We start from the raw sequence: 288,358 nt of genomic DNA, 5'->3' as shown, positions 1-288,358 counted from the left end.
ACAGTTTTACAAATTGTGATGTCACTTCATGCCATGGATTACTTTCATGCCATTTCCCATTAGCAAGAAGCAGAGCACTGTGCTCAAGCCCAAAGGCACAATCAAATAAGTTCCCAAATCTCATCCTAAGGGTCTACCTTAGGGAACATGCACGGCACCAATTCTGTTTCAGACTGTGTTGAGTCAAGAGACAGAAACCAGATAGTAATTTGAACAATGAACATTTAATATAAAGAATTATTGACTATAACGGGGAATAGAGTATCAAGAGATTGGTAAGAAGTCAAGAGAGCTCTAAATATAGAAAGAGCAGATATAAGGAGCTGTCACTATCTCCAAAGCTGAAATAGACCACCTGCAGTGGACTGAATGTGCCCACCCCTCAAAATTCATATACTGAAACCCTAATATCAGTGTGATGGTATTTGGAGGCGGAGTCTTTAGGAGGTAATATAGGTCATGAGGGCTCCACCCTCATGGGAATGGGATTAGTGCCATGATAAGAAGAGGCCAAAGAGCTAACTGGCTCTCTTTCCACGATGGAGGATAAAAGGAGAAGTCGAGGCTTCCAGGAAGATGGCGGAAGAGTAAGACGCGGAGATCACCTTCCTCCCCACAGATACACCAGAAATACATCTACACGTGGAACAACTCCTACAGAACACCTACTGAACGCTGGCATAAGACCTCAGACCCCCCAAAAGGCAAGAAACCCCCCACGTACCTGGGTAGACAAAAGAAAAAAGAATAAACAGAGACAAAGGGATAGGGACGGGACCTGCACCAGTGGGAGGGAGCTGTGAAGGAGGAAAAGTTTCCACACACTAGGAAGCCCCTTCGCGGGTGGAGACTGCGGGTGGCGGAGGGGGGAAGCTTCGGAGCCGCGGAGGAGAGCGCAGCCACAGGGGTGTGGAGGGCAAAGCGGAGAGATTCCTGCACAGAGGATCGGTGCCGACCGGCACTCACCAGGCCGAGAGGCTTCTCTGCTCTCCCGCCGCCGTGGGCGGGGCTGGGAGCTGAGGCTCGGGCTTCGGTCGGAGCCCAGGGAAAGGACTGGGGTTGGCGGCGTGAACACAGCCTGAAGGGGGCTAGTGCACCACGGATAGCCGGGAGGGAGTCCGGGGAAAAGTCTGGAGCTGCCGAAGAGGCAAGAGACTTTTTCTTGCCTCTTTGTTTCCTGGTGCGCGAGGAGAGGGGATTAAGAACGCTGCTTAAAGGAGCTCCAGAGACAGGCGTGAGCCGCGGCTAAAAGCGCGGACCCCAGAGACGGGCATGAGACGCTAAGGCTGCTGCTGCCACCACCAAGAAGCCTGTGTGCGAGCACAGGTCACTATGCACACCCCCTTCCGGGGAGCCTGTGCAGCCCGCCACTGCCAGGGTCCTGGGATCCAGGGACAACTTACCCGGGAGAACGCACGGCGCGCCTCAGGCTGGTGCAGCGTCACGCCGGCCTCTGCCGCCGCAGGCCCGCCCCGCACTCCGTGCCCCTCCCTCCCCCTGGCCTGAGTGAGCCAGAGCCCCTAATCAGCGGCTCCTTTAACCCCGTCCTGTCTGAGCGAAGAACAGACGCCCTCAGGCGACCTACACGCAGAGGCGGGGCCAAATCCAAAGGTGAGCCCTGGGAGCTGTGAGAACAAAGAAGAGAAAGGGAAATCTCTCCCAGCAGCCTCAGAAGCAGCGGATTAAAGCTCCACAATCAACTTGATGTACCCTGCATCTGTGGAATACATGAATAGACAACGAATCATCCCAAATTGAGGAGGTGGACTTTGAGAGCAAGATTTATGATTTTTCCCCCTTTTCCTCTTTTTGTGAGTGTGTATGTTTCTGCTTCTGTGGGAGATTTTGTCTGTATAGCTTTACTTCCACCAATTGTCCGAGGGTTCTATCCGTCCGTTTTTTTTTAAATTTTTCTCTTAATAATTACTTTTTATTTTAATAACTTTATTTTATTTTACTTTATCTTCTTTCTTTCCTTCCTTCCCCCCTTTAGACAATGAATCATCCCAAATTGAGGAGGTGGACTTTGAGAGCAAGATTTATGATTTTTCCCCCTTTTCCTTTTTTTGTGAGTGTGTATGTGTATGCTTCTGTGTGAGATTTTGTCTGTATAGCTTTGCTTCCACCATTTGTCCTAGGGCTCTATCCGTCTGTTTTTTTTTTCCTCTTAATAATTTTTTTCTTATTTTAATAACTTTATTATATTTTATCTTACTTTATTTTATTTTACTTTATCTTCTTTCTTTCTTTTTTCCTTCCTTCCCTCCTTCCTTCCTTCCTCCCTCCATCCCTCCCTCCTTCCCTCCCTCCTTTCTTTCTTTCTACTTCTACTAAATCTTTCTTTCTACTTGTTCTCCCTTTTCTTCTGAGCCATGTGGATGAAAGGCTCTTGGTGCTGCAACCAGGAGTCAGTGCTGTGCCTCTGAGGTGGGAGAGCCAACTTCAGGACACTGGTCCACAAGAGACCTCCCAGCTCCACATAATATCAAATGGCGAAAATCTCCCAGATATCTCCATCTCAACACCAGCACCCAGCTTCACTCAATGACCAGCAAGCTACAGTGCTGAACATCCTATGCCAAACAACTAGCAAGACAGGAACACAACCCCACCCATTAGCAGAGAGGCTGCCTAAAATCATAATAAGGCCATGGACACCCCTAAACACACCACCAGACGTGGACCTCCCAACCAGAAAGACAAGATCCAGCCTTATCCACCAGAACACAGGCACTAGTCCCCTCCACCAGGAAGCCTACACAACCCACTGAACCAACCTTAGCCACTGGGGACAGACACCAAAAACAACAGGAACTACGAACCTGCAGCCTGCAAAAAAGGAGACACCAAACACGGTAAGATAAGCAAAATGAGAAGACAGAAAAACACACAGCAGATGAAGGAGCAAGATAAAAACCCATGAGACCTAACAAATGAAGAGGAAATAGGCAGTCTAGCTGAAAAAGAATTCAGAATAATGATAGTAAAGATGATCCAAAATCTTGGAAATAGAATAGACAAAATGCAAGAAACATTTAACAAGGACCTAGAAGAACTGCAGATGAAACAAACAATGATGAACAACACAATAAATGAAATGAAAAACACTCTAGATGGGATCAATAGCAGAATAACTGAGGCAGAAGAACGGATAAGTGACCTGGAAGATAAAAGAGTGGAAATAACTACTGCAGAGCAGAATAAAGGAAAAAGAATGAAAAGAACTGAGGACAGTCTCAGAGACCTCTGGGACAACATTAAACGCACCAACATTGAAATTATAGGGGTTCCAGAAGAAGAAGAGAAAAAGAAAGGGACTGAGAAAGTATTTGAAGAGATTATAGTTGAAAACTTCCCTAATATGGGAAAGGAAATAGTTAATCAAGTCCAGGAAGCACAGAGAGTCCCATACAGGATAAATCCAAGGAGAAATACACCAAGACACATATTAATCAAACTGTCAAAAATTAAATACAAAGAAAACATATTAAAAGCAGCAAGGGAAAAACAGCAAATAACACACAAGGGAATCCCCATAAGGTTAACAGCTGATCTCTCAGCAGAAACTCTGCAAGCCAGAAGGGAGTGGCAGGACATATTGAAAGTGATGAAGGAGAAAAACCTGCAACCAAGATTACTCTACCCAGCAAGGATCTCATTCAGACTTGATGGAGAAATTAAAACCTTTACAGATAAGCAAAAGCTGAGAGAGTTCAGCACCACCAAACCAGCTCTACAACAACTGCTACAGGAACTTCTCTAGGCAAGAAACACAAGAGAAGGAAAAGACCTACAATAACGAACCCAAAACAATTAAGAAAATGGGAATAGGAACATACATATTGATAATTACCTTAAATGTAAATGGACTAAATGCTCCCACCAAAAGACACAGATTGGCTGAATGGATACAAAAACAGGACCCATATATTTGCTGTCTACAAGAGACCCAATTCAGACCTAGAGACACATACAGACTGAAAGTAAGGGGATGGAAAAAGATATTTCATGCAAATGGAAACCAAAAGAAAGCTGGAGTAGCAATTCTCATATCAGACAAAATAGACTTTAAAATAAAGACTATTAGAAGAGACAAAGAAGGACACTACATAATGATCAAGGGATCGATCCAAGAAGAAGATATAACAATTGTAAGTATTTATGCACCCAACATAGGAGCCCCTCAATACATAAGGCAAATACTAACAGCCATAAAAGGGGAAATCGACAGTAACACATTCATAGTAGGGGACTTTAACACCCCACTTTCACCAATGGACAGATCATCCAAAATGAAAATAAGGAAACACAAGCTTTAAATGATACATTAAACAAGATGGACTTAATTGATATTTATAGGACATTCCATCCAAAAACAACAGAATACACATTTTTCTCTAGTGCTCATGGAACATTCTCCAGGATAGATCATATCTTGGGTCACAAATCAAGCCTTGGTAAATTTAAGAAAATCGAAGTTGTATCAAGTATCTTTTCCGACCACAACACTATGAGACTAGATATAAATTACAGGAAAAGACCTGCAAAAAATACAAACACATGGAGGCTAAACAATACATTACTGAATAACGAAGTGATCACTGAATAAATCAAAGAGGAAATTAAAAAATATCTAGAAAAAATGACAATGGACACACGACGACTCAAAACCTATGGGATGCAGCAAAAGCAGTTCTAAGAGGGAAGTTTATAGCAATACAACCTACCTTAAGAAACAGGAAACATCTCGAATAAACAACCTAGCCTTGCACCTAAAGCAATTAGAGGAAGAAGAACAAAAAAACCCCTAAGTTAGCAGAAGGAAAGAAATCATAAAAATCAGATCAGAAATAAATGAAAAAGAAATGAAGGAAACGATAGCAAAGATCAATAAAAGTAAAAGCTGGTTCTTTGAGAAGATAAACAAAATTGATAAACCATTAGCCAGACTCATCAAGAAAAAAAGGGAGAAGACTCAAATCAATAGAATTAGAAATGAAAAAGGAGAAGTAACAACGGCCACTGCAGAAATACAAAAGATCATGAGAGATTACTACAAGCAACTCTATGCCAATAAAATGGACAACCTGGAAGAAATGGACAAATTCTTAGAAATGCACAACCTGCCAAGACTGAATCAGGAAGAAATAGAAAATATGAAGACCAATCACAAGCACTGAAATTGAAACTGTGATTAAAAATCTTCCAACAAACAAAAGCCCAGGACCAGATGGCTTCACAGGCGAATTCTATCAAACATTTAGAGAAGAGCTAACACCTATCCTTCTCGAACTCTTCCAAAATATAGCAGAGGGAGGAACACTCCCAAACTCATTCTATGAGGCCACCATCACCCTGATACCAAAACAAGACAAGGATGTCACAAAGAAAGAAAACTATAGGCCAATATCACTGATGAACATAGATGCAAAAATCCTCAACAAAATACTAGCAAACAGAATCCAACAGCACATTAAAAGGATCATACACCATGATCAAGTGGGGTTTATTCCAGGAATGCAAGGATTCTTCAATATACGCAAATCAATCAATGTGATACACCATATTAACAAATTGAAGGAGAAAAACCACATGGTCATCTCATTGGATTTAAGCTAATAGGACTTGCTGATGGATCAGATGGATGTGGGTGTGAGGTAAAGGGAAAAAAAAAAAGGAGAAGTCACACCTGGGAGAGAGCTCTCACCAGAACCTGTCCATGCTGGCACCCTGACCTCAAACTTCCAGCCTTCAGACCGTACAAAATAAATTTCTGTTGTTGATAAACCACCCAGTCTATGATAATTTGTTATAGCACCCAAGGAAATCCATCCCCTAACCCCCATCCCCCAGCCATTGCTGAGACAGAACATTCAAGGGAAAGCCAGTCCCCCCCAACCTTGGCTGAGTTAAGGCACTCAAGGCAGGACGTCCCAAAGATTGAGTTAGATACCACAAAGAAGACTCTCCTGCTCAGAGCTGAGAAGAAGCACCCAAGGAAGAATTCTGCCCAGGCTGAGATAGAGCACCGAAGGCAAAGTCCCTCCCCACTGCCCCTGCACCAGGGAGAGCTGTGATAGAGCTCCCAAGGAAGAGTCTTTCCTACAGAGCTAAGATAGAGACCCAAAGAAGAGTCCTCTTCATGGATGACTTAGAGCCCCTGAAGAAGACTTCAAACCCCTCCTGGGAAAGAGAGAGTACCGTAAGTACAATTCTCCACCACCCTATCCCCTCCAAGTTGAGACAGAGCACCAAGTAAGATCCTCTCAGGGTAGAGTTAGAGGACACAAAGCAGAATCCTCCCCAGGGGATAGAGCACTCAAGAAAAAGTCCTATTCCTTAGAGTTAAGGAAAATCCCAGCAATGCTGAAAGAGAATACCAAGGACAAGCCACCTAGGGTTTGAGATAGAGAATCCAAGGAAAAGCCTATACCTAACAGGGCTGAGATAGAGTCCCCAAGGAAAAGTTGTCTGCCAGGACGGAGAAAGAACCACAGAAAGAGCTCCCACCCCAAAAGTAATACAAAGCACGCTAATGATGAGCCATTATCCCAGACTGACAGAATATCCGAGTTAGATATCCCTCCACAGCTGAAATGTACACCCAAGGATACTCCCCACCCCACCCCAACTGAAGAGCTGATGCCGGGCAACAAAGACGAAAATAAAGCAGCCACTGATTTGACCCTTCCCACAGCTGAGAGAGTTCCCAAAGAAGAGCTTCAGGTTGAGGTAGAACATCCAAAGAAAATTGTCCCCACCCGAGCTGAGAGAGCACTCAGTGAAGAAGCCACAGCCTGCAGCGTCCAAGGAAATGTCCTCCCACCCCAGATGGACAACAGAGCACCCAGAGAAGAGCACCCCCCACTAGAGAAAGAGTCACTCCCCTCCACTCCATGGGCAGAAATCCAGACCATGTTGGAGAAGCCCAGCTGTGGCTCGCAGAGTGGCAGAGAAGATGTTGTAGTGTCACACCAGTGGAATTTGCTGGAACTTCATGCTCTGGAACATGATATAGAGCCACCAAGAAAGAGTACTCCTCCCGGGCTGAGATATAGCGCCCATGAGAATCCCACTGCACCCTCCCCAAGCTGAAACTCAGACCTTGTTGGAAAAGTCTGGAAGTGGATCACTGAATGACAGGGAAGGCATTTTGGTACCACAGTGGCAGAACCTGCTGGAAATCTGCCCTCCCAAACATGTGTTAGAGCACCCAACGAAGAGTTCCCAACCCAGGCTGAGGTCCAGCATCCAAGGAAAGCACCCCCCCAACTTCACCCTGATGAACACCCAAGGAAGTGTCCCCCGCAGGGTTGAGATACAGCACCTAGAGAAAGCATAGTCATCCCCCACCCCAGGACAGAGATAGAGCAACCAAGGAAAGCATCCTCAACATAACCGAGTCCTCTACAGTGCTAATGTAAAGCATCCAAGGAAAAGTATTCCTCCCCAAGGGCGAGATCGAGCCCCCAAGAAATGTCATCCCTCAGGACTGAGAGAGAGAGAGCACTTATGGAAAGTTCCCTTCTAGGACTGAGATAGAGCACCTCAGAAATAGCCCCACCCCACAGAGATTGAGACAGAGCCCACGAGGAACCAACCATCCACCCCTGGGGTTGGGATAGCGCATTCATGTAAGAGCCCTCTCCCAGGAAGAGTAACCACCCTCAGGCTGAGATGAAAGACCAGCAAAAGTCCTCACCACGCTTAGAGTGGGGATACAAGGAACCACCCCCTCAAGGGCGGAAGTCTAGATCTTGCTGGAGAGGCCCAGCTGTGACTCAATGTGTGGCAGAGAATTTTTGCGGTGCCACCCTCTGAAATTAGAGATGAAGCACCCAAGGCAAAATCCCTTGTCCCAAGGCTGAGATAGGTCACCCAAGGAAAAGTCCCTCCCGAAACATGGCTGAGCTAGGAGTGCCCTGGAGACAGCACCTCACTACAGGGCTGAAATAAAGTACTCAACTAACCCACACAGGAGATACTTTTCCACCCAAGGAAAATGATCGCCTCTCCTAGTGTTGAAATTCTCACCTGGCTGGAGGAGCCTGGCAGAAACTCACAGAATGTCAATGAAGTTGTAGTGGAGCCACACCAGTGGAACTTACTGGAAATCTGCCCTCTGGAATTTGCTGGAAATCTTCCTGAGGTGACTGGCAATGTTGTACATGGGGAGGTGTCTCACCAGAAACACTCTGATATATTACTGCCCCAGGGGGGTCTAAAGGAAGCTGCTGGCTATGGAGTGGTGCTGGCCACACTGCCCTGCACCAACCGGGCCCTGGAGAAGCCACGTGAGGTGCAGAGGCTGGCGCTGGAGAAGCCTGGTGTCCAGCGGAAGCCAGCTGTGCCAGCAATCCAGGACCAGGAAGCAAAACTTAAGCTTTTCACTGTCTCTGGCTCCCTCTAGTGGTAAACTTCAGTAACAACTGCCACAAGAAAAAAATGGAAAGGACCCAGAACATTTTCATGGAAGCAGGACAAAAAGGTGAATTTGGAGCTTACCGGCAATAGAACCATCGTATTTTATTGACAGATTAAAAGAGGAAAGTAATACAATATCCCAATGAATGTGGACAACACATGGGATGAAATGCAACAACTATTCATAAAGAAAAATTTGCAAGTATGTTAAGAAGGTTACACACCAGAAATCTATAGCATACGTTATTCCTATATGAAAAAGTGGAAGTATTCCATGTAAGATAAAAAACAAGACAAGGATGCCAGCCATCACCCCTTCTACTCAACACTGTAACAGCTCCTGTAGGAGACCTGTCAGTGCTCTCATGCCCACTGATTAAAGTCAACGGAAACTACACCATCCTAATTCATTCAGGACTCCTAATGGCCATGAATCTCAGGAGTGAAACGCTGGGTCACCCCATCACGAAAAGGACAATCACCAGGGAAAGGGCTTGTGAGGGTAAAAAAATGTGGGATGGATAGTAGAAGTAACCACATAACCATATGCATAAACAAGGACTGTAATGATTGTATTACTTCTTTGTTTTTGTATGAATTGATTCACATATATATTAACCAAATAATTTTGACTTTGACAGCCTCTCATCTCCTTATCTTCTAACACAAGATGTATTATTAGTTAATTTTATTTTTCAGTATTTAAGATACAGGATATTAAACTGGGGTGTGAATCCAAGGAGAAATATGCCAAGACACATTTTTTTTAACATCTTTATCGGAGTATAATTGCTTTACAATGGTGTGTTAGTTTCTGCTTTAGAACAAAGTGAATCAGTTATACATATACATATGTTCCCATATCTCTTCCCTCTCGCGTCTCCCTCTCTCCCATCCTCCCTATCCCACCCCTCTAGGTGCCTTCTTTCAGAGAAAGGTTAGTGTTTTCTTGGTTGTGGGAGAGATGCATCAGGTTAGACAGAATCATGATTTTGTTATTGCCTCTATTTAGAGATTAAGTATGGTCTTTTCCTTCTCTTGTGTTTCCTGCCTAGAGAAGTTCCTTCAGCATTTGTTGTAAAGCTGGTTTGGTGGTGCTGAATTCTCTTAGCTTTTGCTTGTCTGTAAAGGTTTTAATTTCTCCGTCGAATCTGAACAAGATCCTTGCTGGGTAGAGTAATCTTGGTTGCAGGTTTTTCCCTTTCATCACTTTAAATATGTCCTGCCACCCCCTTCTGTCTTGCAGAGTTTCTGCTGAAAGATCAGCTGTTAACCTTATGGGGATTCCCTTGTGTGTTATTTGCTGTATTCCCTTGCTGCTTTTAATATTTTTTCTTTGTGTTTAATTTTTGATAGTTTGATTAATATGTGTCTTGGTGTGTTTCTCCTTGAATTTATCCCGTATGGCACTCTCTACATTTCCTGGACGTGATTGACTATTTCCTTTCCCATATTAGGGAAGTTTTCAACTATAATCTCTTCAAATATTTTCTCAGTCCCTTTTTTTTTCTCTTCTTCTTCTGGGACCCCTATAATTCAAATGTTGGTGCATTTAGGGTCTTCCCTGGTGGCGCAGCAGTTAAGAATCCGCCTGCCAATGCAGAGGACACGGGTTCAAGCCCTGGTCCGGGAAGATCCCACATGCCGCAGAGCAACTAAGCCTGTGCACCACAACTACTGAGCCTGCTCTCTAGAGCCCGCAAGCCACAACTACTGAGCCCACATGCCACAACTACTGAAGCCCGCGCGCCTAGAGTCTGTGCTCCACAGCAAGAGAAGCCACCGCAATGAGAAGCCCGCTCGCCGCAACTAGAGAAAGCTCACGTGTGGCAGCGAAGACCCAACACAGACAAAAATAAACAAATAAATAGTAAATTTATAAAAAAAAATGTTGGTGCATTTAATGTTGTCCCAGAGGTCTCTGAGACTGTCCTCAATTCTTTTCATTCTTTTTTCTTTATTCTGCTCTGCAGTAGTTATTTCCACTCTTTTATCTTCCAGGTCACTTATCCGTTCTGCCTCAGTTATTCTGCTGTTGATTCCTTCTACAGAATTTTTAATTTCATTTATTGTGTTGTTCCTCAGTGTTTGTTTGCTCTTTAGTTCTTCAAGGTCCTTGTTAAACGTTTCTTCTATTTTCTCCATTCTATTTCCAAGATTTTGGATCATGTTTACTATCATTACTCTGAATTCTTTCTCAGGTAGACTGCCTATTTCCTCTTCATTTGTTTGGTCTGGTGGGTTTATTCCTTGCTCCTTCATCTGCTGTGTGTTTCTCTGTCTTCTCATTTTGCTTAACTTACTGTGTTTGGGGTCTCCTCTTCACAGGCTGCAGGTTCGTAGTTCCCGTTGTTTTTGGTGTCTGTCCCCAGTGGCTAAGGTTGATTCAGTGGGTTGTGTAGGCTTCCTGGTGGAGGGGACTGGTGCCTGTGTTCTGCTGGATGAGGCTGGATCCTGTCTTTCTGGTGGGCAGGACCGCATCTTATGGTGTTTGATATTACGTGGAGCCGGGAGGTCTCTGGTGGACCAGTGTCCTGAACTCGCTCTCCCACCTCAGAGGCACAGGCCTGACACCCGGCCAGAGGAACAAGACCCTGTCAGCCACACAGCTCAGAAGAAAAGGGAGGAAAAAAAAGAAAGGAAGAAAAAATAAAATAAAAGTTATTAAAATAAAAAATATTATTTAAAATAAAAGTGTAATAAAATTTAAAAAAAGAAAGAAGAGAGCAAGCAAACCAAAAAACAAGTCCACCAATGATAACAAGCACTAAAAACTATACTAAAAACAAGCAAACAAACAAAACGGACAGAACCCTGGGACAAATGGTGGAAGCAAAGCTATACAGACAAAATCTCACACAGAAGCATACACATACTCACAAAAAGAGGAAAAGGGGAAAAATCATAAATCTTGCTGTCAAAGTCCACCTCCTTAATTTGGGATGATCGTTGTCTATTCAGGTATTCCACAGATGCAGGTACATCAAGTTGATTGTGGAGCTTTAATCTGCTGCTTCTGAGGCTGCTGGGAGAGATTTCCCTTTCTCTTCTTTGTTCTCACAGCTCCCGGGGTTCAGCTTTGGATTTGGCCCCGCCTCTGCGTGTAGGTCGCTGGAGGGCATCTGTTCTTCGCTCAGGGTTAAAGGAGCCGCTGATTCGGGGGCTCTGACTCACTCAGGCCGGGGGGGGGCGGGGAGGGAGGGGTACGGATTGCGGGGCGGGCCTGCGGCGGCAGAGGCCGGCATGACGTTGCACCAGCCTGAGGCGCGCCGTGCGTTCTCCCGGGGAAGTTGTCCCTGGATCCCGGGACCCTGGCAGTGGCGGGCTGCACAGGCTCCCCGGAAGGGGGGTGTGCATAGTAACCTGTGCTCGCACACAGGCTTCTTGGTGGCGGCAGCAGCAGCCTTAGCGTCTCATGCCCGTTTCTGGGGTCCGCGCTGATAGCCATGGCTCACGCCCGTCTCTGGAGCTCGTTTAGACGGTGCTCTGAATCCCCTCTCCTTGCGCACCTCTGTAGCTTTAGTTTTAAATTAATTTCTATTGGAGTATAGTTGATTTACAATGTTGTGTTAGTTTCTGCTATACAGCAAAATGAATCAGTTATACATATGCATATATCCACTCTTTTTTAGATTCTATTCCCATATACGTCATTACAGAGTATTGAGTAGAGTTCCCTGTGCTACACAGTAGGTCCTTATTACTTACCTATTTTATATATAGTCGTATGTGTATGTCAATCCCAATCTCCCAGTTTATCCCTTCCCCCCTTTTCCCCTGGTAACCATAAGTTTGTTTTCTACATCTGTGACTCTATTTCTGTTTTGTAAATAGGTTCATTTGTACCTTACTTTAGATTCCACATATAAACAATATCATATGATATTTGTCCTTCTCTGCCTGACTTACTTCACTCAGTGTGACAATATCTAAGTACATCCATGTTGCTGCAAATGGCATTATTTCATTCATTTTACGGCTGAGTAATATTCCATTGTATATATGTACCACATCTTCTTTATCCATTCCTCTGTCAATGGACATTTAGGTTGCACTGTAGCTTTACAGTAAGTCTCGAACTCAGGTAGCATCAGTCCTCCAACTTTGTTCTTTTCCTTCAATATTGTTTGCTTCACCATATAAACGTTAGAATCAGTTTATCTATATCCACAAGAGGACTTGCTGGGATCTGGATTGGGATTGCAGTGAATCTATAGATCTAGTTGGGAAGAACTGACATCTTGACAACCAAAAGTTGGAGTTTTTAATTCCCAGACTGTCCACACTGAGCACCTAGCAATTTGTCAGTTATAGTTCAGGTTTTCCTACCCCGGCACTGGTTCTCACAGTGGTTTTCAGTCATGAATCTCTGCTCCAGTAAGCCATGACTCCCTATTATTTGTCTGTCTGTCTCACCAATATTGGAGGTTTGCCCGATGTCCTCCCACTCTTACAGATCCAGTCTGTTCAGTCTTCTACTTGTTGGGACAGAGTGGTGGCTTCCAAGCTCTTTACATGAGGAACCAGAAACCAGAAGTCAGTGATTTAAAAAAAACACCCCAAACAAGCCACTATTACATCTTATAATTTTGTATGTCAGGAATTTGAGCATGGCTGAGATTGGCAATCACTCTGCTCCATATGGCATCAAGTGGTGTCAGATGGCAGCTGGGCTGCTCTGGAGCATTTTGTTGCTGTAAATTGTACATAAAATTCACCATTTTATTTTTTTGGCCATGCCACGTGGCTTGTGGGATCTTAGTCCCCCAACCAGGGATCGAACCCAGGCCCCTGGCAGTGGAAGCGCGGAATCCTAAATACTGGACTGCCAGGGAATTCCGTAAAATTTACCATTTTAAAATGTACAACTCAATGGCATAAAGTACCTTCACACAACGTTGTGCAGCCATCACAGAACTATCTGGTTCTAAAACTGTTCTACGATCCTAAAAGGAAACGCCATCAGCAGTCATTCCCATTTCCCCCTTCCCCAGCCCCTCACAACCAGTTATCTACTTTCAATCTCTATGGATTTGCCGGTTCTTGATACTTCATATAAATGGAATCATACAATATGTGCTCTGATTCCTCTGGCTTCTTTCACTTAGCATACTGCTTTCAATGTTCATCCATGCTGTACCGTGTATCAGTGCTCCATTCCAATTTCTCTGCATCCTCCGCACTTGCTCTTTCTCTTTTTGATTATTACCATCCTAGTAGGTGTGAACTGGTATCTCATTGTGCTTTTGATTTGCATTTCCCTAATGACTAATGGTGCTGAGCATCTTTTCATGTGCTTGTTGGCCATGTGTATATGTTCTTTGGAGAAATGTCTTTTCAAGTTCTTTGCCTATTTCTTCCTTAGACTATGTTGTTGAGTTGAAAGAATTCTATTTATATAATGGACACTAGACCCTTATCAGATATATGCTTTGCAAATATTTCCCCCTATCCTATGGGCTGCCCTGTCACACTCTCTTGATTGAGTCCTTTGACGCACAAGAGCTTTGAATTTTAATGAAGTCAAATTATCTATATTTTTCTTTTGTTGCTTGTGTGTTTGGTGTCTTATTTAAGAAACCATTGCCAAATCCAAGGTCAAAAACTATTACTCCAAAGTTTCCTTCTTAGAATTTTGTGGTTTTAACTCTTATAGGTAGGTACTGATTCATTTTAATTAATTTTGGTATATGGTATGAGGTGAGGCTCCAACTTCTGTTACTGATTTCTGGTTTGACTCCATTATGGCAAAGAAGATTTGTTGTATGATTTCAATGTTATAAAATTTATTGAGACTTGTTTTGTGGCTTAATATATGGTCAACCCTGGAGAATACTCCATGAGTACCTGAGAAGAATATGTACTTTGCTCTTGTGGTGTGGGGTGTTGTATAGGCGTCTATTAGACCTAATTGGTTTATAGTGCTGTTCAAGGCCTCTATTTCCTTACTGATCTCCTTTTTTATTAAATATAATTTTATGTATTTATTTATTTTTGGCTGCATTGGGTGTTCGTTGCTGCGCGTGGGCTTTCTCTACTTGTGGTGAGCAGGAGCTACTCTTCATTGTGGTGAGCGGGCGTCTCTCGTGGTGGCTTCTCTTGTTGCGGAGCACGGGCTCTAGGCACACGGGCTTCAGTAGTTGTGGCCGCAGGCTCAGTAGTTGTGGCTTGTGGGCTCTAGAGCACAGGTTCAGTAGTTGTGGCGCACGGGCTTAGTTGATCCGCGGCATGTGGGATCTTCCCGGACCAGGGCTCAGACCCATGTCCCCTGCATTGGCAGGCGGATTCTTAACCACTGTGCCACCAGGGAAGTCCCTCCTTACTGATGTTCTAACTAGTTGTTCTAGTCATTTATTGTGCTGACCCTAAAGATTAGCCAGAGGTGAAATCTTACGGTCTTCTCCGGTCTTTTCTGACTGAGTCCTGCCCTGGGCATGCACATGGTTTTCTAGATACCCAGATATACATGGGAGCATTTCAAAACCTTACTTTTCCAAAGTATCTCACTCCTCAGTTTTTCTTTCCAGAATTCTGGCATGTCTGTTGTTTGCCATAAGCATCGGCAGCTTATTCACTTGCCTTTCAATGTTTCTGAGGAACGTCCTTCACGTAACTGCTTCTCCACTCTAAAAGAGCTTAGAGTTAAGACAAGAGAAAAGCAAAAAATCCCCTTGCATCAGTCCTTCAGGGAGCCTTCTAGACAAACACAATTCCTTGGGAGTAAGGTCTTACTCTCCTCCCTCCTGAGCCAGGAACCCTCACTTGGAATGCAGGCTGACATCGTCAAGACAGCTGCTCTACTAGGGAAGGGCTGGGGCAAGAATAACTTAAAATGCCAGCAAATTCTCCTGTCACATTTCATGGCTCTTCTTCAGACTTAACATTCGCTTGGTTGCTGTAAACCTCTGATGATCTTCCAGAGTTCCAATAAACTTGATTCCGATCATTGTTTTCCCAGTGTTTCCAGTGTTCCTGGAGGACCCTACCCAGAGTGCCCTACACCACGTTCACCAATATCACTAAGTTCCGTGAGTGACGTTTTGAAGTTTACATCCTTCTGCTAACATCTTAATTTAACAGTGTGGCGGCTTCCCTGGTGGCGCAGTGGTTGGGAATCCGCCTGCCAAGGCAGGGGACACGGTTTCGAGCCCTGGCCCAGGAAGATCCCACATGCCACAGAGCAACTAAGCCCGTGTGCCACTACTACTGAGCCTGCGCTCTAGAGCCCCTGAGCCACAACTACTGAAGCCCGCGCGCCTACAGCCCGTGCTCCACAACAAGAGAAGGCGCTGCAATGAAAGCCCGCGCACCGCAATGAAGGGTAGGCCCTGTTCGCGGCAACTACAGAAAGCCCGAGTGCAGCAACGGAGGACCCAACGCAGCCAAGAAATAAAGAAGTAAAGCAATAAAATAAATCTATTAATAAAAACAACAACAGTGTGCACTTTTTTTTTCTGAAAGGAATAACAAAGCAGAAGAAACAGAAAACTAGAAATTTCTCTAGCATCAGGGACCTCGTGAAAAATCAATAAAATGATTTATTTTATATATGCAATGTCAGAATCTCTTTGCACACTTAAATTTTTGCAAATTAACACAAACATAACAATACTGCTCCATATAAACCTTTGTATAAACATTAAAGGAAATATATGCATTATTTTGTCTTTTAGTGCTTCTGAAGCACAGAATACACAAGTCCACCTGAAGACTTTCTGTCGTCACATGCGAGAACAAATGTCAGGGGTTGAGGCAGCCTCAGGTGCACTTTGTAATGCCTCTAGACAAAATAGAACAGAGTTGGAGGTAGATTGTTTGGTGACTCCCCGTGACCCGCCCACGGAGAAATAACTTACCCAAATAGCAGCTTTCTTACTCTTTGATCCAAACTGTCCTGAATCTTGCATGGTTTTAAAGGCACAACTAGGAATGGTTGAAAACTTTGTTCAGCACACACAAGATTACCAGTTGGCCTCTGAACACCTATTCTTTCTAAAGGACATAGTAAGAGCACCAAGTAGTGCCCCACCTGCACGTAGCCCCTAGTCACTCTGGAAATGCCCAGGACGGCCAAGTTCAAGAGTGAACCCTTATCACATGTGGTAGGGGCAACAGGGTTTACTGATTTTAACCTGCTGGATTAATAACATCACCTTCCTCAATTGGGAAAAGTAACAACAAAATAACCAATTAATACTTTCAAAGAAAACTCATAGGGCAAAAGCCAGCTTTTCCCGCCAGATAAACTGAAAACAAAAAGCTCCACTGCTTTTTCTTAGCCTCTGGAAGGCAGTTCCCTTGACTAAAACATCGTAGGATAATCAACAATATCCCATTCTATCCTACAGCACAGAACACTTATTCTTTTTTCCTCCTTGGTCGTTGCGTTAACATCATGATCTGCTGTTGATGTGATTAACGTTGTTGAGAAGATGATGGGATTCTATTTTTTCTAGTAGCTTCTCAAGGTACTGAATTAAGACTCGTCTTTTGAACCTAAAAACGAAAAAGAAATTTTATTATCCAAAAGGTCCTTAAAGCATTTATGATGCGCGAGGCACCGTGTGGGGTACAAAGTTGGACTGGCCATTCACATGGGAAATAGAAAATGTATGTCCGTGTAAAGATAGGGCTTAGCTAATACCGAGATTACCAGCTGAGAGCCCAAGCCCACCTCAGACTGTGAGGAGTGCAAAAGGCTCCACAGACCTGGATGACTGAATTGGCCTCAGGTAGTATTGATCTAAACGCCTCTGCAGACAGCTGTAACTATGACTGAGGGCCAGGGCTTAGGAAAGCAAGGCAGGACTTCCCTGTTGGCACTGTGGTTAAGAATCCGTCTGCCAATGCAGGGGAAAACGGGTTTGAGCCCTGGTCCGGGAAAATCCCCCATGCCGCGGAACAACTAAGCCCGCACGCCTAGAGCCCGTGCTCTGCAACGAGAGAAGCCGCCGCAACGAGAAGCCCATGCACTGCAACAAAGAGTAGCCCCCGCTCGCCGCAACTTGAGAAAGCCCGTGCGCAGTAATGAAGACCCAATGCAGCCAAAATTAAATTAATTAATTTTAAAAAAAAAAAAGAAAAGCAAGGCAGCACCAATCCCTCCGCCTGTCTTGCATTGGGCAGCCCTCCTGCTTCAAAAAACACAATGAAGAGTTCCTCTTTACACCCACCTTGCAGCTTCCTTGATGGTAAATTCAACGAATTGTTTCCTCACTGCAAGAGGTCCTTGCACTCCTTCAAGCAAAATGAAAATTCTTTCATACTCTGAAGATATTAAAAAAATTAGTATTTTTAAAAATATGGATGAAAAATAAAATTCAATCTTTACACATCATCAGTAATCATTCCTTGTGTGTGGAAAGTTAGGTATACTTTGTATTTGAAAGACTCAAATCAAGATATCCGCACATATCTGCCAGGGAAACTCTAAACACTAATTAAATGTGGTCTGCTGAATAATGGCCCCCCAAGTTGTCCATGTCCTAATTCTGAGAACCTGTGAACATGTTACCTTATATGGCAAAAGAGACCTTACTTTGCAGATGTGATTAAGTTATGGCTCTTGAGATGGGGAGATTATCCATGTTTATACATGTTGCCCAACGTAACCACAAATATCCTTATAAAAGAGAGGCAGTAGAGCTGGTCAGAAAGAAAAGATGTAAGGGTGGGAGCAGAGGTTAGAGAGGAGAGAAGGGGCTAAGTTGCTGGCTTGAAGATGGAGGAAGGGCCCACGAGCGAAGGAACACAGGCAGCCTGTAGAAGCTGGAAGAGGCAAGGAAACAGATTCTCCCTAGAGCCTGCAGAAGGAACCCTGGCCTGCCAACACCTTGCTAGCCCAGTGAAAATCATTTCAGATCTGACTTCCACAACTCGAAGATAATACAGTTTTGAGCCACGAAGTTTGTGATAACTTGTTACAGCAGCAAAAGGAAACTATTACACTAAGTAAGGGGAAAGAGAGAGAGAAAGGTGTATTGGGTCTTTTTTAGGTAAAGCCAGAGGAATCATTTTAAATTATGTGAAAACCCAGTACTTCCCAAAAATGCACCTCAAGAGATACCTTGAATCTATTCTGAATCCTAAACGGAAAGGGACCTCCATTATATTATTGATAGATGGTCCTTCACTACTTACTTCGCCCAAATTTTCGAACTTCCTTCATTAACTGGTGTTTTATATCAGCATTGATTCCTTGTGCCATAGCAGGAGTTATTTGCGATGTATTTGGCCCAGTTTCCAAAGCAGATGTTACCGAGACTTTTCGATCATCTACAGAGACGCTGCAGTTCTTGGTTCCTCCTATGACTGCATTACTACCAGGATTGTGCATCAGGTCATCTTTCCTGAGACTAGTGAAATCATCAGACAGGCAATCCACTTGGTCGGGCGGGATACTATCTCCTGCCATATTCATAAGCTCTGGGGCAGCAGATTTTGACAAGAAGCCATCGGGTGAGATTTGACCATTTTCCATCTTCTCATGAACATCGTGAGTGACGGTAACATCTGGAAACCAAATTAACAAGTGGAGCTGTGACGTAAGTGCATTATGGCAACCCCACAGGGACCACCCGGTGCTCCTCAGTTCTGAGGAAATTGTTTCATAAAGCAAGAGGATGTACCAGATGGAGCCTGAGACCCCTCAAATTGGGCTCAGGAAGTAATACGACAAACGCACTTTCTTCTCTTCATGGCACCATGAACACATATGGAAACCAAGTAAGACAGTACAACGAATAAAGAGGCTCAGGTCCCTGGTGCTGAGGGTTGAGCTGCAGCTCGTGCTTTACAAGCTGAAAAGCAGCAAGTCTCACTTGGTGGCATGATTTCTGTCCTTTACCTATGAAATGCCATGCTCTACCGAGCTTGACATCAGATTACATGCCACCCCCCGCCAAACTCCCGCCTCTCTCCCTCCAAAGTTCTGAGGAAACACAGGTGGTGGCCACTAGACCTGAAGGCTCTGTATGGCCCCCGTCACCCCACCCCAAATCCCTGTCAGTATAAGATCTTCCTCATGCATCTTTTCTCTCTCAGAAACCTGAGTTTCTTTTTACTCCAGGTCTGACACCTCTTCTCCATTGACTCGTCCTGCTCTGTGCCGGGCGCCGTGCCAGGAGCCGGGGAGCGGCAGCCAACAGGACAGACGCCAGCAATCCCCGCCCTTATGGAGCTTCCATGCTCATGGGGACGCCAGGCAGTAAGTGTACAACGATCCAACAGAATTATTACAGTTGGAATTCGTGTTAGGGAAGAGGCAAGCAGGGATGGGACAGAGAGCAGGAGGGGAGCCCCAGCGGACCACGTGGTCGGGAAGGCCCTCCTGAGGAGGTGTCCTTTGGGCAGAGCCTGGAGGGGGAGAGAGAGCCGGCCTGTGCACATGCAGAGGAAGAGCTCCAGGCTGCGGCAAGGGCACGTGCAGAGCCCCGGGGAGGGGACTGGCCAGGGAGCACAGAGCAAAGGATAGAGGCAGAGAGAGCAAGGAGGAGATGATAGGCCATGTGTTAGGAGAGGATGGCGGGGCCAGGTCGTGCACAGCTGGGAGACCAGGGTCGGGAGCTCAGATTGTGTTCTGAGTGCCTAGGAAAGATGATGATGGGTCTTCAGCATGGATGTGGCGTGATCTCATTTCTGTGTTGGCGTGATCACTTTGTCTGCAGGGCAGGAAGTGACTTAGATGTGCAGAAGAGGGGAAGTAGGGAAATCAGATAAGAAGCTATTGGAGTAGCTTGGTGACATGAGGGCAGCCCAGATCAGAAAAGTGGAGAGAAATGGTGGGATGTGGGATTTGTACTGGGCATCATCCAGTGGAATGGAGGAGGCTGGTTCAGACTGCACTGGGTTGGAGCATAGAGAGGAATTGGGGACACAGAGCACACATGCAGACCCATCCCTTATTGAGCCCACTTGCTCCTATTGACTCAGCAACTCCAAATGGCTGCACATCCTTCCGCCTTGCCCTGGCAAAGCAAACAGGCGTATCTCTTGCCATTTCTCCAACTTGTGTTAATTACTATGAAAGTAAGGATCTTCCTCCCCTCATACATATTGAGATCCTTGAAACACAGTCTCCACTCCCCACGGGGCCCTTGGTACCTACCACATAGATGGTTTAATAATGGTTTACTTAACGAACAAAAACTGAATACAAAAGAAATGAATACAAAGGAAAAGAAAATTGTTTAGTGTCTTAGTCCTCTAGGGGCCATAAGGAAATCACAACCACTACTCTATACCTGTATGTACAAGGGTGGGTTTTATGAGGTTTGGATAAGATGGGAACCACGAGGCTGAGGGTGGTCCCTTTCCGCCCACGTGGTTAGTTACAGTAGGTGGTGTTTGTGGTTTCCTCAACAGCAGGGACATACTCCGCCTTCTCTTAGATGACAGAGGACTGCTGGGTTCTCCAGGACGTTTCACTTTGTTTTGTGGCCCTGTTACAAACTCATCTGCTTCATCAATCATCATTCCCTAGAAAACATCAATGAACATATTCCATTAAAGACAACACTGCACAAACTCTTCACATGCATATACGATCATACGCTACATCAGCAATATAGATCTTAATCATCGGCCAAAGATTTGCCATACCCCACAGAGACTGTTCTCAGAAAACGCTACTCAATTTCAATCTAGTCTAAGTGGAATGAGGAGGAAACTTGTTGTAAGGTCAAACATAACACAATCATGATTAACCAGAAAGCTTGGGGAATAAGCAACGCGATGAGAGTTCCAAAGTGGGAATAAACCCACAGTGACCTTTCTGAAGAAGATACAAACCATTTTGCATCAACCCTTGGTAAGGGAATTCATTCCCTTTTGTGTGCTTTAAACCCATCCTTAAGAAATATTGATAGTCACTGTATAGAATGCTGCATGAAAATGGTGATGGGCAGGTAGACGGAAAATGTCATTCCCCCAACAGCAATCTCACAGAGATTCAAATATGTCCACCTTGGTGCTGGACAGAAATGAGGGAGGGGGCTTTTCACCCTTGGGACTAGATAAAGGATGAGAGCCAGCAGTATAGAAGGTTAACTAAAAGCTGTTCTCATCCAAGGATAATCCAAGAATGCGCACTCCCATTATTTGAATAAAATCATAATAAATGACTTTTCCAAAGCATTTCCCAAAGCAAAACAGTACATAAAGGGGAAAACATAGTCACTGAGCATGTACCACGTGTCAGGTAATGTTCTAAATGGTGTACAGGTACCAAGTCAATACTCCACAGAGCTCTATTAGTTAGGTGTCATAGTTATCTCCAGTGCCACAAATGAGGAAACCAAGACACAGAAAGATTAAGAAAAACTCCAGTTAATTGAAGATTCAGGTGAAGCAGAATACCTTTCAGTCTACTTTTGCTACAGAAGACATTATTTCACGTTCTGCACGTTTATAACAATGGTCTCCTCTATGAATGCAGATATAATCTCCATTTGTCTTCATGCTTATATGGTCAAGTCAGTATATCTCTCACTCATACACACAGATACACACACACACACGCGCGCATGCACACACACACATCTCACATGTATATGTCACGCACACATCTCACATGTAGAACAAGCCAATAAGGTAACACCACTTAGTACTTCATATTTCAAGAGGAATGCTTTTATAACTGTCTAGATACAGCACTAGAGAGCTGAATAATGTAAACAGAGGAAATAAACAGTGATCTCAATATTAAAGGAATTAGTGTGTGGAGGTGGGAACAAATACAGACTCTGGAGCTGGAAAGACGGGGGTTCAAATCCTGGCTCTTATCAGTTGTGTCACTCGGGGTGAACCATTTGACCACTATGAGCTGTGATTTCATATTATAGGGCAGCCTAGTACTCATCTGCAGCTGTGAGCATTCAATGTTATCATTTAAAATAGCGCCTACTACGTATGCAGTAAATGGCAGCTATCACTTTGTTTAACCAACACACTCTTGCATAAAGAGGCTCCCACTTTCCATTCACAAAGAGCCCTGGAGGCATATTTTATCTCTTAAACAAACAGAAGGAGAACCTCTGAGTTACACATTGCCAAGAAGAAAGGAATTATTCCAAGAATATCACGATCTAGGCAGACATAGAAATAGATCTCCCACCTTCTTATCTTGCTTAAATGGATTGCCAAAAGTATGTAGTCTTTTTGGTTGATCTGGATCAATCTCTCGAAGTGGAGAAGCCAGTGTCTTTAGATATTCTTGATAGTTACCCATTTGTGCGACTGGAACACTATGAAGGGAATCTGCAAAATCACCGGAAAAGCAACAGATACTATACAGCAGAAGTGTGTGGTCCTTTTGAGAGGACATGATCACAGTCTGATTTAGCATTGTGTATCTTGGCAACCGACAGTCTAAAATCTCGAATCTAGCAGCCTAGATCTAAAATCATCTCTCTTCATCCCACTCATCACTCAGTCTACCATCACTACGGCCTACAAGCTCAAATCCCTAGGGCAAGAACAACTCCCTCACTCTTCATACCAAGTTTGAGAATGGGCTGACATTCCCTATACCACCATCCCAACTCAAACCCCCATATTTTGTGTTTTCAAGAGCCTAGGCTCAGGGCTTCCCTGGTGGCGCAGTGGTTAAGAATCCACCTGCCAACGCGGGGGACATGGGTTCAAGCCCTGGTCCGGGAAGATCCCACATGCCGCGGAGCAGCTAAGCTCGTGCACAACTACTGAAGCCTGCACTCTAGAGCCCGCGCTCCGCAACAAGAGAAGCCACCGCCATGAGAAGCCGGCGCACCACAACGAAGAGTAGCCCCTGCTCGCCGCATCTAGAGAAAGCCCGCACACAGCAACGAAGACCCAACACAGCCAAAAATGAAATAAATTTAAAAAATAAATTTATTTAAAAAAAAAGGAGCCTAGGCTCCATGGTTTTCTCTTATCATCCAGAGAATCTTGGTTAGCGGGCCTCACCCTCTTGGAAAATTTGATTAGATCTACAGGCTCTCTTCCTAGAAAAGTCCCCCCTGCCAAAAAAACAAAAACAAAAACAAAATGGCGTATAATTTCAGGAGGTTGGCCAGGCTAAGATTTGCACATTTTAATGGACAAATGACCCTGCTTAAATCGAGCAAGATAGAGTAAAGGGAATTACACACCATCACCAATTATCCTAGACAATATCAGGTTCATTCTTTTCCTGTAAATGAGGAATTTGGATTGAATTCATCACAGTAGGCTGGGCGGTATAGCTTCGGGGCATGCAATTTCCGGAATCTGATAGACCTAGGTTCTGCCACTTTCCAACTCACTAAACCTGGGCAAACTACTAAAATGCTCACTCTCAGTTCCAATGTCCATAAAAATGAGCATAAAAACAGCATCTATCTCATGGGGTTGCTTTGAGACTTACAAGAGCTAAAACGTGTAGTGTAATATATGCACCGATTAACGCACACTTCCCCTTAAAGCCGAGAACAATGAACTTGTGCCTGGGTAGCTGAAGGGATTCAGGAAAAGAGGCATTATAAATATTAAAGTATTACAAAATAACTTACTCGTTATGCAATAAACATCTTCGTGAGAGTCATACTTGACATTTTCCTAATCAACAAAAAGTACTTCTTTGTTCACTTACCTTCATCTTGTCCAACAATAAACTTGTGTGTTTTCAGCAGATTGGATCGCATTCTGGTTAACTGGTCTAAAAGACCTCTACGTGGAATATCATAAGCATTTCTATACGTCTGAGGTTTCAAATCCTATTTGAAATGAAACAATTTCAGTTACTCCTGAGGCTTTTAATATAGAAATATAATTCCTAATCCTCTTAAAATCTTAGTGAAGAGAGGGATATTCATTACAACTAACTACAGTAGAATTTTGCCAGTGGAAAATTTGCCTTCGCTGGCTCTGTTCTGAATTCTAATACACCCACAGAGCATTAAAGCCATTGGGAATATCCTTTTTCAATATGTCATTTAAAACATCAAATCCTGAGATTTGTGCCGGGGGAAGCCTTGCAGGCCCACTGTTTGTAATCTAGATGTAGCCCGCCGGCAGCCACGGAGGTGAGCTGCTGGGATGTCCATCCGGGAAGCAGTGGCTGATCCTACAAGGGCTGCAGTGATCTGAGCACCTCCAGCCCCAGTACCTTTGGGATCTGGGGCAGCATTGGAGCCCAGGCTGTGCTCTTCCCCAGGCTGCCCCCAGCCAGTGATGGAGGATGATGGGGGATGTTAGGGCCTGGCCAGTTCTGCCCAACGTGGACCTCCTCTATGGGAAATCGTGGTGCCAGGCTTCCCTTCTGGGCTGGTTAAGATTTTCTACAAGCTATACTGATGTCTGAGGCTCTTCATACCCATTCTTCCTTCCTTCCCCCACCCTCTCACAAGTGTTAGTTCAGCAGCGTAATCTGACGGTTAGCAGACATTTGGTCCTGTCCAAAATGTCTGTACAACATTTGGTCCACGCCAGAGGTCCTTGATAATTGGTCACACTTGGTCCTGTCCAAAATGTCCATGGAGACATGTGGTCCACACCAAAGGGTCCTTGATATTTGGTTCTGTCCAAAACCATTTGGCATGAACCAAATATGCTCATGGATATGTTTTGGATCGAACCAGATTTCAAGGACCTTTTGGTGTGGACCAAATGTCTTATGGACATTTTGTTTAGGACCAAATGTTCTGCAAGGGATCTGAAAGCTCTCTCTGCTTACTCGTGTTCCTTCTCCCCTTTACCTTTCACAGACCTTACCACCCCCCCACCCCAAACAATCTATTTATGTCACAGTTTACCTTGTTTAAGAGCCCTACTTGGAAGCCGGCAAATTCTTTGGTATTCAATTCTGCCAGTCTCGGTGCTGTTTCTCCTATGATTTCTTTCAATAGTTTTCTAAAATTTTTATTGTGAGTCAAGGACACGCCACCTCCAGAATGATTTTTCACTTTGATTCCAATTTCCTGGGGAGGTTTCTTCCCCACTGATGCTAGTATTCGTTCTGACTCTAGTTTGGTCTAAAATGAAAGTACATAGTACGTTATGAAAAGATCTATATTATCACTATTGTTTTTACTACTTAAGAAAGATAATACTTTAAGAACCCCATTGAACAAATTTCAATCGCAAATCACAGAAAAATGGATAATTAAACATTTTCCTGTGCTTCTCTGTACTACCACAGCAAACAGAGAGAGGGGGCTAGAAAGACAAATAATACACTTTTTTTTTTCTCTTGTCTAGTGTCAAAATTATGATTGAATCATGGAGAGAATGAAAACCATGGGTAAGAATTACATGTAAAATCACATTTTGCTACTGTAAAATCTAGTCTAAGTGAACATATTCATTTCGGACCCAGACATAAAGGGTAAAACTCTGTATTTATAGAAGTACACTAGTACTAAAATTCAGATTACATAGATTGCATTATATCTGAAAAAAACTTATAGTGTTTAGTTCTAATATCAGACCACCCCCCCAAAAGTAATGCTTAACAAATATTATCAAGTAAATAATTTGTAATATGTACTCAGTAAGTTTCTTACTAACTCACAAGAAAACAAATCCTCTTAATAGACACTATTATACCATATTGATAAATATTGCTTGAGAATGTATTGTAGCAATATATTTGGGCATATTTCATGATTTACATACATCTGAGATGGTTCAAAGAACACTGGTGACATAGAGTTATTAAATTAGTAATTAAATTAGTAATTAGAGCTAGTATAAATTAGTAACGATCGTTTCTTTTTCTCTAAAAGGTGGAATTCCACCAATGTCCAGTAAGCCCAAATTAATTTTGAATTTCTTGTGGCTTGGTCAGAGATACTCATAAATTTTCCCTAATTATTGGAATTAAGTATGTTTATTATCTTTTTAAAAACTTAGTCATGAAATAAGGGATAAGAGCAAATGAAGGGTCTGTTTCCACAAACTGGTCCTGAAAGGTCATTGATAAAACTGTACAAGCAACGTGTCCCAGAAAGCCCCAGAACTTGCATGAGTTTCAACTCTGTTCACTATTCTTCCTTCTGGCCATACCCTGCTGACACAGCCTTAAAGGCCTAAGGTAAACATCAAATAAAAAAATATAAATCAATAGATCAATAAATAAATAAATAACCAAAACAAAACATTTAACAACAACAACAAAAATCTATTAGCAGAGAGGGAAAGGGGTTAAGGGGACACTTGATAGATCAGAAATCTGGGTTTGCCTTTACTTTCTTTTGCATTTATGAGCACAGTGGTCTGGTAGGAGCTGGTAAACTCCAGACTATACTTAAGTTTTTGCCAGTTCCTAGCAAGGTGTGTCAGCATCCCAAATTGTGGAGTCATTTTGGTTCTTTGGTGTCAGAAATCTGACAGTTATTTGCTCTGACACTTATTTGCTCTGTTTTCTAAAGGCCCAACTTTGAAACATATCCAACTTGAAGCATTATTGTCACTGCAAATGCTACTACTATTCCCTACCTGGGAATACATTTGTGCACAAGAAGAAAGTAAAGCTGCTGCATTAATTTGTCATGTAACATAACACATTTGTATGGCAGTAAAGCTCTAACTCAGTAGTTCTCAAACATTTCCACCCTGCAAGAATGGGCTAGGTAGAGGTGAGAAGTACGATAAGTAGGGGTGAGTGGAGGATGAGGTACTAATAGAGAGGGGCAGGCAAGGGACAAGGTGAATAATGCAAATGAGGTGGGGGAACAGATGGAGGGCCTGTCACCCTCCAGTGCGAGGAACACTGGTCTCATCTCCCCCTCTCCAAGAAAAAGCATACTGATATTTATTGCCTAAAAACGCATTTCAGGCAAGTCATTAATCACACCATGCCTCAGTGTGCTGACCTAAAAAGGGGGATGCTCTAGCCCAACGTGATTTGAGGAGAAACTAGGTTGAGGATAGACAAAATGTGACCCATGGATAATTCTACTAAGCCTCTGCCCCTCCTAGGCCACAAAATATCAACCAGCTTGTGGGTAGAACAAACTGGCAAGCGAAAGGAGAAATGGCACAGCATCAAATGATACTGACAGACCCTTAACTGCAGTTTAATGGTGAAGCTAGAAGCCATAGAGAATCACATTATTACTAATCCATAAAGTGTAGAAATATATACACATTTAATTTGAAAATTACAGTTATACTAAAGAATAAGGAAATGCACTTCTGAGGGCAAAGGATTTTTGTTTGTTTGTTTTTACCAATACTACCTGTTGGCTGAGTTTTTTAAGGTAAGAGATAACACTGTAACTAAGTCCACAATCTAAATTATCTGATATCAGATTTGGAGCTCCCATCATCCTTAGTGCTTTCTTTAATGGCTATAAGGAAACAAAATACACAACAGTAAGAATAGAATAAATCTTAAAATACTCAAACTTCAGTTATAAGGGGCAAAGGGACATGATTCATTTCTTAGAAGTCAAGGTGCTGCACATAAAACCAAACATGGAACATTAAAAAGTGGCAATGAAAATAGCAGAAAAGTAAAGAGCAGAAAGTAAAAAAATCAGAAGAGAGTGGGATAAGAAGAGCAAGTAACAGCAAATTCAAACAGGTAAATTGCTTTCAGTCTTAATTCCCAAGTCATAAAATCATTTCACATTGCATTTTATTGTGCACCCCATTCCTGCCATGGTAAATACTAACACACCCCAATTTCTCCTCCCAGTGACACCAGTGGTACCACTTAAGGTTCTGCCTTTTCACCTCTAGAAACTTGGCTTAAAGTTTACCACATCTACCTCTGAAATGATTTTGATAATCTTGATTTAGATTATATGACTCGTTCAAAATAATTATGAATATTTTTCTCGAATTGTAAAAATCCAAATGACACCAAGTGATTTTTTACTCTTTTTGGATTCCCTCTAACCAGTGCCCCTACTTCATGCTGTGTCTAGGACACATTTAACAAGCCATAAGTAAATATAATGTCTTGAGGTTGTTTGTTTTTTTTTCAGAGGAAAACCCAATAGTGCGAATTTCTAGAGTTAAAAAGGGAAGTTGATATAATACATAAATCCAGTCCTATTTTTCTTAAATTCCAAAATTATAATTTCACAAGGTTAGTTTTTATAAGAGAAACATAGATGTGTTTTATAACAATAACCATGGCAGTTAAAGGAAATAAAATAAGCAGACCTCTTTTGTGCCGCCATGACATCTCCAAGCTCTTACACATAATTTGAGAAGACAATGGCTACCCAAATTTACAAATTAAAAATAAAACTATCTTATTTCAGGGGTGAAGTGTTTGATTGATTGGATAGAGTTAATACATACTAATAAGTAGTATGGAGGCAGAGTTTTTAAGTAGCTGTCAAAAGCCTGTCGCCACTTCACATTTGGCTTAAGCTTGTGAACTTTAAACAAGTCATCTGCAAGAGAAAATCCAAGAAAATATTATACTATTCCAGTATTAAATCCCAAGATCTAAATCAAGCAACCCACATCTATTATATAATTTCCTAGAAATTTCCAGTTTCAATTACATTAGATGAACATTTCATCGGAGTTTATTTGATTATCTTTTTATGGTACTATGTACCAAAAAATTATATATAGCAGTTTTCTAGAAAATGAAATAAATTCTCAGGTTACATATTCATCTTCCATCTGTGAAGCTACATAAAATATAACATTAAAACACGGACTCTGATCTATGTGAAATATTATCTTACATATTGGTAACTCTAGTGTAGTGATTTTCACCTGAGAAGGAATCCATGGTCACTGGTGGATGGAATATTTCTTTTATTTAAATAGAGAATGTTAAAACAACAAGAACAACAACGACAAAATGAACTCATAGATACAGAGAACAGATTGGTGGTTGCCGGGGCGGGGGGATGGGTGAAATGGGTGAAGGGGGTCAAAGGGTACAGACTTCCAGTTATAAATAAGTCATGGGGATGTAATGTACAGCGTGATGATTATAGTTAACTACGCTGTAGTGCATATTTGAAAGCTGTGAAGAGAGTAGATCTTAATATTTCTCATCACAAGGAAAGAATTGGAACTATGTGTGGTGATGGATGTTAACTAGATTTATCGTGGTGATCATTTTGCAATACATACAAATATCGAATCATTATGTTGCACATCTGAGACTAATAGAATATGTCAATTATACCTCAATAATTTCTGGGCAATGATGGCACACTCTAAATTACGTTTTGGATTCTCCTTAATCAGTGTATATTTTGTTTATCCATATTTCCCCCCTCTTCATTTCCTTGATTTCAGTGGTCAGGCATTTTGAGCCAAACTCTGGGTCTCTCAAACATTAGTTAACAATTGGCTGATGGCACTAGTAAAAGCAAGTAGAGATGTATGTTGAAGTTGAAAATTCTGTACAACTAAGTATGGTTCTTGAATATAGTGTATTATTAATATAACTAAAGACATTTTCCTTAAAAAAGCAGATATCCCCTATATTTTTGCACTCAAATTTAATTATTTAAATAATCCAAATGCATTGTATACACTACATGGAAAATTCCCAAAATATCTCATTATTTCCTTCCAAGGATAAGAAATTTTTTAATATAATAATTCAAAATTGATATCCCCAGACATCAACCAACATGAACCTGCCACACTTACTATAAATATCACAGATATTATAAATTCACTCTCTATATTGTTTCTTCATGTTTTACTGGCTTTTATCCAAAAAACAAATGCTTTCCTTCCAGGAACAAAACCATCCCTATGCCATATGCACAATTTCTCTACAAATAGGGCTATTCTTTGAAATTCTGAATTTATTTGGTTAAGAAAAGCAACTACATATTTTCTTCCTTTTACTACTATAATAAATTATTCACTCCTGCTGAAACTAATTTAAATGAATTTACAAAGTCATATAATGTAGGTCTTTTGTTCTTTTGGTACAGGGTAGAAAGAACAAAGGAAAAAAGATCTGAAGAGATTTCTGGCTCATTGTAACATGCAGGTCCTTTAAAGACCATTCATACCTTGACAGAAAGGAACGGGAGACTGTAGAAATATCCTGTTATACCATGTCTTTGTGTGAAGTCTGTAGGGAATTAGGCAGATTTTTGGAAACTAACTGACAAATGTAAATACCACAAGACTGAAGAGACATTTAGATATAAATAGATTAGACAATGAGAGTCAATAATAGTCTTAATATTTCTAACAATGCCAATTGCAATGATTCCACCCAGGAGCCAAGTTAGTCTAATTACTTCTTGTCGGATTTATTTTTTAATGGGGGCAAGAGGAAAAAAGAAAATCTTCCACAGACTAATCAAGGGTAGAGAGCAGTTAGGGTGACACGGCTTTAGTCACTATCTTTGTAGCTCAGAAAATGATTTCCATGGTATTAGATTTCCATTCACATGCAGTCTCCAGGATGGTACAGTAAAAATATCATAAACAATCAGCTCATCCACATTTGAAAGATGAGAGTGTGGAACGAGAGTAAAATGACACTGCCAACACCTCAGAAACTACAGATATTTTCTCTTCCGGTTCCTTTCTCCCCACTTCCTGCTTCAAAAAGGCAGGGGTTTGAGTTCAAGCTCAGATACATACTATGTACTTAGCTCAGTGAGCTTTGAGAAATCACTTCACCTTTTTGTGCCTCCATTTCATCCATAAAATGAGTTTAATGATAACTGCCTTTTCCCACAGGACTGTTCTGAGGAACTAGGTTATGTACGTGAAAACACTACATAAAATTTATAGGGCTTCCCTGGTGGCGCAGTGGTTGAGATTCCGCCTGCCGATGCGGGGGACACGGGTTCGTGCCCCGGTCCGGGAAGATCCCATGTGCTGCGGAGTGGCTGGGGCCGTGAGCCATGGCCGCTGAGCCTGTGTGTCCGGAGCCTGTGCTCCGCGGCGGGAGAGGCCACAACAGTGAGAGGCCCGAGTACCGCAAAAAAACAAAACAAAGCAAAACAAAATAACAAAAAACCAAAAACCTTATAAATAGCGTAAACTGTGAAGCACCGGATATATAATGATAAATAAACATCAGATTATCCTCTTTCGGTTATTCTCTTTTCCTCCTCCTGATAATAACTGGTCTTAATATGGAGATGAACTATATTTTTTACACAAGTCCCCAGTTCTTAATTTTTTTTAAAAAAAAGGTGACTGAATGTGGCATACTTAAGAAAATAAAAAAAAAAGACAAGTTGCTACAAATGCCTTACTTTCTGTAGTTACAGATCCTCAATAGAAAAAAAATGTTCTTAATTTCCTGATTGAGAGATAATCTTGCCAACTGTGATAATCTGGTTACCTAACACCCTACTAACATGATTCTTATGGTAGCTCATTGATCCAATTAAGCCTCACTTATCTATCCCAGGTAAATTTTAATGCTTAAATAAACTTTTCTTGACTACTTTTCATGGAAATCTTGAATTAATAAAGAGGAAACAGGGGTCACTTTTATGGACAGTTATTGTACTCTGCAGTACTATAGTGATGTTCCAGACATCATAAAGTGTGTGTGACTTAACTTCATGACTTTTTACTAAATGCCCTGCCTACTAAAACTGCAAAACTGTCCTATATCTTTTTTTTTTTGCGGTACGCAGGCCTCTCACTGTTGTGGCCTCTCGCGTTGCGGAGGACAGGCTCCGGACACGCAGGCTCAGCGGCCATGGCTCACGGGCCCAGCCACTCCGCAGCATGTGGGATCTTCCCGGACCGGGGCACGAACCCGTGTCCCCCGCATCGGCAGGCGGACTCCCAACCACTGCGCCACCAGGGAAGCCCTGTCCTATATCTTTATATTATATCCTTAGCATGGAATAACAGTACCTTCAAGAGCTACTAAGGTAACCTAGATATTAATAATGACAATAGTATTATTAATCAGACAATAGCACTTACTGTTTGCCAGGTGAGTTTGATGCAATTTAATTCTATTAATTCATTTAATCCCAACTAAATCCTTTTGAGGTAGGCACTATTATTATTCCCACTTTACAGATGAAATAGCTGAGGCACAGAGAGGTTAAGTATCTTATCCAGGGTCACAAAGCTAGCAAACAGCAGAGCCAGGATTCATTATCCGGGCAGCTATGCCCTACAGTTCAGACTGCTAATTACCATGGAGGCTACACAATCCAGAAATTGAAGTAATGGTGGAAGTATTGGTGGAAGCTATTTCAGAACCTCAACATGAAACCCAAGTTTGGGATTCAGGGGCACAAGAACCTCAGCCTCAAAGGGTGTGAAAACCCTATGCTCCTTGAAAGATACAGGTTATAGAGAAGCCTAGAAATGGATCTTTGAAGCCAAAGGGAAGAATGGGAACTGAGTCAAGGATGGGGTGGCCCTCAAGTGGATGTGTGGGGTCAGAGAAGGGGGAGGAATCAAAGATGCCTCTGGGGTTTCTGGTTTGGGATGTTTGCAAAGGGATAATGATGCTCTAGGCAGGGGTGGATAGAGCCCCTAGCCAAAATGACCAGATATAAGATTTGCAAACTTTTCCCCATTTCATACGTTGCCTTTTCTCTCTATTGTATCCTTTGATGCACAAAAATCTTTAAGTTTGATGTAGTCCCATGTGTTTATTTTTGCCTCTGTTGGCTGCGATTTTGGTATCATCTCTCTCTTATTTCTTACAACCGCATGTGAATCTACAATTATCTCAAAATAAAAAGTGAACTTAAAATATAGAAAAATAATACTATTAACAGTCTAATAATACTATTAACAGTCTAATTAACAGTTAAAAATCTTTAAGTTTGATGTAGTCCCATGTGTTTATTTTTGCCTCTGTTGGCTGCGATTTTGGTATCATCTCTCTCTTATTTCTTACAACCGCATGTGAATCTACAATTATCTCAAAATAAAAAGTGAACTTAAAAAATAGAAAAATAATACTATTAACAGTCTACTATTAACAGTCTAAATGAAGATTAGCTAGTTTGATCCTTCACTTTTTAGTTGTGAAAACTTGAGATCATAAAGGTACATTTAAGAAAACAGGGTAAATAAATCCACAAAATACAGGTACTTTTTTATTGGCAGTCTGATTAATCTCAAAGACATAACATATATCCTATATGTGAAAATCACCTGTTAGAAGATATTTTTAGATATGACTAAGAAATAAAGTAGATAGGCTATCTAAAACAATCATTTATGATGACCCACTCTTAACCTTCTTAACTTGCAACATTCAAAAGAATTGCTTTTTCAGGACATTTAATACATATAATATTGATAGCAATAAAAATCTATGCTTTCAATGACTATATTAAAACTTAGTAAAGGTTTGATCCTTTTTGCAAAAATTAAGAAACCTCAGCAACTAAAAATGTTCACAACTTTACAAAGAGAAAGATACCGTGTGGTACTGTATTACTCTAAACAGATGTGGCTCTTTAAATGAGAAAAAAAAATCACACACATTTTCAGTGATGTCTGAGTAACAGCTTCTGGAGTTGTTCCTTTTAGAATCTTGCCATGGAAACCACAGCTTCTACAACTGCAGTTATTGCAGAATTCACTCTTGTATCTATTTCCTTAACTTGCTACTCTGCCTAAAACACACGCCTCAAGAGCATTCAATATTCTTTTGTGGAGGAACTTAGTGCAAGCCAACAGCCCCACGGAAGCCCTATTTTCTGAAGAAAACCATCAGATTCTTGAAGTGTTAACCCCAATCAACTTTGGGGGGTCCAAACTAGTTTACCAAAAGCCAAGTGCACTTAAAACTGGAGAGAAGAGTGGTGACAGCATTGGAGCTTGCAACCCAAAGAGCAGCATAAGAATCACGCCCCCCCGAGGTGAAGAGTCTCTTCTGTTTGATGTTAAAACAACGAAAGGAAAATGAACAAAACAGAAAACAGGATGCAAATTCTATCCTTCCAAATCAGTTTTTAAACTTTTATATATCCTGATATCCATTACTCTTTGACTACATTTAAAATGCTTAGTTCATTGTCGATTTTTCTTTTTTGTTGTATTTCAAAGATGACTAAATGGCACATACTTGACTTACCTAAAAGAGGGAGTAAAACTGGGTAGTTGTACGGCATCACAAAGAGGTTTACACAAGTTAAAGTCGTACTGGCTTTTAAATAACCAAATGGATATCCAAGTTCATTGTATTTTCCACTGCTAGTGACAAATACCTGAGAAGACGGTGAAGTAATGTACAGTTATGACAATAAGGATTTTATGTAAAACTAAACACAGCAACATTCCACACCGACATCTCTGGCACAATTTAATTGTAATTTAAAAATGGGAATAGTGCTTTCACTATATTTATGTCAAAACATATCATACTAAAGAAGAATGTTCAGATTGCAATTCTTCTGCAAATTGCGTTAAGAAATGAAACCGTACTATGCAATAACGATTCAGAGACCACAGGCTGCATCAACAATACCCAAATATTTACTTGGTTAGCACGATGGAAAATAAGGCTGAAATACCACTAAGTGATACCAGCCATTAAAACAAATTGACTTCTCAAAAGAACAAGTGGTGACCAGAGTGGAGACTGTTAGGAAAATGGAACATGCCCCTATGCCTGAAGCATGCAATCACAAAAACAAAGTCCATTTAAAGGATTATGCTAACACTCATGTGTACTACTATTAAGTTTTGCTCTACTTCCCTTTTATGCCCCATTCCCCTACCCATTTATTCATTTTTCATCCAATAAATATTTATTGAGGAGTCTGTTACAAGCCAGGCATTGGTGATAATTATTTTGATGCAATTATATTGAGCAAGGAGATGCTTTGGTTCAATCTGGAAAGCACTTTCTCTTGTAAATGATCCTGGTGGAGCAAACATTCAATAAAAATGAAAACATTAATCTTTATTCCATATGACTAACATCTTATTCCTTAATGATATTCTTGATTTGATATGTATTATATTGTCAGTTCCATAGACCTGATATGCTTTTCTGGAGTCCTCTGGCTATCATGTTTTCTTTGTGCTCCATGTTTACTCTTTGGCCCAAATCAGGGCATCAGTATGTACTTTTAGGGACCTAGACCTTTACCTTTCCTAAAGCCCTTCAGCAGGATTATTTAAGACAAAAGTCAAACCCTGATGGTGAACAGAACCCACTTACTTTGCTAATTCTTGGTACCAGCCATATCACCTACCAGTTCACTAAATTCTTGCTATGCTTAGCTGTAGCTAAGAATAAACCCTTCCTATGCAATGGATGCCTCCACAAAAAAATGGAGTGTGCTAAAACATGACTCACCTACTAGATTTCATGTCTTAATCTGAACCTTAATAGAAACAGATAACTGTAATAAAACATGTTGGATTTCCTCCAGTTTCCTAAGTGTGTATAATAGAAAAGGGGGGAAATCATCATAAAGGATAAAAAAGTTACGGCCAGCAAGGATCAGACCTGTAATTCCCCCGAAAGGAAAAGCACTGGGTTTTTTTTGCAGTACGCGGGCCTCTCACCGTTGTGGCCTCTCCCGTTGCGGAGCACAGGCTCCGGACGCGCAGGCTCAGCGGCCATGGCTCACGGGCCCAGTCGCTCAGCGGCACGTGGGATCTTCCCGGACCCGGGCACGAACCCGTGTCCCCTGCATCAGCAGGCGGATTCTCAACCACTGCGCCACCAGGGAAGCCCCAAAGCACTGTTTTTTGTTCCTTTCTCACTCCCTTTCTGTCTTTACTCCCTCCCTTCCCACCTTCATACCTTCCTTCCCATAAGCCCCCTGAGTTTTTCCAAATTTCTTATCACCTGCAAATTCATAGAATTTGGGGGTTCAAAGGGATCATTAGAGACCATCTAGTCTAGAGAAAGTGTCTGATCCCAGACCACATAGCTGGTGGCAGAGCTAGGGTTAGAATCCAGTCTCCATTATGATTTTGCCAAATTTCCCAGCTCCTGGTTCATCTTATTCTTTTTCACTCCCACTAATTCATCGCATTAAACTACTCTAAACCAAAGTAACGTAAGATGCAAGAGAAAGACATATGGCATATTTGAGGGGTGCTGCAGGGATCTTAAGGATTTCTTAAGTTCCTTTGGAGATTTACAAGGAAGGTGCCATATAGAAAAGAGGGTTTCATTTAGGGAGGAAGTATAATTTATAATTTTATTTGCTTTTATTCCAAAATGTTTTTCAATTCATAAATTCAAGCCTCTGTCTTGATTTTAACTTAGCATTCTATCATCCCTATCTCTACATTTCTAGCACATTTTTGGTGTATTTTATTGAAATACAAACATACGTTCAAAAAAGTGCATGAATTATAAGTATACAGTTCAATGAATGTTCAAAAATGAATGCACGTGTGTCATCAGCACCCAGATCAAGAAATAGAACCTAACCAGAAACCCCCTCGTGTCTTTTTCCGGTCACTACTCTGTACCCCCAAGAGAAATCACTGTCCCGACCTTTAACAGAGTCAGGCAGTCTTACCTCTTTTTGAACTATATAAAGTCGAATCATATGATATGTGATCTTTTATGTCTGGCTTCTTTCGCTCAATATTATATTTATGAGATCATTCTGTTTCTTGCACTTTTCCATCCTTGCTTTATGCCTGTTCCTTTTTTTTCTACCCAGTTTTAGCATCTTTGGAGAATTCAAGTAGCTTAAAGGCAACTAGTAGCAATGATTTCGCATTTTAGGATGAAACAGATGGCAGTCTGAAAGTGTTTTTTGCGTAAGTAGAACCTAACAATTACTGATTGCTATACGGTGCTGTAGTTTAGAAACAGAACAAATATCCTTACAGTGTAGGGCTTCCTTATTATATTCAACTAAAAAGGCTGTGACTGCCACGCCCGGATTTTCACAAATTAAAATCCAAAGGTGAGTCTACTAACAAATCAGCAAGCCCTTCCAGCTGAAGTATAACCCTTGGAAGAGCCAGTGTCTGTGCATTTGCCTGTGCATTTGCTTCATCCAAGGAAAATCCACACTACACTCACCAATGTGGTTTGTACTACAGGAAGAAGGGTTTGATTACATTACACAAATACATAAAGTAGTTTCAGGCTTATTTATTTATTTATTTTTTGGTCAAAAATATCTTGTACTGGGAATTCCCTGGCGGTCCAGTGGCTAGGGCTCCGCACTTCCACTGCAGGGGGCACGGGTTTGATCCCTGGTCAGGAAACTAAGATCCTGCATCCCAATTTTAAAAATTAAATTTTTAAATATTTTTTTTAATTAAGAAAAAGATCTTGTACTTCCAATCTGTCAAGTTCACAATAAGGACTGAGAACATTGCTTCAGCTGAAGAATCCATAGCTGAATAGAATTACATCATTTAGGTTAGGGATTCTTTTTTTAAAATTTATTTATTTTCCTTATGTTTTTTGGCTGCGTTGGGTCTTAGTTGTGGCACACGGGATCTTTGTCGAGGCATGAGGGATCTTTTTGTTACGGTGCACAGGCTTCTCTCTAGTTGTGGCATACAGGCTCCAGGGCACATGGGTTCTGTAGTTTGCGGCACGCAGGCTCTCTCACTGAGGCACACGAGCTCAGTAGTTGTGGCTCACGGGCTTAGCTGCCCCACGGCATGTGGGATCTTAGTTCCCCGACCAGGGATTGAACCCGCATCCCCTGCATTGGAAGGCAGATTCTTTACCACTGGACCACCAGGGAAATCCCTAGGTAGGGGATTCTTTTTTTTTTTGTTTGTTTGTTTGTTTGTTTGTTTTTTTAACATCTTTATTGGGGTATAATTGCTTTACAATGGTGTGTTAGTTTCTGCTTTATAACAAAGTGAATCAGTCATACATAAACATATGTTCCCATATGTCTTCCCTGTTGCGTCTCCCTCCCTCCCACCCTCCCCATCCCACCCCTCCAGGCTGTCACAAAGCACCGAGCCAATATCCCTGTGCCATGCGGCTGCTTCCCACTAGCTATCTACCTTACTGCGTTTGTTAGTGTGTATATGCCCATGACTCTCTCTCGCCCTGTCACAGCTCACCCTTCCCCCTCCTAGGTAGGGGATTCTTAACCTGGGGTCCCTGGATAGGCTTTCGGGGAGTCTTCCAAATCCTCAAATACATAGGTTTCATCAGATCATACTTCCTTAAATGGCAGTGTACGGTAGGCTAGTGATTCATATCAGTCTGAAATTATTTGCTTGGCCTTGTTGCTTATTTGACAGCATTTGTGAGAAACATTATCAACAGACTCAGCTCGACTATTCCCAGATTAACCTTTGAAACTTCTTAAAACAATTCAAAGATCTCCGAGTGGTTCCAGACATTTGGCTGACAACAAAGGGTAAGTACCTGCCAGCAGGTATGGGGAGACTTTCGTTCCAGGATGTACTGAGTTAAGGGTGAAGGTTCAAGTTCATATTTGTCAAAGGGAAGTTTGTCTATTACCATTGGCTCACAATCTACACAGGAGAACCTCACAACAGGATGAGATGTTCGTGGAGGCTAAAAAACAAGAGGGGAAAATATAATCCGTTATCAAGAGAGTTTACATTTCTGATAATTCTGCAACCCTTTTATGTTTTGTTAAACCATCGCTGAGATACAGACTACTGTTTTGAGAAAGATGAATTGAGAAAGGTAAATTATAACACTCATAACTACGGTTTCAGGGAAGTAAAAAATAAAACTGCTTTGAATATTAAGAACTCTGAAATTCAGATCCACTTTTGCAACCTCCAAGGACTACCTGCCCTTCACTCCTTTGTACCATGAGGTTTCAGACAGGCCAGACACCGCTAGGAAAGAAGAAATCCATGAAGTTTTCTAATGCGGTAATGACAGAGTTGGAGCCACTAACAAGCAAGGTGAACAACTGTAAAGGCATGGAAAAGGCAAGATAGAGACTGAAAAGGAGCCCGTCACAACTCCAGAGCCTGGTTGAAATTTTCTTTGCAGCTGAATTTTTATAACATTTCTCACACCCACACACTTCCTTGAACAGCTAGAGCTGGGGATGCTTTTGGCTGGGCTGAAAGGCCTGTGTACCTGGGGTACCAGAGCAGATTGATGGAGCAGCCATGTTATTAATGGCTTTAGCTTGTGGAGATGGAGAGCACCAGAGAGAGAAATGGTGGCAGCAAGGGCGAATGGAGAGAAAAAGATTTAGGACAAGTTCCAGGGTCAAGAGTGAGATGTAGCTCTACCTACTCTTGCTGAGAGATCTGTAAGGCTGATGTGAATACGACAAAACACCTGTTTCCTTCATAAAAGGGAAAACCTTGCTCATTTGGCTTTATGATTTACAAACCTACAAGATGTTTTGGAAGCTGAGAAAAATAGCCTTCCAATGTGCTTTTAAAGCTGAAGCTACGAGCTATGTGTGAGTTTCCTAAAATTCCTTCTTTCTGGTTTTTAAAAAGTTTTTTATTTTAATCAAACTTGCAAAATATATCTGGCTTATTAGATTTAAATCTATGAAAAAACATGAGTGGGGACTTCCCTGGTGGCACAGTCGTTAAGAATCTGCCTGCCAGTGCAGGCGACATGGGTTCGAGCCCTGGTCCGGGAAGATCCCACATGCTGCGGAGCAACTAAGTCCGTGTACCACAACTACTGAGCCTGCACTCTAGAGTCCGCGAGCCACAACTACTGAGCCCACGTGCCACAACTACTGAGCCTGCGCACCTAGAGCCCGTGCTCCGCAACAAGAGAAGCCACCGCAATGAGAAGCCCACGCACCACAATGAAGAGTAGCCCCCGCTCGCTGCAACTAGAGAAAGCCCGCGCGCAGCAACGAAGACCCAACGCAGCCAAAAATAAAATAAATTAATTTTAAAAAATAGAACTTCATAAAAAAAAAAGACATGAGTGAAACCCTGTCACCAGCAATAATGAAGCAAATCTGTAACGAAAACATTCAGTCTGGGGTTTGAAGGGGCTGAGGGTAACTGGGCCCTGAGGTTTGACAAGCGTGCCACCTTGGTGCCCCAAGGGACAGGATTAGGAGACAGAGCCTCACCCACGGCAGGGGCTGAAGATGGCTCTTCAGTCGTACATTCAGGCCTTTTGTGGCCACCTTTGAAAAAAATGCAGGAGCCTCAAAATAGCAATCCAGGAGAAACTGCAGTTCATGTCAGAAATGTCTAAAACCTAGATAGACTATAGATTAGCTGAACCAAGAAGGTGCTGGAAGAGCAGTGACCTTTTTGTGCCCCCTCCATCCCTCAAGGATTACTCTGGCCTTTTTATATTGGCTGCGGGGAGGGAGGACGATGAAAGGGAGAGTGGGTTTCATATGGTTTCCCTTATTACTAGATACCGCGCCTTTCCCCCTCCCAAGCCAATACATGTGGTGCTAGGAGCCACTACAATATCAAACCCTCTTCCACCAAATACAGTGAACAAAAAGATAAACCCTTGCTTAGAGATCATTTAAAAAATATTGCTTAATTACCCATTGTTGAAAGGTGCATTGCCAAGGAACTCAAGTCCACTGATTACAAAAACCTGAGAAGTAGGCCCACAAAGTCCCACTACATGTCTAATGGCTCCCTCGGTGGAAGTAGAATGACCTCTGCTTTGAATATGTTTCTAGAACCTATACAAGGTGCAAACTAAGTTCTAATTTCCAGGGGATGTACATGAAAAACAATGCCTGCCCTTTTTAGAGATTGTGTTTACCATGTAAATCAAGTCAGCGGCTCTGGCCCTGAAATAAAAACCAAGTCACAGATTGCAACAGCATCAAAAATAACAATATTTTAACATCTGAAGAGGGCAGGTCAAGTGGCAAAGGCAACTGAAAGAAAGAATGCCAGAACAGAAAGGAGGTCCTCTCTTGCTTTTAGGTACAAGCTAGACTTTCCAGTAAGAAATAGAAAGCACAACTTAAAAGCTTCCAAGCTATTTTAAAAGGTTCTCTGCAATCAACTAATTGAAAATCCAGAATGATGTTTACCTTTTTGTTTTATGACACTTACTAGTGAAGGTAAATTCTGATCTGGCCAAAAAGATTCTGGAATTGGCCAATGTCCAACAGGAACACCAGTCTTAGAGTTAGGTCGCACATAAATGAGCTTATGACAGCTATGCCATGGTTGAGCAGCAAATGAATTGCTTGGCCTGGATGAATCCATAAGTCCATCTAAAAGTTAAACAAAAGACAGACTAAGGCATGAATTTCCTTTCACAGCCTCTGATATTCTTGTACAGATTTTTCAGTTAAAAGCAAAGTACAAAACAAAACCAAAACAGTGATTCATGAAAGATGGAAGTAAAAAGTGACTCTACTAGGATTTCTGAATGTTCTCTCTAGCAACTCTTTTCATCATCTAATCCATCCCCTCTAATCCAACATCCTGCCCCCCCATTCCTTAATTACAACCAAAATATGTAGTTATACGGAAAACTGTTACAAAGTTAGTTTTAAATTTTCTGAGATTTGGACACATAAATTAAACACACTAAACCACAACAGTTATTTTTCCAAATTAGGCAAATGAAATTTTTCATTCCCTGGTATAGTTTTACATTTTTGAATCTGACAAAATAGGTCATAAATTCTATTTAGATTTTCTATTTCCAACAGATGAAAAAAAGTATTCTTTACTAAACAGTTACACCCAATGACCACAAAGGCAAATTCACCAAAAGGTAGAAGGAATGCTGACAACCAATCTATGTATATAGTTGGGGAGGGAACACAAAGCAAATGCATCACGTTTATGTGGACTAATTCATTATAGTTTGCCCATCCCATCATTAAAATCCCATGGAAACTGGGCATCGTATAATGCTGAATAATATATCCTGAATGCATTTTAATTATTTGAACTAGCATATTTCATTTGCCCCCGGAAAACAGGGCAAGACAGAGCTACATAACCTTTAATGGGATGATTTATTAGTCTAAATTATATTTGTAAAAGATATGTGTTAGTGATTTGAGTCTCATTTTTTTCTTCAATATCATTTGATTTACTTAAGCATTACTTTAAACAAGTAATTACTTTAGAGCAGGGGATTTACTGCGGCCCATGGAGCCCTAGAGAATACATGTAGTGCTTCAGGGGACCAAGACACCCCCTCTAAAGTTGAGATCACAATTCTGGGGATGTGCATTTTTCTGAGGAGAAAGTTCTTAGCTTTCATCAGAATCTCAAAGGTTAAGAACCCTGGACAAAGGGGAAATGGAGCAAGAAAGAATGTCTGAGCTATTTACGTGACACCATCCAATTGGTTTTCAGTAGGAAAGTTCCCTGTTCACATGAAGGTAATGAACACAAAATTATAGACCTGAGTGGTCAATCGTTACCAATATAACATGTCCTTCCTTTACAACTAATTTAATTACTTTAAAATGGGCTGTGAAGCCTCAGTCTTCTACAGCAGGTGTTTTGTTGTTGTTGTTTTTTTGGTTTTGTTTTTTTTTGTGTTTTTTTTTTTATTTGGCCACGTGGCATGTGGGATCTAAGTTCCCTGACCAGGGATAGAACCTGAGCCCTTGGCAGTGAAAGCCCGGAGTCTTAACCACTGAACTGCCAGGGAAGTCCCTACAGCAGGTGTTTTTAAATTGGAGTCCAAGAACCCCTGAAATGAAACACAAAATTATGTGTGTATGTGTTGCCCATGTCCATTCTCCTGGGGAGAGGGGTCTCTATTTTTTCTAATAGCTTCTCAAAGGGTTCTGGGGACTAAATAGCAAAAAGGTCAGGAACCACAGGATCCACTGCTTCAGCAAGAATTGTGGGTCTTTCTGCCCCTTTGCACTTACTCCCTTTGCTTCTCCAGGCAGCTACCACTAATTGTGGCCACAGCGATTAAAATGTATGGATCAGATCAGGCAAGCACTGTGGTGATGATGGAGTCTAGGTACACATATGTATGTATGTGTGTGTGTGAACCAACAGGAATGAGGAGAAGCGATGGCCTGGAACAGAGCTCTGAGGAAGCCGTGCAATGGGGTATGATTCCCTTTCCCAATACAAAAGTAGCTCAGCTTTCATAGTTTGAGATGTTGAAGTTTCCATAAAATCTCATTTGAAGAGAAAAGGTTCTGCAGTTAAAAAGTGGCCAGGAAAATACTGGTGTAGGATCTTATAGGATATTAGCAGTTCCTGGCTAAACATTCACAGATCTCATCAAGAGAGCTTGGCACGTTTGGCGCTCACAAGACCAAAAGCAGATGGCTGGTTAAATGGCACTCTCTAGTCAATCTCCAGATATTTCATGAATAGAGAAGGGAAGAATTCAGCGTCATCCCAAGACTGGGACCTGGAATATGAAATGGGTAGGGAAAAGGGAGAATTTTCTGAGGAATATTTGACATTGAATTAAAGCTAGAATTTGGCTACCTAAAATGTATCCACAGGCAATGAATGAATGGTAGTTGTTTGGATGGATGTTTGTAACCACTTGATTGTGTGTGGCTAGTGAAGACCGCGTCTACTGTGATTAGTTCAATGTTTTCTCAATTTCAGATCACTCTCCTATAATAACACTTTAAGGTTAAAAAAAAAAAAGGTTATCTACCGTACCTTCTCCAATAGGAAGTGGATCTGGTCCCGTTTTTTCAAAGTTAATAACTACACCACTCTGAACTTTTTGAACTAAAGATTCTAAACATTGATTCAACATTCTCTGTGTTCTAACACAGTAGGAGCGACCTATACCAGAAGGAAAAACAAATAGTACAAGTTTGATCAAATAAAACACTACTTAACAATACAAGCATCTGAAATCCTAAAATGCAACTTGAAATAATCAAAAGTACACTGGCAGCAGACATCACACTAATGATGAGCTTAAGCAGCAGAGTTGAAAGATTCGGAAGGAAAAGAAGTAAAGACTGGATGTGGCATTTAAGAAAAATGGTACTCTGCTGCCCTGAATTTTTCCTTTAGAAATAGTAAATATTGCCAATACCTCCTGTGACTTCACACATCTGTGTAATGGCAGATTCATCAGTTGGTACACTCCCTAGCTGCTCTGGTTCAGTAGAAGCCAATCCAGGCAAACGCAACACCAGGGCAAATAACCTTTGATCCCAACGAAAAGGTTCTTTGGTTAGTTCACTTCCAGGCAGAGGAGAATTCAAAGGCAGATGAAGCTGATAAGGCAAAATTGGAAAAGTTTCATCATAACAACCCATACAAAAATGAATCAGTTCAAGGGTTATGGAGTTCACTTTTCTTTGATGTCCTCAATAAAATGAGGCAATCTTTCAAGGATTACCAAGATGGAACGTTTGCTCAAACTTATTCTTAACTGAAATAGCTGCATGTTCTCTGCCATTTAAATGAAATTTGAAAAAAAGAAATCTCACCTCTTCTTGAACACCAGCAGTACTTGTTAACTTGTTTCCATCTGTGATGGTAATTAAAATAGATGGTTCTAAAAAAAATGGATTTCTCCCCTAAAATACATTTTAAAAGTATTAGAGCTGTGTAAAGTAATAGCATTGTATTTCAACTTTTACATTTGCCTCGCCTGTGATCTTTCAAGTGTGTGATAAAATTTGCCTGGATAAATAAGAGGGAAAAGATTAGGGACTGAAGTGGGTGGGAATCAAAATAACAATCCCTGCAGAGGTAACATTCAGAATAAACTGAGGAATTCTTATAATTCAGGAACTCCCCAAACTATAACATCCAAATCCCCTCTCCCTCTGCTTTCCAAGTAATCATAAAAGAAAGATATTAAAGGGATTATACTGGCAGCATCCTCCATACCCGGGTATCATTCAGAATCCTGACTTATGCTCTGCAACCTGGCCAGTGACTGGTTATTGTGAGCAGAGTTTCTACAGTGGGAAAGTGTAATGATAACATCAGCAAATGCTATTCTGCCTTCCTCTTATACTAGAGCTTTTTCTAGTATAATTGAGAGGGACGAGGGACTTAAGGACTCTGAAAGTTTCTCTTCAATTGTCTTGTTCCAATATTCTCAGCAATGTATTCATCCCATGATAGCTGATGATCTGATGTGTAGGCAATTTTAAATATTTTGTGGTCAAGCCACATAAAAGACTCCCCCGAAACGATTTTTGTTAAAGTATGTATTTAAAAGATACATGGACCTCCTTTTGGATGTTATAAAAAAGAGCAGAAAACTTGGTAGCCATGCCCAATTTTAAATTCTTACCCCAAGTCACCAAAATAAATTAGCTGTACTCACTCAAATTATTTTTTACCTGTCCATAGTTGTCTATTCCAGATATTAATCTATTGAGATTTAACAAATCAAATGAGGATCTTAGAGCCTGACCAAGAGTAGTCAGTCCAGAAGCCTGAAGATTTTTTAGTTCACTCATGAATGTTGCGTGATTTTCCTTCCAACCAGCCTGCAAACCAAACATTTACAAAGAAATTCCCAATTATACAATGAACAATATATAAAGTGCAAACAACCACCAAATAGCAAGTATCAAACCTCTAACAAGTTAATAATTCTTTAATCTAATTCTATTCTATATCTCGACTGATCAAGTGGAACACAAGCAGGCCATTAGTTTCAGAAAGATCTGCCAGCCTTAATGATCAAGAGCAAAGATGCAAACAATGCATTCAGTCCATTATCGCTGGAGGGCTTTGGCTCAAGAAGCCTAATTTGCTATTCAGGCTCAATCAAACCTACCAAAACACCTCAGTATTTACCTTAGTTTGACACTGAGGATGAGCACAGAGCACGGGGCAGAGGAAGGAGTAATTTTTTAAATGCATCGTCCTTGATAGAGACAATTAGCTATTGAGTGTCTGATTTACATGAACTTTTCTAACCAAGAGTTTTTTCTCCCAAACAATATTTTCACTTTAAACAAGAGTATAGGTGGAATTATAGGAATGGAGCCACAACTATGTGGAGACAATCCTTCTGGCATCTTTAAACATTCAGAAAGGTGCAATTCTAGAATAGAGGAGAAAGAAAAGAAACAAAAAGTTTTGACAAAGAAGCAGCATCGCCTAGGCACCCCCAGCAGCTATGAACAGCAGCAAAGAACCAAAGACCCAAGGTCAACAGCCAACATGCTCTGATTGAATCATTTGTAGAACAGAAGGAAAGGACCACGTTGACTAGTCAGCAATGTGGCTATAAAGACAAAGCAGCACAAAACGCCAAGAAGAGAAGCCAAAAGAAGATGGCAGCTAACAGTAGGTCACAGAGGAATAGGCCAGCAAAGGAGACAGTAGACAGCACAGCCTGGCAACTTTGTGGGACAAACAGGCACCTGAGTCTTGGTAGCCCTGTGGGCAGTAGTGTAATATGCTGAAGGTTCAAGTCATGCCAACCAGACCAGTAGAGCTGGAGGTGGAAAGCTAGCGCAAATAATGCAGAGCTAAACGAAATGACTGAAGTTTCATGTTCAGCTAAAGACCATTATCCACACAACTATAGCAAACACTATCTTTTCTAGTTTCATAGACTCCTAAAGCAATCTGGGTCAGAGTGACTGAAAGGCAGAAAAGGGGCCCATTGCCTGTACCCTATTATGAAGCATATGCATGACCTTGAGCAAACCTGTCGGCTCTTAGGACCTAAGTTTCATTATCTGAAAATGAAGAGGATTAGATAAACAGGGATACCGTGTAAGGCTGTGCATGTTACAACCCTGGAGAGCCATTCACATTGTGACCCATGAGAATGGAGCCCCCTAGGCTTGAACAGTACGCAACCTCCATAACCATATAAGGTGAAGGTGATAAGATCCTTTCTAGTCCAACAGTCTGGATTCTGTGAAATTAAAAATGTGCTTTTAGGGACTTCCCTGGTGGCGCAGTGGTTAAGAATCCGCCTGCCAAAGCAGGGGACACGGGTTCAAGCCCTGGTCCGGGAAGATCCCACGTGCTGTGGAGCAACTAAGCCCACGAGCCACAACTACTGAAGCCCGCGCGCCTAGAGCCTGTGCTCCGCAACAAGAGAAGCCACCGCAATGAGAAGCCCGTGCACTGCAACGAAGAGTAGCCCCCGCTCGCTGCAACTAGAGAAAGCCCGGGTGCAGCAACGAAGACCCAACACAGTCAAAAATAAAATTAATTAATTTTTTTAAAATGTGAGTTTTCTCTGTATGTGTGTGTGTGTGTGTGTGTGTGTGTGTGTGTTTCCTAACATATCCTGTAAGTCAAAGGATCTAAAGGTAGAACCTTTCCATGTATTATTCCTTTGGCCAGATTGTACATATGACTTATAGTAGCTGGGAAAAGTAGAGGATGTGAATAATTCCTTGTGACCCAAGGAAAATCTTACTGAACTAGACAAACTAAACTTTAGTTAAAAGGAAGGATTATGATTTGAATTGTCCTAATCAAATACTTAGAAATATCAGCAGGTGATTATAAATCACACTGAATTCAAAACTTAGCTTTCTTATTTGGGGTAGAAGAGAAGGTCTACAGCTGCGGGTGAGGGAGAGGGATAGCATCAATTCTTTCCTTTATTTATCCAACAAATTTTTATGGACCAACTATGCTATGCTGGGCAGAATGCTACATGCTGGAGATATCAAGAGGAATTAGCCCTTGAGGAGTTCCTGCCGCAAAGGAATAAGGAATGCAGTTATGGAGACGGAAAGAACAAATGACCAGGGAGTTAGGGAAGGCTTGTCACAGAAGACGGGGCATTTGAAGAAGTCTAATGGCATGAGGAGAAGATCATGGGATCCCCACACTGATGTGAGGAGTGGAGGGGGCAGGGCAAAGGAAGAGAACAGAGTTCATAAAAGGACGGAGCTTCCTGGGGAACCGCAAGTAATTTGATTATCATCACTCTGAGTACGCAGCAGGAGGCAAAGCTGATAAGCTGGGCTCTGACTATAACGTGCTGTGTACATTGTGCTCAGTAGTCTGGATTTTATCTGTTGGCCCTGGGAATGACCTGAGGTTTTTAATTAGGGGCGTGGCATGATCAGATCTGTATTTTAGCAAGATCGTTCTGCTGGGAGTTGGAGAATAAATTGTGGGGTGGAGGGGAAGCTGAAGCCTGAGGCAGGGAAACTGGTTTGGAGAATGTTGCAATAGCTTATGAGAAAAGTGATGAAAGCCTGAGCGAGGGCAGCGGGGATGGAGAGGAGGCTGCAGATTAAAGAAGTATTTCAGAGGTGGAGTCAGAAGGATTTAGTAGCTAATTAGGGGCATGGGTGAGGGAGAAAAAGGGTCATACATTAGGTTGAGTTCTCTTGCTTGGGCAAGCCTGTGAATGGTGGGGTCTTTCACCCAGAAGCCACTTTACAAAGTTGACTTTTTTTTTTCCAGAATGGCTTCATTTAGCAATCTAACTTCTACACTGTACACTCAGAGTTACATCTGCAGCGAGTGTTGAACTCCTGAGAGCCACAAGATAGTTCAAGGCATGACTAAAGAAAAATCAGTGAACTACTTGATCTGGTAAAGGGTTGGGATAAGGTTTGAGTACCACCTAAGCAAGCACCCTATAACTCATCTGTGTTTAGAATAATGTGTCCTAATTGTTACTAATCAATCTGTCAGAATGACTGCTCTTTAAAATTTCTTTTCTAATATGAATTGAAAACATTTTACAAATTGTTTCTGCACCTGAATCACTGGCATTCAATTTTTAGGTCAATTCCAATCCTTTGCAATGAATTAGACAATACTTGAAATTTGAATGGTATTCCTGTCTCAGTACTACACAGTGTATGCGCTACATTTACAACCCAAAGCAATAAACTTCTTGGTAGCAGTTTAGCTCCTTCAAGAGAAGAATTAATGCCCCTAAGTCCAGTCCTCAGAATGCTGAAGGGGAAAAAGGGCCTACAGAGTAATTTAAATATCTAGAGAACCTTATTAATGTGAAAAATTCTTCCAAAAAGATAATTATTAGTTCTAGTGGGAGAAAGTATGTTTATATTCTTCATTCATTGCTTGCAGTTGATTTTTTCATAAATGAATTCAGGACAGCCCGTTGACCTTCTTTCATACAGTCTTTTATTTCAAGTAACTCCAAAGATATCAAAGGTCAGTAAAACCTTTACTCCTGATAATAACTTCCATACATTTTTATGGAGATTTACAGCTTACAAAGCATTTTCATACTTCACATTTGCCTAAGACAATCCTATAAAATAGGCATGGTATTACCATCTCTATTTTGTTTTAACAGACCAGGAGGAGGTAAGACTTGAGTATGACTTGTTTGTTGGGGGGATAGTGGATAAGTCAGAGAGGCACAGTCTGGAGTTGCACTATCTGATCCAGTAGCCCCCCAGCCACTGAGAATTTGAAACATGGCTAGTCTGACTTGAGATGTGATATAAATGTAAAATACACATGGGATGTTGAGGACTTAGAACGACAACAAAAAAGAATGAAGATATCTCATTATTTATTTTTCGACTGATTACATGTTGAAGTGATAATATTTTGAATGCTTTTAGGTAAATAAAGTATATTACTAAAAGTGTCACCTGTGGCTACTAGAAAATTTGAAATGCTGTGTATGGCTGGCATTATATATCTATTGGACAGAGATCATCTAGAGGGAACTGAAGGTCAGGCAGGAGAACTTGGCCTTGCTTCAGCATAAAATAGGCTCATTACAGCTTCCAAGGCTGGGGGAAACAGGATCAAACAGTGTCTCAGGAAGGTCAGTCTGGCAGTGAATTATAGGATAGACTGGAGAAGAAGCTGTAGTCAGGAACAATAAGCTAGGAGGTTAGAATAGGCATCTAGGCCTGAGGAAGGGGTTAATTGAGAAACATTTTGAACCACCAAGATAGGACTTGGTGACAGACAGACCATAGGCCTAAATGAGACAGAGTAACAGATGATTACAAGACTTCTAACCTGAGACAACTGAAGAATAGAGGTTTAGGACAAAGGAATAACCTGGGGTGAATGAAATCCTAAACTAAGAGTTTAGTGTCTTCACAGGTCAAGTTTTTAAAGTCTCCCAGAAGTAAAATGAGAATAATGATGATGATGATAAATAATAATCATAGGTAATGTTAATCAGTGCCTATGTGTCAGGAACTCACTTATGCTAAGCAGAGCATTTTATACCTATCCTTCTCATCTGAGCCTCATAACCACCCCATGAAGTAGGTGCTATTATTATATCCATTTTATAGATTAGCACACTGAGGCTCAGAGAGGATAAACAACTTGTCCAGGTCAAAACAACTAATAAATGACACAGCCAGGATTTGAACCCAGGTAGCCTAACTTTAGAACCCACCAATGTAAACCACTATACTAGAGGTTCTTCTACCTATTCTACATATTCACCTCATAGACATGTCTTGTTATACTAGCTTAAAGGTTCATAAGTTTAATGGAATTTCCAAATTTCATTAGTTTAAGTCTACTTTCCCTGATGTCAGAACGCAGACCAGTTGGGTGTGGGGAGCAGTGAATTAGGACTTGGAAGACCCTGGTCTAATCCTGGCTGTAACTAACAGGCAAAACAAGTGGTCCAGAGTAAGTCGTTTCCCCTTACTGGGGCTGTTTCCTCACCTAAGCAATGAAAAAACTGAAAACCAACTCTAAGGTCCCTTCCAGTTTTCATATCCTATCATTCCATACCTTGTATCCATCCTTTATATAAATCTGACTAACAGAAAGAAAATGCCTCATATCTTAATAAATATGCTAATTCAGGTCTGGTTTAAATTTGTATAGCCAACTAAAGACATCTTTGAATATCAGCAGGAAGAGTATGGGCCTTTCAGTCTGTCAATGACTTGGGTTCTCCCCGCAGCTCTACGGACTAGCCCACTAGCCTTTTATTCCCTACTCATATCACCACAAAAAGGAGAGAGTCTGTACTCCTTTCCTCAGAAGGGCAAAGCCTAAAAGAAATATTTTCTACTACCCTCTGCACCCCTATTTCCATGTCCTTATCTGGTATGTTCTCTGCCATATGGTGCTTAAAGGGTAGGTTTTGCCCCTATGACAGAACTATAGTGGAGGTCTGTCAACATGTGAACTATCTGGAAGCTTTTTATGAACACACATCTAAGTTATACCCTCCAGTCTAGCTTTCCTCAGGAATAACGCTGTTATTTAGAATTCTGGCTGGCTCCTGTGTCTTATTTCTCCATTGGTTTCAATGGAGGAGGGAAAGGTAGGGGTGTTATTTAACGGCTCCCCCAAACCTCAGCACCCGAACACTTGTCCTTCCTGAACTTCATTCCATTTCAGCAGGACCATTTCTCTGATTCATTGATTTTTATTTTATTTTTATTTTTTAAAATGAAGAACTCTTTCCTCCAAGGAAATCTTGCCAGGAAGTATAAACAAGTAAAAGAGATAAAAACAGATCAACTGTCCTTGAAGAGGATGTGGCAGTGGTGTTACAGCCCTTTCTGTAAACGCCTGCTCTATCTCTGAAGGTCACTTGCAATCCTTTTCCAAAATATAAATGATCGTGTTAGACTCAGTATATAGTGCAGATTTAATGAACACAGTATTAACTTCTCCATCCAAGGTAACTGAAAAACATTTTTTAGGGCAGCTGCATCTAGCTTTCCACAGAAGAAGTGCCCCTTAAAAGACCATATAGATGGAATATGTATAAATAAAAAAACAGTTGAATAGTTAAAATTCTCTAGGGTGGAAGAGAATGGCAGTGAATCTTTTCAAACAGCAAAAATAATCCTTCTCTATTACAGACTGTCACAAGCCAGGCTCTCTCACATGCAGCGAGAGAACCTCTCACTGGAAGGGCATCACTTGCTCTGTCCCTCTGACTGGGTGCTGAGCCACTGCACTAACCCATTTTGAGCACATGCACCCGAAAGCCTCTTTGGACCCTACCCTGAGGAGCAGTTCAATTCAATCCAAGACTTCCTAGCTTGTTAGCAAGCCCTTCACAATGAATAAAAAGCCTCACTGGATTCCAGAGAGAAAATACATGTTGTTTCCCTCTCCTTGACAAGACTTTTTAACTTCTATTAAAGGAAATGAAATCAGCCTGGTAATATTTGCCCTTCATAAACTCATATAGAGGGCTATCCCGAACCTTGGGCTCTTCTAGGTGGTTACAAACAAGATGATTAACGGATTTAAGTATTTTCCCAGATGTTGCAAGTTAAAGCCAAAGAGTCTAAATTTAGCAGGGCCATCATTTCTCTTGTTGAAAGATAAACTATTTTCCTTTTTCCATCTGCTCTCCAGAAGTTGGGGAGAAACTTGCTCTGCAACAACACAGACAATTTGAATAAATCAACTTCAATGGCATTTTTCAACTAACTTAACTTTCTTCTCCAATTTAACATTCTATCATCTTTGTCATCACAAACTGTTCTTGTGTTGGTAAAGTGACCAGTGGGACAGGATGACATGAAAAATAAGAAGCCCTGCTTTTCCAATCAACTCTGTCTCCTGAGAAGACAAATGACTTTTCCCTTGGTCTTTGCCCTTAGCTTTACATGGAATATTTGTGCGAGTTAAGTTTTCAACTTTGAGAATTTTCTTCTCACAACTAAAATGGACTCCAATTCTGATACATATAAGATGAGGTTTACTTGCCCTCTTAGGTAAACAGAACACTGTAACAGCTGAAATCACTTTAATATGTTCAAATGTCTTTTTTTTCAGTATTTTATTTTATTTTTTTGGTGTGTCTCCATATAAAATGTCTTTTTAAATTGTGTTTACAGCTAGAGCACCTATAAAGGAGGTTGTTAAAACTGTGAAATACACATTAGGAAGATGCTGTATCATTGAAAGAATAGGATTGTCTCGCTTCTTGTATCAACTTTGAAAACTCTTCTTGCACTATATTTTCTGACCCTATCTGACACAATATTTTTCCCTTAATACTGTAGCAATTTGGTCTGATTTCACTTTTTTTTGTGGTTTTCTCACTTGACTCAAGGTACTGATACAGTTCTAGGTTCAAAGGAGACATTCTATTATTCTGTGTTTTATATGTACTAATACAGCTTTCTCTTGTAAAATTACTTGTTTTAAGACTATCCAGTTCTCAGGACAGGAATAAAGACACAGACGTAGAGAATGGACTTGAGGACACGGGGATGGGGAAGGGCAAACTGGGACAAAGTGAGAGAATGGCATTGACATATATACACTACCAAATATAAAATAGATAGCTAGTGGGAAGCAGCGGCATAGCACAGGGAGATCAGCTCGGTGCTTTGTGACCACCTAGAGGGGTGGGATAGGGAGGGTGGGAGGGAGGGAGATGCAAGAGGGAGGAGATATGGGGATATATGTATACACATAGCTGATTCACTTTGTTATAAAGCAGAAACTAACACACCATTGTAAAGCAATTATACTCCAATAAAGATGTTAAAAAAAAAACAACAGAATATGCAGTTCTCTTGGATTCCTTTTTGTCAAATTTACTTCCCCAGGGGCACTTCTTAGTGTCCTGAACTTGCTAAGATACTCGAAGCCCATTTTATTTGATTACATCAGTTCTCTCCCAGAGAACTCTGAATGTTATCATTCTGTGGTTCAGTCCACCAATTTTCATCCACAAGCTTCAGGAAATACTACCAGCCAAGACCACAAAAAAAGAAATCTAGCTTACTTGAGTCTTCTACTTTTTAAAAAAATTCTTAGAAATTGACCCCCTAATATATTGCAGAAACTTATGTGACAGTCTGTGGCCTGCTGAATTGTTTTTTCAGCAGATGGTTAAAGACTCTCATAACCACATATTTTTAAGTAAACCGGGCAAAGACATGATTCAGTTTGATTCCACCCTCACGAAGTTCACCATTTTGTGTCTCTTTAGGATACCTAGGATAAGGGTTTTTTTTTTTTTAGTGGATTAACAATCATCAGGATTAGTCTAAAATATCTGCAAACTTCATTTATGACTTTTCAATTCTTACCCAAGGGAATTAAGATAAAATTATGAAGTAGCACACCTCTCAGAGTTCATGTGAAAGCGTAAGATCAAAAGAAATTTGATCTCACCAGAGGATGCTAACATGTAGAAACCAAATTTTCTCCTCTGTCCAAGAGGCAAGTGAACTGTTACTGAAAGGAAAATATCATAGGGCTGCAAAGAATTTACCAAACTCGGTCAGATATAAATGTTAAGTTTCCTCTTTCACTCCCAGTCCATTTCAACTGTAGCTACTGACCAATACTCATTATTAGAAAAAACCAAAAACAAAAACAAAAATCAACCAACCAACCAAACAAACAAACAAAAAAAACGCTATCGTGCTGAGCACATGTTCCATTGCTTAGGTTTGGGGTTCTGATAGGAGATATTTTTATGAACACATACACAAGATAAAAATCAACAAGAGTGGTCTTGGAGAATACACAAGGACAGGAGTGAGACTAAGCCACCCAAACATTACAGAAAGAGTTGAAGAGAGGAGAGAGCAGAATGGCCATTCCTTACTTTCTAAAGATCTTACGGCATCTCTTTCCTCCAGACTAATTCTTTTTAAAAAATTCTCTCAAAAACTTTTTATGAGCTGTTTTTTACATTATAAAAGTAACGCACGTTCATTGTTAAAAATCCCAACAGAAATACAAAGTTAGTCTATCTCTTCACCAAATTGACAGTACCACTATTCAGAGGTAACCATTGCTAGGAATCTGTCCTAAACATTAAACTGTTGGCAGCAAACAGAAATGACTCCAATAAGATGAAGTGGCATTTACCAATAAGATGGAGTGACCAATTTAACCAGTAGGTACGTGATACAGCACTTTAACCACTTACAGAAACTGTTTTCTAAAATTTAAAGCAATTTTGGGACTTCCCTGCAGGTCCAGTGGTTAAGACTCCGCGCTTCCACTTCAGGGGGCGCAGGTTCGATCCCTGGTCGGGGAACTAAGGTTCCGCATGGCATGCGGCGCAGCCAAAAAAAAAAAAAATTAAAGCAATTCTGAAGTCCCCCTGACGTCCCAGCCAGAATTATTCCACTTCCTGCCTTTCGGTTATACAATTCTCTCCTGACTTTTTTCAGAAGGAATAGTGGAAATAATCTAGTCTAATCCCTTCGTTTTACAGATAAGAAAACTGACACCGTAAAAGGTTACGTGACTTGCCCAGGGTCATGTGTCTAATCAGTAGCTACCAGACAGGCTATCCTATGACCACTTTTTCAAATCTAATTTTTATGAAAGTACCTAGGAAGACTTTAAATAGACTTCTAACATATAGCTCAAAAACTTCACTATGAAATGGAATTTACAATGTCTATACCCATGTAAACTTTTAAGAAAAAGGAGTACTTTGCTCCAAACATCTTGCACGTTCTCCTACAAGACATACAACAGGAGGGACCCCCAATTTTCCAATGTCATGGCTGTATTAAAGACTAGATATTCTCCCTGGAACCCCATTATCCACTGTCTAGCTGCGTGGGCTCCCTTCCACAGAGACAAAGGCAAAGAGGGACTGGTTAAATATACGGCAGGGCTTCACGGCATCTTGAGGCCAATTTAAATAAAAACATCTTGGTCTGGTTCAGGCTAATCAACCGCTAAAGGTCAGAGTCCAGCTCTCTCCCCCTTCCTCCTGCAACTTCTCATCATTATAACAGCATTTAAAGCACCTTCTGTCACATCCTCCCCCTCAAGTCACACCCTTGCTGGCATGCTTTCAGTTCATTTTCTCTCCTCCCCCAGGCCTCTGGTCCCTCTGGCTCTCTCTCTCTCTTCTCCCTTTGGTTAACTGATGGTCTAAGAGTTGGCATCAGGAGTGGGGAGACAAACTCAGGGGGTGGAAGAGAGAGGTCTGGCTGAAGGGCAGGGCTCCTGTGGGGAAATGATGGGAAATACGTTTATACAGACACATGGAGCAGGTCCTAGAGAGCTCAGAATGGCAGACTGAGCAATTTTGACTTGATTCCATAGGCACTGGGGAGTCTCTGAAGGCTTATGAGTTGGGGAGTGATATGATGAAACCACCTTTTTTAGAAAGTTAGCAATTGGTATGGGTAGAGAGTAGGAATTTGGGAAGCACTTGGAAGACTACATAAGAAGGTTGCTATAGTGGCCAAAGCACAGAAGTCAGGACCTGGACTGAAGTGCTGGCAGCAGAAATTGAGTTGAAGGAACATATGTAAGGGACATTGCAAAGGGATAGGCCTCAGAAGAAGATGGAAGGACAGGATCAAAGCTGAATAACGTCCACTGTGCAATCCTGAGTGACAAAAAGATGGGGAATATAGAAGACGGGATAGTTTTAGAGCTATAAGCAGGTCTGTATGACATACTAACTATGAGCTGATGGCAGGAGAGACAGGCAAGTGGAGATGTCCCGTCGTCAGCTAGCGATGCCCGGGTGAGAAGCTGAAGTTGGGGAGTAGAAGGAATATTTGAAATCATGAATGAGGTAGGAGGCATTCAGCAAGGGAAAGAATTTGGCAGATAGGGAAAGAATTATCAGAGACAGGGGTGGAGAAACAGAAGGGAGGAGGTGATAAGTTTCTGGAAGGAAGAAGCATTAACAGTTTCAAATATAGGCAAGGACAAAAAGGATAAACATTAGTAAATTAGCCCAAGTAGCTATATAGTAAATCCTAAGACCTTAATAAACTATATTTACTTTCCTCGGTAGTACTACTCCTTACTCACACAAACAAATGTTTTGAGCCTCTTGTTCAATAACATTCAAGTCCAGAGTTTGGTTCTTAGTACTAAGTTTAGTGAACTATTCGACTTAACAGGGCAGGATATAACTAACGAAAGAGCAGGTGCATATGGTTGAAGATACAGGCACATATATATTAAGATAATCACGCACATATGGTTTAAGATACAGAATTCTATTTTTTCTGAGAACATCTGGCACAAAAGCCTTCATGTAACTTTTCTCTGGTTAAGACCCCAGTGACTAAGTTGGCAGCACCTCCAATCCTCTGAAATCCATCCCTTACCAACCTAACTAAGCAGGAAGGGGGGAAAAGTTATCTGCCTATGGCAGGGGTGTGGCCTGAGGAGAATGGGAGGTCTGGCTGAAATGGGGAGCGGACCATTAGATCAGGCACAGGTTGAGAGAGAAAACTCGGCGAAGGCAGTATGGCATGCTCAGGCCTTTTACAAAATGGCTTCTGCCCCTCCCACGGGCTGTGGATTAAAGGAAACTAAATGGCTACTGTGGAGTACATTGACTGTCTTTCTTTTCCCTATAAGAGAAACATTTATCAGAAGAGTGACAGGGTGAAGATGATGTATCCGTTTCTGAAGGCCATTAGATCGTCAAAAACCACCGGGTTACTTTTTCAAGCCTACCGTTCCTCCCATGGGGCCTACTCGGCCTAGGCCCCAGTACTCAACCTCTACTCCCCAGCTATCTCAAGTTCCATCAACTGAGAGTCCCAACAACTCCATCTCTTTCCCTGAGTAGGGGCATAACTGTGATATCAAAGACCAAAGTGATTCACAAACAAATGCACCATGATATTCACCTACAAAGAATCAGAGAAATAATAAAAATGGTAACACTGGCAGTAGTCATTTTCATTCATCGAGTGCTTGCTCTAGTATCAAACACTGTCCTATCAAAAGCAACGATAAATAATAGCATGATCCCAGGACATATACCATAATGAGAAAATACCACTGAGAAGTTATTAAAAGGAATATTCTACCATAATTGACAGGGAAAGTGAAGTGGCTCATTACTTAAGACTTTGGAATAGAGACAGACCTGGGTTACTATTCAGTTGTGTTACTTAACCTCTCTGGCCCCCAGTTTCCTTATCTGTTAAGTGAGGATAATAATAGTACCTGTGATTTAGGCTGGTTGGGAAGATAAATGAAATAAGCACTGTACATTCATTGGCACATTGCCCTGTACATAAGCATTATTCAAAAATGTCAGCTGCTATTATTAGAAAGCTATTATATTATTGTGCATTATTATAAGGAAGTAGATATAAGTCGAATCATATCTGTAAAAGCCAGATAACACCTTTGACTATAAGATAGGTTTTAGGAGGATCTAAAACTAGGGCTACAAAATGGTTCCACATCATATACATGCTATTCATCAACGTATCTGTACTCTCACCGAGGCTCAGAATTAGACATTGGTATTTATTCCTTAAATGGGAGCCATTACAGTAACAAAAAATAACATTGTCACTCCTGTAATCCCCCTTAGGAGGATTGAGCTTAGAGAAAGTAATGATCATGGGAGCCCGCCCATGGCCCCACTTGGACCTCCCCCCTCCTTTTAATGCTACTGATGACTTCCCATGATATAAGACAAGGGCCTTGCTAGGGAACCTCAAGAAACCCTTCAACAAGAGCAGTGATACAAACCCCTCTTTGTTTCTTAGGTTTTACACGATGCCAAGCTAAAGAATTTATCCTTTATCCTCCTTCTCTTGATGAATACTGTTCCTGGGAATTCTTAGGCCAAGTAGCTATGTAAATCTAATAAGGGATATGTTACATATTTCTAATAGCACTAAAAGCATGGAACATTTTGTGCCACTGGTGACCACATATTACAAACAGAATTCTGAATTACTGTAGTTACATTAGGAGTTCACATATATATTCTTTTCTACTTAGCCCAGGAAAAAAACTTCTAACCCAACCAGTTGGATCACCAACTGTATCCAAAAGTCTAAGCAACCAAACTGGCTTTCAATACAAACAAGAATGGGATGCTTTCATATTTTTACCCCAGGGCCAAGGGTTATCAACCCATCAACTCTGAACTGTATGATAACCTCTCATGCACAAATGACTCCATTATGGAGGTGCTCACTTAAAACAGAACTTTGAGAGGGAGAATCCCCCTTCAGAAACAATTTCTAGGACATGAACATCATAAATATGTTAAGAAAAAATAGAGACCAACACTGTTGTCCAATAGAAACATAGTGAAAGCCACATAATTAATTTTATATATTCATGTAGCCACATTTAAAAAATAGAAACAAGTGAGATTAATAATATATTTAATTTAATCTAATATATCAAAAGTATTGTCTAAACTTGTAGTCAATATAAAAATTGTTAATGAGATATTTTATATACTTTTGGTACTAAATCTTCAAAATCCCGTGTTTAGTTTACACTTACAGCACATCTTGATTCAAACTAGCCACCTATTCAAGGGCTCAATAACCACACGTGGCTAGTGGATGCTGTACTGAACGGCGCAAATACAGCCAGTCTGACATGAGTGACTGGTATATTTTGAAGAGCCATGCCTACCCTCACGGACACCTCAGCCCTTCACCGTCTTTGATGGAGCTCTTAGAGTGTACCCACCCCTCTCTGGGACCACGAGTCCACCTGGAGTTGTGAGGAAGAAGGGGGGGAAAGGATGTGTTTTTAACAAAGCACCTTGGAAACCCAACTCCATTTCCCAGTAGAAACAATAGCAAACACAATAGTTCTGTGGCTAAGTGGCATGAAGGGTTAAATAGGCTTTCCTGGGGAGGAAGGTCTGGGAACCTAATCACCATTTAGAACACTGCATCCAGGAGATAGCGTGTTCCAACCTTCCAATAGGCACACAAAGAGACTGCCTGGATCTCTCATCTACATTCTTAGTAAAAGGGAACTGACAGCCATGTTTACAAAGAGTTTTTCATTTAAGTACTTAAATTAAGCCGGTTGGTTCACTTCTTCATCCCTGTCCCCTCCTCCCCGCATTCAGAGGGTCCTTCAATCCTGCCCTTCTCTGGAAAGCACATTTCTCCCTGAGACGTGGAACAGCTGCCATTTTGGAACACTCTGTGAAACTGAGAACCCTGTCTTCTGAACAGTTCTAGTTATATTTCTGAAGCAAAGGCAAACTGAAAAGGACAATATTTGCCCTTTCCTTATGTGTGCCCTGCCCTTCTGCCACCCTTCCTACCCCCATCCTAACCTCAAAGTCAAAAGCTCTCAAGTGGCCAGCACTAATGCAAAACTAGGCAACTTCAACTACATACTTTAGATCTCCCCCACCTCTCATTCTCTCATCTCCCCCAGCCCACCTCAACGTACGCTTCTGCATAATAACCATGCAAGCACACAGACAACAAGCCTTATCCTATTTGTCTTCAAATCCACCTCATAGCTCTTCATTCCAGGAGAAATGTACAAACTCTAGCTTGTAGGTTTCGAAGCCCTTTTGCAATCCAGTCTTAACTAGTTGCAATCTTGACTGGATAAACTGAATCATCACTGGGTCCTGTCAATTCTCCCTCCCTCACGTGCAATCTGTTGGTTCAGAGTCCACTGTTCTTGACATCTCCCGTATCTTAATCCACATTCTCCAGTCACCTTTTTCCAATGACTCTTCTCAAGACCCTTGAGGGCTAGGACCGTATCTTTTACTATTCCAGTTTCCCCTTGAGCCAAGTCTTTCCTGGTGTCACCTTCGGCCCCAAGTATAGTATAGTACAGTCCACAGAGGGTGCTGAATGAACACATGGTATATGAAAGCCTAGACTGCTATAGTAGCAATCCAATGTCAGACTTATCTGCCAGAAACACCATTTTGGTCATATCACCACAATGGTGGTAAAAGTCAGACCAACGGCTACCTTCAGGTGAGGAAGGGATTGCAGGAAGAAGCAGGAAGCATTTTCTGGGTTAAGTTCTAGACAGAGGGTTAAGGGATCATAGTGGAAGTTGTTACACTGTTTGGAGTAGGGGTGGGCAGAGGGGCAGGATGACTTTTGAGAATGTAGAATGAAGAAGTGAGGCATGTCAGGCCAACCAGTGTGTCCCAGGCAGAGGGAACAACATATGCAATGGCACAGAAGCAAGAGGCAGAGTGAGTCTGGACAAGTGACTCTGAAGAGTGTGGAGAGACACTGTTGGCAAAACCAGGTTAAGTAGTTTGGATTTTATTCTGAAATATAATGGGGAGTCCCTGAAGAATTTTTAGTAGGGGAATGACTTTTGAATTTACTCTATTTTAAGAATCAGCAATCTAGTGGTGATGAGGGTGAAGAATCAGTGGCAAGCAAGACCAGAAGGAGGGAGACCAACTGAGTGGCTGCTGAAACAATGGTCCAGATGAAAGTTGAAACAAGGGAGGAGCAAATAAGAATGAATGGATACAAGACAGGTTTAGGATACAGAACAGACAGGACTCCATAATTGTCTCAGCACTCCCTAGTCATCTCCCAGCTGGTACCTAATGTGAAAGTAGCACTGACTCCCTTGACCAGGGATCTAGTCTTCTACCCCCAAATCTCCCCTTTTCTTTCTTTTTTTTTTAACAAGAAATATTTTATTCGCTGCAAAAGAAAACAACAAACAAACAAAAGTGCAGATAAACATAGTAGTATACACATGACCGATGGAGGGTTCTCTATATAAGCTTTCACTAAAGTTCTAATTCCTCCTTCTACTCTTACATAAAGAAAAAGAGCTATCAGGCAGAGTACCTCATTGTTAAAATTCTTTCCAGTAAACTATATTTAATTCACACGTTGGATAGAAGTCTGGAAGCATTTACTTTTTATGTATGTATGTATATATGTTTACTTGATATATAACATTGTATTCGTTTCAGGTGTTCAACATAATGATTTGATATTTGTATATAGTGCAAAATGATCACCACAGAAAAGCTAGTTAATATCCATTGTCACACAAAATTACATTTTTTCTTTTTTCTTATGAGAACCTTTAAGATCTACTCTCTTAGCAGCTTTCAAATATACAACACAGCAGTGTTAACTATGGTCACCATGCTGTACATTACATCCCATGACTTATTTATTTTATACCTGGAAGTTTGTACCTTTTGCCACCCTTCACCCACTTTGACCACCCTCCACCCCCTGCCTCTGGCAACCACCAATCTGTTCTCTGAATCTATGAGCTTGTTTTGTTTTCATTTTGTTTTGGTTTAGATTCCACATTTAAGTGAGATCACATGGTATTTGTCTTTCTCTGTCTGACTTATTTCCCTTGACATAATGCCCTCAAGGTCCATCCGTGTTGGCACAAATAGCAAGATTTCCTTCTTTTTTATGGCTGAATAATATTCCATTGTATGCATATATCACATTTTCTTTATTCATACATCAATGGACATCTAGGTTGTTTTCACATCTTGGTTATTATAAATAAGCTGCAATGAACACGGGGGGTACTTATATCTTTTCAAGTTAATGCTTTCATTTTCTTCAGATAAGTACCCAGAAGTGGAGTTGCTGGATCATACGTTAGTTCTATCTTTAATTTTTTGAGGAATCTCCATACTGTTTTCCATAGTGGCTGCACCAATTTACATTCCCACCAACAGTGGAGGAGAGTTCCCTTTTCTCCACATCCTTTCCAACACTTGTTACTTGTGTTTTTGTTAACAGCTATTCTAACAGGCCTGTGGTGATATTATTGTGGTTTTATTTACATTTTCCTGATGATTAGTGATGTTAAGCATCTTTTCATGTACCTGCTGTCCATCTGTATATCTTCCTTGAAAAAATGTCTATTCAGTTCCTCTGCCCATTTTTTAATCAGATTGTTTAGTTTTTTTGCTACTGAGTTCTGTACATATTTTGGATGTTAACGCCTTATCAGGTATATAATTTGACAAGATTTTCTCCCATTCAGCAGGTTGCCTTTTCATTTTGTTGATGATTTCTTTCCCCCTTTTTCATTTCAAAATTACTATCATCACTCGCTTCAAATGGCCAATGAGGAAGGTGAAAAGGAAGCAAGATCAGGGGAGGAACAACTAATTATAAAAGTCAATGCCCCACTTTTGTGGCATTTTGAGTTTTCAATGCACCTTCCATTGCCTCCGGTTGTTCTCACCAGCCACGTTGCCACTGTTTCACCCAAAACCACTTCCTTAGCTTCCAACCACAATGAAAGGCTCCCCTAAAAGTCACTCCTTTTCCAAATAAGCCCCATAAAATATACTCATGGGCATATGAAAAAGTTAAGCCTTAGTTAAAAATACCACTAAATGCTTGGAACACAGATCATTTAAAGAGCATAGGTTTACTTCTTAGATCTGTAAGCCAAAATACTGCCTTTTGCTGATACATGTTGACAAAGGCACACAGATACCAGTAAGCAAGGCTGGCTACAGGATGTGAAAAAGCAACACTCAAGGGAAAATTGCACTTTTTCAAATGCTCTCTGTTTCAAATTACAGACTTGGGATATTTCTTTGAAACAACTCTCCCTATTTATTAAAAAAAAGTCTGTACATGATTTATACATGTGTTTCAGCTATTTCTAGAAAAATGACTCAGTTTTATGTTTAGAAAAAAAGCATTTCCTTCAATAAAAAAGAAATCGCTTTAAGAAAGTAGCTTCAAACATCAAACCATTTTGAATACTTATTATCTACTCCAGTCTCACGGCTCACTTTCTTCTTGGTGCCCTCAATTTGCTCAGAGTTAGTAGTAGCGACAAGCTTACCTCTGCTATTCACTGAATAAAAGGAAATTATGACTCATAGCAAAACAAAACATACAAGACAGCAGAACCTCAGCCAAAACTATTAAGAATTATTATACCAGAAAAAGAAAAAGAAAAAAAAAACCCCACCCCACTTCTTAAAACCATGTATTAGTCTTATAAGGATACACTGGAAATTTAAAAATATTAAAAGGCTTCATCCCAGCTGTGTACACTAAAGATACCATTGTATAAATGTAGTGTTAACATTTGTGACACTATGTATAAAACCTGTCTACAAAGCAACACTTGAAACAGATGTAGCACAAAATACTTGCATTTCATATGCTTTTTATATGGTTCCCCAAATCAAACTTAATTCCATCCATGCCCAGCTGACTGCAAGTTACAGGTATGACTAATTTTAAAAGAGCACATAGCCATGTCCTAAGGGGTATGCAGTAAGAAGCTACTAAGTCCTGGGTGAAATACTATATTCACATGCTCAACAGTATACTTTAGTGAAGAATTCCAGTCACAGTAACTTTTCACAACAAGATTTATTGTCAGAGCTTGTAAGTGGATATACTGGGAATAGTTCCACGCCTATTAGGAAAAAAACCTTCCAACCAAATGCACAACTCACGCCTGTTACACCACCAGCAGAACTGAATCTTCTACTAGGAAAAAAAAATCGGTTTTGCAGTGTTTAGAGTTGGATATAACCAAGACCTGAGAAATAAGTAGGCAGTTACTTTGACAAGAGATAAACAATGGCCCTCCAACTGTACAGAAATCCAAAAATACACTTCACGTTATTCTGCAGAAAAACAAGTTAACAAATAAAACCCTATCTAACATCACTTTGCTGAAAGGACCTCAGGGTCCTAGCGAAGAGTGCAGTTTCAAGTAGCAACTAAGACGCCTGCTGACAGTCAAATGAAGACCTATTTGATAATCAGTGTGACAGAAAACAGACATTTATGGCTCCCAGCTATTAGCAAGTGAAAGATTAGACTAAATTTTAAGAAAAATTCACCAAATGTTCTAAAATTTCAGACCTTCCAAAATGGCTAGATCCTAAAAGCAAAAGAACAAATAGTTACCACATGCTGAGGGGAGGGACGGGGGTGGGCAGCAGGGAGTGACCGAAAGGGACTCACAGAAAGAAAATGCTACCAAAATATGGCATATCATTAGAAATTCAGGTATAGACAGCAAAATGACAAGAACATCATTAAGATCATTGACCATTCCCTAGCACGTGTAGTTATCATGTAAGATTAAAATGGGAAAACCTGAATGACTTTAGAGAAGACTAAAGAAGATAACTCACGATTAGCAACTGAAAGTATTATACAAAGTATCTTCCCACACCTGCCCTGCATAAGAAGAGAAAGATCAAAGTCAGCTTGGAAGAAGGTTTTTTACTTTAGGAAAAAATGTAGTGTAGAAGATGGCAAGATAAAAAGAGCTGACAGATGAAATTTCCACTAAAAACAAAATTCAACTTTTCCCCTCTGTTCACAGAACTATCTGGAGCCTCTAAAATACCATGGATAAGTTACATAGCCACTAAAAATTTTAAGTATGAAGACTATGTGGCAACAGGGAATAATTCACAGGACAAAATAGGTGGAAAAGGCAGAACTCAAAGTAATATGTACATTATGATTACAATGCTAGGTAAAAAGCTGTAATGATGGTTGTTAAGAAGGCGGCCAGACTTTCTTTTTCTTTTCCAAAGATTCTGTAAATATTGCCATAAAAGTTTTATAGATCAAAAATCATGTTTAAACTATGAGTCTTGGCATTCAGGAAAATGTTAAATAAGTTATTCCTTTCAAGAAAAAAAAAGGCACACTGCTTTGTAGTTTATCCTTTTAACTACTTCAAATTAAGGAGGATTTCAAATGGCCACACTACAAACGGTGGGTTCTTATCTGTATTAGTACTCAAAGGGTGTAGACTTTCATACTTAGGATGGACAAACATCTGCTTTTCTATGTGGAAAAAATGGTCACACCCTTGTAGGAAACTGACATGTTTAAAAAGCTTATGGCATTCTTAAAGATGTCTACTTGCTCCATTTTTCTAAATAGATAAATCAAAAACGGAAAACAAAGCATCAAAACCAGACCGGTTTTCAGGGGAACCTACTAATCAAACTGTTAACCGAAGCTACGAGTTACAAAAGTAAAGCCTCTCTGGTTTTATTTCTGAAGGAACGCTCTCTATAGCCAACTATTCAGTTTGGTAGGTTCCATTCTTTCAAACACCTCACTCGGCTAAAACGGATTACAACACATCCAGTGCCTCCCCGACCCTGTTAAGAGAATTCTGAGAAAAAGAGGGTATCTAGCGAAAGACGTCAAGGATTATAGTGATGTATTTTAAAATTTTCAATATGCAAGCAGGACTCTTATGCAGGTTGCTTTAATAGTCTGAGTTCTATTTTATCGGGCCACTGCAGGCAAAGCAGTTCTTTATCTCCTCACCATTAGGACAAGGGTAGGGAGGTGAAGTGCTCCCTACTTCTCTCCTGTAGGTCAGAACCCTGTGGATCAAGTCATCGCATTTGACTATTGTAACCGCGCTCAGCGAGTCCTCCCCTTCCTTCCTTTCTTTTCCCTGGACAAATCCCTACGTGACTAACACAAACCTAATTTATGATGTCAGTAGGTAGGCCAGGTCCCTAAAAAGCTCTGTCCCCGCGGGTTCAGACTCTGCATCTCCCCGCCCCACCCTGTCGCGGCTTGGGTGGAATCGCCAATGAAACACTTAACAGTAGCTAAGGTAACAGAGCCGGGCTTAACCGGACCGATGCCGGAGAAGAAGTAAAAAGAGTTTCTCCGGGCCTGGGGGTTGGGAGGCTGGCTCCGCGGACTGATTTTCCATTGGGTGGGGGTGGGTTAGAGACCACAGAAGCGCAAAAGCAGTAGTCTAATCTTTGAAGGCCGGCGGCCGGCTCTGCCACGCTCTCAGCAGGAAGGGGAGGGGAGCTGGAGGAAGAGGGGGAGGAGAAGCGGCGAAGGAAGGGAGGAGGGGGGGAAGGAGGGGCCGGGGGCGGAGCCAGGGCTCCAGGAAAACCCGCGCGCGAGCCCGCAGCACCTCGGGGCGGAGTCGCCGGCTCCGTCCGGCCCCTCGGCCTCCACCGCGCGCGGTGCGCCCCGAAGGGGCGGGCCCGCCCGCAGCCTCCCTCCGGGTCTCGGGCCCTCCTTCCCCTCTCCTCCCTCCCCTCCCTCCTTTCCATCTCAGCAGCGCCCTCGGTCTCCCTCTCCGGCTCATACAAAAGCAAAATGTCCGCCATCTTCCGAGGCGGCTGCGCTCGTCGCCGCCACCGGCCCGGCTCTCCTGCGCTTTCTCCCCGGGGCCGCCCTTCCCCCGGCCCCCTCCCCGACCCCCGGCGCCGCAGCTCCTCGGAAGCCGCGGAGGCGCCACTCACCCCCGCCCTCGCCCCCACCTCGCCCCGCCCGCCCCGCCAGGCGACGCAGGACCGCCTCGGGCGGGGGCAGGGGGGCTCGGCTGCCCAGGCCGACCGGCTCCCGCTTCCCGCCCGGCCCACCCCCTGGAAGGCCCTTTTACCTTGATGCAGTACGGGGGTTCGTCGTAGGTGACCAGCATGTACCTGTCTCCGCGGCTGGCCGGGTCCCGGGCGCGCAGCTGCGGGACGAGGGATGACGGAGGGGGCCGCGAAGGGAAGGGGGGAGGAGGGGGCGATACCAACGTTACAGAAGCACCTAAATCCACCACCACCCCCATCCCTAGGGAACTCTCCCCATCTCTCCCCTCCCCTCCCTTTACCTTCAAGAATAACTCCACAGCGCCTTTGGCAATGTCCAAATAGGAGGTGCCCAGGTCAGTGCGCTGGTTCATAGAGGCGGACGTGTCTATGAGGAACAGCAGGATGGGCATCTTCCCCCGTACCCCTGGCTCCGGTCCCCACTCTCCTGGCCCTCTTGCCCTCACTGCCGCGTTCTGCCACCCGAACCCTCAACTCTCGCAGAGCCAGGGTGCAGGGAGCAAGAGTAAGAGGGGGAGACGGGACGGGACAGATGGAACTGCTCCTGGCCTCCTCTTTCTGCAGCCCCACCTCTTCTCCCTCCAAGGGAACTTGAAAGTGTGAGCGTGTGTAGCCCTCGGGGCCCTCCCCCTTCCTCTCTTCTGCCACCACTGCTGCCGCCGCCGCCGCTGCCGCCGCAGGGACTATTGCCCGAGCATCGGTCCAAGCTCACTGAAGCGCTCGCCCCAGACTGAGAGCTGTCTCTGTTCACCAACACACAACTTCTGTCCGCTCACCTACCATGGGCACCATGTGACCAGAACCCACGCCATTGGCTGCCAATTATATGTTATTTGCATATTCATTAGATGACAGGGCAAGGGGAGGGACTTGGGCGAACCCTGGGAGTTGAAGTTTGAACCCAGGCAGGGGGTAAGGGGAAATGTTAAGGACCCTCCTTTAAAGGACTTGGAAGCTGTTAAGATACGTAGGGTGGTTTGGATGGACTTTTCTCTTGCTCTTCAAAGATGATAATTCGAAAGGAAGAGTGAATTTGAGCAACAGTTGTGCAGAGGTACAGAAACAGATGCTTGGACAGGCTGTACAGAAGACGCTTTGCTAACTGCAATCGATCAATCCTGCCAGTGGCTAAGACCAAAACATTTCAGAAGCAGCAAACTTCTTTCCTGGCAAGACCTACTCGCATTCCTTCAGATCCCTCCCCACGCTTGATCAGTGTTTGTAAGTCGGTCGCTGGCCTTGCATTCCGCGTATATCTACTGAGAAAGGAAACTAAAACTTAAACACAGTTACCTAAACTGGCCTTCTGTGTGCACAAGCTTCTTCAGTTTCATTGAGCACTTTGAAGTATTGCCCTGCCTGTGATAATTCCACCCACTGTTGTGTCTGCGTAGCCTTTACACATGGAAGGTTTGCCATCCTGGATTCTGATTCATCTCACATTTATTGAGCACCTATGAAGTGTCAGCCACCCACGTTAGTCTCATTTAGTCTTTGAAATAATTGTGGTAGGTGGCATTATGTTCAATATTCAGTAAAGGAAAGTGCAGCTCAGGGAGATGAGGACAACACTGAGGGATGTTCTCAGGTCTGGCTCTACGGAGAGTCTCAATGAGTGGCCAATCACGCTTGGCTGACTGCTTCATGTAACTCGAATTTTAAATATGGAGGTGTGTATTCCCAGCAGTATGCTGTGCACAGCGTGGAATCCTGAACTTCAGTGAGTTTACAACTTCATTTGATATGTTCCTTGTAATATATATAAAATCCATATTCAATAACATTTTCATAAAAATAAGATTTCAGAAGAGGCCATATAGCAATGTATGAATCAGGGACAAACAAGTGGTGCAAATAAAAAGTGCAGTGGGGGAATTTCCTGGTGGTCCAGTGGTTAGGAGTCCACGCTCTCACTGCCGAGGGCCTGGGTTCGATCCCTGGCCAGGGAACTAAAACCCCACAAGCCATGTGGTGTGGCAAAAAAAAAAAAAAAAAAATGCAGTGGAAGCAATGGTCCAGTGGTCTCGAAGTTCAGAAGGTTTCCTAGATGAGGCACTTAGCAGGAAGGGAGGGATTCTGGATTGAAAGGAATGGTGGGAACAAAAATTCAGCCAGAGATACTAACATGTATAGCACAATTCAGACCCATCTGGGATACAGCTGGTGGGAATTAATGGGGAAATAAGGATGAAAAAGACACATTTGTTATCTCACAGTTGCCATGAGTCAGGGGTCTGGGCATGGTGTAGCTGGATTCTCTGCTTAGTCTCACAAGACCACAATCAAGGTGTCAGCCAGGCTGTGTTTTCATCTGGAGGTGTGAGTGGGAGAGAATCAGATTCCAAGGTGAAGCTGAATCCTGAATGGATGTTGGCAGAATTCATTTCCTTGTGGCTGTCTGCTTGGTGGAGGCCACCCTCCGGTCCACCTGCACTTACCTCCCTCCCATAGGTTGTTCACAGTATGATTGTTTGCTTCTTCAGGGCCAACAGGAAAATCACTCACTGCAGTCTTCTAAGATGGAGCCTTATATGATATAACTTAATCATGAGAGTGCCATCCATCACCTTCGCCATATTCTATTGACTAAAAGCAAGTCACAGATCTTACCCACACTCCCTCAAGGAGAGAAGATTACACAGGACATAACATCACGCAGGGGAGATCATGGGGACCATCTAAGAATTCTGCCTCGCATTAGGTGGGGATGAGATTATTACCTGGAAACAAACTCTGCCTCATTCACAGTTTTTGTTGAAGTCAACTCCAAGTCATAATATAGCACTTTCAGCCCACTGGATCACATGCATGGGGTTGATTGCTTGTTTAGACTATCCTTTGGTGAAAAAATACAAGATTTCCTATTAGGAGCTATATATATACACACACATATATTTATAAACAAACATATATTTATTTATATAATAAATATAATCAAGATATTTAATTATAAACATATAAATAATATTTATGTATTATGTATATGATATATTATAAATGTGTATGGACTGTGATATTCCCCAGTTCACAGTGTTTATTTATTTCTTTGTTTATTTCTTTGAAGTATAGTTGATTTACAATGTTGTGTTAATTTCTGCTGTACAGCAAAGTGACTCAATTATACATATAAATGTTCATTTTCCTATTCTTTTCCATTATGGTTTATTGCAGGATATTGAATATAGTTCCCTGTGCTATACAGTAGGACCTTGCTGTTTATCCATTCTATCCGTAATAGTTTGCATCTACTAACCCCAAACTCCCAGTCCATCCCTCTCCCATCCCCCCCCCTTGGCAACCACAAGTCTGTTCTCTATGTCTTCACAGACAGTATTTTAAGATGACATTTTAAAATCTTCTTTACAATTTTCCCCTAACTTTTTACAATGAGTATGCTTTGCTTTTATAATCAGGAAAGAGGCTATGTTAAAAATTACAAAGTATCCCAAATACAAATTACAAACTTACCAAAAGAAAAAAGAAAAAAACCCTCCAAGGTGAATACTATTGAAACAGTTTTCCAAAAAATGCTAAGGAAGCACAGTCTTAGTCACCCAGTGCTCCAGTGGGACAACAGCCATGTCTTCATTATAAACTACAAAAGTGACAATATACAAAAAATAACCAGGGGGAGGGGTAAATTGGGAGATTGGGATTGACATATACACACTATTATATATAAAATAGATAACTAATAAGAACCTACTGTATAGCACAGGGAACTCAATACTCTATAATGGCTTATATGGGAAAAGAATCTAAAAAAGAGTAGATATATGTATATGTATGACTGATTCACTTTGTTGTACACCTGAAACGAACACACCATGGTATATCAACTATACCCCAATAAAAAAAATAACCATCTGGTGGATTTACGAGTTTATTCAGATTAAACCAAATTCCAAGCCCTTAGCCTGAAGCCTCTCCTTCACTTCCTAGGGGAAAGTAAACCCTGCATTATGCTGGGGTGGGTACTTTTATGCATTTCTTTGACACACACCAACACTAAGACCCCCAGAGCCCTTTCTACATCTTTCTCTGCTACAGAATATCAGCGCCGCCCCCCTTGTTATAGGTTGACTTGTGCTTTGGCTTTGCTGCTGTTGGAATGTAAACTCCTGGAGAGCAGGCTGAGCCTATAACCAATGCCTGGTGCCAAGTACCAGCTCAATCAATTGTTGTTGAAAGAAACAGTTGCATGTGCTATGGCTGCCCTTCTTTCATCGTCTTCCCAGGTGCCCCTTTCCTCGGGGTGCCCGGCCCTGCCTGTCACCCCACCCCAGCAGCTCCCTGTCCCTGTGAATGCAGGGTCTTTGGGATTTGGGGCCCAGTAGGCCCCTTCAGACCAAGCCCTGGAGCTGACCGCGCCCCCGCCCCCAGGCAGAACCCCTGCAGCTTCCAACTTTCAGGCCCACTTTGGCTGCCACCTCTGGCCAGTTAACAGAATTCTTTTTTCGCCGCAGCTCTATGACCTACACCAATGTCCCTGTCTTCTTTCTGGTTTTCTCCTGCTTTTTTGAACTCCTGAGCTTTTGAAAATAGTTTCCTCTTTTCTCTTCATGTCTCTACTCTTTTTTTTTGCTTTTCTTCCACTCGTAGCCTCTAAATCAATTCACTTTAATACTTCACCATAGCCCCTCATTCCAGGCCTTTCTATTGTACCTCGTGTCTGAGGTTACCAGATATCTCTGAGGAAGGAATTCTTATCAAGCACTGCTCTCCTGGCCTTCATTCTGTTCACAACAAATGTTAGCATGCTTTGTGCATGTTTCCATTTCTTGTGGCTGGCCTTGGGGCGGTCCACCACCACACAACAGACTCTCTGTTTTGGTGAGGGCTGTTTTGATTTCTCACTCGCCAAAGATTTGTTACCTCTTGCCTTTAAGCAGGCCCTAATCACCGCATCTTGACAAAAAGACCTTACTTAACCTGATCACTACCCCCTACCAAATTCCAAATTCCACCATCTACTCCCTCCTCAAGGCCATGCAATCTGGTTTCTCTCCCTAGCACACTTTGGAAACTACTCTGAGGTCCCAGGGGCCAGCTCCTGGCCAAATCCAATGGTCTGTTCTATATTTTCCTTTGTCGACTGTAGAGCCATTTGTCACTTGCCTTTCTGAGCTTCCCCTGCCCCCGCCACCTTGCCTTTCATCACCTGCCACTTGTCCTGGAATCTTCCTTACCCCTTTTGGACTATTTGCTTTCAACTTCTCTGACTTAATCTCTGTCTCAGTCTTTTCCTCCCACTGGTCCCAAAAAGGACTGTGTTATTTCCACAATCTTTATTCATTTAGCCATTCTTTCTTTTATTCAAACATTCCTTGGGTGGACCTTCTATATGACAGGCAATGAGAATATACTGGTGAACAAGGGACACAGCACGTTATAACAGTTTTAAGAACTTGGATTTGGGGGTTCGAATCCCAGCTCTGCCGTTTACTAGCTCTGTGACCTTGGGCAAGTTACTTAACTCCGCCTCAGCTTCATCATCTGTATAATGGCGGTAACAATAGTACCTCGTAGGATTGTTATGAGGATTAAATGAATTAATATTTACAGAGTTTACAGAAGTGCTTAGCACAGAGTTATCTCTGTGTAGGCATTAAATAAAAGAATAGATATAGTCCATGGCCTCATACATTACATTCTAGTGGGGAAAATAATCGAAAGTGTAGATGCAATGTTTTATTAAGTGTTATGAGAGAGGAAATGCATAGTGCTCTGGGAGCAGTGGAAGGAACGTGTATTCTAGAAGGGCTGGAGAGGTCAGGAGGACATACAGAGAAGGTTTCCTGAAGGATATGACTTGCAGGAAATGTAGGAAGTAGCCTGGTGAAGGAGGGCTCGTGGAGGTAAGGAATGGGGCAGGCGAGGAGGGAGAATGTTCTAGGCAGGCAATGGTGAGGTGGTCAGATGGTGAGAGACACTGAAAGAAAACCAATGGAAAAAAGAAAGTTCTGTATTGCTAGAGTGTAGGGGAGCGGGGTGCGGGGAGAGTAGGATGAGGAGAGAGGTGGCTAGAGATGAGCTTGCGGGGCGGGGGGGGTGAGAGGAATCAGGTCATGTAAGGCCTACTAGGCCCTGCTGAGGAGTTGGGATTTTATCCGGCAATGCGGAAACTGTGGGTCCACTCGCTGACACAGGCGACAAAGGAAGAGATGCATATTTGGAGCGGGGGTGGGGTGTGTTCATTCAACAAATGTTTATTAAACATCTGCTATGTGCCGGGAGTTTTTCCAAGAGGCAGATATACATCAGTGAACAAGATAGACCCAATGGGACTTCCCTGGTGATCCAGCGGTTAAGAGTCAGCGTTTCCAGTGCAGGGGACACAGCTTCCATCTCTGGTTGGGGAACAAGGATCCCACATGCCGTGCGGTGGCAAAAAAAAAAAAAAAAAAAGCCCAGTGCCCTGCACGCAAGGGCACAAGCTGGCTGAGTGAAGTATAAAAGTAAAAGTAAGTCTCCGAGTGGGGAGAAGCTGCCCCCCTCTGACTAGAGTCGTGAGTGCTTCATTTCTTAAGCACTATGTACCAGGGCAGCCTTCCTGAGAGGTAAGGGCTATTATTTTTCTTCCCATTTTGCCAGGGGAGGAAACTGAGGTTGCTCAGGTGGTCAGCTGCCCAATGCCGGAGCCCAAGCTTCCCTCCCCGACTCTGCAGGAGCAATACCAGAATGAGAGGGGTGTGCGGGGTGCCTGAGAGCCTGAACACATTTGAAGGAGCCCAGCATGGGAGCAGCTCGCCAGCAGGGTGCAGAGGGGCCAGAAGAGAGAAAGGAGGGTGGGAGGGAGTCCACCAGCTCCAGGCAGCACCACAGGCCTGGGAGAGCGCTCTCTTATTCGCTGACAGACTGGCCTTGGATAACCCATCCTGTGGGATTGTGTGGGACCTGGCTTTGCTGTGATCTGCCTCCTGACACCTATTGATTTGGCCTGTGCTCAGGAAGCCTGATTGGAGGAGAGCTGGTGAGGGGTGATGGCTATGGTGGGATGCCCAGAGAACTGAGGGCAGTGGCCCAGGAGGTAACCTGGGGCACCAGAGATCCAGGCATCTGCCAACCGAGGGCAGCGAATTTTCCAGTACAAGGCCTGGCACAAGGCTTTTTAGCTGCTCCCTTCTGCCCTGGGCCCAGGCACAGCAAGTGGTATGGACATTTATAGACCTGGTTACTCTGAGAGGTGGCGTAGGCTAAAAATAAAAAGAGCTGATGATGAAACTTGGCCCAGGGCAGCCCCCAGACAAGCTCCCCAGCGGGTTTTGCCACTTGGATAACCTCTTGTCACCAGTCAGGGGGTAGGCGCCTCTGGGTGGCAATCGTGGAATCTCCCTCTTTTCCTTTCATATCTTCTGTGATGCCCCCCTCCTTCTATCTCACCGCCCTGAGGCCACTGCCCCATGTCCCCTGTGGTATGGGACTTCAGTGAGGAACTCACAAGGCAAGAGCATCCTCACTCCTTCTGTGGAGCTCCAGGGGGCACGTCACACACAAGGAGTAACCACAGCCAACTGGAGCCCTCCGCCCCTCCCCCATCCACCAGGCCATCAGGTACTGGGGAGTTTTCACCTTGTAGGTGTAACTCAAATTCATCTCACTCCCTTTCCCTTGGTTTAGGCCCTTTGCATCTTAGTTAGCGCATGGCAATGACATACCTCTAGTTTCTTTTTTAACTTCTGGGGAGGATTAGTGTTGCGGAAAATTCTTCAACAGCCCTTACACCAAGCTATTTCCACTCATAAAAAAGAGAAACTTTTCTATTCCTGCTAAGGCATAGATTTCATAATTCTTCCCTCTCCTTAAGGCTATTTTTTTTTAATTGACAGCATTTAAACCACGTTAGCGCATACCTTCTAAAATGTAACAATGGTAGAACTGTATTTGTACTTAGGTGTAGCAAGAACCTTTACAGCTAGTTTATTTGTCATAAATCACTTAATTTGTTCCAAATATATTGACAGGTTTTCCATCCCCCCCCGCCACGATGTGGGGACGGAAGAGCTCTTGATAGCAGAGCTGGAGGGCCTTGCACCGTCACCTAGGAAGTCACTTACCTGGTGTTCAGTTACCCGGATATGTACTTCGGCCTGCTCTGCTTGGCACTCTGCTAAATGCCTGGGGCTAAAAGATGAGCAGGACGTGGTTCCTGTGCATCTGAGCTTCTCCTCCACTGAGGGAGGCTGGTTATGTAAGCAGATACTTTCAATACAATGTGATAAATGCTGAGCTAGAGAGATAGTTGTAACAGGGTTTTATTCAAGCCCAGAAGGGTAAACTGTAGCCAGCTAGTTATCATGGAAAGCATCCTGGAGGAGGTGATATCAGTGAAGAAAAGGAGAGGCAGTTGTATCCCAGGATAAAGGACTAGTATGAGCCAGGCTCTGAGGCCTTGAAACAGGTGACTGTGCCTGGTGGCCCCTGCTGGTGCCCAGCCCACGTCCCCTTTTGTGAACACAAGCTGCTGGAGGCTCACCGCTGCTCCCCCTGCTCTGGAAAATTCCCCTCAGGAGGGAGAGATGCCTGGGCCCAGAGGTTAGGCTCCATGCCATGTGGGCAGAGCCTGCCCGCCTCCCCTCCCCCAACCTGCAGCCAATGACACAGCCCCCTTGCCTCAGAATGGGATCACCTTGTGGTGTCATTCGTGCTTCACAGCTTTAGGGATCTGGCCAAAGCTAGACTCCAAATGAGGCCACATTCTTGCTTAGCTCCATTCCCTGCACTACCCTCCCTCCCTCTCTCTCTCTCTCTCTCTCTCTCTCTCTCTCTCTCTCTCTCTCTCTCTCTCTCTCTCTCTCTCTCTCTCTCTCTCTCTCTCTCGTCCTTCCTCCTGAGAGCTCTCCTTTAGTAAGTTGCAAGGACCTGGATCCTTCTCCCAGGCTCTGCTTCCAGGGAACCTGACCTAGGATAGTGTGTTTGATGAACTTCTCGAAATTTGGCATACCTGGTATTTTGACATACTTTGTATTTAAGGTGTGAGTTAAGGAATAATTGGAAGATTAAATCTAAGAATTAGGCAAGAACCAGATCATAGACAACCTTGTGTGCCATATTAAAGACTTTGAGACTTTTTAATTTTATGTTGTCTTTCTATATTGAGCCTTTTATATTAAAGACTAAAATACTCTTCCTCGGGGATTTCCCTGGTGGTCCAGTGGTTAAGACTCTGCACTCCCAATGCAGGGGGCACGGGTTCGATCCCTGGTCAGGGAACTAGATCCCACATGGCACAACTAAGAGCCTGCATGGCGCAACTAAAGATCTCGTGGGCCGTAACTAAGACCTGGTGCAGCCAAATAAATAAATAAATAAATATTTAAAAACTAAAGCAAACAAAAAAAGAATAAGTCTTTCCAAAAAAATAAGATAAAATACTCTTCCTCGAATCATGCTTCCCACTTTTAATGAGGTAGCCTCCTCACCTTCAATGACTTATTCACTTAGGTTGAGCCATGGAGGACTACTGGGGTCCTTAGCTAAATACAAATCTCTCTGAAAGTGATAATCCATTACTTAGAGCCATTAATAGTCTAATTCACCTTAAGATATGATGGAGTGTGAGAGATTGTATTGTCCAAAGATGGCCACATCTATGTATTTATCTCACCTGCATGCTCTTATAATGTTACTAATATTCTTCCCACTGTGAGATGGGGTCTATGCTTCCTGCCTTTGAATCTGGGGATGGGGGCTGTGACTGCACTGGCCAATGGCATGCAGTGGAAGCAATGCTAGGAGATGGCCAGGGACTTCCCTGGTGGTCCAGTGGCTAAGACTCCACACTCCCAATGCAGGGGGCCTGGGTTCAATCCCTGGTCAGGGAACTGGATCCCACATGCCCCAACTAAGAATTCACATGCCACAACTAAAGATCCTGCATGCTGCAACTAAAGATTCCCTATGCCACAATGAAGATCCCGCATGCGGCAATGAAGAACCCATGTGCCGCAGCTAAGACCTGGCACATCCAAATAAATAAATAAATATATATTAAGAAATGCTGGGAGATGTCCAAGGCAAGGTCATAAAAGGCAATGGCTTTCACCTGGATCGATTCTCTCTCTCTCTCTCTCTCTGTCAGGATGATTATTCTTGGAACTCAGCCACCATGTTGTGAGGAAGCCAGGCCACATGAAGAGGCCACATGTTGGTATTCTGGCAGACAGTCCCAGCTACGCCCCCAGCTGACACCAGCATCAATCTTCAGACATGTGAGTGAAAGAGCCATCAGATGATTCCAGCTCCCAGCAGACATCATGGGGCAGAAACAAGTTTTCCCTACTGTGTCTAGCCTGAGATCCCAACCCCCAGCAACCATAGAGATAATGCATGATTATTGTTATTTTAAGCCGCTAAGTTTTAGAGAAATAGGTAACTAATACATCTGTCTAGACTCTGAAGTTACAATTTTCCCTTCAAAATCAGCTCCTCTAGCTTCCCTACCCAGGTTAATGGTATCTCCAAGTTCTTTCAGTGACAGAGCTATTTTTAACTCACCCTCGTCTGTCCACTTACATGTAATTAGTTGTCAGGTCCTATAGATTTCCTTTCTACAGTGTCTCTGCCATCTATCCTTTTCCTCAGTACTGTCTCTCTCCAGATTAAACTAAAGCCCAGCTCTCATCATTTTCATACCCCTGCTCTAAAACTGTCAACTTTCACAAAAACATACCTTCTAGATGAATTCTATAATTTCATCTGGAATATATGTATGCATATATATATTCTAAATATATATACATTCTCTCTATACATATGTTTACAGAAATAATGCTTTGCTTGTTCATTGTAACAAATTCAGGTTTGTTACCATACAGACATGTGCAAAAAAGTGAATGTTTCACTCACCAGAGGTAATTACTGTTAACATTTGCTATGTTACATTCCAGACATTTTTCTAGGTAAATGTGAGTGTTTGTGTGTATTCTAGGTGTGTGTGTGTGTGTGTGTGCGTGCGTGTGAGAGAGAGAAAGAGCATGCTACGTGTTATATACACATACATGATAGATACATTTGAAAAACATTGTTTATAAAAATAGGATCACAGCACACATCTTGTTTTACAATTTTGTTTTTTACCCAACATTACTTCCTGGTTATCTTTTCATGACAGCACAATGCAGCTCTACTTCATTTTAAAAGTTGCACAGTATTGCACCATAATTTATTTAACCATTTCCCTATTGAAAAACATCTGGCTGTTTCTACATTTTGCTATCAAATAGTGCTGCAATGAGTACTGTTGTGCAAATATCTTTATGGACTTGTGCCATTTCCGTAGATTAGAGTCCTAGAAAATGCAGCCACTGGATCATAAGGTGTGGACAATTATGGATTGACAGGGAGCACTAAACTGTCCCTCTCATGTGGTGGTGTCGATTTTCACCCTCATAATACTGTGTCGGTGCCCATTTTCCCACACTCCAGCCAAAACAGGCTACTATTAATCATTTTTAATTTTTGCAAAGCTAATAATAAAACATACTTCTGCATTGTTGCTTTAATTTGTATTTATTTAATTGGCGCAGTTGAATAGTTTTTTCAGAATTTATGAGCCACTTATATTTCCCTTTCTATGAATTGACTCATATCCTTTATCCATTTTTCTATTGAATTTTCAATATTTCTTAATACTTTCTACGTGCTTTTTATACAGTATGACTCTTAATTCTGTTGTAAATATTTAATCCGACCAGTTGATATGTGTTTTGTGTGTGTGTGTGTGTTTAACATCTTTATTGGAGTATAATTGCTTTATAACAGTGTGTTAGTTTCTGCTTTATAACAGGGTGAATCAGCTATACATATACATATGTTCCCATATCTCTTCCCTCTTGCGTCTCCCTCCCTCCCACCCTCCCTATCCCACCCCTCTAGGTGGTCACAAACCACCTACCTGATCGCCCTGTGCTATGCGGCTGCTTCCCACTAGCTATCTATTTTACGTTTGGTAGTGTATATATGTCCATGCCACTCTCTCACTTTGTCCCAGCTTACCCTTCCCCCTCCCCATATCCTCAAGTCCATTCTCTAGTAGGTCTGTGTCTTTATTCCCGTCTTACCCCTAGGTTCTTCATGACATTTTTTTCCCTTAGATTCCATATATATATGTTAGCCTATGGTATTTGTCTTTCTCTTTCTGACTTACTTCACTCTGTATGACAGACTCTAGGTCCATCCACCTCACTACAAATAACTCAATTTCGTTTCTTTTTATGGCTGAGTAATATTCCATTGTATATATGTGCCACATCTTCTTTAGCCATTCATCCGATGATGGACACTTAGGTTGCTTCCATCTCCTGGCTATTGTAAATAGAGCTGCAATGAACATTTTGGTACATGACTCTTTTTGAATTATGGTTTTCTCAGGGTATATGCCCAGTAGTGGGATTGCTGGGCCGTATGGTAGTTCTATTTGTAGTTTTTTAAGGAACCTCCATACTGTTCTCCATAGTGGCTGTACCAATTCACATTCCCACCAGCAGTGCAAGAATGTTCCCTTTTCTCCACACCCGATATGTGTTTCAACTTTGTTCATGGTGTCTGTTAAAAGTTTTAACTTTTCTGCTGTCAAGTTTGATTGACATATTCTTTATGGCTTCTGGGTTTGTTGTGTTTTAAGAAGCTCTCCCCAATCCATGATTATAAAAAAATGTTCTCTATTTTCTCCTAGTACATTCATGGTTTTATTTTTCAAATGTTTAGATCTTTATTCCAAAGGCCAAAAAAATCACATTAGCAACAAAATGGATTATAACTTCAGTCTCTCAAAATGGTACTGATTAAGCAAATTATGGTGTATACATACATACTGGATAGCTATTAAGATTGATAAGGTAGATAAATCCTTAAAAAGTTGTTTACCAGGACTTCCCTGGTGGCGCAGTGGTTAAGAATCCCCCTGACAATGGAGGGGACACGGGTTCAAGCCCTGGTCCGGGAAGATCCCACATGCCGCGGAGCAACTAAGCCCGTGTGCCACAACTACTGAGCCCACGTGCCACAACTACTGAAGCCCGCACGCCTAAAGCCCGTGCTCTGCGACAAGAGAAGCCACCGCGATGAGAAGCCCGTGCACCGCAACGAAGAGCAGGCCCTGCTCACCGCAACTAGAGAAAAGCCCACGTGCAGGAACCAAGACCCAACGCAGCCAAAAATAAATTAATTAATTTTTAAAAAGTTGTTTACCAAATTAAGTGAAAAAGACAGAAGGCATAGTATGATTTCACATTTATGTATATGCATAAAATGTCCGGAAGTACATATACCACAGCTTTAATAGTTCTTTCTGTGAAGTAGGCAAGTCTATGGAGAACTTTAGTTTTTTTCTTTATAGTTAAAAATTTTGTTCTATTATTGTCAGAAAAGGGAGAGATTTTTTCACTTAGAAAAACACTGCATGAATGGTGTGAGTGTTAGAAACGTGCTACACATGGATAAAAGAAAAAAGGAACACGATGGAGGAAACAATGAGAAAGCAGTTAGAAAACTACGGTTGACATCAATTCACATCTGTTAACTGTGGGAGCTGACTACAGAGACATAATTAGACTTAACATCAAATGGACTTTACAAATACACAGACCATTTCCCATTGTTTAACGTAGCTCAAATATAAGAACACTTCCTTGCTCTTTGGCAAACATCTGTGGTAAATCAAAATTCTGATTAAATTAACACTATTCAAATAAGCTGCTGAAACAAGGAGACATTTCAGAAAATAACATAATTTTCAATTAAAAGAGAAAAAACCTTTAATGGCTCCCCATCACTTAAGACTGTATTTCCCAAACTTGTTTGAACATCAAAATCATCCTGGGTATTGTTGATAGATTTTCAGGCACCACCCCGGACCTGAATCTAATTATGACCCAGAATCTAAATCTTCATTGAAGGGGTCTGGGATTCTGTAGTTTTAACAAGCTCTCAGATAATTCTTCTAATCAGACATATTCAGAAAACTAAATTTGTGATCTACAGAAATAAACACAAACCCTTTACCTGGACACTTAAAATCTCTGTAACTCCTGTCAGCATTTGCAACTTCATGTGAAGTATAATGCTGCCAATTGTTGGAATGTGTTAGGTGTTACCCAGGAAGAATGTTTTTTAATTGAGATATAATTCACATAACATACAATTAATCTTTTTAAAAAGTACAATTCAGTGGCAGTTAGCATATTCACAAGATTGTGCAACCATCACCACTCTCTAATTCCAAAACATTTCATCATCCCCAAAAAGAAACCCCATGGCCATTAGCAGTCACTCCCCATTTTCTCCCAATCCCACAGCTCTGACATCCACTAGTCTAAGTTCTGGCTCTATGGATTTGCCCATTCTGGATCTTTCCTATAAGTGGAATCATATAGTATGTGGTCCTTTGTATCTGACTTTTTTCACTTTACATAATATTTTCAAGATTCATCCATGTTGTAGCATCTATCAGTACTTCATTCCTTTTCATGGCTGAATATTATTCCACTGTATGGATATAACACATTTTAATTACCAGTTGATGCATATGTGGGTTATTTCCACTTTGGGGCTATTATGAATAATGCTGCTGTGAACATTCACGTCTGGGAAGCTTTTAAAACTACCAGATTCCCAGTTCTCACCTCAGACCAATGGAATAAAAGTATCTGAGGGGTGGGGGGTAGGTGATGACTGGACATGCTTTTTTTGAAAATTAAGTTTACCAGGTGATTCTAATGGGCATCCAGAATGGAGAATAATCAGGCTAGATATCCCTAAGGGAGTGGTCTTAAAATGTGGTCCCTGAACCAGCAGTATTGGCTAGGACTTGTTAGAAATGCAAATTTCCAAGCCCCACCCCACACCTCCCCTATCAGAATATTCTGAGAGATGCAGGCAGAAAACTGTGCTTTAATAAGCCCTCCAGGCAATTCTGACACACTCAAGTGTGAGAACCACTGTGCATCCAATTGCCATCTTAAAATACCCCAAATTCTGAATTTCAAAACACATTTCCAGAAAGATGGAGTAGATGTGCTTTCCCCTCTTCCTCCCACGAAGTACAGTTTAAAACTCTGGACATTTTTTATAAAAACAAACCCAAGAAGACACTGAAAGGTGGAGAGAAAAAGGCAGAAGGAGTAGGAACCTGGAGGATGCAAGGCTCTAAACAATGGTGAATTGTCTTGGTTTTCTTTTTGCCTCCTAGATCCCAGGATGGGTACACAGGCAGAAAAGGCAAAGACAGAAAAGCCCCAAGGAAAGCCTGCTCTCTCCAGCCAAAGGACAAGGAGAGGGGCAGCCTAGCAAGACAGAAACCTTTCAGACAATGAACGCTCTACTGCAGCCAAACCCCACAGAAAAGACTGTGGCCCCAACCCACCCATGCTAGTGAAGGCCTAGTGTGGAACCTAGACTTCCACCCTCCACAGCCTGTAACAAGGCTCCTGACCCCCCTTTAGGGTGAAGTCAGAGGAAGCCTAGTGAAGAGTCTGAGAGGCAGAACTAGCATCCCTGCGTAACAGTAATGAGGAACCACCCTAGGTGTCAATGCAGGCCAAGTGGAGAACCTGGACTTCTACCTTCATCTGTAGGTAAAGAGGCCATGTCTGCCCTTCCCCTGCCAGAACAGTGTCAGAAGAAACTAGCTAAAGTGGAAGGCTTAAATAAGAGCCAGAGTCTCACAGCATAATACAAAAATGTCCATTAAAAAAAATCACTTGTCATACAAAGAATCAGGAAGCTCTCCCATAATGGAAAAAGACAATCAGTGGATGCCAACACCAAGATGACAGAGATGTTAGAATTAGCCAACAAAGCTTTTAAAGGAGTCATCATAAAAATGCTTCAAGGAGCAATTATGGACACATTTGAAACAAAAATAAGAAAATCCCAGAAAAGAAATGAAAGAAGTTAAAAAAAAAAGAATTTTAGAATTGAAAAATACAAAAATAAAAAATGCAATTGATGGCCAATCAGCAGAATGGACAGGATAGAGGAAAGAAGCATTGAAGCTGAAAATAGAGCAATAAAAATTTCCTTTTATAAAAACTCTTATGATGGAGACATTTGGACTATAACAAAAGATCTAACATTTATGTCAATAGAGTCCCAACAGAGAAGAAGGAGGAGCTGAAAAAATATTTTAAAAAATAATGCCAAAAAATTTTGGCAAAAGAAACAAACCTACAACTCCAAGAAGCTGCACAAACCTCAAACAGGATAAATCCAAAGAAATTCAGGCCAAGATAAATCACAATAAAAACTAAATACAAAAGGAAAATTTTGAAATCAAACAGAGAGAAATGACACCTTACCAACAGGGGAAAACTAATTCAAATAACAGCAGACTTCTCATCAGAAACCATGGAGGGCAGAAGGAAGTGACAACATTTTCAAGTGCTGAAAGAAAAGAACTGGCAGTCCAAAATTCTGTTTTCAGCAAAAATATCTTCCAGGAATGAAGGTGAAATCAAGACAGTCTCAGATGAAGATAAACTAAGAGAATATGATGCCAGTGGGAAAGAATGTTTACAGAAACTTTTATAAACAGACAGGAAATAATAAAAGGAGTCTCAGATTATCAGGAAGGGAGAAAAACAGAATGAACAAAAAATATGGTAAATACAATAGACTTTTGTCTCCTTTGGAGTTTTCTAAATTATGTCTGATGTTTGAAGCAAAAACTACAACACTACCTTGACCTGGTTGTCAATTATTTGAGACCATTATATTACAGTTGGGGGAAATGAAAGGGACATAAAGGGAGATGAAGTTTCTACACTCACCTGAACTGGTAAAATGATGATACCAGTAGACTGTGATAAACTACGCATGCATAATAAAATACCTAGAGCAGCCACTAGAAAAGCTGTACAAAGAGATACACTAAAAACACTATCAATAACTCAAAATAGAATTCTAATAAATGTTTTAAAAACCACAGGAAGGCAGGAACAATGAAACACAGAAAAGTAGCAGGAATAGAGGATCATTACATGATAAAAGAGCCAATCCCAACTGTGTATGCACCAAATGGCAGAGCTGAGAAATTTGTAAAGCAGAAAAAGAATAGAACTGAAAGGCAAAAATAGACAGATTCACAGCTATGGTTGAAATTTCAACACTCTCTCAACAATTGATAGAAGCACCAGGCAGAAAATCTGCAAAGATACAGAAGAACTCAACACTATCAACCAAAAGGGTCTAATCAACATTTAGAGCCTACTCCATCCAACAACAGCAGAATGCATCTACTTTTCAAGCGCCCATAGAACATAATAACAAGATAGACCATACTCTGGGCCCTAAGGCAAACCTCAACAAATGTAAAAGAACTGAAGGCAAATAGAGTTTGATTTCTGATCACAATGGGATCAAACTAGAAATTAATAAGTGAAAGATAACAGGAAGGTTTTTAAACACTGGGAAACTATAGAACACACTTCTAAATAAATTCATAGATCAAAGAAGAAGTTTCAAGGGAAATTAAAAAATACATTGAACCGAATTAAAATGATAATACAACATATAATTTTTGAGACCATGCTAAAGCAGTGTTAAAGGGGCACTAAAGTTATGGCACTAAATGCTTATGTTAGAAAAAAAGAAAAGTATCAAATTAGTAATCCAAGCTCCTATTTTAAGAACCCAGAAAAAGAAGAGCAAAATAAACCCAAAGCAAGAATGATGGAAATAATAAAGAGCACAAATCAGTGACATTGAAAATGGAAAAAACATTACAGAAAATCAATGAAAAGAGAAGCTGGTTCTTTTAAAGAGTATATAAAATTTAAAAACCTCTAGCAAGAATGAAGAAGAGAGATGACACAAATGACTAATATCAGGAATGAAACAGGGAATATCACTACAGACTCTGTAGCCATTAAAAGGATAATAACAGAATACTACAAACAACTCTACACACGTAAATTTGAGAACTTAGATAAAATGGACCAATTGCTTGGAAAGCACAAACTGCCAAAACTCACCCAATATGAAACAGATAATTTGAATAGCATGATAACAATGAAGGAAATTGATTCTGTAATTTTAAGTCTCCCTTAAAAGACATCTCCTGGCCCAGATGGTCTCACTCAAGAATTTTACCAAACATTTAACGAACAATTAATGCTAATAATCCACCACATCTTCCAGAAAATAGAAGAGAGGAACACTTTTTCAACTCATTTTATGAGGTCAGTTTTACCCTGATATCAAAACCAGACAAAGAGGTTGCAAAAACAAAAACAAAAATTATAGACCAATAGCCTTCATGAACTTAGATGAAAAAAATACTTAAGAAAATATTAGCAAATAGAATCCAGAGATATAACAAGTCTATACCTTAACCAAATGACTTTTTTTCCAGAGATGGGTCAGTAGTTTTAAAAAATGAATCAATGTAATCCACTATAATAATTGGATAAAGAAGGAAAATCACATGATCATATCAATCGATGCAGACAAAATTTGACAAAATCCAACAACTATTTATGATTTTTAAAAAACTATCGGAAAATAGTAATAGAGGGTAACTTCCTCAACTTGATAAAGAATATCTGCAAAAGTCTTCAGCTAACATCATGCTTCATGGGGAAAGAATAAATACTTTCTCCCTAAGATGGGGAACAAGGCAAGGATGTCTGCTTTTACTGTGGCTATTCAACATAGTACTGGAAGTTCTCTACAATGTAATAAGGCGAGAAAAGGAAACAAGTCATATAGGTCAGAAAGGAAGAGGTAAAACTGTCTTTATTTGCAGATGATATAATTGTCTATGTAGAAAATCCCAAGGAATCTACCACAAAACTCTTAGAACTGATAAGTAAGTTCATCAAGTTCCCAGGATACAAGATAGAATATAAATTAATTGCATTTCTGTATATTAGCAATGAATATGTAGGCACCAAAATTAAAAATACAATACCATTTATAATTGCTCAAAAATGAAACAATTAAGTGTAAATCTAACAAAGCATGTAAAGGACTATGATTTGTATGTTGACAACTACATAAGACTGATCAAGAAATCAAAGACTACCTAAATAAATATAGAGAATATTGTGTTCATGGATTGGAAGACTCAGCATAGCAAGTACTTCAGTTCTCCTCAAATTGATGTACAGCTTTAACACGATTCAAAATCTTAGCAAGATTTCTGGCAAATATAAACAAGATTATTCTAGAATTTTTATGGGGGCTTCCCTGGTGGCACAGTGGTTAAGAACCCGCCTACCAATGCAGGGGACACGGGTTCAAGCCCTGGTCTGGGAAGATCCCACATGCTGCAGAGCAACTTAGCCCAGGTGCCACAACTACTGAGCCTGCGCTCTAGAGCCTGTGAGCCTCAACTACTTAAGTCTGCATGCCTAGAGCCCGTGCTCCACAACAAGAGAAGCCACTGCAATGAGAAGCCCGTGCACTGCAACGGAGAGTAGCCCCTGCTCACCACAACGAGAGAAAGCCCGCGTACAGCAACAAATACCCAACTCAGCCAAAAATAAAAAAGAAAATATCAGTAAATTGAACTTCATCAAAAAGCAAAAAAAAGTTTGCTGTGTGAAAGACCTTGGGAAGAAGATGAAAAGACTAGCTACAGACTGAAAGAAAATACTTGTAAACCACACATCTGACAAAGGACTAGTGTCTAGCATATATAAAGAACTTTCAAAACTCAACAGTAAAAAAGCAAGTAATTCAATCAGAAAATGGGCAAAACACATGAACAGACATTTCACTGAAGAGGATACAAAGATGGAAAATAAGCAAATAAAAAGATACTCAATATCATTAGCCATTAGGGAAATATAAATTATAGCAACAATGAAATCTCGCCTATCAGAATGGCTAAAATTGAAACAACAAAAAAGTAACAATACCAAACGATGGCCAGGATGCAGAGAAACTGAATCACTTACATATTGTGGATGAGAATGTGAAGTGGCATAGCCACTCTGAAAAATAGTTGGGAAATTTCTTAAAAACTCATCATAGGGCTTCCCTGGTGGCAAAGTGGTTAAGAATCCACCTGCCAATGCAGAGGACATGGGTTCAAGCCCTGGCCAGGGAAGATCCCACATGCCGCGGAGCAACGAAGCCTGTGCGCCACAACTACTGAGCCCGTGTGCCTAGAGCCTGTGCTCCGCAACAAGAGAAGCCACGGCAATGAGAACCCCGCGCACCGCAGCGAAGAGTAGCCCCTGCTTGCCGCAACCAGAGAAAGCCAGCGCACAACAGCAAAGACCCAACACAGCCAAAAATAAAGACTTTAAAAAAACCTCATCATATTACCCATGATAAATGCCACTCGGGTATTTATCCCAGAGAAATGAAAACTCCACCCTTAAAACCTGACACTACTGAGACCCAATGCACCAGACCAGAAAAGGGGGCTGGTGAGGGTGTCTGGGCCTCCCCGTTCCAGCCCTATTTTGACCTATTAAAGTTTTCCCCATCTTTAAAATATTTGAATATCAGCAATTTAATATTTTTCTACCTAAATATCTCTGCTATGTCATCTCTGTTACTGTACCTTGACTTTCAGCTATCCACACCCAGCTTTCCTCTCCTCTACTAGGTTGTGAGGTCCTTAATGTACTCTTTCTTTCTGTAATCCACAACACCACCTAGAACAGGGCTTTGCACCCACTGTTGGTGGGAGTGGTCAGTCTCTAAGACCCAAGGTTCTCGGACTGTCGTGTGCCTAAGAGCCATGGAGAATGCTTGTTTCAATGCAGGCGCATGGGCTTCATCTCAGACTCTGGGTGTAGAATCGAGAAGTCTGCATTTCACAAGCTCCCCAGCACATTCAGGCACTCAGAGTACTGCACATGGAGAACTTCCGGTTAGGGTTGAAGTGTTCAGGCAAGGCAGAGGGCTTGTTAAAATCACAGATACCCAAGCTTTATTATGTCTTGCAGTATTCCTTCTAATGAAGTATCTCAACCTTGGCTACACATTAAAATCACCTTGGGGATTTAAAAAAGTCTACATGCCCAGACCACACCCCAGAACAATTAGAACAACGTCTGAGGGAGGAGAGCCCAGGATGTCAGTATTTTCAAGAGCTCTCTAAACAGTTTTGTTGTTCATTCATGGTTGGGAAACACAGTGAAAATAGGAAGGGCAATGACCTGGTCAGGATTCACTCTAAAACAGTGAGAAGGCAGGAAGAAGCAACGTGATCAGGTGAGGGTCGTACTTGTTGGTCCTTGCTTGGCTTCTAATTGCAAGGGTGGAGACGCAGTAGGAATAGCCACTGTTACAGCCCAAGCGCATTGTATTAGACAGTCATTTGCTCACTATAATGTGAACTCCGTGAGGGCAGGGACTGTCTATCTTCTCTGTTGTATCCCCAGCACCCAGTGCTAATTATGTGTTTGTATCATCAACTAAAGAATAAGCCCCATTTTAGGATCATCTGCCCCAGAATCACCTGAGAAATCACCCCAGAATCACTCACTGAAACAACAGATACCCTGCCCTATCGCAATACTGCTTTTCTTTCTATACTGTCCAGAGTAGTTCTACTGATATTCCCATGTCTTTTTCACTAATCCAGTCTTCATAGCATCCTCCAAAGTACTCCATTATGAAACCCTTTCAAAGTAGTTCGCAGGATGAAAGCATCCATTCATTCACCAAATATTTCTTGATGAATAAGCCCTCGACCCTGAAGAAACAGCATTCTAGTAGGGAATACACACACCAAACAAATGAACACACTAATAAATATATACCTATAAATCATGAGAAGTTCCATGAAAGAAAAGAATGTGATGTGCTGTAAGGATGAATAACAGGAGACATTAACAGATTGAAGACTCAGGGAAGGCCTCTCTGAAGAAGCAGCATTCCAGCAGATTTGGAAAATGTCTGAGAGTTAGTAGAAGAGTGGCAGAGGAGGGCTACCCTGGTGGCGCAGTGGTTGAGAGTCCGCCTGCCAATGCAGAGGACACGAGTTCAAGCCCCGGTCCGGGAAGATCCCACATGCCGCGGAGCAGCTGGGCCCGTGAGCCATGGCCGCTGAGCCTGCGCGTCCAGAGCCTGTGCTCCGCAACGGGAGAGGCCACAACAGTGAGAGGCCCGCGTACCGCAAAAAAAAAAAAAAAAAAAAAAAAAAGTAGCCAGGCATTTGTCCTCAGGAGTTTGTGGGCTGCTCTGTCACTGGGACAGCAGCAGCGGGACAACCCCATCCCGGAGAGCATCGAGGGCTCGGGCTCGGGCCTCCCTGGTGGGAAATGAGACAGGACAGGCTAGGGACCGCAGCCACCCCGTGCAGCTCTGAGACCCTAAGGAGCGAGCTTCACCTTCCGCGCAGCTTGTCCGCGGCCGCGTGAATTTCTTACCTTATTCTAGGGCTTTCGTCTCCGCTTCCCGGCTAGAGGAGAAGCCCCCGCCGTACCCACAGCCGCGCCGCGTCAGCCACATACGCTTCCCAGAAGCCCCTGCACTTCCGGCCGCCTTGACCCCCGACCCCCAAGGCCAAAGGTGAAGGCGGACTTGCCTGACCTCTGACCTCTGACCCCACATCACAGTGACAGAACACCCAAGAAAGGAGCGGAGGGAGGTGTGAGGCCAGTTTCCTTCATTTTCCCTCCAGATGCCCAGCGCTGGGCTCAGAGCCCCTGGAGAACTCTGGGGACGGGAAGCAGGGACTCTGCAGGGCCACTTAGGAGCAGAGAGAGGAAGCTAGAGGGTTAACTCATATATAGGAACAGAAAGGCTATTTCCTAGAGTCGGTATATCCTTAGCGGAGTGGGAAACTAAAACAGAACTCGGGGCTTCCCTGGTGGCACAGTGGTTGAGAGTCCACCTGCCGATGCAGGGGCCCGGTCCGGGAAGATCCCACATGCCGCGGAGCGGCTGGGCCCGTGAGCCATGGCCGCTGAGCCTGCGCGTCCGGAGCCTGTGTCCCGCAGTAAGAGAGGCCGCGACAGTGACAGTGAGAGGCCCGCGCACCGCGATGAAGAGTGGCTCCCGCTCGCCGCAACTAGAGAAAGCCCTCGCACAGAAACGAAGACCCAACACAGCCAAAAATAAATAAATAAATAAATAAAAAATGACAGCCAAATTGGGAATGATAAGCATTATCAGGTGTGACCTGTAGGCCTTGGCAAAGCAAACTTTGAAAAAAAGAGTAGCAGAGGAGAGCTTTCTAGGCAGATGCAATAGCCAACGTGGGTGTCCAGTGTCAAGGAAGAACTTGGTGCTTTTGAACTGAAAGAAGGCTGGAACACAGTAACACGTGGCGGAGCAGCTAATGAGGAGTGCAGGGGGGGACAGTTCATGCAGGGCTTTGTGGGAGAGAGGAAGAAGCCTGGTTTCTTCCTGAATGTGGTGGGAAGCCAGTGTAAGGTTGGCGCAGGGGAAGTGCGTGATCTGATTCACACAGCTGCTGTCTAGACCAAAATTGTAGCAGGGCAGGATGGGAAGCAGGGGATTCCCATGGGAGGCCCTGGTGGAGTAGCGGAGGGGGGGGAGAAATAGATGATTTGGGATGTTTTTGCTGGAAAAATGAGTCTTTTCCCCCACTCTAGCCCTCTCTGTACTCTAAGAAGGAGAAGTCGTATAAAGCTCCCTGTTGGGACACAGGGGCACGTACCTGTAAGGCTAGACATGCCAACACACAAGAACAGACCACAAGACGCGACAGCTTTGCTTCAACCATTTCAGTTGGAAAGAACCCAGCATCTCAGGTGAAATCAGTGACAGATTCTTTCAAAGCATTACTGATCCATTGGTTGGTTACCTTATTTTTATTTTTTTATTGAGGTATAATTTAATTCTGTTAAAGGCACAGACCTTGAGTGTACAGTTTTATGATCTTTGAGAAATGTAAACATCCATGTTACTATTACCCAAGTAACCCCAGAAAGTCCCCTTGTGCCTCCTTCCAGGCAATCCCTACTGCCTTGTAGGTACCCACTGTCCTGAATCATGTCCCCATCAGTTATTTCCGCCCGTTTTTTACCTTTATATAAGTGGAATCATACTGTATATATTCTTTTGTGTCTGGCTTTTTTCTCTCATCACAATGTTGTGGAGAGTCATCCTTTCTGTTGCTCAATAGCTTTCCATCGTATGAACACACTACAGTTTGTTCACCCATCATCCTGTTAATGAAAATTTGAATGGTTTCTCATTAGTTAACTTTCAGTCTGTCTCCAGTTTCATTAGTAGACCAAGGTCCAGCTTCAATTCATTTTTCACTTTTTAGCCTTATCTCATCATTTTCTACTTCAAATTCCACCTCTTATTACCCTTCTATTTATCAATTCCTTTCCATAAAATCTTTTAACCTTTTCTATGGGAATGCCCTTCTGTTTTTATCTCAAACAATTCCAGTTACACATTTTCCAGGAATACTCATATTCTCACTCCAGTTGTATCTATCCCTACAAAACAGATGACAAAAGTCAGCTAGATTCTTATTTAGAATATGTTTCCTTACGGAAAAATGATTCCTAGATGTGATGGTAATCCAGGTAGGTGATAAAGGCTGTGTCTCATTTGTGATTTTAATTTCATAGAGAGTATATGTTTTTCTCAAAACTGGTAAAATGAATTGCTTTAAAAGCTTACATTTCCCAAAACTAAAAACATGAGGGAGAAAAGTGACATTGTTTTGCATTTTTAAAAATCTCTTTAATGTCTGGTATAATAAAAGACAGCTAGATTCACATATCTGCTCTGTGTTGAGTCGGTTGTCATATGTTGTTTTGGTTACAGTATGTGAAAAAAATCAGGACTTATATAGATACAAAGCTGGAAAAAAAAGGAGGGTGTTAATAACTTTCTCAGATAATTATGGATATTCTTTGATACTACATCACGTGCCATGTATTCTGATAGCTCTGGGAACTTTGGAAGATTGGAGTGGTGGGGCTGGCGTAATCCAATTGTGGAGGCGTTGAAGAAGCTCTGTACCTTCCTACAGATGCTAACCCAGGCTTCAACCAGAGCAGGGTTTCTCAGCCTCGCCTCTCTTGATATTTTGCACCGTATCATTCTTTGTTGTGTGTGGGCGGGAGGCGTACTATGCATTGTACGATGTTTAGCAGCATCCCTGGCCTTTACCAGCTAGATATCACCTCCCCCAACACGTGACAACCAAAGATGTCTCCAGACATGGCCAGATATCGCCTGGTGGGGCGAAGTCACCCCTGATCAAGAACCACCGGACAGGGCCTCCCTGGTGGCGCAGTGGTTGAGAGTCCGCCTGCCGATGCAGGGGACACGGGTTCGTGCCCCGGTCCGGGAAGATCCTACATGCCGCGGAGCGGCTGGGCCCGTGAGCCATGGCCACTGAGCCTGCGCGTCCGGAGCCTGTGCTCCGCAACGGGAGAGGCCACAACAGTAAGAGGCCCGCGTATTGAAAAAAAAAAAAAAAAGAACCACTGGACAGACACTCCAGAAAGAACATTTTGGCTGGACTGAACAATTCAGGATGAAAGGTGTATTATAAGGAATATGTATTTGTAGGTAACTTTACTTAAATTTCTCAGTTGAAAATACAAATGACAACAACTATCATTTACTAAGCCCTATCAGGCGCTTTGTAAACATGAACTACTTCATCCTCACAGTAACACTAGGAGGTAGGTATTAATATTCCCATTTTACAGATGAGGAAATAAAAACTCAGAAAAGTTAAGTCACATGCCTAAGAGAGGAGCAGAGCTGGGATTAGTATCTTCATCTAATTGACTCCTAAGCTATGCTTTATACACCATAGTATTAGTTTTGTTAGAAATGTAGTGTCCTCCGCAGTATATTAATACTGGCACATATTGTATAATCCTGTCTGATGACCTTACTGGGATCATAGAATCATGCATGATTTTAAATGGGAAATAGAATAGAGGGTGACTTCTTGACCTAGTACCTGGAATAGCTTTGGGATAAACGTAATTGAAGCATTACTTTGATGGATTACAGAGACTTCTGAGGTGAGGTAAGATCAAAGAGATGCGAATAAGGCCTCGAGGCACCAAATTACCCATCTCATTGGTTCTAGAAGCCATGGCGATAATGAATCAAGCAGTCTTGTGAAGATGTTGGCAGGACTCTTTCTGATACCTTTGATTATCTCCCTCAAGGGGGAACAATACCACCTCTGATTGACCCCAGGCCTGGCTGTTAAGCCCTTTGCTTTAGTTGAGGAGAAAAATGTTCGGGGGAATGTAGACCACGCACTCTAACCTCTAATGCAGTGTTCTCTCAAGTGCCCATCACAACCCTTTCGGGGTCAGGAAATCATTTGAAAACCAATAGAGGAGACCAGAGTAGCAAGTATCAAAAGGCCTCACACACTATAAGCAGGACCGGTGACAGAGTTTGCAGAGCAAAATGGAAATGTGGGACTCCCTTATCAAAAAGCAGATAAAAAGTATTGTTAAAGTTGTTCAAATATAAGCATTTTTCCTTTCTTCCACAACCTCCCGCTTCACTTGTCATAGTATTTTTTCATGTGCTATTGATTGTCATCCTAAGTTAAAAAAGATGTTTTTCGTTATTAACGGGAATTTTCCCTTACATCTTTTTGTCTTGCAATGCCAGTTTAAAACGCAAATGTCAGTACTCTGTAATGACCTATATTGGAAAAGAGTTTTTTAAAGTGTGGATATACGTATATGCATAACTGATTCACTTTGCTGTACACCTGAAACTAACACAACATTTTACATCAACTGTACTCCAATAAAAATTAAAAAATAAAATAAATGCAAATGCAAGAGCATCTAACTTATATGCAAAATCACCAAAATTACATAATTCTACAGCTCATACATGCGTGTATATTATGTAGGTCGTTCTTACCAGAGCAATGGGCTGGCTCTGCACAAAACTAATTCAACTGTTTTTTTCTTTTTTAACATCCTTACTGGAGTATGATTGCTTTACAATGGTGTGTTAGTTTCTTCTTTATAACAAAGTGAATCAGTTATACATATACATATGTTCCCATATCTCTTCCCTCTTGCGTCTCCCTCCCTCCCACCCTCCCTATGCCACCCCTCTAGGTGGTCACAAAGCACTGAGCTGATCTCCCTGTGCTATGCGGCTGCTTCCCACTAGCTAGCTATTTTACGTTTGGTAGTGTATGTATGTCCATGCCTCTCTCTCGCTTTGTCCCTTCCCCCTCCCCGTATCCTCAAGTCCATTCTCTAGTAAGTCTGCGTCTTTATTCCCATCTTTCCCCTAGGTTCTTCATGACCATTTTTTTTTTTTAGATTCCATATATATGTGTTAGCATACGGTATTTGTTTTTCTCTTTCTGACTTACTTCACTCTGCACTTCTTCGCACACAAGACTTCTACCCACACCCTCCCTTCAGCTGACTGATGAGTAAGGGACGATGAGAGGGAAAGCCTTGCCTTATCGTCCGCTTTCCTTCTCTGTCATCATTTCCAGCATAAGAGGTTAGCTAATATAGGAAAGTAACACAATAGGATGTGATACGGTTCCTCGGCCTTCATGTTTCTCAGAACTCGATTGCATGCCTTCTGCGCTGGAAACAAGTTTCCTCTCCAGCGAGAGGAAAAGAGGGCCTCTTTGGTTTGTCACCACCACTACTCCCCCACCCCAGCCCCACCTTCCTCAGCACACTCACCTTGTCTTTGCTGAACTCCCACTCACCTTGTCCTGAACTCCCAAGCGTCGCAGGCCAGGGCAGTTCCCTGATTACAGGGCATCAAAAACACTACGTGCCAGCGGGCCAGCAAGAGGTGGCAGCACCCACACATACCGCCTGAATGGCGTCTGCTCGCAGCCATGCTCTACTCTTCCACCTGACTTCACTTGCAAAGCACAAGTTCAAAAATCAAATTATTCAGAATTTCAAGACAGTGACAGCAGGACATTAAATCAAATGTGGGCCCGAGCACGGAATCCTGTGCTACCTTGGAGGTCACATGCCTAGGCAGCCGGCCCTGATCAAAAGGTATTGTCTGTGCATAGAAAACAAACTTATGGTGACCAAAGGGGGAGGGGGGTATAAATTAGGAGCTTGGGATTAACATATACACACTACTATATATAAAATAGATAAGCAACAGGACCTACTGTATAGCATAGGGAACACTACTCAGTATTCTGTAATAACCTATATGGGAAAAGAATCTGAAAAAGAATGGGTGTATGTATAACTGATTCACTTTGCTGTACACCTGAAACTAACATGACACTGTAAATCAACTATACTTCAAAAAAAAGGAAGTATTGTCTCTGGATATTTTATTCCAGGTGTGTGAGTGAGTGTGTGCTATGTGTGTACTGGGATTGTCATCAAAGTTTGAGAGTCCCTACTTTTCCCCTTCCCCCCCTCTACTAGGGGCTGGAGATTTTTCGGGGGGTGTGGTAAAGTGATTTTAGTTAGAAGAGGACTGGGGTCTGCTCTTCAGTGTGGAGCAAGTTCTCTTCACGTTATCCCTCAACCCAGGGGTGTCCCCATCCCCCGGGCCACAGACTGGTGCCAGTCCGTGGTCTGTTAGGAACCGGGCTGCACAGCAGGAGGTGGGCAGCAGGCGAGCGAGCGAAGCTCTGTCTGTATTTACAGCCATTCCCCATCGCTCACATTATCGCCTGAGCTCCGCCTCCTGCCAGATCAGCAGCTGCATTAGATTCTCATAGGAGCACGAACCCTACTGTGAACTGCGCATGCGAGGGATCTAGGTTGCGTGCTCCTAATGAGAATCTAATGCCTGATGATCTGAGGTGGAGCTCAGGCAGTGATGCTAGTGCTGGGGAGCGGCTGCAAATACAGATTATCATCAGCAGAGAGGTTTGTCTGCACAGAGACCATAATAAATCCATTGCTTATAGACTCATACCAAAACCGTATCAGTGAGTGACAAGTGAAAACAAGCTCAGGGCTCCCACTGATTCTGCATTATGGTGAGTTGTATAATTATTTCATTATGCATTACAATGTAATAATAATAGAAATAAAGTGCACAATAAACGTAATGTGCTTGAATCATCCCGAAACCAGCCCCCATCCCCGGTCCGTGAAAAAATTGTCTTCCACAAAGCAGGTCATTGGTGCCAAAAAGGTTGGGGACCACTGCCCTAACCCCTGCATCTTCTGGGCTGTTATGACATGACAGACCAGGGTCACCTCCTGTTATGAGCAGGCACCTTTGACCTTGCCCAAAGAGGAAAGCAGGGTGGACCAAGGAGAAAAAAGTAGGCCTACCTTAGTTCTGCTGAGGCCTGCTTCTGACCTAAGTTCCTTAAGCTCAAGGGGCAAAAGGGCTCTTTTCACCTCACACGTAATGCAGGTCAGTTTAGCAGGATACGTAACTACTTAGTGATTCAGTACTAAGTAGGCTCTTTCCCGGACCATCTTTGTGACTATATCTTACCCTTGGGAATCTGTGGGGTTGGGCAGTAAGATGGGCTTCAAGGGTCCACAGAACTTTAACCTTACCTGCCTTTTCCACTCTTAACATAATAGGCCTTGATGTTCGTTTCACTTTTCACATTGTAAAGATTCTACAAGTTACACAGAGAATTGAGAAGATACAGAAAATTATACAGGAGAAAACAAAAATTGCTTATCACCTGTCATTCCATCATAATTGCTATGAACATTTTTTATATTTTCTGCCATTCATTTTCTGTGTGTATACACTACAATGAAAGACAATGGATCATATTGTGTATAGAGGTTGAAATCTAGTTTTTTTTTCACTTAATATCATGAGATTCATTCTCTCTGTCCCTTAATGCTGCACATGTACCAAAAAAACCTCTCTCTCTCTCTCTCTCTCTCTCTCCTGCTGTCATCTATAAAGACATCATTTCTTTAGATGCATTAAGATCATTGATTCAGCTAAAGTTTAAGCAGTTTTTCTTTGTAATTAGGAAGCATTTTTTCCCCTACCTGTTAGTTTCCCTCTCAGAGGAGATCCTTATTCCAAATTTCATCAAGGGTGAAGATTCTCCCTTGGATCTAGAATCGGACTTCTACACTAAGTTCAACTTTTTATCAAAAGAATATATCTCTTGGGCTTCCCTGGTGGCACAGCGGTTGGGAGTCTGCCTGCCAATGCAGGGGACATGGGTTCGGGCCCTGGTCGGGGAGGATCCCACATGCCGTGGAGCAACTAAGCCCGTAAGGCCACAACTAAAGAAAGCCCACGCGCAGCAACGAAGACCCAACGCAGCCATAAATGAATAATAAATTAAAAAAAAAGAATATATCTCTTTATGACAAGTTTATAAGTACCAAAACTTTAAATGCAATGCCCATTAACTCTGGTAACCAAATATAAAACCCTGTCTATGTACATCTTTTTCTTTAAATAACTTGGCAGCCCCTTGTCCTTTCTTGCCTTTAAAACCTGACCTGGACAATAAGAATTTCTCTTCTCCTTAGTCCCACCTGTACTTCCCTAGGCCTCCTGTCTACTCCCCAACTGGGAAGGCAGGGACAGTGCTTAATTGATGTAGAACTGCGGTTTTTAAAAAATTTAAACAGCTGAATTATAATAGTAATGATAAGAAGTAACTACTCCTTTCCCCCAAAATCTGATTTTTGAAACACGTTTATACAGAAGAAAAGCAGTTTCAAAATACATGCAACAGAGTTTCTTCCCACTATTAGAGGCTTTGGCTGACTCCACAGTTCTTGAACTGAGTTTCCTCCCCTCATCCACCTCTTTCCCCCACTTCTAAGGATCATTACCCAGTTTCTTCCTGAGAGTCAACACTAGTCAGAGACTCAGGATGATCAGGCCCTGGTGTAGCCCATTATATCCAAACAAGGCAAGAGTATTTGGAGAGGACTTCTAAGGAAATGCCTCTGACCATATTGTTATCACAAGAACATTCTAGAATACATGAGAAATAATGGTGGCAACTATCCAAGGATCTCATACCTCTAGTTATCTTGAGTTTGCAGAGTATGAAAATCACAGAATGTCAAGCTATGCAAATCATCCCATCCTACTACTTCATTTTGGAGACACGGAAACAGATCCAGGAAGTGAAGGAACAGATTTGAACGTCACATATGTAGTTAGTGGCAGATATGGAGCTAAAAGGCCAGGTTACCTAACCCTGAGTTCAGAACTTTCATCTCTGCCAAACTATCTTAAACTGGGATTTGCTCGACTTGCAGAACGATTTTAGGCTCTGATGAACAACAGTGTGCTGAATGGTACGAGCCAACGGAGAATACCGCCACCTGCTGGCAGCAGGTATGAATTCGCCGGGTGGTTATTAAAAGGGAAATTCATTCGTTTATTCATTCAATTCCATAAATATTTGCTATCAGCCTGGCATGTGCAAGCAATATGCTGTGCACTATGGGGTTTAACTTCATCGGGCTGACCTTTTTAAGGGAGGTCATCACAAAAAAACCACTCTGTAAGATAGTGTAAGTGCATACCATGAAAGCAGTGCAGTTACAGCTATGCAAGAGTTTAGGGGGAAAACAGTTTAATGCTTTCTGATGGGGATCTGGGAAGGGCAGCGTATGGAGAAAGGATGGGTGAACTTGGCTTTGAGCTACAAATAGTTTAGGGTTTGTTGAAAGGGAGCTGAGGCAGAAAATTCAATCCTAGATCTGGCTGGAGATCTAAAGCCTGAACTCTTAAACATTATGCTGTATAAGCCCTTTGACTGGGTTGGGAATTTAGGGTTGGGAAATGGCATAGGGCTTTGAATGCCATGTTAAATGATTTGGATTTAGTCTGTAGGCAACTGGTAGCCATGGAAGGTTTTAAGGAAGGTAGTCTCATGTGAACTGTGTTCTCATCCCCCAAAGTGTTAAGTGCTTAGAACATTAGGCCCTGAGAGCAGATCAAAGACAACAGTGCAAAGGCCTGGGTTCCATCAGAAGCTCTGATGCCTGGTAATTATGCTGCAGCTTTAATTGCTCAGAGCCTTTTGCTAAACTCTACTCTGTTACACATGACTGGTCAAGTTAAGTGCTGTCAAATCTACTCCCTGATCTATAGAGTAAACCAGGATTTTCTCAGAAGTTAGGTTTTATTCAAAGAATGCTATTATATGTCTTCTCAGAGGAAGTTTTTACATTGTCTTTTAAATTAGAAAAAAAATAATGTCATTTCCTGATTCCAAAATCATTACAGAGCCATACAAGTATTCTAGAAAGCGAAAGTATCCCATAGTCCCAGCACTACAAAGATTACGACTGTTGAGTTGGTATCTATTCTTCCAAACATTTTTCTTGTATGTATAATAGCATTTTTTAAGACAAAACAATTTTTTAAACAACCTATTCATACTATTTTTAAAATTTTATTTATTATTTGTTTATTTATTTATTTATTTTTGGCCACATTGGGTCTTCGTTGCTGCGTGCGGGCTTTCTCTAGTTGCGGTGAGCGGGGGCTACTCTTTGTTTCAGTGTCCGGGCTTCTCATTGCGGTGGCTTCTCTTGTTGCAGAGCACGGGCTCTAGGCGCACGGGCTCAGTAGTTGTGGCACGCAGGCCCTAGAGCGCATGGGCTTCAGTAGTTGCAGCATGCCGGCTCAGTAGTTGTGGCTCGCGGCTCTAGAGCTCAGGCTCAGTAGTTGTGGTGCATGGGCTTAGCTGCTCCACGGCATGTGGGATATTCCTGGACCAAGGCTTGATCCCATGTCCCCAGCATTGGTAGGCAGATTCTAAACCGCTGCACCACCAGGGAAGTCCCATACTATTTTTAAACTTTCTTTCTTCACTGATCTGTACAACATGAACATTTTTCCATGTTAGTACATTAGATCTATCTAGGTTTTTTTAAATGCACTGTTGTATATTTTCTCAGTTCCTTTATTAATAGACATTTGGGTTGTTTTTCTCTTATGAACAATACTGCCATAAACATCCTTGTACATAAATCTTTGCACATTTGTGGTGACGTCTCTATAGGATAAATTTCTAGCACTTGAAATGGTGGATCACTGGGTCTGAAATTTACCTTTTAATAGATACTATCAAGTTGCCCTTTGAAAATGTTATACCAATTTTCACTTTCAGCAAGAGTGTGCTAGCTTTTCCACATCCTCTTTAATATTATCAAACTTTTAAACCTTTCCTACTATGATGGACAAAAAATGATATCTTATTGTTCCAACAATCAATGCATATATGGTAAGCATCCATCTTTAGAGTGAATTAGGAAGCTAGTGTTAACTGGTCTCTATCATTCTTCCATATAAGTTGCAAATGTCTTCAGAAAGTTCTGAGGGCCATTTTCCAGGAGCTGCCATGTTAGGTACCCACTCTGGGAGCACACACCAGACATATGCCTTGTACATATTACTTCATAGAGTTTGTATATAGGAAATATAGATAAAAATGGATAAAAGTGTAACATAGGTTACACACTAGCCTGATCCAAGGAAACAGCCGAATTGCCCGTCAAAAGCCATAGATGAAGAAGATCTTCATCAGGCAATAAATACCTAGTGAGTGCAGAGCATCTGTCCTGGGTCTGCAGCTTACCTCTTTGTCTTGCTTCATTCATACCATGGACAAATTGCATTTTCCAAATGGTGACAACAACTTCACTAATACTGCGGCTCAAGTAATGTATCACTTTGCCAAATGGCCTAGCATTGTTGGCTCAAACCCAAGAGCAGATGATGGCATAGATTCCAGCTAGGAAAAGTAACAACTGTAACAAAACCGTCTAAGCCCAAACATTTGGGTACTTGGCTCTCTGAAAACAATAAGCCAACAGACCCACTTAGCACACAATAATCCTAAGTAATATGCTTAGGAGAAGTCTCGCCCTCACCTAGCCGGTGTTAGTTGAGCTGGTTCTCTTCTTCTGAGCACTCTGGAAGGTTCCACTTCTCCATGCCCTTTTGCTGTTGGGAGGGACCATGTCACTCACTCTGGCCAATGACTTGTGAGACGAAGTGACATATTTCATGACATATTTCAATTTTCGGTGTGAGCCCTTCCACTTTCTCTTCTGCCTCCCACAGTGATCGTGGAAGCGTAGGTAGAGACACAGGTGTCACAAAATCAGAGCAGCAGGTATCACTGAGTCACCACATGGGGGAAGGCTGCTCCAGAGTGTCACCTGGACTGGCAATGGACTTTGTGAGGGCAAGAAATTAAATTTTATCGACGTCAGCCACTGAGATTTTAGCGTTGTTCGTTACCAAGGCATAACTAATACAGCATCCCTTGGCCAAAATGAACGTTATATGGCCTATCGGCTGAAGAGGCTGATGTCCAACTAAGAATTAATTCCTAAGTGATTCCTGTGTGCCCAGGAGAGGGCTAGGTGCACGCACAGTGCAAAGATGTCTGAAACATATTCAAACTCACTGCCTCTGGCGTCTTCTTTGATTGCCTAGCCCCCATCCCCCTGGCTACCCAGTGGACAGGACTGAATGCTTCCTCCTGTGTGCTTTCATAACCCTTTCTCCTCGCCCTCACTCTCAACCCTGCAGCCAGGCTGAACTACTTACTGGCAGTTCTGGGAACAGGTCAGGATCTCTCTCCAGGCCTTTGTCAATGCTACTCTTTCTTCTGGGGATGCCTTTTCCCCTTTCCAGCTCCTTGCCTGGTGAGCTCTCACTCATCCTTCATGCCTCCGGAACTTGGGTCCTTCCCTGCTCTCCCAAGCCTGGGTTAGGGGCCTCTCCTCTGGGCTCCCACAGCTCCCTGGACCTCCCTCATCGCACCACCCATCACGCTGCAATCTGATTGCCTGGTTAGCTGTCTGTCACCTCCACCAGATGGCTAGGGACCATCTTGCTCAACTTTGTGATCTAGAAGCTGATTGAGATTCTGGCACGGAGCAGGCCTCCAATATGTTTTTGAATGAAACAAATACAGCATCTCATTGTAATATGACAACCTGTGAATGAATGTGCTTGCCGGGTTCATGGGACACTGATGGGACAGACCTGATCAGAGTAGAAGAGGTGTGTTAGGAGTCTGGGAAGTGAGAGTAGGTGGAGGCCGAGATGAGGCCTGATGGGGGAAGGTCTGGATAGGCTAACAGGTAAGTTTTTTTTTTTTTCAAAGCAAATATATATATATATATTTATATATTGGAGTATAGCTGATTAACAATGACGTGATAGTTTCAGGTGCACAGCAAAGTGACTCAGCCATACATATACATGTATCCATTCTGCCCTAGACTCCCCTCCCATCCAGGCTGCCCCATAACATTGAGCAGAGTTCCCACTAACAGGTAAGTTTAGACTTTCTGCTATTGGAAATCAGGGGAGCCATTGAAAAGTGTAGCTCAGAGGAGTAAGTGTCACGTGTGGATATTTAAGGATTATTACTCGGGTACCTGGTATGTGGGATGGATTGAAACGGGGAGTCACTGTGGTTATCCAGGCCACCCAGTGATCCAGCAGGCAGGAGAAAATGGGAGCCTGGGCTGTGGTGGAGGTGGTGGGACTGGAGAAGAGTAGATGGTGACAGAACATTTTAAGTCCCCATCACCAGGAGCCTCAGAAAATCACCTCACAATGCCATCTCTGATCATTGCAGTCTGTTTTTCAAATCCAGAAAAAGTCAAGTTCAAATGCATGCCAAGATTGTTTTAAAGGGGAAAGGAGTCACAGAGCACGATGACGGACAGTGGGTGCTGAAGAGCGGCTGCCAGAGAAGCTGGTCTCTGAGCACTTTACAACCTCACTTAGGGAGCCTCAGGTAAGTTTGATTTTTCTATGTCAGACACTTATTATTTTCTCCCAGCACTCCCTGTACATGAGTCCCAGCATGGGGGGCTCCCAAGGCCACTTCCCCAACTGACCTTAAGGTGGGGATGACTTTGCTAACTTAAGGCACATCGTGTGTGTGTGTGTAGCAGTAGTAGCAGTAGTAGTAGCAGTAGTAGCTCTCTCACAGCAATAGCATCTAGAAATGCAAGGCTGTTATAGGTACGGTCCTTCATTTGATAGATATGCTGAGCTAACTTGTTGCTTCACACACACACGCACGCACACACACACACACATTGGTGCACATGCACCTGCACACCCCTAAATAGAAAGAGTGGATGAATTGAATGAGTTAGCCCAAATTAGAGAAGTTTGCCATACATTATAGAAATAGGGGAGTTCTGGTTTCTCCACAAAAATTAATGACCGTAAGTCCTAGAGCAATGATATTCAAAATAAGCTAAAAAGAGGCATGCAGAATGGACATATAAACATTGATAGGAATATAAAACAGCACAGTCAATTGACGCGTAGACATAATTTTCTCGTTCAATATTGTATGGAATTGATTAGGGTGTAGTGTTTAAGAGAACAGACCATAGTCAGACCTGGTTCAAGTCCCAGCTACCACTCACTAGCTGTGTGTACTTTAACCTCTCTGTGCCTCAGTTTCCTCAGACATCAAGTAGGGTAATGATAATACTAATTCCATAGGTTTCTCATGAAGATTGAAATAATATATACAAACAGGCTGATACATGATGGTGCTCAATGCATGAGCCATTGTTTTGTTTTTGAAGTATAGTTAATTTACAATGTTGTATTAGTTTCAGGTATGCAGCAAAGTGATTCAGATATATATATATATATATATATATATATATATATATATATATTCTTTTTCAGATTCTTTTCCATTATAGTTTATTAGAAGATATTCAATATAGTTCCCTGTGCTGTACAGCTGGTCCTTGTTTATCTATTTTATATATAATAGTGTGTATCTGTTAAACCCAAATTCCCAGTTTATCCCTCCCTCTTTCCCCTTTGGTAATCATAAGTTTGTTTTCTATATCTGTCAGTCTATTTCCGTTTTGTAAATAGGTCCATTTGTATCATTGTTTTAGATTCCACGTATAAGTGATATAACATGATATTTGTCTTTCTCTGTCTGGCTTACTTCACTTAGTATGATAATCTCTAGGTCCATCCATGTTGCTGCAAATGGCATTATTTCATTCTCTTTATGGCTGAGTAATATTCCACTGTGTGTGTGTGTGTGTGCATTATATATATATATATATATATATATATATATATATATATATTCCACATATTCTTTATCCATTCATCTGTCAATGGACATTTGGCTTACTTCCATGTCTTGGCTATTGTACATAGTCATAATAGCTATTGTTCTTTAAATGCAAATGGAAGGTTGCATGTTCCTTATTGGTGGTAGTATTTTCTCAAGTGGTCAGTTGGCCAACCATCACAGTGGAGTTAGAGGACAGTGATGGACATGATTAAGGCAAGAAGCCAGAGCCTTCATCGCACTCACCTATGATTTCTATAATTGATTAGTACTGGCTGACTTTCTATTTATAACAACTTAGTGTACTTTGAAAAAGCTATGCATATTTTAAAGCTCCTGTGAACCTGAATATGAAATTTTGTTCAAAAGGCTTTTCTCTCTTAATAATCCATCTTCTTGTCCTAGTCCAAGACTTAGAATACCTAAGAGGCTGCCATTAAAAGAGTCATTCATTTTTACTGTCATGTGGTTCTAAGAGTGTGGACTCTGAAACCAGACTACCTGGACTCAAACACTGGAGGTACTACGTGATAGTTATGTTTTCTTAGGCAATTTATTTAACCTCTGTGTGCCTTGATTTCCTCATCTGTAAAATGGCCACAATAATTGTACCTCCCTCACAAGATTCTTCTGAGGATTAAATGAGATCATCTCTATGCTACTTTTGATTATTATCTTTCTATTTACATATACTGTCTCCCCAACTAGGTCGTAGCACATATCACTGAGGGCAGGAACTGTGTGCTATTCATCTTTGGAGTCGATGTCCAGTAGACATTTGTTGTTGATTATGAGGAAACCTGAAGTAATATTTTTCTTTAGTACTTCAATTTTGAAAGACAGATCTCTGCAACTGACATGAGATGGGTGTTAGTTGACACTTTCGATTTAGACTGAAAGTAGGTCAATGAAATGGGTCACCTGCCACCCTCGCTTTATAAAACAAAACCAGACACTCCTCATACAATAATGAGTGTCTTAACTACACGTATAAGCCAGTGTACGGCGTGAAGTTTTCGTCTTCATTTTGAAGAAACTCCAAAAGGTGAAAGTGCTTTTAGCAAAGTAAAGGATTTCTGCTGTGGGTATGGTATTGTACAGGACTTGTAGGTTTGCTTCCCAAAGAAAGTGTCTTTTTTGGAGAGCATGTAATTGGCTACAGATGGATCCATCTTGATTTGTTGCCTAGTGACGGCCAAAGGAAGTCACCCTCTGGTGAACCGAAAGTCTGTTTGCCATTACAGTTTCACACAAAATGCCCTTGTAGCAATGTTTGGTGAAAGCAAGAGAGTGATCATTTGATCCCAAAATGGTTACCTTGGGGAGGCTACATTCTGAACCCCTGGCTTTCTCTGGGGTGACCTAGGACCACCAGCAAGATTTGGGCTGAGATAAGAGTCCAGTGGCTCCAGTGAAGCCCCCTAGTTACCTGGTATCACCCTCTATAAATCTGGGTTTTTCAGAAACTCTGGGGCAACTGATTATTCTGTACACCCCCTCAAAACGTCCTAACTGCTTCAGGGGTCTGAACTCAATTAGCGTCTACTCTCTACTCAACTCTGATCCGTCAGGCTCTTTGACTCCCTTACTCTCCATATAGCTAGTATTAGCCTGCTAGGGCTCCTATAACAAGTACCACAAACTGGATGCCTTAAAATAACAGAAATTTATTGTCTCACACTTCCGGAAGCTAGAAGTCTGAAGTTCAAGTGTTGGCAGGGTCGTGCTCCTTCTGAACCCTCTAAGGGATTCCTTCCTTCCCTCTTACTACCTTCTGGTGGCTTGCCAGCAATCTTTGGCAATTCCTTGGATTGTAGATACATCATTCCAATCCTCTTTCTTCACATGATGTTCTTCCTGTGTCTACATTTTGTCTTTCTTCTATACGTGTCTGTCTCTGTGTCCAAACTTCCCCATTTTATAAGGACGTATAAAGTCCTATTGGATTAGAGCCCATACCAATGACCTCATTTTAACTGGATTACCTCTATAAAGATCCTAGTTCCAAATAAGGTCACACTCTGAGGCACTGGAGGTTAGGACTTCAGCATATTTAAAAAATAATTAATTAATTTTTAAATTTTTGGCTGCGTTGGGTCTTCATTGCTGCGCGCGGGCTTTCTCTGCTTGCGGTGAGCAGGGGCTACTCTTCGTTGTGGTGTGCAGGCTTCTCATCGCAGTGGCTTCTCTTGTTGCGGAGCATGGGCTCTAGGCACGGGCTTCAGTAGTTGTGGCATGTGGGTTCAGTAGTTGTGGCACGCGAGCTCTAGAGTGCAGGCTCAGTAGTTGTGGTGCAAGGGCTTCATTGCTCCGTGGCATACGGGATCTTCCCAGGCCAGGGCTTGAACCCATGTCCCCTGCATTGGCAGGCGGATTTTTAACCATTGCGCCACCAGGGAAGCCCCTAGCGTATCTTTTTTGGAGTGGACACAATTCAACACATAACATACGTGTTTGTTGTTGTTGTTTTGGTTTGGTTTTTAATCTCAGCAGATTTCAGTCCTCTGACGCTTCCATGTTCTCATAGTCAATTAACCTCTGTCTTCAATTCCTTCTCGATCCAGAACAGACTGTGGTACATAATTCAATGACTCCGTATCCTCTTATATTTTCATTCCACTTCCCCAGAAGAACTCCAAGCCTGGATCAATCCAACTGCACCTGCCTTCCTTCTGCTTTCTTACTGGAGGGCTGCTGAGTGCTGCAAGAGGAAACCCTGCCACCATGTGGATGGGTGCTGGCCACTACAAATTCCTGGTCACCACCCCGAACTCAGTCCTGGATGCCATCTAGCAGTCTTCTCTGTATCCCAAGCCAGCAGTCTCAGTCTCTCTCTGTATTAGTCAGGCTTCTCCAGAGAACAAAACCAATAGGATATATCTCTATGTAAACATATGTCTACCTATCTGTCAGGATTCTGAGGAATTAGTTCACACGATTGTGAGGGCTGGCGAGTCTGAAATCTGCACGGCAGGCCAGCAAGCTGGGGACCCAGGGAAGAGTTGAAGTTGCAGCTTGAGTCCACAGTCTCAGTTCCTTTGAGTTGACAGAATTCCTTCTTCCTCAGAGGATCTCAGTCTTTTGCTCTTAAGGTCTTCAACTGATGAGGCCCACCCATTTTATGGAGGGTAACCCACTTTACTCAAAGTGTACTAACTTAAAAGTTAATCTCATCTGAAAAATACCTTCCCAGCAACATCTAGACCAGTGTTTGACCAAATATCACCGTAGTGTGGCCCACCCAAGTTGACACATCAAATTAACCATCACATTTTTCCATGTCCCACTTTTAACCCTCAGTAAAAGATGCTTCTTACTCTTCAGGGAAAATGGATGTTTTAAAGCAGGAAGCCCCTCAGCTTTCTACCTTCAAGCCACTAAAACCCCACTCATTTCAGCAGCCAGCCTTGCCTCCTCTCTTTTTGTCACAGAGGAAGAGGGGTCACTCTTTCTGAGCCCAGTCTCTCCACCTGGGCTTTGGGTTTTGATTACTACTGCATTTTCAGGACCTATATAGTGTGAGGGAAATGGTAGCCCCTCAAACATTTGAAGGAATCCTCTCCTGACCCCTTTCCTCCATTCCTCCCTTGTACTCTCTATTTTCAACCCCTTCTCTACCCTTTAATGTTTCTCATCAACATTTAAACAAATTCAAGTCTTTCCCATTAAAATAACACCAACATAATCAGCACCCTCGACTCTGTCCATCTTTAGCTATTGCCCTTTCTTCTTCCTTCAAGGTCATGCTTCTCCAAAGAATTGTCTGTATTTTCTGCCTTCACATCTTACTCTCCTATGTACTCCTCAACTACTGCAATCTGGCTTCTACCCCCATCATTCAATTGATATGGTCTTGACAAAATGGTCTTTTTCTTTCTGGTCATCTCCCTAGTATTGGATATTGTTGATTGCTGTCCTCCTCTCCCCCGCCCTCAAAATTATCCTTCACACATGACTTCTTATTTAGCCTGAACTGCAAGGTCCAACCCTTCAATTACTTTCTTGCTAATATCACTTTCTGGCCCCCTTTACCCTTCAGTCCTACATACTTGGAAGAACTCCATCACACTTCTTTTACTGAAAGACCTCGTTGTTTCTCCATGGGTTCATTCTTCCTCACAGCAAAGTGAGTAATAAACCCAACTCATCTGACTGCAGGTGTGCTCCTGGTGACCATTGCCTGAAGGGCATGACACTTTCAAGTTACCCAAATATTGGGGCATAAGAAGTGCTGATAGGCATCAGAAAGACTAAAAATGAAGTATGGAAAATTTTCACTCCTCCATCCCCATCTCACAAGCCAGCATTACTTGACACCCATTCAGCTGAATTTATCACAAGAACACAGCAATTAGGTTTTGCTGTCACAGGCAACTAAAGTGTTCCTATGCAGAAATTGGTCCCTAGAAGTAGGGCCTGGAAAAGAAACAAGCCAAATAATGTGGAATTGTCTAAGGCAAGGTTGGGTGAATGGCAGTGAAAAGCCCTCTATCTTGAGTTGGGAAATGGGCAGACCAGTTATATGGCCTCAAAGTGGTCATTTTTTGTAAATTGTGTGCCTAGTAAGGCTAGGGCCTTATGGGATTTTGTAGAGGATCGAGATACTGGTGTTGATTTAGTTGCTCCTTGTGGCATTCAGAAAGGTTCTACAAGCAAGAGACAAATTTTGGGTGGTGAAACTGATCCATCTGAAAGCAGAGAGGGAAGAAAACACAGCTCTCCTAATAGAAGCCCTGTAGCCTACACTCCAAAATGGCTGAGTGATGACTATTGTACAAGGTGAACAAAGCCCAATTATTTGCCCCAAGGTGAAGTAGGACCAGTGAAGGCAGAGACCTCAGGGGAGCCAGAGCCTGATCGTCTCAGTCTTTCCCAAACACCTTAGGCCTGGGAAAGATACCAATTATCCTCATGGGGCCTCTCCATCCCAGGGTATTGTTGTGAACTGTCCTAAAGCAGAAACCAAGGAGGTCATTAAACTCAGAGACAAGGGAATGGGCTTAGCCAACACAGATTGATGCTAAGAGACAAAACCACCCAGTCTGGAATCTAGTGCTTGGTAACTGTCTGCTTTTGTCATCAGTCTATAGAATTGATCAGAAGCAAAGAGATGCCTAACCTCCTCAGTTGATAAAGGGGTCATCTTGCTGGAGAAACCTCTAGCTTCACCATCAAGGATGTGTGAGTGCTTACCCCACCACGCACATAGCTTACCACCTGGAAGTAGGTGCTGCATCCCAGAAGGGGACTGCTTCCCCGTGCCTTCCTCAGATGTGGCCACGACAAAAGATGGACAAGGTTGATCTTCCCAGAGAGCAGAAACCAGGAGCAGCAGAAAGGTCGCCTAAGAAACTCACGCCTTTGCCAGAGTGGGGAGGCCCTGCTTCTCTCGTCCAGCAGAACGTGAGATATGTGAGCATTTGGGGACCACCGAGGATGATTTCTCCCCTCCCCCTTTCTAAATGGATATTGTATTGCAGGTATTCTGTTATCTTATTCTCATCTTGTATTGTGACTGTTAGGGACGGTTAATGTTATCCTTTAACTGTAGGTCTTTGAATTATGAGGTGCCGCATCCATAAAGGATCAAGAAGGAGGATAATCACCCCGAGGTACCGCACTTGAAGCTAGATGTAAAACAAGGGTGAGACTTTGGGCTGTCTCCTTTGAGAGGGGGGTGAGTGCCTTTGGCATAACGCATGTGACATAGTGACATTATGATAAGGAGCATTTTTGCAAGTAAATGAATGGAAAGAAGAGTGTGCATGTGGGTGCTAGGCAGCTGCTGGGGGCTGGGGAAGGGGGGAGAGGTTAGACGACAGTGAACATCAGTTGTTTTACAGACTTTATGCATCATTTTCCCATATTCTAGTAGGATCAATGGCACCTTGCTGACAATCTGCGCACGACGAATTTCCAATCATTTGGATCATTTCCTAAGGATAGTGTCCGAAATTGGAATTTCAGAAGGTACAAATAGTTTCATGGCTCTTACTAAATGTTTGAAAACTGCTTCCAAAAAGAGTTAGAGCAATTGACATTCCTACCAGTAACATAGGAGAGCGTTCCTATATATTTCATCAACTACTTCTGAAATTTAATGCTCCGCAAATATAGCCTTGAGCTCTGAGGGAATAGGCAAGCCTCTGTGGTTATCCTCTACATAGACTGACTAAGAATCATCCCTCCAAGTTTATTTGTGATCCATGTGATAAAGCTGTACACCCAAAGAGAATCTTCTCGTCGTTTCCCTCTGATCAGTTCTGCTGCCACCAGAGGGATTAATGCTCGTAGTTCTCTTCGGACAGCGATTTTCTGGCTGCAGCTCAGAGCATCATTCCACCTCCTGCCTTTTCCTCCTGGCATCTCATTCAAAGCCGAACACTCTAAGATAGCAATTGAAACATCAAAATCTACTCTAGTGTGGTGTGAGGCATCTCAGGGTCCCAGGTAGGTACTCTATATAGGTGATCACCTTAGTCACATCTTATTTGGTTCAAATTAGCTTCTAAGTCAGGCTTTTCCAAGTTTTGGAAACATAAACAACATTTTAAACCCGAAACTCAAAACGATACATGCTTGTGTCATTAGTCCAAAATTCACAGTCTGCAGAGAAGAAAATACGATCTCCAAAGTTTAAGGGTCTTGCCCAAGTGCACACAGTTAGCCAAGGACTGAGATTTCTGGACTTGTGATGCCACTAGAAACTGGGACTATGGTGGTTCTTAACATGGCAGTCATTACTCATTGCCCGGTCCTCACATCCGGAAACATCCAGCTTCCCTCTCCTCTAGGCTCCACAGCTTGGCTAAGACTGGGGCTACTCTCAAAGCTGGGACAGATTTTTCTCCCTGAAGACCCTTTCAGTTCAGGAGCTTGCAAATACCATTCTGTCATTGTTATGTTTTCCCTCCTCCAGCCCTCCCCTCAGGGCTTCCATCCTCTGCCCGGATATAGTGTCAAGGAAACTGCAGGTACAGGGATAACCCCAGACTCAGAGCTGTCTTTGAAGAATCGGCGGGGGGGGGGGGGGGGGGGGGGGCGGGGGGAGGGAAGTTGGGGGGGAAGGAATGCCTTTCATCAGTCTGTTACTTCTAGTCTCAATCCAGGAAACCCTTAGATCAGTGGATCTTATATTTCTTTTGGCCACAGGCCACCTTAGGAAACTGATGAAAGCAACAGACACTCTCAAATTCACATTAGCACAAAATTATACCTACAATTTCAGGGCCATCAAAGACCATCTGAATCCCATCCAAGGTCAACGGGTAATGGTAAGAGATTCGATCACAGTGGTTACATCCTAGTTTTCAGCAGAGATACTTTCTAATAATCATGGGGAGAATTTGAACCCTGCAGGTTACTTCCTTGTCTCAAACAAAACATGGATAATTGTTATGTCTGGAGTGGAAGGTGGGGGACATTTTTCGTGGCAGGTTTTTTTCCTAGGCTCATTCACACGGATGGCCTCCTAGAGAACTGTAGGGATGTTATCACAGTAGGTGGCTACCCGAAGTCTTCCTGCTAATTAATGTACCTCTTGGGCGCGGGATACATTATCCTGCACTGACTGTCAAAAATAGTTTCAGTCTCCAGGAGGGGCTTTAACATTGGGAACAAAAAGCTGCCTATAATTGCTTTGGGTTAGCTCTTAAGATTATAGCCGAGTTAACACATAGTTATTTTTGCAGAGTAGTAAAGTAAGCTTGCCAGATAAAGTCCTGTACCATAGTCTCTCCCCACTTGCTATGGTTACGTCCCTGAAAACCATCATGGTAAGAGAATTTACAGTTGATGAACTTAGAACCTTACAGGGAAAGTAGAATCAGGAACCGAAAGTCAAATCTGTGTCTATAAAAGCTCTTAGAAACTTTTTTTTTGGCTTTCACTAAAATGAAATGTTAAAGGCGGCACATCAAATAAAAAGAACGTCAATGTTTTATATAGGTTTTAATTTAGAAAGAGCCATGAAGAGTTCTGTACAATTTCCATCTACCATTCCTCGATCATTACAGCATTTTTAGGAACCCTCTCTTCCTCTGTTTTATCTTTATTACTGTTGTTTATTTTTAAAGTAGCACTCTTGTAACAATTTAATTGTATAGAAGTGCTATAAAGTAAAAAAGCAAAAGTCTCTCAAATCTCACTCCCCAGTCATAGATAATCACTATTAATGGAAGGACATTTGGGCTGTTTCCATTTGGGCTTTTTTTGGTTCATTTTTCAGGTTGATGGTTGAGGCTGCTGGATTTTAAGGGTCCTGTGGAGCTGGGGAGAAGGGGATGGGAATAGTCCAAGTTAAAAAGCCATAAAGCCTGTTGTTCTCACTGTTCTTATGAGATTCAGCAGTTTTGCTTGAATAGAAGCATCTCAGAGTGTTGCAAGCCTTTGGTTAATTTCCAGAGTTCTGAACAAGTGGATACTGACAAGTTCTGCCAGCGTTTCTTTGCTTTTGTGGAGGAGCAGGTTTATGGACGTCCTCACCCTGCCTTTCCGGACTTCCCATCACTATCCAGGCCTTTTTAATTTCTCTCTTTTTACAAAAGTATGGAGGGCTTCCCTGGTGGCTCAGTGGTTGAGAGTCCGCCTGCTGATGCAGGGGACACGGGTTCGTGCCCGGGTCTGGGAAGATCCCACATGCCGCGGAGTGGCTGGGCCCGTGAGTCATGGCCGCTGAGCCTGCGCGTCCGGAGCCTGTGCTCCGCAACAGGAGAGGCCACAACAGTGAGAGGCCCGCGTACCGCAAAAAAAAAAAAAAAAAGTACGGAGGCCACTTGGCAAGGAACTGTAGCAAGCCTCTAGAACCTGAGAGCGACCCCCAGCTGACTGACAGCCAGCAAGAAAGTCATAAAATCACAAAGAAAGGAATTCTATTAACAACCAGGGATCTTGGAAGAGGACCCTGAGCCTCAGATGAAAATAGCAGTCTGGTTTCAACCCAGAGCAGAGGACCCAGCTAACCTGTTCCCAGACTCCTGACTCTTGCCCTACTTCTCCTTGGCCTGCCCCTTTCCCTGCCAAGGCCCCAGTTCAGAGTGGACACCCTTCCTCTAGGACAATTAAGGGGCTTGCACTAATGGAGTTAGTTTTCACAAATATCTTCTAGGATCCACAGAAACCAGAAGTCTTTCATTCCTGGTAGTTGTTGGAAAGTGGCCAGGTGGTGAGGAAAGAATTTATTTTTAATATTTTATTTTTTTTAATTTATTTTTTAAATTTTTATTTATTGTTTTTGGCTGCATTGGGTCTTCGTTGCTGTGCGCAGGCTTCTCATTGCGGTGGCTTCTCTTGTTGTGGAGCATGGGCTCTAGGCGCGCAGGCTTCAGTAGTTGTGGCTCGTGGGCTCAGTAGTTGTGGCTCACGGGCTCTAGAGCACAGGCTCAGTAGTTGTGGCGCACGGAATTAGTTGCTCCACAGGATGTGGGATCTTCCCAGACCAGGGTTCGAACCCCTGTACCGTGCATTGGCAGGTGGATTCTTAACCGCTGCGCCACCAGGGAAGTCCAAGTCATGCATTTTACATTCATGGGTACTGTACATGAGACAGTATCAGGCTGGCCAGGAAAGGTATAGAAAAAGCACCCATGAACATTCCAGTTTTCCAGCCTTTTTTCTTACTCCCACAACCGGACACGTGCATGGACTTGAGCTTTGGAAATGTTCACAGCAGTTCTTTAACATATCAGTAAATCTTTCATCTTCAGCAAGTCATGTCCAGAAAAGCTCTAAGTCATTTCAAAATGTAGGGTGCTTCTCCCCTGATCCATACCCACATCCTATTCATGCTGAGAAAAATATACCTTAGTACTAGGCAGAAGGCTCCCCTGCCCTCCCAGCCTTTCCTTCTACTCGGTGGGCAAAGCCATCATTACTCAGATGTTTAGTTTTCATTGAATAAAGCCCAGGAGGAAGGAAGAAGTCCTGGGATTTGTTTCCTTCCCTCCTCATCGCCATCTGTTGGTAGATTGTTGCATTTCAGATGTGTATGCAGAGTCCAATTAAATAAATAGTGCCAGCCTACTTACTGCTGGTCACAAGGTGCCAAGGCTCTGCAGAGGAATCCATTCCTGCAGTCCTGGGCCAGGACACACCACAAGCACCATGAAACCCTACTCCTTGTTTCACCCAGGCCAGGGTGGCCGAGGACAAGGGCTACATCAAGCATTCCCAGCCTCAGTGAGAGTGGTTTTGGGATCAGGAATTAAGAAATTAAGGCTTGGGACTTCCCTGGCGGTCCAGCGGTTAGGACTCCATGTTTTCACTACCATGGCCCCGGGTTCAATCCCTGGTCAGGGAACTAAGATCACGCAAGCCGTGAAAAAAAAAAAAAGAAACTAAGGCTTTCTATTTAAGAATGTTCTGGTGTATCCAGATATAGAGAACAAACTAGTGGTTACCAGTGGGGAGGGGCGGGGAATTACCAGTGGGGAGGGGCGGGGAAGAGGCAAGATAGGGGTAGGGGATTAAGAGGTACAAACTACTATGTATAAAATAAATAAGCAACAAGGATATATTATACAGCACAAGAAATATAGCCAATATTTTATAATAATGCTAGATGGAGTATAATCTATAAAAATATTGAATCACTATGTTGTACATCTGAAACTAATACTGTAAATCAACAATACTTAAATTTAAAAAATTAAAAATAAAATTATTTTATTAGGTATAATTTTTTAAAAGAGTATTTCGGTGCATCTGTTATATTTTAAAATGATCTTTAAAAGGAACAAGGCTGAAATGTTTATTGTATGTGGCAGCTGCCCTGCCTGACAGCAGAAGCAGAAGCAATTGGTGATTACATGTCCAAAGAAGTGGACAGCAGTCCCCATATTGTTCATGCCAGTCCTTGCCAGAAACTGGAATCCTAGCCTTGAATTCCCACCAGCTTAGGGACATCACAGTGCCAAATGCCTACCCTCCTAGACCTTTTCCTATCAGACTGTCAGACTCCCAAGACAGTTTCTAGCAAGGACCAGGGTGAGGAATGTGTCAAGAGAGAGGAATAGTGGGGACCAGGTTTGACCCCAGTTCTTTTATCTATCTATTTATTTATTTATTTTTGGCTGTGTTGGGTCTTCGTAGCTGCGCATGGGCTTTTCTCTAGTTGAGGCGAGCGGGGGTTACCCTTCATTGCGGTGCGCGGGCTTCTCATTGCAGTGGCTTCTTCTGTTGCGGAGCACAGGCTCTAGGCACGCGGGCTTCAGTAGTTGTGGTTTGCGGGCTTAGTTGCTCTGCGGCATGTGGGATCTTCCTGGACCAGGTATCAAACCCGTGTCCCCTGAATTGGCAGGCAGATTCTTATCCACTGTGCCACCAGGGAAGCCCCTTGACCCCAGTTCTGGAGCACCTTGATGTTAGGTAAGGAAGGAAGCCATGGATTTAGATGCAAGGACATGAGACAGGGGCTTGGTCCCAGAAACAAAGCATGAACTTGTCCCCTGGGACCGGAGGGGAATCTGCCATAGGGTGCAATTGACAAGAATAGTGCAGAAATGGCTGAGCTGAAAGTCAGGCAACCTGGCTGCTAACCTTGGCTCTCCCACCCACTAGCTGTGTGGCTTTGTGCACATGGTTGTGAGCCTTCCTTAGTTCATTTGTAAAATACAGCTCACTTAGCCTCTCTAGCCTCAAGCTACCACGGAGTTGTGCTTCTCAAACTCTAATGTGCACTGGAATCACTGGGCACATTGTGAAAGTGCAAGTCCTGATTCAGTTGGTCTGGGGTGGAGGCCTCAGAGTCACAAGCTTCCAGGTGATGCTCGTGCTGCTGGGCCCTGACCCACACTTTGATTAGCAGGTAAGCATAGATTACAGAAGTGGCTCAAGGGCTCTCACTGCTGGTGTGGATGGAAGGCCAGAGGCAGGACTCTAGTCACCCCACCCCCTAGCTTCAGCCAGAGCACCTCACCTTTGATTTGTTTTACATATTAGGGTTCCACCTAAGATTTTATTTGAAAAATAAAAGGAGTCAGTTTGTTTATTTTTTTAAGAGCTTGACAACAATTGAATTGCAGCCCTTTGGGGGGATAGGATAATTTAACCTATTTTTATTATGGAAGATTTCAAACATACAAGAAATTCAAAAGAAAAGTCTAACAAACTCGCAAGTACCCATTACTAAGATTCAACAAGTACCACAATTTGTCAATCTTGTTTCATATCCAACGGATAGGAACTTAAAAAAAACAGGGCAGCTCTTGTGTCTGGCCTTGGGCTCTGTTGAAGAGACTTCTACAGTGGCTGACTGGGATATTCATTCATGCTTTAATGGGACTGACTTTGGACAAGATTAACTGCAACTTCTGAAGGACCGATTCCCAGAGTTAAACAGCCACCACATAGAGCAAAATGGCAAAGACTAAGACCACCAAGAAATGTCCTCAATTCGCCACCTCCAATGTGTTTGCCATATTTGACCAACGACAGATTCAAGTGTTCAAAGAGGCCTCCAATGTAATTGATCAGAACAGAGATGGTTTCATCAAGGAAAACTTGCGTGATGTGCTTGTTTCTCCAGGGAAGAATCCAGCTGATGCATACCTCAATGCCATGATGAATGAGGTCCCAGGGCCCATAAATTTCACCTTGCTCCTCCCGGTGTTTGGTGAGAAGTTAAATGGTGCAGATCCAGAAGAATGCTCTTGCTTGCTTTGATAAAGAAGCAGTAGGCACCATTCAGGAGGATTATCCAAGAGAGATCTGACGACAACGGGAGTTCAGCTGGTAGATGAAGAAGTGGATGAGCTGTTCGGAGACAATTGACAAAAAGGGAGACTTTCATTTAACTGAGTTCACATGCATTCTTAAACTTGGAGCAAAAGGCAAAGAAGACATTGAAAGAACTTTAGCTAAAAACTTCCAACTACTGGGACTTCCCTGGTGGTCCAGTGGGTAAGACTCCGTGATCCCAAAGCAGGGGGCCCGGGTTCGATCCCTGGTCGGGGAACTAGATCCCACATGTCGCAACTGAGAAGCCCGCGTGCTGCAACTAAGATCCTGCATGCCACAATGAAGACCCGGAGGAGCCTAAATAAATAAATGGTTTTAAAAAATTAAAAAACAAAAAACCAAAAAACTTCCAGGGACTTCCCTTGCGGTCCAGGGGTTCAGTCTTTGCCTTCCAATGCAGGGGGTACATGTCTGATCCCTGGTTAGGGAGCTAAGATCCTACAGGCCTTGGGACCACAAAACCAAAAAAACATAAAACAGAAGCAATGTTGTAACAAATTCCATAAAAGACTTTAAAAATGGTCCACATCAAAAAAATCTTTAAAAAACAAAAAACAAAACACCAACTTCTACTTACTATATCTTACTTTTTAAAAATAATGTTTTTATTAGACTATAGTTAATTTACAATGTTGTGTTAGTTTCTGGTGTACAGCAAAGTGATTCAGTTATACATATATGTATAACTATACATATATTTATTCTTTTTCATTACACTTTATTACAAGATGTTGAATATCGTTCCCTGTGCTATACAGTAGGATCTTGTTGTTTATCTATTTTATATATAGTAGTTTGTCTTACTTTTTTTTAAAATTGAAGTATAGTTGATATACACTATTATATGTTACAGGTGTACAATATAGTGATTTACAAGTTTTAAAGGTTATACTCCATTTACTGTTATAAAATATTTGCTATATTCCCTGTATTGTTACATATATCCTTGTAGCTTATTTTATGTGTCTTATGCTTTTTTATTTCCCAGACACTTAACCCCACCCTCATAGAACCTGTTGAATGCAACTTAGTTTCACAGCTCCCTCCCACCCCATTTTTTTTGATATATTTATTCCAGACCTTTCTGCCACTTAGCATTTGTATAATCAGACTGGAAATGGGGATGAGCTTGTAAATTGTATTGAAAAAGACACTGTGAATAAAAATTGCCATGTGAACCTCCAGGAAAATATATCCATATCTCTGGCTTTGCTAGATTTTTATAATTTTGTATAATTAAAATGATATTTTGAAATAAAGATTATTCTGACTGAAATGGAATATAATGGCAAGTTAAACAAGTGAGTGAGTGGAGGTTTGATCTAAGATTCTAAGATGAGGCAAAATTCCATAGAATAGTTATGACTGAACATTTACTGTGTCTGAGGCATTGCACATACACGATTTTCACTGAATCCTCCCAACATGACAGTTGGAATTCCAACCTAGGGCACCTCACCCCAGAGCTTACAGTGCTGGAACCACTAGGTTGTCTCTATGAAAATCCGCAAATGTCTAAAAGAATCAAGACATTTCCATTACATTATAACATAATTCTGTAGTCACTATTGAAATTTAAAATAATTGGGGTAATTGATTATGTGAATAGAATTTCAAAAAATTCTATCCCAGGTTTAAAAAAACTACAGAAGACAAAGATGATAAGCAATACTATTGTCTGTTTGAAGGCAGTTCATGTAGTGTAGACTCTAGGGAAGGCGAAGGGCTGAAAAACACGGAAACAAGCCTGCTACGAGCTCATTTTAAATTCTCAAGGCCCAGCAATTTGACAAACAGGAGAGAACAATTTTAAAAAGGAAAATATCCACTGAAAGAAGTTTTTCAACACTGTTCAACACCTATTCCCTCTCCTAAAAGCATACTGGAATTTTGTCTCCTTAAAATCAATGCATTTACATATTGTTTAATATTTGTGCTTTATAGCTGGGTGCAGTAGGCAGATCTCTATTGACTTGCTATCACTTAAAAGAATTTTTTTTCTTGGCTTCCTTTCCCCACAGACATAGAAAACAAACTTATGGCTACCAAAGGGGAAAGGAGCGGGGGGCGGAGTGAATTAGGAGTTTGGGATTAACAAACTACTATACATAAAATAGATAAGCCACAAGGATTTACTGTATAGCACAGGGAACAATATTCAATACCTGGTAATAGCCTATAATGGAAAAGAATCTGCAAAAAAAACAAACAAACCCTGAATCACTATGTTGTACACTTGAAACTAACACAATATTGGAAATCAACTCTACTTCAATAAAAAAAAAAATGAGGGAGCAGTTCGACTATGGTGGCCTAGTACGGTGCTTTGCAGTTCATAAGAGCTTTCACATTTATTATCTAATCCTCACAGCCCACAGGGTAAGTAGAGTGTAAGTCAAGTTGAAGTTTCAAAAAGTCAAAGCACTTATCTAAGGTTTCTCAAGTACAAGAGTTCACATCCTGCTCCCTTTTCCACTTACAAGCGTAAAGTCACCGTGAAGTGTCACAAAACCAGGTGGAAAATCACTGTATGTTTAGGGAAAGGGGAAAAGGTGGTGGGATTATCTTGATCATCATTAAACCACTGTTTCTCAGGCACCGTTTAAGTGTTGGGGACAGCTGGGGGGCAGGACAGACAAGGACGCTGCCCTCCTGGGATACACGCTCTCTAGTGAGAGCCAGGTGATCAATAACTCATCTCAAATAAGTCCTGTGCGACAAAGAACTGAGCAAATGAAGCAGAGGGTAGTCAGGAAGGGCCTCTTTGAGATGTCACGTTAAGCTGAGGTCTGAATGACAAGAAGGAGGTCCCATGAGATGATCGGGGTTCAAAAGGGACAGCTCCTCCCAAGGCACATGTGGCAGGAGTGTTGGGGGAGCACGAGAGAACACAAGGATGGTGTTTGCTGCGTAGTTTAAGTGTGGAATCCTAGGGCTTTAGGCAGGGAAGAAACGTGATTCACGTTTTAAAAAACTCAACCTTGCTGCTGTGTAGAGGGGCACAAGGCTTCCAGGTAGGAGGAGGCTGTCGCCATCATCCAGGCAAGACATGAGGACAGCTTGGACCCGGAAAATGATTGAGGATGTGGCTATAAAATGCCTCTCCTTGTCTAACCTACTTCCTCCCCTCCAACTACCATCTTTCTGGCATAATTTTAATACATTTATTCTATTGCTCTGCTTGAAGCCAGATTTAAAAGATTGGGGGGGGGAAGCTTTCAAGATTAAAAAAAAAAACTTGGTTGTTCCTTGAATGCCTTATGTTTATCTGACACAAGCTGCTCTGTTTCATCTATATTGTCTATAAAGAGCATTGTAGAATCCAGTACTATGAGGTGCCTAGGCCAGAACCTTGTTCCTCTTCAGGGTCCAATAAATATTATTATTTTTTTAACATCTTTATTGGAGTATAATTGCTTTATGTTGTTGTCTAAGTTTCTGCTGTATAACAAAGTGAATCAGCTATACATACACATATATCCCCATATCTCCTCCCTCTTGCGTCTCCCTCCCACCCTCCCTATCCCACCCCTCTAGGTGGTCACAATACTATTAGCGATGACGATGAAACCAAACCAGACTTTTTGTTAAATCTGTTTGGTTGATTTGTTTGTTGCCTTCTGTTTAAAGCAACTACAAGCGAACCTGAAGACTATCTTTGGTTTCTGAAATGCTGGGGTTCAAAATTCTTCGCACTACCAACAAGCTCCAGAGCCTCACTGGCTGGACTGAATGGACAACTGGGCCCGGTTTGGAGCGACCTCGGGAAGCAGGGACAGGGAACTGCACAAAGCATTACAAGGCCGGCTTCTCCCTGACAAGGTGAAGTCACAAGAAGGACGGAGTGGGGACAGGAATGTGGCCGGGCTCTTGTCCTTCAGTTGTCCTCCCAGAGGCACTGGCGAGGAGAGACAGCTCTAAGAGGCGGTGCGAGGTTAAAGGTTCCGGCGAACTAGGCCTCTGGACGTTTCCAGCAAAGCTGGGAGGCAGCGGAGGCAGGCTGTGAGCTTCAGGGAGGCCCACCGCGGATTTCAGCGGTAGTACCGCCATCAAAGTCACAGGGTGGCTTTGTCTTTTCCAAATCCGGGGAAATGTTGATGGATAGAATCGCCTGTGTTTCCCGTTTCCTTTTCTCCCTTTGGAGCTCGGCTACCGCCTCTGTGTGGCTGAGGGCGAGCAGAGGAGAACTGGGGGAACTAGGCGCGGACCGGGCGCAAGGAGACCTTTGATTCCGGGCGGTGCGCGGCGGCGCCGCCCCTGCGGCCGGGTTCCCACGGCAGCCGCCACCCACCCAGCCCTTCCCACGAGCCAGGCCCTCCCCACGCTCGCGGCCGCCTAGGACCCCGCGACAGCCCGCCAGCTGGGTGCTGCCCACGCCAATTGGACCGGTCACGGCGCTGCGGCTCAGAGAGGCCAGGGCCATCCCGCCTCCCTGATTAAGTGGTAGAGCTGCTGTGTCCAACGACAGTTTGCGCCCTTGACCCTGACGCAGTGCTGCCTTTTGACGTCCTGAGACTGAGCAGCTCGTCCGACCAGCTCCGAATCAGGCTGATCATTAATAAAGGCGAGTCCTCGTGTTCGAACCTCTCCCACGTGTCAGCCACCGTGCTCGGTGTTCACTGACTGACGTGCGTTAGTTCACCGATTCCTCAGAGAACCTGGGAATTACTAATCATCTCGCAGATGAAGGAAGCGAAGCGCAGAGAGCCTGAAGGACCTGGCCAAAGTGACTCCGCTCGTAACCTGAAGACGCCGGGTTCGAGCCCAGCTGGTTTCCCCCTCCCAAGCCTGCTCCACCCGCCGTGCGTCTGGTTTAAAGATGGGACGGCCCATCTCCAGTACTGATGGTGTTCTGAAAAGTCCCTGGTGACTTACTGGGATGCCCTGCCCGCCGGATGCATCTGCAAGTCTTGTTGTAGCGTGCATGGAAATCGGAAGCACGTAATCAGTTCATAGGTTCTTATTTGCCCAAGATCTTGCACCTCGTATAACTCGAAAACCTATATATCTCGTCCTCATGGTTTGTTCATTTACAGAAAGCGAATTCTGCCAAAGCTGGGTGAAAGCTCCACGCTCCAGCCCGAGGCTGGCCGGCGCTAGTGGAGCAGCGCCATCTCCTGGTGGATTCCGTGAACTACATCAGAAACCACTGGAGGGTGTTGTGTTGCCAAGGCCTTCAGACATGGGGACAGCACCCGTGCACAGCCAGTTTTGATAAGGGGAAGAGAAGAAAGAGAAGAGAGGTTTTGGGACACAGGAAGGGAGTGGAGGGAGTGGGTGTCAACGTGAGGTTGTAGAGCCTCTGCTTTAGCCATTCCGCTGTGATCCCCAGGGTGATAGAATCTAACTTTTTATTAAAATTGGCATCGGGGAAAGGGCACCCAGCAGTGCAATACTGAACTGCAGTAATTCGCAGGTGGCATGTATTATGGTTTTATCTCATATGTATGTCATGATATCGAGTTAATTTTTGTATATGATGTGAGTTAAGAGTCAAGTTTTGCACGTGGCAGCAAAGATCCCACGTGCTGCAACTAAGACCCAGCACAGCAAAATAAATACATAAATAAATTTAAAAAAATTTTTTAAGTCAAGTTTGGTTTTAAAGATGTGCTTTTCCAATGTTTCCAGTACTTTGTTGACAATGTTATCTTTTTCTCCATTGTATTGCCTTGGCACCTCAGTCAAAAGTCAATTGTCCATATAGTTGTGAGTATATTCTGAACTCTCTGTTCTGTTCCATTGATCTCTAAATCTATCTTAATGCCAATACCACACTGCCTGGATTATTGTTGTTCTATACTAAGTCCTGAAATGTAGTGTAAGTCCTGCATCTTTGTTCTTTTTCAAAATTTTTTGGCTGTCCTTAGCCTTTTGCATTTCTATAGAAATGTTGGAATCACTTTGTCAATGTCAATTTCTTTTAAAAGTCCTACTGTGATTTTATTGGGAATGCACTGAATCTATAGATCAGTTTGGTAGAGCTGACATCCAGCAACACTGAGTTTTCAAATCTGTGAGCATGGTATATCACTCCATTTATTTATGTATGTATTATTTAATTTCTTCTGTAGTTTTCAGTGTACAGGTCTTGCAGACCTTTTGTCAAATTTATCCCTAAGTACTTAATATTTCTGCAAAGAAGACGTATAAATGGCCACCAAGCAAATGAACAGATGCTCCACATCATTAACCCTAGGGAAATGCAAATGAGAATTACAATGAGATACTACTTCACACATACTAGGATAACCATAAATTAAAAAAAGAAAAATAACAACTGTTAGAGAGCATGTGGAACCATCATACATTACTGAGTGAGACTGTAAATGGCGCAGCTTCTATGTAAAACAGTTTGGTGGTTTCTCAATAAGTTAAATATAGAACTACCAAGTGATCCAGCAATTCCACTCCTAGATGTGGACCCCCAAAATTGAAATCAGGTGTTCAAACAAACTTGTACTTGAATGTCCATAGTAGGGCTATTCACAATGGCCAAAAGGTGGAAGCAACACAAATGTCCATCAACATATGAATGGATAAATGTCATATATCCATAAAATGGAATATTATTCAGCCATAAAAGGAAAAAGGTACTGATAATACAATAATGTGAATGAACTGCCAAAATATTATCCTAAGTTAAAGAAGCCAGATATAAAAGGTCACATATCGTATGATTCCATTTTTTTGAAATATCCATGAAAAGCATATAGATAGAGACAGAAAGCATATTTGTGTTTGCCGAGGGCTGGGGTAGGGAGGGAATGGAGACTCACCACTTAATGGGCATGGTGTTCTCATTTGGGGTGATGAAAATGTTCTAGAACTAGATAATGGTGATGGTTACACAACATTGTGAATGTACTTCATGCCACTGAATTCTATACTTTAAAATGGTTAAAATGGCAACATTTGTTATATGTATTTTGCCACAATAAAAGACCCAATTGATCATAAATTTAAGGATTTATGTTCCAATCTGTTCCACTGATCTACACACTTATCTTTCCACCAGTACCACACTGTCTTACTTACTGTGGCTTTATAAGTTTTGAAATAGGTATGGTAAGTCCTTCAACTGTTTTCCTTTTTCAAAATGTTTTGGCTGTTTAAGGTAATATAAATGTATATTCCACACACATTTTAAGATCTGCTTGTCAATTTCTACAGGAAAGTCAGCTGAGATTTTGATAGATATTGTGTTCAATCTACAGATAAATCTAGGGAAGGTTGACAAATTGACAATATTGAGTCTCCCAATCTACGAACTATCTCTATTTATTAAGAGCTTCTTTAAATTTTCTCAGCAATGTTTTGTAATTTGTAGTAACTTTTAGTATGCAGGTTTTGTACATATTTTATCAGATTTATCCCTAAGTGTTTTATTCTTTTTTAAAGGCTATTGTGAATCAAATTGTTTTCTTAATTTCGTTTTTGGAGTTTTGTTGCTAGTATATACAAATACAATTGATATTTTGATGCTGATATTGTGTCCCATGGCCTTGCTAAATTTGTCTGTGGGTCTACTAGCTGTTTTGTGTGTGTGCGTTTCTTGGGATTTTCTCCATATAGGATCACCTGTGAATAAATACAGTTTTATTTCTTCCTTTCCAATCAGGATGGCTTTATTTCAGTGAGGTAGGAGGCTTATTCCACTGGCTAGAACCTCCAGTACAATGTTGAATAGAAATGGCAAAAGTGAACACCCTTCATTGTTCCCAGTACTAGTGAAAATACTCATTCTTTCACCATTAAGTATTATGCACACTGAGGTTTTTGTAGACACTATTTGCTGGGATGAATGAGTTCCTATTATTCAAAATTTGTTAAAGGTTTTTAAAATGAGGGACTTCCCTGGTGGCACAGTGGTTACGACTCCATGCTCTCAATGCAGGGGGCCTGTGTTTGATCCCTGGCCAGGGAACTGGATCCCACATGCATGCTACAACTAAGAGTTCACATGCCACACCTAAGGAGACCGCCTGCCACAACTAAGGAGCCAGTGAGCCGCAACTAAGACCCAGTACAACCAAATAAATAAATAAATAAGTAAAACATCTTCCCAGCAATCAATAAAAAACGTTAAAAATTTATTTTAAAAAAAGTTTTTAAAATCATGAATGGGGGGACTTCCCTGGTGGTCCAGTGGGTAAGACTCTGCGCTCCCAATGCAGGGGGCCTGGGTTCGAGCCCTGGTTGGGGAACTAGATCCTGCATGACTGCTGCAACAAAGAAGTCTGCATGCCGCAATGAAGATCTCGCAGGCCGCAACTAAGACCCGGCGCAGCCTAAATAAATACATAAATATTTTTTAAAAAATCATGAATGGGTGTTGGATTTCATCAAATCCATTTTTTAAACCTATTTCAATGGTCATGTGTTACCCCTTTGTTCTATTAATATGGAGTATAACATTAATTAGTTTTCTGATGTTAAACCAACTTTGCGTTCCTGGGATAAATGCCACTTGGTCATGGTATGTATGTCTAAGGGGTTTAGACCAGGTCTTTGCTGGTCTCCCTACTTCCCATTCACAGAGGATGTGATCCATGAAGCAGAAAAAAGAGAATCATAGTGAGGAGGGTGCAGATCCCCCAGCTTCTTCTAGGGCTGTATCTCTGATCAAAAAGCCACACCTTCCATGCCAGTCTCCCATCCTCCCAAGGACCCCACAGAGGAGCCCCTCATCCCCCTGAAGCACACACAGGGCATAGACCCCAGCCCATTTCCCTATGGCCACCAAATTGGCACCCTCACCAATGATGGGAGGAGCCAGGATGTCCCCGCCCACCTCCTCTTAGCGGCCACAGGAGCCCACCCGCTGCACCCTCATTGGCCGGACGGCCACGGAGGTGGGCCTGCACATTGCGCACCCAGGGACTGGAGCATGGGGCCCATGTCACCTCCTAGGGTGGCAGCAGGGTTCCCTGGGGGCACCGAGGCTGAGAACCGACAGCAGGAGGCTCAGACCCTGAGAGGTCGCTGTGACCAGAGGGCATCTGTGAGGCAGCGGCTTCGACAGAAGCAGACCTCGTGCATCATCTCCTGTGGCGCGTTCCCAGGCTGCGGTGACCACGCTCAGGCCTCTGACCAGGGCGGTGCCCATCTTCCGGAGGAGGGGGACCCCGCAGAGGGGGCGTGCCCCAGGCAGCCAGGGCTCCCACCAGGCACCTCTCAGTCCCCTTGTCCCCCCACAGCACCCTCGCCAGAGGGGCTCCCTCACCCCTGGTCTGGGCGGCAGAGGCGGCTCCGTCTTGTGTGCATTGATCCCAAGTGGGCAAGACGTGGGCAGAGAAGGCCCACGGGGGCGCTTCCCGGCCCTGCATTTCCCCAGCTGCTCCTGCAGCAGATGCCTTTCCAGATTTCCCTTACGGTGCATCACCCTGAGCTAAGGGTGAATTTGATTTTTTTTCACAAACGCCTGTGTATTTGAAGCCAAGTGGAAGAACCATGGATCTGTCCCCGGTCGGAGGGCAGGGGCCACGTTGAACTTGCTCACCTTTGTGCCCTAAAAACCTGCCCCAGAGTCTGGCACTGAAGGGATGACTTGGGGGACACTTGAGAAAGCGTCATTTTGTTGGTGGGAATCCATTAAACTGAGAAAGTTTGCTGGGGAAGGTGGCGTCCGTGCTGATTGCATTAATTCTACTGTTTGTTGAGTACTTGTCTGTGCCCTGGCAGGAGAGGGAAGTGAGCACCCGACTTCACCCTGAACCACAGGCAGGCTGGCCTCAGCACCAGGACAACTCCATGTCCCTAGGTTCTAGGTTTTAAAAACAGAACTGCCATATGGTCCAGCAATTCCACTTCCGGGTATATATTTAAAGGAAATGAAAACAGGATATCAAAAAGATATCTGAACTCCCATGTTTATTGCAACATTATACACAATAGCCAAGATATGGAAACAATCTAAGTATCCATCAGTGGGGAGTTCGCTGGTGGCCTAGTGGTTAGCATACTGGGCTTTCACTACCATGGCCCGGGTTCAATCCCTGGTTGGGGAAGTGAGATCCCACAAGCCACGTGGTGTGGCCATTTAAAAATAAAAAAGGTTAATTATCCATCAGTGGATGAATGGATAAAGAAGATGTGAGATACACACACACACACACACACACACACAAAGGAATATTATTCAGTAGTGGAAAAAGAAGGAAGTCCTTCCAATTGTGACAACATGGATGGACCTTGAGGGCATTATGCTAAGTGAGACAAGAACAACAGAAAAAGACAAATACCATATGATGTTACATTATGTAGAATCCAAGAAAGCCAAACAGAGAGTAGAATGATGGTTAGCAGGGGCTGGGAGGCGGGAAAATCAGGGATCAGTTATTTAAGGATACACACTTGCAACAAGTAGATGAATAAGTTCTGGAGATCTAATGCACAGCACAGTGATTATAGTCAACAATATTGTATTATAAACTTCAAAGTTGCTAAGAGACTAGATCTTAATGATTCATACTACAAAAAAGAAATGATAATTATGTGATATGATGGAGGTGTGAGCTAACACTACTGGTGGTAATCAAACTGCAAAATATAAATGTATCAAACAAACACGTGTACAACTTAAAGGTAGACAATTTATATGTCAATTATATCTCAATAAAAAATTACTCCCCATAGTTTAAAACTACAAATGGCCAATGGACATATGAAAAATTTTAATCTTGATATGTATTGAAAGGCATGCAAAATAAAATATCAAAATAAACAATTTGGCTTATCCAATTCAGAGATTCAAAACCTGTCTTGAGACTTCGCTACAGGCAAAGGTGAGGAGCAGAAAGAAAGGAACCACGACTTTATCCCAGGACAACTGGAGAGTGGATTTAATTCTAGCCGTGAACTGGGGATGATGGGAAAGGAAGAGTTTGAGGGAAATGATGAGTTAAATGAAAGATTACACTGTTCTTGAGGAGAGAGAAATGCACCCAGCTTGAGGCAGGAAAGGCAGTAACAGATTTTGAAACGTGTTGTGACCCACAATTGCCACCCTTGTCTCACAACAGTCTCACTCCTGAGTGGCATGAGCACAGTAACGTGGCACCGCTGCTCTGGAGGGTGTCAAACCCCTGAGGCGTGCCTACCCTGCGGCCCACGTGCAGGAGTGTATGGTAAGAGATCGACCATGACTGCAGCACAGCATTTATCCACAAGGACACCTGTCACCGCGTCATCAGTAAAACCCAATAAAAACCACAAAAGCAAACCAAAGCCAACAACAACCTCAAACTCAACCCCCCAAACAACAACGAAGGAAAACAAGCAAGAGGCAGTGCGAAATACATGATGAGAGCTTCATACCAGAGATACTCTGTGGCTTTGGAAGCAGAAGCGTACTTCATCACACAGGAAGATGAGCAGGAAGTGTTTATGTCATAAAGTGAAAAAAGTCATATGTTCCTAATTTTACGTATATAAAGGACATGCACACAAAGTGAAAATTCATCCGAAACTGGGCAGTTTCCCTCGGGGTGGGATGGGCTGGGACTCTGTACGCCGTTTCTCTCTCTCGTGTTCTGACTGTATTGGGTTCTGACTGGCCCTCCTGGAACTGCCCTCTCAGCTGCTCTTTCGCCCTCCCCTGACTCAGTTGCTTGGATCCCAGTCAGTCTGCAGAGGTGGGAGGTTCGCAAGAAGACAGGTGGCCCCACCTCAGTGTGGCCCCAGCTGCTCCAATGGGGAGCTCCACGTTGCTAAGGCTCCCAGCTCCGCCCCCAAGCCCTGGGTTCCTTATCTGTCCCCTGGCCCCTACCCAGAAAGACCAGGGTCGCCTTCAGACTGTGTCCTTGCACCACCCCTCCAGCCTAATTCCCTGCCCCTGCAAGAGGCACTGGGGCCTCAGGAAAGCAGCTTCTGCTTGGGCTTCTAGTTCAGACTGGGCTCCGAGACTCAGTTTCTCCGAAAAATGGGGATAACCGTGGTGCTGGTTTGCAAACTGGTCCTGTACACAGAAGGCAAGGAGAGACCTAGAAAGAAGCAGACCACTCCACACTGGGAAGGGGGCACGGTTACTAAGCAAACGAACTTACAGATGAGGCTTGTCTTGAGGCCACAAGACAAGCAGATCTCCCCACCCACCTGGCAGAATCTTAAAAGTTTGTAGAGGTCTTAATGGAATTCAGTCACATATTCAGTCCAGATAGTCCCAGAGACGCCTTACTCTCTCAAGGCCGCGTCCTCAAAAGGGCTCTGGCTGTGGGAACAGTGGGCAGAACGTGCATCCCAAGGAGCGGGGAAGGGTGAGGAGCCTCCGGCGGCCTGAGGTCAGCTCGAGGTTCAACCTCAGTGACATCCTAGTGGTGACCTCCTCCAGAAGGTGGCCATGGGGATAATGAGGTTAAGGCATGGTGCCTGGAGCTCGGCAGGCTCTCATCACCTGCCAGTTCGTTTCCTTTCCTCATGGTGGCAGGGCTGCTCTGGCTGAGACCTGGGGCCATTTGTTGAAGAGACATCCTCACACTGAAGGCCCACAGCACCCTGAAGGCTCCTTTCTGAAAATGTACGAGTGCCCGTGGCTGGCCTGGGGCTCCGCTGTGGTCAGTGGAAGCTGGGCTCAGCGCGCAGGTCTCTGGTGTCCTAGGCGCCCCTCTTAACCAGAATGTGATGCGCCAGCCTGCCTGCCTCCCTCGCGGGGGAAGTCCTCCCTCATCACGGTCCCTTGGCCCCTGGGTGCTGGATCCTCTCTCCCATCTGGCTGTGCCAGGCTACCTGGTCCCTGAAGTGGGTGCAGAACCATCAGGGACTGAACAGGACCATCTGGACCAAGGGACGGGAAGCTCGGGGCTCTGGCCGGGACTGGAGTCTACCCCTCCCTCCTAGGGTGGCAGATGCTGGGAGAGGCCCTCTTGTCAAGTTGCACTGACCCCTGCGGAGCTCTTGGCGACAGGTGTCTTACCCCGGGCTGCGCTCCTCGTGTGACCACGCCCCGAGTCCTCAGGACACCCCTCTCCTGGGTCCTATGGGCCTGCATTCCTCCGAGGCGGGTGTTGCCCTCCCCTGCAGGCGCCCCTCCCCCAGCCCTCTGTCCTCGGCCCACCCTGCCCCCGCAGCAGCCTCAGAGCCCCGCCCCGGCTTCTCTGCCGGGACAGCTTGCGTCTAAGGTGGGAGTAAGGGAGGCAGGTTTCCAGTCCCAGAGGTTGACCTTCTCCAAAACTCAGGCACCACCTGGCCAGCTGGGAGGTGATGGAGACCCTGCCACCTGCGGCTGCGGAAGGGCCTTCGGGGACACAAAATGATCTGCAGACAGTCCATTCCACCTCGCCTACCGCAGCCCACCCTCGGGGTTCAGCTGAATTACGCGCCTTCTAACACCAGCCTCTAAGATGAAGAAAAGGCCTAGGCGTTAGTTGATTCAAATAAAGTTTGTGAATGGGACAAAGTGCCACCTCTTGGGCCAGGCCTGTGCTGCTGCCTTCCCCTCGCGGGAGCAGTGGTCCGGGTCAGCTCGGGTCTCGCCTCATCTTCTGACCCGGCACCAGCCCCGCCCTCAGCCCCGCCCCCTTAGAGCCCTCGGGGTGCTCCCCTCCCCCAGCTCCCGGCCACCAGAGCGGGGTGAGCTCGCCGCGCCTCTCTCCTCCGAGGCGGCAGAAACAGGAGGCCTCCAGGTTTTATTTGATTGAACTCAAAGGACTTTCTTCTTAACTGAGACAGACAAGATTTGACAACACCCGAAACAAGAACATTTCTCTGACCAGACGCTGTGCCCGGTGCAGAGTACATCACACACAGGAAAGTGGAAGTTGTCTTATTCAATTCGGTGTCTGATTTTGTAAAAGCTCCACTGCCTGAGAAACAGACGGCAAATAAATAAAGTGCTCTGCGAGCCCGTCAAGCAGCAAGGGCCCAGCGGGGGAGACGAGGAAGAGGCGGGGAAGCGGAAGCAGCTCAGGACTCGGGGCCAGAACCGTAAGAACAGCCGCGGCAGGAGCGCATGCTAAGGACGCGTCCCCGGCCCCTCCCACGGCCAGCCCCTCAGAGCGCAGACAGCCCCAGCCAGGGCCACCGCCGTGCCCCTCCCACGGTGGGTGGGAGGGGGTCTCTGAGCCCGGGCCCCTAGGCCTCCAGCGCGCATTCCCCCTGTTGGGAAGCAGCCCCAGGCAGCTCCGGCTGGGGCACCCTGCACAGCTCACTCTGCTCAACAGCTCCGTGCCCGCTGCAACGCACAGCCACTCGTGTGTGTGCACAAGCACTCACACACACGCTCACACCCGCACGTTCACTCACACGCGCTCACACCCGCACACCCGCACACACTCATACATGCGCACTCACACACGGGCACCCACGCGGTCAGCGAAGAGCCTCCCCTGTGCCATTCTCAGGCCCTCTCAGGCTGGCCCAGCAAGAGGCTGGAGCTGGGGATCGAGCCACCCGGAGGGTGAGAGCTGGGCTTGAAAGGGGCACGTCTGCGAATCAGCCCCAAGGAGGCCCCTCGTCCTCTGCTCTCCTCCCATGCAGCCCCGTGGCACAGTCTCTCAGAGGCTGTCCCCAGAGCTCCGGGGATGCAGTCCGCAGGCTGGCAGGCTCCCAGAAGTGGCCCTGGGTGGGCACAGTTGGGCTGGAGGAGGGCCACCAGGACCAGGGCTCCCGGGTGACTTGGCACAAGGAAGGAAGCCATCAGGCCCCGTCGGTGGGCATCTGTGGGGGGCACGTGGTGGCCGCGGTGCAGCCTCCGGCCCCGGGGTGAGGCAGGCAGAGATCCTCACCTGGGACCCGGGCTCCAGCTGGGCAGCTGAGGAGGGCACATGGTGTGAGGCTCGGCCGCTCTGTCCTGGGGGCAACCAGGCTGCTGGGGTGCTCAGCCCCAGGAACTCTGAGTGCATCGACCATGAGCAACCACCACCCGAGCAGACGTGGGAGCGGTGCGGGGTGAGGGCCAGGGTCTGTCCTGCCTCCCCTCTGCACCGCTCCTGGGGCGTCAGTCAGCAGCGCAGCCAAGGCCTCCAGGACCAATGCAGGCCCATCCAGAGGAGACTCTCCCGTGCGATGCTGGGCCCAGGGGCCAGCCTGGGGACAGAGACATGGGGTCAGGCGTGGGTCTCAGCCCCACCCCACCCACCACTGTCCCTTCCCCTCCTGGTGACACGGTCCCCAGGAGCCACCCACCCTCCCGTCCGCCACCCAAACTGAGAGGGTTGTGCCACTCAACACTGAGGACCCCTTGGTCCAGCCTTGGGTGGGATTTGCGGCAGGGTGGGGAGGTCCGGCTTGTGGGTGAGGACCTTGCTCCCCGGGGGTGCTGGGACTCATCTCTCCCGTGCCCATCTCAGCTCAGACTGTCCCCCGGTCTTCCCTGTGACTTCCCATACACTCCACTTTCCCTACCATGGGCCACTCTGTCTCTAGGTCCCCTGGGAGCCTCTGCTCCCTTCCCCCATCCCACGGTGCTAGGTCTTCCAGAAGAAGGTGGGAGAGTGCAGGCCCAGAGGCAGATTCGGCTCCACCACTTCTTATCTGTGTGATAAGGGCAAAGCGCTCCCCTCCCAGAGCCCCAGTAGGTGGGGAGGACAGAGCTCCCGCAGAGTGTCGCTAGGTCTGTCCTTCCTTCCCCACGCCAGAACCGGACCACTGGGCCACCCCACCCCTCGGGGTCTCTGCCTGGTCCCTTCCTGTCCTCGTGGGTCAGGCCCTTCTCTAGGCTGCTCCCCAGGCAGCTCTAGGGTCAGGGTCAGGGTTAGGGTTAGGCACTCTCTTGACAAGACCAGAGAAGGGGCAGGTCACTTCCTATAACACCAGTTCCTGAGACAAAGAAAGAGATGGGGACTTGAGAGCTGCCTCCCCACCCAGAGAGGTCCCTGTCTCGCCAAGTGTCACCTCCTCTACAAGCCCCTTCTCCATCTCCCCTCCACCCCAGCCTGAGAGCTGCCCTCCGCTCAAGGAGATCCCCACTTTCCCAAATCCTCTGGGACACGGGGGCTGCTGGAGGCCGTCCAGGGCTGTGGCACCGGGAGGGCACGGGGAGGAGCTGGAGGGAGCGTGGCTGAGATGGTGGGAGGGCCGGGGAGGAATGCACCTTTCCTGCTCTTCCGTGGCCGCAGATGCGGAGCTTTGGAGGATGCCCCAGGAGAGCGGAGAGGGGAGCAACAGGGCCAGCAGCAGCAGGCAGAGAGCAGTCCCCCGGCCGCAGAGACCAGGCAGGGGGCCGGTTTGCAAAGCGCTGAGAAACAGGCAGACCTGGGCTTTGGCCAAGAACACAGCCACCCTTCCAGGCTGCCCCCCAGCGTGTAGAGGACAAGGGTAGCAGCATCTTTTCTCCTCTAGGGCCTTCCCTGGGCCTCCCCTGGGCCTCCCCAAGCCCATTTCCCTCCACTCCCCGCGTGTTCAGGTGACACCACTGGGGCCGTGGCCGGGAGGTGATGGGCTGACCCTCCAAGATGCCGAGGCCGCCGCCTCTCACCCCCATCTTGGAAATATGACAAGGGACTCCGGAGGGCATGCGCCCGCCCTGCCTTGCCTGCTCGCGGCTCGGCAGCTTTCCGGGATGGCTTTCTCGGGCGCCTTCCACGTCTCCCCCAAACCACCGAGGGGCCTGGACATCTACATGTCATGGCAACCGCCTCCCTCCAGCCCGAAGTCCAACCTCTGGCCTCCTACCTCTTTGGTCAGGGCCAGTCATTCACGTTCCTGCTGCAGAATTTCTTCCTTCTGCTCCCCACTTCGCCCAAGGTGAGGCAACAGGTCGGCCGCACTCAAGTAATTTTCTCGAGTTCGATGGAAAGGGCCCGTTTCGCGAGTTTCTGTGCAGTTCGTCACCGGCCGCGACGTGGGTGACCAGAGCCGGGGCTTGGGGCTCGGTGGCCGTGACCTCCGCCGAGGTCTAGGGTCCGGGGGCCCGGGCCGCCCCTTCTCCTTCCCCCGCCGCCTCCCGGCGGCCCTGGGTCCCGCGGAGCTTCATGCCGGCGCCCCTGCCGTCGCGGCCGCGCGGTGGTTGCGGGCGCTCACTCGATCCGCACCTGCAGGCGGACGTTGAGCATCACCGAGGCCACGATGTAGAAGTAGGGGAAGTTCAGGCGCAGCCGCCAGGCCAGGTCGAAGAAGGTGATCAGCGTGCGCGTGAGCCCCTTGCAGAAGGCGCCGTACGAGCCGCGGGCCGCAGCCGAGCGAGACAGCCGCACCGCCAGGCCCGACATGGCAGCCGCCGCCGCCGCCATGGGTTCGGCCCGGCGCACACCCCGCCGACTGACCGCAGTGGGAGCGGGTGGGCAGGTGGACGTGAGGCCTGGAGGCGACAGCCCGCCCCGCCCGCTCCGCCGTCTCCCGAGGCAGCAGCAGCCACAGCCACAGACAGCTCCACCCCCTCGCCTGCTCCCTGAGTGGCGGCCGCCAGCTTAACCCCGCCCCTAGCGTGGCCGTGCCCCTTTCTGGGGCTACAGACTGGCCGCCGCGGACTCAGCCCCACCCAGGGGACACGCCCCGCCGGCAAGCCCCGCCTCCTCCCCGACTCCCAAGAACAGGGCCAGAGGGCCAGAGCGCGTTGTAAGGCGCTGCTGCCCTGGGATCCTTTTGCAGAATGCTCTAGAGCAGAGGAGTAGAGGCCGTGAGGGTCTGGACCGCTGGGCTGATTCTGCACAGAAGGCCCACCCTGAACCCTCTGCCCCGTTTACACCATCTCCTCTCCCTCCCTGTACTCAGAAAACCGGGCCAGCCAACCCACTGTACTTTTCTAAGAATTCACATGTTTATGGTAACTCTGCACTATGGAGTTTCACCAAACCCACACGCGCATTTTTTTCCTTTCGGGTATATTGGCTGGTCATGTGTATTTCTTTATTCGTGAATTGCTCCATTGCCTCGTTTTCCTTACCTTTCACTCCGTAGTGATTTCTAAGCACTCCTCTTAGTCTATCTTTGCCCTGGATACCGCACAATGTCCTCTCAGGTATTAATCTGCTCTCATTCATTGCCTTTTTCTTGCTGTTGGGCTTTAAAGCCTTTTTGTGGTTTCGTCTAATCTTTTTCTAAACCACATCCAATCCAAACTCCGTCACGTTTTCAAGACTATTGAAATGCGCATGCTTCATTATAGTAAGGACTTTTAAAAAGCTGTCTGCATGAAGCTGATTCACGAAGACCTCATCCCAATTTTCACAAGGAGGGCTGGCCTAAATTAATACCTTAATAGTCCCTCTCAAAATGCCTGTTCACCATCACACTGAATATCTCTGTAGCCTCTGTATAAGTGTTTAAGGAACCCAGCAGATTCATATACACTGAGCAAATGTCTACCTGCATGATCAAGGAAGAAAAGTAAGTTTGAGAGGCACTAGGTTATTGGATTGCATCATGATTTTATCAACAATATAACCATGCATGGATATGAATGCATAAAAAACACCAGAGCAGATATATATCAAATTACGGAACATTGTTTACTCTGGTTAAGGCAGTAGGAAGGAGGACATACTTTTTATTCTCCATGTATATGTATGTATATCCATATGTATATCTATAAGTATTACTTGTATAATGCAATAAAAATTATTTGAAAAAGAAGGGGCACAGGAATATAGACTTATGCTTTATAGAAACCCTTTTTCCCAGACTGGATCCAGCGTCATTCATTTGCAGAACCTGTTCCCTCCAGTCATTTCTGAAACCTCTCCTTGGCCTCATCTCATTTATTTTTAACATTTTATTTTGAAATAATTATAGACTCACAGGAAGTTGCACAAATAGAACAAAAAAGACATTGTGCCTTTCACCCAGCTTCCCCAATGGTGGCATTTTCTATAGACAGAGTATAATATCAAAACCAGGAAACTGACACTGGTATATTACTCTTGACTAGACTACAGGTCTAATTCAGTTTTCACCATTTTTCTAACCTGCATTAATTTGTGTGTGTGTGTGTGTGTGTGTGTGTGTGCATGTATAGCTCTAGCAATTTTATCCCATGTCAGGATTCATGTAACCACTACTACAATCAAGATACAAAAATATTCCATCACCACAAAAGAACTGCTTTGGGCTACCTCTTTGTACTTACTCAGCAACCCTGTAGATATTTTGTTAGAGTTACATCTATCTCATTTCCTTTAGAGTGGCTGTAAGTGGTACTGTGTGTTTAATTTTGGTTTCCACATGTTCATTGTTAGTATATAGAACTGCAATTGATTTTTTAATTAAAGCTTTTCTTTTGAGATAATTGTAGATTTACATACAATTGCAAGAAAAAATAGAGAGATCCCATGTACATTTTACCCAGTTTTCCACAGTGGTAGCATCTTTCAAAACTGCAGTACTGTACAATATCAAAATCAGGATATTGACACAAATCTATCTATCTTGTTCAGATTTCCCCAGTTTACTTTGTGTGTGTGTGTGTGTGTGTGTGTGTGTGTGTGTGTGTGTTTAGTTCTATGCAATTTTATCACGTGTGGATTCATGCATCCACCATCATACTCAAGATATAGAACAGTTTCATAACTGTCAGGATCCCTTGCGTTGCCCTTTTTCGGCCACACCCACTTCCTTCCTGCCCTTCCTCCTTAATGCCTGGCAATCACTACTCTGTTGTCTATTTCTATAATTTCGTCTTTTTGAGAATGTTATACAAATGGACTCATACAGTATGTAACCTTTGGGGATTGGCTTTGTCACTCAACATCATGCTTTGGAGAGTCATCCAATTTGCTGGGAATGTCGTGTCAACAGCTCACTGCTTTTATTGCTGAGTTAGTATTCCTTGGTATGGTTGTACCATAGTTTGTATACCACTTACCCAGGAAGCACACCAGAGTTTCCAGTTTTTGGCTATTAGGAATAACGCTGCTGTGAATATTTGTTCACGGGTTACTGTGTGAACAAAAATTTCTATTTATCTGGGATAAATGCCCAAGAGTGCAATTGCTGGGTTGTATGGTAAGTGCGTGTTTAGTTTCATAAGACTCAGCCAAACTTTTCCATCGTGGCTGTAACATTTTACATTCCCATCAGCAATTTATGAATAGATCCAGTTTCTCTTCATACTCATCAACATTTGGTATTATCACTATTTTTTATTCTTGACATTCTGATAGGTGTATAGTGATATCTCATTGTGGTTTTAATTTATATTTCTCTAATGGCTAATAATGGTGAAAATCATTTTATGTGCTTATTTCTATCTGTATGTCTTCTTTAGTGAAATGTCTTTTGTCATGTTCTAATTGAACCGTTTGTTTTTTGGGTTTTGTTTTTTTTAAATATAAATTTATTTATTTATGGCTGCGTTGGGTCTTTGTTGCTGCGCGCGGGCTTTCTCTAGTTGCGGTGAGCGGGGGCTACGCTTTGTTGCAGTGTGCGATGCGGTGCGCGGGCTTCTCATTGCAGTGGCTTCTCTTGCTGCGGAGCACGGGCGCTAGGTGCGTGGGCTTCAGTAGTTGTGGCTCGCGGGCTCTAGAGCGCAGGCTCAGTCGTTGTAGGCTCATGGGCTTAGCTGCTCTGCGGCATGTGGGAGCTTCCCAGACCAGGGCTCGAACCCGCGTCCCCTGCATTGGCAGGCGGATTCTTAACCACTGCACCACCAGGGAAACCCTGAATAATTGCCTTCTATCAGCATTCATCATCATGCTTGTGGTCAGACATATGCTGAAACTTAAACTTATTCCAGTAGTCATCTTCATGCATCTTTTTTTAAATTGAAGTATAGTTAATTTACAATGTTTTGTGTTAATTTCTACTGTATAGCAAAGTGATTCAGTTATAGATATATACATTCTTTTTCATATTCTTTTCCATTATGGTTTATCACAAGATATGGAATATAGTTCCCTGAGCTATACAGTAGGACCTTGTTGTTTTTATGCTTCTTAACTCACCTGAATGTTGCCCTTATTCCAACAGGCATCCTCTTGGTAGTTGTGTCACACTGAACCTTAACTTGTTCCATCAGTAATATTCTAGATTGTTGACACTCTTTAAATCTTACTCTTATTCCAGTGGCTGTGCTAATGTTTGTTGGTGTCACATTGAACTTTAACTTTTCCACGACTCATCTTGTTTGTGTTGGCTTGGTGAACCTTAACTTTCTTCCAGCAGTCAACTGAATGCTTGATCACACACCATAGCAAGACATGAGTCTACCAGCCATCTTCACGCATCTTGTCTCATACTGAATCTTGAGTTGGTTCCAGCAGTCATACCATGCTTGCCATCCCACACTCAACCTTAACCTCATTCAAGCAATCATGTTTCTGACAATGTTTGACACTTAACCTTAACCTTATATCAGTGGTCATCTTCACGTTGGTTGACTCATACTGAACAGTAACGGAATAGCAGTGGTCAGCTTCATGCTTGATGTTTTTCAATAAACCTTATCTGTATTCCAGTGGTCTTCCTCATAATTATAGTCTCACACTGAACTGACCTTTATTCCAGAGGCCATCTTCTTGCTTGTTGCCTCACACTGAAGCCTAATTATTTTTGTAATCCATCCACTTGCTTATTGTTGCACACTGAACCTTAACCTTATTCCAGCAGCCATCTTCATACACATCGTCACCCTTTCAATCCTAACCATATTTCCACAGTCATTTTCAGGTTGGTGGTCTCATCCTGAACCTTTATTGAAGCAGTCACCAACATGTTTGTCAGGTCACACTGAACCGCGTGTACCTTTATTCTAGCAGTCAGCAATAGGCCTGTTTTCTCCCATTGACTCTAAGTTTATTCCAGCACTCATCTTCTAGCTTTTTGTCCCACACTGAAGAATAACCTTCGTCCAGTGTTTATCTTTCTGATTGCATCTCACACTGGGCCTTAACCTTCTCCCAGGAGTCATCTTCACGCTCTTGTCTCACTCTTATCCTTAACAATAATCCATCATTTTCGTGGTGGTTGTGTCACACTGAACGTTATCCTATTGCTGCAGTGACCTTCTAGCTTGTCATCCTCTAAGCCTTTACCTAATTCCAGCGTCATGTTCAGGAATGCTGTGGCACACTGAGCTTTATACTTATTTCCCTGGTGATCTTCTTTCTCGTCGCACACCAAACTCACCTCATTCAGCAGTCAGCTGGATGCTTTTGGTCTCACACCGAAGAATAAATTCTGCCATTCATTGTTATGCTTCCTGCACTAAACTGAAACGTGATCTTATTTGAGCAGTCATCTAATTGCTTGCGTTGCCTAGTGAACCTTGACCTCATTCCAGCAGAATGAGGATTGAAGATTCCAATCCAATCTTCAGGATTGTTTTTTCACACTGAACCATAACCTTTTCCCAGTGAAAATTTCCTGTTTTTGTCTCACACTGAACAAATAGTTGTCTTTGCGCTTGTGGTTTCAGCCTGAATCTTAAACTTTATTCCAGCGGTCCCCTTTATGTGTGTTGTTTCATGCTGAACCATAGAAGATCTATATTCCTGTTACCAAATACTGAACCTTAACTTTATTCCAGGTGTCACTTATGCTTGTTGTCTCACTCTGAACCTTAATATAATTCATGTAAGTCATCTGAAAAGTAAATGTGACTGTATCTGTTTGGTGTTTAACATTTAAAATAAAATGATCTGTCCAATTGCTATAGTTTTAAAAAGTAGATCATTTTTCCATTCTCTTTTAGGAAAAAAGTGCAGCACAAAGTAACTCAGTAGAAAGTAGTGAAAACAGAATTACATTTAAAACATAATTTTGAAATCAAATGTGCTTATTTTAGGTTAGTATGTATGATATGTAATTGTTGGTAACAAAACCAACAAGAATGAAATACAGACATTTACATCTTATCATGTTTGCGTGCATCAGAAAGACAACATAAAACATGTTGAAAACTTTCATGAGGGGTAGATATAACATATAAATAGGAAAAACTGTCCCTTGTTTATTTTTACCCCCAGTTTTCTTCTATATTCAGTAATAATTTTTTTTTTTTACTTTTCAATAGTATATGACAGCTACCAGTGCAAATGTCTCACTTTAACATTCACTTTTAATTTTATATACACAGGTTAGGTATTAATGATGCCTAACCTAACACTGTATCTTACACACTGTATTGCGCTGGCTAGTCTGATATATGGTAGTTGGTACTGCCATGGTAGTCAGGCTAGGGGACATTCCTTGGTCCTCTGCATTTTATTCCTCAATCTTGGGAACACTAGGCACATCAGAGAAAAGTTCATTCAGTATTTTTCTATAAAGGGTCTTCGTGAAAGGATTCCTCTACGAGATTCAATCACACCTTCTGATTCTGCAGACTCATCTGTCTCTGCAATCGCTGCTGTCTGAACAGTTTGTATTCGTGGTGACTGAATAACCGATGGCTGTGGTGTCTCATTTATTATTCCCTGGGCATGTACCGTTTGGCCAGAAGGTGACAGCACTAGAGTGACAGCTGGGGAGGCTCTTCTGGTGCCTGACGCAGCTACAGAAACATGAGCTAAACCAGGGATTGAATTTTGACCAGTCTGAGTCTGCATATGAGCAGATTCACTCTGCCACAGAATCTGTTACACCTGTTACAGAATCTGTCACACAGAATCTGATCCATCCTGCTGGGATTCAACTGTTTCCATGGTCAGTTGTCTTCTATTTTTTTTTTCCTGCCACATTTGTTCATTATTAAGACATTTGCCATTTGCAATCAATGCTTTGCCCCCTCCCCGTTTCCTTCTTCATTTATCCTGCCGCGATGTGATTTCTGCAGTAGCCCTGGTCACTGATTACGGACGGGAGGGTGTGGAGATGAGGAACCCACTGCCCCTTGGGAGGTGCGCCACTGCCCAGCAACCCGGTGAAGGCGGCCCTGTGTCGGCCGCACTCAGCTCTGACGTGCAACCGCGCTTCCCCGCTGAGCCAGGACCCCGAGCAGTCATTTTTATGCTGTTGTCACACACGACATTAACATTATTCGAATCTTTGTCTTAATGTTTTTTGTCTCCTGACCAGTAACAGTTCCAGGTATTATCATCATTCTCATTGTCTCCCAATAAACCTTAAACTTACTCCACTGAACACCCTTATACTTATCTCATTTTTAACTTGAACTTATCCCAAGGCCAGCTTCATGCTGGCCTTACCCTTTTTCAGGATGGTCGACTTTGAATCCTAATGGGCATTTGTAGATGAAACTGAATGCCTGGCTCTCTCCCAGATCAGGTCTCCAGACTGGCTGCTAAACCCCTACTATTCCTCAGTGCCTAAGAGGGCACATACCCTCACAGGCAGGAAAAGGTTAGGTTACAAAGATGGCACAGGCAACTATACTCCAATTAAAGAAAATAACAAAGATGGCACAGGCTTGGGATCAGGACAACTACCAAACCCTGAACCAAACTACTGATGTAGTTTCAAATCAAAAGAAAGACACTCAAATCCTACAAGTCCACTTTAAAGCATGTATTGTTTGCTCCTTAGGGGAGCAACGTCATCACACTATAAGGTGCGGACAAGGGGAAACCTTGCAATTCATTTTGTAGAGTGGAATGCAGAGTGGTAAACAACACCCCTTAGAGGCAAAGCTGGTGCCCCTCCAAGAAGGTCAAACTGACAACTGTGTTCAGACGACCAACAGCCAATGGCTTTTAGCAGAGAAGAAAGGAGAGTGAGCCATTTTCTTGAGGGTAAATCAACTTCTCCATATTAAAGCTGTTAGGCAGCTAAATCTAGTAGCGACGTGCACCTTTACTATGACCAAATGACTTCTAATAAGAGGCTTCCTGGCATCACATAGAATTGAACTTTCAGTCCCACCTTTACCAATATGGGTGACCTCTCCCCTTGTATATGGGTCTTGGTACAGCTATATATATTAATCCAAGAGCTAGCTGATGCTCTTAATCTCAGTGGCCTTTAGAGAGGTGAATCGGAATGTAGTGGTGTGGGAAAGTTAAGATAATGCTCTCTAAGTGGAAAACCAGACTCCAAAGCTTGGAGATTCTTTTCTTTTTCTTTCTTTTCCTGGCCGCGCCCCGCAGCTTGCGGGATCTTAGTTCCTCAACCAGGGATCGAACCTGTGACCCCTGCAGTGGAAGCGCAGAGTCCTAACCACTGGATTGCCAGGGAATTCCGGAAGCTTGGAGATTCTATTGTTCAGAGTTCAGTGTGTGAAGAAGGAGGTCTGAATGGAACCCGAAGCTTGCTGAGCTGGACAGGGGAAGCAGCCTGGCTTGACTTAATCGCTCTCAGGCAAGGTGCTGCACACACAACACAGGGAGATTTCTTTAACTTCTATAGCTCTTCAGCAGCTGGAGTAGTTGAAGGATAAGCGTGAAGTTGCATGAAGAAGGGTGGTCCGGCTTCTCTATTTCATGCTTTTGACTTCTCTAGGGGCATCCAATCTGGGTCAGTGTATGTAGAAGTCAGAGCAGGGGCTTTGGTAAGACTGAGCCGAAAGGTATTGTGTTTTGAAAGGGAGTATGAAGAAGCAAGTGGTTTAAGGGATATCAAGTGTGGTGTGAAGTACAGAATATTATTCATCCTGCACAATCTTCCTGTAAGCAGCTCTTTCGCCCCTTTTCTGTTTGTCTATCTCTATTTCCCCTCAGACCTTAGTTATAAAAATGAGATCACTAGGTAACGTTTAACCTAACTCCTGACTTATGCTCTTCTGAATGTACACCATGCCTTCCCTAACGTGTTGAGTCATTTCCTGGATTCTAAGGAGTAAGAATGAAGAATTAAATAGTTGAAGAATGACTGACCCTCTACTCCTAATTTCCCCATTAGCAAATTTGCAGGTGAACCACGTGGACAAGATAGCATCCAAAGGAAGATCACGAGTCAGCAGATCTGCACGCAACAGAAAAATGACGAAGAATCTGACCCTCTACCTTAATGATTAACTGAGATTATTTCCCCTTTTTCCCTTTAAAAGCTTTCATGACTGAGCAGAGTCTTTGGGGTTGGTTTTGGGATTCCACCTTCTCCCTGGGTAGCCGGTTTCCTGATTAAAGCAACATTTCCTTTCCAACCAACTCTTGTCTCTTTAATATTGACTTTTCAAGTGGTGAACAGCCGAACCTGACTTCGGTAACATTCCCTTTAGCACTAAGCACTTCAAAATGCAGGCCACAGTGAAAGGTTAAGACAGCAGTAGGAGTATCCAGGAGAGGGAAGACCACGGACGGACTCATCATTGTTGTGTTGAAAGGAAACTCTGAGTGCAGCAGTAAGTGGTTGCATACAATCAACCCGGACTACTAACGTTTATTTCTAAAAAATATCTAGAGGAATTCTTCAGGGACTCAGGAGTTAATGAATGTAAACTGGTTCTCTAATATATGAATCAGGTTTCCAGGTAATCCTTGGAAATAAAATTTTGTTTTTGAAAATCAGTGTATCATGTTGGAGATTGTGATGGGCTTCACTCGCTCAGAGGAAAGATGATATTTTAATACCTTCTGATCCTTAAAAAATGTGAATCTAGGCCATGCTAGACCTCTGAGAAGTCCTGTTTGACAATGCAAGCTGAAAAAGACTAGATAGTGACTAACTTACACATCACTTTGGTGACGAGAGAACTTAACCCCCCACCCCCAATTCCAGTAGTTGAATTTCCAGAAATGGGGAACTAAGCTGATTATTAATGCTGAATAAAGACTAAGAGATGAGCTGTCTTCTCATCTGTTCCATATCTGTTACAGAGGACTCAAAAAGAAGCAGGAGCTGCCCAAGGCTTAAGTGTAAGCTTTGGTTCTTTTTAAGAATGTTCAGTTTATACACTGGGCTAGAAATGAGAGAGGGTTGCAGAAAGAAAGAGCATGCAGTTTCCTGGAAGTGCCTAAGACGGTTTCTTTTCAGAATGTTATGGTGATGCAGGTGCAAGAGGGCAAATCTTCATGTCTCTGTTCACCCACCTGATGGTGAGCCAGTTGGGCACTGATTCACCTGTATGTTCCCTAGACAACCTCGCCAGCACACTGGGAAACAATCCCTGCTGATTCAGCAGGGCCACTGTTGCAAAAACCTCAAAGTGCCCATCGCAGGTTCTCGCTGCTTTCAGGACAGACCACTGTGGAATCCCGAGGGAGAGCTTTCTCAGCCTGGCTGGGAAAGGGTAAGTCTCTCCGAGGTCTTTTAGCCTCCTGCTTTTAGGGCCAGCCTTGATAGCTGCACAGCTGTTAAGAATCGCCATATAACATCCATTAAATGGACCCAATAAAACTCTTACCAAGGGAATGGGGAGTACAAAATTGCAGGGGGGCCGAACGGGGAGCAAGGCAATCTCCTCTAAGTTACTGCCTCTTCACACACACCAAGGGCATTGCCAAAGGCATTAAAGTAATTTAGAGGTCCAAGACTGTATTCTAAATTTGTGCCTTACAGATAGAATCCTGATTCTCTAGGGTTTTTAGGACACTTAGCAAATTCTGTCAAATATGTGTCTTTTTAAAAAACCTAAATGAACTTTAAATGTAGAAATAGAGTGAACCTCATTTTCCGATCACAGGGCAGGAGAACCAAAAATTAAGAGGAAAATAGCAATATTGTACAGTTCTTGGGTCAAAGAGGAATTATAATGAAAACTGTGATAATAAATAATTTTGAAGTCATCAATAATAACATTGTGACGGTTAATTTTATTGCCAACTTGACTGGGCTAAAGGATTCCCAGATAGCTGGTAAAACATTATTTCTGGGCATGTCTGTGAGAGTGTTTTCAGAAGAGATGTGCATTCATTCCGTGACTGAGTAAAGAGTTCCGCCCTCACCGATGTGGGTGGGCATCACCCAATCTGTTGAGAGCCTGAATAGAACAAAAAGGCAGAGGAAGGGCGAATTCCCTCGCTCTCTTCTTCAGCTGGGATGTCCACCCTTTCCTGCCCTTGAACATTGGAGCTCCTGGTTCTCTGGCTTTTATTTATTTTTTAAATTTTTATTGGAGTATAGTTGCTTTACAATGTTGTGTTAGTTTCTGCTGTACAGCAAAGTGAATCAGCTATACATATACATATATCCCCTCTTTTTTGGATTTCCTTCCCATTTTGGTCACCACAGAGCACTGAGTAGAGTTCCCTGTGCTATACAGTAGGTTCTCATTAGTTATCTATCTCTGGCTTTTAGACTCAGGGACCTACACCTGCAGCTCTCCCCCCATCCCCCATTCTCAGGCTTTTGGACTTGGACTGGGAGTTAAACCATTGGCTCCCCTGGTTCTTACATCTTCAGACCTGGACTGAATTACACCACCAGCTTTCCTGGTCCCCCAGCTTGCAGACGTCAGATTATGGGATGTATCAATCTTCATAACTGTATGAGTGAAGTTCTATAATAAATCGAATTTTATATATATATAAATACATACACATATGTATATGTGTATATATATAAATACACACACATATGTATATGTATGTGTGTGTATATATATATATATATATATATATATATATCCATCTACCCATCCTACCTGTTTCTCTGGAGAATCCTGGCTAATAGAAGCATTATATATAAAAAGTATGGAATGTGACTAAAGACATATTTAGAGGAAAATCCATAGCCTTAAATGCTTTTATCATTAAACAACAAATACTTAAGATACGATATGCTGGATATTTATTGAAAGTGTACACTGTGTGAGGCCTGAAAAACATATATTTCATTTAATCTTCATAGTACTTATGAGGTGGGTACCGCGTTTTGCTATTCGTAATACTTAGGAGGTACGTACTATATTTTGCCCTTATCTTTTTGAAATGCTCAGAAGTATAATTAGGCACATCCACACAATGTTTTAACTATGATATGTTTCCAAGGACTATTTCACATAATTCTTGATTCAATGCCACAAATATTTATTAGTGCTTATTATATACAAGACACTATGACAAAGAAATGAATAATAGATGTTCTCTACCCTGTAAAATCCAGTCATGTGTGTTTATGATATAGATGATACAGCTCATATTATGATTGCAACTAACACTACTAGCTAAATTGATTGTATTAAATGCTAAAACTGGTACATAAACCCAGCACCATGGTTGCAGGGAGTAAAGTGATTCCAACTGAGGTTGGGGGCAGGAGTCCATCGTGGTGCTTGTTGCCACTGCTCAGGGAAGCATCTCTAAGTTGTTCAAACAATTAGTTAATGTGATTGAAGCAGGAAGGGCACATACATTTCCACTTTATTAAAATATTGCATAGATACAGAGCAGTTGGGCACATCCATTCTAAGGCACTGTCCTGGTTTGAATGCAATTCCACAAGAGAGAAAAGAGAAGCCATTACATTCGGTATTATTCACCTCTACATTCAGACTCCTCCCATGTTCCATGTTTATTGCTACTGGGATCTCAATTTTAACCCCAAACTTATAGCAGCATCATACTGGGACCTAGATGACAAAAATGAAAGACACATCCTGGCTCTAGCACTTGATATGATTTGGCACTTAACTACAAACTCTCTTGCATTGCTCTCCATTTGTTTCCCAACTCTTGTTTAACTAAAGATATTATAAACTCTTTATGAATTAATTTCTTTACTAGTTTTCATTAAGCCTAGAACAGGACTAGTTAGGCACATAGTAGATACCCCCAAAATGCTTCTATTAAATATCACTTCCAAGAACTTCAATGGAATAGAAAAAAATATACTTTCTGTAATTCTAGTTTAAGGAAAGGATGACTGGTATCCTCATAAAGGGGAAATACTTGAATGTCCTATTTCTTGTATTTTACAAGGAACTAGGCTGAATGAATATTTTCATGTATTAACAGCTTTAACTGACAAAGAGAGTTCTTCCCTTGCTACAGGAACTTGAGTCATTACCACTATTATATGAGAACATTTATATAAGTAGCAATGTGTGTGTGTGAGATTATAAGTAAAATTCAAAGAGGCTGTGAATCACTGAGCAACGTATAAATATCTGAATTAGTGACCTTCACCTCCTTAAATAATGTGTGTGTGTGTTACATAAAAAACATATAAGTTTAAAGAGTTTTTCATAACACCCTTGAGACAACTGGAGATAACTAGGCTTGAGAACAATCAGACTATACAGATAGCTATAGAAATATCTGTTAAAGGCAGTGTGTTCCAAAGCATATTTGCAGAATACTAGCTTTGTGGGTCATTACTGGGTATACATGAAAAAGGGTTCTGGGCTCAAACAGGATTGTAAAACACTGAGCCAAAAGAGGTGCTTTTTCCGCCTTTACCAGAGGACCTCTCAGAATTCTTATATGCTGATGTGCGCTGTGAATCTACAAAGCAGAAACAGCAGGAAGTGATTCCCAAACTTATTTGTAGACTATCTTGTATAACTAGGTGTTCTATGACACACACTTAGGGAGACACTGAATTAAAGGATGGGTAAAATTTAAAAGCACTGAGAGATACATAGCTGGATAGCAAAGGAGAGTGAAAAGCAATGGACACTGGTTCCTCAGTCAACCTAAATTAAATTAGATTCCACTTGTATAGCTTCAACTGTCAAATGGGTTCTTCCACAAAGAGCTGACTTATTCCGGGAACAAAATAAATCATCAAATCAATACTCAGCTCTAAGCCGCATCACCCCAGGCTGCAACTAAGCAGACTAGCCACCTTTGCAAAATTCAAAAGTAAAGATTAAAATTCTAATTTCCTCAAAAATAAAATTTTCAATGGAAAGAACCCAGTTCATACCAGGCAAATGAAATCGTCTTCATCCATGTGTTCCTAACACATTTTCATTATTTCATAAAATACACTGTCTCCTTTCTTGCCACTTGGGACACATATAAAGCTTTAAACTAATATAATCACCTTTAATAATGACAGCAGAATAATTATAGTGTTGCTATAATAGATATGTCAGATAAATATGATTATCCATTATGTTGACCCTACCCTGAAAAGGATTGCCATTATTTTTACGCTTACATCTATGATACGGTTGGCTTGGTTCACAAAATTTTTCAATGTAATAAAAAAGTAAGAGTTGTAGAGACAGAATAAATCAAATCTAGGAAAACTGCAAGAGTAGATAGATACTCTAGAATTCATATGACTTGGAAGATGGGTTTTTAAAGTAGAAAAAAAAAGGTGTTCTTATAAGCTCAAACAAAAAAATTCTTCCAAGACAAACAGGATGCTGCAGGTTTAAGATTTCGTTTTTTGAGTTACTGTCAATCTCTGTAGGACTTGTTTCCTTTAACAATCCTTAAAGAAGACCTCTAAAGTGAGTGACTTGGTGCATAATAAGGCCTGCTCTCTGTCTGAAGCTTTTAGAACAATGACTACACTTGTATGGCTTCTCCCCTGTATGAATTCTTAAATGAATAACAAGGCTTGGTCTCTGTCTAAAGCTTTTCCCACAGTAATTACATTTAAATGGTCTCTCTTCAGTGTGAGTTCTCTGGTGCAAAGTAAGAGCTGTCAGCCTACTAAAACTTTTCCCACAATTATGACATCTATGAGGTTTCTCACCTGAATGAGTTTTCAGATGTCTTTTAAGACTTGATCCATGACAAAAGCTTTTCCCACACTCAAGGCATTTATATGTTTCTTCTTCAGAGTGGGTTCTCTGGTGCCCTATAAGGTGTGACCGCCGAGTGAATCGCTTTTTACACACCGTGCATTCATAGGGTCTCTCCCCCGTATGAAGTCGTTGGTGTCTGTAAAGGTCTGAACTACGAAGGAATCTTTTTCCACATTCAGGGCACTTATGAGGTTCCTCTCCTGAATGAATTCTCTGGTGCCCTGTAAGCTGTGACTTCCGAGCAAAACATTTCCCACACTGAGAACATCGGTGAGGTTTGTCTCCTGGACCCTTTTTCTTATGGGGTCTAGCGTTGAGGGGTTCTTCCAAGTTGGAGCTCTCAGGTTTCTCTCCTGCTGAGGGGTTCTGATGCTCTACAAGTTTTGTTAAATCTCTCTGTAAATCCTCTGGGGGGGTTTCCCATTGATTTTCTAACTGTACATAGTCTTTTTGCAAAATGGGGCCATGAAGAGCATTCCCCTCTAAAGTAACAATAAATGGATACATATTCTCCATTTTTTTCTGTTTTTCTGAAGTAGCTTCTTCATTTTCTATCCCGATCTCAAAACCTGAGAGAAGAAACAGAATGCAGATGTCACTGTGTCCCACATTGAAAAGAACATGAAGGAAAATGAGTTATATTAAACCACTGGTAGAAATAGAGACATTCTTAAGTACAATAGAATCCAAAACTCTTTACCTTGTTCAAAGTTGATTTTTTTCTTTTCTTTCTTCTGTGTTATCAACGAATGATTACTTACCTAACTTGGAATCGAGTAATTGCTTAATTTCTTTGGAATCTTGTAGTTCCTTCACCCATGCCTCTTCTCTATGCTCCAATGGAAAGCTCACGTCGAGTTTTGGTATTGGATATCCTGGCCAGAAGAAAGATGAGAAGCATAATAGTTTAGGTCACCAAAGATTTTTCCAGAGTTGAGGCTGATATCTTGGACATATGGCCCTTAATATCTACGTCCTCCTCAACTACTATTATGTCATCTGGAATCTCTTGCAAGAGTCTTATTTTTCTTTAAGACAAGAACAAAACAAGGCTATTCTCTTCTAACCTATGGAAAGGGAGTAAATCAATTCTGTGCAGAAATCAATACAATAAACTGCTACCGTATCTATTTTGATAATAGATTTATTTAGGTTAGAGCCAAACTATGAAGTAAATCTTCATAAAGTTTTGGCACATTAAAACTGAGAAATGCTGATATTGAGTACTACGTAAAGAGAGAGAGGTAAAGCCAGAAGTTATACAACTGCTTACTGGAATAATTTCAGTTGAGATTTTCAAATTATAATGGAAACGGACTGGGTTAGCAACCAGAAAAGCAGTCTTTATGCTTGTTTCAGCTGAAGACTAGAAGTGGATCCTCTTAAAATTAACCCAAGTAACCATCAAAGGGTGTTTCTCACTGTCAAGCTAAGGACAACCAGAGAAGTTTCTACATTCAGTGCTCTGCTGTGTCCTACCACCCTCTCCTCACTGAGGAGAGCCACTCTGACTCCCATCCTCTCTCCACACCCCTTCCTCGCCTTCCTCTGCTCTGGCCAAGTTAACCGGTCCGCCATCAAGTTTGGGTTGCAAGTGGCTCATCTGAGATCAAAATGCAGCATGATGTTTAAATATTAGCATCATTAAAATAATATCAGCAAGTTAATTTGATGAAACTTTAAAATTTAAAACATATCAAAACGGAGGAAGTGGACTAAAATACCTTATTTTATATTTTCATGGAAAAAAGGACCTTTTAAGATTAAGAAGCAAAAATGCGTTGCAAATAAAATTCTGTTTAAATTCACTATATTGTTTTTGTTTGGGTTTCAAAGCTAAGAATAGGATGAGAGGGTAATGAGACCGAGGTCAAATAAAAATGGAGGTCATAGATCAAAGGAAAGCTGCAATTACATAAAAATAGGAGCAAACTGAAACTTGAAATAAGCAGAGAGAGTAGCAAAGGCCTAGGTGTGAAACACTAATTTATAATCTAAATGCAGGGAGGGAGACAGACTTCCAACACGATACCATGAGGAGCTTTGCAGACCTATTTCCTAGTGAAACTGGTGAAAATTACTAAAAATAACAAAGAAACGTTCAAAGTCTAGAAAATTAGGAAACATCTATTGGATTGGCCAAAAAGTTCGTTCGGGTTTTTCCATAAGATGTTCTAGAAGAACCTGAACAAACTTCTTGGCCAGCCCAATATTTTTAAAAATCTGCTAAAATTTACAGAGAACAGCAAGAGTCTTACGTATTTAAACCAAAACTGTTCTCTTTGGTCCCTCTCCCAGCTCCACTACAGATTGGCATAGCCAAGAGCCTGGGGCACTCTTTCCCCCAGCTCCCATTCAGAGGGATATCTTCCTGGGAGGGGCAGGACCCCAGCATTTGTCACCCTACCCTTAGCTATCTACAGTTGAGTCTAAATTCCAGGCCACTGTGGCTGAGAGGTGAGGGCTCCTTTCATCTACCCAGTCTCCACTGGTGGGATAGAGGATCTATCTACCTTGGGTGTAGTATTGCTGAGAATACTAGGGCCCTGATTGCCCTTGCAAGGCAGTTGTGGTTTTGTAAGACAACTGTGATTATAAGGCAGTGGTTTCTTGCCTGGAAAGGCAAGTCAAGGAGACCTGAGGCTCAGACTTAGTGCTCAGCTCCTAAAGTGGCAATGTGACTCAGAGATAAGCACATTACTGTCCCCACCTCCAGCTCCAGAGCAATGCATCTGAGATTTGGCCTGAGAGGACAAGCAGGCCTTAAAAGAGGTAGCTCCTAGGGCTTCCCTGGTGGCGCAGTGGTTGAGAGTCTGCCTGCCGAGGCAGGGGACACGGGTTCGTGCCCTGGTCCGGGAAGATCCCACATGCCGCGGAGCGGCTGGGCCCGTGAGCCATGGCCACTGAGCCTGTGCATCCAGAGCTTGTGCTCTGCAACGGGAGAGGCCACAACAGTGAGAGGCCCGTGTACCGTAAAAAAAAAAAAAAAAAAAAGAGGTAGCTCCTAAAGTCTTCTCAAAGAAACTGACTTCATTTCCAAGAGAGAGAGGAGACGTTCAAGCCTAAGGATACTCTCAAAAAGAGTGGAGGCTGTAATGAAAGGCAATTGGAAAGAGTGATAGATTTATTGCATATACACACTAAACTGTAGGCTGACTAGTTTGCAGAAGAGAACTGGGGAAAGAGACAGCTGGGAGGAGCCCTCCTGGGATCAGAACAAATCTCAAAAACTGACCTCAGGAACTAGCCCATCTAAGGTGTCTGAATTTGATTGAATTAGTCTACAGAGCAATTTATGCTCCAGGGCATTGTTGAATGCAACAGAGCAATTAGCTGGTAATTAATAGCTGGGGCTGGTCATGGCAAGAGACAGCCAAAGAAAGCCCTGCAAAAACTACTGTCATTCCAGGGTGACTATGCGCACACCCAAGGCTGTGCTCCATGAGGGCAATATCAAATGCTTAATATTGCAGGGTGAACTAGAGTTCACTAAAATAATCCAGCCACTCACCAAACAAATAAACAAACTCTGGAGAGTGGGAAGAAGGACACACAGTTGCTACAGAATGTAATCTAAAATGTCCAGTTTCCAACAAAAAACAAGACATGTATGTGAACAGGAAAGTATGACCCCTACACTGGAAAAAAAAAAAAAAAGCAGGCAGCAGAATCTGCCTATGAAATTGACTAGATATCTAATTTAACAGACTTCAAAGTAGCCATTATGAATGTGTTTCAAGGACTAAAGGAAACCATGATTAAAGAAGTACAGTAAATTATGATGGCATTACATCACATCAAATAGAGAATATTGATAAACAGGGACTTCCCTGGTGGCGCAGTAGTTAAGAATCCGCCTGCTAATGCAGGGGACACGGGTTCAAGCCCTGGTCCAGGAAGATCCCACATGCTGTGGAGCAACTAAGCCCGTACGCCACAACTACTGAGCCTGTGCTCTAGAGCCCGTGAGCCACAACTACTGAGCCTGCGTGCCACAACTACTGAAGCCTGAGCGCCTAGAGCCCGTGCTCCACAACAAGAGAAGCCAGTGCAATGAGAAGCCTGCACACCGCAACAAAGAGTAGGCCCTGCTCGCTACAACTAGAGAAAGCCCGTGCACAGCAATGAAGACCCAACGCAGCCCAAAGATAAATAAATAATTAAATTTAAAAAATATTGATAAATAGAAATTATTTAAAAAATAATTGAAATCGAGTCCCCCTAAAACTGAGTTCCTCTGCTGAGTTTATGATTAACCCCTCTATCCAAAATTTTATTCCCTTTCTTGTCTGGCACCTGTTCCCCTCAGGATTGAGGAGTATCAACGCAAAGGGGGGATTGAAACCAAGCAGGACTCTCTGTGTCCTCCATTTCTTGTTTGTAGAAAAAGGCTTTAGCCTCCTAGGCCTTCCCTGACTTCCAAAGAGCAAATTCAAGCAGTTACTAATTAGGGAAGTGAGGGAGTGCAGAAACAAAGGAAAAGCAGTCAAGAAACAATAGTTCAGTAAACAGAGTCCTAGTTCCTCCTCAAGGGAGGGAGATATACGTGTGTGTGTGTGTGTGTGTGTGTGTGTGTGTGTGTATAAAATAATCTGATACATATCTTTGAGTTGTTCTGCAGGAGCTAAGGTTCCCCATCCAGGTGGAGGATGGTAACTACCTTCTGAGACCCCAGACTGGTCAGAAACTTGATGACTGAGATTCCTGAAACATCACTCTGCTACCTCACTATCAACCAATCAGAAGAAAGTCATGCACCCTGCAGCCCTCACTCCAAATGCTGCCTTTAAAAACTCTTCCCTGAAACCCATCAGGGAGTTCAGGTCTTTTAGGTATGAGCCATCTGTTCTCCTTGCTTGGCCCTGCAATAAACCTTTCCTTGCTCCAAACTCCGACATTTCTGTTTGTTTGGCCTCACTGTGTGCCAGGCACAAAAACTTGGGTCTGACAACAGAATCAAGTGGTAATTCTGGAGTTGAAAAGTACAATGACTGAAATGAAAATTTCACTACAGTGGCTCAAGAGTACATCTGAACTGTCAGAAGAATTGCTGAACTCGAAGACATATCAATAGAGGTTATGCTATGAAAAGAACAGAGGCAGAAAAGAATGAAGAAACATGAATGGAGTCTCAGAGAAAAGTGGGGCACCATTAAGTGCACCAACAGATATATAATGAGAGAACCAGAAGGAGAGGAGTGAGAGAAAGGAGCCGAAAAAATATTTGAAGAAATAATGGCCCCAAACTCCCCAAATGTATTTAAAAATATCAATATACACACCTAGGAAGCTCAATAAATTCCATGTACAATAAATACAAAGAGATCTACAAACAGACATATCAGAGTAAAAATCCTAAAAGCCAAATAAGAAGAAAAAACCTTGAAAGACAGCAAATGAAAAATGACTTGCCACTTACAAGGGAACCCTAGCAAGATTAAAAGCTGAGTTCTCATCAGAAACAACAGAGGCCAGAAGACAGTGGGATAATATATTCAAAGTGTTCAAAGAAAAATAAAAACTGTCAACCAAGAATCTTATATCCAGAAATACTATCTTTCAAAAATGAATATGAAATAACATTTCTGATAAACAAAAACTGATGAGAATTCATTGGTAGCAGACTTGCCTAACATGAAACACTAAAGGAAGTTCCTTAGTCTGAAAGCAAGTGATCCCAAACAGTACCTGAATCTACATGGAAAAACAAAGGGCACAAGTAAGGGTAATTATTTAATTATAAAAGATAGTACAAATACAAATTTCTGTTTCTTGTCTTAAAAGATTTTAAAAGTAATCATGTAAAACAGTATGTATGTAGTATATTGTTGGGCAAATAACATATAGAAATGTATTCTATTTGCCAATAACAGCACAAATGAAGTGGGTAGGAGAAAGCTGTACTGGGCTAAAGAAATGACTTCTAACTGAAGTTAGAACTTGAATCCACAGGAAAAATGAAGAAAATCAGAAATGATAAATAATGTTAATATAACAAAAGCTATAACATATACTTGTTTTCCTTTCTTCTCCCAGCTCCTTTAAAAGTCTTAAAATTATATAAAGTAATAACTATAACAAGATATTGTTGAGTTTGTAACATTTTTGATATAATATGTATGACAGTAACACCCCAAAAGGGGAAAAAGGGAATAGAGTTACATAGGAGAAATATTTCTATGGCTCACTGACATTGTTAGTATAAATCCGAAGCTGATTATGATAAGTTAAGATGTACATAATAAATCCTAGAGTAATCACTAAGGAAATAGCTTTAAAAATAGTGAAAATTCATTAAAGTACATAAATTTTACATTGAAAATATTTACTTAGTGTCAAAGAAAGCAGTAAGTGAGGGATAGAAGAGCAAAACAGATATGAGACACATACAAAAACAAAAAGTGAAATAGCAGATATAAATCCAACCATATCAAAAAAAAAATAAGATTAAATGGTATGAATTAAACAACTTGATCAAAAGGCAGAGATTGTCAGACTGGATTTTTAAAAATCCAACTATATGCTGTCTAAGGAGACACATTTCAGATTCAAAGATACAAATAGATTGAATGGAAAAAAATGGAAAAAGATATATCATGCAAGTAGTAACCACAAGACAGCTAGAATGACTATATTAATATACAAAATAGACATTAAAACAAAAAAGTTATTAGAGATAAATAGAATCATTTTATAATGATAAAAGAATCAATCCATCAGGAAGATGTAACAATTATAACCATACGTGCACTTAATAACAGAATACCAAAATACATGAAGGAAAAATGGACAGAAATAGTAAAAGAAATAGGCAATTGAATAGTAATAGTTGGAGACTTCAATATCTCCTTGCACTATTGGATAGGAAATTTAGGCAGATGATCAACAACAGAAGACTTAAAAATTACCATAAACCAACTAAACATCACAGACATTTATAGAACACTCCAACCAACAACAGCAGAATATACATGCTTCTCAAGTGCACAGAGAAAATTCTACAGGACAGTTGAGATACTATACCGTAAAACAAGTGTTCAAAAATGTTAAAGGGGACTTCTTTGGTGGCGCAGTGGTTAAGAATCCGCCTGCCAGTGCAGGGGACACGGGTTCAAGCCCTGGTCTGGGAAGCCCGCACATGCTGCGGAGCAACTAAGCCCGTGTGCCACAACTACTGAGCCTGCGCTCTAGAGCCTGCGTGCCACCACTACTGAAGCCCACGTGCCACAACTACTGAAGCCCATGCACCTAGAGCCCGTGCTCCACAACAAGAGAAATCACCGCAATAAGTCCGCACACCACAATGAAGAGTTGCCCCCGCTCGCCACAACTAGAGAAAGGCCGCGCGCAGCGAAGAAGACCCAATGCAGCCCCAAGATAAAAATAAATAAATGAATAAAAATTTATAAAAAATGTTAAAGGATCACAATTACAAAGTATATTCTCCCACCAAAATGGAATGAAATTATAAATAAATAACAGAAAGGAAACTGGGAACTTCACAAATATTTCAAAATTGAACAACATACTCCTAAGTAACCAATCAGTCAAAGAAGAAATCAAAAGGGAAACTAGAAGTATTTTGAGGTAAATGGAAACGAAATGAAAATGAAAACTTAGGACTGTAAAACCAGTGCTTAGAGGGAAATTTATAGCTATGAATGCCTATATTAGAAAGGAAGAAAAATCTCAATAACCTAACTTTGCACCTTACACCATCTCTGGATACAGAGAACATGTGCTCATACTTGAGCTTCTTCTTGGATGAACTTCTTAATTATCTACCAACCTCGCCCCCCACTCACCTTGTCGTCCTACATCCTACATAACATTCAGATCCTTGTGCCTCTGGTGCACTCAGCCTCCACTTCCTGGACTCTCAGAGCCCTGCTCCTGACACTATAACCAATTTGCATTTCCCAACCTATGCTCATGACCCATGTCAGCGGAGGCTACTGACCATTCCTTGACCCATCTTCCACCCTTCTGACGTTAGTTCCTGTCCTCTACTCTTACACACTCCATAGTATACCATCACAGATGCTGAATGAATTGGACGCTTATTGAAAAGGTTTTCACAGATATCAGCCCTCCTTCTATCTGCTAACATGGTGATAACAGTTATGACTTTTATACAGCAAAGATCAAACACTTTGATGATACAGAATAAGTGAAGGCAAGGAGAATTTGGCACTCTCATATGCTGTGGTGGGAGAATAAATTGGTACAACAATTTTGGAGGACAATTTGACAATATCTATTAAAGTTTTAAATACCCATTAACCAATCAACCCCACTTCTAGAAATTTAGCCTATTGACACCTGCATATACACAAGGATGCTCACTGTATATTTTATAGCTTGGCTCCAGGGCTTTGAATCAATGTTGAATGGCAGTCAGAAAGCAGGCTCTAATTTCTACTTCTGTCAGGGGGCTCTTCTCTTCATCCTCAATGCAGACTAGTCTGTGTAGCTGCTATTACCATTGGATGAGTGGTTTTACAGCAACAGAAGAAACATCAATTGCTATTCAGTTGGTATAAAATAAGAGGGTCCTACAAATAGAAACCAAAGTCTATTACCTTAAATTTAACCATTGCTTCTGTCTTTTAGACTATAGTCTAGAACCTTAGACCTTAGTTTCCAAGTGATGATAATGTGTTGTCCAGGATGTTAAACTCACCTCATGGTTATAGCCAAGAGACTCATCATGGGTATATTTTATTTGACCTAATTAACTGAAGAAATTTACTCAAGAAAAATTGACTGCAGAAAAAGAAAAAAAAGATACAAGGATATAATGCACAGCACAGGGAATATAGCCAATATTTTATAATAACTTTAAATGGAGTATAGTCTATAAAAATACTGAATCACTATGTTGTACACCTGAAACTAACACAATATTGTAAATCAACTACACTTCAATTTAAAAACTACTTTCTGACGTAAAAAAACTGAAGTATAAAGTAAAAGGCTAGTAGGGACAGGGAAGCATAGGTGCATACTTGTTTTAAAATATAGCTCCAAATTCTTTGATATTTTTCCCTTCAAGTGGTGGAGTTTAATTTTCTTCCCCTTAAATGTGGGTTGGATTTAGTGACTTTCTTCTAGTGAATAGAATATGGTAGAAGTGATGGTGTGTGACTAGTTCATCAAAAACATTGTGGCATCCTCCTTGCTTTCTCTTGATTCGTTTGCTCTGGGGGAAATCTGCTGCTGTGTTGTGAGGACACTCAGGCAGCCTATGGAGAAGATTGCTTAGCAGGGAACTGAGGTCTCCTGCCAGCCCCTGCTGACATCTTGACAGCAACTACATGAGCAGCTCTGAGCCAGAAACACCCTGTCAACCACTCCCAAATTCCTGACTCTCAGAAACTGTGAAGTGATAAGTGCTTTTTCTTTTAAGCTACTAAATTTTGGGGGGTAATTTGTTATTCAGCAAAAGCTATCTAATACAAAGAGGGAAAAAGCAACTTGAGGTTAACAAAGAAGGTACTTGATTGATGAATGTTTCCCCCATCCCAGGCTCAGGGAATGACTTCATTAAGCCCCATTATCAAACATTGTGTCATAAAGTCTCCACTGTACCAAGAAATATCATTACTATTGTTAGGGCTGGATATTAGCTAATGATACATCATTTAGTATAAAGAAATTTAAGTTACAAGACTCTTTTGTTGCTCTGCGGACAGCATTTTTTGCCCTACTTTTTACTTTAAATTTTCATCTCTCATATCCTGCAACACCAAAAAGATGTGACCTTTGACATTTTGTATACAATTTCCTAGTGTAAGCTCATGCGGTTAAATTAAAAAAACCTGAGGCTTTGGCAAATGAAAATTGTTCCAAATTTGGTGTACTAATTTTGAACTCCAGACTTTCAAAGATAAGCATGGTATACTTTATATTTTTAGGACCAGCACATCTTTTCTTTCTTATTGCAGACATTCTAATATTTTTGCCTATCTCTAACATCTGGCGTGTCTGGCTTGAATTCAAATAAGGGATTTTTTTTAAATAAGGGATTTTTTAAAGCTTATGTATTTCTTAGATCTCTTTATATTTTCTACTTAAGTTCTTTTCCCTCTTTCTCTCTTATTCTCTCTTCCCACCCCCCTCTGTATTCACATTAAATGAATATCATTAGGTGAATATATGTGTGTATATACATATATTTTTTTCCATTTTCTATATACCCAACAACTTAATGTTTTGCTAACAGGGAATACATTCCAAACTTTAATATAAAATCAACTGACCTCTTCCATTACTTTGAAATTTCTTCTATTCTGCCAGCATCCTGTGCTTGTCACTCACTCAGCCTACAATATGATGTGCTTCATGTAATATACCGAAGATGTTTTCATTTAAAAAAAAACCAGTAAAAGTATAAGCAACCTTTAAATTATAGAACAATAAGTCTTGCATCATTTTGCAAAGCATAATATATCACTTTAACAGTGATGAAAAAGGGGTAGTTTCCTCTCCTCCAAATTGGTATATTTTACTTGTTTAATTCATTCTCTCTCTTCCTTGTTGAACACACTGGACATTCCCGTGCTTTAAAGAGTAAAGTATTACAATCAAGAGCAACATTGCTGTTCTGCATCATCTGTGATCTTTGTACCTGGGACTGTTGCTAAGAGGAGCAAATTAACATGGGGAATGAGAGTGCATGTGCAAAAACATTTATCATTAAATATTTCTAGCTAAGTTTCACTACTTGTTGCTGGCATACATACAAAATTACAGATTTTTTAGAACTTTTAAACAGACTATAGACTATAGGTAATGTAAAGATTGGAACGTAAATGACAATATTATATAGTTCTGCTTTGACCATAATATACATACATATGTAGTTGTCGGTTTTTCTTTTTTGTCACCTTTATTTTAAAATATCTAGAGACCCACAAACACCTCAAACTCTACATGGTCAACATGGTCAAATCTAAACTCACATTGACCCACCAAATCTGATCCTCTCTTCTGTTCTCTGTGTCAGTGAATAATATTATCAATCTTCCCAGTTCATTGGCCAGAATCCTGGATACCATCCTTAACCTCTTTTTCTTCTTCATCCAACACCCAGTCAATCACCAAGTCCCATAATTTCTATTTCTTACTTATCTTTCAAATTGGTCTTTTTCTCTCTACCACCACCGACACAATCTTAGACCAGAAAATCATGCTCTCTAAGGTGGATGATTGCAGGATAGCTGTTTCCAGTCTTCCCTCTATTATTGTAGCCAGAGTGACCTTCTAAATGCAAATCTGTGTATATCCCTGCCTTACTTAAGAACATCCAGTGGTTCCCCACTGTCCTGGTAATAAAGCATATCTTCTCAACAAGGCTGACAAAGTTCTTCAAGATCCAGGACCCTGCTTCTCTCTCCAGCCTCTTCAGTGCAACTCTGGCTCCTCTGCTTCTCCTCAAACTGCAGCAGGAAGTCTTCAAATATGCCATGCTCTCTAGCCCTCTGAGCCTTTGCATAGGCTGCCCATTCTGTCCAAAGCCCTCTCCCCTCCCCACTTCCACCACTCAGCAGGCTTACTGCAATTCATCTTGTAGGTGTCTACCCAGATCCCCCTTCCTCAGGGATGCCTTCCCTCTCTGCCAAAAAGCTGGTTAGGTGGCAATCCTATGAGCTCCCATAGCATCCTACTCCCTCCAATACATCATTTTACAGTCCTATTTTCATATCTGAATCATCCATAGGAGCTGAAGCTCCAAGGTGCCTGGGACTGATTTTCTGTCTTGTGTACTAGAGACCCCAGGGTAGCAACCCACTGAATGAGGAAAATATTTGCAAATCATATACCTGATAAAGGATGGATATCCAGCATATATAGAGAACTCTAAAATTCAACAACACCAAAAAAAAAAAATCAAAAATGTGCAAAGGACCTGATTAGACATTCTCCAAGGAAGATTTACAAATGGTCAATAAGCACATGAAAAGATGCTCAACATCACTAATCATTTGGAAAATGCAAATCAAAACTACAGTGAGATACCACCTCACACCCATTAGGAATGCTACTATCAAAAAAAAAACAGGTGTTGGTGAAGATGTGGAGAAACTGGAAACCTTGTGCACAGTTGGTGGGAACATAAAATGGTACAGTCTCTGTGGAAAACAGAATGGAAGTACCTCAAAAAATTAATTAAAACTAGAAATGCCGTATGATCCAGCAATTTCACTTCTGGTTATATACCCAAAAGAAGTAAAAGCAGGGTCTCAAACAGATATTTTTACATCCATGTTCACAGAAGCATTATTCACAATAGCTAAGATGTAGAAGCAACCCAAGTATACGTTTATGGAAAATGGATAAGCTAAATGTGATATATACATACAAAGGATTATTATTCAGCCATTAAAAGGATGGAAATTCTGAACCCTGAGGACATTATGCCAAGTGAAATAAGCCAGAAAGGTGAATGGTGGTTGCCGGGGGTGGGGGGCGGTGGTGGAATGTAAAAATGGGGAGTTATTGTTTAAATGGGTCTAGAGTTTCAGTTTTACAAGATGAAAATAGTTATGGAGATGGATATTGGTAATGGCTCCACAAAATTATAAATGTATTCAATGCCACTGAACTGTACACATAAAAATGGTTAAGGTGGCAAACCTTAGGTCGTGGGTATTTTACCACAATAAAAAAAATTGAAAAGAGAAAAATAGGCTTCCTGAGCAGGGTCATTAGCTTAAGGGGTTTTCAATCCCATTCGATTGAAGGTGCTTTGTGCCCAGCTATCCCCAGAGAGATATTTCCTCCTTCTGCTCTTTTTTTATTTTTTGATTTTTTTGATGTGGACCATTTTTAAAGTCTTTACTGAATTTGTTACAATGTTGCTTCTGTTTTATGTTTTGGTTTTTTTGTCCACGGGGCCGGTGGGATCTTAGCTCCCTGACCAGGGATCGAACCCACACTCCCTGCATTTGGATCTTACCTCCCTGACCAGGGATCAAACCCACACTCCCTGCATTTGGAAGGCAAAGTCTTAACCACTGGACCGCCAGGGAAGTCCCTCCTCCTTCTACTCTTGATCAGAGTGGCCTGTTTCCATCAGGTTATCGGTATTCTAAGCAACCTCAACCCTGGAGAGCTCTTGAGCTCTCAAAATGGAAACCAAAGAAAGGAAATAAAACCCTTGCCTTACCAGGGTCCAGAAAGGGCTGGCCTTCCCCAGCAGCACCGAAGCTCAGCTCCTGCGGCCCTGCCTGTGGGATCCACGCCTCTGCCACTGGGACCTCCGGGGCAGGTCCCATTACTTGGAGTGGGGGTGACTCCAGGTGGATGTTTGGCGGTATGTGTGCCATTCCCACTGGTGCCAGTTCTTCCAAGAGCATTTCCTGTCTATCGAGCTGGGGGAAATGCCAGAACCGTCACTGAAGTCCAGACCAGCCCTGCCCAGTAGCAATATAATGCAAGCCACCCATGTCCTTTTAAATGTACCAGCAGCCATATGAAACAAAAAATGAAATAGGTAAAGTTGATCTTAATAACACACAGTATTTAACCCCAAAATATCTAAAATATCATATTCAGAATGTAATCAATATAAACAATTGTTACGAGATATTACACCGACTTTTGTTTCATACTAAGTTTTTGGAATGTGCTGTGCATGTTATACTTACAGCACATCACGATTTGGACTAGCCACATTGCAAGTGCCCCAGAGCCACCCCTGGCTAGTGGCTGTTCTGGGTGGTGCGCGACTAGACCATACAAAGTAAGCTAAACCGAGAAGATGGAGAAAGGAAGGGAAACCATAAATTCATTCTATCCTAGGGGGACAGGGACCCTTGGATGACTCCAAGGAGAGTTGACCCCATCAACACACCAGGCAGAAGTGTCCCTAATGCCCACCAACAAACACTTTCTTCTCCCAAAGATTCTGTCCGTGCTCAGCTATGGCTTTCACTGGATGGTTCTGAACAGAGGCCAGCGCCACCGCCCCCATGGGGCATTTTGCCTATGATGGCAGGTGGTGGCTATCAGAATGTAACGAGCCAGAGGTGGGAGTCTATGTACTCGGCTGGCCAAAATGTTCGTTCGGGTTTTGCTGTAACGTCTTATGGAAAAACCAGAACAAACTCTTTGGCCAACCCAATAACTCACAGGGCAGAATTGTTCCACCTCCCAAACAATTTAGGAATGTTCCCTCAAACATTCATGTACGTAAAAAGAACCTTTCAAGGACCTCACCCTGTTGGTCATATAAACACAAAATATTTTTGCATATTTTAGCATGACTTGAATGCTCTAGGAAAGCATTACTTTGGAAATCAAATGAAGACTATACTACTTATTGTTTGGACTGACCAAGAGTTGTTTGCCACTTTGAGAAATCATATGACCAACAGCAACACCGCTCACAGTGTTTGAGCTGTATCACATCAGTCAGAAGTTCTGCCTGTCGCCTTCCCAATGTATCTGTGCATAGATTCAAGCAAATGACAACCTCCTGAAGTTTTGGTGCAGTCAAGCCCAAATATGTGCACGCTCACATGCTTATTAATTCATAAGAAATCACATTCCTTTTCCTTTATATTCCTTCTAGACTCTACTTGACTCAGGGTTGGCAAAATTTTCTTGTAAAGAGACAGACAGTAAATATTGTAGGCTTTGTGGGTAGTATTGGTCTGTTGCCTCTTCTTTTTTTTTAAACCACTCTTCAAAAAGGTAATAACCATTACTAGCTCATGGGTTGTATAAAAACAGGCTTTGTCCAATATTTGGCCCATAGAGCACTTATTATATTGATTTTTTTTTCTAATTCGGTGTATATATGGAGGTTATATTATCTATAAATTTCATTTTAGCACAGTAAAGGGGACATTACCAAGTATCTGTTATAGAAGTGGAGTTGGGTTTAATAGTTGAGAATCACTGAAACATATGCCAATTCCAGCAGAAGGAAAAAATGGAAAGCCCTGCAGAGAAATCCTGAGGCACCAGACAGAACGTCTGATCCGGTCCCAGCTGCCTCTGCTACTTCTTTTGGTCTAATTCCCAAGATCCCAACCTCTTTTCTCACCTGCTGCTCTGGTATCTCAAGTTCTCTCTGTAAGTCTTCTATCAGTGACACAACTCTTTCTCTGTTCTCCGGGCAATGTTCCCTCACCCAGGTCTCTATCTCTGTGGGCAGAATCGTTAGGAATTGCTCCAACACCAGCAGCTCCAAGATTTGCTCCTTAGAACGCATCTTTGGCTTCAGCCATTGACAGCAGAGCTCCCAGAGTTTGTTGAAAGCTTCATGAGGCCCAGATGCTTCTTTGTACTGGAACTGCCGGAAGCGCTGGCGGAAGACCTCACAGTCGGTATCATACTCTTGAAACACCGAGCCCTGATTCAAGGAGGCCTGGATTGCACAACCCAGGGCCACAGCCATCGCCAACTTCCAGCACTGTACAATTTATCTGGGTCCCGAAGCGGCAGATTCCAATTTCTTTCTTTGTGTTATCCTCCGGGCAGAGCCACCTACAAGCTGAGGACGGGACAAAATGAGGAAGGAGAAACAGCAGTGGTTACCAGAGGGCAGACTAACCTCCCTTAACTTGCTTACTTTTCTCCAAAGCCCTAAAGAAGCAGATCATAATCTTTTGGGGGGTTTTGAGAATCTGATGAAAGTCATGGACAATTTCTAGAAAGATACACTACACAGCAAATTCAATTTCAAAAAGTTTACAAAATCTTCAAGACCATCCACGGATTCTCTAGAACTGTGCTATCCAATATGGTATTCGATAGTCCCGTGTGGGTCGGGGGAGAGATAAATTAGGAGTTTGGGATTAACAGATACACACTACTATATATAAAATAAGTAGACAACAAGGACCTACTGTACAGCACAGGGAACTATACTCAATATCTTATAATAACCTATAATGGAAAAAGAATCTGAAAAAGAACATATATATATACACACACACACACACATATATGTACATATTGGGTTGGCCAAAAAGTTCGTTTGGTTAGTGAATACGTTGTTCCATAAGGTTTCTCGTGAAAATGAAAAATGTGTCCTTTATTTTCACTTAAAACCGAACAAACTTTTTGGCTGACCCAATACATATATATCTGAACCACTTTGCTGTATATCTGAAACTAATACAACATTGTAAATTAACTACACCTCAGTAAAAATAAAATAGTCCCATGTGGAAGTTTAAATTAATTAAAACTAAAAATTCAATTTCTCATTCATACTAGCCACATTTCAAGTGCTCAAGAGACATCTTTGTGTGGTACATATATACAATGGAATATTACTCAGCTATAAAAAAGGATGAAATAATGCCATTTGCAGCAACATTGATGGACCTAGAGGTTGTCATACTTAGTGAAGTAAGTCAGACAAAGACAAATATATGATATCGCTTATATGTGGAATCTAAAAAAAGGCTACAAATGAACTTATGGACAAAACAGAAATACAGTTACAGATGTAGAAAATAAACTTATGGTTACCGGGGGGTAAGGGGTGGGGGAGGGATAAACTGGAAGATTGGGATTGACACATACACACTACTATATATAAAATAGATAACTAATAAGGACCTACTGTATAGCACAGAGGACTCCACTCAGTACTCTGTAATGGTCTATGTGGGAAAAGAATCTAAAGAAAGAGTGGATATACGTATATGTATAACAGATTCACTTTGCTGTACACATGAAACTAACACAACATGGTTAATCGACTATACCCCAATAAAAATTTTAAAAAAGAGACATCTTTGCAGAAAGTTCTATTGGACAGCTCTGCTCTAGAATTCCATGGACCCAGTGAACCCCTACAGATTTAGTGGCCTTTAAACCCAGTCCCAGCCTAATTTCAAATGTCTTGTGTTTCTGAATATAGCTAGGCCACAGAAGAAATGGAGGAGCAATACTTACAATGGTGAAGAACCATGAAAGTCCATCTACCTTTGAGTAACCCTTAGTCACCTTCAACCATGGGCATCTTGGCTAGGGCCATGCCTTGCAAAGACAGCAAACCACCAATCAGTCCCTAATTCCTCTCCACTGGAGGTTATGCATAGTTCAGGCAACATCACCGTGACCCTCATCCTGAAACAGCATTCTAAGTGACTTTCTCATGAGCAAAACACATGGCAACAGGGCAGGCCAGCAGGAATCAGTTCTACATTAATAACCAAGAACATCTGTCACATTCATCACGCCTTGTGCCAGCTACTGTTCTAAGCCTCCCACACGCATCGGTTCATTTAGCCCTCACCCAACGTTAGGAGGTGGGCTCTAGTACTGTGCCCTGAATACAGATGAGGGGACTGAGGTGAACCTGAGGAGGACGGAATAACTTTGTCCCAAGTCACACAGTAAACGTCAGAGGGAAGTGGGGAGGAGGTTGGAATCTACAGACTCCCGCACTGCTCACGTCCCAAACATCCACATATTCTCTGAGTGCAGCCTCTGAGGTCACAGAGGCCGTCACGTACATGTCCCCACAGGTCTCAGCACCGGTGCCCACTCCCCCCACCGCCTCGTGTGCTGTGGCTGCACTCTGTCTGCATTTGCCAGGACGCCTCATGTACCTGTCCTCTTCCTTGGGGTGGTGGGACAAGGAAAAATATGCTCATGATCTCACCCAGTCATGCCAGATGGGCACTGCCCCCATAGCACCGTTATCTTGATGGCAGCCTGGGCTTCAGCGGCAGACCCATCTCGTGATAACATGCTAGCTCTGAGTCCCTGACGCCCAGGGCTTCTGTCGCTAACACGAGATAATCACGGCATCTCTTTCATAGAAGTTCCTGAGGCGGATCCCAGCGCAGGGAAAGGAACAGCAGTGTGCCTGGCACAGAGGAAGCGCTCAGGAAAGCTCATTTCCTAGGAAGCTTCTATTTCCTCCCACCCCACCCCGCCAAGGCACCTAACCGTCGCTGGAGGGCATCCAGGGACCGTGCTGGTTTGGGCTATGGACCCGCCTTGAATGCGCTCCAGCCTCACAGCTGGGCAGCCCTCCGCGGACGGTCCCCAACCTTCCACCACGCCGACCAGGGACTTGACCCTCCGCCTTTCTCCCCGTCGGCCCTTCCGGATGAAAACTTCACTCCACCCCGGGGCTGATGGCTTCTCCTCAAAGCCTCCTGAATGAAGCCGGCCCACAGGGCCCGTGGATGAAGAAGGGTGTAAAGAGAGGGCACTCGGGGAAAGGATAGGGGGACAAGCCTAAAAACCGGCTTAAAATCGGGGGGCCGCGGCGCGCCCCGAGCGTGCTCCCCGGGGAGGATGTCCCGCCGCCCGGAGGGGCGCTCCCCGCCCAGGAGAAGCCCGGGAAGGCCCGGCCGGGTCGCAGGGAGCGGCGGCGGGGATCCGGGCCGGACAGGGGCCCGCCGCCCGTCGCTCCTTCCCGTGCCCGCACCCGGACCGGGGCTGGAAGCGGCCGGTTAGCGCAGCCCGAGCGGGAAGGGAGCCCCGCTCCCCGCGCCCGCGCCCCAGGGACGGCCACGCCCTCTGACCGCTCCGGGACTCACCGCCTCAGCGCCCACGGCTCTCCCAGGCTCACCGGGGGGAGCTGCCCAGGGCGCAGGCGCGCGGCCAGGCTGCGGACTACAACCCCCGGCAGGCTACACGCCACTCGCCTAAAGATCTCGGCCCCTAAGGATGCTGACGCGCGAGAGGCTGGGAGTTTCCTTGGTCTCCCCTCGGCCTGAGGCCGCTTTTGGAAGCGATCCCATTTCCGGTCTTAAGCGACTCTAGATTCCCGGGGACTGGGTGGGGCGTGCTCCAGTTCTAGATCCTAGTGAGGGCTCCTCTCCCGTCAGCCCTAGAGTAACCGGAGCGACTGGGGACATCCTTAAATCTGTTATGACTGTATCAGTGATTCTCAAACCTCTCTTTTTAGGAAGAATTTTTTTGCGAGAATCTTAAAAATTCAGATTTCTGCGCTCTACCCCGACACCCATACTCATTGGATCTCGCATGAACTCGAGAATTTGCATTTCAATAAACTTTTCTGGGGATAATGACTGATCTTCCGCTCCCGGGTCACAGTGGCCTAGCTACCTTTGTATTTTCTTCTCGTAAAGAACCGAGCTTCGACGAAACTACCCCGTGCATTCCTCTCTGCTTTCGGCCGCCACCAGAGGGCTCTTGGGTCTTTAGGTTAGCCCATATGGCCCCTCCTCTTGTCTTCCAATTGGTCGTCCGCAGGTCCCGCCCCTGGAGTCAAATTTTCCCTTCTGGGTGGTCAGCCGTGAGTTGTGGCCAGGCCAGAGGCGATGATGTCATTCTGGAGATGTAGTCCTCACATTCGTCCCGAGCTAGTTTGTGAGTGTGTGTGTCTCTGGACGCCAAAGTTTAGTGTTGGTCCAAGACAGAGAAGAAAGAGCTGCCTGCGATTGTGCCTCCCAGAGGCTCTGGTGGAAGCGAGACCTGGGGCAGGCGCCCCGCTGTCGCGAGCCTACAGAGGCCAAGGCACTTGAATCTGCTCCGCCTGGGCTGGAGTTGGGCTCATGGACTGGGTGGCCCCAGGGGTACGCCGACTCCTGCGGATTCCGTGTATTGTTGGCTGAGGCGCCAGGCGCCTTCGCCAGCTGTCGCAGCTGGTTTCTGGACCAAGATGGTCTGCGTTTGACCCCAACTCCCAGGAGCAAAAAGTAGTCCTCATTGTGATAGCAGAGTAGTTTCTGCGCCTGGAGCCATGCGAGGCCCAGCTTGGAAGCGTGTCATCTGCGCTTCTATGTGTTCTGCCGCTGGTCCCCCAGAAACCCTCAGGCGGCTTCTGGAGCTTTGCCACGGCTGGGTGGCTTTGGCTTGAGATGCGCACCATGAAGCAGGTCCTGGCGCTGCTGGTGTTGGAGCAGCTGCCGACTATCCTGTCCCAGGAGATCCACAACAGCGTGCAGAAGCTGCACCCGCACAGCTTGCCAAGAAGCTGTGAGTCTTTTAAAATACATGCAGACAGAGGTTGCGAGACGGAGGGGAGGGAATAGGTGAGTGAGTGCGACAGAGATGTTTTGTGTGCGGTTTGGTGGCCGCGACTGGGACATCACGGTGTCGTACTTCCCCACCCGGAGTCTCTTGATTGCCCTGAGTAGACCTACACGGGCAAGTGACTTTGTAGTTTAGTCTGGAACTTCCATCCTCCAGATTTCCCCCCAAGCGCACAGAGGGAACAGTGAAGAGGGCCTGTTTCCACAGGGAGGCAGGTCACTGCTGCAATAGCCGGTGTCAGCTTGGATCACAGGGGTTCGAATCTTGGCTCTGCCCACTGGCTCCGTGGCTTGGGACAAGTTACTTTCCTCTTTGCGCCTCAGTTTCCCCTTTGGTAAAATGGCTTCTGGTATTGTTTTGAGGATTAAAGGGAGAGCAGCGCGTACATTTTGATCACACTGTTGGCACGTAGTCAGTGCTTAAAACTGTAAGCTGGCCGGGTGCGGCGGCACACGCCGGTGGTCCCAGCTACTCCGGTGGTTGAGTCGGGAGAACCGCTTGAGCCCTGGACTTCCGGGCTGTAGGGCGCTCTGTGATCGCGTGTCTGCACTAAGTTCAGCTTCAATCTGGGAACCTCCCGGAAGCGGGGGACCACCAGCTTTCCTCTGGAGGGGTGAACAGGCCCAGGTCTGAAATGGAGCAGGTCAAAACTGCCCTGCTGATCAGTAGCCACATGGCGCCTGTGACTAGCCACTGCCCTCCAGCCTGGGCAACAGAGCAAGACCCCCGCCCTGACAAACAAACAAAACTCTTAGCCATCGAGTTCCCTGGCAGTCCAGTGGTTAGGACTCTGCGCTCTCACTGCCGAGAGCCCGGGTTCGATCCCTGGTCAGGGAACCAAAATCCCACAAGCCGCGTGGCCAAATCTTTTAGCTGTATATTAGGGTCAGCAGTCAGGGCTGTGGAATGGCCTCACTGACACCGAGAGGGTGGAGCATGGATGCTAACAAGAAAGAGTTTCTGAAGTCAAGGTTCCTCAGTGCGGAGAGAAAGACCTCAGAAATGGTGGTTTGGGGTTTTTCTGGAAGGGGGCTGGGGAATATCTCTTAGTAGAGTCCCTCTTTTAAATTAAACTTTTAATCTTGACATTATTGTAGAGTGGCAGGCAGTTGAAAGAAATAGAGAGGTCTCCTTTCCCCTCTCCCTCCTTTCCCCAGTGGTAGGTAACATCTTGCAAAACTATAGCACAAGGCACAACCAGGATATTGACATGAATACAGTCTGGATACAGAACAGTCCATCACTGCAAGGGGCCCTCCTGCTGCCCCTTTGTAGACGCACCCACATCTTGTCCTTCCCATCCACTCCTCTCCTGCCCATTCCCAGACCCCTCACCCCTGGCAACCACGAATCTGTTCTCCTTTTCTAGAAGTTTGTCATTTCAAGAATGTTTTATAAATGGAATCATATAGTCTGTAACCTTTTGAGATTGGCTTTTTTTGTCCCACTCAGCATAATTCACTGGAGATTTATCCACATCCTTCTGTGTAACAATTATTTGTTCCTTTTTATTGCTGGGTAGCATCCCATGGTATGGATGTACCACAGTTTGTTGAACCAGTCACCCACTGAAGGACCTGGGGGTGGTTTCCAGCTTTTGGCTATTAGAAGTAAGCCCGTGTGAACATTTAATTGTTTGCTGAATTATTTTTATGGTCGATGCTTTACAATCATGGTCAGATCATTCTGACACCTAATTCACTTTGGAGTTAGTGTCACTTGATCGTCTTTTCTCATTCAGGTTGTGAATTTCCTGGTTCTTTGTATGAAGGATGATCTTCCATTGTGTCCTGGACATTTTGGTGTCGTGTCAGGAGACACTGGGGTCTGTTGGAGCTGGGTACTGTAGCACAGGGGTCCCCAAACCCCAGGCCGAGGACCGATCCTGGTCGGAGGCCTGTTAGGAACCGGGCCGCACAGCAGGAGGTGAGGGGCGGGCGAGGGAGCGAGGCTTTGTCTGCGGTTTCCCACGGCTCCCATTACCGCCTGGACCACCCCCGCTCCCCCGTCCGTGGGAAAATGGTCTTCCATGGAAACCGGACCCTGGAGCCAAGAAGGTTGGGGACCGCTGCTGTAGCTTGCAGTGCCCCTGTTGAGGTTTGGCGAGCAGGCCCTGGCCTCCTGCCGTGGGCTGCGCTTGGGAGGACAGCATGAATTTCCAAGCCTCTGCGGTGCTGTTTTGGTTTGCTTGGTTTACCGCAGGCTGCTGGGGATGCTGCCTGGGGACATGGAAGGAGCTTCCCCAGGCCGGGCCACCTTGGGATTCTAGGCGGGGGAAGGGATTCCACCTGCTGCCTCCGAGAAAGGGATGCTTCTGGAGGCAGGAGCCCCCGCCAGTGGGCAATGGGGAATGTTTCCTGGGCCTGGGCTCTTTGTGGCTGGTGCCTCCCAGCAGTAGTGTGTCTCTTGGGGGCGGAGAGGGCAGTTTCAGGGCCAGCAGAGAAGCAGTGTGCTTGCTTTGCAGTGGATGTCTTCCTTGAGTGACCTAGAACTACATAAATATTCCATTTTTTTTTTCAGATTAAAGATGGAAGAAATCTGACATGCAGTGTGATCTCACCATCTCCGCTGTGTCTGAGAGCCCCTGCATAGACTTGTTAGGAGGAATAGAATCCCCTCTCCAGTGTAACCCAGGAAAACTGTATCGACATAACAACATATCAAATGAAAAGGAGTGACAGGTACCTTTTATTTTAACAGGTGAAACAAGGGAAGAGTTTGTTATTCTACAATTATTATTTATGGCTGTGTTGGATCTTCGTTGCTGTACACGGGCTTTCTCTAGTTGCAGCGAGCGGGGGCTACTCTTCATTGCGGTGCGCAGGCTTCTCATTGCAGTGGCTTCTCTTATTGTGGAGCACGGGCTCTAGGTGCACGGGCTTCAGTAGTTGTGGCATGCATGCTCAGTAGTTGTGCCTCGTGGGCTCTAGAGCTCAGGCTCAGTAGTTGTGGTGCACGGGCTTAGCTGCTCCACAGTATGTGGGATCTTCCTGGACCAGGGCTCGAACCCGTGTCCCCTGCATTGGCAGGTGGATTCTCAACCACTGCACCACCAGGGAAGTCCTCTACATTTTTTTTTCATTTTCCAAAATTACAGATAGGCATAAGCAGGTAGGTTATACAACTTTTTGGCAATGGCCAGCTCCATCCTGGTGCAGCTCGTGTCAGCATCCATAGCCATTTGGACAAATCCACATCATATCTGTGCCTCCCCAGTTGCCTACCGAGTAAAAAACTCATTATGTTTTTGGAGGCCAGGGAGGGTTTTAGGTATTCATCTGCCATCCTTCTGACGATGGGTAGGGCGCCCTGGGACTGACTTCAGAGGCTCCTTTATCCATGACTGGTTGACGCCACAGATGGCTTCAGGAAGAGAGCACGACCGACCGAGGTGGCCTGAAAGAGATGATGAAACCCACTTAATCCAGTGGACCCTGGGGCCTCTTGCCCCGCCCCCCGGCCACCTCCCCACCACACACACTTGTTTCCAACAGTGGTCATAAGACCTTGCTTTGGGGCATAGTCTGATTTGAAATGTCAACCTTATCATTTCTTTCATTCTGTCATATACATGGGTCTGTGTCGAGAATCTCTGTTCTGTTCCATGGACAAATTTTTGATTCCTGTTTTAATTGCTAAATCTATAATGTAGATTTTCATATCTTGAAACAGCTCACCATCATGGCTGTTTCCACATAGAGTCTCTTCAGTCGGCTCATTTCATGGCAAGATCCTGTTGAGGTTCATGACTATGTTTGCACTGAATTCATAGATGTATTTTGGGAAGAATTGATAGGATGACAATAATTAGTTTTCCTATCCTGCAAGAAATGGTATTTTTAGTCTCAAAACAGGAAACATAAAAACATTTCAAGCATATTTCCCTCTAGTTTAAAAAATGATATTCACATGTGTTTTGTGGCCAGTGTGAAATGGACATATCATTTCTGTTATTTCATATTTTATTCTTCAAGTATATAATATCTTCTGTGTTTAACTTGTATCCAATCTTACTTTTTTGCAAAATATCTGGTTGAATGACTTGTTATTCTAAAGAGACACTCACTTAAGAAGACAAAGGCAATTTTTTCAATTTCCTATGTAAATAAATTATAGTATATCAATAATATGATATAAATTACAGCTATTGAAAATGATAAAGGGGTCCTCTACGTACTGACCTGGAAAGATCTCCAAGAAATGGTAGTTGAAGAAAGAAACTCGAAAAACAATGTGTCTTATCATCCCATTTGTCTTTCTTCAGAGTCATCTATATCAATAAAAGTAAATGCAAAGAATAGGATCTGAAAATTCTACAGCAAACTGCTAACGGCAGTTCTTCTGGTGTAGGTGTGTAAGATGGGGGAATATAAGAAAGGAGTGGGAAGATGGATTATTAGTTGATCTCTATAAATGTAATTCTTACTTGTATTTTCTATAGGAATGTAAAAATGTAAGTCAATTCTGTAAAATTATTTAAATAAAACAAGATTCCTCAGAAGCATACATTTGAGACGCAGACAGGTGCAAACACCAAGGCGGACTGATGCAGATTCAGCCTGTTTTCTCCATGGGAAGGGCACTGGGGCTCAGAAGAGTGACATCAAAACCCCCAAACAAACAGTCAACCAACCTATAAGAGCACAGACTTAGCCAGGGAAGACTCTCTACCTGTCTGTGGCTTTAAGAGGTTCTCATTCAGGAGGGAAAGTGGAGGTGATGACACCCATTCTCCAGTCTCTTAGGCTTCCTTGTCCTCCCCATTTTACCAGGAATACACTCATGATAAGAATAGCAACAGCAGCAGCAGCAGACGTCTGCTCAGGGAGTCTGCCTGCCAGGCACTTCTCCAAAGGGCTTAACATACACTGGCTCATTTCATGTCTCAACAGGTTTGGTGAGTGCCACTGTCATGCCCATTTACCCAGAGCAGGGCACTGGGGTACGGGAAAGGCATGTAATTGGCCCAAGGTCACATAGCTAGTGCGTAGCAGAACCAGGGTGTAAACCCAATTTGTTTGGCTTCAGCGCCCCCGCCTTCCACCCCTTCAGTTTGCCTCCTCTTGATCCTTGTGGAAGACAAAGAAACAATTCCCCTCCTTCTATTTGTTTTGAACACTGAAAACAGTATCTTAGTGCCTTTACATGGTTCTACATGGGTGAGAAGAAACCTGGATGACTGAGCCTTCCCTGCACTCTAGGAAGGGGGTGTGTGACCTGGATCCCTCTTCCACATACGTGTCTCAATTTCCTCAGTTGTTATGTGAGACTGAGTAGGACAGCCATAATGGGGGCAAGGCACATTTCATCATAATAGTCATTTTAGTTCCTTAAACAGCAGCACTGTAAGAAACACAAAGCCCTGTCCTCACTGTTAGTAAAAACATCCTGTAAAAATCCATGTCCTACTTCTAGACAATATCCACATGGGTCACACACTTTAATGTTAACTATATACTTGTTCTATATCGGACACTCACAAGGTAATATGGCGTGAGAAGTCTGACCACTCACAGCCATATTTTCTACAATTAAACACCCCATTTATGTGAATTGGTGTTTAACAAAAAGCAGTCATTTGAGAGTCATTGCCAAGGCTGGATCCAGAGATCAAGGAAGTGTAGAGAATCCTACCTGGGACTGAATTGCCTTGCAGCTTTCACGGGGTAATTGGATCTTGAGACCACAATCGCTGACATTACCCAGTGGACCTGTTGAAATGCAATGAACACTGTTAGGACACTTTTTGTAATTCCTCCCATGGGAGAAGTTTTAATGGAGAGATTTTGCTCAAGTCAAGGAAAAGCCTGAGAGAAGAGAGCTGAGTGTCCAGGCAACAGATACACAGGTGGTACCCAAACATAGGTAATGTCTGCCCTGCCTTCCAGCACCTCTAATTCAGTGTATTCAGCCCTGAACATGGAGTAACTCAGGTGGTGGCAGCCACTGTCAGATCTTGCCATTGCATGTGGCCACAGTGTTCTGAGCCATTGTGCGTCACCATGACTCCTCTTGGTGTCTAATGAATCAGGTCCTGGGACTTAGAGAAAGGTAGTGGGAGAAGGGGCAAAAGAATTTTTCTCCCCTTTTTTGCTCTCTCTTCCAGACCAATTGTTACTGCTGTGAGAAATGTGGCTTATCAGAACAACTCCTGGGATAAAACACTCAGATACATCTAGCTAACGTAGCATCTTTATCTGCCATCACAAAATGAATCGGCTTGATAAACTCCAGCCCTGCTCGGTAATAGTTATGTGAGTACCATTTGTCCACATTAGGAAAATGACGCTGCACACAGAAGTGTTAGGAGTACAAGCTCAGGAGACAGACTGTTTAATTTCCAATCCCGGTTCTGTGGGATCTCGGGCAAGTCCCTTAAACTCTCTGATCCACAAGTTCCTCCTCTGTAAAACGGAGAGGACAACACTTCCTTCCTTAAGAGTTTGTGAGGATTGAATGAGACGATACTACTAAAGTGCTCAGAACAGTGTCTGGCATGCAGGGAGTGCTCAGATGACCTTAGCATTCATCACTGTGCTCATCTCAGCCAACCTCTTTGATTTGGCTCAGTCTTGGTTGGATCTACTGTATATTCAATCCCTTCAAAGTTCATCTCCCCAGTGGCACTGTTCCCCTCCTCTCCAGCCCATTTCCAAAGAAGAGGTCTTGGAGTGAGGCAAAGCTCATGCTCCTTGCAGTATCAGAAGGCCTGGGGCTCCCGAGTCTTGAGCTGGTCTCCACATCACGCTGATGGTCAGGTCCTTGGCTATGAAATTACTTGTATTCTCTCAGGAGAGAACATTCCATCTGTATCCCTGAAAGTTCTGCTAGCATCTGCTATTGAGAAGCATTGCTGGAATAACTCGGCATGTGCCATATTCCCAGAGAGCTAGGACAACTACTCTTGCAGCCATGCATGACCTCAATTCCAGTTCTCGCTGGCGCTGGGGATCCCGAGGTCTGCCTGTGACCAGGATGGGTGCCAGTATGGGCATCTAGGCCAGAAGCACTGCTGCTGGTGATACTAATGGTGCTCAGGGAGTCTTTGCCCCAAGTCAGGCACAAGACTGTGAAGTTCCATAGCCTACAGACACACCAACCTACAGCCTCTGTCTACAGCATTGCTGGTGGCAGAGAGGGACATGTGTGTCCTCAGGCCAGAACATTTTCATTAATGCAGTACGAGGCACTGATGTAAAGGTGAACTTCATGTCCAACTGGAATAAGGATTCATATACCAGCAGTAACATCCTGAAATTTAAAGGATAATTGTACACTGTACATAACTGGTGCAACATTTTTCATTAATTTACAGGAATCCAGACATAATAAGAACACTCTGCTCACTTGCTTTGGAAATCAACTTGTTGTTAGTGCAAATGTTCCCCACTTTACCTTATATCAGTTAAAGACACAAGCACTGACTGACATAAAATAAATGTGTGCTCAAATCCCATCACCGTGAGAATATGATTTATCTAAGCCACATTTCTTCATCTGTAAAGCGAAGGTCATAATTGCTCCTACCCCAGAGTTTGTCAAGGAAACGTCTGTAGTAACGTGTTTTACTTCGGTTTTAATGTTTGCTGAGAGATTTTAAGCCCTACTACTACCCCTTCCCCTTCTCCCCTACATGTGGGCAAGCTGATAAGAGAGCCTGAGTACTCCCTCCTTTTTTTATATGTCTCTGTTTTTTCTTAGTTTTTATTTAGCATTTTGTGTACATGGATTATGCATTCATTGTGGAATACATTTCCCAATTTCTCCCTCTTATTACAACTTTTTTTCAAATTCTTTTCCCACTTAGAAACATAATATTGAGCAGAGTTTCCTGTGCTATACAGCAGGTCCTTGTTGGTTATCTATTTTAAATATAGCAGTGTGTACATCCCAAACTCCCAGCCAATCCCTCCCCCCACGCTTCCCCCCTGGTAACCATAAGTTCAGTTCTCTAAGTCTATCAGTCTGTTTCTGTTTTGTAAGTAAGTTCATTTGTACCCTTTTTTTCAGATTCAACATATAAGTGATATCATACGATATTTGTCTTTCTCTGTCCAACTTACTTCACTCAGTGTGACAATCTCTAGGTCCATCCATATTACTGCAGATGGCATTATTTCACTCTTTTTAATGGCTGAGTAATATTCCATTGTATATATGGACCACATCATTTTAAAGAAAATGTGGTACATATATTCCCTCCTTTGATGCAAGCCAGAAGTTCAAACCATGCCAGCCCCACCCAGTGGAAGCAAAATCCCTCACCTCAGCTCCATCTCCTAAGCATAATAAAGCCCCAAAGTCAATTTCCTTTCCCTGTTCACTCAAGCCATTTTCAGACCTACTTGGGGAGGCTGCCCTGGTCTCCCAAGAAAGCCTCAATATGTGAGTACTGATCCTGTTACTAGTGCTTTAATGCATGTAAGGCGTAACCTGTCTTGATATCTAAACCAAATCTGGGGTTAAGAAGAACAGAAAGGACCCTGGAAGTAACCAGTAACTACTCAAAAGGCAAAACACTGGATGGTGAGGGGGACAAAAAACTAAAACAGAGGTTCATAGTTTTACCCAATTGGAAATCTAAAATTTACTAAAAGAATTTATGCAACAAAAGATTAAATTATGCTAACTGGCTTTTGTACTTCTACAAGAGAGGTTCTGAATTAACTTTAGCATCTGTTGATATGCACCAATTGGCAAAGCTTCATAGCCTTAATCAGCATCAGACTTAGAACACGAATACAGTTATACCTGGAGATTTTCACTAAATCTTAAAAAGGTACCAATTATACTTTTAGGAGAGTTATCAAACACAAAATAAAGGACATCAGAACTGTTGCCTTGCATAAATTCCCCCATAGTCAAATTACCCAAAACTATGCTCTGATTCAATGAAAGATAAATAAAGTCTTTGGCACAATTGGTTTTACAAAATGCAAGCCCTTGGACCTTCAATCCCACATAAAATAGTTAATACAGCCCAATATAAATTAAAACAGGGGGTTATGGGTTGACTCCCCCCCCAAATATGTGGAAGTATTAACCCACTGTGTCCGTGTTTTTCTGCCAGCTGAGTATAGTCAGGTGCAAATTATAAGTCAACTGTACAAGGACTAAGTGTACCTTGCCCTGGAACCATCCTTACACACGATTACCAGCCATGAGCCATTATGCAGACCCAGAGGTTCTGGAACACCAGGGCAGCCTGAGGAAAGGACCTCCTGCAGCTCTTGTGGAGCCTCCTACTGGTCTTCCCCCAAATTCACCTGAACGCATTGACTCCGGCAACCGTGCAATGAGGAGCACAGAAGCAAAAGTTTCAGAGACTGATTGGATACTAGGTATGAATCAACAGTGATGGCTGGAATTAATCTTTCTTTCTTTTATCTTTTTTTTTTTTTTTTTTTTTTTGCAGCGTGGCATGAGGGACTGCAGTTCCCCGACCGCGGACGGAACCTGCGCCCCCTGCAGTGGAAGTGCGCAGTCTTAACCACTGGACCTCCAGGGAAGTCCCGGAAGTTAATCATTTTGATCACATTAATTCCTTTTTAGGTAAAGGACTAAATCCATATTTAATACAAAGGGAAAAAATTAACGTTCCTCAAACGTATGGACACCGAGGGGGGAAAGCGGCGGGGGGTGGGTGGGGGTGGTGGGATGAATTGGGAGATTGGGATCAACATGTATACGCTAATATGTATAAAATGGATGACTAATGAGAACCTGCTGTATAAAAAAATAAAATTCAAAAACGAATTATAAAAAAATTAATGTTCCTTTGGTAGGTATAATCAAGTATAATTTTTTAAAATATTACTTATACCTTAGAAGTTTAGAACAGGCTTATCTTATTTAGTATTGGAGATATGCTCTTGCAAATGAAAGCACTAACCACATCACTATTACTCAGTCATTACAGAATAAGTCGTTTGGAGATGTTTTCCAGGCATAGTAAATATTACATATGATCAACATGTAATTAATATGCAATTAGAAGTTTATTACCTAATGTCTTTTTCTTCTCTGCCTCTTTTACAATTTGTCTAATAGTGGATTTTGCCAGACTTGGAATATGGCCCACCCAGATCTACCTGATGTTTACCTACTTAAAATCTGCATTTTCAAACAGCCTTTAATCATCAAAGTAATTCCTTCTTTGACTATGCAAACTATTTGCTGTGAAGCAGAATATGATAATGAGAAAATAAAATATTAGGGACAAAGAGACCTTCACAGAGTAAACAAAACAAACTTATGGACTGAATGTTTGTGTTCCCCCTCTTCCCAATTCAGATGTTGATATCCTAACCCCCAGTGTGATGGTATTTAGAGGTGAGGCTTTTGGGATGTGATTGGGTCATGAGGGTAGAGCCCTCATGAATGGGATTAGTGCCCATACAAGGAGCTGAAGAGACCAGAGTTCTCTTCTGCCATGTGAGGACACTGCAAGAAGACCTCTGTGTAAGAATCAGGAAGTGAGCATTCACCAGACACCGAATCTGTCAGCATCTTGATCTTGGGCTTCCCAACCTCCAGAACTATGAAAAATAAATTTCTGTTGTTTATAAGACACCCAGTTTATGATATTCTGTTAGAGCAGCCTGAACAGACTAAACCAAAACCTATTGGCAAGTGCCTGTCAAACTGGGCAGAGTGACTCCGTTTCTGCTGGGTTGCATTCACAGAGACTTGTTTCTATCTGTGCCTACGTGTTTTTGCACTCCTGCTGTCCACTGTGTTTCAAATATATTTGTAAGAATAACTTGAGACCTAGAATGCTAGCAGCTTACTCCAGAGAGGATTTTCATTTGCTTCTGCCAGATGCCTGGGGTCATTCTAGATGGGGTCCAAGAAAACCAAGTGCAAAACTTGAGGCCCCTACACAAACCAGGGTATTTGAAACTAATCTATAATTCCACCTGATATTAAGTCCACTTCCTGTTCCTCCCAGCCATTAGATCATAACAACTTGGGGGCCCAGATCATTTCTGGCAGAGTTAGAATCCCCATGTTGTGTGCCTCTGGTTTCTTTCACCTTGTCTGTTATGATGTCAAACCTCACCAGGCTGACAATTTCCCTTAGGGAAATAGTCACTTCCATGCTCCTTCACATGATTAGATTCCTATTTTCCTTTTGATTTTTAAATTCAAAATGATATACAAAATTTTAAATATACAGAGAAATTGAAAGAATAGCACCATGAACACCCAAATATTCACCATCTAAACACAACTATCATTAACATTCTTGCCATGAACACTGTGCACATAGGAGAGCAAAATTTGCCACTCCAAAATGTCTCTTAGGTCCAAAAGACTCAAGAAGAAACTTTGACTTTCCCCCTAACCACCTAAAGAATTTAGATACAGGGCTTGTTCTCAGAATAGAACTATCACCAGAGACACCTGTAAGAATATGGGCTGGGTCTGGGGGGGCAACTCTTAGAGATCAGAGTCCACCCCGGGTCCCATTGTCTCTGCAGGGCCCAGCAAACATTTGTTTACCAAATATTTGCTTTTCCATCTTCATGTGAAATGCCTTCCTCCCCTTTTACATTCCAACCCCCTACCCCCAACATCCTTTTCTATCTCTAGCTGAAGTTGGTATTTAAGATGAAGGTTTTGTCCATTTGGGGGAGTTACTCAGTTCTCCTGGGGTCTCTCCCATGGATACACATTATTAAACTTTTCTGTGATTTTCTCCTGTTAATCAGTCTCATGTCAATTTAAGTCTTATTACTTCTGAAACTAACACAACATTGTAAATCAACTATACTCCAATAAAATTAAAATTTTAAAAAGTTTAATTCTTAGACCAGCCACAAAAAGCTAGAAGGGTAGAGGAAAATCTCTTCCTCCCCAACATGCTGAACCTTTTCAAAGACATTTTCTAACCTCATGACACCTCAGTCCTAAATTTTTTTTTAGCACATATCTCCTAAAAACCAGAACATTCTCCGACATAAAAATAAAACCAGGTTTCCTACCCAGCAAGTAAGGAGCTTGGAAGTCATGACTCTCATCCTCATAACAAGAAAAAAGATGAACAAATTGAAAATCAACAACTCTTTTCAGATACATCAGATGTTAAAGGAAAACCACTGCCCCTAAAGTTGGAGCAAGAAGCATATACACCGACTCACAGCTTACAAGGATCAGAAAGCCAGGGAAAGATGCTAGTACACACCCCAGACCTCCTCCTGATCTGTCAACCAACCCCTCTCCCCGGGGTCTTTACCACTCTCTTGGGGAGTGCTTCTGGAATGAAGGGGGAAGGAGTAGAAGGATGGGTGTCTCCAGGCTCTGGCCTCTGAGCGTGACCCTGTGCTCATGGGCACCAATGATGGAGCCAGACTGCTCAGGCCCACATCCCATTTCCCCCTGGCTGGCACCCTCAGGCAAGTTGTTCCACTTCCTTTAGCCTCAGGACCCTCATCTATAAAGTGGGGATAATAATAATAACACCTACCATGAAAAACTTGGCGGATGAAATCAGTGGCTGCACGTCAAGTGCTCAGCACGGTACCAGCACAGAGCACACACTCTAAAGGCTCAACCATGACTAGTACGTTAAGGAAAAACCTTGCCTTCATTCTTCCCCATCTGTCTCATTTTTTTTTCATGCTGACACTTGCTGAAAGGACAGACCACACTCTCTATTCTCCCCTTGTGACTTGTTGCTGCCCAAATCCATCCCACAGCCACTGGTGATCACCTAAGCCCAGTAGACATTTCCAGCCCCCTGCACTCAACACCATGCCCCCCACGCCCCATAGACCTCCCCTCGTTGTCCGAACACTGCTCTCCCCTGGTTCTCGGGCGTCTCCCTTTCCATCTCCTCCATCAGATGATCCTCTTTGCAGCTCTTCTGCCGTCTCCCTCTGCAGGGCATGAAGGGCGCACAGTTTCCGCCACAGTGCCCAGGCATGAAGCAGTACCTTTCTACTTGGCCTTCCTGCTTCACTCTTCAGCCCATTATAACCTGTTCACAGTCAAGCAGCCACAGGCGTCCTTCCAAAACATAAGACAGAATCCTCTCTAAGGATCCAAACCCTCCAGGGACTTCAGATCTCATGCACAGTAGAAGCCTGAATCCTTATTCTCTTTCTGATCACATTTCCTACTATTCTCTCTCTCACCTACACTGCTCCAAGCACTTGGCTTTTCCTTGAATACATCAGGCACACTCTGGCCTCAGAAGCTTTGCACAGGCTGCTTCTGCATCCGGATAGCTCCAGAGAGCCGCCACAGGAGCCCGCCAGCTGCACCCTCATTGGCTGGACGGCCACAGGGGTGGGCCTTGCATGTGATGAACCCACACACTGGAGCATGGGGCCCGTGTCACCTACTAGGGTGGAAGCAGGGTCCCTTGGGGGCACCGAGGCTGAGGACAGACAGCAGGAGGCTCAGGCCCCGAGAGGTCACTGTGACCAGAGGGCATCCGCGAGGCAGCGGCGTCAGCCTCGTGCATCATCTCGTGTGGCGCGTGCCCAGGCTGCGGTGACCACGCTCAGGCCTCTGACCAGGGCGGTGGCCGTTTTCCGGAGGAGGAAGACCCCGCGGAGGGGGAGTGCCCCGGCCAGCCAGCGCTCCCACCAGGTACCTCTCAGTCCCCTTGGCCCCCCACAGCACCCTCGCAGAGAAGGCCCACGGGGGCCCTTCCCGACCCTGCATTTCCCCAGCTGCTCCTGCAGCAGATGCCTTTCCAGATTTCCCCTACGGTGCATCGGCCCGATCTGAGGGTGACCCTGATTTTACTTGACAAACGCGCGCGTATTTGAAGCCAAGTGGAGGAATCATATATCTGTCCCCGTCGGAGGGCAGGGGCCGTGTTTAACTTGCTCACCTTTGTGCCCTAGAAACCTGCCCCAGAGTCTGGCACCGAGGGGATGACTCGGGGGACACTGAGAAGACGTCATTTTCTTGGCAGGCATCTGTTAAATTGAGGTTTGCTGGGGAGGGTGGCGTCCGTGCTCTGGTTGCATTGATTCCGTGGGTGCTGAGCGCTCGTCTGTGCCAACCACTGGGCTCAGGGCCTGAGAGGCATCCACGTCCTTTAACCCTCAAGCAACTCCCGGAGACAAGTCGCAGTGTTTCCGAGTCCATTTGACGGCGGGGTCGGGGAGACGCAGCCAGGGAAGGGCAGGCACAGGCCAGTCTCACGCGGCCCCGAAGCCCCACGGCCGCTTCCGGACCTCTGCGCTTCGCCCCAGGCGCCTACTGCACGGGAGTCCGTGCGCCGGGCTTTTGCTCAGGATGGCAGTTTGCCAGAGACGGCTTTTTTTTTTTCGGTACGCGGGCCTCTCACTGCTGTGGCCTCTCCCGTTGCGGAGCACAGGCTCCGGACGCGCAGGCTCAGCGGCCATGGCTCACGGGCCCAGCCGCTCCGCGGCACGTGGGATCTTCCCGGACCGGGGCACGAACTCGTGTCCCCTGCATCGGCAGGCGGACTCTCAAGCACTGCGCCACCAGGGAAGCCCCCAGAGACAGCTTTTGAGAAGCATTATTCCCTCAGCAGGGCCCCGGCTTCCAGGTGCCGGAACCTCCCTGCAGCTTCTCTGCCAGCAGAGCTCGAGGAGTTGGAGCCCCGCAGAGGTGGCTGAGGCTTAGTGAAGTTTGCGACGCGAGGCTGCTGCGGAGCTCTTAGCTGACATCTCTCACTGCAGCGTCCACGAACTGCCACCCTCCCTTTTACCAACGGAAAGACACAGGAGAGTCTTTGACAATTTGGAGGTAGGTCTGTGCTCTGTTTACTTCCATATGGCTCACAGTCACTTATTTGAGCTTGAGACGCAGTTACATCCTAGTTTGAAAACTTCACAAATTTGTTTCTCAATGGGCACTGTCTGCTTTTCACAATCACTTTCTGAATCCTCTGCATCCCAGTGCAGCAAATATCTCAGTTAATGAGATTTTAACAAGTTAAGGCTATATGAGCTACAGAGAAAAACATCAAAGGTCCCCTCTGACATTTAGCTGACTATATTTGTTGGTTTACACTGAATATATGTATATTCATGGGCTATGTTTAGCATGACATAAAACTTTCAGTAGCTCTGAAAAATATCAAATGTGTAGCGAACACAGAGTGAAAAGTACAAGCTGAACCCCACCTCTGCCAATTCTACTCTCTAGAGGGGCCCTTTTTATATCTTGGGTATCTATGCAGATATTTCAACATAAAAATATTTTTCCAGTATAAGAAAAATGGTATTATTTTATGTACATTGTCTTCCAAACTTGCTTTCTCTTTCATTAATATATATGGCCATCTTTGCACATTAGTGCACAGAAATCCATCACATTGTTTGCAGTGTCTTCAGTGTAGTCTGTGGAATGGATTCACTATAGTTTATTCAGGGAGGCCTCTGTTGATATTCACTTAAGTGTTTCCAATTTGTAACACACTGGCCAGGGTGATGGGCAGCTGCATGTTCTAGCAGGATGAGTGATCTGAGAGAAATAGTGCCAGTGAGACTGCCATTAGGCCATTGAAAAAGTGCAGGTGAACACAATCTTTTTTTTTAAAAGAAGAAAGTAAATAGAGAAAATATCTTGCTGCATAGGAGTTTCACAAATGGAATGTTGGAACTATAAGTAGAGACGGATAGGTGGGTATATATCTAGGGTATTTCTAAGCTACTTTCTGGATGGGTAAAGGCTGCAGTTCACTTGGGTCAAAGAAATCTCTCTTGAAGGTATAGTATATGAAGACAGTTAAAAAGCAGAGGCCCCTAATGATTCCCCCACAAAACAGTTAGAACAAATAACTGAGTTCACCAAGCTGCGGGATACAAAACCAAAGCACAAAAGTCTATTGTGTTTCTATACACTAACAATGGACAGTCCAGAAAGGAAATCAGGAAAACAATTCCATTTACAACATCATCAGAAAGAATAAAATACTTAGGAATAAACTGAACCAAGAAGGCAAAGGACTTGTACACAGAAAGCTATAAAACATTGCTGAAATTAAAGAAATAAATGGAAAGACATTCCATGTAAATGGGCTGGATGACTTAATATTGTTCAGATGTCAGTACTCCCCAAAGTGATCTACACGTTCAAGGCACTCCCTATCAAAACCCTAAATACATTTTTTTTGGCAGAAATAGAAAAAGTCATCCTAAGATTCCTATAGAATCTCAAGGGACCCTGAATAGCCAAAACAATCTTGAAAAGAAGAAAAGCTGGAGGGCTCACACTTTCTGATTTCAGAACTTACTACAAAGCTACAGTAATCAAAACAGTGTGGTTCTACCTCCAAAGTAAATATAAACATACAGATTAAGAACAGGCATTAAGTTAATGTAGCCACAGACTCTTTAATTGGGGCACAAAATCTCTCCACTGTATACCAGTGAAAAATAAAATGCACACTCCATGGTCTTACATGATCTCACCTTGGAATTCATAAAGCATCACTTCTGCTGTGCTCTGAGGGTCTATTCATTTTTCTTCATCCTTTCTTCTTTCCATTCCTCAAACCGGATGGTCTCCATTAGGCTGTCTTCACACTTGCTGATTCTCTCTTCAGCCTGCAAAAATCTGCTTTTGAGATTCTCTAGGGACTTTTCATTTCCAATACTGTATTGTTCAACTTCAGAATTTTCACTCGGTTCTTTTTTTTTTTTTTTTTTATAATTTCCCCATCTTCATTAATATTCTCTGTTTGGTGAGATATTGCTCTCCTACTTTCCTTTCATTTTTAAGCATGTTTTAATTTATACCTTTGGACACATTCAATACAGCTCTTGGAAGGCTTTATCTAGTAAGGCAACATCTGGGACTTGTCAGGGACAGTTCCCATGAACTGCTTTGTTCCCCTCTGTATTGGTTACACATTTCTGCTTCTTTGCATGCCTCGATCATTTTGCTTAAATTATACATTTCAAATACTATAATGTGCCAACTCTGGAAGTCACATTTTCCCCTTCTTCCAGGTTTGTTGTTGTTGGGAGTTTGTTTGTTTTATCGTTTTTGTTGTTGCTGTTTGTTTAGTGACTTTCCCGAATGAATTTTTACTGTTTGTATTCTTTGTCACTTGCGGTCACTGAAGTTTCTTCTCAGTTACCTTTGTGGTGAACCAACAACTGGAAATAGATTTTATTAAATATCTTGAATCAATAAGTCTCCCAACTTTTGTGTTCATGTTAGGTCATACCTTCAATGCACATGTAGACAGGTTACAAGTCTACTTTAGTCTCAATTCTTGCTTACACAGAAACTCAAGATCAGCCAGAGCAAAAGCATCAGCCTTCTCAAGTGTACCATAGCCTCAGGCAGCCATAAAATTAGCCAATTGCCAGTAACTTTCTTTTCGACAAATGGCCTCAGGAAAGGCTTTTCACCCTGGGTTAACTCCAAGTCAGGACAAACAAAATCAGGTTTGCAAATGGAACCTTCCAGGGAACACCCCAATCTCGTCAAATAATAATGCTATGAATACTAGACCCTTGCTTCTATTAATAGATATGATTTGCAAATATATTCTCTCATTCTGTGGGTTGCTCTTTCACTTTCTTGATAATGCCCTTTATTCATTCACGTTTACCTCAAAATATTTATTGAAAGTCTCCTATGTACCCCTCACACTGCCAGTTGTATGTTCCATGAGTTTAACAGTGAACATGATAGGCAAGATCCCTGCTCCAGTGAGCCTAACACACAGGCTAGGGCGAGGGGGGGGGTCACACACCATACATAAAGAAACAGCAATTTCCAATTACAGCAAGAGCTATGAACGAAATAAGCCATTCAACCCAAATGCAAGCATTATTAGCCTTCTAATTTATAAATGGGTAGAGATTTGGACTAGAGTATTGGTTTTCAAAATATTCCCCTTGAACCCCTAGAGAACAGATCCTTAAACTTTAGCATATCGGTGTTCCTTGTTAAAATCAAATGAAAATTATAGGCCATGGGGATTATGGATTTCCTTAGTGAAAAAGCACATGCACCAATAACTTCCTATCTCTCTCTTAGGTTTCATAGATTACCTGAAGTCTATCTGCAGGAAGCTGGTAGGGGTGGCTCTAAGCTTAGCCCATCCTTCTGCCAGAGCAGCTCCTATTGTCCACTATTTTTGCATATTGGACCTTCAAGAAAGATTTTATTTGATCCAAGTGTGTTGTGGGCCCCACTCTCCCAGAAAATAGTTTAGAAACACCAAGTTAGAGGATCTCTCTGTGTTATCTCTTTCAACAAAACATTAGTAAGAATTCTACCCTTCGAGATGCTTTTTCCTTGTTTACTTTCTTCAGTGAAAAAACTAGACTGTGTTCACTTTCTCTTTTTTCATTCTTGCTGTCCTCCTGGAACCTGCCTGTCCCTCTTGCCAGCGAGATATAAATTGGGATTAATACAATGTCTCTCGATAGGGGCCTGTCTGAATGAGTCATGGTGAGTTCATTCCATGGACTACACTGCAGCCATTGAAAACAAGGTGGTTGATTTCTGTGCACTAATATGCACAGTCTGATTTCTTAGACTAAAAGCATGGAGTTCTGATTAAGATAAGGTCCACTACATTAATCTAGACAGAAAATACAGTGAAAGCCTGAATTAAAATAGTGCTACAGGGCTTCCCTGGTGGCGCAGTGGTTGAGAGTCCGCCTCCCAATGCAGGGGACACGAGTTCGTGCCCCGGTCCGGAAAGATCCCACATGCCGTGGAGCGGCTGGGCCTGTGAGCCATGGCCGCCGGGCCTGCGCGTCCGGAGCCTGTGCTCCACAATGGGAGAGGCCGCGACAGTGAGAGGCCCGCGTACCACAAAAAAAAAAAAATAGTGCTATAGCAGATGAAGAGGGAAAAGAGATAAGGAAAACATAAGGAAGCAGAATCCATAGGATCTGGTGATTGATAACATAATACTTCGCTTCCCCCCACATAACGACACCACAGTAACAGGCTCTAGTATAGTAACAGGGGATTATTATACTGTTACACTGCAGTGGAAAAGGCTGCAAGGTCCAGACTCTAAGAAGGAGTTTTTAGGGACAACCAAGCCAACAAGGGAGATAAAAATAAGGATGCTAGAGGAAATTGATGTGCCTGACACTTACAGTTAGAGCAAGCACTAAACAAAGCCCAACTCCTAGGCAGATTAACATAAAACCTCACTCTGAAGGCCTATTTACCTTAGTTCCTGTTATCTAATATATCATTACAGCTTTCAACAAAGAATTACAATCCATGTTAGAATGAAATAATATTCAGAGTCTGAAGAGACAAAGCAAACATCAGAACAACATTCAGATATGGCACAGAGTTTAGAATGGTCAAACAGGGAATTAAAAATGGCTATTGGGTTTCCCTGGTGGCGCAGTGGTTGAGAGTCTGCCTGCCAATGCAGGGGACATGGGTTCGTGCCCCGGTCTGGGAAGATCCCACATGCCGCGGAGCGGCTGGGCCCGTGAACCATGGCCGCTGAGCCTGCGCGTCCGGAGCCTGTGCTCCAAAACGGGAGAGGCCACAACAGTGAGAGGTCCGCATACTGCAAAAGAAAAAAAAAATGGCTATGATTGGGCTTCCCTGGTGGCGCAGTGGTTGAGAGTCCACCTGCCGATGCTAGGGGACACGGGTTCGTGCCCCGGTCCAGGAAGATCCCACATGCCGTGGAGCGGCTGGGCCCGTAAGCCTTGGCCACTGAGCCTGCGCGTCTGGAGCCTGCGCTCCGCAACGGGAGAGGCCACAACAGTGAGAGGCCCGCGTACAGCAAAAAGAAAAAAATTAAATTAAAAAAATTTAAAAATGGCTATGATTAATATGTTAAGGGCTATAATGGAAAAAAAATAGACAACAGGCAAGAATAGACAGGTAGAATACAGAGGAGTGACATCAACAAAAGTAGTAGAGTAGGGAATTTGAAGGGCCTGTCCTTCCACAGAAACACCAAAATGAGCAAACACTGTCAGAACTAAATTGGTCAGACTCTAGGAAATAAAGGTTTGAAGCAACCAAATGAATGCTGAATCAACAAAAAGAAGCCTTTGACAGGAGGGCTTTGTGGTGTTTTAACTGAGCCTTGCCCCCTTCCCCTCCCCTCCATGGTGATAGTCTTGAAGACAGTAGCCCTCATTCCTGATATAGGTATCTTGTTCTGGAGGAACAGCGTAGACCTTGTTCCCAAGGAATTGTATTTGTCTATTTTGACCCGTCTAGGGTTTCCCTGAGGACAGATACAACGTGCAAGTTTTTTTTCACCCAACTCAGAACTCTCTCATGGTGACACAGTGGCTGTAAAAAGACAAAGATAAAGATAGAATCTTGAAAGCAGCAAGAAAGAAGTGACTCATCAAGTAAAAGGAATCTTCAATAAGATTAGCAGTCAATTTCTCAGAAGAAACCATGGAGACCAGAAGGTAATGGGATAACATATTTAAAGTGCTGACAGAAAAAAAAATCTGTCAATCTCTCAACCAAGAATTCTATATCTGGCAAAACTATGCTTCAAAATGGAAAGAGAGGGCTTCCCTGGTGGCGCAGTGGTTGAGAGTCCGCCTGCCGATGCAGGGGACACGGGTTCGTGCCCAGGTCCGGGAAGATACCACATGCCGCAGAGCGCCTGAGCCCGTGAGCCATGGCCGCTGAGCCTGCACGTCCGGAGCCTGTGCTCCGCAACGGGAGAGGCCACAACAGTGAGAGGCCCGCGTACAGAAAAAAAAAAAAAAAAGGAAAGAGAAATTAAGACATCCCCGTATTTTAAAAAAGCTGAGAAAAGTCATCGCTAGTAGACCTACCCTAGAAGAAATGCTAAAGTTAATTCTTCCAGCTGAAATGAAAGGATACTAGGCAGTAAATGTAAGTCATATGAAGAAATAAAGAACAGTGGTAAAGATAACAATACAGGTAAATATAAAAGCCACTTTTATCATATTTACGGTTTGTAATACCTCTGTTTCTCCTACATTATTTAAGATGCAAACACATAAAACAATACTTACAAATCTATGTTAATGGAAACAATAAATAGAAATTTAACTTGTAATAATAACTACAAGAGTGGGGACTGAGCTGTATAGAAGCAAAGCTTTTGTATACTATTGAGACTAGGTTGTTATTAATTCAAACTAGATTGTTAAAAGTTTAATATGTCAAGTGTAGTCCCCAGGGTAAACACTTAGAAAATAACTTTAAAAAATACAGGGCTTCCCTGGTGGCTCAGTGGTTAAGAATCCGCCTGCCAATGCAGGGGACACAGCTTCGAGCCCTGGTCTGGGAAGATCCCACATGCCACAGAGCAACTAAGCCCATGCATAACAACTACTGGGCCCACGCACGACAACTACTGAAGGCTGCGCGCCTAGAGCCTGTGCTCCGCAACAAGAGAAGCCACCGCAATGAGAAGCCCGCGCACTGCAACGAAGAGTAGCCCTCGCTCGCTGCAACTAGAGAAAGCCCATGCACAGCAACGAAGACCCGACACAGCCAAAAATAAATAAATAAAAATAAATAAATTTATAAAAGAAAGAAATAAAGCGCAGATTAAGATCACATTTAACCCTAACCCATTTAACGGCTTCTCCAAGGGCTCTTTCAGCCCTAATGCACTACAAGACTTGAGGGAGTCAGGGATACAGCTTTAAGTAACTGCAGCTGTAATTGTGCCTAAATGCTTGGGGGTCACGAAGACTTTTGATAACCCCAAAAAGGTATGGGCTAGCTTTTTGGACAATTGCCCACATACTCAAAACTTTGAAGGCCCTTTGAAGTCATCCATGGACCCCCAGATGAGGAAGCCTTGCTTCCCAGGTTGGTCAAAGACCACTGAAGGAAAGATATTGATATACTGGGTTGGCCCAAAAGTTCATTCGGGTTTTCCATAGGATGCTATGAAAAACCCGAACGAACTTTTTGGCCAATCCAATGTTTTTTTTGTGTGCTGATCTATCCCGTGGGTATGCCCAGCTCCCAGAGGGGCCCTTGCCAGCAAAATGGGTGGAAAAGGCTTTGGATCCCTTTGGCAGGGGAGGGGGAGAGTCTTTGCACAAGGACCATTAGGAGCCTGGCCCTGGGTAGGCCTATGTCCACTGAGCCTGAAGACTTGAGAATTTTCTCCATTCTTGAGAATTTTCAGGAAGATTTCACCCACTGTGTCAGGATCTGTGGGAGTGGGAACTGCACAAAGCAGAGTATAATCCATATAGACCGCCCTATGCTGCTGTATTTTTCTCAGCTCACATTCCCGCTGCCCTGTTGTAGCAAGGATTTTAAAAGCAAACAGTGTATAGAGTTGAGATGATTAGTTTTCAATCTTGGCAGGGGGTTACATTTATCCCTTTAGGTTTATTTCTCTCACACACAAAAATCTGCAGACAGCTTTCGCCCATACTACCTCTACTCTGTGTGAGATCCTGCACCAGCTCCAACAGGGGGAATGCCCAAAATATAAGGTGCTGACACTCCAGTGAATGGGGCACGAGGTGAAGAAGAAAACCCAGAATAACACCCTTTAGGAAAGCTGAGAGCCTCCCCAAGGGAGGCCTGGGGATGGCAGATATATGGGTACTACCTGAAGAGAGAATGCTCCCAGCCATGACATCTTCTGCTACCAAACTCGAGTTCCTCTGAGGTGTCTGCAGCCCTTGGGTCGGAGTCAGTTCCTTCTTGTCACCCCAAGTCGCACACGGCCATACCAGAGCCTAAGGAGGGACGAGGGAAATGTTTCTTGGTGTTTCGTGGCTCTTCCTCTCCACTTCCCCCCTAAATCCCAACCCTGGAGCAGAGCTCCCTCTGGAAGCTGGCCTGGCCACCTCCCTCCCTCCTTCCCCCGGGTTGTCCAGATCTGAGGGTGAAGGGTGCTCACCACCACTCCTCTCACCTCGCCTCCCGCCCTCTCCCCCTCATACGCTCATGACTGTTGACCCTCGGGAGGGCTTCCCTGACTCCCTGTCACTTTGTCCACAGCTGCATCCCTTGCCTGGCACCACGATGGTAGTAAGAAGCAGGGGGCACAGAGGGAGGGAAGAGAGGCGAAGACGGCCACGGGAATGGAAGGGCTTAGAAGCGACTACGTCCAGCTGCCGAGCCTGGGACAGACTTTGGCAGGGAGTCCCCTCCTTTACGTGACCGACATCCTAACATTTAATGATTTTCAACGGACACAGAGAGAAGGTAGCAAGGAGAGCATTTAAATCTCCTGACGAAGATGAGACCATGATTCCTTTTTTCTTCTCTCCCGCCCTGCCTGCCCATTCTCAGTCACCGTGGCCGTTCCTCTGGGAACAGTGGGACAGTTTACACTCACTATTGGCAGTGGCCATGGCAGAGGGAGCCAGGCAGTGAAGGAGGAAGAGGCCGCTGGAGTGGGGGAAGGGCTGGAAGGGACCCCCCACACACAACAGGCTCTTGAGTAGCAGTCACCTCGCTGTTTTCTGGGAGGGAGAAGCTGAAGAGCCAGGCCCTGCACGCGGCTGGACAGATCTGGCCTGGACACGCGGACACGCCCTAGCGTCTCGGCCACAGCGGGCAGTGGCCCCCTGCTCCCCGACCCCTTGACTCCCAACCTCAGGCATCACAAATGCAGACCGATCAGAGTGCAAGAGGACCGCTGGCCTCTGCTCTCCTGGCTCCTTTCTCATCCTCTTTGCTCAGCCCATCTTTTCCCTGATGTCCCTCAGTTGCTGAGGGCCGGAGCACAGGGGTGGGGATAGGAGCCCACACCCCTCACACCTGGCTCAGGTCAGCTTTCGTCTCCTCAGTGCCATCTCCACCTGTGGGATCTGAAGTTGGAGTGTTCTGCCTCTCCGTTCTGTCCCGAGTGAATACCCGGCCTGTGTCTCCAGCCCCCGGGCTTTTGTGTGATGTCTTCCTGTTGTGTCCTCAGAAAAGCATCAGAGTTCTCGTCTTTCAGCCACACGCTGGGGAGGTGGCAGGTGAGTATGAAGCAGAATGACATCTCCCCTCCATTCCCTCCTGCCATTTCCTTCCTTAGTGCCCACGTCTCTTCTTTGTCTGAGATGATGAGGGCTGATGTGAGTGGTCAGGATGCATGAGCAAGGAGCCCCTGCGAGGCTGTGGCAGAGGGTTGATAGGGAAGAAGAGGTACTAATGAGTCAGCTAGGAGCCCCAACTTCTACATCCTGTGCCACAACAGCTGGGACAAGAATGTCCATTCTTCCTGGAGCCCCTGTGTTCAAAGGGTGCTGGAGTATCTGAACTTGGAAACAGGAATCCTCGATTCTTTTCCTGTTTCTGCCCATTCACATCTAAAGGTCTTCCTGCCACTTGCCTTAAAAAAAAATCTCTAAAACAGGACCCATGTTCCATGCTTCTGACCTCTCCTGGGAAGGTCATCATAGACGAGGACCTGGAAGATGAGCTCTGAAGCTAAAAGGTGTTGTAACTGGGGATGGCAGCTTTGGGAAAACAGAGTGCCCTTTTGCTGACCCGTTTTCAGGAACTTTGCTGAATCTCATGAAGGGGCAGTAACTGCGGGCTCCATCCACGCGGTACTTCCTTCAACTTTTGAATCCATCTCTTCTTTCTAAATGCTAAACAGGGAATTCCCTGGCGGTCCAGTTGTTAGGACTCCGTGCTTCCACTGCAGGGGGACGCAGGTTCGATCCCTGGTCGGGGAATTAAGATCGCGCAAGCCACGTGTCGCGGCTAAAAAAAAAAAAAAAAAAGCTACACAAATAAATGCCCTTTGCGTGGTAGCATGATACCAGCTATCTAGGGTGCTACCAAACGTGGATTCACACAGAAAGTGCCCTCTGCAGGAAGCTGAACTTCCCCTTAGTTCCAAGGGCACAATCACAGAGAGACCTGGAAGGGATGGTGGGGCAGTCCTTCTCCAAGCCTTTTGCAGTATAATGGTCTCCTTTCCTTCCGGGTCACTTCCTCATGTGAGATTAACTCTTTCATTCTTTTTAGTGGCCGTTCTACAGTCACCTCTTATGAGTTTGAGGATACACCTAATAGTGTAAATACTGTCCACAAAAATTCCACCCCTAGCCATCACTTGCCCTCCTTTTTCAAGCATCTCAAGTTTAAGGAATCTAATATATTGTGGTTGTTACTCATTAGCAGTGTATCTAGCTGAATGGGGACATTAGCTTATTGCTTACCACTGACTAGAGAGGAGCATCTCCAGAAAGGAATGTCACACCAGAAGGCTACCCTTCTGACCATCATGAGCCAGCTTTAAAAAGAGCTGGAGGGGCTTCCCTGCTGGCGCAGTGGTTAAGAATCCGCCTGCCAATGCAGGGGACACGGGTTCGAGCCCCGGTCCGGGAAGATCCCACGTGCCGCGGAGCGGCTAGGCCCGTGCACCACGACCACTGAGCCTGCGCGTCTGGAGCCTGTGCTCCGCAACGGGAGAGGCCGCGACAGTGAGAGGCCCGCGCACCGTGATGAAGAGTGGCCCCCGCTCACCGCAACTGGAGAAAGCCCTCGCACAGAAACGAAGACCCAACACAGGCAAAAATAAACAAACAGGGCTTCCCTGGTGGCGCAGTGGTTGAGAGTCCGCCTGCCGATGCAGGGGACACGGGTTCATGCCCCGGTCTGGGAGGATCCCACATGCCGCAGAGCGGCTGGGCCTGTGAGCCATGGCCGCTGAGCCTGCGCGTCCGGAGCCTGTGCTCCGCAACGGGGGAGGCCACAACAGTGAGAGACCCGCATACAGCAAAAATAAATAAATTTATAAAAAAAGAACAGCTGGAAATGATGGAAAACTCAGTAAGGATGCTTAAAAGCTGAATAAGTAGACAGAGTTGATTTTTTAAAACAAGATGAAAGATGTTCCAAATGTTTATGGACCATCTTCTGTAACATGGTTTATGGACCATGAACATAGACTGTTCCAAATGTTTATGGACCATCTTCTGTAACCAATGTTAGGCATGCTCACCAGTCTCTCTTAATTCTCACAGCAGCCCTGATAGGAAGGAATCACTATCTCCATTTTATAAACACGTAAACAAGCTTAGAAAGGACTCTTCATGGAAAAATTATCTGGGGAATTCCCTGGTGGTCCAGTGGTTAAGACTCAGCGCTCTCACTGCCAGGGCCCAGGTTCCACCCCTGGTTGGGGAACTAAGATCACGCATGCCGTGCGGTGTGGCCAAAAAAAAAAAAAGAAGAAAAAAAGAGAAAAATTATCTGAAGACACCTATTCTAAAAAAGTGAACGTTGGTCATCTCTGGGTAATATGGAAACAATGGAATTTTGTCTGATGTTTAAATCTCATATGAAACAAAATGCCGTTTCCATTTAAAAAGTAAAATTTTATGAAATAATAAGTATATAGAAGGCTTGACCAACATCCTAAACTAGGATCTGACACAGGTATAAACCCATGTCTTCCAACTTCCCTGCCCTTCCCTTGACATCACATCGTCTTCTCAGGAGATACAGTTGTCTCTCCTGCAGGGGATTGGTTCTAGGACACCCTGCAGCTACCAAAATCTGAGGATGCTTAAGTCCCTTATGTAAAATGGTGCAGTATTTACATATAACCTACACACATCTTCCCATATACTTTAAATCACCTCTAGATTACTTACAATACCTAGTACAATGTAAATGCTATGTAAACAGTTGCCAGCATGCAGCAAATTCATGTTTTACCTTTCCTAAGCTCTGGAATTTTTTTGATCCGCGGTTGGTTGAATCTGTGCACGTGGAATCTGTGGATATAGAGGGCCAACTGCGCAACCTCAGGCCAATGGGGAAGGAAAAGGAACCACCATGAACAAACCAGTTTCTGTCTGACCTGGCTCTCACTGAGCCATCACTCTAAGTCACAGGCCTCACCCTGCTCTGACTGGACACTCCCTCCTCACACCCAATGTTCACCGAGGCTACAAGGCCATGAGGCCACGTGGCTCTCCTTACCACTCTAGTAAATCAGTTTGCAAAATCTCCAGACCTTCCTGCAAAGCATCCATGTATATGGGGCTGTGGCTGAACAGCCATAAAAATGGGCCTCCTGTTAGGTCCTGGAGCAGGGTGGCATCAACTTGAAAGCCTTCCAGTCCACATAGTGAAAGTCAAAAAAAGGCCATGCACCACTGCCCTCTGCCTTCTACAGATACCTGGATGAGGGCCCCGATTACCTCCTTCATCATTTCATTCTGAATACCTCAGTGTTGAGAGGACCAGCAGGAAGAAAGATATCAAGTGCTTCCAGGGTCCCTAGGTCTGTGCTGGCATTCAGGCCTCTGCGTGCTGCTTGGAATTCCTTTGACAGAAAACACTGCAGCAGTAGTGGCTGCTCAGGAGAGAGGCAACTAGAATGGGGGTACTTCTCCCAGGGCAAACACTGAACCCTCTCTTCCTATTCCAGAATGAAGTTCCCTGAACCCTGGTTTGGTTGTTCGTGTAGCCAGAATGGTAGCCACAGAAACTGCCTCAAACTTAGTAATTCTCTCTGAGCTCCCTTCAGAGGACCTGAATACTCTTATTTTCCGTCTCTCCTGAGAAAGAATGGGAGTAGGACTCATGGCCATCACATATTTGCTGAGCACCTGATACCTGAAGAATTTAGATCATGGGGGGTGGGGAAGCTGAGTAACCAGACAGATACAGATAGTTAGAAATAGATAGATAGGTAACTTTAGATATATGAGAACTATTTCACTCTTTTATTTATAAAGAAGTCATTACGGATCAGTCTTGTGCTAGGAGGCACTGAGGATACAATGCTGAATAAAAGAGAGTTTAGATTCCTTTTTATGAAACATAACATGTGCCCCTCCCAAATTTTGTTGATGATAGATTCCTATCACTGGGTGCCTCATCATTTTGTATTCTTTTATCACCTCTAGGGTCAAGCTCTAGCTGCTGGCTTTCTTCAGACTGGAGACACTGGACACGATTCCCTTCTCCTGTGGAGTTTCTGGTGTCTAAGAAGGCTTGACCGCCTGCTAAAATTTCTCCTGCATATGCTACAAGTATAAGGCTGCTCACCTGTGTGGGTTCTCTGGTGTTTAATAAGGTGGGAGTTCTGAATGAATCTTTTCCCACATTCATAACATTTAAAGGGTTTTTCTCCTGTGTGAATTCTTAGGTGGGTGTGTAGATTTGTGTTATGACTGAAGCTTTTCCCACACCATGAGCATCTATATGGTTTTATTCCTTGGTGTGCCAGTAAGTGCTTATTAAGATCTGAACTCCACCTAAACCTCTTATCACATTGTTGACATTTATAGGGTTTCTCTTCAGTGTGAATTCTCTGGTGCTTAATTAGGTCAGAGCTAACCCTGAAGCTTTTCCCACATTCCTGACATTTAAAAGGTTTCTCTCCTGCATGGCCTTTCCCATGAAGATCCATACGTTTTGGAAGCTCTTGTCTGCAAGTTGTAAGTTTCTTTCTTTTCTTCCCTGGAAAAGCTCGATGCCGTTTCCGTACCCTGTGTGTACCACCATGATTTTCTCTGCCCGTTGTTTTCTGGGCAACTTTCATTCTGGCCTTTCTTAATACTTTGCATCCTGATGCTTGTATTTCTAATGTAGAAAGAGACATAGGTTGGTCATTTCCAGTGTCATTTTTGAGCTTTAACCCTGTTGGAATAAACAGAAGAATCAGACATCTGATCCCAGAACAAGAAAACTACAGGAATGAAAAGAAAAATCAATGATGACAGCTTTTAAAAAATACAAGAACAAGTGATTTCTGGTCCAATCTGGACAAAATGGCATAGACCCATTTCTCCCTGATCCTCCTTGCTAGGCACAACAACAAACCCATTCAAGAATGCAAGACACAATGAACAGAGAATTCTAAAAAGTGGTAAAAAGAAGGCAAAATGGTTTGGGACCCCAGAACTACAAGAGTAACACAGCAGGTGTCTTACATCCCCACACCCAAAAAAGAAGGCAAACCAGATCTAGTGTTTTCCAAACCGCAACCTAGCAACAGAAGGCTACCTGGATAGGCTTATTCCTTCCCAAATCTGAATGGGAAACCTTCTGACAACACTAGAACTCCAGTGAGGAGACACCAAATTAGGCATGCAGAACTAGCAAGAGGGACCTAGCCACAAGTGGCCGGGCCCAGGAAGCCTTTTCATCCCTACAGGTCAGAGATTCCCACTGAGAGACACTCTGGCCTAGGTAAATATCTTCCTCACCATCAGGCAGCACCAGCGGGGACGCAAGGGAACCCTAGCAGTACCATATAAACCAAGGAGACCACAATAACACTATAAAGGCTCTGAAAACTAAACTGTCACTAGACACATACTCCACAAAAGTAGGAAAGAACCTGTGTGCTAAATTAAAACAGAGTGACTGCCCATTAAAATAAAATATTTAAATAGGACCCAGACTCTCCTAACATAATAGACAAAATGATCAGGATGCAATAAAGAAAATAACACATCACACCTAGAACCAAAAAAAAAAAAATCACAGCTTGAGTGAGAAAAGGCAATCTGACAAAAATGGAATCAGACTGGAAGTCAAAACCAGAAAGACAACAGAAAAATCTAAAAATATATGGAAATGAAACAGTATACTTCTAAATAATCCATGATTCAAACAGAAAAGTCTCAAGAGTAATTTAAAAATACATAGTTAAATGAAAATAAAATTAAAATATATCAAAATATGTGGAATGCAGCTAAGGGAATGCTCAGAGGAAAATGTATAGCCCTAAATGCTCACAATAAAAAAGAGGAAAGGTCTCAAATAAATAATCTAAGTTCCTAACTCAAGAAACTAGAAAAAAAGCAAAATAAAATTTTAAAAAGTTGAAGAAAGGAATAATAAAGATCACAAAAGAAATCACAATCAAACAAAAAGCTTATTCTTAAAGAAAAGAAAATTGATAAACCTATATCAACACTGACAAAAATAATAGGAGAGAAGATATAAACCATCAGTGTCAAGAAGGAAATTGGGTACATCTCTACACATTCTGAAGCAATTAAAAAGATAATAAGGGGGCTTCCCTGGTGGCGCAGTGGTTGAGAGTCCGCCTGCCGATGCAGGGGACGCGGGTTCGTGCCCCGGTCCGGGAAGATCCCACATGCCGTGGAGCGGCTGGGCCCGTGAGCCATGGCCGCTGAGCCTGCGCGTCCAGAGCCTGTGCTCCGCAGCGGGAGAGGCCACAACAGTGAGAGAGGCCCGCGTACCACAAAAAAAAAAAAAAAGATAATAAGGGAATACTATAAACAACTTATGTTCATGGATTTTAAAAGTTAGGAAAAATGGGCCAATTTCTCAAAATCCACAAACTACCGTAATTCAACCAATATGAAATAGATAATCTGAATAGCACTCTGAACATTAGAGAAACTGAATTCATAATTTAAAAGCTGCTAAAAAAGACATCTCCAGGTTCATATAGTGTTACTGGAGAATTCTACAAAATATTTATAGAATTAACACCACTTGTATATAATCTCTTCCAGAAAAGACAAGAGGAAGAAATACTACCCAAGTCATTATATAAGGCCAGTAATTACCCTGATAGCAAAATCATACAAAGACAGTACTAAAAAAGAAAACTACAGACTAACATCTCCCATGAACTTAAATACAACAATCCTCAACAAAATACTGGCAAACTGAATAACAATAATTAAGAATTATATACCATGATCAAGTAGGATTTACTGCAGGTATGCAAAGCTGGTTCAACATTTGAAATCAATCAACATAACCCACCATATCAACGAGCTTTGAAAGATCATAATCCCATTAACTGACACAGAAAAGTATTTGACAAACCCCACATCCATTCACGATAAAAAACACTCAGAAAATAAGGAATTATATCGACCTGATAAGAGTATCAACAAAAAAACCTGTACTAACATCATAGGTAATAGTGAAAGACTTAAAAAACTTCTTAGAACTAATAAGTGAGTTCAGTAGGGTCACAGGATAAAAGAACAAACAAAATTAGTGGCACGCCTATACAAAAACAATAAACATGCAGAAACCAAATTTAAAATAATACCATTTACAATTGCTCCAATGAAAATTAGCTTCTACATACACGTAACAAACATGCAAAAGATCTGTACACTGAAAATTACAAAAAGCTGATGAAAGAAGTCAAAGAAGACCCGAATAAATAGACATACTGTGTTCACTGATTAGAAAGATCAACATAGTAAAGATATCACTCCCCCTCAAATTAATATATAGGTTTAATGTAATTTCTAGCAAAATTCCAACAAAGTTTATTGTAGACATAGATAAGCTTATTCTAAAATTTACATGGAAAGGAACAGGCCCTAGAATAGCTAAAATAAAATTTTATCTTGACAAAAGAATAAAGTGGGAAGAATCACTCTACCTGATAGATATTAAGGCTTCCTAAATTGTATAGCTACAGTAATCAAGACAGTGCCATACTGGCAGAAGGACAGACACATAGCTCGATGGAACAAAACAGATGTACACAAATATGCCCAACTGATCTTTGACAAAAGTGCAAAAGCATTTCAGTGGAGGAAGGCCAGTCTCTTCAACAAACGAGGCTGAAGCAATTGGACCTCCATAGGCAAAAAAAATGAACTTCAACGTAAACTTCATACCTTATATAATAATCAACTCAATAAGAATCGTGGACTTAAATGTAAAATTATAAAACTTTTAGGAAAAACATAGAAAATTTTAGGGATCTATAGCTAGTCAGACTGCTAGCCTTGATAACAAAAATACAATCTATAAAAGGAAAAAATAAAAAATTGGTTATCACAATTCAAAATTTTTACTCTGTGGAAGCCCATGGGAAGAGGATAAAAAGAAAAATACACAGCCTTGGGGAAACTCCTTGCAAACCACATATCCACGAAAGCACTAGAATCTAGAATCTATAAAGAACTCTCAAAACTCAACAGTTAAAAAACAACTTAATTAAAATATGGGCAAAAGCCATTTCACTGAACATAGATAGCAAATAAGCACATGAAAAGCTACAAAACATCATTAGCTATTAGGGAAATGCAAATCCAAACCACAATGAGATAACACTACATACTTAGCAGAAAGGCAAAAAAAGTATTTTTTTAAAAAATGGTGATACTACTAAACAACGGCAAGAATGTAGAAAAACTGGATCACATCCATTGCTGGCTGAGAATGTAAAATGGTACAGCAACTTTGAAAAACAGTTTGGCATTAAACATGTAATTACCGTATGAACCAGCAATTGCACCCTTAAAGGCATTTATCCCAGAGAAACGAAAACTTATCTCTACACAAAATCCTGTACGTGAATGTTCACGGCAGCTTTATTCGCAATAGCCAAAAACTGAAGACAGCAAAAATACCTTTCGATGGGTGAATGGTTAAACAAATTGTGGCGTATCAATATCATGGAATGCTTCTCAGCAGTTCATCTGAACTACCGATACACGCAATAGCTAAGATGAATTTCCAGGGACTTATTCTGAATGAGAAAAGTTAATCCCCCAAAGCTACATACTGCATGACTCTATTCATATAACATTTTTGAAATGGCAAAATTAAAAAACTGTAGAACAGATCAGTGGTTGGCATAGGTTGGTGATGGGGTGGGATGTGGGAGGGAAATGTGTGTGGTTATAAAAGGGCAACAGGAGGGCTCCTTGTGGTTATGTAACTGTCCAGTATCTTGATTGTGGGGGTGAATACACAAACCTCAACATGTGATAAAACTTTATAGATCTAAACACACACACATATAAGGGAAAACGGAAACATGAATAAGGTCAGTGGACTATATCAGTATTAATATCCTGGTTGTGATATTATATACTTTTGCAAAAGTTATCATTGAGGGAAAATGGGTAAAGTGTACATGGGTTCTCTTTGTATTACATTTTAAATATGCATATGAATCTACAATTAACTCAATTAAAAGTTTAATTTAAAAAAATACAGGGCTTCCCTGGTGGCGCAGTGGTTGAGAGTCCGCCTGCCGATGCAGGGCACATGGGTTCGTGCCCCAATCCGGGAGGGTCCCGCATGCCGCGGAGCGGCTGGGCCCGTGAGCCATGGCCACTGGGCCTGCGCGTCTGAAGCCTGTGCTCCGCAACGGGAGAGGCCACAACACTGAGAGGACCGCGTACCGCAAAAAAAAAGAAAAAATACAGGAACAGAATCTTAAAAATGTTAAGCTCCTATAAAGGTTCCTATCAAGGAATCTTCTCCTCTTCCTATGTATACACTTACCTCAAGGAGACTCTCTAAGACTGTCCTTGAACTCTTGGGGACCTCGGGTCTATGGTTCTTGCCCTTGTGCTAAACAGATCACTTTAAGTTTAGGGTGCAATGATAATGTTCTGAGAATAAAACTTTGAGGTCATGGACTGCCATCTTAATTCCAGACTATTTTCAGGAAAAGTGAATGACTCTTTTATACTTTTATTTACTCCCAACATTTAAATGGGCAGAATCTTAGATTCCACATCTTCTTTATACTCTCCTGTGGTTGTAGGTGGATATGCAATGAGGAAGCGAAGAACTAAACCTATAAGGAGGACAGATGGAAACGACGTGGAGGGGGCGGGGAGTCCAGTGGTATTCCAGCAGACCTGCTTAGAGATGAGGTGGCTTAGACCAGATGGTGAGAGCAGAAGAGGTTGAGACATGGTTGTATTCAGCACCTTTTGTTAAAAACTTTTTAATCTTATACTGGAGTATAGTTGATTAACGGCGTTGCAGGACCTATTTTGAAGACAGAGCTCAGGGCACTTGCTGACGGATCGGCTGGGGGGTGTAACAAAAAGACCAGAAAGAAGGATAACTGAGAGGTTTTGGGCCTGAGCAACTGGGTAAGTCGTGGTGCCCGCTACTGACATGGAAAAGATATGGGAAGAGTGGGTTTGCAGGGCGGGGCAGGAGTATGAGAGATTAAGAACTCTACCTAGAATAAAGAAGTGAGATGTGTATTCGTAAAAAGCTCTCCGGGTGGTCTGGATATGCCTTTCCTTTTCCCCACACCATCAAGCTGAGAACCAACCCGCCACTGGAACACTGGGACTTTCTCACAGGAGTTCATTTTTCATGAACTGAGGATGGGACAGATTACACAAGTTCTACACAAAGGAAAGGAAGAATCTTTACCTAGAGAGATGACAGTCTCATAGTTTTCCTGCATTACATTATGGTAGAGGATCTTCTGAGCAGGGTCCAGTAATTGCCATTCTTCCTCGGTAAAAAACAAGGCCACATCTTCAAATGTCAACAGACTCTAAAGAAGAGAATAAGTTGTAGTTCAGTACTTGCCACGACAAAAGCCATCCTATCACTCATCTCCGAATGACACGGGAGGCCAGTCACTGAAGACCTTAAGAGTATAATATTTAAGGGAAAAGAAGTGAGATGGCAGAAAAGGAAGGCACCAAAGAGATCAGTACACAGCTTGGGAGGTGCCCAATTCCCACAGGGCCAAGCCTCGTTGCCTAGAGAACACCTGGGGCTAACGCACCTCAGAGCACCTGCCAGGTACGGTGGGTCATGGGTAGCAGAGAAAAGCAAACAAGGTCACGTTCAGGCTGCCTGGAAAAGCTGGAAAGTACAGCTCACCTGGGACTCAGGCAGGATGAGCTCAGATGCCATCTTCCAGCTTGGGGTGCTTTCCTGCTCAGAAAAGGCTAGAATCTGTTGAGCAGGCACAGCTGTGGGGGGAAAAGAGCCAGAAAAACTTTCTCTTTTCTATTTATGAATACCCTGAGGCAATTTCTATAATATAGGACTCCTTCGGTAAAGATGGCTCATCTTCGCGCACGTGTGTGTGCGTGCGTGTGTGATGTGCTGTGCCAGAAGTGGCCTTCTCCTTGCAAACAAGAACCAAATATCCACCACTCCGCAGAATTGGTTCCCAGTTGACTCTTTCCACAGATTTCATGAAATAAAAGGAAATCCATTATGTTTTTCCTCTCATAAAATAAATTGTTTGCTGAGCTGGGCAAGAATTAGAGGTGTTTGAAAATGAAAGCCTCAGGTCCTCCAGTGTACGGTAGGAAATGTGGGAGACTTATTACTTTTTTCCTGGTGTACAATTATCTTCCCATTCTGCCAATGACAGTCCATTTCTGATCCCAATTTCTCCTTTAACTTGTAAGGGTGAGATGACCCCGCCTGTTCCTGCTGTATCTTCCTCTCTCCTCTCAGATTTCTAAGGAGCAAGGTCCACATTGTAAATACCAGGGTTCTGTGGTTGGGATGTTTCTGTACCACAGAATGACCCTCACCTTCACCCACCACTGGCCTGCTATACTCCCACCAGAGAGACATCCTAAGTGCCAGCAGGGCTGGGCAGCTGGAAAATTCCGTGACATTCTAGCTGAACCAATTACTATCACAGCTCCCAGGAGAAGAGAATTATTATGAAGCTCCTCACCTCTTCCATATAAAGGCTGGGTTTCTTTCTGAATATTCCAGCCCAGCTGTTCTTGCAGTACCCGGTATGTATTCCAACATTCTTTCTGGAACACACCCATTGGTTGGGGCTCTGCTGGCTTCCACTTAAAGCCTGGGGCCACTGCTGTTCCTCCCAAGAGCAATGCCTCCTTTCCCAGCTCATGGGCTGTGACCTAGAAATAATCCCCATCCTCGTTAGCAAAGAACTTTTGGCCTTGGGGTGGTGGTGGAGGAACAAACAAGACTAGAGCCCAGGTTTGGGGAGCGTGTAACGTTAAAGGAAGTCATTTTTTAATTAATTAATTTATTTTTGCTGTGTTGGGTCTTCGTTTCTGTGCGAGAGCTTTCTCTAGTTGTGGCAAGCGGGGGCCACTCTTCATCGCGGTGCATGGGCCTCTCACCATCGCAGCCTCTCCTGTTGCGGAGCACAGGCTCCAGACGCGCAGGCTCAGTAGTTGTGGCTCACGGGCCTAGTTGCTCCACGGCATGTGGGATCCTCCCAGACCAGGGCTCGAACCCATGTCCCCTGCATTAGCAGGCAGATTCTCAACCACTGCGCCACCAGGGAAGCCCAGGAAGTCATTTTTAAAAAGAGATACTGCACCATGGTTTCCTCACAAGGAACTATACACGTGATCTGGGAAGATTAGGATAAAATGAGAGAAGCTGTGACTGCTGCCGGCCTCCACCCCTCCACAGATGGCCACAGCTCAGGCCACGAGCAGGGTGGGGTAGGCTGCCTATCCTTTTGCTGCCTCCACTCTCCTGCTTTCTAGACTTGGATCCTTGACCTAGTGGATTTGTATCTTCTAGTTTTCTCTAAAACAAAATAAGGACGCAAAGAAAAAAGGTTTTCCTGTCAGTCAGATTTTCCAATCCTCCCATGTCCAGGGAACGATTTCATGGAGAAAGGGGATGCAGCGGAGGGAAAAAATGAGGGAAGAGTTGGGACTCTAACTTTCCTCCATATGCTTCAGTTGTAATAAGACACCTGTGTTCCTCAAGGTGGACTCTCGAGGAAAGGAAGTGTGCTGCCATCTCCCAAGGACAGACCTTGGTTCCCCACTCACCAGCAAGGCCAAGGCCGAGCACTAAGGGAGGCCACAGGGCTCTTTCCTCCTGGCCCTGAGATGTGTGTTCCCACCACAGAGGGCACCACCCCTCAGCACTTTCTCTCCATTTTTCTATTGGCACTTTTCTTCTTTCCGTATCCCTGTTTCCCTTTTTTCTATCTCTTCTCTTCCTTTGCAGTCTCCCCAGAGATGTTTGATTTATACTTCGGTTGCTACCCTCTCTTGCCTTTGATCTCTAAGTGCTGTCCACGCTTTCAGGTTTTTTTCTCCTTCCCCAAGTCTTTCTTGCCTTTTATTTCTCTGTTGCTAAGTCCTGTCTCCTCAGCCATGCTAGACCAGGCCCATCACCCTCAATTCACCCTGGCCCTGAAGAGGGCGAAATGCATTTCTTTTCTTGAAGGCCAGGAAAGACTCCCAGGAACTCCGAAACCTGGAGGCTGACTGTCGCTGCCAGTCTGTGATTTCAGATCGCACTTAGCTGTTCTAAAGCAACAACAGAAGAATGACCTAATCCATCCCATTATCCAATTAGCAGCCCCCGCCCCGGACTTTTACCCTATTTCAGTGTACCCGTAAGGAATCTTTCTGCTCACCTCATTACTTATTCCACCATGTTCTTTCTGAAAACGGTCTACCAGGGCCACAGCCTCTCTGATGCTCTGTGGATGATACTTCTGCACCCAGTTCTGGATATCCCTGGGCAGAATGGTCAGGAACTGCTCTAGCACCAGCAATTCCAAGATCTGCTCTTTTGAGTGGATCTCTGGCCTCAGCCACTGATGGCATAATTCCTGCAGTTGGCTGACAGCCTCAAGCGGTCCAGGTGCTTCATGATAATAGAAGCTCCGGAAGTGCTGGCGAGCGCTCTCAGGACCAAGACTGTCCATCTGTGGGCTGGATTTCTTACTCTGACTGGAGCTCTCTTTCACAGACCCCTTAGTCTCCCACAAAGCCTCCACGTGTGGGTACAAGCATGCATTCACCTTCAGATGTCTCATCATCATTTGCTCTAGGAATAGTTTTACTCCTATGTGTGACATCCTCCTGGTGCCACCTTTGACAACTGAGGCCTTGTCAGGCTTGGTACAAAACCAATGAGTGGATCTTCTCCCCAAGGTCACTGAGGGAGGGCAGAAAAAAAAAGTAAACGTCAAGAAGAAAGCCACATGACACATATTTACTTGCTATTTATAGTTATCAGAGAAGAAAGAACAGAAAAGTTCCTGTCCTGCCTCGCCTTTAAAATCAACTGCCACTCAGGATGACTCAAGACTACTTCTGGACATGTTTTTCCCCTTTCCTTTGTTACCCAACTCTGAAACAAAGCACAGCTCAGGGAAGACAAAAGTTAGTTGATCACTTTTTTTTTTTAAGGTTGACGGGTGAAAAAACTGGCACCCATTCACTAAAACGAGCTTTGATATTATCCAATACTTAATCTGTGTGCTTCCTGTCCCACCTTTACAAATGGGGCATATTTGACTTTCTCTAAATTGTAATAGATCACCCCAGTTTTTTGTCTTTAGTCAGGGTGAAAACAACTTCTCTGCCCCTTCATCCTATTATGGAGACTGATGCCTTTGCTTCATGGAACATTTGATATTCTCTTTTCATATTAATATTGGAAAGGAAACTGAGGCGGCCAGATCAGAAAAGAAGTAATTAGAGAAAAAGCAACCTTATTCCTCCCAGCAAGTATCCCCCCACTAAGCAATCAGATGGCATCAACATTGTTTTTCTGGGGGAAGACTTATAAAGGGCACTGAGCGGCTTTGTACCTGTGTCTGAAAATTTTTGCTTACTTTACTGGAAAAACTGACAGTTGGCTTTGTTTACAAGATACCCAAACGTCAAACTATAAAAAAGGAAAGGAGAAACGGTGACAATTAAGGTTCTTCAGAGACAGGAAGGGTCCTTGTAAATGTAAGCCTTCTCTTGACTTTACACTTCCTCAGGGTCATAGAGATCTTTAAGCAAGGCTGAGGACGGCCTTGAGAGTCTGATTTTCTCGGAGGTGATCCAGCAGAAACAACGACAAAGTTCTTTCAAGGATGTCACCGGTATTCAAAGAAATAATTTGGCTGGTTCCTTGCTGCCTGTACAGGCTCAGGAGGTACAGGGACACGTCCTGTTTTTCTTTGTCAGCCAAAACTAATGTCTAGGAAGCTGAAATCACCCTTTCTCCAGGGATATGCTCATAAGCCAGCGGAAACGGGCAAGTTTCGCTGGGCTCCTTGGCAGGCCTTACGCCCCATCCCCCATCTACACCTACATGTGAGGACCGACCGCGAGGCGCCCGCGTGCACTCAGCACACCGGCAGCCTCCGAGCGTGCTTCAGCAGCAGCCCTGGGTTATATCTGCACACAGGGTACAAAGAGGTTGCTTCCAGAGAGTAGATGTGGCTGTAGGAGACTGAGTGCCGGCCTCGCTGAGAACAGGTCCCGCCGGCTCTCAGGCCGACCCGCCGCCCGGCAGCGACGCCACCGCGAAAAGGAAAAGGCTGCGCGCCCGCACCCCAGCTCGCCACCACGCAGCTGGCGCGTGCGGCCGGCATCTCTCGGGGGCCCTCCTGACCAAACCCAGAAGGAAAATCAAATTACCTCCACCCAGCTCCGGCTTCCGTGGACGCCACTTCCCTCTTTCTGGGCTCGACTATGAAGTCGCCACGCCTCTCGCCCCCGCGGGGAGGAAGGAAGGTCCGGGTTCCCGCGCTCCCGGGGGCGATGTCGGGAAAGCGCGAGGCCCCGCGAGCGGTGCGCCAAGACGCCGGGGTCCGGGAGCGCGGGGCCTTGGCAGCTCAGTCCCCAGCCCAATCCCACTAGCGGCCCGAGAACATTCCGCAACCCGCCATTTTGGGGTCGCGGGCTGTGGACTGGCCCCAACCGGAAAAGGAAGAATGCATTTCCGGTGGTTCCGTGACAGCCACGCCCAACCTCGCCCTCCCTCAGTCTGGGGAGTCGCAGCCTAGCGAGTCAGGAAGGGCTCGCGGGTCCTTCCCATCCCGGGTTTAGCCCCGGATGCAAATAAAAGAGTTCTGGTCACCGCGTCTCGGGCCCGCGGGAGGCCTAGCTATGCCACAATAGGCGTCTCGTCTCCTGGGAATGATGCAGCCTGCTGACGCGCGACGCCGTGATCTCGGACCCCCGACTTGCGGAGTGGCGTCCAGATTACTCCTGCGTCGCGTTCTGGCAGTCGGTTTCCCTTTCTCCCGGGAAGTTCGCCTGGTTAGGGCCACCAACCCCGAAAATCATCCCTAGGCTCGTCCCGGGACTCCTTAAGTTAAGAGGCCTTTGGTCCTCCTGGTCAGACCCCTCGCTAGATCAGGAATAACAGCCCCTTATATTTTTAAATCCCTTGTCTGGTTCGCTGGCACTTCCTTCCCAGCTATTATTATTTTATTCTTGTTAGGTAGGTTTTAACCGTATGGTGTGGGTTCCATTTATATCTCTCCTTGACATATAAAAAAATTGAGATGTAGGACGCGACGTCCGCAGGGTCACTTGGATTACCGGTGGCAGATTTTAGACCAATTTTGGTCTCCTGTTGGCATACCCCGTGTTTCTGCTACTACATTATGCTTCCCTGAAGGAGAGGAACCTTGTTTCGTCTTATATCTTCTGTAATGCTTAGCATAGTCCTCTGGAGAAGGCCTCTTTCTAAGAACCCGAACATCTCGGGTTGTCAGTGTCTCCAAATTTTCAGTGTTTACCTAGTGTTGAGCCATTTGGACAGAAGTTATCCGTATGAATCAAAGAGGAGAAACTGTATGTAGCTCAATTGTACAGTGGGGATGAAATTGACGTCTTTTGTAAATCAGTGTGAGAAACCACTCAGGCTAGGGGACAAGAGCTCTGCATGCCTGGGAGGAAAATAAACAAGGATCACCTGTCCACCTTTTTACATGCAAATGAAGATTACTCTAAGAAGATAAGGTCAATCCATATTTGCAAAGTAAAGCTGCCCAGAAGTGTGCGAGAGGACACTGCATTGTCTGTGATTGTAAACCTAGTAAAGATGTTTGCTTCACCAGAGAATCATTTTCAGAATGATTCCTTCAAAGCTCTGTTCCTGAGGTCAGGCATTGTCAACCGAATGTTTTAGGACCATGAAGGGGAAGTCAGAGCACTGTTGCTTCTGGACAATTCCCAGGCTTACCTTTCAGCTGAGTCACTAACCAATGAGGACGGTCGGATAAAGGCATTTTCTTTTTCTTTTCTTTTTCCTTTTTATTTGAAATAGTAAGGTTTTTAAACCGTGTGGAGTTTAATATTAATCTGCCAGTTATCCCTTGTAATTGTCTTCAATAGAAATTATCTATAGATTATATAGTTAGCCATTTAGAACGAATATGGACATAAATATAATGATCTCTTCAATTTTTCTTATAGCCTACTATGGCTTTTACGCTTCAAAGAAAAGAGAAAATTCTTGAGAAGGACTAGAGGTTCCAGGAAGACAAGTTGTAATTCACTTAAAACAAATTTCATCACATATTGTTAATATGGTTAGTGGTAAAAGCATGCACTGAGTCATGTTTTCTTTTATAAAACTCTACAAAATTAAAGGTTTATAATTTAAACCCATAACACCCAGATCCCATCCATAGTAATGTCTTGGCTAATATGTTTGAAACACAAAATAAAAAAGAGAAACTATGTAAAATCTAAAGGGCTCTGGTGGCTGGGGCTTGAGTCTGAGGCTACTGTGCTGCTTAGCTGATGCTGAACTGATCCTAGTCAAGGGGACATCACATCAAGGGACACCTCCTGTGGAGCTTTCTTGGCCCAACTCAGAGCTGATGTCAGGAGGTGGGTGTCTAAGGGACAGGATCCTGGTCAGAAACAGCCCAGTCTTCATCCCTGGAAAAGAAGTCCTCACCCACTGAGTCCACATTCCCATTAATCTCCTGTACCGTGTCCCTGGAGAGGACCCTCTTGCTGGGACCCTGACACCCCATGGCTCCTGGGAGAAGTACATAGTCACCGGAAAGAGCACAAAGTCCCCTTCAGCTCCAGATCCATCAAGAACAGTTCTATAAAAGAGGCAGGGGGTAAAGGGACAAAATGGTCGGGCCGAGAATAGGTTTCATGGGGGAGAAGGGGAGCAGGCCTGGCCTGCATTTGAGATGGGGGGAGACAAACAAGGAGGGTGGGGTGACACGTGTGGGTGACAGAAGAAGGACCCTCTGCAAGTGGCAGGAAGGGCCCCCCAAGAGGAGCACTCAGGAGGGGGAAGGGCACTGCGGGGAGACAGTAGCATCTGTCACACCACCCAGGGCCATCATGACTTTGTCTTCCATGGTTCCCTCAGGAGGAAGGAGAGGAAGTCTGGGGACAGAAAATGCTGAAGGCGACGGAAATCACAATGACAACAGCATCGCCCAAACCCAGTCCCTGCTCCTTAGGACTAAACACTCTAAAAAGAGAAGGCAACTGGGGCTTAATAATATCCCAAATGGTGAGGTCACAGTAAAGGAATAGCGGCCATCCTTCCCTGCTGGCTGTAGGGCTCCTGTCATCCAGGGGCCCTCCCTCCACATTGAACAGGACTGCCCTCCCCACCCGGTCTGAGGCTCCCCTCCCTCACACAGAGAAATCTTGTAACTGGGGGCACTGGCAAGGGACGGGTCACCAAAAGGAGCACCCAACCTGGGAAATTCTTTCCTTCACAGCTGAGACTCCATTCCTCCGTGCAAAGACACACAAAGGGGGGATTGGATCACAATAAAGTGCCTGCCAAGCAAGCACACTGCTTCTCTGCTGGCCCTGAACCTGCCCTCTCCGCCCCCAAGAGACACTCTACTGCTGGGAGGCACCGGCCACAAAGAGCCCAGGCCCAGGAAACATTCCCCATTGCCCACTGGCAGGGGCTCCTGCCTCCAGAAGCTCCCCACACAGCAAGCATCCCTTTCTCGGAGGCAGCAGGTGGAATCCCTTCCCCCGCCTAGAATCCCAAGGTGGCCCGGCCTGGGGAAGCTCCTTCCCTGTCCCCAGGCAGCATCCCCAGCAGCCTGCGGTAAACCAAGCAAACCAAAACAGCACCGCAGAGGCTTGGAAATTCATGCTGTCCTCCCAAGCGCAGCCCACGGCAGGAGGCCAGGGCCTGCTCGCCAAACCTCAACAGGGGCACTGCAAGCTAGAGCAGCGGTCCCCAACCTTCTTGGCTCCAGGGTCCGGTTTCCATGGAAGACAATTTTCCCACGGACGGGGGAGCGGGGGTGGTCCAGGCGGTAATGGGAGGCGTGGGAAGCCGCAGACAAAGCTTCGCTCCCTCGCCCGCCCCTCACCTCCTGCTGTGCGGCCCGGTTCCTAACAGGCCTCCGACCAGGATCGGTCCTCGGCCTGGGGTTTGGGGACCCCTGTGCTACAGTACCCAGCTCCAACAGACCCCAGTGTCTCCTGACACGACACCAAAATGTCCAGGACACAATGGAAGATCATCCTTCATACAAAGAACCAGGAAATTCACAACCTGAATGAGAAAAGACGATCAAGTGACACTAACTCCAAAGTGAATTAGGTGTCAGAATGATCTGACCATGATTGTAAAACATCGACCATAAAAATAATTCAGCAAACAATTAAATGTTCACACGGGCTTACTTCTAATAGCCAAAAGCTGGAAACCACCCCCCAGGTCCTTCCACAACTAGAGAAAGCCCACACACAGCAACAAAGACCCAACGCAGCCAAAAAAATAAAAATAAAATTAAAAAAACAAAAACAACTTAACCCTAATAATCTTTGGTAAATAAAAGCTAGTTTAAGTTTGTTGGTTTAATTAAACATGTTTTCAAAGTTATCAGCATTCAATATAATGCAGATAAACAACTTACAGTCTACCTGGGTTTGTTAGGCAAATAAGTTCACGTTATTTCCGTTGCAAAAATTTGTCTGCAGGAAAAATAGCTTAGGATGATAGCTGACTCTGTCTAATGACTCATGAAGTTTTCGTGAGTAGTTTAAACATAACTGCTGGGAGCAAATAATTTAGATAAATGTAAGTGGGTTAAGAGTTTTTAGGTGAAGTTTTTAATAGTAATTATGTTTTACGGTATGCGTACTTAAAAATAGTTTTCCACATCTCTTTGGTAATTTGAAACCTTAGAATTTTTGCTAATTTAGATTAAATGATGAATAGTAATTAAATATCTAGATCATTTCCAAATAAGATAAAATAATGAAGCATTAATTACCTACTCTTTCTTGTCTTATTACAGAGAAACTAAAGATATATGGGTTTATTAGTAAACATGTCTCGTGCTACACTGAAAGCCCACAGCATGAAAAGGCATATGTTTCTAGAAATTATGAAATATATTTATAAATTTGTCCACCTAAAGAATGCTGGTATAACAGACAGTACACAATTGCTTACTTCTTAGTTTTCACTAGAAATTAAGGTTTCTAAGGGTTAAAAATTCTAATTAATATATGTAATCAAAACTACTAGAAATAATAAGGGAAATATCTCTGTATGCAAGAAAAGTAGGGTACGTGTTTTTGGCAAGAAAATGTGTAAGGAATGGAGACGCATTTTTGTTGAGGAAATAAAAGTGATTTTGTCCTAAAAGCCAGTTATTTCAGAATGAGAAGGAAGAAAATGAAGAACAAACTAAAATAGACAGAGAAAATTACAGAAGGCTTATTTTTTGAAATCTTGGGATAGGAATTTTATGTGTGGTCAAGCTGGCTAAGATTGGAATTAATGTATTTAAGTTAAAAAATGAGTTTAATATCAAAAGTAAGGTGGTACAAAATTAAAATTAGTTTCTCTCTCTGTAAAAGGACAAAGTTTTTTTAGATTATTGGTCTGGTCTTGATAAGAGATTATTAAAAGTTTTTCTTTACCTCTTAAGTGATCTGCCTAGAAAGCAAAGATTTTGTGTCTTATCAAAATTATTTTCTGTGCTTTATCAGGTCTTTGATTGGTTTTACTCATAATTATGTAACCTTCTGCATTTGCCTTTGAAATCTTTTATTGTCAGTTTGGTTAAATGGATAATTATTGTTTCATAATAGTCTGTGATCCTATTTCGTCAAGTGTGCAAACCTTTTTGATATTTTTGATAAAATTCCCCAAATTCAAATTCTAAATGAAGTCTTTTCGCCCTTGAACTAATTTGAGATTTCCAGAAGGCCCTTGGAACATCTTAAAGGATTTGTTCTCCTGCCTTATTTAAAAAAAAAAAAAAAGGAGGGGGGAGGGGAAGAGATGTTAAACTAGCTTACTTGGTATATTGAATTACATGGAAAGTATTGTAAAATAAATAATGATAAAACTTCTTAGGTCATAGTATAAGGGTGACTTTTTAAATATAAATTTTCTAGAAACTATAAAATTCCTGAAATTTTGATGTCCTCGTATAATGTTATCAGTCATAATTCTACTTATTATCTTCACTCCACCACTCCTAAAGTAGAAAACTTTTGAACCTCACTCAAGCCATCACACACTGCTGTGGGTTTAGCTAGTTGTAGAAAGCTGGACCAGAAGCACCCTTGAAGACCACAGAAGTGTCCCAAGGATCTTTTTCATCCCACACTAGATGAGAATACTTCCTTGCACATAATTTGATATTCGTGGAATAAACTGATAACAAATTTGAAAAGGGGAATGAGTGAAATTGGAAAAGGGAATGAATGAATTGAAAAAGGGAATGTCTTACCCGTCTGACACTGCCCTGGCATTAACTTAGGTTAGTTATACTCCTTGTGTCTATCTCAGAAGACTAGGCCTGCAAGGTAAGGGAGGCGTGCAAAAATCCCCTACAAGGTTTAGAGACAAGAAAAAGACACAGTTAGGACTTCCTGGTGACACAGCGGTTAATGAATCCTCCTGCCAATGCAGGGGACACGGGTTCAAGCCCTGGTCCGGGAAGATCCCACATGCCACAGAGCAACTAAGCCCATGTGCCACAACTACTGAGCCTGCACTCTAGAGCCCACGAGCTGCAACTACTGAAGCCTGTGCACCTAGAGCCCGTGCTCTGCAACAAGAGAAGCCACCGCAACGAGAAGCCTGCGCACTGCAGCGAAGAGTAGCCCCTGCTCACCGCAACTAGAGAAAGCCCGCATGCAGCAATGGAGATCCAACGCAGTCAAAAAATAAATATTAATTAAGTAATTAATTAAAAAAAAAAGACACGGTGCTCAAGAAGGGGAATTCTCTAAACATTTTTTTTTTTTTTTTTTTTTTTTTGCGGTACACAGGCCTCTCACTGTTGTGGCCTCTCCCGTTGCGGAGCATAGGCTCCGGACGTGCAGGCCCAGCAGCCATGGCTCACAGGCCCAGCCGCTCTGCAGCATGTGAGATGTTCCCAGACCGGGGCACGAACCGTGTCCCCTGCATTGGCAGGCGGACTCTCAACCACTGCGCCACCAGGGAAGTCCCTCTGTAAACATTTTTGACGAGGGTTCTAAAGTGTAATCTTACACCACTGATATGGAGATTGAAATTTAGATCTTTCTAAGTTAGTTCTTGAGATCCCCTAAGAGCAGGGGATCTCAACCTTGGCTGAAAACTAGAAACACCAGGAGAGCTGTTAAAATCTCCTGACGCCCCAACTCCACCCTCAGCGATTCCAGTCCCATTTGTCTGGGGTTTGGCCCAGGCATTGGTAAGGTTTTAAAGCTCTCCAGGTGATCCTAACGTGTAGTCATCCTGCCAGATGAATGGTTCACAGAGCTCAGCCTTGCAACTGGTGATAAATACACAAGCAAATTCATTGCCACCTCCCCTCCCTTCAGAGACCCAGTGGGAAAGGAAGAGAAAATTCCTAGCCAAAGAGGAGAATTAGGGGAATTAGTTTTTTACCACTCCTGGCACAGTAAGGGCATGTGTGCACCATGGAAAAGAGGAGTTAATTTTCCCAACAGCTGCAGGTTCTTGGAAACCTGGGCCCTTGCTTTCAGGGCTGGAAGAAGAGCAGGTCAGCAGCTTCCAGGCAGGGATCACGTCCACAGTGAGGTTCATACAAAACCCCATTGCTTCAGGCTGTCCCAGGGAGGGGCCCTGGGGTGAGGCAGCTCAGTCACATGGGAAGTGACCAGGAGGGCAGGGGTAAAGGGTCTGCAGGCAAAAATAACCATCAACCCTTGAAAAATACATGAGCAGAAGACATCCACATGTTGCATCTCCAGCGTAGAGCTGGGGCCTGCCTTATGGAAGGGTTGGGAGCAGAATGCGTCAGTCAAGTTTCTATCTAACAACCAAAGGAAATCTGTGCTCTTCAGCCCTTTCACGTCCTGGTCGGTGGTCATGGAAAGTAGCATAGTCATCTACACACGGGTCACCTGCAGGGGACGAGGAGACGGCGTCTGGATGGACTTGGTGAAAACACCACTGCATTTTCTCTGCATTGGACGATTAAAAGAAAAATAAAATGATAAGTATTCAGGAAAATGTTAAATATTGAATCTGTTTAAAATTCCCAAATAAAATCTGATTAAAAATTTTAAAGAGAAAATTGAACTTGGCTTGAAACCAAGCAGGACACTGAGGGGCCTTCCTGGGTACAAATGCCCCTCTGTGTCCCCCTGTTTCTTGCTTGTAGAAGAAAGGCTTTCATATCCTAGGTGTTCCCCAGTTCCAAAGAGCAGACTCCAGTAGTGAATGGAACAGTAGCGTCACAGGACCCCTAGTGCCTCCTGAAGGGATAGAGATAATAATCTGATGCAGATTTTGAGATGTTCTTTAGAAACTAAGACCCTCCCACCATTCCCACCTGGTGGAGGATGGTGACCACATGCTGACCACGCGCATCTAGACCCCAGACTGGTTGGAACCAGAAGGTTGATGACTGAGATTCATGAGACATTACCCTGTTACCCCTCCACCAGCCAATCAGAAGAAGGTCCACAAGCTGATCGGGCCCCCTGCGGCCTTCATCCCTAACACTGTCATTAAAAACCCTAACCTGAATGCCCTAATGATGAACTGTCCCTCCCAAAATGTCAGTAACTGGCTCCTTATAGGGGCGAATAAGACCCATTTCTGCCTATTTTCAGCTTTCTTCTCCAATATCATTTCAAACTTGCCTTGTTAGGTTCAATCCCTTGTTTAACCTTTGGATGCCATTTTGCCTGTTTGCTTTTAGATCCTAATTCTGTCATTCCAGATTAAATTCAGAGTAGCAAAAAGGATAAGGAACCATTTACACCTACCTAGTATAACTCCTAGATTCATTCCTGAGAATATGGTCCTCCAGGTCTGCCCTGGTGGCCCACATGGCGGCTCTGAAAGAGTCTAAACATCTAGAGATCCTTAGGGAAGCCAGTGGGTCTAGAAATGTCTTTCATCCAGACTTTAAGTGTTGCTTAAGAATGCAACGCACTTGATCTAGTTTCGTACATCACGGGTTTCCAAGTGACAGAAAAATTTCGCTATTTTGTTCATTATGATTTTGGAGTAACTGTAATAGCTGATTCACTGAACCAGATTAAGTTATTCACTAATGTTTAGTTTCATTTCACTTAATTTCATTACTGGAAGTTCAGGTAACAGAGCGGTGCCAAGGCTTGTTTCTCCCTAACAGACTGTGATCTGTTAACACCTCCTAAGTCAGAATGTCTGAGATTTTTCCCTCTTGGTTTATGATAAACATGAGTGAGAGTTAGAGTGACAGAGGCACCTTGAGTTTTACCTACTTCCATGTGCTATTTTCCAGTTAGCCCCCCAAGATAGAGAGCTATCTTGCTTCTGCAGATCAAAGATCTGTAATGATTCACATTATACTACTTCCCAGATAACCCAGTGTGAACAATTAGTTGTCACATCGCCTGGTATGCAGTCGGCACTTAGAAATATTTTTTGATGAAGGTTGAATAAGTAAAATGTTCAAGCTGAGTTTCACTTTAGGTCCCTTTTGTCTTTCTTGGACCTTAGCAAAGAAAACTGCTCAGTATTTTTCTCACAGCCCTTTATTGGACTTGAAGAGAACACTAAAGTCTTTTCTCTTGATGAAATGACTTTTTAAAACTTTTAATAGGAGCACTTTGTAATTTTGCAATTTTGTTTGTAATTTTTTATGATAATTCGGATAACCAGTCTCTGTATTTTAGGGAAGAACAATGAATACAATAAGCTGAGAAGGCATCACAAATCGAGTGAGGAAGAGGACGGAGAATATTCTTGACCTTAATGTCACCACCTACATGGATTAATTTTTAAGCTAGCCCCATAAAATAGAACTAATAGTTCGAAGAACGGCGTAGTCTGCTTCTCATCAAGATTCAATTCAGTTAGCATTTATTGAATATCTTTCCATTGTGCTCTGGGCAGGTTGAAAGAAGTAAAATACACAGTCCTGCTTTTGAGGAGCTAGTAAATCCAAAGGTGCTGGGCTCTCTCAATAGTTTCTTAATTCATTAAGAACTCTGTTCTGATTTTATATACTCTGAGAAGGCTTTTGCATGAAACACTAATTTCTAGTGTTTACATGCCTTAGAGCTTTGCCTCAGGAGGCAGAGAAAGAGTTGGGGGGTGTGTGAAATTTTTTAGTTGGCCAAGAGTTTCCATTCACTTTGAATCTTTGAATCCTCTCTTTCCTTTTTGCTATTTCATGGTGTTTTTTTCTTCTTTTTTCTGAATACAATCAAAGGTTTTTGCTGTATCCCAAAGAAGTTCATGTAAACTTTGCATATGTAAATGGAATTCCCAGCATAGCAGAGTGGAATGCGTGTTATTGTGAGTAAATGCTTTATAACTTTTCCTTCTATTTATTCTCAATGCCCTTTACAACTCTGTGAATTAGCCCTTTGTGTGAAAATTTTTTCCAGGGATTTTTAAAAAGACAGGCAACAGCTTTTTACAAGTTGCATTAACCATTCTTAGATAACACATTATAAGGTTTTGGACCCAATTCCAATGTGTGTTTGTGGGGGGAAGTTCCCACACCACCAAGGAGCAGCTGGGTGTCCTACAATTCAACTCAACTCTGACACTATCCACCTGGAGACGGCATCAGATCCCACAGGTCAGGGCTCAGACCCACGAGACTGCCCTCCACTTCAGACAGCAAGCACAAGCCCAGGTTTTTAACTGTGCTTCTGACTGACTGGCTACAGATTGGACACTGACGATTCTCTCTGTGGGTTTGACTAATTTGCTAGAGCAGCTCCCAGAGCTCAGGGAACCCACTTACTCACTGGATTAGTAACTGATGGCAGCTTCATACCATGCGTGACCAGGTAGCCATTCCAGGGGTCAAACATCCTTCATCCCTCACCCTTTATCCTTTCTCTTAACAAACCACGTGTTTGTGTGAGCCAGGGCCACTCTAGCAAACCCCTTTTCTCTGACACCGACTAAGGGTTCTGGTCACTGTGTCCAACGTGTGGAGGGCGTCTTCACACCACCGAGTAACTCTCAGACACCAACTAACCTTGGCATGAATCTAATAAGAAAAGTGCTTGAGCTACGTGACAAAAAACTATAAAACTTTAAAGTCCTAAATTAAAGGGTGGAAAACAATTCTATAAAAACATAAATTTTTTAATGTTTATTTATTTATTTATTTGGTTGCGTTGGGTCTTAGTTGTGGCAGTTGGGCTCCTTAGTTGTGGCTTATGGGCTCCTTAGTTGTGGCTTGCCGGCTCCTTAGTTGTGGCACGCAAACTCTTAGTTGTGGCATGCATGTGGGATCTAGTTCCCGTACCAGGGATCAAGACGGGGCTCCCTGCATTGGGAGTGTGGAGTCTTAACCACTGCTCCACCAGGGAAGTCCCATAATTATTTTATATTAACCTGTACATTTAATGTTATTCCCCTCTAAAAATCCCAGTGGAAAGAATTTGACAAGATGATTCTGATATTTTTCAAGAAGAGAAAAATACAGAAGTAGAAAAGAAATTCTGAAAAAGAAGACATAAAGAGGAAAATGATATAACAAATATGTTTTTAATAAAGGTATATTAAAAGAGTTTGGTATTGAAAAAGGAATAGATAATTAAATCAATTGAAACAAATGAGATTCCAGTATGATTCATATGTAAACTGTAATTTAAGATACAAAGAAGACAAGTAGAGTAATCAGTAGATGGCTTTGAGATAATGGCTATCATTTGAGAACAAAACATATTTTATTACATTTTACATAAAAATACAAATACAGAAAAAAATAGGTAACAGTTCTACAGTCTTGCGGTGGGGAATATCATTCTAAGTAAGTACTAGAAAGAAAGGGAAATGAAAAGCAACTTAAAGGGAGTAATATTTGTAAGATATAAAATAACAGTGTTACTATCCATCATGTTGGATACATACTGGATACGTACAATACATAAAAAGCTTCAGCAAATCTGTAAGAAGACAAACAATCCAACAGAAAAGGGTCAAAATGCATGACACAGTGGTTTAGAGAAAAATAAATTAAAATGGTAAAATAACCATTTGAAGAGATGGTCAACTTCACTAATAATCAAAAACGTGTAAATTAAAACAAGACACCACTTATACCATCAGATTTTGAAGAATTCTAGATGGAATACACAGTTTGGTGAATGGGCTGGACAATCAGGTACTTTTAAGCACTGTTAGTGGAAATGTAAACAATGATTACCTTTGTGGAAGGCAGTGTGGACCCTCTGGTCCGGTACGTGGCATATGGTAGGCATGTGATAATTATCCGTTGACTTAATGCAAGATTACTTTTGTGAATGGAAAGAGCATGGACTTTGCTATCAGACAGAGCTGAATTTTATTCCTGGCCCCGCCATTTATTTACTAAGTAAACTTGAAGCAATTGACTTCTTTATGCTCCAACTTCCTTTTCTAGAAAATGGAGCTACTTCCTATTAGAATTGTGACAAATAATGAAACAACGTACGCAGGGTTTCATCTTATGGCTGCCAAGTTTATGTGCCGAAAAAATGGAAGACACTATCCTCTCCCAAAGATTTCCCTGGCTACCCAAGAGAATTCCATATCCTCAGAAAAGTTTACCCAGCCTCCTTTCACATTCTCCTTCCTGGTCATCCAAGCACCTCGCTGTTTAAATCCAGCCATCCTAAATCTGCCCTTTGATTCTTCTCTTTCATGCTGCCAAGAGTTCATTCAAATCTTCCAATGAAGGATGATTTTCCACCATCACATCAGCCTTTTAATAGACTCACCAACATTGCCTTTTGTGGGTTGAATTGTGTCCCCCAAAAAGATATGTTCAAGTCCTGACCCCTGTCTCCTGGGAATGTCACCTTATTTGGAAATAAGTTCTTTGCAGATGGAATCAAGTTAAGACGAGGTCAAGATGGAGTAACGCAGGCCCTAACCCAACGTGACTTGGTGTCCTTATAAAAAGAGGAAATTCGGGCGCAGGTGCACGCTGGGCGAGTGCAACGTGATGATGGAGGCCGAGGGTGGAGTGAGGTGCTTCCAAGCCAAAGGATCCCAAGGACGGCTGGTAACCACCACGAGCCAGGAAGAGGCAAGGAAGTAGCCTCTCCTAGAGCTCTCAGAGGGAACACAGGCCTGCTGACACCTTTGTCCCAGACTTCCAGGCTCCAGAACTGTGAGAGATTAAATTCCTTCTACTGAGTCTGTGGTACTTTGGTGAGACAGCCCTACGAGACTAACACACTGCCCCCAAAAGGTCATTTGACTCCGATTTTTGGCTTAGTAATAATCTGTGGATCAAATGGAGGCAGCACCAGGTTTTGATAATTCTGGATAAATCCGCTAAAATATAATCTTGGTTTTCCAACATGAAGCCAGGCTTAGAAAAGGGGAGAATATTTAAGGATGAGATGGGTTAAAAAAAAATCTAAGGAAACAAACAACAAAGCAACAAACTAGTTCTCTCAGGCTGCCTGGCCTCAGGAAAGATGGTTTCAGGGGTAGATTCCCCACCAGGGAGCCCCAAAGCCCCACATTTCCCTGGCAGCGTGCCAGAGGGTGGTACGTTCTTAGTGTCCGTTCAGGTGCTTCTGGGGCTGCCAGGTTCTTTTCTGCTATGCTGCCTAGTGGGGAGGATGTCTCCCACGGAGGGCAGGGACACGACAGCAGAACAACTTCACCATCATGTCTCACGGCACAGGGTCGCATCCCAGATACGTGTCAGTCTTGCCCTGACAAGGGGAACGGAATTATCATGATGAGTTCAGAATAACTGACACTCACACAGGTGCTGCGTTCCTTGAACACTTGCTACAGGTCCTCGTGTTGGGACTCAAGCCTCAGTGTCTGCAGGATGACCGTCTCCTGCCAGCCATGGTGCCGGCACCACCACTGCCTCTGATTAGGCCCCAGCTCTCTGTGCTGCTCAGTGGCAGCTGAAGCTTCTGTCCCCACCATCCTCACCGCTCTTCAGTGAGGTTCCTGGAGGGGCAGTTTGCTTTCTCGGGGCTTACTGTTAGCTTTAAGAACTTGGGATGAATTACGGCAGAGCTGCACCTGAGGATTACTTGGTGGCTCCACCCTGCGTCACACCAAAAGTGAATCTTTTTATGAATGATTAGGACACAATCAAGGACAGAGCCCAGATACACTTCAGCCCTCCTCCTGTTACCGACCAGGGTTCTTGGCCTTCCCCAATCAATAGAAATTGACTAGAGGCCAGACAAGAAATTCAGGCAAGGCTTCAGTGGGGCCCCTGCTACAGCAGGGGGGAGCGAGAACAAGTAGCGGGTTCCCTCTCTCACTCCTGGAGGGAAGGCGAGCCAGTTCCTCATATGGGGAGGGTAGGGGTGTGTCCAGGGGTTTGGCTTAGGTGGTGTGCCCACCCCTTTGGTGGTGTCGAGTGCCGGGGGCGTGTGCAGTACCCTGTTTTTGCTTCAGCTCTTCAGAAGTGGCAGCTGGGTTTTTTTGGCTTTTTTGTAGCTTTTTGTCCGTAATCTGCCCCCACTGCGCATGCGTGCAGTGATTTTTAGTCCCATGTAGTTTCGTTGTATTTTGTTGCTCCTGGAGACATCTGTCCAGGTGCAAGCTCTGCAGCCCTGCAGCAAAGGGGCCCAGGTCCCAGCCTACCTCATTTCTAGTCCTAGAGAAGATTCCTTAAGACATGCCTCCCAGAGGTCAAAGGAAGCTTTCTCGGTGGGGGAAGAAGGGGCCATTAAAAAAATTCATTAGCATCAAAATTCTTACCATGTCTCCCAGCAGGTCTAGCAAATTCTCTAATGCACAGGCTTTGTGGTGCGTGCCTTTATAATCCTAATGTTCCTCTGTTACCTACACACATTGGGCCCCTAGCCCAGACCTTCCTGGGCACACAGGTATTGGAGAGAAGATTGGAAGCCAAAGTGGACTCAGCCTGGAGAAACTGGAAATTTATGACAGCATCCTGAATATGTTCAACATGTTAGTACAGAAGGGTAAAGTTTTCTGGAATTAGAATTCTTACAATTAAAAATGACACCTGGGGCTTCCCTGGTGGCGCAGCGGTTGGGAGTCCGCCTGCCGATGCAGGGGACACGGGTTCGTGCCCCGGTCCGGGAGGATCCCACATGCCGCGGAGTGGCTGGGCCCGTGAGCCATGGCCGCTGGGCCTGCGCGTCTGGAGCCTGTGCTCCGCAACGGGAGAGGCCGCAACAGTGAGAGGCCCGCGTACCGCAAAAAAAAAAAAAAAAAATTGACACCTGTATCTTAACCTTGAGGCAATTTTGACATATTATAAGGGTCAGAGTAGTAGCCTGGAACTGGAAGGTTTCCCTAGGCAGTCAAGGGCGTTTTATTACCTCATCTAATTTAAAGAATGATGTATTACCCCTACTCTAGTGACTATTTTGCGTTATGGGAGATTCACTTTTTATTGGTCACAGCTTTAGGAAATATCACAAAGGGGGAGTGAGCACGTATGCGTCCCAAAATCCAGAGAGGAGAATGCTGAAAATCAGAGCCAAGGGACACTTAAAACTTCACATGCTTTCCCCCTGTGTTTGATGCCAGTAACGGAAAAACAGCGTTGTGTGCCTTGAGTGGAGATTCTAATGAGACGGTACAGCAGTGACCCCGAGGCTGTTCTCCCTGGGATTTTTGTGAATTAAGAAACTAAGACTACCAGAGAGGAAAACTTTCCCAGTGGATAGCTCTTCTAGCTTGAAAACTATTAGTCCAACTAAAAACTGAAATTTTAAAAACAAAGGAGGTAGTGGCAAGGTGACATCAGGCACACATGCTCCACTAGAGATAGAGTGTGTATAACAGGGCCCAGAGAGCATCCTTCTAATACACGTTTGCCTGAAGACAGAGAGCTATCTGATGGGAAATTGTACGAGTGAGGATGTGAGAAGCACATGTCTTCGATTGTTTTGGATACATTTTCCCTTTTCTAAAATCATGGTCTAAAAATCTTGCAATATTGTAATTTCATTTGTCAAGTGGGAAACCCCAAAGTGGAGGTGACGGATTTCAGGAAGTCCTCACAAACCTTCCAATTCTGTTTCTAAAACTCTGCTGCTTCTGCCACAAATCCTAAGACAGGAGACTCACACAAGTTAATTTTATTCTGAAGAGAAACACAGTGGAAAACAGAGGTCTGAGTTGCCTCATCTCCAGTGGAGTTGGAGCTGATAAGATTTTACTTAAAAATTCGCTACTTCAGGGCTTCCCTGGTGGCTCAGTGGTTGAGAGTCCGCCTGCCGATGCAGGGGACGTGGGTCTGGGAAGATCCCACATGCCGCGGAGCGGCTGAGCCCGTGAGCCATGGCCGCTGAGCCTGCGCGTCCAGAGCCTGTGCTCCACAACGGGAGAGGCCGCAACAGTGAGAGGTCCGCGTACCGCAAAAAAAAAAAAAAAAAAAGATTCGCTACTTCTACCCTGCTTTATTTACTGGAAAACTGGTATAAATCCTGAAATAGAGGGAAAATAAAAAGGAAATGGTCTCTTCTTTCCCACTGGATGTTTTCCCTGCTACAGCCCTTCTCTCTCAATTACACACACACACACACACACACACACACACACACACACCCATTTCGTTGGCCTTTCTATGGAGGTGAAGGGTACCTGTCTGGAGTTTCTGTCTCGTCCGTACTGCTGTGTCCATCAGAGTTTAGAGTGGGACACAGAAACCACCGAAGGCAATTCACGTAGAAAGGGATTTAAGGCAAGATATTCTGTTAACAAACTCTTTGCAAGAAAACAATTTGGAAGTTTAAAACAAAACAAACAAACAAAAAACCCCAACTAAACATGCAATTACTATATGGCCAAGCAATTACACTCTTGAGCTAAGTGAAAACTAGAGTCACAGAAAAACCTGTACATGAATGTTCATAGCAGCTCTATCTGTAGCAGCCCCAGACTAGAAGCAGCCCAAATACCCTTCAATGGGTGAATGGCTGCACAAACCTGGGGCATCCACACCATGGATTGCTACTCAACAATAAAAAGGGATGGGCTGCTGATACACACGACTGGGATGGACCCCCAGGAAACTTAGGCTCAGTGAAAAAAGCCAGTTCCCAAAGACTGCAAGCTGTATGAGTCCATTTATAATACTTTTTGAAGTGACAAAACTTGAGTAGTAAAGGGCAGATTAGTGGTTTCCAGGGATGAGAGATGGGGCTGTAAAAGGGCAGCAGGAGGCATCCTTGTGTTGCCAGATATTCTGTATTTTGATCTTGGTGGTAGATAAACGAACCTATACATGTGATAAAATGGCATAAAGCTAAACACACGTATGTACAAATGAGTACAGGTAAAACTGGGGAAATCTGCATAATAGAAGCAAATTGTATCAATGTCAATATCCTGCTTGTGATGTTGCACCGTAGTTTTTGAGCATGTGACCATGGGGGAAATTGGGTAAAGGGTGCATGGCATGTCACTGCATTATTTCTTACAAATACATTTTAATCTACAATGATTCCAATAAAAACCTTGGTTTAGAAAAAAAAACTTTGTAAGGAGTGGAGGAACAGAGGCTAGAGGGCTATCACTGGGCTGCTGATGTCAAGGGCACACCCCCAGAGCTCCAAGCCAGAATTTAGGAAGCTGCTGCCGCCACCACCCTGACCGGCTCCGGTACTCATGCAACTTGTGACAGACCTAAACTTGGAACCTAGCTGCCGAAAACTTTTCTACTATGTGACCAGCAGGAGAAAGATGGTGCCTGTTTCCCTTCCACCTGTCATAGTCTGACTGGTAGAACTCAATTTCCAAAACCCTGGATGCAACATAACCTGGGAAATGTGGGCTTTAGCACTTCAGTTTTTCCAAATAGAATATGGAATGGAGTTGGAAGAGCCAATCATGGTTTTTACCCTAACCAGTTACTAGCTATGTGACCTCGGCAACACTTTTTACAAATTACAATCACCATTCTTAGATGACATGTTATATAAGGTTCTGGACACAATTCCAACGTGTTTTGGGGAGGGTTTCCCATACCACCAAGGAACATCAGCTGGGTGTGTCCTAACAACGCAACTCAATTTTTTTTTTTTGGCCAGGGATTGACCCCACGCCCCCTGCAGTGGAAGCGTGGTGTCTTAACCACTGGACCGCCAGGGAAGTCCCAGCGTAACTCAATTCTGACACTTGTTACCAGGAGGTAGCCGCCTCTAAGCCAAGGAGAGAGGCTACAGAAGGAACCAACCCTGCTAACACCTGATCTTGTTCTTCCAGCCTCCAGAACTGTGAGGAAACAAAATTCTGTTGTTTAAGCTCTCAATCTGTGGCAGCCTCAGCAAACCAATATACTGCTCTACCACTGTTCTCGGGCCCTCTCCAGATTCTGGGACAGCAAGACCATAGAAATGAGTGTCGCTCCCACAAGACTCCTAGGCGAGCAAAGCTTTTTATTGGAAGGAGAGCTGGTGCACGAGGGAGAAGGTATGAAAGAATGCCAGCTCCCCGAGGACTTTCAGGGAAGGGGTTTTAAAGGCCATGTGAGGGAGGGGATGCAGGAGCCTGTGCTCAGGTCTCCAATTCGCTGGCGTCAAGGTGAAGTTTAGAGCATCATCAACCATCTGGTTTCAATAGGTCTGGGGTCCACATGCTTGTAGTCAGCAGTTTTCGTCTGCTTCCTGCAAAAACAACTTAGGAATGGGTGTCAGGCCTTTATCTATATCTTTCAGGGAACCGGCAGTTCAGTGGTTCTGCTAGGTGGCGGTTTTACAGTCCTGCTTTTGTTCTTTGGAAACTATGTACATTCATCAGTGGAACAGAGATAATCTTCTACTCCCGTGGGTCTTTGGTTATTGTCTCAGAAGGCCAAGCCTTTAGGTGCTTTGTTTTACTGGGCCTGTCAAGCCCACTAACTCAAGGCCATTCCCCAGTCCTCTTCCAAAACGGCTGTACTCCTGTCTTCCTGTCTTATCACCTTTCTTCAGAGAATTTTTCTAGAGAAATATCCTTCTTTTTAAACCTCCCACTGTATTTCTGAACTACCATTTCCCTCAATATTTTGTAATTATTTTATTTGCAGGCCCCAAAATATAACTGATTTTCTTTCCATGGGTCTTCCTCTGTCATGCTTCTTACCAGGACAGGCCAGCAGTGTGATCGGAGGTCTCGGCCGCCAGATAAACTTGGCACGTCCTCCCTAAGGATCCACTTTTTCAGCAATTTGGGGGAATGTTAAATAATTTATCTGCAAATTAATTCAAAGCATATTTATATTAAAACAAACATAAGTTTTTAATAGAATCTAGTAGATTTCAAAGACATTTCTTGCTTATAGCGAGTTGCCCTAGTGAGAGGGTTTCCTCTCCTCTGCCTCAGGGCCTCTCTGTTCACCAGTGATGCAGCCCTCTGCTGGGGCTAGTAACAGACCTTCCTTTAGTCATTCTCTGAATGGAACAGACAGGGGAGAGGCAAGTGAATCCAGAGACAAGTCTATCCATAAAGTTAAGGCATATTGCTGACATGCTTAGGGGACAGAGAGATTTTTAATGAAATCCTGAGCTCTTCTATTTTGGGATTTGAAGGGTGTAAGGGTCTTTCCCCCCACCCCCACCCCCATTTTTTGTACGGGCCCTGCCAGCATGCGGGATCCTAGTTCCCCAACCAGGGATCGAACCCACGCCCCCGCCTGCAGTGGAACCGCGGAGTCTTGACCACTGGACCGCCAGGGAAGTCCCAAGTCTGTAAGGGTCTTGCAGGTTAGGTTGGGCACCTCCTAGTCACTCAGTTTGTGATTTCAAGCGCTGGTCTGTGCTGATCCGTTGGGGAGAGGAATATGTACAGTGCAGAGAAGCAGAGCAGTGGGCACAAGGAAGTTCCTCTCTCCTCCCTGGTTCCGGCCAATGCTTAGGTACACACACCTGCTACCCTGCCAGCGTCTGAGTCAGCTCCTCTCCTCTCCCTGCCCTATGTGCAACTGCCACATGGAAGCCAAATTCGACAGACGTCAAGCTAGGACGCCAACTTGCATCTGAATTACTTTTTGAAATTCGGCATGTCCAGGTTTACTGACCTGTGCAGTCTTTTCAACATTTCCTTCTACTGCACATGGTTGGGGTCAGAAACTTTCGTCTTGCTCTGCCAGTCCTCTGACTACAGCATTTTGAATCGAGTTACTTGGAATCTCGTGCCTGGTTCCAAGCCTCAGAAAAACGCGAGAAGATCCAGAAAGCAGGTTAGGCGTGAGGCCGGTCATTGCCCCTATCCGTGACCCCATTCAGGGCCCTTGTAACGCTAGTGCCCTTCAGGAAACAGAGAACCAGACTCCTCAAAGGGCATTGCAGCAGGTTTCCAGGAATTACTTATCAAAGCCGATGACCCAGGGGCCGTGACCCCTAGATTCGGACGGGATTCAGAGCTTTCTCCTAAGGGAAAGGTCTGCCCCTACTTCTTCCCAGCATCCTCGGATAGTGTGACGATTCCTGGGAGATTCAGGAGGGTGGAGGGGAGGACGTGCAGCGTGAGATGGTGAAGTCAGGCCGCCGACGGCCCGCCCCGTCCACTGCCAGCCCTTGCAAGCGGCATGCCTGGCGTAAAGACCCGGCATCCCAGCCTCTCCTGAGGATCCGGATAAGCCCGCGCAGGCGCGCCCGACGCCCCGCCTGGCGCGCGCGCGCTGCCGGAAGTGGGTGGGGCCTTCCGGCGTGGAGGGCGGGGCCTGCCGCCGGCGCGGCGGTGCGCCGTGCGGTGATGCACCTGACGCTGCGCCCGCCAGGCCGCAGTCCGGCCGCCCCGCCCCCGGCCCGCCCCGCCGGCCTCCCAGGCGGCCCTGTCAGAGTGCAGCGGCGGGCGGCGCGGGGCTGGTCCTTGCAGCCGGCGAGGAGGCTCCTGCGGCACACCCCCGTCGGTCGGCCCCTCTCTTCAGCGCGCGCGGACATGGCCCAGGCAGCGGCGTGCTGCCCCAGCGCCCGCAGCTCCGGGGACGGCGAGACTGGCAAGCCCAGGAAGGTGGCGCTCATCACGGGCATCACAGGCCAGGTGAGCAGGGGCGGGGGCCGCGAGCACGTGTGCGCTCGGGGCGCCGGGGGGGGCGGCCGCGGGGGCGCCGGGAGCTCGGGCCGCGAGGAGGCCGGTGCCCGCGCGCGGGGCTCCCTTGCTGCCCGGTCCCCTCGCCCGGGTCCCAGGTCGCGGAGGAAATAAGACGGAGCGGTGCTGTGCAGTCACAGACCAGGAAATGTTTTCTTGTTTTGTGTTTTCTTACACGTTAAAAGCCACCTCGCAGGAACTTCCGAGACCACGGCCGCACCTGGACGTGGGGCAGGCTGGTCTGGGCTCGGGCCAGGTCCCCTCCCTGCCCCAGACCCTCAGGAGTGTCCGGAGCCCGGCCCGCGAGCGGCGGGCGGCGCCGGGGCCGGGCCTCTCGGGTCCCCCCGGGCGGTGGCGGTGCCGACACCCAGGAAGTGATGGGGTGAATAAAGGTGATAATCCTAATGCGCACGCAGGCTGTGCTTATTACGCGCAGTCACTTGGCTGATAGGACCTCATTTAGTTTTCCCAGCTGCTCTTTGAGGCGGTGCTCTTATGATCTCCACTTCACAGATTGGGAAACCGAGGCCCGCGGTCAAAGCGCTAGGAAGTGTCCAGTTGGGATTCACACTGCTGTCAGACTCTGGCAGGAGAAAAGAGGTAGAAACTGTCTAGGCGTACAGTCAAAGGGCGTTAGACAGTTGTAACTGCTGGATACCTGATTACTTCTTAGTTACTCATGCATCGTGCTGTGTTTAAGGTAATTACAGTAAACTCCGTTTTGAAAACTGGTGGGAGGGGTGTGGGGGAGGGACAGGGATCTGAGGCTGAGTAAGAGAACCCTCAAAGTCAGTCAAGGGCCTGCATACTTTCAATATTATGGAGAAATTAGTTAAGCTGTTCGTGTAACTCTGTTGGTATGGCTTATGCCTGCGGAAGTGCCAGCAGCGTGAATCCATGCAGGTTAGAAGGGAAGCCTTATTTAGAGCCGGGAGTGCAGTGGTCGGGTTGGTGCTGAGTGGCCTCCTCCAGGCTGTCTTCCTGAGCTACTCCCTGGCCAGACAGTTTTGGCTCCCCACTTCATTTCCACCTTAAAACCCCTGCTTGAGGGTCAGGCTCCTTCTAACCTCTGCACCAGTATCTCCCACTTCCCTCCAACCCCACCCTGTGCATTGTCCCCTCATTTGTTGGGTGTTGTGCTGGCTTCTGCAGCCCCTGGTACAGTGCTGATCTCTGGTTGCCACGTAAATCCCTGCTGGTGGAGTTTACTGCTCTGCTTCGCATTTATCTCCCAGGACAGTGACTCCCGCCGTGGGTCTCGGAGTGCTGTGAGGTTAATGCAAAGGGTCTGGAGAGCCATACCTGCTGTCCAGTTTCTTAGTCGTGTTGGGTGAGAGCTTGTTGAGCTACTCATTCTGCTGAACATTTTATATATTCCTATGTAAGAGGCAGGTACAGTTTTTGTCCCCATTTTACACCTGGCTTAGTAAGTAAGGTTAAGTATGTTCCCTGAAGGCGCACACCTCATGAGTGTCAGGGCTGAGATCTGAACCCAAGAGTTGCTCTAGCCATTTTGTTATACTGCCTCTGTGGTAAGCCACATTAAGTTACAGCCCTGTGTGTGTGTGTGTGTGTGTGTGTGTGTGTGTGTGTGTGTGAGAGAGAGAGAGACAGAGACAGAGACAGAGACAGAGACAGACAGAGACAGAGACAGAGACAGAGACAGAGACGGGGGAGTAGGGGAGAGAGAGGGACTGTTTTACTCTAAGAAGAGGTCTCAGATTCAAGGTGAGGTTGAAACCGCTGCTCTGGCCCTTAGGGCTGTCGTGGCCTTTGTGCTAAGATGGGCTCTTGCATGGGTTGTCCCACGTTCGCCCTTGAGAGTGCGTGCAGGTGGCCAGGGTGCCTGTCTGCTGTGCATCTCTAGTTCTCACTGCCAGCAGTCACTCCAGCTTTCTTCCTCCTGTCTCTTCCTGACAGTAGTTGTGAATCATTCCCGGAGTTTTTTTTTACCTTATTAAATCACCTCGAAGAAAACCAGGCTGTGCTCTGCATTGCCGCTTCAAGGCCCTCCGCCAGCCATCCCCAGGGCTCACCTCATGGTCTAATTATGCTTGCTCTTTGCTACACCCGGGGAAATGTTATTGCTGGTCCCTGAATATTGCTGCCTTGTACCTCCGTGGGGTCATTATTTTGCACCTGAATGCCCTCACAAGTCTTACTCCTTTTAACTCAGCTAAAAGCCTCAGCCAAATGCAATCATTCCAGGCTTTGTATTTTCAATTCTTTGTATTTACAGATGTGCAATCCATGTTGGCTACATAGATAGTTTACATAGCTTAGTTCTTTGGTTTCTTAACTCCTTTAGGGTAGAAACCTTCTTTTGAGCTTACTACCTCCCATGTGGCTTCACCTAGTGGGCTTCCAAAATGTTGACTTACTCTTCCCATGAACAGAACTTGTCTCTACGGTGTGCCTGCAGGGTGCAAGGCTTGCTTTGTGGCTGCTGGGAGCCAGAGCCTACGTAAGCTGTACTCTCTGCCCTCCAGGATCTCACAGTTTTTGAGGGACTTAATGCACATGTCAAAGTCCGTATTTTACAAATATGTTAGGGGCCGCATGCCTGGTTCATCCAACCTCACTGAATGCTGGCAGTAGCAGGGGCTGTGTTTGGGGAGAACAGCGTGTACAGGAGTGCAGAGAGGGGAGAGTTTGGGGGGCCATGAGGACCAAACATAGTAATAATGGGAGGAAAGAGAATTTATTATATTTTGTACCCCTTGCTTATTTCCAAAAAGATTCTGAGGTGGCTTCAATAAAAAAAAAAACACAGCGTTGGACCATCCTAAGAAGAATGAAAAAAATAGGAGTCTGCAGTGAAGGCTGTAGAAAGATGGAGGTAGTGTCCCCAACACTGAGGACAGCTGCCAGGTGGGCATGAAATTCAGCTTTGAGCTTCCTGACCGTCAAGGCAGAGTGGGTGGGCACGTGGAACTTTGTTAGTACTGAACTCTCAGGGGGACACAGAGCAACATGATGCACAATGAGCTCGACAGAGTCGTCTCCTCAGGACGCTCTTGTGACCCCGACGGACTGTGGGAGCACATTTTTTGGTAGGTGGAGACTTTAGAGAACTGAATGGTCAGCGTTTGTGGGTTTTTCCCTTTCTGATATCTGTTATGTCAAGCTAGTCTCTGCCAGGAGCATAGGCAAGTTGGAACTGTAGATTACCTTGTCAGGTGTCCTTGGTACGAAATTAATATTGGTGTTTTAAATATGGAAGAACTGACACGTTGAGGTCCTCCACACCTGCAAGTAGCCTAGGTTTTCCTTAGGAAGCGCTTTAGATGTGGTCAGACATCTAAGCAAACACCAAGTCCAGAGTTCTGCGCCATGACACATGGAAGGCAAAGTGTTTATCTTTAAATGGTTGGAAAGTTAGTCCTGGTCAAGAGGAGTTAACTTGTCTGCTGTTGGCAGACAACACATTTTTACCAAGTCTTGCGTAGAGGAAAGAGATGGACCCTTTGAGCTGTCAGGCAGATTATTTAAGCAGTAATATTTTGTTTCAGAATTTTATTTTTATGGCCTTATTTTTTATTTTCACTAATTCAATTATTTTCTTTTGAGCATGTTCTAGCTGCCATCAGACAACCATAGCCTTTAAAGAGAGCATGTTTAAGACAGATACCCAGATTCCCTAGACTTAGGTGGCTCTCACAGGCTTTATCTTCTTCATTTAAGATGCTGGAAAATGGTAATTGAGAATTGGCAGGAAGTACCATTCTTTCCACAGTTTTCCTTATCCCTTTTAAATAATGCTTCAATGGGATCATAATAGATGACGGGGATATTACATCTTCTGGTTTTACTTTCTAATCCATATTTGGTGTCCCGCAAATTTCTGCATTCCAGTATTGGCATCAGAATCATCACTTGTGTAGATAGAGATTTCATGAAATGTGATGAAGTCTATTAAAATAAGCCTATTTGATTGGTAATGGCTACATGGAATCGCGGAGCCAAAGCTGTGTCCAGTTCAAGGGAGAGGCCCATGATAGATTAGTGATGTCTGCCTGGGAGAGGGATGGGAGTGATGGCACGGTGCTCTGTCTTTACAGGATTGTGAATCCTTGGGTTTAGGAAAAAAGTGTCTTAATCACTTATCCTCTATATCTAGCATAACTGGTAAAGGTTAGGTACTCAAAATATTTCATAATTAAGTCTTTACTTACTGATGTTTATTATCTTGCAGAAAACTTGCCTGGAAGTTGTAGAAGTCTGTAGAAATGAGAACAGAATGCAGTTGTTGTTGGTTGGGTAGAAGCAAGGCATTTCAGGGTACTGTGGGGGAATTGGACAGTGTATACCCAACATAGTTGCAATTTAGGAGATAAAATGATTTGTTGTAACTTCAGATTTAAAGGATTTAGAAAATACCCATTTCAGGGAAAAAAAGTAACATATCCAGTTTTGTATGATAGATTTCCTACCGTTTTTGTACTCATGTTAACCATTGAATTAAAAAAAATATTCCGTTGTTGTGTGCGTTGAGATCTTCGTACTGGAGTTAAATAACCATCATTGTGTGGAGGAGGAGGGGAGGCTGAGAAGGTGTGATTCCCCAGGTCACACAGCCGGTTAGCACGGGGGCTAGGACTGATCAACACTGTCCTTCACTGACAGTAAAGGGGCTGCTTTGAGCCAGAAAAATTGGGGTAAAGGAGTCTATGGTAGTGAAATGTGGAAGATGGTGTTCTGTAAAGTTGAATAATAATAAATTACACCTGAAAAGCCATCAAATCTATTTCAGTATTTAAGGAAAAGTTGACTTTATGTTAAGTTTTATAACACTTAACATCTTATTTTGACAAAATTTTTGCAGTTTGAAAAGATTGAGAGGCAATTAAATAGGAGTCTTTAGTATTTAACTTACAAAGGAAAATTAATAAAATACAGGGACTAGAGAAGGTGGTTCACGTTCGGCCATTCCTTAGAGAACTCGGACACTCCCTTCATTGGAGGCGTATGCTGTCCCGAGCTAGAGTTGCCTCCGGAGCCTGCAGACTTCTTGAGCACGGCCTGTCTCCCCGTTACGCGCAAAAGCCCAGTGCTTCTGTCTCCATGTGGGGCTTCGGGACTCCAGGGCTGAAATCGAGGGGAGTTTTATTAGTTACCACCTGATCGCTGAGATGAACTAGAAGAACTGCTAATTGTCCTTGTGATCTTGAACGGCTTTCTTTGAGGTGTGGAGTTCTCAACTTGCCTGTCCTTTGAAGCAGCCTTTCCTCAACTTTTGTTAGAGGTTTTCACTAAACTGGGATTATTTGGCTATGATTCCATATAAAGAATCAGGCTTAAGGAGTGAGGCAAAATGTTTGCCTTTAACCAGGATTCTGGACACTTGGTAGATAATTATTTGGGGGAAGGGCACACAAAAAATTTACTGACATTGATAGAATGATTGCTGTGTGCCAGGCAGTGTGCCCAGCATTTTATATAAATTATCTCATTTAACTGTGGGTGGTAGGTATTTTTACTGTCCTCCCTATACCGAGCAAGGAAACTGAGATTTGGAGAACTTCAGACTTGCCTGAGAACCTCTTGCACCAGTCTTTTCTCAGGACCTTCTCTCCTGTGTCAAGTCAGACTAGCTCTGTTGGCCAGATTGTTGACAAACTGTACAAGTTCACTGCTCTTGAGAAGCAGGTTGTTTTTAAAGGCTGCTTTTTGATTAGTGCTTTACCATGCTGTTTAGGTGATATTAACATTACTAGCCTGTGTGTCTAGGAGAAATCTGGGGTGAGGGGGGGAAGGGGGGCGGAGGGCTGCCCTCTGAAGCCTGCTGAAGACCCCTGGTGGCTCCTTTCCCCAGCGTTCTTCCCAGTTCTCTGAGGGTTTTACGGTAAGAAATGGAGATGGGGGAGCAGAGTGGCTTCCCTGCCCACAGACCTCCTGGTGGAGGGTCAAGAGCCAGCAGCCACTTCGTGGGCCCTCAGAAGCGGGCCAGGGCTGCAGCTTGGGTGAAGGCGGTCTGGTTGGAGCCTGTGGCTGCAGAGCTTGCCCACGGCCCAATGTGCACAGGGACAGCCAGGTCTCCGGGTGGTGGAGAGAGGCGGGCGAGGGCCCTTCTCCACCTGCATGTGGACCAGAGTTACAGCTCTGGGTTCACTTGCTGTGCTTCTTTCCTCTCTGCAGAGTGGGTTTTGTCCTTGCTGTCAAGGCCCAGATTCCTGAGGAGACTAAGAAGTCTCCTGTTCTAGACTCTTGGATGCCGTCATGTAAGCTGGAACATCTTTTGGCCTGCAGAGTGCCCTTAACGGATACTTTGGACTTGCCTTTTCTCCAGGTGGTAGTTTAATCTGAAGAGATGCTTCCTTGACTTGAGAGGACCCTCCTCTCTTCTCTCTTCCAGTAAGCCTTGCATTCGGGCTGAGAGTGGTTCTCTATTTCATATCCCCAAAATTTCCAGTAGCAATTTGGTGGGTTTTTTTTTGTTGTTTGCTTAATTAATCTTTTCTGTTGGAGGCAATTACATTTGGGGACAGATCATCCTCTACTTAGTGATAGAAGTACTAGTGCTCATGATTAATTCGGTCGACGGATGTTTGAGTGCCAACGATGTGTCAGGCACTGGGGATACGACAGTGAACAGAACAGACAAAAATGAGCCTCCTGTGACACTCACGTTCTGGGTGGTGATGATGGTGCTGATGGTGGGTGGATGACAGTAATTAAGGTGTGTTGAGCATTTACCCTGTGCCAGGCACCGCTTAGCGGGCTTTACACCTGTTTCCTTTCTGGAGCAAGGGAGCCCTCCTCTGAGGCGGTTTTCTTGTCACCCCTGAGGAACGCAGAGGTTAAACAGATAGCCCAGAGGTCACTCCCGTCCTTGTTTGCAAAGTCAGAGGTGAAATGTAAATCCCAGTAATTTTATTTTCTATCAAGTTTATTACTAGAATTAACAAATAAATTCTAAGGAGAGGTAAATAGATGGTGTGTCAAATTTGAAAAATAAAGCATATTCAAGAGGTTTTTTTGTTTGTTTTTTCAGTTGTGGAAATATATGGATTATAGTAGTAAAATAAGCCTGTATTAATCACTACATTATATGGCCCTTATTTTATTTTCTTTGCTGTCATTTAGGTCACACCGTTAATTAATTCGTTGATGACTTATCTTGCGAACTCCCTAAATGCTGGGACTCTGTCTTGGGACAAGTGGAAGAGGAGTTGAATTTCTTGGCCAGCATGGGTTTCAGTTACTGCTTAGCTAGTTAGGAGCTGCATGGATTTGGGCAGGGTATTTACCTTTGCTGCCAGGTTGGAAGAGTTATTCCTACCGAATAGAAAAGAAGTCCGGCATGGAATAGGGCATTTGCCCCATGACTAGAATGGACCTCTCTTCACAGTGCTAACCGGATAGTGAGAGTACTCCAATATGGGGAAAAGACATTGAATGTGGAGGGCGCCAAAGTCAGCCTTGCTCCGTGGGGGGAATCTATCGCCTAGGGCGGAAAGTTCCCTGGGATTTGGAATCAGCCACAGGCTATAAACAGATTTGAAGTCCGGTGTGTCTTACAGTGCAAAGCAGATCTGGGGGCCGATCTTATCTTCCCTTGTGAGAGGATTGTGGGCAGTGGACTGGACTCTAATCTTCCTTACTGTGATTTTCGGTCCAGGAGGAAAGGTTTGGCATAACTGGGAATGAGAAGGATGTCTTCAGTCCTGTCCTGCTTTGGTCAAAGACTGTTATGTGGTGAAACTTTTTTTTATGTCTTTACATTACACATAATTAATTGATTAACTGAGGAAAGAGCATGGACCTGAGAATCAGAGGCTGGGTTTTAACACCAATTAATTGTATAGCCTTAATTTTTTCTTAATCCATAATACGAAGGGATCACCTGGCGATCTCTAAAGTCTGTTCAGAGTGGAACGTGCTATAACTTTAGGATTGAACACTAATTATAGTTTATTGTATGCAAAAAAGTCTTGCATTTAAGCAGTGCAGTCATTTAATTTCAGTTTCAAAGCTAAGGCCAATAGGACAATTTAAAAAAAATAAAACCAGTGACTGTTAACTGTAGTGAATTTATAATTAAGTGTGTAAACTGGGAAGAAATTCACATATGAGTTGTATTTTGCTAGAATTTATAAGGTTAAAGCAGGAATTCTGAGCTGTCTGCCCTGGTAGGTTTTACCAAATGAAGTGGTTTTTTGGTGAGGAAGGATTTAAAATTCCTGGAGATCACGCCTCATTTTCTACATTAAAAATTAGATTCAGAGGGCTTCCCTGGTGGCGCAGTGGTTGAGAGTCCGCCTGCCAATGCAGGGGACACGGGTTTGTGCCCCGGTCCGGGAAGATCCCACGTGCCGCAGAGCGGCTGGGCCCGTGAGCCACGGCCGCTGAGCCTGCGCGTCCGGAGCCTGTGCTCCGCAACGGGAGAGGCCACAACAGTGAGAGGCCCGTGTACCACAACAACAACAAAAAAAGCCGTCTCTGGCAAACTGCCATCCTGAGCAAACGCCCGGCGCACGAACTCCCGTGCAGTAGGCGCCTGGGGCGAAGCGCAGAGGTCAGGAAGCGGCCGTGGGGCTTCGGGGCCCTGTGAGACTGGCCTGTGCCTGCCCTTCCCTGCCTGCGTCTCCCCGACCCCACCGCCAAATGGACTCGGAAACACTGCGACTTGTCTCCGGGAGTTGCTTGAGGGTTAAAGGACGTGGATGCCTCTCAGGCCCTGAGCCCAGTGGTTGGCACAGACGAGCGCTCAGCACCCACGGAATCAATGCAACCAGAGCACGGTCGCCACCCTCCCCAGCAAACCTCAATTTAACAGATGCCCGCCAAGAAAATGACGTCTTCTCAGTGTCCCCTGCGTCATCTCCTCGGTGCCAGACTCTGGGGCAGGTTTCAAGGGCTCAAAGGTGAGCAAGTTAAACACGGCCCCTGCCCTCCGACGGGGACAGGTACATGATTCCTCCACTTGGCTTCAAATATGCGCGCGTTTGTCAAGTAAAATCAGGGTCACCCTCAGATCGGGCCGATGCACCGTAGGGGAAATCTGGAAAGGCATCTGCTGCAGGAGCAGCTGGGGAAATGCAGGCTCGGGAAGCGCCCCCATGGGCCTTCTCTGCGAGGGTGCTGTGGGGGGACAAGGGGACTGAAAGGTACCTGGTGGGAGCCCTGGCTGGCCGGGGCACTCCCCCTCCGCGGGGTCCCACTCCTCTGGAAAACGGCCACCGCCCTGGTCAGAGGCCTGAGCGTGGTCACCGCAGCCTGGGCACGTGCCACACGAGATGATGCACGAGGCTGACGCCGCTGCCTCGTGGATGCCCTCTGGTCACAGCGACCTCTCGGGGCCTGAGCCTCCTGCTGTCTGTCCTCAGCCTCGGTGCCCCCAAGGGACCCTGCTTCCACCCTAGTAGGTGACACGGGCCCCATGCTCCAGTGTGTGGGTTCATCACATGCAAGGCCCATCCCTGTGGCCGTCCAGCCAATGAGGGTGCAGCTGGCGGGCTCCTGTGGCGGCTCTCTGGAGCTATCCGGATGCAGAAGCAGCCTGTGCAAAGCTTCTGAGGCCAGAGTGTGCCTGATGTATTCAAGGAAAAGCCAAGTGCTTGGAGCAGTGTAGGTGAGAGAGAGAATAGTAGGAAATGTGATCAGAAAGAGAATAAGGATTCAGGCTTCTACTGTGCATGAGATCTGAAGTCCCTGGAGGGTTTGGATCCTTAGAGAGGATTCTGTCTTATGTTTTGGAAGGACGCCTGTGGCTGCTTGACTGTGAACAGGTTATAATGGGCTGAAGAGTGAAGCAGGAAGGCCAAGTAGAAAGGTACTGCTTCATGCCTGGGCACTGTGGCGGAAACTGTGTGCCCTTCATGCCCTGCAGAGGGAGACGGCAGAAGAGCTGCAAAGAGGATCATCTGATGGAGGAGATGGAAAGGGAGACGCCCGAGAACCAGGGGAAAGCAGTGTTCGGACAACGAGGGGAGGTCTATGGGGCGTGGGGGGCATGGTGTTGAGTGCAGGGGGCTGGAAATGTCTACTGGGCTTAGGTGATCACCAGTGGCTGTGGGATGGATTTGGGCAGCAACAAGTCACAAGGGGAGAATAGAGAGTGTGGTCTGTCCTTTCAGCAAGTGTCAGCATGAAAAAAAATGAGAGAGATGGGGAAGAATAAAGGCAAGGTTTTTCCTTAACGTACTAGTCATGGTTGAGCCTTTAGAGTGTGTGCTCTGTGCTGGTACCGTGCTGAGCACTTGACATACAGCAACTGATTTCATCCGCCAAGTTTTTCATGGTAGGTGTTATTATTATTATCCCCACTTTATAGATGAGGGTCCTGAGGCTAAAGGAAGTGGAACAACTTGCCTGAGGGTGCCAGCCAGGGGGAAATGGGATGTGGGTCTGAGCAGTCTGGCTCCATCATTGGGGCCCATGAGCACAGGGTCACGCTCAGAGGCCAGAGCCTGGAGACACCCATCCTTCTACTCCTTCCCCCTTCATTCCAGAAGCACTCCCCAAGAGAGTGGTAAAGACCCCGGGGAGAGGGGTTGGTTGACAGATCAGGAGGAGGTCTGGGGTGTGTACTAGCATCTTTCCCTGGCTTTCTGATCCTTGTAAGCTGTGAGTCGGTGTATATGCTTCTTGCTCCAACTTTAGGGGCAGTGGTTTTCCTTTAACATCTGATGTATCTGAAAAGAGTTGTTGATTTTCAATTTGTTCATCTTTTTTCTTGTTATGAGGATGAGAGTCATGACTTCCAAGCTCCTTACTTGCTGGGTAGGAAACCTGGTTTTATTTTTATGTCGGAGAATGTTCTGGTTTTTAGGAGATATGTGCTAAAAAAAATTAGGACTGAGGTGTCATGAGGTTAGAAAATGTCTTTGAAAAGGTTCAGCATGTTGGGGAGGAAGAGATTTTCCTCTACCCTTCTAGCTTTTTGTGGCTGGTCTAAGAATTAAACTTTTTAAAATTTTAATTTTATTGGAGTATAGTTGATTTACAATGTTGTGTTAGTTTCAGAAGTAATAAGACTTAAATTGACATGAGACTGATTAACAGGAGAAAATCACAGAAAAGTTTAATAATGTGTATCCATGGGAGAGACCCCAGGAGAACTGAGTAACTCCCCCAAATGGACAAAACCTTCATCTTAAATACCAACTTCAGCTAGAGATAGAAAAGGATGTTGGGGGTAGGGGTTTGGAATGTAAAAGGGGAGGAAGGCATTTCACATGAAGATGGAAAAGCAAATGTTTGGTAAACAAATGTTTGCTGGGCCCTGCAGAGACAATGGGACCCAGGGTGGACTCTGATCTCTAAGAGTTGCCCCCCCAGACCCAGCCCATATTCTTAAAGATGTCTCTGGTGATAGTTCTATTCTGAGAACAAGCCCTGTATCTAAATTCTTTAGGTGGTTAGGGGGAAAGTCAAAGTTTCTTCTTGAGTCTTTTGGACCTAAGAGACATTTTGGAGTGGCAAATTTTGCTCTCCTATGTGCACAGTGTTCATGGCAAGAATGTTAATGATAGTTGTGTTTAGATGGTGAATATTTGGGTGTTCATGGTGCTATTCTTTCAATTTCTCTGTATATTTAAAATTTTGTATATCATTTTGAATTTAAAAATCAAAAGGAAAATAGGAATCTAATCATGTGAAGGAGCTTGGTAGTGACTATTTCCCTAAGGGAAATTGTCAGCCCGGTGAGGTTTGACGTCCTTAACAGACAAGGTGAAAGAAACCAGAGGCACACAACATGGGGATTCTAACTCTGCCAGAAATGATCTGGGCCCCCAAGTTGTTATGATCTAATGGCTGGGAGGAACAGGAAGTGGACTTAATATCGGGTGGAATTATAGATTAGTTTCAAATACCCTGGTTTGTGTAGGGGCCTCAAGTTTTGCACTTGGTTTTCTTGGACCCCATCTAGAATGACCCCAGGCATCTGGCAGAAGCAAATGAAAATCCTCTCTGGAGTAAGCTGCTAGCATTCTAGGTCTCAAGTTATTCTTACAAATATATTTGAAACACAGTGGACAGCAGGAGTGCAAAAACACGTAGGCACAGATAGAAACAAGTCTCTGTGAATGCAACCCAGCAGAAACGGAGTCACTCTGCCCAGTTTGACAGGCACTTGCCAATAGGTTTTGGTTTAGTCTGTTCAGGCTGCTCTAACAGAATATCATAAACTGGGTGTCTTATAAACAACAGAAATTTATTTTTCATAGTTCTGGAGGTTGGGAAGCCCAAGATCAAGATGCTGACAGATTCGGTGTCTGGTGAATGCTCACTTCCTGATTCTTACACAGAGGTCTTCTTGCAGTGTCCTCACATGGCAGAAGAGAACTCTGGTCTCTTCAGCTCCTTGTATGGGCACTAATCCCATTCATGAGGGCTCTACCCTCATGACCCAATCACATCCCAAAAGCCTCACCTCTAAATACCATCACACTGGGGGTTAGGATATCAACATCTGAATTGGGAAGAGGGGGAACACAAACATTCAGTCCATAAGTTTGTTTTGTTTACTCTGTGAAGGTCTCTTTGTCCCTAATATTTTATTTTCTCATTATCATATTCTGCTTCACAGCAAATAGTTTGCATAGTCAAAGAAGGAATTACTTTGATGATTAAAGGCTGTTTGAAAATGCAGATTTTAAGTAGATAAACATCAGGTAGATCTGGGTGGGCCATATTCCAAGTCTGGCAAAATCCACTATTAGACAAATTGTAAAAGAGGCAGAGAAGAAGAAGACATTAGGTAATAAACTTCTAATTGCATATTAATTACATGTTGATCATATGTAATATTTACTATGCCTGGAAAGCATCTCCAAACGACTTATTCTGTAATGACTGAGTAATAGTGATGTGGTTAGTGCTTTCATTTGCAAGAGCGTATCTCCAATACTAAATAAGATAAGCCTGTTCTAAACTTTTAAGGTATAAGTAATATTTTAAAAATATTATACTTGATTATACCTACCAAAGGAACATTAATTTTTTTATAATTCGTTTTTGAATTTTATTTTTTTATACAGCAGGTTCTCATTAGTCATCCATTTTATACATATTAGCATATACATGTTGATCCCAATCTCCCAATTCATCCCACCACCACCCCACCCCACCCCCCGCCACTTTCCCCCCTCGGTGTCCATACGTTTGAGGAACGTTAATTTTTTCCCTCTGTATTAAATATGGATTTAGTCTTTTACTTAAAAAGGAATTAATGTGATCAAAATGATTAACTCCCGGGACTTCCCTGGAGGTCCAGTGGTTAAGACTCCGCACTTCCACTGCAGGGGGCGCAGGTTCCATCCGCGGTCGGGGAACTGCAATCCCTCATGCCACGCTGCAAAAAAAAAAAAGAAAAAAGAAAGAAAGATTAATTCCAGCCATCACTATTGATTCATACCTAGTATCCAATCAGTCTCTGAAACTTTTGCTTCTGTCCTCCTCATTGCACGGTTGCCGGAGTCAATGCGTTCAGGTGAATTTGGGGGAAGACCAGTAGGAGGCTCCACAAGAGCTGCAGGAGGTCCTTTCCTCAGGCTGCCCTGGTGTTCCAGAACCTCTGGGTCTGCATAATGGCTCATGGCTGGTAATCGTGTGTAAGGATGATTCCAGGGCAAGGTACACTTAGTCCTTGTACAGTTGACTTATAATTTGCACCTGACTATACTCAGCTGGCAGAAAAACACGGACACAGTGGGTTAATACTTCCACATATTTGGGGGGGGAGTCAACCCATAACCCCCTGTTTTAATTTATATTGGGCTGTATTAACTATTTTATGTGGGATTGAAGGTCCAAGGGCTTGCATTTTGTAAAACCAATCGTGCCAAAGACTTTATCTTTCATTGAATCAGAGCATAGTTTTGGGTAATTTGACTATGGGGGAATTTATGCAAGGCAACAGTTCTGATGTCCTTTATTTTGTGTTTGATAACTCTCTCCTAAAAGTATAATTGGTACCTTTTTAAGATTTAGTGAGAATCTCCAGGTATAACTGTATTCGTGTTCTAAGTCTGATGCTGATTTAGGCTATGAAGCTTTGCCAATTGGTGCATATCAACAGATGCTAAAGTTAATTCAGAACCTCTCTTGTAGAAGTACAAAAGCCAGTTAGCATAATTTAATCTTTTGTTGCATAAATTCTTTTAGTAAATTTTGGATTTCCAATTGGGTAAAACTATGAACCTCTATTTTAGTTTTTTGTCCCCCTCACCATCCAGTGTTTTGCTTTTTGAGTAGTTACTGGATACTTCCAGGGTCCTCTCTGTTCTGCTTAACCCCAAATTTGGTTTAGATATCAAGACAGGTTACGCCTTACATGCATTAAAGCACTAGTAACAGGATCACTAGTAACAGGATCATTACTCACATATTGAGGCTTTCTTGGGAGACCAGGGCAGCCTCCCCAAGTAGGTCTGAAAATGGATTGAGTGAACAGGGAAAGGAAATTGACTTTGGGTGTTTAGTATGCTTAGGAGATGGAGCTGCGGTGAGGGATTTTGCTTCCACTGGGTGGGGCTGCCATGGTTTGAACTTCTGGCTTGCATCAAAGGAGGGAATATATGTACCACATCTTTAAAATGATGCGGTCCATATATATAATGGAATATTACTCAGCCGTTTAAAAGAGTGAAATAATGCCATCTGCAGCACAGGAAACTCTGCTCAATATTATGTTTCTAAGTGGGAAAAGAATTTGAAAAAGAATAGATACATGTAAAGAAAAAGTTGTAATAAGAGGGAGAAATTGGGAAATGCTAATGCCTAATTCACTAAACTAAGCAGATGGGGTTTGGGTCAATTACTAAAGAACTGCTGTGGGCACAGTGTTCCCCCCACCATACACACACACACACACCATCACCACCTGCTCCGGGGAAGCTCTCCCCAGTCCAGGACTCTCGGCTCTCTGCACAGACACACAGCACTTACGCTGCTGGGTCTGGCCTGCTTTTCCAATGGGGGACTGTGTAGGGAAGCTGGGGACACAGAGTGCCCCCTCCTCCTGGGGTGTTGGCCTGCTAAAGGGACCTCAGGTGGGGCTCCGTTAACCAGTGTTTCTGATGTTAGGGTGGACACAGGCTGCTTTCCAAGGGGATCAAACTGAATAAGAGCAGACTTTGAGGGGCCACCTCCCAACCATACATCTCCAAAGAAGTTTGTCATTTCCCTTTCTCTGCACTGTGAGTCTCGCCTCTGAAATCCCTGACTCCCACTCCAGTTTCCTGCTCTTCCCAGATCGGCGAACTCCCTTTTGCTGATCTGACCCCTACCCTCTTCTTTGTATTCACCCCACCCAAGCAGAGCATCTCTTTTAGGAGCTGGGTTGCTCTGCCCCCCTGAACTAAGTATTCACAGCATTTGAGTATGGCTTGCATTTCCCCAGGGCACTTGCCCGTGCTCCCTGGGGGGTTCAGATGTGATTGGAGAGCATAGCTGTCCTCAGCCCCCACTGGTGGCTCCTCCCCGCACACAGAGTTCTGCCTCTTGTCCGAGGGAGGGTGTTCCTGCACCTGTAGCCCGTCCTTGGTGCTTTCTATTGTTCTCATATGGGGTTTGGAATTTTTTTTTTTATGTTAAAGCCATATCGTGCCTAGCCTCTCCTCTGTCCTCTAGTTTCTGGGATGGCCTGACCTTTCCTGAGTAATTGGCTTTGCATTCACTAAAAGTGAAAAAGACGATTTGTGGATATGCCCCTGCATTGCTGCAATGGTCCCTGTTTGCCTCCACTGTGCTTTGCTGGCTCCAAGGCAGGTTGCTCCCTGGTCTCCGAGGAGGTCTAAACTCTGCGACTGACCCCTGCCTTGCACTTGGATATTTGCACATTCCTTGATAAAACGTGCCAATGAACCCCCTATCACAGCCCTGTTGCGGTAGCTTCCCCTTTGGTACCCTAATTGCTGGGTTAACCTCATTTTTACCTTTCAGTTGCTTTTTACAGTCACTACAGTGAATAATACTATTCTGAATGGGGCACTTAAGATGGGCTGCCAGTGTATTGCCTTCTGCAGTCGCCTCCGTTTCACATGATCTGCCCTGAGTCACAGCTCCCTGCTCACCAAGGGTGGCAGACAGTGCTGGGGTGATCTCCATGATCCCCAACTCTCGGTATCCATGCTTTTGTGTAACCTCCTCCCCTTGAGTATGAGTGGGACGTTCTAACCAGCAGAATGTAGCAAAGGTGATAGGATGAACATGATGACAGTGTATAAGATTGTAACCTTCATCTTGTGTGAAGACTCTCACTCCCTTTAGGCTTTGAAGAAGCAAGCTTCTGTGTTGTGAGCTGCCCTTAGGAGAAGGTCACGTGACAAGTAGCTCAAGGTGGGCTCTGGCTGACTGCCGGCAAGAAAGGTCCTCAGTCCAAAGACCACAAGGAACCGGATGCTGCCAACAACGATGTGAGTGAGGAAACAGATCTTTTGCTAGTAGAGCCTCAGAAGAGACCACAGCCTCAGCTGACACATGGCCTGAAGACTTTACTGCAGAGGACTCAGCTAAGCCAGGCTCAAACCACAGAATCTGTGAGGTGTTTAATGTGTGCTGTTTTAATCTGCTAATTTTGTCTTAAAATTATTCCCCCACCATTAGATAACTAATATGCTGATGATGTATAAATTCTGCTAGTAATGCTTGTCCTTGGACCCCCATGCCTATTTTTCTTTCCCAAATGGACTGATATCTCCTCTGTAGTAGCCTTAGCTGTTGTTATGGTCTAAATGTTTGTGTCCCTCCAAAATTCATATGTTGAAATCCTAGCCCCTCAAAATGATGGTATTGGGAGGTGGAGTCTTTGGGAGGTGCTTAATTCATGAGGCTGTAGCCCTCACGAATAGTATTAGTGCTTTATTAAAAAAAAAAGAGAGCCAGGGAATTCCCTGGTGGCCCAGTGGTTAGGACTTGACGTTTTCACTGCCGTGGCCCGGGTTCAATCCCTGGTCGGGGAACTAAGATCGCATAAGCCACTCGGAGTTGGGAAAAAAAAGGGAAAAAGAAAAAAAAAAGGAAAATAGAAAAATGAGAGAGAGAGAGAGAGAAAGAAAGAAAGAAATCCATCTGTTACCCCTTCCACCATGTCACCATGTGATGGCACAGAGAGAAGACACCAGCTATGAGCCAGGAAAAGGACTCCCACCCAACCGAGCTGGCACCCTGATCTCAGGTTTCCAGCCTCCAGAACTGTGAGAAATCAATTTCTGTTGTTTATAAGATTCCCAGTCTATGGTATTTTGTTACAGCAGCCTGACCGCACTAAGACAGTTAACTTTGCATATAATACTCTGCTCCTAGTTTCAGCTAGGAGTAGGCTGACTGACTGCTGTTCTCTGCAGGTATTTAAACTGTTACTGACAATTTTTGCCTCACCTCCATGTCTGATTTCTCACTGCACAAGGTGTCTGCTTTATCCATCACGGTCTTGTTGTGACCTTGGGATAATGTGCTACTGTCTTTGGGCACCACTGTGCTCAGTGCTCTGAGAGGATGCCCCAGGTCATTTTCCTCATGCTACACAGATAGCTCTATCCACTCTTGTCCTGACCACTGCTTTATTAAGACCTAATCTTTTCTCAGACATTGACCTTTTAAAAATAGCTTTATTGAGTGGGTGGACCTAGAGTCTCTCATACAGAATGAAGTAAGTCAGAAAGAGAAAAACAAATACCGTATGCTAACGTATATATAAGGAATCTAAGAAAAAAGCTACTGATGAACCTAGATGCAGGGCAGGAATAAAGAGGGAGACATAGAGAATGGACTTGATGACATGGGGTGGGAGGGCGAAGCTGGGGTAAAGTGAGAGTAGCATGGACATATATACACTACCGAATGTGAAATAGTTGGCTGGTGGGAAGCAGCCGCGTAGCACAGGAAGATCAGCTCAGTGCTTTGTGATGACCTAGAGGGGTGGGATAGGGAGGGTGGGAGGGAGGCTCAAGAGGGAGGGGATATGGGAACATGTGTATGCATGTGGCTGATTCGCCTTGTGCAACAGAAACTAACATAGTATTGTGAAGCAATTATACTCCAATAAAGATCTATTTTAAAAATAGCTTTATTGAGGTATAATTTATGTACAATAAACAGCGCCTATTTAAAGTCAACTTTGACATATGTATACACAATGAATCAAGATAGACGTTCCCGTTACCACCAAACATTTCCTCTTGCTCCTTTGTAGTCCATCCTTCCTTCCATTTCCATCCTCAGGCAACCACTTATTTACATTCTGTCAACACAGAATAGTTTGAGATTTTTCTAGAGTTTTAAATAAATTGAATTGTAGAGTATGTACTTCTTTTTACCAGTGTTCTTCCATTCCACCTAATGATTTTGAGGTTCATACAGTTTGTTGCATTTATCAATCGTTCTTTCCCTAATATTGCTGAATAGTATTCCATTGTATGGATATATGACAATTTATTAATCCATTCACCTGGTCATGGACATTTGTGTGGTTTCCAATTTTTGCCTATTACAAAGAAAGCTGCCTTGAACATCCACGTACAAGTCTTTGTGTGTACGTGTGTCATCTTCTCTCTTTGGTAAATATCTAAGAGTGGAATTACTGGGTAACATGGGACGTGTACGTTTAACTTTTCAAGCAACTGACAAACTGGTCTCCAACTGCTTCACATCCTCCCCAATACTTGGTATGGTGAGTTTTAAATTTTTTTAGCTTTTTTATTTTTATTTTTTCAAATTTATTTATTTATTTATTTTTGGCCACGTTGGGTCTTCGTTGCTGTGCGTGGGCTCTGGGTGCGCGGGCTTCAGTAGTTGTGGCACATGGGCTCAGTTGCTCCGGAGCCTGTGTGATCTTCCCCCACCAGGGCTCGAACCCGTGTCCTCTGCATTGACAGGCGGATTCTTAACCACTGCGCCACCGGGGAAGTCCTTGGCTTTTTTATTAGTGTTTAGTGATTGGTATCTCATTGTGGTTTGATTTTTCATTTCCCTAATGACTAATAATGGTTGAGCATATTTTCATGTCATCTATATAATTTCTTTGGTCAAGTGTCTATTCAAACTGATTGCCCTTTTTATTAGATTGTTTGTCTTCTTATTATTGTATTGTAATAGTTCTTTTTGCTGCACTGCACAGCTCGTGGGATCTTAGTTCCCCTGCCAGGGATCAGTCCCGCGCCCCCTGCAGTTGAAGCATGGAGCCTTAACCACTGGACTGCCAGGGAAGTCTCTGTAATAGTTTTTTAAAGATATATTCTAGATATAAGTCTTTCATCCAACATGTGTTTTGCAAATACTTTTACCCAATCTGTGGCTTGTCTTTTTATTTTCTTAAGTGTCCTTTAAAGAGCAAAATATTTTAATTTTGATGAGGTCTACTTTATCAATTTTTCTTTTATATTTTGTGGGGTTTGGGGGGGTCTTATTAAAGAAATCTTTTCCTAAAACCTAGGTCATTAAGATTTTACCCAGTGTTTACTTCTAAAAGGTTATGGTTTTGTCTTTTACCTGTATGCCTATGATTTTGAGTTAATTTTTGTATTTGATGTAAGGTAAGGGTCAAGTTTTGTTTTAAAAAATATGCTTATCCAATGTTTTCAATACTATTTGTTGAAAATATTATCTCTTCTCCGTTGTATTGCCTTGACACCTTTGTCAAAAGTCAGTTGTCCATATAGTTGTGAGTATATTCTGAACCCTCTGTTCTGTTCCACTGATCTCTAAATCTATCTTTATGCCAAGATCACACTGCCTGGATCATTGTTGCTCTATACTAAGTCTTGAAACTAGGTAGTGTAAAGTTCTGCACCTTTGGTCTTTTTCAAAATGGTTTGGGCTGTCCTAAGCCTTTTGCAATTACAAACAAAAGAAGAGCAAAGAGCATTGCACTCACCATTCAAGTCTACAAAGATTAACCCGCTGCAGCTGCTGACCGACAGTGCACTTGGTGCTTCAGACGAAGAGATTAAAGGGATAACTGGGTGAAGCACCCTGTGCTTCAGACAGAGGAAATTAAAGATGATAACAGGGTGCTCTGTTCTTTGGGCAAACAGGCCTTTAGATAGTTAAGATGCATTTCAGGAAGAATTTTAATGGACCTACTTCTTGCACCTTCCCATACGTAGAAAAGCACTATATTCATTGAGTTGAGATATCTGTTTTTGGTGACTAGCAGTAATGTTTTGCCAAAGTGTATGCTGACTGCTTGTATTCCCTCGCACACACAAAAATCACATATAAACTAGCCTCTATCCCCGCTGTTTCTTTGGAGCAGTTCCTCAGAGCTATCTGAGAGGCTGTCTCCTGGGCTATACTCTTCAGTAAGACCCTGAACAAAACTTAACTCATAATTCTCACATTGTGCATTTTTCTTTCAGTCCACACATTTCTATAGAAATGTTGGACTCACCTTGTCAATTAAAAAAAAAGGTACTGCTATGGCCTTTTTACTTTACTTCCTCACTTCCTCCCCCTCTCTGTTCTATAAAAGAAACTGGCATCCAGACCCTGATAAGATGGTTCTTGGGGACACCAGTCTGCCATCTTCTTGGTCTGCCATCTTTCCAAATAAAGTCGCTATTCCTTGCCTCAAAAAAAAAAAAAAGGTCCTGCTGTGACTTTATTGGGAATGCATTGAATATATAGATAAGTTTGGTAGAGTTGACATCTAACAATATTGCATTTTCAAATTTGTGAGCATGGTACATCTTTCCATTTATTTATGTATGTATTCTTTAATTTCTTTTGTAATTTTCAGTATACAGGTCTTGCATATCTTTTGTTAAATTTACTCCAACTACTTAATACTTCTTTCATGCTACTGTTAAGTATTTCATTTTTTTTATGTTATTGTACACAGTCCTTTATGTTTTGTTTTCTTTTTCTTTCTCTTTATTTTTTCTTCCAGTTTTATTGAGACATAATTGACATAACAGCATTGTATAAGTCTAAGGTATACAGCATAATGATTTGCTTCACACACATCATGAAGTGATGATCACAATAAGTTTAGTGAACATCCATCATCTCATATAGACGCAAAATTAAATAAATAGAAAAAAGTTTTTCTTGTGAATGAGAACTCAGGATTTACCCTCTTAACGACTTTCATATATAACATACAACAGTGTGAATTCTATTTATTATGTTGTACATTATATCCCTAGTACTTATTTATCTTATAACTGCAAGTCTGTACATTTTGACTGCCCTCATCCAGTTCCCTCTCCTCCCACCCCTACCTCTGGTGGGTACATGGTCCTGTTTAAAAATAATTCAATTGCTGGAAATCCATTGCTAGTATACATAAGTGCAGTTGGTATTTTTATTGACCATGTGTCTTTCAATGTTGCTAAAATCGTTTATTAATTCTATAAGCTTTCTAAAAATAATTCCTTAGGATTCTTTTTTTTTTTCCTTTTTTGCGGTACGCGGGCCTCTCACTGTTGTGGCCTCTCCCGTTGCAGAGCACAGGCTCCGGACATGCAGGCTTAGCGGCCATGGCTCACAGGCCCAGCCGCTCCGCGGCATGTGGGATATTCCCGGACCGGGGCACGAACCCGTCCCCTGCATCGGCAGGCAGACTCTCAACCACTGTGCCACCAGGGAAGCCCTCCTTAGGATTTTTTACATAGATAATGAAATCCTCAGCAAATAAAATTTTATGTCTTCTTTTCCTATATGTATTCCCTGAAAAAACTTTATTGCATTGTTGCATGTTTACTTTTTTAAGTAAATGCAGAAACTTTTTCCAGGGTGGCTGTTTAACAAGTTACACTCCCATTAGCAACGTATGAGAGACCCACTTTCTATGCATCCTCCCCCAGTATTTGATGTTTTCACTAGTTTTAACTTTAGCCATCATAATAGGGTAAATTCATCTTTTTGTATAGATTTCCAATTGTCTCAGCACCATTTGTTGAAAAGACCATCATTTCCCCATTGAATTGTCTTGGTACCCTTGTCAATATCAATTGATCATTCTAATATACAAAATACATAAAGAACTCTTATAACTTAACAAAAAAAGACAACTCAATTTTAAAATCAGTAAAGGACATGAATAGACGTTTCTACAAAGATACACAAATGGCCAATAAGCAAATGAAGAAATGTTCAACATCATTAGCCCTAGGGAAATGCAAACAAAAATTACAATGAGATACTAATTCACACCCACTAGGATAGCCATAATTTTTTAAAAAGGAAAATAACAAGTGTTGGAGAGGATATGGAAAAATTTGAATCATCTACACTACTGCTGAGAATGTAAAATGGTGCAACCTATGTAACACAGCTTGGTGGTTCTAAGGTAAGCATAGAATTACCATGTGATCCAGCAGTTCCAATCCTAGGTATGGATGCCCCAAATTGAAATCGGGTGTTTAAATAAAACTTGCACATGAACGTTCATAGTAGCAATATCCACAATAGCCAAAAGCTGGAAACAATACAAATGTCCATCAACATATGAATGGATAAACAAAATGTGGTATAGCCATACAATGGAATATTATTCAGCCATAAAAAGGAACAAAGTACTAATACCTGTAACAATCTGAGTGAACCTCCAAAACATGCTAAATTAAACAAGCCAGGCACAAAAACTCACATATCATATAATACCATTCTTATAAGATATCCAGAATAGGCATATACATAGAGACAGAAAGCTTGTTTGTTGTTGCCAAGGGCTGGGGTAGGGAGGGAATGGGGAGTGACTGCTTAATGGGCATGGCATTTCGTTTTGGGGTGATGAATTGTTCTGGAACTAGATAGTGGTGATGGTTGCACAACGTTGTGAATGTACTTCATAGCACTGAATTGTATATTTTAACATGATAAATTTTATGTTATATGTATTTTACCACAATAAAAAAACAATTGATCATAAATGTAAGGATTTGTTCATAGTCTCAATCTGTTCCATTGATCTACACACCTACTTTGCACCAATACCACACTGTCTTAACTGTTGTGGCTTTATAATTTTTGAAATAGGTAAGTGATTCAACTTTTTCAAAATGTTTTGGCTATTTAAGGTAATATACATTCCACATACATTTTAGCATCAGCTTTTCAATATCTATAGGAAAGTTAGCCGAGATTTTGATAGATACTGTGTTCAGTCTGCAGATAAATTTGGGGAAGATTGCTATCTTGACGATATTCAGTCTTCTAATTCACAAAATGTCTTATTTATTTAGAGCTTTTATTTTCATTTAAAAAAGTTTTTTAAAGTATAGTTGATTTACAATGTTGTGCTAATTTCTGCTGTACAGCAAAGTGACTCAGTTATACATATACATAATCTTTTTCATATTCTTTTTCATTATGGTTTATCACAGGATATTGAATACAGTTCCCTGTGTTATACAGTAGGACCTTGTTGTTTATCGTCTTATACATACTAGTTTTGCATCTGCTAATCCCAAACTCCTGATCCTTCCCTCCCCTACCTCCCCCTCCCCCTTGGCAACGACAAGTCTGTTCACTATGTCTGTGAGTCTGTTTCTGTTTCATAGATATGTTCATTTGTGTCGTATTTTAGATTCCACATATAAGTGATATCATATGGTATTTGGCTTTCACTTTCTGACTTACTTCACTTAGCAGGATAACTTCTAGGTCCATCTGTGTTGCTGCAAATGGCATTATTTCATTCTTTTAATGGCTGAGTAATATTCCATTGCATATATATATATATATATATATATATATACCAACTTTGCATTCCTGGTATAAATGCCACTTGGTCATGGTATGTATGTCTAGGGTGTTTGGACCAGGCCTTTCCTGGTCTCCCTACTTCCCATTCACAGAGGATGTGATCCATGAAGCAGAAAAAAAGAATCATAGTGAGGAGGGTGCAGATCCCCCAGCTTCTTCTAGGGCTGTATCTCTGATCAAAAAGCCACACCTTCCATGCCAGTCTCCCATCCTCCCAAGGACCCCACAGAGGAGCCCCTCATCCCCCTGAAGCACACACAGGGCATAGACCCCAGCCCATTTCCCTATGGCCACCAAATTGGCACCCTCACCAATGATGGAAGGAGCCAGGATGTCCCCGCCCACCTCCTCTTAGCGGCCACAGGAGCCCACCCGCTGCACCCTCATTGGCTGGACGGCCACGGAGGTGGGCCCTGCACATTGCGCACCCAGGGACTGGAGCATGGGGCCCATGTCACCTCCTAGGGTGGCAGCAGGGTTCCCTGGGGGCACCGAGGCTGAGGACAGACAGCAGGAGGCTCAGGCCCTGAGAGGTCGCTGTGACCAGGGGGCATCCGCGAGGCAGCGGCGTCAGCCTCGTGCATCATCTCGTGTGGCTCGTGCCCAGGCTGCGGTGACCATGCTGAGGCCTCTGACCAGGGTGGTGCCCGTCTTCTGGAGGAGGGGGACCCCGCGGAGGGGGCGTGCCCCGGGCAGCCAGGGCTCCCACCAGGTACCTCTCAGTCCCCTTTTCCCCCCACAGCACCCCTGGTCTGGGCGGCAGAGGCGGCTCCGTCTTGTGTGCAGGGGGTTTGGGGCGTCCCTAGTCCTCGAGAGCTGGGCCGGCACCACCCAAGCCCCAACTCTCCATCGGTCTCAAGTGCGGAAGAGGGGGGCAGAGAAGGCCCACGGGGGCGCTTCCCAGCCCTGCATTTCCCCAGCTGCTCCTGCAGCAGATGCCTTTCCAGATTTCCCCTACAGTGCATTGGCCCAATTTGAGGGTGACTCTGATTATATTTCACAAACGCCCATGTATTTGAAACCAAGTGGAGGAATCATGTACCTGTCCCCGGTCGGAGGGCAGGGGCCGTGTTTAACTTGCTCACCTTTGTGCCCTAAAAACCTGCCCGGGAGTCTGGCACCTAGGGGATGACTCGGGGGACACTGAGAAGGCATCATTTTGTTGGCAGGGATCCTTTAAACTGAGAAGGTTTGCTGGGTAGCGTGGTGTCCCTGCTCTGGTTGCATTGATTCTCATGTGTGCTGAGCGCTCGTCTGTGCCCGGGCAGGAGTGGGAGGTGAGCACCTGACTTCACCCCAGATGCCAGGCAGGCTGGCCTCAGTACCAGGACAACTTCCATGCTCCTGGGTTCTAGGTTGTAAAAATAGAACTACCGTGTGATCTAGCAGTCCCACTTCTGGGTATATAGTTAAAGGATATGAAAACAGAATATCGAAAAAATATCTGCACTCCCATATTTATTGAAGCATTATTCATAATAACCAAGATATGGAAAGAATCTAAGAATCCATTAATGGATGAAAGGACAAAGGAGATGTGATATGTGTGTGTGTATATATATATATATATATATATATATATATATATATACACACACACACACACACACATGTATACACACACATAGAGAATTTTTTTTCTTTTTCTTTCTTTTTTTTTTGGCCACATAGAATGTGGGATCTTAATTCCCTGACCAGAGATGGAACCCACGCCCCCTGCAGTGGAATAGCGGAGTCTTAACCACTGGACCACCAGGGAAGTCCCATAGAGGAATTTTAAAAATTTTTTATAGTTGATTTACAATACTGTGTTAGTTTTGGGTGTACAGCAAAGTGATTCATATATATTATATATATTCTTATAAGAATTATATATATAATTATATATATTCTTTTCTTTGATTCTTTTCCATTATAGGTTATTATAAGATATTTAATGCAGTTGCTTGTGCTATAAGGAAATCGTTGTTGTTTATCTATTTAATTTATGGTATGTGTACAACAGAGGAACATTATTCAGCCATGAGAAAGAAGGAAATCTTTCCATTTGTGACAATATGGTTGGGACTTGAGGGCATTATGCTAAGTAAGATAGGAAAAACAGAGAAAGACAGATACTATCTGACATCACATTATGTAGAATGTAAAAAAGCCGAAGTCATGAAAACAAAGAGTAGAACCATGGTTAGCAGGGGCTCGGAGGTGGGGAAATTGGGGAAAGGTTATTTAAGGATACAAACTTGCAAACAGGAGATGAGTTCTGGAGATGTAATGCACAGCATAGTGATTATAGTCAACAATACTGTATCATAAACTTTAAAGTTGCTAAGAGACTAGATCTCAATTGTTCCCATCACACACACACAAAATGGTAATTATGTGATGTGATGGAGGTATTAGCTAACACTACTGGTGGTAATCAAACTGCAAAATATAAATGTATCAAACAAACACGTGTACAACTTAAAGGTAGACAATTTATATGTCAATTATATCTCAATAAAAAATTATTCCCCATAGTTTAAAACTACAAATGGCCAATGGACATATGAAAAATTTTAATCTTGATATGTATTGAAAGGCATGCAAAATAAAATATCAAAATAAACAATTTGGCTTATCCAATTCAGAGATTCAAAACCTGTCTTGAGACTTCGCTACAGGCAAAGGTGAGGAGCAGAAAGAAAGGAACCACGACTTTATCCCAGGACAACTGGAGAGTGGATTTAATTCTAGCCGTGAACTGGGGATGATGGGAAAGGAAGAGTTTGAGGGAAATGATGAGTTAAATGAAAGATTACACTGTTCTTGAGGAGAGAGAAATGCACCCAGCTTGAGGCAGGAAAGGCAGCAACAGATTTTGAAACGTGTTGTGACCCACAATTGCCACCCTTGTCTCACAACAGTCTCACTCCTGAGTGGCATGAGCACAGTAACGTGGCACCGCTGCTCTGGAGGGTGTCAAACCCCTGAGGCGTGCCTACCCTGCGGCCCACGTGCAGGAGTGTATGGTAAGAGATCGACCATGACTGCAGCACAGCATTTATCCACAAGGACACCTGTCACCGCGTCATCAGTAAAACCCAATAAAAACCACAAAAGCAAACCAAAGCCAACAACAACCTCAAACTCAACCCCCCAAACAACAACGAAGGAAAACAAGCAAGAGGCAGTGCGAAATACATGATGAGAGCTTCATACCAGAGATACTCTGTGGCTTTGGAAGCAGAAGCGTACTTCATCACACAGGAAGATGAGCAGGAAGTGTTTATGTCATAAAGTGAAAAAAGTCATATGTTCCTAATTTTACGTATATAAAGGACATGCACACAAAGTGAAAATTCATCCGAAACTGGGCAGTTTCCCTCGGGGTGGGATGGGCTGGGACTCTGTACGCCGTTTCTCTCTCTCGTGTTCTGACTGTATTGGGTTCTGACTGGCCCTCCTGGAACTGCCCTCTCAGCTGCTCTTTCGCCCTCCCCTGACTCAGTTGCTTGGATCCCAGTCAGTCTGCAGAGGTGGGAGGTTCGCAAGAAGACAGGTGGCCCCACCTCAGTGTGGCCCCAGCTGCTCCAATGGGGAGCTCCACGTTGCTAAGGCTCCCAGCTCCGCCCCCAAGCCCTGGGTTCCTTATCTGTCCCCTGGCCCCTACCCAGAAAGACCAGGGTCGCCTTCAGACTGTGTCCTTGCACCACCCCTCCAGCCTAATTCCCTGCCCCTGCAAGAGGCACTGGGGCCTCAGGAAAGCAGCTTCTGCTTGGGCTTCTAGTTCAGACTGGGCTCCGAGACTCAGTTTCTCCGAAAAATGGGGATAACCGTGGTGCTGGTTTGCAAACTGGTCCTGTACACAGAAGGCAAGGAGAGACCTAGAAAGAAGCAGACCACTCCAGACTGGGAAGGGGGCACGGTTACTAAGCAAACGAACTTACAGATGAGGCTTGTCTTGAGGCCACAAGACAAGCAGATCTCCCCACCCACCTGGCAGAATCTTAAAAGTTTGTAGAGGTCTTAATGGAATTCAGTCACATATTCAGTCCAGATAGTCCCAGAGACGCCTTACTCTCTCAAGGCCGCGTCCTCAAAAGGGCTCTGGCTGTGGGCACAGTGGGCAGAACGTGCAACCCAAGGAGCGGGGAAGGGTGAGGAGCTGAGGCCAGCTCGAGGTTCAACCTCAGTGACATCCTAGTGGTGACCTCCTCCAGAAGGTGGCCATGGGGATAATGAGGTTAAGGCATGGTGCCTGGAGCTCGGCAGGCTCTCATCACCTGCCAGTTCGTTTCCTTTCCTCATGGTGGCAGGGCTGCTCTGGCTGAGACCTGGGGCCATTTGTTGAAGAGACATCCTCACACTGAAGGCCCACAGCACCCTGAAGGCTCCTTTCTGAAAATGTACGAGTGCCCGTGGCTGGCCTGGGGCTCCGCTGTGGTCAGTGGAAGAGCTGGGCTCAGCGCACAGGTGTCTGGTGTCCTAGGCGCCCCTCTTAACCAGAGTGTGATGCGCCAGCCTGCCTGCCTCCCTCGCGGGGGAATACGGTCCTCCCTCATCACGGTCCCTTGGCCCCTGGGTGCTGGATCCTCTCTCCCATCTGGCTGTGCCAGGCTACCTGGTCCCTGAAGTGGGTGCAGAACCATCAGGGACTGAACAGGACCATCTGGACCAAGGGACGGGAAGCTCGGGGCTCTGGCCGGGACTGGAGTCTACCCCTCCCTCCTAGGGTGCCGGATGCTGGAAGAGGCCCTCTTGTCAAGTTGCACTGACACCTGCGGAGCTCTTGGCGACAGGTGTCTTACCCCAGGCTGCGCTCCTCGTGTGACCACACCCCGAGTCCTCAGGACACCCCTCTCCTGGGTCCTATGGGCCTGCATTCCTCCGAGGCGGGTGCTGCCCTCCCCTGCAGGCGTCCCTCCCCAGCCCTCTGTCCTCGGCCCACCCTCCCCCTGCAGCAGCCTCAGAGCCCCCGCCCCGGCTTCTCTGCCGGGACAGCTTGCGTCTAAGGTGGGAGTAAGGGAGGCAGGTTTCCAGTCCCAGAGGTTGATCTTCTCCAAAACTCAGACGCCACCTGGCCAGCTGGGAGGTGATGGAGACCCTGCCACCTGCGGCTGCGGAAGGGCCTTCGGGGACACAAAATGATCTGCAGACAGTCCATTCCACCTCGCCTACCGCAGCCCACCCTCGGGGTTCAGCTGAATTACGCGCCTTCTAACACCAGCCTCTAAGATGAAGAAAAGGCCTAGGCGTTAGTTGATTCAAATAAAGTTTGTGAATGGGACAAAGTGCCACCTCTTGGGCCAGGCCTGTGCTGCTGCCTTCCCCTCACGGGAGCAGTGGTCCGGCTCAGCTCGGGTCTCGCCTCATCTTCTGACCCGGCACCAGCCCCGCCCTCAGCCCCGCCCCCTTAGAGCCCTCGGGGTGCTCCCCTCCCCCAGCTCCCGGCCACCAGAGCGGGGTGAGCTCGCCGCCCCTCTCTCCTCCGAGGCGGCAGAAACAGGAGGCCTCCAGGTTTTATTTGATTGAACTCAAAGGACTTTCTTCTTAACTGAGACAGACAACAAGATTTGACAACACCCGAAACAAGAACATTTCTCTGACCAGACGCTGCTGCCCGGTGCAGAGTACATCACACACAGGAAAGTGGAAGTTGTCTTATTCAAGTCGGTGTCTGATTTTGTAAAAGCTCCGCTGCCTGAGAAACAGACGGCAAATAAATAAAGTGCTCTGCGAGCCCGTCAAGCAGCAAGGGCCCAGCGGGGGAGACGAGGAAGAGGTGGGAAGCGGAAGCAGCTAAGGACTCAGGGCCAGAACCGTAAGAACAGCCGCGGCAGGAGCGCATGCTAAGGACGCGTCCCCGGCCCCTCCCACGGCCAGCCCCTCAGAGCGCAGACAGCCCCAGCCAGGGCCACCGCCGTGCCCTTCCCACGATGGGTGGGAGGGGGTCTCTGAGCCCGGGCCCCTGGGCCTCCAGCGCGCATTCTCCCTGTTGGGAAGCAGCCCCAGGCAGCTCCGGCTGAGCCCGGAGCCCAGGGAGGACAGGGCGCCCTGCACAGCTCACTCTGCTCAACAGCTCCGCGCCCGCTGCAACGCACAGCCACTCGTGTGTGTGCACAAGCACTCACACACGCGCTCACACCCGCACGTTCACTCACACACACCCGCACACCCGCACACACTCATACATGCGCACTCACACACGGGCACCCACGCGGTCAGCGAAGAGCCTCCCCTGTGCCATTCTCAGGCCCTCTCAGGCTGGCCCAGCAAGAGGCTGGAGCTGGGGATCGAGCCACCCGGAGGGTGAGAGCTGGGCTTGAAAGGGGCACGTCTGCGAATCAGCCCCAAGGAGGCCCCTCGTCCTCTGCTCTCCTCCCATGCAGCCCCGTGGCACAGTCTCAGAGGCTGTCCCCAGAGCTCCAGGGATGCAGTCCGCAGGCTGGCAGGCTCCCAGAAGTGGCCCTGGGTGGGCACAGTTGGGCTGGAGGAGGGCCACCAGGACCAGGGCTCCCGGGTGACTTGGCACAAGGAAGGAAGCCATCAGGCCCCGTCGGTGGGCATCTGTGGGGGGCACGTGGTGGCCGCGGTGCAGCCTCCGGCCCCGGGGTGAGGCAGGCAGAGATCCTCACCTGGGACCCGGGCTCCAGCTGGGCAGCTGAGGAGGGCACATGGTGTGAGGCTCGGCCGCTCTGTCCTGGGGGCAACCAGGCTGCTGGGGTGCTCAGCCCCAGGAACTCTGAGTGCATCGACCATGAGCAACCACCACCCGAGCAGACGTGGGAGCGGTGCGGGGTGAGGGCCAGGGTCTGTCCTGCCTCCCCTCTGCACCGCTCCTGGGGCGTCAGTCAGCAGCGCAGCCAAGGCCTCCAGGACCAATGCAGGCCCATCCAGAGGAGACTCTCCCGTGCGATGCTGGGCCCAGGGGCCAGCCTGGGGACAGAGACATGGGGTCAGGCGTGGGTCTCAGCCCCACCCCACCCACCACTGTCCCTTCCCCTCCTGGTGACACGGTCCCCAGGAGCACCCACCCTCCCGTCCCGCCACCCAAACTGAGAGGGTTGTGCCACTCAACACTGAGGAGCCCTTGGTCCAGCCTTGGGTGGGATTTGCGGCAGGGTGGGGAGGTCCGGCTCTGTGGGTGAGGACCTTGCTCCCCGGGGGTGCTGGGACTCATGTCTCTCGTGCCCATCTCAGCTCAGACTGTCCCCCGGTCTTCCCTGTGACTTTCCATACACTCCACTTTCCCTACCATGGGCCCCTCTGTCTCTAGGTCCCCTGGGAGCCTCTGCTCCCTTCCCCCATCCCACGGTGCTAGGTCTTCCAGAAGAAGGTGGGAGAGTGCAGGCCCAGAGGCAGATCCGGCTCCACCACTTCTTACCTGTGTGATAAGGGCAAAGCGCTCCCCTCCCAGAGCCCCAGTAGGTGGGGAGGACAGAGCTCCCGCAGAGTGTCGCTAGGTCTGTCCTTCCTTCCCCATGCCAGAACCGGACCACTGGGCCACCCCACCCCTCGGGGTCTCTGCCTGGTCCCTTCCTGTCCTCGTGGGTCAGGCCCTTCTCTAGGCTGCTCCCCAGGCAGCTCTAGGGTCAGGGTCAGGGTTAGGGTTAGGCACTCTCTTGACAAGACCAGAGAAGGAGCAGGTCACTCCCTATAACACCAGTTCCTGAGACAAAGAAAGAGATGGGGACTTGAGAGCTGCCTCCCCACCCAGAGAGGTCCCTGTCTCGCCAAGTGTCACCTCCTCTACAAGCCCCTTCTCCATCTCCCCTCCACCCCAGCCTGAGAGCTGCCCTCCGCTCAAGGAGATCCCCACTTTCCCAAATCCTCTGGGACACGGGGGCTGCTGGAGGCCATCCAGGGCTGTGACACCGGGAGGGCACGGGGAGGAGCTGGAGGGAGCGTGGCTGAGATGGCGGGAGGGCCGGGGAGGAATGCACCTTTCCTGCTCTTCCGTGGCCGCAGATGCGGAGCTTTGGAGGATGCCCCAGGAGACCGGAGAGGGGAGCAACAGGGCCAGCAGCAGCAGGCAGAGAGCAGTCCCCCGGCCGCAGAGACCAGGCAGGGGGCCGGTTTGCAAAGCGCTGAGAAACAGACCTGGGCTTTGGCCAAGAACACAGCCACCCTTCCAGGCTGCCCCCCAGCGTGTAGAGGACAAGGGTAGCAGCATCTTTTCTCCTCTAGGGCCTTCCCTGGGCCTCCCCTGGGCCTCCCTGAGCCCATTTCCCTCCACTCCCCGCGTGTTCAGGTGACACCACTGGGGCCGTGGCCCGGAGGTGATGGGCTGACCCTCCAAGATGCCGAGGCCGCCGCCTCTCACCCCCATCTTGGAAATATGACAAGGGACTCCGGAGGGCATGCGCCCGCCCTGCCTTGCCTGCTCGCGGCTCGGCAGCTTTCCGGGATGGCTTTCTCGGGCGCCTTCCACGTCTCCCCCAAACCACCGAGGGGCCTGGACATCTACATGTCATGGCAACCGCCTCCCTCCAGCCCGAAGTCCAACCTCTGGCCTCCTACCTCTTTGGTCAGGGCCAGTCATTCACGTTCCTGCTGCAGAATTTCTTCCTTCTGCTCCCCACTTCGCCCAAGGTGAGGCAACAGGTCGGCCGCACTCAAGTAATTTTCTCGAGTTCGATGGAAAGGGCCCGTTTCGCGAGTTTCTGTGCAGTTCGTCACCGGCCGCGACGTGGGTGACCAGAGCCGGGGCTTGGGGCTCGGTGGCCGTGACCTCCGCCGAGGTCTAGGGTCCGGGGGCCCGGGCCGCCCCTTCTCCTTCCCCCGCCGCCTCCCGGCGGCCCTGGGTCCCGCGGAGCTTCATGCCGGCGCCCCTGCCGCCGCGGCCGCGCGGTGGTTGCGGGCGCTCACTCGATCCGCACCTGCAGGCGGACGTTGAGCATCACCGAGGCCACGATGTAGAAGTAGGGGAAGTTCATGCGCAGCCGCCAGGCCAGGTCGAAGAAGGTGATCAGCGTGCGCGTGAGCCCCTTGCAGAAGGCGCCGTACGAGCCGCGGGCCGCAGCCGAGCGAGACAGCCGCACTGCCAGGCCCGACATGGCAGCCGCCGCCGCCGCCGCAGACAGGGCCGCCGACGCTGCCATGGGCCCAGCCCGGCGCACACTCCGCCGACCGATCGCACCGTAGGCTGGCGGGCAGGTGGAGCCGAGGCCTTGAGCCGACGGCCAGCAGCCCTCGCGTACCGCACGGCTCTCGGTCTCGCCTACCCGGCTGGGCTCCAGCTGCAGTGGTAGCCACAGCCAAGTCTCCGCCTTAGCCGCCCAGGGACAGCCCCGCCCCCTCGCCTGCTCCCGGAGTTGCGGCCGCCAGCGTAGCTCCGCCCCTAGCGTGGTCACGCCCCTTGCCGGGCGCCATAGAGCTGCGGGTGCGGACTCAGCCCCACCCCCCCAGACCCGCCCCCCGGGAAGCCCCGCCTCCTCCCGGGCTGCCAAGAAGAGAGCCCAGAGGGCCTTGAGTGCTTTGGAAGGCAGTGCGGTCCTGGGATTCTTTTGCAGAATGTGCTAGAGCAGGGGCAGTGGAGGCCCGGAGGGTCTGGACCGCTGGGCTTATTCTGCACAGAAGGTCCACCCTGAACGCTCTGCCAGTTTACACCATCCCCTCTCCCTCCCTGTCTCCACAGAAAACTGGGCCAGCCAACCCACTGTACTTTTTCTTAAAAGTATTTATTTATTTGGTTGTGCCGGGTCTTAGTTGGAGCAGGCGGGCTCCTTAGTTGTGGCATGCAAATTCTTAGTTGCGCATGAATGTGGGATCTAGTTCCCCGACCAGGGATGGAACCTGGACCCCCTGCATTGGGAGTGCGGAGTCTTATCCACTGTGCCACCAGGGAAGTCCCACTCTGTACTTTTCTTTAATTCACATTTTTCTGGTAACTGCACTATAGAGTTTTACCAAGCCCACATGCACATTTTTTCCCCTTTCTGGTATATTTGCTGGTGTTGTGTATTTCTTTATTCATGAATTGCCCCATTGTCCTTCCCTTTTACCTGTAGGGGAGGAAAGACTTTCCCTCTACCCTCCTAGATTCAATATGTCAATATATACACTTCCTAGGTCAATGAAAAAAACCGACAACAGGCAGAGTAACAGGAGAAAAGGTATACATATTTATTAATTTTTAATGTTATTTGGGCGATGGCATCATAAGAAAATAAAGAATACCCAGACAGGCAGTGAGATTTGAGATCTTATATGCCACCTTAACAGGGGAAGGGGAGGTAAGATGTAGGCAATCTAGGGAAGATAAATGATTTATAGAAAGTTGGATGACATCTTAGAAGCATAGATAGGAGATTTCACAGTTTGAGACAGAGTTTTTCTGGGTGTGGTGTTGGCATCTAGTTCTCCTGTGGTAAGAGTCAATCCTCCCTGGTTGATGAAACTTCCAAGGAGGGGATTTATGACAGAGTTCCTTTTAGAAGCTCTGTCTTTAAGCAGATAAGGGGATTTCAGAGAAAGCTATTTTTTCAGATGACTTCAGCTAAAGATAGTATAACCGAAGTGGCATATTTTGGGGTGGCATGTACTGAAGTCCTTCATACCCTACAGTGATTTCTAAGCACTTCTCTTAATCCATTGTTTGTCCTGGATACTGCACAGAATCTCTCAGGTTTTCATTTGCCCTCGTTCATGGCATTTCTTGCTGGTGTGTTTAAAAGCCCTTTCATGGTTTCATCTCATCTTTATTGTAAGCCAAGTCCAACCCAAACTTGATCATGTTTTCAAGACTATTTAATGAAGTGGAAAAATGCTCATGTTTCCTTATAGTTGTAACTTTTAAAAAACTGTCTGCAAGAGGTAGAGTCACCACGACCGCATCCCAGTTTCATAAGGAGGGCTGGCCTGAGTATTAAGGCTTTCTCAAAGTGCCTGTTCACCATCACATTTGAACATCTCTATGGCATCCATGTGATGTTTAAGAAACCCAACAGATTCGTATACACTGATTGGGCAATTGTCCTACCTACATGGTCAAGGAGAAAAAGGCAAACCTGAAGCGTCAAGGACACTGAAAGAGGTGGTACAGAGCGGAACTAATCGCTGGTTCAGTTTACCACCCATACACACATACACAAATTCTATATTTGTGAAAACCTCCTTCAGAAGTGAAAGGGAAATAAGGACATTCTCAGATGAAAGGAAATTAAGAGAATTTTTCATCAGCAGACCTACCCTTAAAGAATGGCTAAAGAAAGTTCCCTAGACAGAAAGAAAATGATACGTGAGGAGGATGGCTTGATGGTTGAAGCAAAAATTATGTCATCTGCTGCCATTTATTACATATGGTGGGTATTGATCTTTTTTTTCCCATCCAGATATTTGGCTTCAGAAAAAATCAGATTAGGAAATGCTTATAAACAAGCTAGTGTTTCTGTTTTTAAATAACAGTTTCATTGAGAGGTAATTCATATAGCATAGAATTCATCCTTTTAAAATGTGCAATTCAATAGTTTTTAGTATATTTACAAAGTTGTGCAACCAGCACCACTATCTAATTTTAGAAAATTTCCCTCACCCCAAAAAGAAACTCTGTACCCCTTAGCAGTCAAACTCCATCACCCCCTTCTCCTAGGCCCTGGCAACCACTAATGTACTTTCTATTTTTGTGGATTTGCTTATGCTGGACGTTTCATATAAATGAAATCATACAGTATGAGGCTGTTCATAACTGGCTTATTTCACTTAGCGTAAAGTTTTCAAGGTTCATCTTGTTGTAACCTGTATCAGTATTTCATTTTTAATGGCTAAATAATATTCCATTGTACAGCTAGGACAAATTTTGTTTATCCATTTATCAGTTGAAGGATATTTGGGTTGTTTCCACTTTGGGGCTGTTATGAATAATACTGTTAGGAACATTCATGTACAAAGTTTTGTGTGGACATACGTTTTCATTTCTCTTGGGTATATACCTAGCAGTGGAATTGTTAGGCCATATGGTAACTCTATGTTTAACTTTCTAAGGAACAGCGAAAGGGTTTGCCAAAGCGGATGCACCATTTAACAATCCCACCAACAATGTAAGAGGGTTATAGTTTCCCCCATATCCTGCCAGCACTTGTTCTGCCTGTGTTTTTTATTATAAACATCCTAGTGGATGTGAGGTGGCACCTCATTACGGTATTGATTTTTATTTCCCTAATGACTAATGATGTTGAACATGTTGTCATGTGCTTGTTGGCCACCTTTGGAAAAATGTCTATTCAGACCCTTTGCTGATTTTTTTATTGTAGTAAAATAGATGTATCATATATGACGTAATAAGAAAGACATACTTGGTCTTTGACCGTGGTTCCTGACACTGAGCTCCCAAAACTCTTATAATGTCCTGGATGATAGGGGTGAATAAGAAGCATCTTATTCAGAGTGCCTAAATCCCTTTCTGGGGTAATAGGAGTGTCTTTCATTCTAATGAGGTGACCCTTGGTGGGCTCCTGGGTAGTTTCAGGATGGGGGCTGGTCCCCAGAAGGACCAAGTAATGATTAAAAGCTTAGTGCTTTCAGCCCCAAAGGGAGAAGAACCTGTCCATGTGTTGGAAGGATGGCACACCACAAACTCCACAGGGACACAAACTCCTGTGCTCGAGACCCTTGCAGACCTCTCCCTGAATACTTCTTCACCTGGCTGTTCCCTTGTATCCTTTATAATATCCTTTATAATAAGCTGGTAAGTGTAAGTAGTGTTTCCCTGAATTCTATGACCTGTTACAGCAAATTGTCAAACCCGAGGAGGAGATCATGGGAACCCCTGATTACAGCCAAACTGTAAAGAAGTGTAGGGAACCTGGGAACTCATTACTTGTGATTGGCATCTGAAGTGGGGGCAGTCTTATGGGACTGAGCCCTTAATCTGTGGGATCTGTGCTAACTCTGGGTAGTTAGTGTCAAGATTGAATTAAATTGTAGGGCAACCAGTTGGCGTCCACAAAGAACTGGAAAACTGCTTGGTGTAGAAAACCTACACATTTGGTGCCAGAAGTACTGTGAGCAGAGAAAGTTTCCCTTTACATAAATTTACCATTGTAAAGTGTAGAGTTCAGTGGCATCAAGTGCATTCACAAAGTTGTGTAACCATCACCACTGTCTAGTTCCAGAATTTTTTCTTACCCTAAATGGGAAACCCCATACCCACTAAGCAGTCACAACTCGTCCCCACTTCCCCCTGTCATCCCCTGGCAACCACTAATCTGCTTCCTGTCTCTGTGGATTTGCCTGTTCTGGAAATTTCATGTGAATGAACTCACCTAGTATGTGGCCTTTGTGTCTGGCTTCTTTCATTTAGCATAATGTTTTTAAAAATCATCCCTGTTCTAGCATATATCAGTACTTCATTTCCTGTTATGGCTGAATAATATTCCATTGTATGGATAGATCACATTTTGTTTACCCATTCATCCATTGAAGGACATTTGTGTTGTTTCAACTTTTTGATTATTGTGAATAATGCTGCTATGAACATTGGGTACACGTATTTGTTTGGACATCTGTTTTCAATTCTTTCGAGTATATGCCTTGGGGAGGAATTGCTGGATCATATGGTAATTTTATGTTTACTTTTTGAGGAACTAGGGAACTGTTTTCCACAGTAGCTGCACCTCATCCTCCCCTCCCGCCATTCACCCCTTAGCCTCTGGAAGGTCTCATGCTGTAAAGGACTTCCCCTTACATGCAAATCTGTCATAGCATTGCCCAAATGAAACTCTTGTACTACTTCCTCGTGGTCATATTTGCCCCTTGATTAACCCCGTAATCCTTCAAATTCACTACCATTGGCCCCCATACCTGCTGGTTCTGCATCTGCACATACGGAGGGCTGACTGTATTCATTGTACTAGCCATTTTACATAGCACACTAGAGCATACATGGATTTTGGTATGGGGGAGGGTGTGAGGCTCCAGGAACCAACTCCACGCAGATACAGAAGGATGACTGTATATTGTCCCAGTCCAGATTTGTTTCGGGGAGACTTTAGTGAAATGGGAGAGCTGCTGGAAAAACTGCACCCCAACATGATCCTGCCCCCGAAAGAGACACTTAGCGCTCCGCTCTTGCCTCTTTGACGACACTCCATGGCCTCCAGCAAAGGAGCATTGCAGCTGGAGGAAGGAAAATGCCCTTGCTTCAGAAGCTACTGCATATGGGCTCTTCATAAATCAGCATTTTCCAAATCAGCCTGGATTCCCAGACACTGTGCTTAAGGGCACCCAGCACTCAGGCTCTGCCCACCAGGATCCCCCTCCCACCCACCTATATAGTACTCTGTGCCGCAGACGTGGGACTTTTTGTTGATGTCTCTTGGAATGCAACAGCCAGTGCAGTTTCTTCTGTCCAGCCGCAGAATCTGTTGAACATCCATTTCCTTTCCAGAACTAATGACTTTTGTTTTTCCATCCCAAGAGAACTTTGAACCCAGGAAGGTGGCCACTGCAATCCATGGAGGGGATTGTATAAGTCATTTTATATGTCTGTTGCTAATATTTTGTTTGAGGTGGGAGGAGAACCTTCTTCTTTGTTGAGTTTTTAAGACATTTTTGTAAATGTATTTAAAAATTGTTGCCTACCAGCTGTTAAAACTCCAAACTCTGCTGGGTTGTCACAGACTCAATTCCCCGTTTGTGGCCAATGCTATCGGGCAACTTGTCTGTGGGAGTAATTCAGAATTGGGCCCAAAGAATTTGTATTAGCCTCATTTTTCTTCTTCAGGTACCATGCTGGCCGCCACACAAGAGAGGCATAGTGGTAGTGGTGTCAGATTTCTACCAAGTCATCAAATATTTCCATTTAAAGAATTTGATCATCATATTCATGTTGCATTCTTGTCTTTTAGTGTGTTTACAATTTTCAACAGCGATACTGAAGGGTAATCGTCATCTAAAATCCAGTAGTTAGCCTCTTGCAGGCTAAGAGTTGTGAATGGTCCCTGTTGCATGGACTTTCAGGGAAGAAGGCTAAAAAAGAAGTTGAAACTGGGGCTCTGGGACAGGTTAGGTGGGGGTCTGTAGACTCAGTTAATCTGAACTCACAATCTTCATTATTATTTAACTGGGAACTGCAATTCACATGTTGGACCCCTAGCCAAGGAAAAGGATTTTTGAATAAAGGAATATATTGACCATCATGATTACATTAAAATGAGAAATATTATTCTGTCAAAAATATCCAAAATCTCAGGGCATACATCAAGCTGGTGAAAATATTCACAAATACAGCAGACAAAAGGCTGACATCTTTCCTGTGTAAGAAACTCCTATGAATCGATTAGATAAACAAAGGACATGAACAGGCAATTTACAACATGGGAACCACAACTAGTTTACAGACATGGAAAAATGTTCAGGCTCTCTGGTACAAAGGAAATTCAAATTCAAACAGTAATGAGATACTCTTTTTACCTATCTAAGTAACACAATTAAAAAATATATACCACCATCACCAACCAAAAAAGAATACCTAGGTGTGGTATATAACATAATTCTCATACATTATTGGTGGGAATGTAAATTTGAATAATCCTTTTGGAAATAAACAAGGTAATATAAAGAGAACCATACAATTTTTATATCTTTGACCCATAATTTCCTTTTCTGGGAGTTTACTGGAAAACATAAACCTATATATGTGCTATGGACTATTTTCCCCCAAAACTGTGTTTCCTCCAAATTCATATGTTGAATTTCTAACCCTCATGTGATACTATTTGAAAGATTATTAAGTTTATATGAGGTCATGAGGGTGGGACCTTCATGATGGGATTAGTACCCTTGTATGAAGAGATACCAGACAGCTTGTCGTCTTTCTCTTTCCCCACCACGTAAAGACACAGCCAGAACGCACCTGTCAACAAGCCAGGAAGACAGTTCTCATCAGAAATCAACCATACTGGCACCTTGATCTTAAACTTTTAGCCTCCAGAACTGAGGGAATATTAATTTCTGTCGTTTAAGCCACCTGGTCTATGATACTTTGTTATGGCAGCCCAAGCTGACTAAGACAACATGACTTTCATTCATTCATTCATTTATCTGTTTATTCAACAAATATTTATTGAGAGTCTGCTATACCCTAGGCACTGTGTTATGTGCTGAGGGCACCATGAGGAATCAGGCAGGTATGGTCCTTGCCCTCATGGAGCTTACCGTGTAGTGGAAAGATACACATGAAACAGAAAATTATGGAAAGTGCCATGGAGGAAAAGTACAGAGCGCTATGAGAACATACACTATGGGATTGACTGGGGTTATTTACACAAGCAATGAATTGAAAACAACCTGAAGATCCATATAAAAGAGATTGATTCAAGAAGTATCAATGCATCCACTTGGAGGATTACTACAAAGACATTTAAAAGTCCTTTAATAGTGATGGAAAATTGCTAAAAGAAAAAAAGGATAAAAATTGAGGACCTAGGAGGGTCAGATCAAGATGGCAGAGTAGGAGGACATGGAGCTCACTTCCCCCCACAAACACATAAAAAATACATCTACATGTGGAATACTTCTCACAGAAAACTAACTCGAAACTGGCAGAAGAACTCTTATACAACAAAAGCTGCAAAAAATATTTCCATGTAACAGGGTAGGATGGAAAAAAGGCATAGGGTCAGGATCTCTGCCCCTGGGAGGGATCTGCAAGGAAGAGAAGGTCCAGAACCTCACCCTGGGGAGCAAGTGGGTTGAGCCACAGACCAGACATCCCAGGCCTGGGGTCCTGTGCTGAGCAGACAAGCTGCCTTCACTGCTGGGAGAACCACTGGGACAGATAGAAGGGCTGGAGAAGCCAAGATTCCACTTGCAAAGGGTGTGGGGTACTGACTTACCAACAAACAGGACAGAGAAAGCCATGCACTGTCAGCTGCCACCACGCTGCACTTCCCCATTCCAAGGGGGCAAACACCCCAGTCCTGCTCCCTGCACACCGCAGCTTGGTGCAGGTTCTGGGCCAGCTGGGCCCTGGGAAAAGACTATGTCTAGCTATGCAGATACAACCCTGAGGCCTAGAGTGTTGTCCAGGTGGGGTGGCGTCAGCCAGTGTTGGCACTAGCTTAATCAGAAGCTCAGATCTCTGATGGCAGCACAACCACTTCAAATCCTGCACCCACAATGCCCCGACCCCCAGCCCCAGCCTAGCAAACAGTCCAGCCCCACCCACTCCACATCACAGCCTTGCACTAGATCTGAGACAACCGCAACAGGAGAAAGGATGCAAACTTGGCCTGCATCTGGGCAGAGCTGCAGATGCCTACACAGGCAACACACCGCCCTCCGTGAGCACATGAGCCTCACTTACTTCAACACTCCCCTCCTTTGGGGCAAAACATGCACTCAAAGGAAACAGAGCCTGCTAGAGCCCAACCCTCAGGTCTTCTGCTCCAGCAACTGGGGAGCAGACCTGGCCTCTAACTGGGTGACAACAGCCATGGAGCAGAGAGGAAGTGCCACCTCATACCCTGCACAGGCTTTAGATCCCCCAACACTAACCACATCCCCTATCAAGGTGGTAGCAGCCAGCACACACTGAGGAAAGGCATGGTTGGCATCCACATCAAAAACAGCCCTTGCACTAAATACACTGGACACATGCAGCCTACACAAGGATGCTCCCACATAAAAACACCCTTTCGCAACCACAATACATAAATGTTTCTCCTAAATTCATAGACACGGAGAAAGTTAAGTAAAATAAAAAGGCAGAGGAACTACTCCCAATTAAAGAGCAAGAGAAAACCCCTGAAAAACTAAATAATGAAACAGAGATCACCAGTCTACCAGACATTGAATTAAAAAAAAAGAGGCAATAAAAATGCTAACTGAATTAAGAAGATTATCGATACAAATGCAGATCATTCTAACAAGGAGCTAGAAACTATGAAGATGCCCAAATCAAAAATAGATAATTCAATTTCTGAGATAAAAAGCAATCTAGAAGCAATAAACAGCCAACTAAATGACACAGAACAAATAAGTGATCTCGAAGACAGAATAATCAAAATCACCCAATCAGAACAGCAGACAGAAAGACAAATTAAAAATTTTGTGATTGTCTGGTACCCCAAAATTGATCCTAAAAAACCAAAATTATTTTTAATAAATAATAAAGCTAGTCAAAAGGCTGAAGGCCCAGCACACAACTTACAAGGGTGAAGTCAATTCTTAGTTCACATGTAATAGTTGTAGGAAAAATGAATACTCCATGTAATTATCAAAAGTTTTTCAGCTTATTTACTTCGATAACTATACAGTCAACCCTCAGTATCCGAGGGAGATTGGTTCCAGGAGCCCTGCGGAGAACAAAATCCACCGAAACTCAAGTCCCTTATATAAAATGGTCTAGTGCAGTCGGCGCTCTGTAACTGCAAATTCGGAAGCTGCGGTTACGGAGGGACGATTGTCTATTTTCCCTCTTCTTGAGTGCTGCCCAACCTTTATCCTCTTCTCTTCCTATTGCTCACACTCATTGATTCAGTCCATTATTTTAATTCCCACTTCTAGGGTCATACTAATGGTGTTCGCATGCTTGCAACTCAGAGCACTGTGCTTGGACATTGGCAAGAGTTTAATACAGACTTGTGGAATAAACTTACAAATCTACTTTGTTAGCCTCGATTCTCTCCCAAAGTCCAAATCTACACGTTAGGGAACTAATATAGGGCAGTGGCTAATAGGGTGGGCTATAAGATAAGAGTGTTTAGGTATAAACCTTGGCTCAGTTACTAGCAAGTTGTGTGGCTCAGAGGAAGTTACTTAAATTTTCTAAGGCTTTTTTTCTTGATCTATAATAGAGGGATGATAACAAAACAAGCCTTATAAAGCTATTGTAAGTATTAAGCAATGTAATGCATGTCACGGACTTAGCAGAGTGTCCAACCCAACACATAATAAGCCCTCTATAAACAATACCTTTGTTTAACTGTTTGGTAGATATTGTCTCACTGATGTCTCCCAAACACCTTAAATCTGTCCAAAACTTAATCCATTACCTTAAACTCAGTGTTTCTATCACTGGGCAGGCTTCTCAGGTGCAGGCAGACAACTGATTCCCTGTACATGGCACACTTTCTCACAGTTCCAGTACTCTAGTCACCGTATTCCCTTAGTGTAGAATACACTTTGTTTCGATTTCTGAATTTTATACCTATACTTCAACCCCCTTCACTTTCCTGGTTTCCTTAATAAACTTTTTTGGAATTAAGAGCTTCCTTCTCCAGTGTTGTGTATTGAGTAATATGATTTCAAACCCACTTGTTTTGATCTAAGAATGAAGCTGTTTACATTGAGGAAGTGTGTCATTATTGATATCTGTGGTTGACCATAAGCATTCAGTAGTTCAGCTTTAGCACTGCTGGGGGCTTATCGATAAGAGCATGTGAAGGAGCGACTATGACTGGCGGACATTTAAGCTTTAAATACCAAGAGGTGTGAACAGCATCTCCAGAGTGTTTGGTCTGGGCGAGGCGACTCTTTGCTGATCTAAATAGCTCTCTGAAGACCTTGCGGGGAGCGGGGAGGGGAGGGACTCTTTACCTGCTGTGGTGAAAACCGAGCAGCCCCTTGAAGGAGACCATCTTGCCCGTCAACATGGCTACTTCCCTCCCTAGCAACGTGCCCTAGCAACGGGGGACTTTTGCTTTGCTGGGGCAGCTGAATGTCAGCCCTTGTTGCCTAAGCCCACTTGTAGAAAACCAACTTGTAGAAAGGTGCAGCTCAACTAAATTTGGACTTTATTCCTTTCATCTCCCCCTTGCCTGGAACCATAGTGTGCTTAACCTAGTATTGGTTTGGAGTATGTTATTTCTTCATTGGCTTATTAAGAGATATTATCCTTTATGCTATTGGCTTGTGAAATTATTATAATTCCCGCAGTGAACCTGTGTTAAATAAATTATTGGCAAAGACAATCTCAGTCTCTGAGTATAATTTGCCCCCCCCAAAAAACATTCAGTTTTCCATGATATTCCCTAAAACTTTCTTAAAACACTTATTTGTCTATGTTTAATAATGATTTGTGTATATATCTGTCTCTTCTAATAAACAAAGTTAATTGAAGACTTTACTTACCTTGTTATTAATCATAGGGCTTAACACAGAGGTGGATGGGTTAAAAAATGAATGAATAAATGTATGAATGTATTCTAGTGTATAAATTAAATTATGAATAATGGTATTTTGAAATGTACTGTAAAATATGTGGCAGGAAATACATTTTTCAAAATCATGTAAAATGAAACCCAAAAGTTGTTAGTTAACACTGACCTATTTATAATCGAAATAAATTTACTGGTCAAAAAAATCAAGACCAGAGTTCGAATGAGTTTGAATTACACTCATTTTGTGTGGGATAATTCACATATTCCTGGTACAGTGGTATAAATCATGTGAAATGTCCTAGTGCCTACAGGAGAATTATTTCAAGTTCTGCCATTTTCACTTTGAGCATTCACTGTCTTCTGACCCCTCCTATTTCAGTCCTATCCCATTTCTGGAAATTTCTTCCTCTCTGTATAAGCCCTACAGGTCCACAGCTCCACACAACTAAGGCATAGGACAACCACATTGTGTCCAACCCAAATTTCCAGAGACCACATTCTCTCCATGAACTTGGTACCTTGTCTTCCTGAAGACAGGTGGATTAGAAAAAGAGATAGAACACTGCAAATCATAACATTTCAATCACTTAAGTTTTTGTTTTAATTGTGGTAAAAAAAACTTGTTTTGCCCTCTTAACTATTTTTAAGTGTACAATTTACTAGTATTAAGTATATTCACATTGTTATGCCCTATATCTGCAGAATTTTTACCTTGCAAAACTGAAACTCTGTACCCATTCAACAATTCTCCATTTGTCCCTCCCCCCAGCCCATGGTAACCACCATTCTACTTTCTGTTCCTATGAATTTGGCTACTTTGAATACTCCATATAAGTGGAATCATTCACTATTTGTCTTTTTGTGACTGGCTTATTTCACTTAGCATAATGTCCTCAAGTTTCATCCATGTTGCAGCATGTGACAGGATTTCCTTCCTTTTTAAAGGCTGAATAATATTCCATTGTGTGGATATATCACATTTTGTTTTATCCATTCATCCATTGATGGACATTTGGGTTGCTTCCTCTTCTTGGCTATTGTGAATAATGCTGCTGTGAACATGGGTATGCAAATATCTTGTTGAGACCCTGCTTTCAGTTCTTTGGATATATACCCAGAAGTGGAATTCCTGGATCATTTGGTAGTTCTAATTTTAATTTTTCGAAGATTCAATCACTTACGTTTTTAAAAAGAAAGATGGTGCTTTTCAATAACTTTATAACCATTTAGGTTTGCTTTTTCAATCAATTGTTACAAGAAGAAATTAGTCTTAATTTAAAGAGCAGAGTGTACTTAAAAATAACTAGCCTTTTGAAAAAATATTTTTTCCCTTTTCATCTGCAGGCATCCTTCTGTGCAGGCTGAACAATCCTTAAGTGAACAAACGAAGAAAACTTTCTGTTTCTTGTCCCATAAATCGGCAATAGGTCAGAATTGCTATCATAAAGCCAGATTATCTCTTACCAATAATAATATACACACCTATAGATAGATGATGATTACCCTGTACCCGGATTGTCTTGCAAAAGTCAGTATATTTGTGAGTGTCATCAATATTACTCTGGGAAGTGAGAGAGTGGGTCTTGCAGTGTGCTGGAGGTGGTTGACACTAGTTCCTGAGAGTACATTGCCTCACAACTGCCAAGAGCTGATTGTATGTTAGTGACATGATGTTGGTGGGTTGAAATTGACCATAATGACAGTATTTACACGATGGAAATTGGCAAACATTACAAATCAGGACTTTTATTTATTTATATATATTTTTTGAGAGCCAGTTGGCAACTATTAACCAGCATACTACTGAGTGGGTACTAAGGAACTTTCAGTTCACTGTCTCGGAGATTAATAAAAAGCATAGTAAAAAGATTTTTAAAAGAGCCTTATGTAGAATAGATGTGAGTAGAAAAAGAACCTTGATTAAAATTGAATGAAGTGAAACAAATGGCCTGGAAGAGGGTGAACTAACTTCCTTATTATAAATAGAAGTTTCCATTTGTTTGCTTTTTTAAAACAAATAAAATAGAAAATATTTAATTTAATTTAAAGCTCTTTAGAAATATATCACGAAATTTTTAAGAGGCCATTTTTTTCATAAAACTTGATCAAATATTTGATCTGACAGTATAAACGTATACCTATACAAATTGACTTAGACATCCGAAAATTAACTATTGCCCAACAAAATTACATTTTCTGCAATAAAAGTAAGTTTATAGACAAATTTATCTTCTTTTTTTAAAATTAATTAATGTATTTATCTTTTGGCTGCATTGGGGCTTTCTCTAGTTGCGGCGAGGGGGGGCTACTCTTCTTTGCGGTGCGTAGGCTTCTCATTGCGGTGGCTTCTCTTTGTTCCAGAGCACGCACGGGCTCTAGGTGCGCGGGCTTCAGTAGTTGTAGCACGTGGGCTCAGTAGCTGTGGCTCACAGGCTCTAGAGCACAAGCTCAGTAGTTGTGGCGCACGGGCTTAGTTGCTCCGTGGCATATGGTATCTTCCTGGAACAGGGCTCGAACCCGTGTCCCCTGCATTGGCAGGTGGATTCTTAACCACTGCGCCACCAGGGAAGTCTCCAAATTTATCTTCTTAAGTTTGCCAAGTTGTATTATTTTACGCTAGAAGTTATATTTTTGATAATTTTTCTACTTAACAACAAATATTCAAGCTCTAGTACTCCACGTACCATTAAAGGAGAGGCTATTGAGGCAATGTTTGCAGTAGCAATCATACTTTACATCAACCCTTTCCTTAACAGATGCCTGAATTCTGTTAACCTGATACAAATCTCTGGCAGGAGACTCAACAACCTGGTGTTTGAGAGAGATCTCCCTTTCACATACAACAAAGGACAATCTGATTAAAAGCCACTTTCTGCAAGAATAAAAGCACTATTCAGATTATTTGCTTAATCAAAGCCATGTACAAAAGAGCTGTAAAAATTCCTCATTGAAAAGATCTTTGCACAAATTGTGATTTGTGCCCCTAGTTCAGTAAGCATTCAATGGATATATGTATATATTTAGTTGTAACTTATCCATATCCATCCATTCTCTTTAGGCTACACCAAATGTACCATGAAGTTAGTATGGTGCTAACTGGAGAACGTTTACCTTTTAGCACTCACTTCAGACAGCACTCTTTTTTTCTTCTGGCCGTGCTGTGTGGCTTGCAGAATCTTAGTTCCCTGACCAGGGATGGAACCCGTGTCCCCTGCAGTGGAAGCACAGAGTCTTAACCACTGGACCGCCAGGGAAGTCCCCAGACAGCATTCTTCAGAGGACGATGTCTGACCCACCCTGTAACGGTGCTTTACTTCATAACTTCATTTTAATATTTATCACCCAATTGTGCACTATTCACCTGACTTTCTCCTTCACTAGATTTTGAGTCCTTAGAGGAGAGAAAGAAATTTTATTTGTAATATGTGTATCTCCTAATTCTATTAAAATCCCCAGTACAAAGTGACTGTCAGTTAAATGTTTGTGGAATGACTACTTCAAATTGAGAAATAACTGTTTCTTCTTTATCCCTATATATTTTTCCCCAGAACTCCCAAATGGCTTATTCATTTTGGGGGAACAAGTTAGATACCTTTGGAGCATGCAGTCATTCTTCTGGTATGACTGACTTATATTCTGAGATAATTATAACTTAATGGTTCTGTCATGAATGCAGGGCCTGTTGGGGATGCGATCTTGGAATTTTTTAAGCTGGAATGCTGCATTTATAAAAATTGCAGTTCCTGCATTTTACACTGCCAAATGGAATTTGGTTTTACAGAAGGCTTCCTTTTTTAGGGTGGGATCGCTTTGGTGAGCCTGGTCAGTCATTCAGATAGTAGGCAGGTATGAATCCAGAAGGTACTACAGACAGGATTTGAACTGTTTAGTAATATAAATTGGGTGCATTTTAAAACAGATTATGCCTACACAGAGGCATATATAGACAAAAAGTGCCCTATGCCTGAGATCATTGTTGGGTTTGAAAGATGTCTATAAATATTGTGAACAGTTCTCAGCAAATCAGCGGGCATAAGTGGCCTGATCTTCCCTTGACTTGTCACTAAAGGAAAACCTTTGGCTAGAAATTAGACTGAGTTTGATCCCGCATGCCCTGCATTGGACCATAGGAGCCCTTTGTGGGGTAATTTAAGTCGGGAATAGGCCACACGTTGGCTAAATGCTTTGTACTGTGATGGTCTTCTTCAGGCCATAGGGTCCAGAGTCCTTTCTGTAGAGATGGGCGTGCAATTCCCTCTGAGAAAAACGAATGTCCCGGCTCCATTCAGAGGCAGAAAAGGAGTTGTATGCTTGGGGAAAGAATTTCCTCCTTTTTCTGTGGCTAAAGGTTCTGGGTTCGGGGGTGGGGTAATGAAGCATGCCATGGCTCCCCACCTCGAGGCTGCTGAGATGCTTGGAACGGGCTGCTGATCAGTGAACAGCCATGTCTGGGAGTGGGTATAAGCCGCTTCCTACATGGGGTCTTCCCTACATCTCCAACGAGGTCTTTACAGCGCTCAGCTCCATGTGATCTGTGCTGTGAGAAACTGGATGGAGCAGGGTCCCGTCCCACAGCCTGGAGTTGCAGGATGAGTTACCATCCACGGCGGAGGAACAACAGCTGTTCCCAGAAGATCAAGCACCTCTCTGTGTTATCAGCAGCGCCAGAGGCCTGGGAGCAATAGAAGTCAAGGGCAAGCCATGGAGCAGAATGTTCCAGAGCACAGGTGAGCAGGTCCCACGTTCAATGCTCAGGAATACTTAGTGATAACTCTTGGAGTGGGCTGAACTCCAGCAAATAAGGGGGGATAGGTAGTTATGCCATGATGATTTGGGCATGCAAAGAAGAATAATTTTATTTTGTAGGCATTGGCTATTGAGGAAGGTGACACAGTTATATTATTGACTATATAACTTTGTCTTAAGGTCCCCAATTTTATCCTATGGCTATTGGGATCTAGAATTACTTTGAGTATATAAAATACTATTTTCTATAGGGAGTTATTGTCAGGGAATAAATCAGCTACCAAAAAATCTGGCTTTGTGCTCTGACCAACAGAAATTTGCTTATAAACATTTCCATTTTTATGGACAAAAGCAAGAATCTGCTTTGGGGCTTCCCTGGTGACACAGTGGTTAAGAATCCGCCTGCCAGTGCAGGGGACATGGGTTCAAGCCCTGGGCCGGGAAGATCCCACGTGCCGTGGAGCAACTAGGCCCGTGTGCCACAACTACTGAGCCTGCACTCTAGAGCCTGCGAGCCACAACTACTGAAGCCTGCGCGCCTAGAGCCTGTGCTCTGCAACAAGAGAAGCCACCACAATGAGAAGCCCACACACCACAACGAAGAGTAGCCACTGCTCACAGCAACTAGAGAAAGCCCGCGCGCAGCAACGAAGACCCAACACAGCCAAAATAAATAATAAATAAATAAATAGATTTTGAAAAATAAAGAATCTGCTTTGGTGTGTTAAAGGTTCTCTTTTTCACAGCTCTATTTGAGTACAAGTGGTTAGGCTGCTGTGGGACCTGACTTTCTTGCATTTATGTTGATGGTCTGCTAGGCAAACAATTGCATACCATGTCCGCAAGACTGAAACAACAGATGGAGAGCTAGAGCGGAAAGGTGCTTTTTCTGCTTCTGACATGATAATGTAGAAGAGAAAATTGGTTTTCTTTAAGGTAGCCGCAAACACCATACAACAAAGCATTATCAAATTAAATACTGACACGAGTTAGTTGACTTCTTATTGAGTTATAAATTGCTATTTAACCATGGATATTCATAACTTTCATAAAATCTAAAGTATATATTTATAACACACCACTTTTTATTAAAAACACTTATTAAATGTTTACAATGGTTCTTCTATAAAACTGGCACATGGGAAGTGGCACATCCATCCTTAAAACTGCTTTTTGTTTAATTTGGTTATTTGCCTTTTACTTTATCAATATTTGAGTTACTGACTAAAGTGAACTGACAACTATGGGGCCAGAAATAAATTATTACTGTTTTCTACACATAGCTCTCAGCCTGAATTATTAAATAAATCTAAAATCATCATAACAACAACATTAATAATGAAAGCATTTAAAAAACAGATGCATTTAGTTTTCACTTTTATTTTTGCCCTTTCTATATTGTCTGCAAAGAAATGGTCTTTAAATACTTGAAAACTACAGTCTGGCAAACAAAGATGAAAGGTCACTTTCCCCTCCTTCCCAGGCAACCGTGCAGGCAGTTCCAGGCATCCTACTCATCTGCTTCTTCCTCCCAGCACCATGGCTAAATGAACCATAGATGAGCTTTAAAAAATCACAAATGTAGTGGAGGAACAGCTCCCAAAGTCAGGACACTGCATTAACATAGTTTAATGTCTGGTTTCATTCACAAACAGTTTAAGAGAAAGCAAAGCAAGATGCATCAGAGATCCCACAAACTAAGTGGTTGCCATCTTAATAAAAAAAATAATAGATTTCAGCCAGGCACAAAGGTCTCCATGAAAACGGTGAGTTTAGATCCCCATAAGCATCATTTGTGCAACACAAAAGATCCATCCCACTAGCCTGTCTAGCAAATCTTACTTTTCTAATCTTCATTTCTTTGCCCTGAATTTGTATCTTAATCCTCAGCTATCTGTATCTTATTATTTAAACATCCTGGAAAATTGCAAAATAATTTAAAGACTGAATTTAGGGCTCTGTTTCCTTGATATTCACAGGGGAGAGAGATTCAAGGTTGTGTAGAGTTCATATTTAAGGCCAGCTTAATTTTATTTCAAAGATGGACAGTTGTTTAACAAACATGAGTTTATTCAAATTGTTTCATTTTTTGAAATGAGAGTGCAATTCAACAGAAGTAAAAAAAATGTGGTGAAATCGAACCAAGAAAAGGCTCATAGAAAAGAGAATGTTTGGATGCTGATTTAAAGCTAACTTTTATATACTGATATCCACCCACACCCACATCTAGCACCTCGAGGTACTCTTTTTTTTTTCAACTTTTTTTTTTGGCCGCACCGTGCGGCTTGTGGGATCTTAGTTCCCCCACCAGGGATCGAACCCGGGCCCTGGGCAGTGAAAGCACTGAGTCCTAACCACTGGACAGCCAGGGAATTCCCTCAAGCTACTCCTCTGAGTAATCATTTTTTTTTAAATAAATTTATTTATTTTATTTATTTATTTTTGGCTGTGTTGGGTCTTTGTTGCTGCGCACTGGCTTTCTCTAGTTGCGGCAAGCGGGGGCTACTCTTCATTGTGGTGCGTGGGCTTCTCATTGCAGTGGCTTCTCGCTGCGGAGCACGGGCCCTAGGTGCACGGGCTTCAGTAGTTGTGGCATATGGGCTCAGCCGTTGCGGCTTGCGGGCTCTAGAGTGCAGGCTCAGTAGTTGTGGTACATGGGCTTTGTTGCTCCACGGCATGTGGGATCTTCCCGGACCAGGGCTTGAACCCGTGTCCCCTGCATTGGCAGGCGGATTCTTAACCACTGCACTACCAGGGAAGCCCTGAGTATTCTTTTTAGCCAAAACTTTCTATTTTAGCCAAGACTTTCACAATCATAAATTCAGCAAAATATTTTAAACATGTTTTAATGAATTATGTACTAAATGGATTCCGGGTTCATATTTTATAGCTAGGTAATTGGAGGCAAGATATTTTAAACAGAGATAACATACATGCTCCAATATAATTAGGTTGCTGTGAGAATTAATAGGGTGGTGCTGTACAATTATTTTTTAATTCTATAGAAATATACAAATATACATTGTTAGGGTGATATTTGATGTTGTTCAAAGGAAACAGTAATAGTGCTCATTTATGAAGACTTGTATTTAGTATTATTAGCTCAAATAAGAGCTAAACAAAGTGACTTAAAAATTAGGTTTTGATTATAAAACAAGCTTAGTATAAAAATACTTGAATAGTATATACTTTTATAAAGTAAAGGGTAGCTCTTATTCCACGCACTTCCAACCCCTGTCCCACTGTCCTTTTTTTTTTTTTTTTCTTTTTTGCAGTACGCGGGCCTCTCACTGTCGTGGCCTCTCCCATTGCGGAGCACAGGCTCCAGACAGGCAGGCTCAGCGGCCATGGCTCACGGGCCCAGCCGCTCCGCGGCATGTGGGATCTTCCTGGACCGGGGCACGAACCCGTGTCCCCTGCATCGGCAGGGGACTCTCAACCACTGCGCCACCAGGGAAGCCCTCAGCTGCATTGTTTTATTGTTACTATCCATCAGGCAGTGAATCTCCATTAGACGAAAGCAGAGGAAAGTGAATAAAGCAAATATCTTGAAAGAAATTGTGTTTCGCTGATTTATCATAAGATGTGGTATTTTTTGTGAGTTTTGAGAATTATTATTGTGTGTTCGTTTGATATTTCAAACCCACTTGTTCTGATCTAAGAATGAAGCTGTTTTGTGAAGTTGTTCACACTGAGGACGCTGTGTCAGGATGTCATCACTGACATCTGTGGTTGTCGATAAGCACACATTAGTTCAACTATTGACAGGCATTGCTGGGGGCTTATCTATAAGAACGCGAGGAGGAGCGACTGTGGCTGGGGAACATTTAAGCTTTAAATACCAAGAGGTGTGAACAGCATCTCCAGAGTGTTCGGTCTGGGCAAGACGACTCTTTGCTGATCTAAATAGTTCTCTGAAGACTTTGGGTTGAGAGTGGGTGGGGGTGGGGACTAGCTACTGCCTGGACAAAGCAACTCTGCCTGCAGTGGTGAAAACCCTGCAGCGGCCTAAGGAGATGCTTTGGCCGCCACCATGACGTCTTCCTTCCCTAGCAACGTGCCCCGCCCGCCAGCATGGCGTCTCTTGCCCTAGCAACGTGCCCCGCCCGCCAACATGGCGTCTTCTTGCCCTAGCAACGTGCCCTAGCAACGTTTTGTCCTGGCAGCTGAACGTCAGCTCGTGGTTAGCTAAGCGCACTCTTTCGAGAACCCACTGTAGAAACTTGGACTTAACTAAATTTGGACTTTATTCCTTTCATTTCCCCCTTGCCAGGAACCATGATTAATCTAGTATTGGTTTGGAGTATGTCATTTCTTCATTGGCTTATTAAGAGACATTATCCTGTATGCCACTGGGTTGTGAAATTACTCTAACTCCCGCAGTGAACCTGTGTTAAATAAATTATTGTCAAAGACAATCTCAGTCTCTGAGCATAATTTGCTGCCTGGAAACCAAACAAGCAATTACGTTTTCCCCAAGCATACATGTACTCAACAAAAATGTCAATGTTTTTCAAAGATGACTTTCATTTCAAAGGTACATATTTCAGGGACTAATTTTATTATTTTTAATGAAAATTTAAATATATAATAAAAAATAAATATCTTGGTTCCTAATTATGTAACCATGTTTTTAAAAAATGTGTTCAATGCTTTTTCCATACTCTATGTTAACATTTTCATTTGGTTAATTCTATAAATTCTAAAGCTTATGTACTAAATTAAATCACAAACTATAAAGGTATATGGCTGAAATTTGTTTAAAAATTATTATTTACTCTATATAATATGTCAAAAACACCATACATGTTAGAGCACATAAGTAGAGGTTCAAAAATATGTTTTAATGAATGAATGAATACATGATGATGTAGTCAGTAAAAGACTATGTCATCTGACAAGTATTTAATCATATGGAAACATAGCTGCAATATATTTCTGAATTTTAATTCTGGTTAATTCTTGAGCATGTAATTATAGAAGTTTCCTATTTTTTTCTTTTACATTTTCACTGTTCTAACATTTCCACTAAAATAAATGATTTTTAAAATATGAGGTATGGTTTTTAAGCTATTACAAAACTACAAAATATAAAATTCAAACTGTAAAAATATTTGTAAAATGTAATGTGTTAAAATGAAACTAGCCAGAGGCACAAAGAGAGTGGCTGTGGAGCGTATCTGCTTTGCTGAAATCTCATTGCTAGCATTAGTCCTATTAGGTAGGCTGGCAAACCAAATTTTGGCGAGAGGCTGTAAAGGACTGGGGAAAATCATGAGGACCTAGAGCGGCTTGGGAGAGGGTTGAGGGAATCTGTGAGAGAGAAGACACTGAGGCTGAGGAGATAAACCTAACAGTAGTTAGGTGAAACTTGGGAAACTAGAGAGAATTTTTTTAGAAAGTTTAACTGTGTGACATGTGATATAATCTCTTCTTATCTTTCCAAAACTTTAGTAAATATCTCCGTGCCTCTTCCCAGTTTAATTGAAAAATTGTCTATGTTGTCCTACATTGTCATTCATTGCCACGTGTAAATTCACAAAGTACAGAAAGAATCTACCAAAGTTAATAGAAAATGAGTTCTACAATTAAATATTCATGTCATGATTGACTCTGAGGAATTGCCACTTATTAAATAAATAATTAAATACTTTTATTCATTCATTAAATAAAACTTAGTAGAATTTGTTGGCATTTATTAAATAAAACTTAAATACTCAGTAGTCATGTGGATATTCTATGACCATATATTCAGCTACAGTTTTAGGTAGTTTAAAAATAAATGGCAACTGGGCTTCCCTGCTGGCGCAGTGGTTGGGAATTTGCCTGCCAGTGCAAGGGACACGGGTTCGAGCCCTGGTCTGGGAGGATCCCACATGCCACGGAGCAACTAAGCCCGTGAGCCACAACTACTGAGCTCTGCGCGTCTGGAGCCTGTACTCCACAACGGGAGAGGCCGCGACAGTGAGAGGCCTGTGCACCGCGATGAACGGTGGCCCCCGCTTGCCACAACTAGAGAAAGCCCTCGCACAGAAACGAAGACCCAACACAGCCAAAAATAAATAAATAAATATTTAAAAAGAGTATTACACCTTTAAAAAAAATTTAAAAAAATAAAAATAAATGGTAACATAGTAGCATAGTATTTAAGAGCACAGATTTTAGATGAAGCTCCACTTGGATTTGAAACCCATTTTTACAAGGTACCATGCTTTATCTTAGGCAAGTTATTGAAGTTATTTGAATCATAGCTTCCTTATCTGAAAGACAAGGCTAAAAGTACCTACTCCATAGTATTATTGAAAGGAGTATACTATGCCCATGAAATGTTTGGCACAGGCCCTGAGAAATCAACAGATCTTAATTATAATGTAAGCTCAACGAGGGCGGGAATATTTATATCTTTTGATCACTGTTGTATGGCTAGCACACAGAAATGTCAATAAATATTTTTTGAATGAATTGATGAGTGTTGTTATTATCAGTAATTATTTCAATAATTAAAGTGCCAACTTAAATATATCTGGAAATATATGTATACAGGGAATATATGATATTGAGGGAGTTTAACACCACTTGTCCCTCTGTGCTGTCTCTTTCTCCAGGTCCTGCCCCTCTCCATCCAGGCTGAGAGCTTCTAATTGTCATTTAAAGGTTCCCTGGGGGAGTCAGGGTAGCGGGGTGAACTGGCCCTAAGTACTCCCTGGTCTGTAGATCGTAACAACTCTTAGCTTTATCACATCAATTAATAAATGGATACAAAGTTGCAAATGGTTTTAAAATTTTTTCATGGATCTCCATCAACTAATTTTGCAAGCTCAGTACTGAAATCTACAGTTTTAGAATTCCTCTATTTTTACTACAAGTTGTCCTACTGTTTCTCAGAATAAATATTTTTAGACATTATGTAGAAACACTCCTTAAGCCAGTTTCGTAAAGGCATAGGAAGACATATCTGGAGCTGGAAGAGGGAAGTTGGTGAATATGGTTAGTGGTGCATTTTGTGTGCCCAGGAAAGTTCTGAAGAATCTGTTCTGAAATACCTACACCTTGTGGGATCCCAGAGGCATCATCTCCAACCCATATGACATGGCATCCACCTGAGAGCAAAAAGGCAAATGGCCTACAGATTTTGGAGGAGAAGTTGTGAGAGCTAGAGAGATGATAGAACTAATACCAGGATGCTCTAAAATTCCTTGCATTGTAGGTACACCAAGACATCAAGCCATGTCCCACTGTATCGTAGCTTCTACACCCATCGCTCGTTCTTCCTGACTGCCTAGTTGCTGTCTATCAATTGCTGAGTGCACCCTTAATGTCTCAGCCTTCTTCAAAGTTCTTTGTGGACTCACTCCTCTCCTCAGTTCATTCCCTCCTCAGTGATTTCATCCACGGCTGTGTGTCGCAAGGCCTGAAATTCCGTGTGCTGCCTTGACATCTCTGAGCCTCACAGGGTCCCAAAGGCCTAGCCACGATTCCCCCTGCTTTTGCAAGATATGCTCCCGACCCAGTGGGCAAAGCTCCACACCCAGGTAGTTCCCATATTGGCTGGACTGGCTGCAGTGCACCTGGTCCTTAAGCAGAATTATTCAAACAAACCAATTACATCCTCCCATATGAATGAAGGGCTAATCCGCATTCTTGTCACTACAAACCTACCTCCCCCAGTTCCTCCTGGTTCCCTCAGCTCCTGAGTGCAACCCCTGTGTGGTCCTGCATGATGTGCCACGTCCTCCTTTCCTGAGCTGTGAGTATATGTGACTAATAACTGCTGCCAATCCCATCTGTCCAGAATTGGGTATTGTGTGTTCAGGTATCTCATACTATTTAGGCCAGGGAATCCCTCCTTCGTCCCTTGTGCAAGGGTGCTGAGATCAATGTATTATTCAAATGTCAGGAGAGCCACTGGCTTCAGGAGAGGTTAGGAGAAGTCAGTTCTGGTTCAGAAAACCACAAAGGGAGGGCATTGGCTCACTTCCACTCGTTTCCCTAGAGAAGAGCATTTCCAAAGTTCTCTGAAAATGAGAGGCACTATTTAGTACCTCCTTAAGTTCTTAGCGAACACCCAATATGTGCCTAGTATTAATTCACCAGGGAGAGCTGCTTAAATTTTCCAAAAAAGGGTGCACATGTATTCAGGATTTGGATTTGCCTTCCTCATTCTTAGTCATTCTAGGAGAGCCATAATTCTTGGACTCATGAACAAATTTTCTGACATTACTTTTGTCCAGTAACACTTTCAATAGCAGCTGAATCTGTATATGAGCCCAGGCCCTTGTAATCCACTGGTCTTGCCATCCCACAGAAGCATCTGGCCTCATATGGTGCTGGAATAGTGTGCTGAGACTTCTATGTAGGAGACAGAAGCCTGCAAGGCTGGAGGGCTGTCCGAGAGACGGCAGATCAAGCTCTGGACTCACAAGCGACCTATGGTGCCATTCCCCCAGGCCAGGATGGGTAGACGGTGACTCCTCCCATTCTTAAGAAGACAATTACAGATGTTTATTTCCCTGTCTTTCCCCTCAAAGCTGGGCTTGGAGGGTCTGAAGGTTAAAGTACTCAAGGCAAGAACGCCTCTCCCATGGAACATTGCCATACTTCTGTTAAATTGGAAACTGACATTGATCATTGTCTCCTGCCCATTTTTAGGTCTTTGCGCAACAAAACTGATAGCTGACCACTAAGGTTATAGTTTAGGTTCCAGACAGGACTATGGCCAAATTGATCTCACTTTTCAGTGATAAGGTGGCTGACAGCACTATGTTACCCTGTGCTGGGCAAAGCATTTCTTCATCTGAGCAAATCAACAGTGGGTGCTAGCTGTGGAAAAAGCAGCGGATTGTTCTACTTATTCTGTTTGTCCGAAAGGTAAATCCTACTCCCTTCTTTCCACTGCTCTATGCCCCAGGAAGCTGAAACCCATAGACTGCGTTACTGTGGTTTTCTTGTCCTCTGGCTGGCAGATAGCTTTGGCCAATGAGAGACAGCAGACAGAAATTAAAGAGCGGAAGGAGACAGTATATAATTCCGTGACACAGCGTGAGGCGCTCTCCAATCAACCTCTAGTCCCTGAGCCTCACCTGCATCCAGATTCTCTGTTATGGCCTCCACAAACATCTCCTGAGAAAAATTCATTTAGGAGGATCCCAACCAAATCTCTCTTTCTGCCTCTGTCTCTGTCTGTTTCCGTCTGTCTGTCTGTCTCTTTTTGCCAGCCAGTCCCCGTTTGAATTTCGCATTTGTGATGCTTGAGACCTCATGCTCCCAGTACGTGAGGGATATTTTCCTCCTGTAAGTTCAGCACATCACCGAACCTCTGTGAGGAGGCCCTCTCTGGGCCTGAACCCACCCAGAACCTCACGTGAGCCCACGCCTCCCCACTCTGCGGGTGAGGGGTCAGAGGTCACACGAGTGCATGTGATGCCTCCCGCAGCAGTCAGTCCTCTGCGGATGGTCAGGCCACCCCTGGGAGATGTGGAGTATGGGTACCAATCACTCTGGGGAGTCAGCCAAGTCTGAGGCAGGCAGGATCAGCTAAGCATCTCACTGGCGAGCAGGCTTCCCCACACCCACACTGCTCCTGCCGCCCAGCTCTCCCTGTCCCCCCTGCAGCTTAGCTCCCGCTCTGGGTGTCCAATTTCCCACGCACTTCTGTTTCCAATGTCTCCCAGTGAGCATCTGGCTCTCCCAGCACATTCCTTTGGGAAGCTCTCTTTGTGGGTGCCGTCGCAGTTGACCTAGGAGCTGGCCTCACTTCAGTCCAGTGGATTTTCTCCACCCAGCTGTGGCCTGAACAGGTGTGCTTCACATGGCACAGATAAAGGGAACTGGGATTCCACTTATTTGGGGAGAATAACAAGAACAAATACCTTTAGAAGGCCTTGAAGGCACGATGCTCCCATTTCTAAATGCCTTGTGTTCTGATGTTTTCATATTAAATAGAACCAACAAAGACTCTTTGATGCGTAGAATATCTAAATGATATTCTCATGAGCATCAACATTTAAAAAAGAGTATCCTAAATGCACCCCCGCCCCGACTCATGACCTGTTCTTAATGTCTTCTCACCAGGATAAGCAACCAGGTTTTAGAGGGGAACACAGTGGATGTCTTTCCAAAACACCTAGGGGACAGGAGACTTGGGTCCTTGAGTGACCTAGAACTACATAACTATTCCCTTGCTTTTTTTTTGGATTAAAGATGGAAGAAATCTGACATGCAGTGTGATCTCACCATCTCTGCTGTGTCTGAGAGCCCCTGCATAGACTGTTAGGATGACTAGAATCCCCTCTCCAGTGTAAGTCAGGAAAACTATCGGTATAAAAAAAATCAAGCCAAAAGGAGTGAAGATGCCGCTTTTATTTTAACAGCTGAAACGAGGAGTTTGTTGTTCTACATTTTGTTGTCTTTTTTTGTTTTCTAAGATTAAATTTTAGAAAAAAAAAATTTTTTTTCTAAAATTTTATGACTTCTTGGCCCTGGGTGTGACTTAATTCAGCATCCACACCCACCTGGACAAATCCACATCACTTCTGTGCTTGCCCAGTTGCCTAGCAAGTAAAAAGATCACCACACTGTTGGTGACCTTCTTGGATTTTTCTTTCTTCTTGATGGTCAGTGTAGGCATGTTGGGACTGACTTCAGAGGTTCCTTTATCCATGACTGGTTGATGCCACAAATGGCTTCAGGAAGAGCACAACCGAGACAGCCTGAAAAAGACGATGAAACCCACTTAACCCAGTGGACCCTGGGGCCTCTTGCCCTCACAATCTCCCTGCCACACTCACACATTACTGCTCTATAAGCAAACGACAGTCCCATACCCTCCCCCGTTTTCTCTAGTAGGGTTGGGGTTCATGAGGTAGAGTAGTATGGTGATGGTACAAAACAATATGACATTACCTTGGTATATCTGGATACGTTGCCTCTCAGACCACTCAGGTTTCTCTGGAAGGAGCACCCTGAAGAGATGGCAAGAAGTGAGAGGGAGAATTCTCTCACTCCCTGTCTTATTCTGAGTGCCAGGGCCTGATTGGTCAGACCCAAGAGGAGTCATGATGACTCACAATGACTCTCAGCACTTTTTGACCACATACCATGGATACCACCACCTAGATTGTCTCAAGGCTAAACAGTGAGTGACTGAGAGGTGCTGGAAAAGGGGCAAATGCTACCCATATTTGGGTACCATCTTCATATCTGTTCCCTGTAGGGGATACTCATTTCTCTTGGCCTCAGAGATCTTCCATGGCTCAGTCAAAATCTCTCTATTAAAACATCTCTTGTAGACGTAAGAGGGAGGAGATATGGGGATATACGTATATGTATAGCTGATTCACTTTGTTATACATCAGAAACTAACACACCATTGTAAAACAATTATACTCCAATAAAGATGTTTAAAAAAAGTCTCCTGTGTGAGGAGTTAGCAACACCCATTGCATATCAATAGGTCCACTGGGCAACATTCAGCAATTTTGGCCTCAAGTTCCAAACAGGAACTTAGCCCCAGGTAGAATTTTCTGCTTCCTTCTCAATCTCTGGATACAGCCTTGTCCACAACTCTGAAATTACTTTAATAACACACAATTCAGAAGTGGGGTGTTTACTTGTAGAAATTTTGGCTGTGAGTAACCATACTTCTCAAGCCATATTACCTTGCAAGTCTCTGATATAGAGCAATATAGTTAACATTAATGAGTGATCCTAGTGGCTATTGTCTATCAGTAGGACATGGATTCTCACAGGCTATAAGAGGGGTAATGGTGAGGACAGGGCTTTGTTGTTAGTGGTGGTTTTTTTTTTTATTATTAGTGCTGTCCTAAGAGTCTGACATGACTATTATGATGAAATTTAACATATTCCTACACTGGTGACCCTACTGTGGTCAATCTTATATGACAACTGAAGAAAGTTGAGGCATGGAG

At 43.9% G+C, this 288,358-nt stretch overlaps 6 protein-coding genes and 1 pseudogene across 24 annotated transcripts; 1 reads left to right on the top strand and 6 right to left on the bottom strand.

The window, feature by feature from the left end:
* Nucleotides 1-15,937: 15,937 nt before the first annotated feature.
* Nucleotides 15,938-67,896, bottom strand: INTS6L (integrator complex subunit 6 like). 11 transcript variants are annotated; one of them, XM_033403685.2, is made up of 19 exons: nt 67,679-67,884; nt 67,390-67,475; nt 67,171-67,248; nt 45,498-45,647; nt 44,631-44,720; nt 44,231-44,414; nt 43,843-43,971; nt 41,287-41,450; nt 38,657-38,809; nt 34,409-34,541; nt 28,696-28,790; nt 27,621-27,731; nt 25,194-25,412; nt 24,032-24,155; nt 22,538-22,680; nt 20,667-20,901; nt 18,565-18,936; nt 17,598-17,691; nt 15,938-16,920 (listed from the first exon to the last, which is right to left on the bottom strand). In XM_033403685.2, the coding sequence occupies exons 2-19, from the start codon at nt 67,459-67,461 to the stop codon at nt 16,818-16,820; spliced, it is 2,649 nt and encodes an 882-aa protein (XP_033259576.2). In that variant the 5' UTR covers nt 67,462-67,475; nt 67,679-67,884; the 3' UTR covers nt 15,938-16,817. The 11 variants fall into 11 exon arrangements, 10 of the variants coding, with proteins under 10 accessions (XP_033259576.2, XP_033259570.2, XP_033259578.2 ...); XM_033403679.2 differs by having other exon boundaries at nt 17,598-17,661; nt 67,390-67,886; XM_033403687.2 differs by lacking the exon at nt 27,621-27,731 and having other exon boundaries at nt 15,938-16,206; nt 16,886-16,920; nt 67,390-67,885.
* A 48,521-nt stretch (nt 67,897-116,417) lies between these two features.
* On the top strand, nt 116,418-120,447 carry LOC101282004 (myosin regulatory light chain 12B-like; annotated as a pseudogene).
* On the bottom strand, nt 116,658-260,889 carry LOC101282253 (small integral membrane protein 10-like protein 2A). 3 transcript variants are annotated; one of them, XM_033403690.2, is made up of 2 exons: nt 260,104-260,889; nt 116,658-116,813 (listed from the first exon to the last, which is right to left on the bottom strand). In XM_033403690.2, the coding sequence occupies exon 1, from the start codon at nt 260,682-260,684 to the stop codon at nt 260,448-260,450; it is 237 nt and encodes a 78-aa protein (XP_033259581.1). In that variant the 5' UTR covers nt 260,685-260,889; the 3' UTR covers nt 116,658-116,813; nt 260,104-260,447. The 3 variants fall into 3 exon arrangements, with proteins under 3 accessions (XP_033259581.1, XP_049560948.1, XP_033259580.1); XM_049704991.1 differs by lacking the exon at nt 116,658-116,813 and adding an exon at nt 241,039-241,243; XM_033403689.2 differs by lacking the exon at nt 116,658-116,813 and adding an exon at nt 255,755-258,519.
* LOC117199236 (small integral membrane protein 10-like protein 2A) lies at nt 130,932-134,112 on the bottom strand. The gene is made up of 2 exons (XM_049704992.1): nt 133,410-134,112; nt 130,932-131,822 (listed from the first exon to the last, which is right to left on the bottom strand). Exon 1 carries the CDS (start codon nt 133,964-133,966, stop codon nt 133,754-133,756), a length of 213 nt encoding a protein of 70 aa, XP_049560949.1. The 5' UTR covers nt 133,967-134,112; the 3' UTR covers nt 130,932-131,822; nt 133,410-133,753.
* On the bottom strand, nt 145,850-166,888 carry ZNF449 (zinc finger protein 449). Of its 2 annotated transcripts, none has more exons than XM_004286692.3 (5): nt 166,731-166,888; nt 163,265-163,714; nt 161,381-161,585; nt 148,971-149,084; nt 145,850-148,778 (listed from the first exon to the last, which is right to left on the bottom strand). In XM_004286692.3, exons 2-5 carry the CDS (start codon nt 163,616-163,618, stop codon nt 147,892-147,894), a joined length of 1,560 nt encoding a protein of 519 aa, XP_004286740.1. In that variant the 5' UTR covers nt 163,619-163,714; nt 166,731-166,888; the 3' UTR covers nt 145,850-147,891. The 2 variants fall into 2 exon arrangements, with proteins under 2 accessions (XP_004286740.1, XP_033274015.1); XM_033418124.2 differs by lacking the exon at nt 166,731-166,888 and adding an exon at nt 165,130-165,676.
* On the bottom strand, nt 195,760-207,516 carry ZNF75D (zinc finger protein 75D). 6 transcript variants are annotated; one of them, XM_004286693.4, is made up of 6 exons: nt 207,177-207,469; nt 205,169-205,695; nt 203,483-203,675; nt 202,666-202,757; nt 202,204-202,330; nt 195,760-196,701 (listed from the first exon to the last, which is right to left on the bottom strand). In XM_004286693.4, the coding sequence occupies exons 2-6, from the start codon at nt 205,613-205,615 to the stop codon at nt 195,992-195,994; spliced, it is 1,569 nt and encodes a 522-aa protein (XP_004286741.1). In that variant the 5' UTR covers nt 205,616-205,695; nt 207,177-207,469; the 3' UTR covers nt 195,760-195,991. The 6 variants fall into 6 exon arrangements, with proteins under 6 accessions (XP_004286741.1, XP_033274012.1, XP_012394925.1 ...); XM_033418121.2 differs by lacking the exon at nt 202,666-202,757 and having other exon boundaries at nt 205,559-205,695; nt 207,177-207,468; XM_012539471.3 differs by lacking the exons at nt 202,666-202,757; nt 203,483-203,675 and having other exon boundaries at nt 207,177-207,468.
* Nucleotides 260,890-286,778: 25,889 nt separating the features above from the next.
* ETDB (embryonic testis differentiation homolog B) lies at nt 286,779-287,477 on the bottom strand. The gene is made up of 2 exons (XM_033403635.2): nt 287,334-287,477; nt 286,779-287,140 (listed from the first exon to the last, which is right to left on the bottom strand). The coding sequence occupies exon 2, from the start codon at nt 287,089-287,091 to the stop codon at nt 286,921-286,923; it is 171 nt and encodes a 56-aa protein (XP_033259526.1). The 5' UTR covers nt 287,092-287,140; nt 287,334-287,477; the 3' UTR covers nt 286,779-286,920.
* Nucleotides 287,478-288,358: the final 881 nt, after the last annotated feature.

The sequence above is a fragment of the Orcinus orca genome, chromosome X (genome assembly GCF_937001465.1).
Source record: "Orcinus orca chromosome X, mOrcOrc1.1, whole genome shotgun sequence".
NCBI classification, from domain to species: domain Eukaryota; kingdom Metazoa; phylum Chordata; class Mammalia; order Artiodactyla; family Delphinidae; genus Orcinus; species Orcinus orca.
This window is presented reverse-complemented; position numbering and strand designations above follow the sequence as displayed.

What these genes read in the sequence shown, in the direction of transcription:
- INTS6L (XM_004278738.4), bottom strand. Translation starts at nt 67,500, where the DNA reads ATGCCCATCCTGCTGTTCCTCATAGACACGTCCGCCTCTATGAACCAG. An exon ending in GATGTGTGAAGTCACAGGAG is followed by an intron (nt 43,972 to 44,230) that starts GTATTGGCAATA and finishes CTTCTGGTATAG; the next exon opens with GTCGCTCCTACTGTGTTAGA. An exon ending in AGTTCGAAAATTTGGGCGAA is followed by an intron (nt 17,692 to 18,564) that starts GTAAGTAGTGAA and finishes TAATATCTTCAG; the next exon opens with AGTATGAAAGAATTTTCATT.
- ZNF449 (XM_004286692.3), bottom strand. Translation starts at nt 163,618, where the DNA reads ATGGCTGTGGCCCTGGGTTGTGCAATCCAGGCCTCCTTGAATCAGGGC. An exon ending in CCAGCCCTTTCTGGACCCTG is followed by an intron (nt 149,085 to 161,380) that starts GTAAGGCAAGGG and finishes TCTTCTGGCCAG; the next exon opens with GATATCCAATACCAAAACTC. An exon ending in ATTACTCGATTCCAAGTTAG is followed by an intron (nt 148,779 to 148,970) that starts GTAAGTAATCAT and finishes TTCTTCTCTCAG; the next exon opens with GTTTTGAGATCGGGATAGAA.
- ZNF75D (XM_004286693.4), bottom strand. Translation starts at nt 205,615, where the DNA reads ATGTCACACATAGGAGTAAAACTATTCCTAGAGCAAATGATGATGAGA. An exon ending in TCATCCTGCCTGAGTCCCAG is followed by an intron (nt 202,331 to 202,665) that starts GTGAGCTGTACT and finishes TCTCTTCTTTAG; the next exon opens with AGTCTGTTGACATTTGAAGA. An exon ending in TGAGACTGTCATCTCTCTAG is followed by an intron (nt 196,702 to 202,203) that starts GTAAAGATTCTT and finishes TTATTCCAACAG; the next exon opens with GGTTAAAGCTCAAAAATGAC.
- LOC117199236 (XM_049704992.1), bottom strand. Translation starts at nt 133,966, where the DNA reads ATGGCGGCGGCGGCGGCTGCCATGTCGGGCCTGGCGGTGCGGCTGTCT.
- ETDB (XM_033403635.2), bottom strand. Translation starts at nt 287,091, where the DNA reads ATGGATAAAGGAACCTCTGAAGTCAGTCCCAACATGCCTACACTGACC.
- LOC101282253 (XM_033403690.2), bottom strand. Translation starts at nt 260,684, where the DNA reads ATGGCAGCGTCGGCGGCCCTGTCTGCGGCGGCGGCGGCGGCTGCCATG.